General features: G+C 40.1%; 4 protein-coding genes, 1 long non-coding RNA gene and 5 pseudogenes across 8 annotated transcripts; 8 read left to right on the top strand and 2 right to left on the bottom strand.

The window, feature by feature from the left end:
• Window positions 1–8,103: 8,103 nt before the first annotated feature.
• On the top strand, window positions 8,104–9,220 carry LOC133252507 (interferon alpha-B-like; annotated as a pseudogene).
• A 15,957-nt stretch (window positions 9,221–25,177) lies between these two features.
• LOC133252504 (interferon tau-1-like) lies at window positions 25,178–25,820 on the top strand. The gene has a single exon (XM_061425148.1). The coding sequence runs from the start codon at window positions 25,178–25,180 to the stop codon at window positions 25,763–25,765; it is 588 nt and encodes a 195-aa protein (XP_061281132.1). The 3' UTR covers window positions 25,766–25,820.
• Window positions 25,821–37,240: 11,420 nt separating this feature from the next.
• On the top strand, window positions 37,241–38,073 carry LOC133252501 (interferon tau-like; annotated as a pseudogene).
• A 12,136-nt stretch (window positions 38,074–50,209) lies between these two features.
• On the top strand, window positions 50,210–51,573 carry LOC133252503 (interferon tau-3). The gene has a single exon (XM_061425147.1). It carries the CDS (start codon window positions 50,644–50,646, stop codon window positions 51,229–51,231), a length of 588 nt encoding a protein of 195 aa, XP_061281131.1. The 5' UTR covers window positions 50,210–50,643; the 3' UTR covers window positions 51,232–51,573.
• Window positions 51,574–62,390: 10,817 nt separating this feature from the next.
• Window positions 62,391–63,790, top strand: LOC133252499 (interferon tau-like; annotated as a pseudogene).
• Window positions 63,791–74,765: 10,975 nt separating this feature from the next.
• LOC133253379 (interferon tau-like) lies at window positions 74,766–75,760 on the top strand (annotated as a pseudogene).
• A 9,557-nt stretch (window positions 75,761–85,317) lies between these two features.
• LOC133252502 (interferon tau-1) lies at window positions 85,318–89,013 on the top strand. The gene has a single exon (XM_061425146.1). It carries the CDS (start codon window positions 88,088–88,090, stop codon window positions 88,673–88,675), a length of 588 nt encoding a protein of 195 aa, XP_061281130.1. The 5' UTR covers window positions 85,318–88,087; the 3' UTR covers window positions 88,676–89,013.
• Window positions 89,014–100,001: 10,988 nt separating this feature from the next.
• Window positions 100,002–101,290, top strand: LOC133252506 (interferon tau-like; annotated as a pseudogene).
• Window positions 101,291–103,477: 2,187 nt separating this feature from the next.
• Window positions 103,478–192,052, bottom strand: IFNE (interferon epsilon). 4 transcript variants are annotated; one of them, XR_009737958.1, is made up of 3 exons: window positions 191,966–192,030; window positions 119,357–119,952; window positions 103,478–115,109 (listed from the first exon to the last, which is right to left on the bottom strand). XR_009737958.1 is itself a non-coding variant. In XM_061425151.1 (3 exons), the coding sequence occupies exon 3, from the start codon at window positions 133,948–133,950 to the stop codon at window positions 133,369–133,371; it is 582 nt and encodes a 193-aa protein (XP_061281135.1). In that variant the 5' UTR covers window positions 133,951–162,550; window positions 164,513–164,605; window positions 191,966–192,052; the 3' UTR covers window positions 131,875–133,368. The 4 variants fall into 4 exon arrangements, 3 of the variants coding, with proteins under 3 accessions (XP_061281135.1, XP_061281133.1, XP_061281134.1); XM_061425151.1 differs by lacking the exons at window positions 103,478–115,109; window positions 119,357–119,952 and adding exons at window positions 131,875–162,550; window positions 164,513–164,605 and having other exon boundaries at window positions 191,966–192,052; XM_061425149.1 differs by lacking the exons at window positions 103,478–115,109; window positions 119,357–119,952 and adding an exon at window positions 131,875–164,605 and having other exon boundaries at window positions 191,966–192,052.
• Window positions 192,053–201,607: 9,555 nt separating this feature from the next.
• On the bottom strand, window positions 201,608–218,745 carry LOC133252508 (uncharacterized). The gene is made up of 3 exons (XR_009737959.1): window positions 217,788–218,745; window positions 212,183–212,266; window positions 201,608–205,942 (listed from the first exon to the last, which is right to left on the bottom strand). It is a non-coding gene; the product is annotated as an uncharacterized LOC133252508 (long non-coding RNA).
• Window positions 218,746–288,358: the final 69,613 nt, after the last annotated feature.

Genomic DNA, 288,358 nt, shown 5'->3' with positions numbered 1-288,358 from the left:
GCATTTTGAAAAATTGTCTGACAAAATAATGGCTGCTCTGTGAAGAGTATAAATGAGGTAAACAGTCCCTTGGTTGGATGGCATCACCGACTCAATGGACATGAGTTTGGGTAAACTCTGTGAGTTGATGATGAACAGGGCGGCCTGGTGTACTGCGGTTCACAGGGTCGAAAAGAGCTGGACACGACTGAGCGACTGAACTGAACTGAACTGAAACAGTTCCTTACATCATGCTCAGTTAGTTTCAGACCACCTTTGGTGATATTATTTTAAGACAAAGACTTTTTTAATGGTTAAAGAGACCAGGAAATCGGTTATACAATGAAACAGGAACGAAATGTGACATTCCTATACTTTCATCCAGGGAAGATGGCAACAGTACTTCTAAAGCTATTTCTTGGGTTAGTACTGGGGTGAAGTAAGAAAGGACTTCTCTTAAGCGTGATATGTAAAAAGGCACCAAGTCTAAGACAGCAAGATAAATAATATTGTAATTCAGTATTAAAAAATGAAAGTGCCAAAATATAGATGCTGAACAAAACATCTAAATTTTCAAGAAAGATAAGAAATGTCCTTTTATTTGCAAGACCATATGTGTCTTACAAAGAAAGGCTTCATATTGTCAATGAAATCTGGGCAATTTTCATTTCACCAATAAAATTCTTCCCAAAGAAAATGAAAAGATCAGACTTGTAAATGCCCTCAACGCTTTGTACAGGACACTGCCTCTTCTTCCTCTGGTTCCTCTCTCCCTCTTTCTCTTCCATCCTTCTTTCCTTTCTTTTTGACTGCACAGCACTGCATGTGGGATCTTAGTTCCCAGACCAGACATCAAATTGGCACCTCTTGCCTTGAAAGCTCAGTCTTGCTCATTGGACCAGGGACATCTGCACTAATCCTTTTTTCTACACTACACGCAAGGTGGGGTGCTGGCAGTGGTGTTTCAGAAACTCAGGTTAAATAAAAATTATTTAAGACTGTCACAGAGTCACAAGAAATTGTCAAACAAATATAGAAGTGATCTTGAATATATTGAGTTTGCTTCCATTAAAGCCAGGAAAGTAAAATCATATTAAATTCTTGTTTCAGTATAAATCATAGCTTAAAAAGAATTTAATAAAATAGAATAAATATTAATATATATTTTAATATTCATACCTTAATATCATATATCTAATATTTAACATATTTTCATAAAAAGGAGTGTTTTAATACTCATACACTTTAACATCATATATCTAATATTTAAAATGTTTTCATAAAAATATTGCAAAAATAAAAGTTTTAAAATATTTAATGAGACAAATATAATTAAGTATAAATTTAAGGGCATACATTCCTGTTCGTTTTTGAATATTCCTGCTTTTCAGTTGTTCAATACTTACTCCCCCACTTCAAGGCCAATTCCTTGAACGACACCCTAAAAGTCCCAGAGCATCTCCAGGGGCGCACAGCTCCCCCGTCCTCGGCCCGGGTGGGGACCATGCTGGGACTCACCACAGGGCGTCCCCAACACCGTCCAGTCGTCCCATCGCCGCCACCAAGTTCCCCATTCCCTGAGCTGTCCCTTCATCGAACCAGAAACGAGAAACCAGAAACGGCCCAATCTGTAAAATCGGCCCCAACTCACTCTAATTCTCCGCTTCAAACGCCTCAGTAAACGCATTTTCTTTGTAAAAATGGCCTCGTTCTAGTTTCTGAGCGAAAAGAAAGCACAACATTCACTGGACGCCCAGAAATGCAAGATTCCTGGCTTGACATCACACAAAATGTGTCTGGCGAGGGCTCGGATTGAAGATTTCTTAGTGCACTATTAAATGAGCACCAACTTGGTCTCTGAGCAGCGACGCCTTTCCTCTGTGGCTGCCAAACCCGCTAAAAGGAAGTCTCAGAACTCGGCAGACGCCCAAATAAAACCAATAAGAAGACATCCTTCGCCCTCTTGCGGCCTCCTAGAGAAGCGCTCTCCCAGGACCGGGCGAAGAAACTTTTCGCTCTTTGATTAGTGGTGTCCGCGCGCCCCTTGTTGGCCTTCCAGTGAATCACGGAAACTCTGTGTCAGTTCAGTTTGGTCCAGGTCAGTTCAGTCGTTCAGTCGTGTCCGACTCTTTGCGACCCCATGAACCAGAGCATGCCAGGCCTCCCTGTCCATCACCAACTCCCGGAGCCTACCCAAACTCATGTCCATTGAGTCGGTGATGCCATCCAACTATCTCATCTTCTGTTGTCCCCTTCTCCTCCTGCCCTCAATCTTTCCAGCACCAGGGTCTTTTCAAATGAGTCAGCTTTCCTATCAGGTGGCCAAAGTATTGGAGTTTCAGCTTTAACATCAGTCCTTCCAATGAACACCCAGGACTGATCTCCTTTAGGATGGACCGCTTGGATCTCCTTGCAGTCCAAGGGACTCTCAAGAGTCTTCTTCAACACCACAGTTCAAAAGCATCAATTCTTCGGCACTCAGCTTTCTTTATAGTCCAACTCTCACATCCACACATGACTACTGGAAAAATAATAGTCTTCATTAGATGGACTTTTGTTGGCTAATGTCTCTGCTTTTTAATATGCCATCTAGGTACGTCATAACTGTCCTTCCAAGGAGTAGAAGTGAAGTGAAGTCGCTCAGTCGTGTCCGACTCTTTGTGACCCCATGGACTGTAGCCTACCAGGCTCCTCTGTCCAAGGAGTAAGCGTCTTTTAAAATTTCATGGCTGCAATCACCATCTGCAGTGATTTTGGAGCCCCCAACAATAAAGTCAGCCACTGTTTCCCCATCTATTTGCCATAAAGTGATGGGACCGGATGCCATGATCTTAGTTTTCTGAATGTTGAGCTTTAAGCCAACTTTTTCACACTCCTCTTTCACTTTCATCAAGAGGCTTTTTAATTCTTCTTCACTTTCTGCCATAAGAGCAGTGTCATCTGCGTATCTGAGGTTATTGATTTTTCTCCTGGCAATCTTGATTCCAGCTTGTGCTTCCTCCAGCACAGCATTTCTCATGATGTACTCTGCATATAAGTTAAATAAGCAGGGTGACAATATACAGCCTTGACATACTCCTTTTCCTGTATGGAACCAGTCTTTTGTTCCATGTTCAGTTCTAACTGTTGCTTCCTGACCTGCATACAGGTTTCTCAAGAGGCAGGTCAGGTGGTCTGGTATTCCCATCTCTTTCAGAATTTTCCAGTTTATAAATAAACAGTTTTCCAATAAACTGTGGAAACTCCCTATGGCCAAGATCTATTTGCTAGTGGCAGGAGTGATGCTCTGTTCCATTCCTGCTTGTCCTCTGGACAACAAAGAAATCTTCACACATTTAAGACAGATGAAAATGATCCCCTCTTTGTCATGCCTAGAGCACAGACACGACTTCAAGTTTCCTTGGAGAAGAGAGAATATCAGCCCAATCCAGATGACTCAAGGCACCAGTTATCACCAACGGATGCTCCAGCAGATCTCAGCCTCTTCACCACGGAGAGCAGCTGTGCTGCTTGGAATAGCAGCCTCCTCGACAAACTGCTCTCCAGCCTGAATCAGAGCCTGGAACAGCTGGAAGAAATGACTGTGGATTGTCCTGATTTGGGAATTGCTGTCCGGAAGTATTTCCAAGGTATCCATCTCTACCTGAAGGGAAAGGAATACAGCCCCTGTGCCTGGGAGGTTGTCAGAGTGGAAATTGAAAAGTATCTTTCCTCATGTAAGAATCCTCAAGAAAAGTCAACAGATAAAATGAAAATTATACTTGTGACACTCTCCACTCAATCAGACTGTTGTTTGTTTAAGACTCCAAAGTGATCATCTGTTTGCTTACAAGGTGAAAAATGACTGAAATGCAAATCACAATTTTACAAAAATATTTAGACAGAATAACACAATCTCTTTTCTTTACTAAACAATTTTATAACATAATGTAAAAGATCTTTTTATGTGTTTTGTGGGTATTTGCTATTTTCAACATATGAAATTTATTTTTTTATGGAAAAGTTTTTAAGATAGTATGTTGTTAAAGGTATTTGTCAGTTAACCTAACGCTTAGTCTCTGTAACAGGTAAAAGCAAAGTGTCAGGAATTTGATTCTAATGGACACTTTTCTTTCCTTTTTGAAGAGCACAATGCAGGCCTTCTTGATCAGGTGAATCTTGTAACTTGCTCTCCTTCAAGCAGTGAGTTGAGGACATGGGTCCCCTTGTTTTGCATTTTTCCTATCATCAACATGTGACTCTAAATTTCTCTGTAGCACTTGAGTCTATTCTCCTTGAAGGCAAAGAGAAAAGTCTAGTGGATCACATGGGATGCTTCCAAGGATCAGGACCAGATGGGGTAATAGCACTTCTCACATTACATGGCCTGGACTTATCCTCATGGGAATCTTACTGCAAAGAAGTTGGGAAATAATTGGATGATTAAAAGAGGAGAATACAAGTTCAGTGCACAAGATTGTTTTTTCATTTTTGCACTATTTGTCCTAATGGAGCTCTGGGTGGGTGTGCAAGGGGAAATTCAATGTTCTTGCTTGCACACACTCTGACAAACTCTTATATCACAGTTTCAGCTTGGAGAAGATGACAGAGCTGTCACTCAGAGTTCACAGCATCATAGACTATTTGAAAGAAGCATTCAGGTTGACTCCCAAAGGCATAGGCCAATAAGGAGAACATCTACAAGTGTAGACAAAGTGTTTCCTTATTACCTGAGGGAGACAAGGAAAGAATGATCAGGCAGCTCCTTGCAAGTACTTGAGAATCACTGAACTAAAAGGGGACAGTGGGTCTTCCACTCATCACACCTTCCAAATATTAAAAACACAAACTTGAATAAAATATTCCTATAAATGAACTTTAGAAAAATGCCTCTCACAATATTCCACTGTAGCTTCCCTTGTAGAACCATGAGGAATCTTTAAAGTATCTTTAGATTTTTGTCTTCTCACATCCTATTTAATAGATGTTGGTGTTACTCTTTCTCCTATCATTGTCATCATTGTGAATTGACGTTACGTAAATATGGTTGAGCTCAAGCAGTGATAGGGCTCAGACTAGATGTCTAGGAAATGGGGTTGAGTTGGATGTGTCTCTCCCTATAGCTATTTTACAGACTCCTGAGAGGTATTCTGAGGATACAACAGATCAGGCCAGATCTCACTATTTGGGCTTCTTCAACAAAATAGCATAGACTGGGTAGTTTGTAAAAAGCAGAAATGTATTGCTCACAGTTCTAGAGTCTGGAATTCTAAGATCTGGGTGTCAGCTTGGCCCAGTTCTTGTGAGAGCCTGCTTCAGGTCTCACACTGTAGAGTTCTTTCTTGTATAATCGCAGGACCGGAGAGGGAGGGTTTTATATCCACATCTTTTATAAGGGCACTAATCCCATTCTTGAGACCTCCATATTCACACCCTAATCACATCCCTAAGGGTTTGTCACCTAATACTGGAGATTAGGACTTCAAGATAAGAATTTTGTGGGGACTGAAACTTTCAGACCAGAAAGGTCACTGAAGGCTACATACTTGACATCTAGAAGAGAGGACATAGTTATGCTGAGTAAATAAAGGAGAATGAGCAATTTCTCATTTCTCAATTTCTGCCAAAGGAGCAGACAAAGGACTCAGAATCCAAACTCTGATTTTGAACCTGAAGTAAGAGTTTAATTCTCATATGCCAAATTTTGGAAATCAGACTGGAATGGAGCCCACCATCCCATGGAGGGGAATGAAGATACAGGATGAAGATGGCCATTCATCATTCTTTGTGAGGAATCTCCAAAGAACATCAGGATGCAAGTAGTAATTGCCACGTCAGTAAGGATGCACCAAACAGTAATGTGGGAAACTGTCTGGTAGCTGTTCACTGTGAATCAGGGCGAGCTTGAGTTCAGATACATGGCTCTGTAGATGACACCAGGCTTATTCTTTTCTATCATGACCTAGTAGAGGACAAATTAGAGACAAGGCATCCTCCCGTGTGTCAGAGGTATCTGACTCTTAGTGACCCCATGGACCGTAACCTGCCTGGCACCTCTCTTCATGGGAGTCTCCAGGCAAGAATATTGGGGTGGTTTGCCATGCCCTTCTTCAGGGGATCTTCCTGACCCAGGGATTGAACCCACAAATTTTACGCATTGGCAGGCGGGTTCATTATGACTAGCACCACCTGGGAAGCCCAGGCAAAAGCTGAAGATTGTGCTGCTCTTGCCATTTGAATCCCTAGAGCTATATGCACCTTCAAGGAAAGAGAATCCTACTGGTTTTATCAATAAACATAGTAGGCATTATTTAAAAAAATAATAATTTTATTTACTTATTCATGGCTGTGCTGGTCTTCCTTGCTGCTAGGGCTTTTCTCTAGTTGCAGTGAGTCAGGGCTATTCTCCAGTTGCAGTGTGTGGGCTTCTCAATGTGGTAGCTTCTCTTGTTACAGAGCACAGGTCTAGCGCTCTTTGGCTTCAGTGGTTGTGGCACATGGGCTCAGTAGTTGCAGTTCCCCAGCTCTAGAGTACATGCTTGATAGTTGTGGCTCATGGACTCAGTTGCTCTGCGGCACCTGGCATCTTCTCAGGTCAGGGATTTGACTGGTGTCTCCCGCATTTTAGGCAGATACCACTGAGCCACTAGGGAAGACCCTAGTAGGCGTTACTGATACTAGTAGGAGTAGAGTAAAAATATTAGCTATTGTCTATTACAATCCTAGCAGATATGTTCAAAAGGAAGCGAAATAGCTCGGTCATCTGTAAATACCTCCCAGTGGTAGGAGGAAATCTGAGAAACTGCTCTAGTGGAAACTGCTTGTTGCTCGATTATACTGGGCCTGGTGCCAGAGAGCCCAGAGACAGTGAGACGGAGTCTGGTCACTACAGGGCTGATTTGTCAAAGATGCTCACAACCTATTGCCTGAAGTTTGGACCATAGAGGCTGAGGCAACAGAAAATTCACTGTAAAAATCAGAAGCAGAACTGAAAGCTAATTCTTCCCATGAAAAAAATCAATATTTATCTGGTTCTGAATAAATCACAGAGGTGTTCCTTTTGTTTGAAAAGAACAGACTTGGATTGGAACCTTGAATGTCCCCTGGGAAATCTAAATTTAAAGCAACAATAAAGAGATAGATTCAAATGGACAGTGATTCCTAAATCATGCTTTCTCACTGGGGATGATATGTTTCCACGTTTGCAGACGTTTGTTTTTTGGAATATGAGCAAATCCTGTCATTACAATTATTTGTGGTACTTCAAAGCTCAATCAGATATAACAAACTCTTACTCCTTAGTATTTATTTCTGTATTTGGGCTTTCTAATCTATTATGCACAAGGGAAGCATTGAGATTGAGTTCAAGGAAGAAAAACAAATTATGTATGCCAACAGTGGTACAACCTAAGGTGACTTGATGGTTCATTGGAGAACCTTCTCTCCATCAGTTGCGTGATCTCAAAGTCATATCGTGAGAGGTGGCCTTTACATACTTATGAGCAACCATTGGCTGTCTTGTGGATGTTGCTTGTATTTGAGTTTCAGTGTGATTTGGACTCTGGAAATTAAATACAAATAGAAAATTTTATTTGTAAATAAAATTGAAAATTCCATTTTATTATGTAATTCTACTAGAGTTGTTCAACATATCCATAATTGTGGTGAGTGGTAAACAGAAGAAAATGGTAACAATATCCAGATGACTATCTAACAGGCAGTGAAGTAACAATTCTTTTTTTGATATGAAGCGAAATTAAATGTTAAGTACCTAAAATAAATATGAAAGAAATAAGTTTTTTCAATGATTCTGAGCAGCTTTGAATGACTTTTATATATGTCTATACTTTGGTGTTATTATAAAATATTTATCTAAATTTTACTTGAATATGTAATTTGATAATTCCTACTTATATAAGTAAATATGTTACATCAAAAGTCACTCTGAAAACTTAGTTTTAAAGTTAAATTAAAATTCAGTAGCTCTCAGATTTAAGTTATAGCTGAAATTTTAACTCTGCACTGAATTTAAAGAGTAAGATTTGCACTTTCTTTTTCTATCTACAGAGTAGAGATATCCATAGGTTACATAAATACATACACAATATATCAGTGTTATCAAAATTTCATGGGGTGGGGAGGAATTAGGAAAAAAAATATCTAAAAAGGCTTTGTGGGCAGAAGAAATAAGGGTAACATAAAAAAATAAAAAGGTTGAGAAATTCTGCCCTAACCCACTTGGAGAGTACAAAATGAAAAGCAAAGAGAGAAGTGGGAAGTAAGAGGGAACTTTCATAATATGGAACCCATGGGCTCCTATTTAAGACAGGCCTGAAGGAAGGTTTTCAGGGAACCTAGAAAGCAGGTTCACAGTCACCCACCTCCCCAGGCCACAAGCATCTGCAAGGTCCCCGATGGCCCCAGCCTGGTCCCTCCTCCTGGCCCTGCTGCTGCTCAACTGCAACGCCATCTGCTCTCTGGGCTGCCACCTGCCTCACACCCACAGCCTGGCCAACAGGAGGGTCCTGACGCTCCTGCGACAGCTGAGGAGGGTCTCCCCTTCCTCCTGCCTGCAGGACAGAAATGACTTCGCATTCCCCCAGGAGGCGCTGGGTGGCAGCCAGTTGCAGAAGGCTCAAGCCATCTCTGTGCTCCACGAGATGACCCAGCACACCTTCCAGCTCTTCAGCACAGAGGGCTCTGACACCACGTGGGACGAGAGCCTCCTGGACAAGCTCTGCGCTGCACTGGATCAGCAACTCACTGACCTATAAGCCTGTCTGAGGCAGAAGGAGGGGCTGCGAGGGGCTCCCCTGCTCAAGGAGGACTCCAGTCTGGCTGTGAGGAAATACTTCCACACAATCACTCTCTATCTGCAAGAGAAGAGACACAGCCCTTGTGCCTGGGAGGTTGTCAGAGCACAAGTCATGAGAGCCTTCTCTTCCTCAACAAACTTGCAGGAGAGATTCAGGAGAAAGGACTAGCACACACCTGGTTCAACACGGAAATGATTCTCATGGACCAACAGACCACACTTCCTCCTGCGCTGCCATGTCAAGGACTCTCATTTCTGCTGTCATTGCACCCTGAATTGAATCAGGTTGTCAAATGTTTTCAAGAAGTTTAAGCTACATCATGTTCTATTCTACAGGCACTAGGCCCTCACAAATGCCCAAGCTGATCTATTTATCTACCTATTTATAAAGATTTAAATAACTTTTGTTCATATAATAATATGTGAATCTTTACACAGTGGTTTCAGAAAAAAAAATACATACTTTGTATTTAGTCAATTTATTATTTTCTTTGTTCATTAAATTTTTGGGGTATAGAAAATTTCTATTTTTTATTATTATTATTTTTAATTACATTGTGGCATATATATATAGGGGGTTCCCTGGTGGGTCAGCTGGTAAAGAATATGCCTACAATGCAGGAGACCCTGGTTTGATTCCTGGGTTGGGAAGATCCCCTGGAGGAGGGCATGGCAACCCACTCCCGTATTCTTGCCTGGAGAATCCCCATGGATAGAGGAGCCTGGCAGGCTCCATGGGGTCGTAAAGAGTCGGACACGACTGAGCCACCACCACTTTCACACAGGGCTAAACTCTCCAGTGGCTCTGGAAGCACAGATGCCTTTGGTGACTTTAGTAAGATCCGGTTTGGCAGAAAAGTAGGGCAGAAACTAGACTGGTGTAGATTGAGGGATGACTAATACTAGTGTGGTAAATTGTTTCCTCTTTTTAGTTAGATCAGTCTGGTTAGAGTCCTATAATTTATTAAACTTTTTCTTTAAACAAATTCTTGCTTTTTCTTATTTTCTTTATAGATTTCCTATTTCCTTGACTTTTGCTATTCTCCTTTTATTTATTTTATGTTTAATTGTTATTGTGACTTTGTTCTCTTAATTTCCTGCCCTCTCTTGGATTGTGGGTATTGTGTGTGTTAGTTGCTCAGTCATGTCTAACTCTCTGTGACCCCATGGACTGTAGCTTACCAGGCTCCTCTGTCCATGGAAATCTCCAGGCAAGGATACTGGAATAGCTGTTCCCTTCACTAGGGCATCTTCCCAAGCCAGGGATTGAACTTAATTCTCCCTCATCACAGGCCAATTCCTTACCATCTGAGCCAGCAGGGAAGCCCCCTCTCTTGAATTAATTGACCTTAAATATGATTCTATTTTCTGTTTTATCTCCATTGGCTTAATAGTTGTTTTCTTTTGTCTCAATTTTAGTATTCTTTATCAGTTCAGTTCAGTTGCTCAATCGTGTCTGACTCTGTGATCCCATGGACGACAGCATGCCAGGCTTCCTTGTCCATCACCAACGCTTGCTCAAACTCATATCCATCGAGGTGGTGATGCCATCCAACCATCTCATCCTCTGTCGTGCCCCTCTACTCCTGTCTTCAATCTTTCCCAGCATCAGGGTCTTTTCCAAGGAGTTAGTTCTTCGTATCAGGTGACCATCAGGTGACTGAGCTTCAGCTTCAGCATCAGTCCTTCCAATGAATATTCAGGACTGATTTCCTTTAGGATTGACTGGTTTGATCTCCTCTAGTCCAGAGACTCTCAAGAGTCTTCTACAGCACCACAGTTCAAAAACATCAAGTCTTCGGCGCTCAGCTTTCTTTATGGTCCAACTCTCACACCCATACATGAATGCTGGAAAAACCATAACTTTGTCTAGATGAACCTTTGTCAGTAAAGTAATTTCTCTGCTTTTTAATATGCTGTCTAGGTTGGTCATAGCTTTTCTTCTAAGGAGCAAGTGTCTTTTAATTTCATGGCTGCAGTCACCATCTTCAGTGATCCTGAAGCCCAAGAAAATAAAGTCTCTCACTGTTTGCATTGTTTCCCCATCTATTTGCCATGAAGTGATGGGACCACATGCCATGATCTTAGTTTTTTGAATGTTGAGTTTTAAGCCAGCTTTTCACTCTCATCTTTCACTTTCATCAAGAGGCTCTTTAGTTTCTCTTCACTTTCTGCCATAAGGGTGGTGTCATCTGTGTATCTGAGGTTTTTAATATTTCTCCTGGCAATCTCGATTCCATCTTGGGCTTCAAGCACTGGTACAGAGACCAGCCTCCTAAAGGAAAGTTGAAAAATATATATATATATATGTAAAAATAATATATAGTATATAATGTTTGATGGCATGCATTACTGTATAGAACATATTAAAATATATATCTATTTGCAATAAACAATTCTGATACCTGCCTTACTTCCCCTTTTCCTCTCTGTTTTCCTGGATCCCATTCTTTCACTCCGTTTCATAATTGCTTCCTTCCTCCCAGTGAAGAAAGGCCCTGTGTGCTCTCCTCACTCACTCTGCAGTAACCTGTAATATCCTTTCATACAGCTGTTTCCTATTCCCTTGTGGTTTCTTGCTGTCTATTTTGAAAGTGAAAGTCGCTCAGTCGTGTCCAACTCTTTGGAGATCCCATGGGCTATACAGTCCATGGAATTCTCCAGGCCAGAATACTGAAGCGGGTAGCCTGTTCCTTCTCCAGGGGCTCTTCCCAACTGCGGGATTGAACCCAGGTCTCTGACATTGCAGGCAGATTCTTTACCAGCTGAGCCACAAGGGATGCCCAAGAATACTGGAGTGGGTAGCCTATTTCTTCTCCAGCAGATTTTCCCTACCCAGGAATTGAAGTGGGGTCTCCCTGCATTGCTAGAGAAGGAAATGGCAACTCACTCCAGTATTCTTGTCTGAAGAATCCCATGGACAGAGGAGCCTGGCAGGCTACAGACCATGGGGTCGCAAAGAATCAGACCCGACTGAGTGACTAACAACAACTCCTGCATTGCAGGCAGATGCTTTACCAACTGAGCCATCAGGGAAGCCCGCTGTCTATTTTACTTGAGCATAAAATCTCTAACTGAAATAAAAAATTGTGTGAAAGTTCTAGGTTTCTCAGAAACTCTCACGTGACAGGAATTTTTCTTTTCTTTTTCTCATGATGAATATTTTTGGAAGTGAGTGAATGTTACAATGATGTAATGGTAGCTGTAGGAAAAAGGAAATAGAAAGCAGGATCCATTTCACTTAGACTATTTATAAGGGAGGAATGCCACCTATTGGCCAAGATAGATAATGTCATCCACCAATGTGAAAACCTGGTTTCTGTTCTAGGCAAAAGTCTTGTCCTCTAGCAGGAGATTTTTCTTCAGAGTTAAAAAGGTGTTTTCTTGGAAAGAGCTATCTGTAATAGTCGAGGAAGCCTACTTTCCTAGTTTTTAAATATTATTTTTGATAACGGATCTTTTTAAAAAGTAATTTCTATTGGCGTATAGTTGATTTACAATGCCGTGTTTCTGCTGTACAGCAAAGTAAATCAGTTGCTGCTTCTGCCGCTAAGTCGCTTCGGTCGTGTCCAACTCTTGGCGACCCCATGGACCGGAGCCTGCCAGGCTCCTCTGCCATGGGATTTCCCAGGCAAGAATACTGGAGTGGGTTGCCATGCCAGATATATACACATACAGGAGGCGAAGGGGGCAACAGAGGATGAGATGATTGGATGGCATCACTGACTCAATGGACATGAGTTTGAGTAAGCTACAGGACATAGTAAAGGACAGGGAAGTCTGACATGCTAGTCCCTCAAACATACCCAAGACAATCTTTTTATTTATTTATCTACTTAAGTATTTATCTTTAAAAAATATTTATTTGACTATTTAAAAGAATTAAAGTACTTTTATTTATATATTTGTGTACCTTTACACTGTAATAAAAATGTGTCCATAATTAGCTTATTGTCCTTCTGTTTATTAAATTTTTATTATAGAAAACTTCTTATATTTTTGATTTTTGAAGGAAAAGAAATTTAAAAATAGCAATCATACTTAATGCAATAATGGGCTTCCCAGGTGGCTCAGTGGTAAAGAATCTGCCTGGTAATGCAGGAGATGGAGGTTTGATCCTTGGGTCAGGAAGAGCCCTTGGAGTAGGAAATGACAACCTGTTTCAGTATGCTTGCCTGGAAAATCCCACGGACAGAGGAGTCTTGTGGGCTTGCAAAAAAGTCCATGGGGTTGCAAAAAAGTCGCACATGACTCAGCAACTAAACAAAAATAATAACAACGAATGCAATAATAAAAAGAAGGAAAAACAAATGAATTCTCTCAGTAAGAGCAAGAATGGAGAATGTCAGGAAACAAAAGCAAAAGCAGTAGATACCCTCTCTAGTTGACTGGCAGACATTTATATGCAAATATCATTTGCTAGTTAATTGGATGTGTGTGTTTGTAATTTAAAAGGATGTGATGGATTCTGAAATAACAAAAATTATACTGAATATAAAGACTGAGACTTTCTTCAAAAAGGAAAGTGGGAAACTGGATCAGGCAACCTCTTTCTCAAAACTTCAGGTAAAGGAAAAGAAAATGGTCAAAATCAGCTCAAAAACAACATGAACCATCAAAATCTGTAGAGCAAGAGAGTGTTGTGTTTAAATCAGGAGTGAGAACAGATTTAACAATTGGAACAGAAATCCAGAATACAAAGCTCACAGAATCACCCATAACTCACAATAAGGCATTTTTCACTGAAATTCCATTCTGTTTGGACACACGTGTGATGTTGAGAAACCCACTTAATCTAAGCCTCAGCTTTTCCATAAATAAAACGAGTTCAAAATATTTATAGAGTTTTTGTGAATATTAAATAAACTTAGGCATTTAAAGGCATTTAGCATCATATATTAGAGTAAGGAATTAAAATATGGTAGGTATTTTCCTGTTTTCCTTCAGACAGCTATATAAGTGAATATTATTTGTCTCTATAAAGTTCTCAGGAACTGTGACCTACTTTTCAGTAACTGACCTCCAAAGGAGGCAGCCTAAAAAGAGAATTCTATAATGAATTCTACAGAAGGCTGAAAAAAATGTCATTTTTTCCCCTTATTTCAAAGAAGTGTGTCATTTATGTTCAGAGGTGAAATGGTGGCTTACGTTAACATCTGAGAGAGGGGTACAAATATTTAGATAAAGGGCAGAAGAACACGTTATCTAAAGGTCTGGAGCCTGGTGCATTCTCTTCTCAGCATTCCAGGATACATTCCCATTTCACAATATTGCCTTCCCCTCCAAGGTAGAAATCCCCATACCACCCTTCTCATTCACTTTTTAACCTCTCCACCATTCACACAATTGCTTTCTGCTGTTTGGTTTCCACTTAAAGTTTTCCCCGAACAACACGAATAGAAGGCAAATATTAAATAAAATGTCTAGGCTTTGTAGAAACATCTGCAAGAGAGGTTTTCCTTAATTTCTGTTGAGTATGATGTCATAGTGAATGATGAATGAAAGTCACTCAGTCATGTCTGACTCTTTGCGACCCCATGGACTGTAGCCTGCCAGGTTCCTCTGTCCAAGGGATTCTCAAGGCAAGAATACTGGAGTGGGTTGCCATGTCCTCTTCTGTGGAATCTTCCTGACCCAGGGATCGCTGTGTCTCTTCACATCTCCTGCACTGGCAGGCAAATTCTTCACCACTAGTGCTGCCTGGGAAGGCCTCTCCTAACACTGTAGCTGTAGCTAAAGGGAAACAAAGTAGGACCCAGCTTTTGGGTGTAAGAGGAAAGTCCTTTCAGGGGAGACAGCCCTCTGGCAAGTGCAACAAGGGCAGTGACCAAAACCAGAGAACAAGCTTCTGAGCTATGCAGAAATCCTACCACTTTCTGGGGATGTCCCTTCATGGTACAAAATGGCTTTCTTGGCACCAATAGATTTTGATGCTATCATAAGCTGTTTCTTTATTCTTTGTCTGTTACTACCAGAAAGAGTCTCCAGAGTCTCTGGCTTCAGACAGGGCATGGACTCTTTGGGATGGAGTAGTTAAAGGCACAAAGATGTGTTTGTGGTCTACAAACTACTCTGCAGACCAGAGCCTCCCTTTGAATCACTCCCCAGTACTGCACAACAGGCAGAGCTGCCAACCCGGACATGGAGTTCAATAAGAACCAAGAACACCTCAGATTTACAGTGCATTAAACAATTCAGATGTTCAAGCTGGTTTTAGAAAAGGCAGAGGAACCAGAGATTGCCAACATCTGCTGGATCATTGAAAAAGCAAGAGAGTTCCAGAAAACCATCTATTTCTGCTTTATTGACTATGCCAAAGCCTTTGACTATGTGAATCACAATAAGTTGTGGAAAATTCTGAAAGAGATGGGAATACCAGACCACCTGACCTGCCTCTTGAGAAACCTATATGCAGGTCAGGAAGCAACAGTTAGAACTGGACATGGAACAACAGACTGGTTCCAAATAGGAAAAGGAGTTCATCAAGGCTGTATATTGTCACCCTGTTTATTTAACTTATATGCAGAGTACATCATGAGAAAAGCTGGGCTGGAAGAAGCACAAGCTGAAATCAAGATTGCCGGGAGAAATATCAAGAACCTCAGATATGCAGATGACACCACTGTTATGGCAGAAAGCGAAGAGGAACTAAAAAGCCTCTTGATGAAAGTGAAAGAGGAGAGTGAAAAAGTTGGCTTAAAGCTCAACATTCAGAAAACGAAGATCATGGCATCCGGTCCCATCATGGGAAATAGATAGGGAAACAGTGGAAAGTGTCAGACTTTATTTTTTGAGGCTCCAAAATCACTGCAGATGGTGATTGCAGCCATGAAATTAAAAGATGCTTACTCCTTGGAAGGAAAGTTATGACCAACCTAGATAGCATATTCAAAAGCAGAGACATTACGTTGCCAACAAAGGTCCATCTAGTCAAGGCCATGGTTTTTCCAGTGGTCATGTATGGATGTGAGAGTTGGACTGTGAAGAAAGCTGAGTGCCAAAGAATTGATGCTTTTGAACTGTGGTGTTGGAGAAGACTCCTGAGAGTCCCTTGGACTACAAGGAGATCCCACCAGTCCATTCTAAAGGAGATCAGCCCTGGGTGTTCTTTGGAAGGACTGATGCTAAAGCTGAAACTCCAGCACTTTGGCCACCTCATGCGAAGAGTTGACTCATTGGAAAAGAGTCTGATGCTGGAAGGGATTGGGGGCAGGAGGAAAAGGGGACAACAGAGGATGAGATGGCTGGATGGCATCACCGACTTGATGGACGTTGAGTCTGAGTGAACTCCGGGAGATGGTGATGGACAGGGAGGCCTGGTGTGCTGCGATTCATGGGGTCGCAAAGAGTCAGACATGACTGAGTGACTGAACTGAACTGAAACAATTCTCAACAGTAAAATTTTAGTTTTACAGATTTATTACAAATATAAGGCTTCAACTATCATTAAATAGAAAAATGCTCTCATTGCTACTTTGAATAACAATCTTTTTTTAAATAAAAACCTCCCATGATAAGACATATTTATGCCTGAGCCTGCTGCATTAGATATGCATATATCATATTAATACCTCTCTATGAGTCAGCATACACACTTGCAACAATTCTGCATCCTCTGAGCATTTTGGAGTGATTTTTATAGGTATTATGAAAGTAAAAGTGAAGTTGCTCAGTCATGTCCAACTTTTTGTGACCCTATGAACTGTAGCCTACCAGGCTCCTCTGTCCATGGGATTTTCCAGGCAAGAGTACTGGAGTAGGTTGCCATTTCCTTCTCCAGGGGATCTTCCTGACCCAGGGATCAAACCCACTTTTCCCACATTGTAGGCAGATGCTTTACTCTCTGAGCCACCAGGGAAGTAAAATAGGTATTATAGTTAAAGTATAAATTCAATCAGTGCTTCATCATTTACCCATCCAAATGACAAACTAGGGAAAAACACAATCATAATTTTCCGACTTACAGTCAAGATGAATAATAATCTTGACATCTGTTTTACCCAGTAGTAAAAATCCTGCCCAGATAGCAAAAGAGAGATGTGTGATATAAGCTAAGGAGTGTGAATTAACAGTATCAGTTTTACTGGGAGCCTAGTGACATTTTCTTAATTCAAATGTATTAAATATGGTATAAGCTGAGAGCCTAATGACATTTTCTTAATTCAAATGTATTAAATATGGTATAAGCTGAGAGGAATTTCTGTTATCAGTATTTTCAATGAGGTATTTCACTGGGAAGTGTGTGTGAATTGCTAAGGTAGCAGGGGCTGTAACTGGGTGTACGTGTGGTGGAGGGGCTGAGGGGTTGTCTCCAATATTCTCCTGAGGTTACTCACTCAGCATCTGGATTTGCTGCTCTCCAGCTTGGGGTTGGCCAGCCACTGAGTAAAATTTCAACAGACTTCTGTCCTTTGCTGTCTTGCTCTCCCTTCTGGAGGAAGGGAGGATGGGGAAATTTAGTAGATAGAGAAGATTTGAAAACATTTGGCTTCCCAGCCTGTATTGGTCAGGGTTTTCCAGAAACAGAACCAGCAGGGACCAAAGAGAGAGAGTAATTTTAGGAATTTGCTTAGGTGACTATGGAGTCCTGGCAACTTCAAAATTTGCAGGGAAGGCCACAGGCTGGAAACCCAGGGAAGAGCTGTGCTGCTTGAGTCCAAAGGCAGTATCTGGAGGAATTTCTTCTTATTCCTGGGAGGGTCAATCTTTTTATATTAAGGCCTTCAACTGATTGAATGAGGCCCACCCATAATATGGAAGATAATATGCACTACTCAAAGTGTACTGATTTAAATGTCAAATTCCCATAATCTCATGTAAAACCTACTTTCCAGAAACATCTAGAATAATGTTTGAGTAAGTATCTTGGTACTGTGGCCTAACCAAGTTGACATAAAATGAACTATTATACTATTCTTCCCTAATTCAAGACCGAATGCTTTTCAAATATTATTCCTCTCCTTTCTTTGATGGCTGCTTATGTATTTTGTATATTTTACTTAATTTTCCTTATTTTATTGGTTTCTGGGTGAGGAAATTCTGAGATCAGGCTTCATTCAGTCAACTTGCCAGATAAGTCTCTATAGCCATGTCCTTTATCATTTGAAGTTAAAAACTTATATATATTTTTTAAAAAAACAACTTTTTTTTTTGGTTAGCTATTTCTCATGGTTACAATGTTACCCCTGAACCCCTCTCTCCTTTTTAAACCTAATCTCAATGCCAATTCTCCATTCCATCAAGATTTTACTGTCATATATGATATGTACTCTTATATGCAGAGTACATCATGTGAAATGCCAGGCTGGATGAAGCACAAGCTGGAATCAAGATCACAGGGAGAAATATCAATAACCTCAGATATACAGATGACACCACCCTTATGGCAGAAAGTGAAGAGAAACTGAAGAGCCTCTTGATGAAAGTGAAAGAGGAGAGTGAAAAAGCTGGCTTAAAATTCAACATTCAGAAAACTACGATCATGGCATTTGGTCACATCACTTCATGGCAAAGAGATGGAAACAATGGAAACAGTGACAGACTTTATTTTCTGGGGTTCCAAAATCTCTGCAGATGGTGACTGCAACCATGAAATTAAAAGACGCTTGCTCCTTGGAAGAAAAGTTATGACAAACCTAGACAGCATATTAAAAAGAGGAGACATTACTTTACCAACAAAGGTCTGTCTAGTCAAAGCTATGGTTTTTATAGTAGTCATGTATGATGTGAGAGTTGGACCATAAAGAAACCTGAGTGCCAAAGAATTGATGCTTTTGAACTGCGGTGCTGGTAGAAGACTCTTGAAAGTCTCTTGGACTGCGAGGAGATCAAACCAGTCAATTCTAAAGGAAATCAGTCCCGAATATTCACTGGAAGGACTGATGCTGAAACTCTAATGTTTTGGCCACCAGAGGTAAAGAACTGACTCCTTAGAAAAAGACCCCGATGCTGGGAAAGATTGAAGGCAGGAGGAGAAGGGAACGACAGAGGATGAAATGGATGGCATCACTGACTTGATGGACATGAGTTTGAGCAAGCTCTGGGAGTTGGTGCTGGACAAGGAAGCCTGGCATGCTGCAGTCCATAGGGTCACAAAGAGTTGGACACAACTGAGCCACTGAACTGATATATGAGATGAGAAGAGTAGCTCAGACGGTCAAGAATCTGCCTGCAATGCAGTAGACCTAGGTTCAATCCCCGGGTTGGGAAGATCTCTTGGAGAAGGGCATGGCTACCCACTCCAGTATTCTTGCCTGGAGAATTTCATGGACAGAGGAGCCTGGTGAGCTACAGTCCATGGGGTCGCAAAAGTCAGACACGACTGAGTGACTAACACACACACTCAATTTCTAGATTACTAAGTATTCATCTTGAACCATCTACTGAAATTTTTTTTCATCATGTTAACAGATATATATTTTATCTTAAATCTAATTAATACAGATATTTCAATTTCAGAATTGAAATTTAATCATTTGTTCGCCTAATTTCCCTTTATCACACTGTTTTTAGCATTACTACTATAATCTCATTTCATTTTCTAGAAAAGATAGGTATGCCAAGAATTTTTCTATTCCTAACATTATTTGCATTCTTCCTTATTAAGTTTATTTATTTCATCCTTAGTGTGGAGCATCAATTTTATGAAAATCACAAGCTCCTGGGTAAGCACAGATAACCAAATTACAATGATTATAATAGTCTGGGGTGATTCCTTCATAAGATGGAGGAGTAAAACTGGATCAAGGAAGTTCTCTTTTACAATACTAAAGGTAAACAATAGGTTAAAACAGCTCTATATATTTATAATAGTATGCACCAATAAAAAGAACACAAGGAAACAAGACATTTATTTAATCTGGGGATCAAAGCTTATTTTAAAACTTGAATTCTAAATGAAACTGATGAATTCTAAAACTAAATGAATTCTAATTCTAAACTAAATGAATTCTAAAATGAAACTTTTAAAATTGCTTATAACAAGCAATATAGGGTTCTGTGTAGAATCATGATTCTGCCAGCAATTATGTGTGATCCTAGAAATTCACCTAACTTCTCTGAGCTTCAGGTTTCACAAATGTACAATAAGGTGAAAATGTTCTAAGAATTATCATACAAATGAACATTTAAAAACACTTCATAGGTTGTTTTCCACAGAGTTAGAGCTTAAATATGGTAAAGTGAAAGTGAAGTCACTCAGTCATGTCCAACTCTTTGCGACCCCATGGACTGTGGCCTTCCAGGCTCTTCTGTCCATGGGATTTTCCAGGCAAGAACACTGGAGTGGGTTGCCATTTCCTTCTGCAGGGGATCTTCCCCACCCAGGGATCAAACCTTCATCTCCCACAACGCAGGCAGATTCTTTACTGTCTGAGCCACCAGGCAGGTATGGTGAGGCAGCTCTGCCTCAGTGGATTTCTTGGTTCCCCAAATACTGAGATTCTTGCACATGCCAGCAGACAGACTTTCCCATTCACCTGATTAGGCTGCTTGGAACTCAAGTCCCCAATTTCTGGAGAGAAAAGGCAGAGAGAAAAGAAAAATGTTTTAATTCTAGCATAGGGGTAGTTTCCCAAATTGCTATTAAGAACTGGAATATTTCCTGCCATATCAGTAAGCAAGGATATCATAGTCATCAGCAATTCCCCCCTCCAAATGTGAATTCCTGAGCCTTAAGGGCACTCAGAAAGGAGAAGAACACCTGTGATCTGGTTGCCATCAGGCTGGAGCCACTCGGTACGATGAGCCCTGAGGAACTCAGGATGTGGAAAACACAGGGTAGTGACCACAAGATAGCCAAGATGCACGAAAGGGATGGAGCCCAGGAGCTTCCATTTTCCCATATGCAGAAAAGTGCTGAATTCCTTAATTTGGGATATCTGGTGTTCTTTAATTCACAATAATCTCTTGATGTTCAGGCTACCCTTGTTCAGATAGCCTTTGTTGTAAAACTTCTATATAATACCTTCAACTTTGGGGTCTCATATGCTAGTGGATGCCCTGCACAACTTTCCACCCCCTATCCTGTATTTCCCGATATCTTGATACTCACAGGAGTCTCTGTGGTCTCCTGGCTGCTGCCACCAATTGTTAGGCTGTACACTGCAGGCTGCAAAGCCTGTTTGCTCAGCTTCAAGACAAAGAAAGAAACTGGTGTCAGCAACAGAGACATCACTAGCTTAATGGATGGGGGCACTTACACGTCTGAAGCAAGGTCCTGGAGTGACACTACACCATATGTGGTGCACTGGTGGCAGGAAATACATGGTGGCCGGCTTTGTCCTGGGAGGGATGGGGGGACTGGGGACTAAGGGATGGGGAAGTGGGGATTGGAGGGATTTTGCCAGTTATAGGGGAGCTCATTCCCTGCTCTACATACCAGGGAAAGCAGTAGAGGGGCACGCCCCTAACCACTCCTTTGAAAAGAAAGATCACCAGCTGGGACACAAGTACAGAGAAAAGCCAGTCATGTGCATAGGTATACTGCTGGGGTAGGGGATATACAGAGAGTAAGAGAACAGACAACAGAGAACTGACCATACATACAAACCTTAATTTAAAAAATACTTTATTGCTAAAAATCACCAATGATCATCTGGGCCTTCAGATGTTTTTGTTTGTGAAGGTTTGAACTATCCTAAGAATTACTACAGATACAGGGAGTGTGCAAGGGATGTTGGAAAACGGCATCAGTAGACTTGCTTGACACGGGGTTGTCACAAACTTTCAATTTGTTAAAATTGGAATTAATTGTGAAACAAGATAAAGCAAAGTATGCCTGTACTTCTACTCTAACGTAGAAATTCCCAGTGAGCTCTCCTCATTCACTCCATCTTCACATGCCCCAGCCATTCACACAGCTATATCCTGTTTCTTTGTGGTTCTGGTTAATAAGTTCCCCTTAAGAGTGCAAAGCCATCAATAAAAGTTTGAGTGAAAGTTCTAGATTTTTCAGAAATGCTTATATAAGAGGTTATTCTTTTTCTTGTGATGAATATTTTTGGGAATGAGAGAATGTCCTTGTTATAATACCATAACAACACCTTTTGGCAAAAAAGAACTAGAAATCAGGATCCATTTTCCTCTGGAGGCTATGAAATAATTACACATGAAGAGTGCCATCTACTGGCCAAGATGGACTAGGACACTGACCAAGTCTGTAGAACAGGCATCTTGCTCCTCTAGGCAGAAGTCTGTCTTCTTCCATTAACATTTTCTTCAGAGCTAAAAGACGGTCTTTACTGGAAAGAACTGATGCCAGTAATTTGAATAAGCCTGCTTCCTGGGTTTTCATATGAGAGAGGGAAAATTCTCCCAGCTTCACTCAGGACATGTCTTTGGGCTAAGGAACCTATGCCAGATGAGCAGGCTGAAAGATCAGGATGTGCTTCTTGCTTCCAGGCTGCTCATCTGGCAAAGGTACCAGATTTCTCATTCACTTCACATACTTTAGAGCCTTGGAGGCTTAGAATCTGGCATTCTGGTCTGGAAATGTAAGAGAAGTCAGAAGAAAAAGATCCTGATGAAAGGTGCATTAAATCTTTCTTAAGAATATATTGTCAGTTTTTAAATTCCATTCCCAGTATGAGATCCTGTTGCTTGAATTTATAATTAGGAGAAAACTCTCAATGTCCCTTTGAATAGTAACTGCACTTGCATCCCTTTGACTTTGACTCAGTAGTAAGAGAAAACACAGACACAAATAGATTTCAGAGAATACAACTGTTGTCTACCATTACCCTGGGGTTTTCCTCTTTGAGTAGAATTGAGAACTATTAAGGTAAATGGCTGTCTGGGGAGGCCTTACAAATAGCTGTGAAAAGAAGAGAAGTGAAAAGCAAAGGAGAAAAGGAAAGATATAAGCATCTGAATGCAGAGTTCCAAAGAATAGCAAAGAGAGATAAGAAAGCCTTCCTCAGCGATCAATGCAAAGAAATAGAGGAAAAAAACAGAATGGGAAAGACTAGAGGATCTCTTCAAAAAATTAGAGATACCAAGGGAACATTTCATGCAAAGATGGGCTTGATAAAGGACAGAAATGGTATGGACCTAACAGAAGCAAAAGATGTTAAGAAGAGGTAGCAAGAATACATAGCAGAACTGCACAAAAATGATCTTCATGACCCAGATAATCACGACAATGTGATCACTCACCTAGAGCCAGACATCCTGGAATGTGAAATCAAGTGGGCCTTAGAAAGTATCACTACGAACAAAATTAGTGGAGGTGATGGAATTCAAGTTGGACTATTTCAAATCCTGAAAGATGATGCTGTGAAAGTGCTGCACTCAATATGCCAGCAAATTTGGACAAATCAGCAGTGGCCACAGGACTGGAAAAGGTCAGTTTTCATTCCAATCCCAAAGAAAGTCAATGCCAAAGAATGCGTAAACTACTGCACAATTGCACTCATCTCACAGGCTAATAGAGTAATACTCAAAATTCTCCAAGCCAGGCTTCAGCAATATGTGAAACATGAACTTCCAGATGTTCAAGCTGGTTTTAGAAAAGGCAGAAGAACCAGAGATCAAATTGCCAACATCCACTGGATCATCGATAAAGCAAGAGAGTTCCAGAAAAACATCTATTTCTGCTTTATTGACTATGCCAAAGCCTTTGACTGTGTGGATCCCAATAAACTGTGGAAAATTCTGAAAGAGATGGGCATACCAGACCACCTGACCTGCCTCTTGAGAAACCTATATGCAGGTCAGGAAGCAACAGTTAGAACTGGACATGGAACAACAGACTGGTTGCAAATAGGAAAAGGAGTTCATCAAGGCTGTATATTGTCACCCTGCTTATTTAACTTATATGCAGAGTACATCATGAGAAACGCTGGGCTAGAGGAAGCACAACCTGGAACCAAGATTGCCGGGAGAAATATCAATAACCTCAGATATGCAGATGACACCACCCTTATGGCTGAAAGTGAAGAGGAACTAAAAAGCCTCTTGATGAAAGTGAAAGAGAAGAGTGAAAAAGTTGGCTTAAAGCTCAACATTCAGAAAACAAAGATCATGGAATCTGGTCCCATCACTTCATGGGAAATAAATGGGGAAACAGTGGAAACAGTGTCAGACTTTATTTTTTGGGGCTCCAAAATCACTGCAGATGGTGATTGCAGCCATGAAATTAAAAGACGCTTACTCCTTGGAAGGAAAGTTATGACCAACCTAGATAGCATATTCAAAGGAAGAGACATTACTTTGCCAACAAAGGTCCGTCTAGTCAAGGCTATGGTTTTTCCAGTGGTCATGTATGGATGGGAGAGTTGGACTGTGAAGAAAGCTGAGTGCCAAAGAATCGATGCTTTTGAACTATGGTGTTGGAGAAGACTCTTGAGAGTCCCTTGGACTGCAAGGGGATCCAACCAGTCCATTCTAAAGGAGATCAGTCCTGGGTGTTCTTTGGAAGGAATGATGCTAAAGCTGAAACTCCAATTCTTGGCCACCTCACGTGAAGAGTTGACTCATTGGAAAAGAGTCTGATGCTGGAAGGGATTGGGGGCAGGAGGAGAAGGGGACGACAGAGGATGAGATGGCTGGATGGCATCACCAACTCTATGGACATGAGTTTGGGTGAAATCCAGGGGTTGGTGATGGACAGGGAGGCCTGGTGTGCTGCAATTCATGGGGTCACAAAGAGTCGGATGCGACTCAGCGACTGAAATCAACTAAGCCCACAGGTGTATTCCCCCTCCCTGAGCGCCCTGGAGGGCTGGAAACTCTTGATGTCTCTGTCATCCTGGTTTACTGATATGGCGGGAAATACTCCACTTTCATGACCTTCTGGCCCCAGTGAAATGTAATCTCAGGAACCTGAATGAATGTTCTCAAAAGAACAGAAACAACTGAGTAGTTCATTCACCCTTAATTACAAGCTTATCCTCTGTGAGACAGAAAAGAAAATACAGAAATCAACATGGCCTTAGTGACTCTGCATTCCTATGTGTAAGATAAGGAGGGAAAAATGCAGTTAAGAATCAATGGAAAACTATGTTCCGGACATAAGATAAACAAAAGGAATGTTTACGTATATTATACCTAAATTTGTACATAATAACTATGTACATGTCTATAAGTCTTTGCATACTTACATAACTTCAGCCTTTATTTAGTTTCTCATTTAATTGATATACATTTACATTGACAAATCCAAATTTTATTGGTAAAATTAAACTTCTACTGTAAAAATTAGAGTTTAGATTGACTACATTTCCTAGGTCAAATAGAAAATATCTAAATGAAAACACAACCAGGAAGTGAGATAGAAATTTTTGGATAATGAATACTGTCTTCCCTATTTAAAAGCCTTGCTTAGAATGATCATCATCAGAGAACCTACCTGAAGGTTCACCCAGACCCCATCTCAGCCAGCCCAGCAGCAGCCACATCTTCCCCATGGCTTTTGTGCTCTCTCTACTGATGGCCCTGGTGCTGGTCAGCTACAGCCCGGGACGATCTCTGGGTTGTTACCTGTCTGAGGACCACATGCTAGGTGCCAGGGAGAACCTCAGGCTCCTGGCCCAAATGAACAGACTCTCCACTCATTCTTGTCTGCAAGACAGAAAAGACTTTGGTCTTCCCTGGGAGATGGTGGAGGGTGACCAGCTCCAGAAGGACCAGGCTATCTCTGTGCTCCACGAGATGCTCCAGCAGTGCTTCAACCTCTTCCACACAGAGCACTCGTCTGCTGCCTGGAACACCACCCTCCTGGAGCAGCTCTGCACTGGACTCCATCAGCAGCTGGATGACCTGGATGCCTGCCTGGGGCAGGTGACAGAAGAGAAAGACTCTGCCCTGGGAAGGATGGGCCCCATTCTGACCGTGAAGAAGTACTTCCAGGGCATCCATGTGTACCTGAAAAAGAAGGAATACAGCGACTGCGCCTGGGAAATCGTCAGAGTGGAGATTATGAGAGCCCTCTCTTCATCAACCAGCTTGCAAGAAAGGTTAAGAAAGATAGGTGGAGATCTGAACTCATCTTGAGATGACTCTCGCCGACTAAGATGCCACATCACCCTCGTACACTCACCTGTGTTCATTTCAGAAGACTCTCACTTCTGCTTCAGTCACTGAATTCATTGAATTACTTTAGCCGATACTTTGTCGGCAGTAATAAGCAAGTAGATATAAAAGTATTCAGCCTAGGGGTATGAGTCCTTAAGTGATGCCTCCCCTGATGTTATCTATTCCTGATTTATGTATTCCTTCTTGCATCTAACATACTTAAAATATTAGGAAATTTGTAAAGTTACATTTCATTTGTACATCTATTAAAATTTCTAAAACATGTTTATGATTTTGTGTTTTTCAATTTGTACTTTATTCTATTTATTAAATCAAAGAAAATGAGTTTCTTTGCTCAAAAGTGAAAATCCATGCCCCCATTTTAAAACTTTATTAAAGAATGGGTGGTTACATTTGTTTATTCATTCATTCCATTCATATTATGCATATACATTGAGTACCTACGTGACAGACTGTGTAATTCTCACCAAGGAATACAAGTGAATAAAGCAAATGTAGTTCCTACTGCATGGAAACTCTCAGTCTTACAGAGAAGAGGACATAAAAACAGTATTATTTTATTTCAATTATACTAAAGACTGCAAAGAGAAGTAAAGGAAAAGAATGTCCTCACACAGGAAGCTTTAGATCCAAATGATGCTGGAGAGACAAATAATATTATATATCTTTCTAAGCTGCCTGCAGGGCTTCCCTGATAGCTCAGATGGTAAAGTATGTACCTGCAGAGCTGAAAACTCCTGTTCGATTCCTGGGTCAGGAAGATCCCTCTGAGAAGGAATAGGCTGCCTACCCACTCCACTATACTTGGGCTTCCCTGCTTGTTCAGTTGGTAAAGAATCTGCAGTGCAGGAAACCTGGATTGGGAAGATCCCCTGGAGGAGGGCCGGGCTACCCATTCCAGTATTCTTGTCTGGAGAATCCCCGTGGCCAGGGGAGCCTGGAGGGCTGTAGCCCACGGGGTCCCAAAGAGTGCAACACAACTAAGCATACAGCACAGAAAGTAAATGAATTCTCTTAACTTAGTTTCAAGTTACCAAAATCCAGGGAGATGTTTTTAGATAGATGTTACCTAAACACAATTATTTCTGTAGAGTTTACCTAAAAGCACTTTTTCCTCTTTACTCTTGGAAATCACAGACCATTAGTTCCAGAGAGCCAGGTAGATCACTTACATGGCAAAGGCACAAGAGAAATACCAATTCCTTCCAGAAAGCTGGCTTAACCAATTACAAAAGGCTCACTTTGCTACAGTAGCAGAGCTAGCAGAGGCCATTGTTCTCCAGATCTCTGGGCAGCCCCCATTCAACAAGGACAGCCCCCGAAAGGCCGCATGTCCTAGTGGACAGCCACCCAGGGATCTCCCTGGTGCTTCGGGGATTCCCCCTGCAACTCTTGGGCACCATATGGTAGTGGATGGCCACCTCAGGAGTACCCTACAGTTTGGGGATTACAGCCAGCAACTTTTGGGCCCCCTCGGTTAGTGGACAGCCACCTCAGGATCACCCAGCAACTTTTGGGCCCCACATGCTGGTGGATGCCCCCAATAACTTTCCATTTGCTGTCCTGAATCTTGCTGCTCACAGGAGTTTCTGCCATTTCCTGCCTGCCACCGATTGTTGGGTTGTACCCTGCAGTTTACAAGACCTATGTTTGCCCAGCTTCGAGACCAAAGAAAGAATCTGCCATCAAGAACAGAGACAGGGATGCTTTAATGGATGGGAGGCACTCACATGTCTGGAGCAACACCCCACCATGAGTGGTGCACTGGGGGTGGGAAGTACTAATACATGGTGACAGGCTTCATTCTGAGAGCAATGGAGGGGTGGGGAGTAGAGGGTGGGGAAGTGGGGAATGGGGAAGGATGGAGAGGGGGTTGGGGGAGGAGATTGCTAGTCCTAGTGGGAGTGAGATCAGGTGGGCTCATTAGTTATCATGGAAAGCAGTAGAGGGACACGCCCCTCACCACCCCTTTGATAAAAAAGATCAAATTTGGGGCCTGGGACAAGTACAGAGAAAAGCCAGTCATGTGCATAGGGTGTACTGGTGGGGCAGGGGATGTACAGAGAGTAAGAGAACAGTCATCCTGAGTGGCCTGATCATACATATATACCTTAATTTAAAAAATACTTTATTGCTAAAAATCACCAGTGATCAACTGGACCTTCAAATTCTTTTGTTGGTGAAAGTTTGAACTATCCTGAGAATTACTGCAGTGTGGCACAAAGACAGTGAGTGTGCAAGGGCTGTTGAAAGTGGCATTGATAGACTTGTTTGACACGGGGTTGTCACAAACCTTCAATGTGTAAATAATGCAATTATCTGGAAAATGGGATAAAACAAAGGATGCCGCTACTTCCTCACAATGTAGCAGTTCCCAGTGTGCTCTCCAGATTCACTGGTCCTTCCCCTGCACCAGCCATTCATACAGCTCTTTCCTGTTTCTTTCTGCTTCTGGCTATCAATTTTCCCTTAAGAGTGCAAAGTGTAGTTACTCAGTCTTGCCGACTCTTTGCCACCCCGTGAACCACAGCCCACCAGGTTCCTCTGTCCATGGGATTCTCCAGGCAGAATACTGGAGTGGATTGCCATTTCCTCCTCCAGGGGATCACCCAGGGTTCAAACCTGGGTCTCCCACATTGGAGGTAGATTCTTTACTGTCTGAGCCACAAGGGAAGCCCTGACAGTGCAAAGCCACCACTTAAAAGTTTGAGGGAACGTTCTAGGCTTTTCAGAAACTCTTAAATAAGTGGTTATTGTTTTTCTTGAGATGAATATTTTTGGGAATGAATGTCCTTGTTACAAGAGCTCAAGGAGGACCTTTCCTGGAAAGAACTGACACCAATAACTTGAAAAAGCCTGCTTCCTTAGCTTTCGTATTTTAGAGAGGAAAATACTCCCAGCTTCAGGCAGGACATGTCTTGGGCTAAGGAAGCTGTGTGGAGTGAAATGTCAAGATATGTTTCTGGCTTCCAGGCTGCTCAGCTGGCCAAGGTTACATTCATTTGCTAATGATAATGATAATGATGATACATTATCATTTTCTTTACATACTTTAATACCCTTGGAGCCTTGATCATGGCATTCTGGGTAGGAAAATGCAAGGGAATCAGCGGAAAAAGCTCTTGTTTGAAGGTGCATTAACAGTTTCCTAAAGTGTACATTGTCAGTTGCTTGACTTCAGAAGAAAATTCTCAATGTCCCTTTGAATAATAAGTGCACTTGCATCCCATTCCACCTTGACTGAGTAGTAAGAGAGAGAGTGAAGTCACTCAGTCGTATCCGACTTATGTGACCTCATGGACTGTAGCCTCTGAGAATCCTGTCCATTGGATTCTCCAGGCAGAATACTGGAGTGGGTTGCCATTTCCTTCTCCAGGGGATCTTCCCAACCCAGGTATCAAACTGGCGTCTCCTGCATTGTAAGCAGACGCCTTTACCGTCTGAGCCATCAGGAAAGTCTATAAGAGACCAAACAGAAACAAATAAGGGGATTTCAGAGAATACAACTGTTGCCAATCAATAACCTGGGGTGTACCTACTTGGGTCCAATTGAGAACTAGTAAGGTAATGGCATACTGTAAATAAGGAAGTTAACCTGGAAGAGAGAGAGAGAGTGTGTGTGTATGGGTTTACTGATCAAGCAGCAGGGAAGGGCTTCAATATAGACTAGATCTCTCAAATCTCTGCTTCAGGTTACAGACTTCATCTTTAGATTGCTTCTCTGCAATTAATGGATGAGAGGGCTGACAGCTTACCATAAACGATGTCTTATTCCTGATTTCCAAAGAAGAAGATTTAGCTTCGGGACAGGGGACCAGGCTTGATCACTCAAGAGCTTTTGTATAGCAGGGTTTTATTAAAGCATAAAAAGGGAAAGAGAAAGCTTCAGACATAGACATCAGAAGGGGGACGGACAGTGGCCCACTCACTAGCCTTAGCGAGGGAGCTATATACTTTTTTAATTGGTTATTACAATAAATGAAAAGAAAGTCTCAAGGTTTACAAATCTTATTAGATCCACTCCTACAATACACATTTTAAGATAATGGGATGAGAACTAACAATAGAAAGATCTTATCACACCCACTCCTATAATGTACATCTTAAGATAAGTCAGCAGGTTGTTGTTAAGGAGAAACATGTCTTTGAGCAAGGTACCTTGTTCAATTGACTAAGACAAAGCAATATTGAAAAAAAGTTGTTTTTTTCTCCTCCTTGAGAACTCCAGACCCTATATCTTCCTGGAGAGCGCCAGACCCCTCTCTCGTCCTTGGGGACCCCAGACTTTTATCAATCTGCCTAGGAACTGACAGTCTCAGACAGCTCTAATTTCTAGGTTAAATACATGTCAGTTGCTCACTTGAGTACAACCCATTTGCAACTCCATGGGACTGTATCCTTTTCATACTGTTCATGTGATTCTCAAGGCAAGAATACTGAAGTGGTTTGCCATTCCCTTCTCCAGTGGACCACATTTGTCACTTACAACCAACCGAGACAGCATATTAAAAAGCAGAGGCATCACTATGCCAACAAAGGTCCATCTAGTCAAGGCTATGGTTTCTCCAGTAGTCACGTATGGATGTGAGAGTTGGACCATAAAGAAAGCTGAGCACTGAAGAATCGATGCTTTTCACTGTGGTGTTGGAGAAGACTCTTGAGAGTCCCACTGAATGCAAAGAGATCCAACCAGTCCATCCTAAAGGAAATCTGTCCTGAATATTCATTGGAAGGACTGATGCTGAAACTCAAACTCCAATACTTTGGCTACCTGATGTGAAGAACTGATGTTTTGAAAACATCCTGATGCTGGGGAACATCGAAGGCGGGACAAGAAGGGGGTGACAGAAGATGAGATGGCTGGATGACTTTACCGACTCAATGGACATGAGTTTGAGTAAGTTCTGGGAGTTGGGGATGGACAGGGAGGCCTGGCGTGCTACAGTCCATGGGGTTACAAGACTAAGACACGTCTGAGCAACTGAACTGAAATGGACTGTACCCCACAGGCTCTTGGTCCATGGAATTCTCCAGGCAAGAAAACTGGAGTGGATTGTCATTTCCTTCTCCTGTATATTAAGTAAGTTTTGAGTTATTTTCTCTCTTCCTTCAACACTTTGGGGACACTCTGGGGGGCAAGACTACGTGGATAATTTTTGGACTCATCTGGCTGTCTTTGTGGGGCTTCCCAGGTGGCACTGGTGCTAAAGAACCCACCTGCCACTGTAGGAGACATAAGAGACCTGGGTTTGATCCCTGGGTCGGGAAGATCCCCTGGAGAAGGAAATGGAAACCCACTCCAGTATTCTTGCCTGGAGAATCCCATAGACAAGGGAGGATGTTCTCTGGGTCCTAAAGAGTCAGACATGACTGAAGCGACTTTGCTCGCACACCAGCTTGTCTTTGTGACTGTTTAACATCCTTTAAATACTACAATTCTTCCACCATTTGGCTGAGCTTTTTTAGATTTAACTTGCACTTTGCCATTTGTCAGCAGAAATGTCACTTATCTTTCTTCACTTTCATGACATTCAGATATATATATATGTATTATTTTTGCCCACAAACACTACTGTTTTGCTTTCTAGGCAAGATCAAATGAGAGACAAAACATCCAGTCTTGAAAATCACAGAAAATGAGGTGAAGCCCCTCTGCCATTCTTTTATTTCCTTTGTATTAACACTAGGATGAAATGGAACGTAAGCCAGGAGGAGAGAGACAAACATTGACCAGCAAATCACTATAGAATTATAAGTTCTTAAATCTTTTATGGTTATTCAAATTTAAAACCAAATAGCATGAATAAGTAAAGAAACAAGGCTATTTCTCCCTGACACAGGCTGGCCTCATGGCTCTGCATTCTCAGCACGAAACAGAGATGGATGCACAAGTCAGCCCAACATTCAGATGTACCACATGAACAACTAAAGGTCACTGGTTTCTGTGATACAAGCTTCTAAGAATATGTAACACCACCTCTGAATTCCCTATAGCCAACTCAGAAATTCTGAGGAAAACAAATGTTCAACAGTTTAAATAAAGGTTTGAATGATAGAAGCTGCAGTGGCAAAATAAAAATTGCCTAAAAGATGTAACTATTGCAATTGGATAATGCCTCCACCTAAGCAGTATTCTTACCTGGAAAATCCCATAGACACAAGAGTCTGGCAGACTACAGTCCATAGGGATGCAAGGAACTGGACATGAATAAGCGACTAACACACACACACATAAAGAAAAACACACTTTAGCTCTTAGCATCTTGGCTGCTGACCCTTGATAACTGAGGACACAGGTCAGAAGAGGAGGTCATTACTGAGAACTCGGGTCCTTCACAGAAACATTCCAGGGAGAGGGTAAGGATCCTGGAAGATGAATGATTTTGCAGAGAAAGAGACAGGCCCCTCCATAGTAGATCCTGAACTTCTCAGGATGAGGTAAGCCTGCCCTCACGAGTGAGTGTCAGAGAGTTTGGGCGAAGGACACTGTCATTCAGACGAATCATGCTATTAGAGGTGAAAACTACCTTGTGAGTGAGGCAGTGTTGGAAATATAATTTATTATCTTGGTTTAGAATCTTCACATTTAAGTGCACAGGAAAGAAACAGGATTCCTGGTTGGGGTATTAGCACAGCCTATCGAGGACTATGCTGCTGCTGCTGCTAAGTTGCTTCAGTCGTGTCCAACTCTGTGCAACCCCATAGACGGCAGCCCACCAGGCTCTGACATCCCTAGGATTCTCCAGGCAAGAACACTGGAGTGGGTTGCCATTTCCTTCTCCAGTACATAAAAGTGAAAAGTGAAAAGTGAAAGTGAAGTCGCTCAGTCGTGTCCGACTGCTAGTGACCCCATGCACTGCAGCCTACCAGGCTCCTCTGTCCACAGGATTTGCCAGGCAAGAGTACTGGAGTGGGTTGCCATTGGACTATAGATCTAGTATAAAAAAATGGTGAAAAGAAACAGTGATGTCTAGTATGTTATTGCTGACTATCAACTTGAAGAAAAGTGCCACAACTTAATGTTGAGAGTTATGTTTTATTTGGTGGGAATTCAGGAGACAGTATTTCAAGTCATCCTGAGAGAAGTGCTCCAAGGAGCTGGGGGGTGGGGGGAGAGGGGGAGTCAGGTTGTATAGAAGGTTGCAGTACGGGCAGGTAGTCTGAACCTCAAAAGTATTTTTGTGAAGTAGAAAAAACCAGATATCTCAAGTAAAGGTATTTAGCACTTTGCTATGTATAGGAAGATGCAAGAGTCTGTGCTCACTGAAATCATTCTTTTCATGCATCTCACCTATCCTGGGGCCATGCCCCTTGCATTTTTCACATCCTGAGTTCCCTTGGGCTCACCTTAGGGAGTGGCTCCAATCTGATAGCTGTCAGACCAGGGGTATATTCCTCCTTCCTGAGCACCCTGGAGGGCTGGAAACTGATGACTTTGTCATCCTGGTTTACTGATATGGCAGGAAACACTCCATTTCTTACCTGTGGTCCCAGTGAAATGTAACCTCAGGAACCTGAATGAATGTCCTCAAAAGAGCAGAAACAACTGATTAGCTCATGCACTCATAATTACAAGCCTCTGTTCTGATTAAAACAGTAAACAAAATACAGAAATCTAGAGGGGCTGAGGGACTCTGACCTCCTATGTATAAGGTAAGGAGAGAAAAATGCAGTACAGAGTCCAGGAAAAATTTTCTTCTTGACACAAAGAAAAGGAATCTTTATATGTATTAAAATGTGTACATAAGTATGTACATGTGTATAAGTCTTTACATCCCTTCATAACCTCAGCCTTTAACTAGTTTCTTATTTATTTGATATCCATTTGGAGTGACAAATCCAAAGTTTAGTGGGAAAACAAAACACTTATTGTTAAAACTATAAGAATAGATTCATTAAATTTTCTGGGTCAAATAGAAAATGTCTAAATGAAAACACAAAATGGATGTGAGAGAGAAAATTCATGACACTGAGTCCTGTCTTCCCTACTTAAAGCCTTGCTTTAGATTTATTATTCCCTTTTAATAATAACTGCACTCGCATCCCTTCCACATTGTATCACTGTAAAATAGAACATAGCCACAAATAAAGGGCTTTATTTCAGAGAAGACAACTATTGCCAACGAATAGCCTGGGGTGTTCCTATTTGGGTAGAATTGAGAACTATTAAGGTAATCCAATTTTAATTCAGGAATTAACAAGGATGTGTCCATGAGTGTGTGCATGCATGTGTGCATGGGTATGCCTGCGTGTGTGCCCGTGTGTTTGCCCAGTGAGTGGGGAAGGGCTTCAATTTAGCCTAGTCTATCAAATCTCTGCCTCAATTTACAGGCTTGTCTTTAGTTTGCTTCTCTCCAAATGACAAATGAGAGGGCGCTCTAATTCATTTCTTAAATAAGTTTTGTTCCATTTCTTTCTTCCTTCAACACTTTGGGGTCCCTTTTGGGGGCAAGAATACATGTACAATTTTTGGTCTCACCTGGCCATCTTTGTGGAGGCTTCCCAGGTGACATCAGTGGTAAAGAACTCGCCTGCCAATCCAGGAGACATGAGTCCATGGTTTAACCCCTGGGTCAGGAAGATAACTGGAGGAGGAAATAGCAACCCACTCAGGTATTCTTGCCTGGAGAATCCCATGGACAGGGGAGCCTGTCCATAGGGTCACAAAGAGTCAGACATGACTGAAGCAACTTAGCACGTGCACATGACTGTCTTTGAGACTGTTTGACAACTTTCAAATATTATGATTCCTTCCATTTTTTCGTTGATCTTTCTTCAACTTACACTTGCCATACTGTCAGCAAAAAAGACATTTGCCTATATTCTCTTTCATGACATTCAAAATTATTTTTGTTTTATTTTTGTCCACAAACAACTATCAAGTTTTGCTTTCCAGGAGAGTTGAAGTGAAAAACAAAACAATCTCTAGTGTTGAAAATTACAGAAAATATGGTGAGGCCCCTCTGCCATTCTTTTCCTTCCTTTTGTATTAACCCTAGGATGAAATGTTTAGGAATGCAGTAGGAGAGACAAACTAACCAGGAAATCAATATGCAAAAAATAAGTTCTTAAATGTTTTCTTGCTGTTCTTTAAATATAAAACAAAACATCATGAGTAAGTAAAGAAACAAGGCTATTTCTCCCTGACACAGCCTGGCCTCACTGCTCTGCATTCTGAGCACAAGACAGAGATGCATCGAAAAGTCAGCCCAACAGAAGGAGGTAGACTGAATGAACAACTGAAGGGCACTGAGTTCTGTGACAGAAGCTTTCAATACTACATAATACCATCAATTAATTCCATATAGCCAACTCAGAAATCCTGAGCAAAACAAATCTTGAACTCTTTAAATAAAAGAATTGAACGATAAAAGCTATAGTGGCAAAATAAAAATTGTCTACCAAAGGTGTAACAATTGCCATTGGATAATGCCTCCACCTACTTAGATCTCCACACTTTAGGTCTCAGCATCTGAGGGGTGCTGACACTTGATACCTGGGGACACGGAGCAGAAGAAAAGGAGGTCATCACTGAGAACTCCCCTCCTTCACACAAACATGCACTGGGAGAGGGTGGGGATCCTGGAAGATGAATGATTTTGCAAACAAAGAGACAAGTCCTTCCACAGTAGAATTCTGAAGTTCTCAGGATGTGGTTAGCCAGCCCTCACGGGTGAGGCCCAGAGAGGTTGGGTTGAGGACACTGTCATTCCAGAGGAAAAGTGCTACTGGAGGTGATAACCACCTTGTGAGTGAGGTGGTGCTGGAAAGACAATTAATTATCTTGGAATTAGAATCTTCAGACCTACATGCACCAGAAAAGAAGCAGGGTTCCTGGTGGGGATATTGGCACAGCCTGTGCAAGACTATAAAAGTGAAAGGGAAGTCTCTCAGTCATGTCTGACTCTTTGCAATCCCAAGGACTGTAGCCTACTAGGTTCCTCCGTACATGGGCTTTTCTAGGCAAGAATACTAGAGTAGGTTGACATTTCTTTCTCCAATAGATCTACCATAAAAAGCAGGTTGAAAGAAACCATCATGTCTTGTTTATTGTTCCTGACTGTTGATCTGGAGCCTATTATACACAGTGAAGTAAGTCAGAAAGAAAAACACCAATACAATATATTAATGCATATATATGGAATTTAGAAACACGGTAACGATGACCCTATATGTGAGACAGCAAAAGAGACACAGATGAAAAGAACAGAATTTTGGACTCCGTGTGAGAAGGTGAGGGTGGGATAATTTGAGAGAATAGCATTGAAATATGTAATTTACCATATGTGAAGTAGATCACCAGTCCAGGTGCAATGAATGGGACACAGCGCTCAGGGCTGGTGCGCTGGGACCACACTCAGGGATGGGACAGGGAGGGAGGCGGGAGGGGAATTCAGGATGGGGGACACATGTACATCCATGGGTGATTCATGTCAATGTATGAAAAAAACCACCACAATATTGTAAAGTAATTAGCTTCCAATTAAATAAGTTAATTTAAAAAATAAAGAAATAGTGACAACCTAAAAGTTGACAGTTATGCTTTATTTAGTGGGAATTCAGAAAACAGTATCTCAAGTCACCCTGAGGGAATTGCTCCAAGGAGCTGAGGGGAAGAGACAGGTTATATAGGGGTTTGCAAGAAAGGGGAGGTAGTCTGAACATCAAAGTAGTTTTGTGAATTAAAGAAAACCAGCTATCTCAAGTTAAGGAATTTAGCACTTTTCCTTTGTATGGGAGGAGGCAAGTGTCTGGGCTCACTGAAAACATTCCTTTCCTGAATCTCAGCTCTCCTGGGGCATCTTTCCTTGCATTTTCTTGCATCTTGCATTTTTTCACTTCCTGCGTTGCCTTGGGCTCACCTTAGGGAGTAGCTGCAATTTGGTAGCTGTCAGCCCACAGGTGTATTCCCCCTTCCTGAGTGCCCTGGAGGGCTGGAAACTCTTGAGGACTGTGTCATCCTAGTTTACTGATATGGCAGGAGATATTCCACTCCTCAAGATCTTGTGGCCCCAGTGAAACGTAATCTCAGGAACCTGAATGAATGTTCTCAAAAGAACAGAACAACTGAGTAGTTCATTCACTCTTAATTACAAGCCTCTGCTCTGTGAAACAGAAAATAAACTACAGAAACCAATATGGCCTGAGTGACTCTGAATTCCTATGAGTAAGATAAGGGGGGGAAAATGCACTTAAGAATCAAGGAAAAATTTTGTTTTGACATAGCATGAACAAAAGGAATGTTTATATATATTATACTTAAATGTATACATAAGTATGTATACCTCTATAAGTCTTTACATACTTACATAATTTCAGCCTTTCTTTAATTTCTCATTTAACTGATATACATTTGCTTTGACAAATCCAAACTTTATTGGGAAAATTAACCTTCTACCATAAAAATTAAGAGTTTAGATTTTCTAGGTCAAATAGAAAATATTCTAAATGAAAACACACAGGGCAAGTGAGACAGAAATTTAAGACAATGAGTACTGTCTTCCCTACTTAAAAGCCTTGCTTAGAAAGATTATCATCAGACACCCTACCTCCAAGGTTCCACCAGACGCCATCTCAGCCAGCTGAGCAGCAGCCTCATCTTCCCCATGGATTTCGTGCTCTCTCTACTGATGGCCCTGGTGCTGGTCAGCTACAGCCCGGGAGGATCTCTGGGCTGTGATCTGTCTCAGAACCACGTGCTTGTTGGCAGGCAGAACCTCAGCCTCCTGGCCCGAATGAGCAGACTCTCCCCTCACTCCTGTCTGTAGGACAGAAAAGGCTTCGGTTTTCCCCAGCAGATGGTGGAGGGTGACCAGCTCCAGGAGGCCCAGGCCATTTCTGTGCTCCACGAGATGCTCCAGCAGAGCTTCAACCTCTTCCACACAGAGTGCTCATCTGCTGCCTGGAACACCACCCTCCTGGAGCAGCTCCGCTTGGACTCCAACAGCAACTGGACGACCTCGACGCCTGCTTGGGTCAGGTGGTGGCACAGGAAGACTACTCTGCCCTGGGAAGGATAAGCCTCACTCTGCCCTTGAAGAGGTACTTCCACGGAATCCATGTCTACCTGAAAGAGAAAGAATACAGTGACTGTGCCTGGGAAATCATCAAGAGTGGAGATGATGGAGCCCTCTCTTCATCAAGCAGCTTGTAAAAGAGGTTAAGAAAGATGGATGGAGATCTCAACTCTGCTTGAGATGACTCTCACCGACAAAGATGCAACATCACCCTCGTACACTCACCTGTGTTCATTTCAGTCGACTGATTTCTGCTTTAGCAACCAAATTCATTGTATTACTTTAGCCGATACTTTGTCAGTAGTAATAAAAAGTAGATATAAAAGTATTTAGCTGTAGGGGCATGAGTCCTAAAGTCATGCCGGCCCTGATGTTATCTTTGCTGATTTACTTATTCCTTCCTGCACCTAATATACTTAAAATATTTCTAAAATTACAATTCCTCTATACATCATATTAAAATTTCTAAAACATGTTTACCATTTCATGTTATTAATTTGGTACTTTGTTCTATTTATTAAATTCTTATGAAAGAAAATGAGTTTCTTTTTTTTTTTTTTGAAAATGAGTTTCTTTACTCAAAAATTAAATCCAAACCTCCATTTAACATTTTATCAAACAATGCATGGTTACATTTTTTTATTCAGTCATTCCATTCATATTATACATATATATTGAGTCCCTAAGTGAAAAACTGTGTAATTCTCACCAAGGAATACAAGTGAATAAAGCAAATGTAGTTCCTACTGCATGGAAACTCTCAGTCTTACAGAGAAGAGGACATAAAAACAGTATTATTTTATTTCAATTATACTAAAGACTGCAAAGAGAAGTAAAGGAAAGAATGTTCTCACATGGGAAGCATTAGGTACATATGATACTGGAATGACAAATAATATTATATATCTTTCTAAGCTGCCTGCAGGGCTTCCCTGATAGCTCAGCTGGTAAAGAATCTACCTGCAGAGCAGGAGACCCTGGTTTGATTACTGGGTCAGAAGATGGCTTGAGGAAGGGATAGGCTACCTACCCACTCCTGTTTTCTTGGGCGTCCCTGGTGGTTCAGTCGCTAAAGAATCTGCCTGCAATGTAGGAGACCTAGGTTGGGATGATCCCCTGGAAGAGGGCTGGGCTACCCACTACAGTATTCTAGTCTGGAGAAACCCCATGGACAGAGGAGCCTGGAGGGCTATAGCCCATGGGGTCCCAAAGAGGCCACCAAAACGAACCACACAGTACAGAAAGTCAATTAATTCTCTTTACTTAGTTTCAAGTCACCAAAATCTGGGGAGACTATTTTAGATAGGTGTTACCTAAAACATAATTATTTCTATAGAGTTTACCTAAAAGCTCTTTTTTCCCCTTACTTAAGAGATCAGAGAACATTAAAGTTCCAGAGAGCCAGGTAGAACACTTACATGGCAAAGGCACAATAGAAATACCAATTCCTTCCAGAAAGCTGGCTTGACCAATTATAAAAGGCTCACTTTGATACAGTAGCAGAGCTAGCAGAGGCCATTGTTCTCCAGACCTCTGGGCAGCCCCCATTCAACGAGGACAGCCACCCAAAGGCCCCACATCCTAGTGGACAGCCACCCAGGGATTTCCCTGTTGCTTCTGGGATTCCCCCAACAATTCTTGGGCACCATATGGTAGTGGATGGCCACCTCAGGAGTACCTTACAGCTTGGGGATTGCAGCCAGCAACTTTTGGGCCCCCTCGGTTAGTGGACAGCCACCTCAGGATCACCCAGCAACTTTTGGGCCCCACGTGCTACTGGATGCCCCTAATAACTTTCCTTTCCCCATCCTGTCTCTGGGCACTCACAGGAGTTTCTGCCTTCTCCTGGCTGCCACCGATTGTTGGGTTGTACCCTGCAGGCTTACAAGACTTATGTTTGCCCAGCTTTGAGACCAAAGGAAGAATCTGCCATCAAGAACAGAGGCAGGGATGGTTTAATGGATGGGAGGCACTTACATGTGCTGCCCCAGGACATGAAGCAAGGTGCTGGAGCAACACCCCACCATGTGTGGTGCACTGGGGGTGGGAAGTATTAATACATGGTGACAGGCTTCATTCTGAGAGCAATGGAGGGGTGGGGAGTAGAGGGTGGGGAAGTGGGGAATGGGGAAGGAGGGAGAGGCACATGTGGGAGGAGAGTGCTGGTCCTAGGGGTGAGATCAGTTGGGCCCATTAGTTATCATGGAAACCAGTAGAGGGACACGTCCCTAACCACCCCTTTGACAAAAGAGATCAAATCTGGGGACTGGGACAAGTGCAGAGAAAAGCCAGTCATGTGCATAGGGTGTACTAGTGGGGCACGGGATGTACAGATAGTAAGAGAACAGACATCCTGAGTGGCCTGACCATACATAATTTATTGCGAAAAATCACCCGTGATCATCCGGGCCTTCAGAGTTTTTTGCTGGTAAAGGTTTGAACTATCCTGAGAATTACTGCAGTGTGGCACAAAGACAGTGAGTGTGCAAGGGCTTTTGAAAATGGCATTGATAGACTTGCCTGACATGGGGTTGTCACAAACCTTCAATGTGTAAAAAATGCAATTATCTGGGAAATGGGATAAAACAAAGGATGCCGCTACTTCCTCACAATGTGGCAATTCCCAGTATGCTCTCCAGATTCACTGGGTCCTTCCCCTGCACCAGCCATTCATACAGCTCTTTCCTGTTTCTTTGTGCTTCTGGCTACCGATTTCCCCTTAAGAGTGCAAAGCATAGTATCACAGTCGTGCCCACTCTTTGCCACCCCATGAACCATAGCCCACCAGGCTCCTCTGTCCATGGGATTCTCCAGGCAGAATACTGGAGTGGATTGCCATTTCCTTCTCCAGGGGATCTTCCCCACCCAGGGATCAAACCTGGGTCTCTCACATTGAAGGCAGATTCTTTACTGTCTGAGCCGCAAGGGAAGCCCTGACAGTGCAAAGCCACCACTTAAAAGTTTGAGTCAAAGTTCTAGGCTTTTCAGAAACTCTTATGTAACAGGTTATTGTTTTTCTTGAGATGAATACTTTTGGGAATGAGAGAATGTCCTTGTTACAATACTGTAACAACAGCCTTGGCCAAAATGGACTAGAAAGCAGGATCCCTTTTCCTCTTGAGGCTACTAAAAATAATTACGGGGGAAGCGTGCCACCTACCGGCTCAGATGGACTAGGACACTGATCAAGTCTAGAACAGGCTTCTTGCTCTTCTAGGCAGAAGTCTGCCTTCTTATTAGCATTTTCTTCAGAACTAGGGGAAGATTATTTTTTCTGGAAATAACTGAACCAATAACTTGAAAAAGCCTGCTTCCTTAGCTTTCATATTGTAGAGAGGAAAATACTCCCAGCTTTAGGCAGGACATGTCTTGGCCTAAGGAAGCTGCGTGCAGAGAAAGGTCAGGACGTGTTTCTCACTTCCAGGCTGCTCATCTGGCCAAGGTTACACATTCGTCATTTGCTTTACCTACTTTAACACCCTTGGAGCCTTCACCATGGCATTCTAGGTAGGGAAATGCAAGGGGAATCAGAGGAAATAGCTCCTGTTTGAAGGCGCACTAACTCATTCCTAAACAGTACATTGTTCTTTGCTTGACTTCTGGAGAAAACTCTCAATGTCCCTTTGAATAATAATTGCACTTGCATCCACCTTCCACCTTCCACCTTGACTCAGTAGTAAGAGAGAACACAGACACCAATGAGGCTATTTCAGAAAATACAATCGTTGGCAACCAATAACCTGGGGTGCAGCTACTTGGGTAGAATTGAGAACTAGTAAGGTAATGAACTACAGTAATTGAGGAAGTAAACCAGGAAGAGAGAGCGAGAGTGTGAGTGTGTGTGTGTGTGTGTGTGTGCGTGTGTGTGTGTGTGTGTACTGATCAAGTAGCAGGGAATGGCTTCAATATAGACTAGATCTCTCAAATCTCTGCTTCAGGTTACAGACTGCATCTTTACATTGCTTCTCTCCAATTAAGGGATGGGAGAGCTGATAGCTTATGGTGAACAATGTCGGATTCCTGATCTCCGAAGATTTAGCTCCGGAAGCAGCGACCATGCTGATCACTCAAGAGCTTTTGTATAGCAGAGTTTTATTAAAGTATAAAAAGAGAGAAAGCTTCTGACATAGACATCAGAAGGGGGATGGAGAGTGCCCCACTCCCTAGCCTTAGCGAGGGAGCTATATACTTTTTTAATTGCTTATTACAATAAATCAAAAGAATGTCTCAAAGTTTAAAGATCTTACTAGACAAACTCCCACCAAATATATTTTAAGATAATGAGATTAGAACTAACAATAGAAAGATCTTACCAGACCCACTCCAATAACATACATCTTAAGATAAATCACAAGGTTCTAGTTACAGAGAAACATATCCTAGAGAAAGATACACTGTTCTATTGACTAAGACACAGCAATATAGAAAAAAAGTTTGTTCTTTTCTCCTCCTTGAGAACTCCAGAACCCTATCTCCACCTGGAGAGCCCCAAACCGCTCTCTCGTCCTTGGGGACCCCAGACTTCTTATCAATCTGCCTGGGAATTCACACGTTCAGAGACCTTTAATTTCTAGGTGAAACACATGTCAGTTGCTCATTTGAGTATGACTCTTTTGCAACTCCGTGGACTATACAAAGGGAAAGTTTTTTCTCAAGGCAAGAATATTGAGGTGGTTTGCCACTCCTTCTCCAGTGGACCACATTTCGTCACTTATGACCAACCTAGACAGCATTTCAAACAGCAGGGAGATTACTTTGGCAACAAAAGTCTGTCTAGTCAAGGCTATGGTTTTTCCAGAGGTCAAGTATGGATGTGATAGTTAGACCATAAAGAAAGCTGAGTGCCAAAGAATTGATGCTTTTGAACTGGGCTATTGGAGAAAACTCTTGAGAGTCCCTTGGACTGCAAGGAGATTCAGCCAGTTTAACCTAAAGAAATCAATCCTGAATATTCATTGGAAGGACTGATGCTGAAGCTGAAACTCCAATACTTTGGCCACCTGATGCGAAGAACTGACTCCTTGGAAAAGATCCTGATGCTGGGAAAGATTGAAGGCGGGAGGAGAAGGGGATGACAGAGGATGAGATAGTTGGATGGCATCACCGATTCCATGGACATGAGTTTGAGTCAATTCTTGGAGTTGGTGACGGACAGGGAGGCCTGGTGTGCTGCAGTCCATGGGGTCGCAGTGAGTCAGACACGACTGAGTGACTGAACCGAAAAGGACTGTACCCGCTAAGCTCTTCCTTTCATGGAATTCTTCAGACAAGAAAACTGGAGCGGATTGTCATTTCCTTCTCCTGTATGTTAAGTAACTTTTGTTCTTTTTTTTTTTTTTTTCTTTCTTCAACACTCTGGGGACAATTTTCGGGCAAGACTACGTGGATAATTTTTGGACTCATCTGGCTGTCTTTGTGGGGGCTCCCCAGGTGGCACTGGTGCTAAAGAACTCACCTGCCACTGCAAGAGACATAAGAGACCTGGGTTTGATCCCTGGGTCATGAAGATCCTCTGGAGGAGGAAATGGCAACCCACTCCAGTACTCTTGCATGAAGAATCCCATGGACGGGGGAGGCTGTCCACTGGGTCTCAAAGAGTCAGACATGACTGAAGCAACTCAGCACGCACAGATGCCTGTCTTGTGACTGTTTAACATCCTTCAAATCCCATGATTCTTCCACTGTTTGGCTGAGCTTTTTTAGATTTAACTTACATGTTGCTATTTTGTCAGCTGAAAAGTCACTTCTCTTTTTTCACTTCCATGACAGATATACATATGTTTTATGTTCAGATATACGAATGTTTTATTTTCTCCACAAACAACTATCGTTTTGCTTTCTAAGTAAGTTGAAAGGAGAAACAAAATATCTCAAGTCTTGAAGATCACAGAAAATGAGGTGAAGCCCCTCTGCCATTCTTTTATTTCCCTTTGTATTAACCCGAGGATGAAATGGAACGCAACCCAGGAGGAGAGAAGCAAACACCGACCAGCAAATCACTATGTAAAATATAAGTCCTAAATCTTTTGCTGTTATTTAAATTTAAAATGAAACATCATGAGTTTGTAAAGAAACAACGCTATTTCTCCCTGACACAGCCTGGGCCTCATGGGTTTGCATTCTGAGCATGAGACAGAGATGGATAGACAAGTCAGCCCAACAGATGGATGTACCGCATGAACAAGTAAAGGTCACTTTTTTCCATCACTTTTATGCTTCTATTAATACATAACACCATCACTGAATTCCCTATAGCCAACTCAGAAATTCTGAGATAAACAAATGTTCAACACTTTAAGTAAAAGAGTTGAGCGATAAAAGCTGTACTGGCAAAATAAAAATTGTCTACTAAAGGTGTAACTATGGCAATTGGATCATGCCTCCACCTACATAGACAGAAACACACTTTATCTCTCAGTATCGGAGGGCTGCTGACCCTTGATACCTGGGGACACAGGTCAGAAGAGGTCATCACTGAGAACTCCGGTCCTTCACAGGAACACTCTAGGGAGAGAGTAGGGACCCTGGAAAATGAATGATTTTGCAAACAAAGAGACAAGCCCCCTCCACAGTAGAATTCTGAAGTTCAGGATGTGGTAAGCCTGCCCACACGAGTGAGTCCCAGAGAGTTTGGGCTGAGGACACTGTCATTCCAGATGAAAAGTGCTATTAGAGGTGAAAACTATACCTTGTGAGTGAGGCAGAGTTGGAAATACAATTATCTTTGTTTAGAATCTTCACATTTAAGTGCACTAGAAAGAACTAGGATTCCTGGTGGGGGTAGTGACACAGTCTGTAGAGGACTATAGATCTACCATAAAAAAAAAGGTGGAAAGAAACAGAGATGTCTAGTATATTATTCCTGACTGTCAACTTGAAGAAAAAAGTCACAACCTAAAAGTTGAGAGTTACGTTTTATTTGGTAGGAATTCAGGGGACAGTATTTCAAGTCACACAGAGAGAAGTGCTCCAAAGAACTGGGGGTAGAGGCCAGGTTATATAGAAGTTTGCAAGAATGGGCAGGTAGTTTGAACCTCAAAGGTATTTTTGTGAAGTAGAGAAAACCAGATATCTCAAGGTAAGGAATTTAGCACTTTGCTCTGTATGTGAAGATACAAGAGTCTGAGTTCACTGAAATCATTCTGTTCATGCATCTCACCTATCCTGGGGCCATGAGCCTTCCATTTTTCACATCTTGAGTTCCCTTGGGTTCATCTTAGGGAGTGGCTCCAATCTGATAGCTGTCAGACCAGGGGTATATTCCTCCTTCCTGAGCACCATGCTAAGTCACTTTAGTCGTGTCTGACTCTGTGTGACCCCATAGACAGCAGCCCACCAGGCTCCTCCGTCCCTGAGATTCTCCAGGCACAAACACTGAAGTGGGTTGCCATTTCCATCTCCAAGGCATGAAAGTGAAAGGGGAAAGTGACATCGCTCAGTTGTGTCCGACTCCTAGTGACCCCATGGGCTGCAGCCCACCAGGCTCCTCCATCCCTGGGATTTTCCAGGCAAGAGTACTGGAGTGGGTTGCCAGTGCGGCTGGAAACTCTGATGACTGTGTCATCCTGGTTTACTGATATGGCGGGAAACATCCCATTCCTCATGACCTGTGGTCCCATGAAATGAAACCTCAGGAACCTGAATGAATGTTCTCAAAAGAACAGAAACACCCGATTAGCTCATGCACTAATACTCACAAGCCTCTGCTCTGATTAAAACAGAAACCAAAATACAGAAACCTATAGGGGCTGAGGGACTCTGACCTCCTATGTACAAGGTAAGGAGAGAAAAAATGCAGTTCAGAGTCAAGGAAAAATTTTGTTCCTGACACAAAGAAAAGGAATCTTTACATATTTTAAAACGTGTACATAAGTATGTACATGTGTATACGTCTTTACATCCCTAGATAATGTCAGCCTTTATTTAGTTTCTCATGTATATGATATCCATTTGGAGTGACAAATCCAAGGTTTAAGGGGAAAACTGAACTTCTATTGTAAAAATTAAAACTATAGATTCATTACATTTTCTGGGTCAAATAGAAAATGTCTAAATGAAAACAAAATGGACGTGAGAAAACATTTTCAGAAAACTTCTGAAAATGAGTACTGTCTTCCCTATTGAAAGCCTTGCTTTAAGTTTACTATTCCCTTTGAATAATAACTGCACTTGCATCCCTTCCATTATCCTCGGGAGTAAGAGAGAACACAGACACAAATAAAGGGATTTCAGAGAACACAACTGTTGCCAACCAATAGCCTGGGATGTGTCTATTTAGGCAGAATTGAGAACTATTAAAGAAATCTAATTGTAATTCAGGAATTAACCACGATGTGTATGTGCGTGTGTGTGCGTGTGTGTGTGTGTGTGTGTGTGTGTGTGTGCGTTTGCTTAGACAGTGGGGAAGGGCTTCAGTTTAGCCTAGATCTATCAAATCTCTGCCTCAATTTACAGACTTGTCTTTACATTGCTTCTCTCCAACTGACAAATGAGAGGGCTCTCTAATTCATATGTGAAAGAAGTTTTGTTCCTTTTCTTCTTCCTTCAGCATTTGGGGCCCCTTTTGGGGGCACGACTACATGTACAATTTTTGGTCTCACCTGGCCATCTTTGTGGAGGCTTCCCAAGTGACACCAGTGGTAAAGAACCTGCCTGCCAATCCAGGAGACATAAAGACCAGGGTTTGATGCCTGGGTCAGGAAGATTCCCTGGAAGAGGAAATGGTAACCCACTCCAGTATTCTTGCCTGGAGAATCCCATGGGCAGACAGACGTGACAGAAGTGACTTAGCACGTGCAAATGGCTGTCTTTGAGACTGTTGGACAACTTTCAAATATTATGATTCCTTCCATTTTTTGGTTGACCTTCTTTAGATTTAACTTACACTTTGCCATAGCGTCAGCAAAAGAGGCATTTGTCTATATTCTCTTTCATGGACTTCAAAGTTATATTTGTTTTATTTTTGTCCACAAACAGCCATCAAGTTTTGTCTTTCAGGAAAGTTGACATGAGAAACAAAAAATCTCTCGTCTTAAAAATCACAGAAAATATGGTGACGCCCTCTGCCATTCTTTTCCTTCCTTTTTCATTAACCCTAGGATGAAATGTAAAGGAACACAGCAGGAGAGAGACAAACTGGCCAGTAAATCAATATGCAGAAAACAAGTTCTTAAATTTTTTTTGCTGTTCTTTAAATTTAAAACAAAACATCAAGAATAAGTATAGAAACAAGGCTATGTCTCCCTGACACAGCCTGGGCCTCACTGCTCTGCATTCTGAGCACAAGACAGAGATGGATCAACAAGACAGCCCAACAGAAAGATGTAGACTGAATGAACAACTGAAGGGCACTGATTTCTGTGACAGAAGCTTTTGATATTACATTACATCATCACTGAATTCCCTATACCCGACGCAGAAATTCTGAGCAAAACAAATCTTGAACACTTTAAGTAAAAGAATTGAGCGATAAAAGCTGTAGTGGCAAAATAAAAATTGTCTACCAAAGGTGTAACAATTGCCATTGGATAATGCCTCCACGTACTTAGCTCTCCGCACTTTATCTCTCAGCATTTGAGGGCTGCTGACACTTGATACCTGGGGACATGGATCAGGAGAAGAGGAGGTCATCACTGAGAACTCCCCTCCTTCACACAAACACTGCACAGGAGAGGGTGGGGATGCTGGAAGATGAATGATTTTGCAAACAAAAGACAAGTCTCTCCACAGTAGAATTCTGAAGTTCTCAGGATGCAGTTAGCCTGCCCTCATGGGTGAGACCCAGAGAGTTTGGTTGAGGACACTGTCATTCCAGAGGAAAAGTGCTACTAGAGGTGATAACCACCTTGTGAGTGAGGTGGTGCTGGAAAGACAATTATTTACCTTGGAATTAGAATCTTCACACCTACATGCACCAGAAAAGAAGCAGGATTACTGGTGGGGATATTGGCACAGCCAGTGCAAGACTATAAAAGTGAAAGTGAAGTCTCTCAGTCATGTCCGACTCTTTGCAACTCCAAGGACTGTAGCCTACTAGGTTCCTCCGTACATGGGCTTTTCTAGGCAAGAATACTAGAGTGGGTTGCCATTTTCTTCTCCAATAGGTCTACCATAAAAAGCAGGTTGAAAGAAACCGTCATGTCTTGTATATTGTTTCTGACTGTTGATCTGGAGCCTATTATACACAGTGAAGTAAGTCAGAAAGAAAACAGCAAAAGAGACATAGATGCAAGGAACAGAATTTTGGACTCCATGTGAGAAGGTGAGGGTGGGATGATTTGAGAGAATAGCATTGAAATATGTACTATACCGTATGTGACGTAGATCGCCAGTCCCGGTGTTATGAATGTGACACGGCGCTCAGGGTTGGTGCGCTGGGACCACACTGAGGGAATGGGACAGGGAGGGTGGCGAGAGGGGTGTTCAGGATGGGGGACACATGTACGCCCATGGGTGATTCATGTCAGTGTATGGCAAAACCCACTACAATATTATAAAGTAAGTAGCCTCCAATTAAAATAAATAAGTTAATTTAAAAAACATAAAGAAATAATGACAACCTAAAAGTTGAAAGTTATGCTTTATTTGATGGGAATTCGGCAGGCAGTATATCAATTCATCCTGAGAGATTGCTCCAAGGAGGAGAAGGGAAGAGTCAGGTTATATAGGAGTTTGCAAGAAAGGGGAGGTAGTCTGAACATCAAAGTAGTTTTGCGAATTAAAGAAAACCAGCTATCTCAAGTTAAGGAATTTAGCACTTTTCCTTTGTATGGGAAGAGGCAAGTGTCTGGGCTCACTGAAAACATTCCTTTCCTCAATCTCAGCTCTCCTGGGGCACCTTTCCTTGCATTTTCTTGCATCTTGCATTTTTTCACTTCCTGAGTTGCCTTGGGCTCACCTTAGGGAGTAGCTGCAATTTGGTAGCTGTTGAAAAGGCAGAGGAACCAGAGATCAAATGGCCAACAATCAAATTCCCATCATGGAAAAAGGAAGAGAGTTCCAGAAAAACAATCTATTTCTGCTTTATTGACTATGACAAAGCCTTTGACTGTGTGGATCACAATAAACTCTAGAATATTCTGAAAGAGATGGGAAACCTAGACCACCTGACCTGCCTCTTTAGAAACCTATATGCAGGTCAGGAAGCAACAGTTAGAACTGGACATGGAACAACAGACTGGTTCCAAATAGGAAAAGGAGTACATCAAGGCTGTATGTTGTCACCCTGCTTATTTATCTTATATGCAGAGGACAGCGTGAGAAATGCTGGGCTGGAAGAAGCACAAGCTGGATTCAAGAATCCTGGGAGAAATATCAATAACCTCAGATATGCAGATGACACCAACCCTTATGGCAGAAAGTGAAGAGGAACTAAAAAGCCTCTTGATGAAAGTGAAGAGGAGAGTGAAAACGTTGGCTTAAAGCTCAACATTCAGAAAATGAATATCATGGCATCTGGTCCCATCACTTCATGGGAAATAGATGGGGAAACAGTGTCAGACTTTATTTTTTGGGGCTCCAAAATCACTGCAGATGGTGATTGCAGCCATGAAATTAAAAGACGCTTACTCCTTGGAAGGAAAGTTATGACCAACCCAGATAGCATAGTAAAAAGCAGAGACATTACTTGGCCAATAAAAGTCCGTCTAGTCAAGGCTATGGTTTTTCCTGTGGTCATGTATGGATTTGAGTGTTGGATTGTGAAGAAAGCTGAGCGCCAAAGAATTGATGCTTTTGAACTGCGGTGTTGGAGAAGACTCTTGAGAGTTTCTTGGACTACAAGGAGATCCAAGTCCATCCTAAAGGAGATCAGTCTTGGGTGTTCTTTGGAAGGACTGATGCCAAAGCTGAAACTCCAATACTTTGGCCACCACATGTGAAGAGTTGACTCACTGGAAAAGACTCTGATGCTGGGAGGGATTGGGAGCAGGAGGAAAAGGGGACAACAGAGGATGAGATGGCTGGATGGCATCACCGACTTGATGCACGTGAGGTTGGGTGAACTCTGGGAGTTGGTGATGGACAAGGAGGCCTAGTGTGCTGCAATTCATGGGGTCACAAAATTGGGACACGACTGAGAGACTGAACTGAACTGAGCCCACAGGTGTATTCCCCCTCCCTGAGCGCCCTGGAGGGCTGGAAACTCTTGATGACTGTGTCATCCTGGTTTACTGATATGGCGGGAAATACTTCACTCTCGGCATCTTGTGGCCCCAGTGAAATGTAATCTCAGGAACCTGAATGAATGTTCTCAAAAGAACAGAAACAACTGAGTAGTTCATTCACCCTTAATTACAAGCTTATCCTCTGTGAGACAGAAAAGAAAATACAAACATCAATATGGCCTGAGTGACTCTGCATTTCTATGTGTAAGATAAGGAGGGAAAAATGCAGTTAAGAATCAACGGAAAATTATATTCCTGAGATAAGATAAACAAAAGGAATGTTTATATATATTATACCTAAATTTGTACATAATAACTATGTACACATCTATAAGTCTTTGCATACTTACATAACTTCAGCCTTTATTTAGTTTCTCATTTAATTGATATACATTTACATTGACAAACCCAAATTTTATTGGGAAAATTAAACTTCTACTGTAAAAATTAAGAGTTTAGATTGACTACACTTCCTAGGTCAAATAGAAAATATCTAACTGAAAACACAAACAGGAAGTGAGAGAGAAATTTTCGGATAATGAGTACCGTCTTCCCTATTTAAAAGCCTTGCTTAGAACGATCATCATCAGAGAACCTACCTGAAGGTTCACCCAGACCCCATCTCAGCCAGCCCAGCAGCAGCCACATCTTCCCCATGGCCTTCGTGCTCTCTCTACTGATGGCCCTGGTGCTGGTCAGCTACGGCCCGGGACGATCTCTGGGTTGTTACCTGTCTGAGGACCACATGCTAGGTGCCAGGGAGAACCTCAGGCTCCTGGCCCAAATGAACAGACTCTCTCCTCATCCCTGTCTGCAGGACAGAAAAGACTTTGGTCTTCCTCAGGAGATGGTGGAGGGCAACCAGCTCCAGAAGGATCAGGCTATCTCTGTGCTCCACGAGATGCTCCAGCAGTGCTTCAACCTCTTCCACATAGAGCACTCGTCTGCTGCCTGGAACACCACCCTCCTGGAGCAGCTCTGCACTGGGCTCCAACAGCAGCTGGAGGACCTGGACGCCTGCCTGGGCCCAGTGATGGGAGAGAAGGACTCTGACATGGGAAGGATGGGCCCCATTCTGACTGTGAAGAAGTACTTCCAGGACATCCATGTCTACCTGAAAGAAAAGGAATACAATGACTGCGCCTGGGAAATCATCAGAGTGGAGATGATGAGAGCCCTCTCTTCATCAACCAGCTTGCAAGAAAGGTTAAGAAAGATGGGTGGAGATCTGAACTCACTTTGAGATGACTCTCGCTGACTAAGATGCCACATCACCTTCGTACACTCACCTGTGTTCATTTCAGAAGACTCTGATTTCTGCTTCAGCCACCGAATTCATTGAATTACTTTAGCCGATACTTTGTCAGCAGTAATAAGCAAGTAGATATAAAAGTACTCAGCTGTAGGGGCATGAGTCCTTAAGTGATGCCTGCCCTGATGTTATCTGTTGTTGATTTATGTATTCCTTCTTGCATCTAACATACTTAAAATGTTAGGAAATTTGTAAAGTTACATTTCATTTGTACATCTATTAAAATTTCTAAAACATGTTTACCATTTTGTGTTATTAAATTTGTCCTTTGTTCTATTTATTAAATCAAAGAAAATGAGTTTCTTTACTCAGAAACTTTATTATTATTATTATTATTAAAACTTTATTAAAGAATGGGTGGTTACATTTGTTTATTCATTCATTCCATTCATATTATGCATATACATTGAGTACCTACGTGACAGACTGTGTAATTCTCACCAAGGAATACAAGTGAATAAAGCAAATGTAGTTCCTACTGCATGGAAACTCTCAGTCTTTCAGAGAAGAGGACATAAAAACAGTATTATTTTATTTCAATTATACTAAGGACTGCAAAGAGAAGTAAAGGAAAAGAATGTCCTCACACAGGAGGTTTTAGGTCCAAATGATGCTGAAAAGACAAATAATATTATATATCTTTCTAAACTGCCTCAGGGCTTCCCTGGTAACTCAGCTAGTAAAGAATGCGCCTGCAGAACTGAAGACCCCTGTTCGATTCCTGGTTCAGGAAGCTCCCTTTTAGAAGGGATGGGCTATCTAACCACTCAAGTATTCTTGGGCTTCCCTGGTGGTTCAGTTGGTAAAGAATCTGTGTGCAATGCCGGAGACCTGGGTTGGCAAGATCCCCTGGAGGAGGGTTAAGCAACCCACTCCAGTATTCTTGTCTGGAAAATCCCCATGGCCAGAGGAGCCTGGAGGGCTGTAGCCCATGGGTTCCCAAAGAGTGCAACACAATGAGGCACACGGCACAGAAAGGCAATGAGTTCTCTTAACTTAGTTTCAAGTTACCAAAATCCAGGGTGACGTTCTTAGATAGATGTTACCTAAACATAATTATATCTATAGTTTACCTAAAAGCACTTTTTTCTCCTTACTCTTAAAAATCACAGATGATTAGTTCCAGAGAGCCCAGGTAGATCATTTACATGGCAAAGGCACAAGAGAAATACCAATTCCTTCCAGAAAGCTGGCTTAACCAATTACAAAAGGCTCACTTTGAAACAGTAGCAGAGCTAGCAGAGGCCATTGTTCTCCAGATCTCTGGGCAGCCCCCATTCAACAAGGACAGCCGCCGAAAGGCTGCATGTCCTAGTGGACAGCCACCCAGGGATTTCCCTGCTGCTGCTGGGATTCCCTCTGCAATTCTTGGGCACCATATGGTAGTGGATGGCCACCTCAGGAGTACCCTACAGCTTGGGGATTACAGCCAGCAACTTTTGGGCCCCCTCGGTTAGTGGACAGCCACCTCAGGATCATCCAGCAACTTTTGGGCCCCACATGCTAGTGGATGCCCCCAATAACTTTCCATCCCCCCATCCTTTATCTTGGCACTCACAGGAGTTTCTCCCAATCCTGCCTGTCACCAATTGTTGGGTTGTACCCTGCAGGCTTACAAGAGCTATATTTGCCCAGCTTCGAGACCAAAGAAAGAATCTCCCGTCAAGAACAGAGACAGGGATACTTTAATGGATGGGAGGCGCTCACATGTCTGAAGCAAGGTCCTGGAGCAACAACCCCACCATGAGTGGTGCACTGGGGGTGGGAAGTACTAATACATGGTGACAGACTTCATTCTGAGAGCAATGGAGGGGTGGGGAGTAGAGGGTGGGGAAGTGGGGAATGGGGAAAGAGGGAGAGGCACGTGGGTGAGGAGAGTGCTGGTCCTAGGGGTGAGATCAGGTGGGCTCATTAGTTATCATGGAAAGCAGTAGAGGGACACGCTCCTCACCACCCCTTTGATAAAAAAGATCAAATTTGGGGCCTGGGACAGGTACAGAGAAAAGCCAGTCATGTGCATAGGGTGTACTGGTGGGGCAGGATATGTACAGAGAGTAAGAGAACAGTCATCCTGAGTGGCCTGACCATACATATATACCTTAATTTAAAAAATACTTTACTGCTAAATTTCACCATTGATCAACTGGACCTTCAAAATGTTTTGTTGGTGAACATTTGAACTATCCTGAGAATTACTGCAGTGTGGCACAAAGACAGTGAGTGTGCAAGGGCTGTTGAAAGTGGCATTGATAGACTTGCTTGACATGGGGTTGTCAGAAACCTTCAATGTATAAAAAATGCAATTACTGGGAAATGGGATAAAACAAAGTATGCCAGTACTTCCTCACAGTGTGGCAATTCCCAGTATGCTCCCCAGATTCACTGGTCCTTCCCCTGCACCAGCCATTCATACAGCTCTTTCCTGTTTGTGGTTCTGGCCACCGATTTTCCCTTAAGAGTGCAAAGCATAGTCACTCAGTCGTGCCAACTCTTTGCCACCCCATGAACCACAGCCCACCAGGCTCCTCTGTCCATGGGATTCTCCAGGCAGAATACTGGAGTGGATTGCCATTTCCTTCTCCAGGGAACCTTCCCCACCCAGGGATCAAACCTGGGTCTCCCACATTGGAGGCAGATTCTTTACTGTCTGAGCCACAAGGGAAGCCCTGACAGTGCAAAGCTACCACTTACAAGTTTGAGGGAAAGTTCTAGGCTTTTAAGAAACTGTTAAATAAGTGGTTATTGTTTTTCTTGAGATGAATATTTTTGGGAATGAATGTCCTTGTTACAAGAGCTCAAGGAGGACCTTTCCTGGAAAGAACTGACACCAATAACTTGAAAAAGCCTGCTTCCTAAGCTTTTGTATTTTAGAGAGGAAAATACTCCCAGCTTCAGGCAGGACATGTCTTGGCCTAAGGAAGCTGCATGGAGAGAAAGGTCAGGATGTGTTTCTTGCTTCCAGGCTGCTTATCTGGCCAAGGTTGCACATTCATCATTTGCTTTACCTACTTTAACACCCTTGAGCCTTGACCATGGCATTCTGGCTAGGAAAATACAAGGGAAATCAGCGGAAATAGCTCCTGTTTGAAGGTGCATTAACTCTTTCCTAAAATGTACATTGTCAGTTCCTTGACTTCAGTTGAAAATTCTCAATGTCCCTTTGAATAATAACTGCACTTGCATCCTTTCCACCTTGAGTCAGTAGTATGAGAGAGAAGTCACTCAGTTGTGTCCGACTTATGTGATCTCATGGACTGTAGCCTCCGAGGCTCCTCTGTCCATGGGATTCTCCAAGCAGAATACTGGAGTGGGTTGCCATTTCCTTCTCCAGGGGATCTTCCCATCCCAGGTATCAAACTGGCATCTCCTATATTGTAGGCAGATGCCTTTACCATCTGAGCCATCAGGGAAGTCTATAAGAGAGCACACAGAAACAAATAAGGGGATTTCAGAGAATACAATTGTTTCCAACCATAACCTGTGGTGTACCTACTTGAGTCCAATTGAGAACTAGTAAGGTAATGGCATACTGTAAATGAGGAAGTTAACCTGGAAGAGAGAGAGTGTGTGTGTGTGTATGGGTTTACTGATCAAGCAGCGGGGAAGGGCTTCAATATAGACTAGATCTCTCAAATCTCTGCTTCAGGTTACAGACTTCATCTTTAGATTGCTTCTCTGCAATTAATGGATGAGAGGGCTGACAGCTTACAGTAAAGGATGTCGGATATCTGATCTCAAAAGAAGATTTAGCTTTGGGACCGGGGACCAGGCTTGATCACTCAAGAGCTTTTGTATAGCAGGGTTTTATTAAACCATAAAAAGGGACAGAGAAAGCTTCTGACATAGACATCAGAAGGGGGACGGACAGAGCCCCGCTCACTAGCCTTAGTGAGGGAGCTATATACTTTTTAAATTGGTTATTACAATAAATGAAAAGAAAGTCTCAAGGTTTACAGATCTTACTAGATCCACTCCCACAATATACATTTTAAGATAATGGGATAAGAACTAACAATAGAAAGATCTTATCACACCCACTCCTATAATGTACATCTCAAGATAAGTCAGCAGGTTCTTGCTAAGGAGAAACACATCCTCGAGCAAGATACCTTGTTCTATTAACTAAGACAAAGCGATCATGAAAAAAAGTTTATTTTTTTCTCCTCCTTGAGAACTCCAGACCCTATATCCTCCTGGAGAGTGCCAGACCCCTCTCTCGTCCTTGGGGACCCCAGACTTCTTATCAATCTGCCTAGGAACTGACACTCTCAGACAGCTCTAATTTCTAGGTTAAATACATGTCAGTTGCTCACTTGAGTACAACCCAGTTGCAACTCCATGGACTGTATCCTTTTCATACTGTTCATGTGATTCTCAAGGCAAGAATACTGAAGTGGTTTGCCATTCCCTTCTCCAGTGGACCACATTTGTCACTTACAACCAACCTAGACAGCATATTAAAAAGCAGAGGCATCACTATGTCAACAAAGGTCCATCTAGTCAAGGCTATGGTTTCTCCAGTAGTCACGTATGGATGTGAGAGTTGGACCATAAAGAAAGCTGAGCACTGAAGAATCGATGCTTTTCAACTGTGGTGTTGGAGAAGACTCTTGAGAGTCCCACTGAATGCAAAGAGATCCAACCAGTCCATCCTAAAGGAAATCTGTCCTGAATATTCATTGGAAGGACTGATGCTGAAGCTCAAACTCCAATACTTTGGCTACCTGATGTGAAGAACTGATGCTTTGAAAACATCCTGATGCTGGGGAACAACGAAGGTGGGACAAGAAGGGGGTGACAGAAGATGAGATGGCTGGATGACTTTACCGACTCAATGGACATGAGTTTGAGTAAGTTCTGGGAGTTGGGGATGGACAGGGAGGCCTGGCGTGCTACAGTCCATGGGGTTACAAGACTAAGACACGTCTGAGCAACTGAACTGAAATGGACTGTACCCCACAGGCTCTCGGTCCATGGAATTCTCCAGGCAAGAAAACTGGAGTGGATTGTCATTTCCTTCTCCTGTATATTAAGTAAGTTTTGAGTTATTTTCTCTCTTCCTTCAACACTTTGGGGACACTCTGGGGGGCAAGACTACGTGGATATTTTTGGACTCATCTGGCTGTCTTTGTGGGGCTTCCCAGGTGGCACTGGTGCTAAAGAACCCACCTGCCACTGTAGGAGACATAAGAGACCTGGGTTTGATCCCTGGGTCGGGAAGATCCCCTGGAGAAGGAAATGGAATCCCACTCCAGTATTCTTGCCTGGAGAATCCCATAGACAAGGATGTTCACTGGGTCCTAAAGAGTCAGACATGACTGAAGCGACTTTGCTCGCACACCAGCTTGTCTTTGTGACTGTTTAACATCCTTTAAATACTACAATTCTTCCACTGTTTGGCTGAGCTTTTTTTAGATTTAACTTGCACTTTGCCATTTGTCAGCAGAAATGTCACTTATCTTTCTTCACTTTCATGACATTCAGAGAGAGAGAGAGAGAGAGAGAGAGAGAAATATGTTTTATTTTGCCCACAAACACTACTGTTTTGCTTTCTAGGCAAGATCAAATGAGAGACAAAATATCCAGTCTTGAAAATCACAGAAAATGTGGTGAAGCCCCTCTGCCATTCTTTTATTTCCCTTTGTGTTAACCCTAGGATGAAATGGAACGTAAGCCAGGAGGAGAGAGACAAACATCGACCAGCAAATCACTATAGAATTATAAGTTCTTAAATCTTTTGTTGTTATTTAAATTTAAAACCAAACATCATGAGTAAGTAATGAAGCAAGGCTATTTCTCCCTGACACAGCCTGGCCTCATGGGTCCACATTCTCAGCACAAAACAGAGATGGATACACAAGTCAGCCCATTCGGATGTACCCCATGAACAACTAAAGGTCACTGGTTTCTGTGATACAAGCTTCTAAGAATATATAACACCACCTCTGAATTCCCTATAGCCAACTCAGAAATTCTGAGGAAAACAAATGTTCAACAGTTTAAACAGAAGGTTTGAATAATAGAAGCTGTAGTGGCAAAATAGAAATTGCCTACTAAAGATGTAACTATTACAATTGGATAATGCCTCCACCTAAGTAGTATTCTTACCTGGAAAATCCCATAGACATAAGAGTCTGGAGGACTACAGTCCATAGGGACGCAAAGAATCAGACACAACTGAGCGACTAACACGCACACACATAGACAAAAACACACTTTAGCTCTCAGCATCTTGGTTGCTGACCCTTGATACCAGGGGACACAGGTCAGAAGAGGAGGTCACCACTGAGAACTCGGGTCCTTCACAGAAACACTCCAGGGAGAGGGTGGGGATCCTGGAAGATGAATGATTTTGCAGAGAAAGAGACAGGCCCCTCCATAGTAGATCCTGAACTTCTCAGGATGAGGTAAGCCTACCCTCACGAGTGAGTGTCAGAGAGTTTGGGCAAAGGACACTGTCATTCAGACGAATCATGCTATTAGAGGTGAAAACTACCTTGTGAGTGAGGCAGTGTTGGAAATATAATTTATTATCTTGGTTTAGAATCTTCACATTTAAGTGCACAGGAAAGAAACAGGATTCCTGGTCGGGGTATTAGCACAGCCTGTCGAGGACTATGCTGCTGCTGCTGCTAAGTCACTTCAGTCGTGTCCAACACTGTGCAACCTCATAGACGGCAGCCCACCAGGCTCTGACATCCCTAGGATTCTCCAGGCAAGAACACTGGAGTGGGTTGCCATTTCCTTCTCCAGTACATAAAAGTGAAAAGTGAAAGTGAAGTTGCTCAGTCGTGTCCGACTCCTAGTGACCCCATGCACTGCAGCCTACCAGGCTCCTCTGTCCACAGGATTTGCCAGGCAAGAGTACTGGAGTGGGTTGCCATTGGACTATAGATCTAGTATAAAAAAATGGTGGAAAGAAACAGTGATGTCTAGTATGTTATTGCTGACTATCAACTTGAAGAAAAGTGCCACAACCTAAATGTTGAGAGTTATGTTTTATTTGGTGGGAATTCAGGAGACAGTATTTCAAGTCACCCTGAGAGAAGTGCTCCAAGGAGCTGGGGGGTGGGGGGAGAGGGGGAGTCAGGTTGTATAGAAGGTTGCAGTACGGGCAGGTAGTCTGAACCTCAAAAGTATTTTTGTGAAGTAGAAAAAACCAGATATCTCAAGTAAAGGAATTTAGCACTTTGCTATGTATGGGAAGATGCAAGAGTGTGTGCTCACTGAAATCATTCTTTTCATGCATCTCACCTATCCTGGGGCCATGAGCCTTGCATTTTTCACATCCTGAGTTCCCTTGGGCTCACCTTAGGGAGTGGCTCCAATCTGATAGCTGTCAGACCAGGGGTATATTCCTCCTTCCTGAGCACCCTGGAGGGCTGGAAACTGATGACTTTGTCATCCTGGTTTACTGATATGGCAGGAAACACTCCATTTCTCATGACCTGTGGTCCCAGTGAAATGTAACCTCAGGAACCTGAATGAATGTCCTCAAAAGAGCAGAAACAACTGATTAGCTCATGCACTCATAATTACAAGCCTCTGCTCTGATTAAAACAGTAAACAAAATACAGAAATCTAGAGGGGCTGAGGGACTCTGACCTCCTATGTATAAGGTAAGGAGAGAAAAATGCAGTACAGAGTCCAGGAAAAATTTTCTTCTTGACACAAAGAAAAGGAATCTTTATATGTATTAAAATGTGTACATAAGTATGTACATGTGTATAAGTCTTTACATCCCTTCATAACCTCAGCCTTTAACTAGTTTCTTATTTATTTGATATCCGTTTGGAGTGACAAATCCAAAGTTTAGTGGGAAAACAAAACACTTATTGTTAAAATTATAAGAATAGATTGATTACATTTTCTGGGTCAAATAGAAAGTGTCTAAATGAAAACACAAAATGGATGTGAGAGAGAAAATTCATGACACTGAGTCCTGTCTTCCCTATTTAAAGCCTTGCTTTAGATTTATTATTCCCTTTGATAATAACTGCACTGGCATCCCTTCCACATTGTCTCATTGTAAAATAGAACACAGCCACAAACAAAGGGATTTCAGAGAAGACAACTGTTGGCAACGAGTAGCCTGGGGTGTTCCTATTTGGGTAGAATTGAGAACTATTAAGGTAATCCAATTTTAATTCAGGAATTAACAAGGATGTGTCCATGAGTGTATGCGTGCATGTGTGCATGGGTATGCCTGCATGTGTGCACGTGTGTTTGCTCAACGAGTCGGGAGGGTTTCAATTTAGCCTAGATCTATCAAATCTCTGCCTAATTTACAGGCTTGTCTTTAGTTTGCTTCTCTCCAAATGACAAATGAGAGGGCGCTCTAATTCGTTTCTTGAATAAGTTTTATTCCATTTCTTTCTTCCTTCAACACATTGGGGCCCCTTTTGGGGGCAAGAATACATATACAATTTTTGGTCTCACCTGGCCATCTTTGTGGAGGCTTCCCAGGTGACATCAGTGGTAAAGAACTTGCCTGCCAATCCAGGAGACATAAGAGTCCACGGTTTAACCCCTGGGACGGGAAGATAATTGGAGGAGGAAATAGCAACCCACTCAGGCATTCTTGCCTGGAGAATCCCATGGACAGTGGAGCCTGTCCACAGGGTCACAAAGTCAGACATGACTGAAGCAACTTAGCACATGCACATGGCTGTCTTTGAGACTGTTTGACAACTTTCAAATATTATGTTTCCTTCCATTTTTTCGTTGACCTTTCTTCAACTTACACTTGCCATACTGTCAGCAAAAAAGACATTTGTCTATATTCTCTTTCATGACATTCAAAATTATTTTTGTTTTATTTTTGTCCACAAACAACTATCAAGTTTTGCCTTCCAGGAAAGTTGACATGAAAAACAAAACAATCTCTAGTGTTGAAAATCACAGAAAATATGGTGAGGCCCCTCTGCCATTCTTTTCCTTCCTTTTGTATTAACCCTAGGATGAAATGTTTAGGAATGCAGTAGGAGAGACAAACTAGCCAGGAAATCAATATGCAAAAAATAAGTTCTTAAATGTTTTCTTGCTGTTCTTTAAATATAAAACAAAACATCATGAGTAAGTAAAGAAACAAGGCTATTTCTCCCTGACACAGCCTGGGCCTCACTGCTCTGCATTCTGACCACAAGACAGAGATGCATCGAAAAGTCAGCCCAACAGAAGGAGGTAGACTGAATGAACAACTGAAGGGCACTGATTTCTGTGACAGAAGCTTTCAACACTACATAACACCATCAATTAATTCCATATAGCCAACTCAGAAATTCTGAGCAAAACAAATCTTGAACTCTTTAAGTAAAAGAATTGAACGATAAAAGCTATAGTGGCAAAATAAAAATTGTCTACCAAAGGTGTAACAATTGCCATTGGATAATGCCTCCACCTACTTAGATCTCCACACTTTAGGTCTCAGCATCTGAGGGCTGCTAACACTTGATACCTGGGGACACGGAGCAGAAGAAAAGGAGGTCATCACTGAGAACTCCCCTCCTTCACACAAACATGCACTGGGAGAGGGTGGGGATCCTGGAAGATGAATGATTTTGCAAACAAAGAGACAAGTCCTTCCACAGTAGAATTCTGAAGTTCTCAGGATGTGGTTAGCCAGCCCTCACGGGTGAGGCCCAGAGAGGTTGGGTTGAGGACACTGTCATTCCAGAGGAAAAGTGCTACTGGAGGTGATAACCACCTTGTGAGTGAGGTGGTGCTGGAAAGACAATTAATTACCTTGGAATTAGAATCTTCAGACCTACATGCACCAGAAAAGAAGCAGGGTTCCTGGTGGGGATATTGGCACAGCCAGTGCAAGACTATAAAAGTGAAAGGGAAGTCTCTCAGTCATGTCTGACTCTTTGCAATCCCAAGCACTGTAGCCTACTAGGTTCCTCCGTACATGGGCTTTTCTAGGCAAGAATGCTAGAGTAGGTTGCCATTTCTTTCTCCAATAGATCTACCATAAAAAGCAGGTTGAAAGAAACCATCATGTCTTGTTTATTGTTCCTGACTGTTGATCTGGAGCCTATTATACACAGTGAAGTAAGTCAGAAAGAAAAACACCAATACAATATATTAATGCATATATATGGAATTTAGAAACACGGTAACGATGACCCTATATGTGAGACAGCAAAAGAGACACAGATGAAAAGAACAGAATTTTGGACTCCGTGTGAGAAGGTGAGGGTGGGATAATTTGAGAGAATAGCGTTGAAATATGTAATTTACCATATGTGAAGTAGATCACCAGTCCAGGTGCAATGAATGGGACACAGTGCTCAGGGCTGGTGCGCTGGGACCACACTCAGGGATGGGACAGGGAGGGAGGTGGGAGGGGAGTTCAGGATGGGGACACATGTACATCCATGGGTGATTCATGTCAATGTATGACAAAAACCACTACAATATTGTAAAGTAATTAGCTTCCAATTAAATAAGTTAATTTAAAAAATAAAGAAATAGTGACAACCTAAAAGTTGACAGTTATGCTTTATTTAGTGGGAATTCAGAAGACAGTATCTCAAGTCACCCTGAGGGAATTGCTCCAAGGAGCTGAGGGGAAGAGACAGGTTATATAGGGGTTTGCAAGAAAGGGGAGGTAGTCTGAACATCAAAGTAGTTTTGTGAATTAAAGAAAACCAGCTATCTCAAGTTAAGGAATTTAGCACTTTTCCTTTGTATGGGAGGAGGCAAGTGTCTGGGCTCACTGACAACATTCCTTTCCTGAATCTCAGCTCTTCTGGGGCATCTTTCCTTGCATTTTCTTGCATCTTGCATTTTTTCACTTCCTGAGTTGCCTTGGGCTCACCTTAGGGAGTAGCTGCAATTTGGTAGCTGTCAGCCCACAGGTGTATTCCCCCTTCCTGAGCGCCCTGGAGGGCTGGAAACTCTTGAGGACTGTGTCATCCTAGTTTACTGATATGGCAGGAGATATTCCACTCCTCAAGATCTTGTGGCCCCAGTGAAATGTAATCTCAGGAACCTGAATGAATGTTCTCAAAAGAACAGAACAACTGAGTAGTTCATTCACTCTTTTTTTTTTTTTTTTCATTCACTCTTAATTACAAGCCTCTGCTCTGTGAAACAGAAAACAAACTACAGAAACCAATATGGCCTGAGTGACTCTGAATTCCTATGAGTAAAATAAGGGGAGGGGGGAAATGCACTTAAGAATCAAGGAAAAATTTTGTTTTGACATAGCATGAACAAAAGGAATGTTTATATATATTATACTTAAATGTATACATAAGTATGTATACCTCTATAAGTCTTTACATACTTACATAATTTCAGCCTTTCTTTAATTTCTCATTTAACTGATATACATTTGCTTTGACAAATCCAAATTTTATTGGGAAAATTAACCTTCTACCATAAAAATTAAGAGTTTAGATTGACTACATTTTCTAGGTCAAATAGAAAATATTCTAAATGAAAACACACAGGGCAAGTGAGACAGAAATTTAAGACAATGAGTACTGTCTTCCCTACTTAAAAGCCTTGCTTAGAAAGATTATCATCAGACACCCTACCTCCAAGGTTCCACCAGACGCCATCTCAGCCAGCTGAGCAGCAGCCTCATCTTCCCCATGGATTTCGTGCTCTCTCTACTGATGGCCCTGGTGCTGGTCAGCTACAGCCCGGGAGGATCTCTGGGCTGTGATCTGTCTCAGAACCACGTGCTTGTTGGCAGGCAGAACCTCAGCCTCCTGGCCCGAATGAGCAGACTCTCCCCTCACTCCTGTCTGTAGGACAGAAAAGGCTTCGGTTTTCCCCAGCAGATGGTGGAGGGTGACCAGCTCCAGGAGGCCCAGGCCATTTCTGTGCTCCACGAGATGCTCCAGCAGAGCTTCAACCTCTTCCACACAGAGTGCTCATCTGCTGCCTGGAACACCACCCTCCTGGAGCAGCTCCGCTTGGACTCCAACAGCAACTGGATGACCTTGAGGCCTGCCTGGGTCAGGTGGTGGCACAGGAAGACTACTCTGCCCTGGGAAGGATAAGCCTCACTCTGCCCTTGAAGAGGTACCTCCACGGAATCCATGTCTACCTGAAAGAGAAAGAATACAGTGACTGCACCTGGGAAATCGTCAAGAGTGGAGATGATGGAGCCCTCACTTCATCAAGCAGCTTGTAAAAAAGGTTAAGAAAGATGGATGGAGATCTCAACTCAGCTTGAGATGACTCTCACCGACAAAGATGCAACATCACCCTCGTACACTCACCTGTGTTCATTTCAGTCAACTGATTTCTGCTTTAGCCACCAAATTCATTGTATTACTTTAGCCGATACTTTGTCAGTAGTAATAAAAAGTAGATATAAAAGTATTTAGCTGTAGGGGCATGAGTCCTAAAGTCATGCCGGCCCTGATGTTATCGTTGCTGATTGACTTATTCCTTTCTGCACCTAATATACTTAAAATATTTCTAAAATTACAATTCCTCTATACATCATATTAAAATTTCTAAAACATGTTTACCATTTCATGTTATTAATTTGGTACTTTGTTCTATTTATTAAATTCTTATGAAAGAAAATGAGTTTCTTTACTCAAAAATTAAATCCAAACCTCCATTTAACATTTTATCAAACAATGCATGGTTACATTTTTTTATTCAGTCATTCCATTCATATTATACATATATATTGAGTCCCTAAGTGACAGACTGTGTAATTCTCACCAAGGAATACAAGTGAATAAAGCAAATGTAGTTCCTACTGCATGGAAACTCTCAGTCTTTCAGAGAAGAGGACATAAAAACAGTATTATTTTATTTCAATTATACTAAAGACTGCAAAGAGAAGTAAAGGAAAGAATGTTCTCACATGGGAAGCATTAGGTACATATGATACTGGAATGACAAATAATATTATATATCTTTCTAAGCTGCCTGCAGGGCTTCCCTGATAGCTCAGCTGGTAAAGAATCCACCTGCAGAGCAGGAGACCCTGGTTCAATTCCTGGGTCAGAAGATTGCCTGAGGAAGGGATAGGCTACCTACCCACTCCTGTATTCTTGGGCTTCCCCGGTGGTTCAGTCGCTAAAGAATCTGCCTGCAATGTAGGAGACTTAGGTTGGGATGATTCCCTGGAAGAGGGCTGGGCTACCCACTACAGTATTCTAGTCTGGAGAATCCCCATGCACAGAGGGGCCTGGAGGGCTATAGCCCATGAGGTCCCAAAGAGGCCGCCACAACGAGCCACACAGTACAGAAGTCAATGAATTCTCTTTACTTAGTTTCAAGTTACCAAAACCTGGGGAGACTATTTTAGATAGATGTTACCTAAAACATAATTATTTCTAAAGTTTACCTAAAAGCTCTTTTTTCCCCTTACTTTAAGAGATCAGAGAACATTAAAGTTCCAGAGAGCCAGGTAGAACACTTACATGGCAAAGGCACAAGAGAAATACCAATTCCTTCCAGAAAGCTGGCTTAACCAATTATAAAAGGCTCACTTTGACACAGTAGCAGAGCTAGCAGAGGCCATTGTTCTCCAGACCTCTGGGCAGCTCCCATTCAATGAGGACAGCCACCCAAAGGCCCCACATCCTAGTGGACAGCCACCCAGGGATTTCCCTGTTGCTTCTGGGATTCCCCCTGCAATTCTTGGGCACCGTATGGTAGTGGATGGCCACCTCAGGAGTACCTTACAGCTTGGGGATTGCAGCCAGCAACTTTTGGGCCCCCTCGGTTAGTGGACAGCCATCTCAGGATCACCCAGCAACTTTTGGGCCCCACGTGCTACTGGATGCCCCTAATAACTTTCCTTTCCCCATCCTGTCTCTGGGCACTCACAGGAGTTTCTGCCGTCTCCTGGCTGCCACCGATTGTTGGGTTGTACCCTGCAGGCTTACAAGACCTGTGTTTGCCCAGCTTTGAGACCAAAGAAAGAATCTGCCATCAAGAACAGAGGCAGGGATGGTTTAATGGATGGGAGGCACTTACATGTCTGAAGCAAGGTGCTGGAGCAACACCCCACCATGTGTGGTGCACTGGGGGTGGGAAGTATTAATACATGGTGACAGGCTTCATTCTGAGAGCAATGGAGGGGTGGGGAGTAGAGGGTGGGGAAGTGGGGAATGGGGAAGGAGGGAGAGGCACATGTGGGAGGAGAGTGCTGGTCCTAGGAGTGAGATCAGTTGGGCCCATTAGTTATCATGGAAACCAGTAGAGGGACACGTCCCTCACCACCCCTTTGACAAAAGAGATCAAATCTGGGGACTGGGACAAGTGCAGAGAAAAGCCAGTCATGTGCATAGGGTGTACTGTGGGGCAGGGGATGTACAGATAGTAAGAGAACAGTCATCCTGAGTGGCCTGACCATACATAATTTATTGCGAAAAATCACCAGTGATCATCTGGGCCTTCAGAGTTTTTTGCTGGTAAAGGTTTGAACTATCCTGAGAATTACTGCAGTGTGGCACAAAGACAGTGAGTGTGCAAGGGCTTTTGAAAATGGCATTGATAGACTTGCCTGACACGGGGTTGTCACAAACTTTCAGTGTGTTAAAAATGCAATTATCTGGGAAATGGGATAAAACAAAGGATGCCGCTACTTCCTCACAATGTGGCAATTCCCAGTATGCTCTCCAGATTCACTGGTCCTTCCCCTGCACCAGCCATTCATACAGCTCTTTCCTGTTTGTGGTTCTGGCCACCGATTTTCCCTTAAGAGTGCAAAGCATAGTATCACAGTCGTGCCCACTCTTTGCCACCCCATGAACCATAGCCCACCAGGCTCCTCTGTCCATGGGATTCTCCAGGCAGAATACTGGAGTGGATTGCCATTTCCTTCTCCAGGGGATCTTCCCCACCCAGGGATCAAACCTGGGTCTCCCACATTGGAGGCATATTCTTTACTGTCTGAGCCACAAGGGAAGCCCTGACAGTGCAAAGCCACCACTTAAAAGTTTGAGTCAAAGTTCTAGGCTTTTCAGAAACTCTTATGTAAGAGGTTATTATTTTTCTTGAGATGAATACTTTTGGGAATGAGAGAATGTCCTTGTTACAATACTGTAACAACAGCCTTGGCCAAAATGGACTAGAAAGCAGGATCCTTTTTCCTCTTGAGGCTACTAAAAATAATTACGGGGGAAGCGTGCCACCTACCGGCCCAGATGGACTAGGACACTGATCAAGTCTGTAGAACAGGCTTCTTGCTCTTCTAGGCAGAAGTCTGCCTTCTTATTAGCATTTTCTTCAGAACTAGGGGAAGATTATTTTTTCTGGAAATAACTGAACCAATAACTTGAAAGAGGCTGCTTCCTTAGCTTTCGTATTTTAGAGAGGAAAATACTCCCAGCTTCAGGTAGGACATGTCTTGGCCTAAGGAAGCTGCGTGCAGAGAAAGGTCAGGACGTGTTTCTCGCTTCCAGGCTGCTCATATGGCCAAGGTTGCACATTCATCATTTGCTTTACCTACTTTAACACCCTTGGAGCCTTCACCATGGCATTCTAGGTAGGGAAATGCAAGGGGAATCAGAGGAAATAGCTCCTGTTTGAAGGCGCATTAACTCATTCCTAAACAGTACATTGTTCTTTGCTTGACTTCTGGAGAAAACTCTCAATGTCCCTTTGAATAATAATTGCACTTGCATCCACTTTCCACCTTGACTCAGTAGTAAGAGAGAACACAGACACCAATGAGGCTATTTCAGAAAATACAGTCATTGGTAACCAATGACCTGGGGTGTAGCTACTTGGGTAGAATTGAGAACTAGTAAGGTAATGAACTATAGTAATTGAGGAAGTAAACCAGGAAGAGAGAGCGAGAGTGTGAGTGTGTGAGTGTGTGTGTGTGTGTGTGTGTGTGTGTGTGTGTACTGATCAAGTAGCAGGGAATGGCTTCAATATAGACTAGATCTCTCAAATCTCTGCTTCAGGTTACAGACTGCATCTTTAGATTGCTTCTCTCCAATTAAGGGATGGGAGAGCTGATAGCTTATGGTGAACAATGTAGGATTCCTGATCTCTGAAGATTTAGCTCCGGAAGCAGCGACCATGCTGATCACTCAAGAGCTTTTGTATAGCAGAGTTTCATTAAAGTATAAAAAGAGAGAAAGCTTCTGACATAGACATCAGAAGGGGGATGGAGAGCGCCCCACTCCCTAGCCTTAGCGAGGGAGCTATATACTTTTTTAATTGCTTATTACAATACATCAAAAGAATGTCTCAAAGTTTAAAGATCTTACTAGACAAACTCCCACCAAATATATTTTAAGATAATGAGATTAGAACTAACAATAGAAAGATCTTACCAGACCCACTCCAATAACATACATCTTAAGATAAATCACAAGGTTCTAGTTACAGAGAAACATATCCTAGAGAAAGATACACTGTTCTATTGACTAAGACACAGCAATATAGAAAAAAAGTTTGTTCTTTTCTCCTCCTTGAGAACTCCAGAACCCTATCTCCACCTGGAGAGCCCCAAACCGCTCTCTCGTCCTTGGGGACCCCAGACTTCTTATCAATCTGCCTGGGAATTGACACGTTCAGAGACCTTTAATTTCTAGGTGAAACACATGTCAGTTGCTCATTTGAGTATGACTCTCTTGCAACTCCGTGGACTATACAAAGGGAAAGTTTTTCTCAAGGCAAGAATACTGAGGTGGTTTGCCAGTCCTTCTCCAGTGGACCACATTTCGTCACTTATGACCAACCTAGACAGCATTTCAAACAGCAGGGAGATTACTTTGGCAACAAAAGTCTATCTAGTCAAGGCTATGGTTTTTCCAGAGGTCACGTATGGATGTGATAGTTAGACCATAAAGAAAGCTGAGTGCCAAAGAATTGATGCTTTTGAACTGGGCTATTGGAGAAAACTCTTGAGAGTCCCTTGGACTGCAAGGAGATTCAGCCAGTTTAACCTAAAGAAATCAGTCCTGAATATTCATTGGAAGGACTGATGCTGAAGCTGAAACTCCAATACTTTGGCCACCTGATGCGAAGAACTGACTCCTTGGAAAAGATCCTGATGCTGGGAAACATTGAAGGCAGGAGGAGAAGGGGATGACAGAGGATGAGATAGTTGGATGGCATCACCGATTCCATGGACATGAGTTTGAGTCAATTCTTGGAGTTGGTGATGGACAGGGAGGCCTGGCGTGCTGCAGTCCATGGGGTCGCAGTGAGTCAGACACGACTGAGTGACTGAACCGAAAGGGACTGTACCCGCTAAGCTCTTCCTTTCATGGAATTCTTCAGAGAAGAAAACTGGAGCGGATTGTCATTTCCTTCTCCTGTATGTTAAGTAACTTTTGTTCTTTTTTTTTTTTTTTTCCTTTCTTCAATACTCTGGGGACAATTTTCGGGCAAGACTACGTGGATAATTTTTGGACTCATCTGGCTGTCTTTGTGGGGGCTCCCCAGGTGGCACTGGTGCTAAAGAACTCACCTGCCACTGCAAGAGACATAAGAGACCTGGGTTTCATCCCTGGCTCATGAAGATCCTCTGGAGGAGGAAATGGCAACCCACTCTAGTACTCTTGCATGAAGAATCCCATGGACGGGGAGGCTGTCAGACATGACTGAAGTAACTCAGCACACACAGATGCCTGTCTTGTGACTGTTTAACATCCTTCAAATCCCATGATTCTTCCACTGTTTGGCTGAGCTTTTTTAGATTTAACTTACATGTTGCTATTTTGTCAGCTGAAAAGTCACTTATCTTTTTTCACTTCCATGACAGATATACATATGCTTTATGTTCAGATATACAAATGTTTTATTTTCTCCACAAACAACTATCGTTTTGCTTTCTAAGTAAGTTGAAAGGAGAAACAAAATATCTCAAGTCTTCAAGATCACAGAAAATGAGGTGAAGCCCCTCTGCCATTCTTTTATTTCCCTTTGTATTAACCCGAGGATGAAATGGAATGCAACCCAGGAGGAGAGAAGCAAACACCGACCAGCAAATCACTATGTAAAATATAAGTCCTAAATCTTTTGCTGTTATTTAAATTTAAAATGAAACATCATGAGTTTGTAAAGAAACAACGCTATTTCTCCCTGACACAGCCTGGGCCTCATGGCTCTGCATTCTGAGCATGAGACAGAGATGGATAGACAAGTCAGCCCAACAGATGGATGTACCGCATGAACAAGTAAAGGTCACTTTTTTCCATCACTTTTATGCTTCTATTAATACATAACACCATCACTGAATTCCCTATAGCCAACTCAGAAATTCTGAGATAAACAAATGTTCAACACTTTAAGTAAAAGAGTTGAGCAATAAAAGCTGTACTGGCAAAATAAAAATTGTCTACTAAAGGTGTAACTATGGCAATTGGATCATGCCTCCACCTACATAGACAGAAACACACTTTATCTCTCAGTATCGGAGGGCTGCTGACCCTTGATACCTGGGGACACAGGTCAGAAGAGGTCATCACTGAGAACTCAGGTCCTTCACAGGAACACTCTAGGGAGAGGGTAGGGATCCTGGAAGATGAATGATTTTGCAGACAAAGAGACAAGCCCCCTCCACAGTAGAATTCTGAAGTTCAGGACGTGGTAAGCCTGCCCACACGAGTGAGTCCCAGAGAGTTTGGGCTGAGGACACTGTCATTCCAGATGAAAAGTGCTATTAGAGGTGAAAACTATACCTTGTGAGTGAGGCAGTGTTGGAAATACAATTATCTTTGTTTAGAATCTTCACATTTAAGTGCACTAGAAAGAACTAGGATTCCTGGTGGGGGTAGTGACACAGTCTGTAGAGGACTATAGATCTACCATAAAAAAAAAAGGTGGAAAGAAACAGAGATGTCTAGTATATTATTCCTGACTGTCAACTTGAAGAAAAAAGTCACAACCTAAAAGTTGAGAGTTATGTTTTATTTGGTAGGAATTCAGGGGACAGTATTTCAAGTCACACAGAGAGAAGTGCTCCAAAGAACTGGGGGTAGAGGCCAGGTTATATAGAAGTTTACAAGAATGGGCAGGTAGTTTGAACCTCAAAGGTATTTTTGTGAAGTAGAGAAAACCAGATATCTCAAGGTAAGGAATTTAGCACTTTGCTCTGTATGTGAAGATACAAGAGTCTGAGTTCACTGAAATCATTCTGTTCATGCATCTCACCTATCCTGGGGCCATGAGCCTTCCATTTTTCACATCCTGAGTTCCCTTGGGCTCACCTTAGGGAGTGGCTCCAATCTGATAGCTGTCAGACCAGGGGTATATTCCTCCTTCCTGAGCACCATGCTAAGTCACTTTAGTCGTGTCCGACTCTGTGTGACCCCATAGACAGCAGCCCACCAGGCTCCTCCGTCCCTGAGATTCTCCAGGCACAAACACTGAAGTGGGTTGCCATTTCCATCTCCAAGGCATGAAAGTGAAAGGTGAAAGTGACATTGCTCAGTTGTGTCCGACTCCTAGTGACCCCATGGGCTGCAGCCCACCAGGCTCCTCCATCCCTGGGATTTTCCAGGCAAGAGTACTGGAGTGGGTTGCCAGTGCGGCTGGAAACTCTGATGACTGTGTCATCCTGGTTTACTGATATGGCGGGAAACATCCCATTCCTCATGACCTGTGGTCCCATGAAATGAAACCTCAGGAACCTGAATGAATGTTCTCAAAAGAACAGAAACACCCGATTAGCTCATGCACTAATACTCACAAGCCTCTGCTCTGATTAAAACAGAAACCAAAATACAGAAACCTATAGGGGCTGAGGGACTCTGACCTCCTATGTACAAGGTAAGGAGAGAAAAAATGCAGTTCAGAGTCAAGGAAAAATTTTGTTCCTGACACAAAGAAAAGGAATCTTTACATATTTTAAAACGTGTACATAAGTATGTACATGTGTATACGTCTTTACATCCCTAGATAACGTCAGCCTTTAATTAGTTCTCATGTATATGATAACCATTTGGAGTGACAAATCCAAGGTTTAAGGGGAAAACTGAACTTCTATTGTAAAAATTAAAACAATAGATTCATTACATTTTCTGGGTCAAATAGAAAATGTCTAAATGAAAACAAAATGGACGTGAGAAAACATTTTCAGAAAACTTCTGAAACTGAGTACTGTCTTCCCTATTGAAAGCCTTGCTTTAAGTTTACTATTCCCTTTGAATAATAACTGCACTTGCATCCCTTCCATTGTCCTCGGGAGTAAGAGAGAACACAGACACAAATAAAGGGATTTCAGAGAAGACAACTGTTGCCAACGAATAGCCTGGGGTGTGTCTATTTAGGCAGAATTGAGAACTATTAAAGAAATCCAATTGTAATTCAGGAATTAACAACGATGTGTCCATGAGCGTGTGTGTGTGTGTGTGTGTGTGCGTGTGTGCGTGGGCGTTTGCTTAGACAGTGGGGAAGGGCTTCAGTTTAGCCTAGATCTATCAAATCTCTGCCTCAATTTACAGGCTTGTCTTTAGATTGCTTCTCTCCAAATGACAAATGAGAGGGTGCTCTAATTTATTTCTTAAATAAGTTTTGTTCCTTTTCTTCTTCCTTCAGCATTTGGGGCCCCTTTTGGGGGCACGAATACATATACAATTTTTGGTCTCACCTGGCCATCTTTGTGGAGGCTTCCCAGGTGACACCAGTGGTAAAGAACCCGCCTGCCAATCCAGGAGACATAAAGACCAGGGTTTGACCCCTGGGTCAGGAAGATTACCTGGAAGAGGAAATGGTACCCCACTCCGGTATTCTTGCCTGGAGAATCCCATGGGCAGACAGATGTGACAGAAGCGACTTAGCACGTGCACATGACTGTCTTTGAGACTGTTTGACAACTTTCAAATATTATGATTCCTTCCATTTTTTCGTTGATCTTTAGTTCAACTTACACTTTGCCATAGCGTCAGCAAAAAAGGCATTTGTCTATATTTTCTTTCATGGACTTCAAAGTTATTTTTGTTTTATTTTTGTCCACAAACAACCATCAAGTTTTGCCTTTCAGGAAAGTTGACATGAGAAACAAAACAATCTCTTGTCTTAAAAATCACAGAAAATATGGTGAGGCCCTCTGCCATTCTTTTCCTTCCTTTTTCATTAACCCTAGGATGAAATGTTAAGGAACACAGCAGGAGAGAGACAAACTGGCCAGTAAATCAATATGCAGAAAATAAGTTCTTAAATTTTTTTTTTGCTGTTCTTTAAATTTAAAACAAAACATCATGAGTAAGTAAAGAAACAAGGCTATTTCTCCCTGACACAGCCTGGGCCTCACTGCTCTACATTCTGAGCACAAGACAGAGATGGATCAACAAGATAGCCCAACAGAAGGAGGTAGACTGAATGAACAACTGAAGGGCACTGATTTCTGTGATAGAAGCTTTCATTAATACATAACACCATCAATGAATTCCATATAGCCGACGCAGAAATTCTGAGCAAAACAAATCTTGAACACTTTAAGTAAAAGAATTGAGCGATAAAAGCTGTAGTGGCAAAATAAAAATTGTCTACCAAAGGTGTAACAATTGCCATTGGATAATGCCTCCACCTACTTAGATCTCCACACTTTAGGTCTCAGCATTTGAGGGCTGCTGACACTTGATACCTGGGGACATGGATCAGGAGAAGAGGAGGTCATCACTGAGAACTCCCTCCTTCACACAAACATGCACTGGGAGAGGGTGGGGATCCTGGAAGATGAATGATTTTGCAAACAAAGAGACAAGTCCCTCCACAGTAGAATTCTGAAGTTCTCAGGATGTGGTTAGCCTGCCCTCACGGGTGAGGCCCAGAGAGGTTGGGTTGAGGACACTGTCATTCCAGAGGAAAAGTGCTACTAGAGGTGATAACCACCTTGTGAGTGAGGTGGTGCTGGAAAGACAATTAATTATCTTGGAATTAGAATCTTCAGACCTACATGCACCAGAAAAGAAGCAGGATTACTGGTGGGGATATTGGCACAGCCTGTGCAAAACTATGAAAGTGAAAGTGAAGTCTCTCAGTCATGTCCGACTCTTTGCAACTCCATGGACTGTAGCCTAGTAGGCTCTTCCGTACATGGGCTTTTCTAGGCAAGAATACTACAGTGGGTTGCCATTTTCTTCTCCAATAGATCTGCCATAAAAAGCAGGTTGAAAGAAACCGTCATGTCTTGTATATTGTTCCTGACTGTTGATCTGGAGCCTATTATACACAGTGAAGTAAGTCAGAAAGAAAAACACAATACAGTAAATTAACGCATATATATGGAATTTAGAAACATGGTAACAATGACCCTATATGTGAGACAGCAAAAGAGACATAGATGTAAAGAACAGAATTTTGCACTCCGTGTGAGAAGGTGAGGGTGGGATGATTTGAGAGAATAGCATTGAAATATGTACTATACCGTATGTGACGTAGATCGCCAGTCCCGGTGTTATGAATGTGACACGGCGCTCAGGGTTGGTGCGCTGGGACCACACTGAGGGAATGGGACAGGGAGGGTGGCGAGAGGGGTGTTCAGGATGGGGGACACATGTACGCCCATGGGTGATTCATGTCAGTGTTTGGCAAAACCCACTACAATATTGTAAAGTAAGTAGCCTCCAATTAAAATAAATAAGTTAATTTAAAAAACATAAAGAAATAATGACAACCTAAAAGTTGAAAGTTATGCTTTATTTGATGGGAATTCGGCAGGCAGTATATCAATTCACCCTGAGAGATTGCTCCAAGGAGGAGAGGGGAAGAGTCAGGTTATATAGGAGTTTGCAAGAAAGTGGAGGTACTCTGAACATCAAAGTAGTTTTGCGAATTAAAGAAAACCAGCTATCTCAAGTTAAGGAATTTAGCACTTTTCCTTTGTATGGGAAGAGGCAAGTGTCTGGGCTCACTGAAAACATTCCTTTCCTCAATCTCAGCTCTCCTGGGGCACCTTTCCTTGCATTTTCTTGCATCTTGCATTTTTTCACTTCCTGAGTTGCCTTGGGCTCACCTTAGGGAGTAGCTGCAATTTGGTAGCTGTCAGCCCACAGGTGTATTCCCCCTTCCTGAGCGCCCTGGAGGGCTGGAAACTCTTGAGGACTGTGCCATCCTAGTTTACTGATATGGCAGGAGATACTCCACTCCTCAAGATCTTGTGGCCCCAGTGAAACGTAATCTCAGGAACCTGAATGAATGTTCTCAAAAGAACAGAACAACTAAGTAGTTCATTCACTCTTAATTACAAGCCTCTGCTCTGTGAAACAGAAAACAAACTACAGAAACCAGTATGGCCTGAGTGACTCTGAATTCCTATGAGTAAGATAAGGGGGGGAAATGCACTTAAGAATCAAGGAAAAATTTTGTTTAGACACAGCACACAAAAAAGGAATGTTTATATATATTATACTTACATGTGTACATAATAAGTATGTATACCTCTATAAGTCTTTACATACTTACATAATTTCAGCCTTTCTTTAGTTTCTCATTTAACTGACATAGATTTGCATTGATAAATCCAAACTTTATTGGGAAAGTTAACTTTCTACCATAAAAATTAAGAGTTTAGCTTGAGTACTTTTTCTAGGTCAGATAGAAAATATCTAAATGAAAACACACAGGGGAAGTGAGACAGAAATTTTCAGACAATGAGTACTGTGTTCCCTAATTAAAAGCCTTGCTTAGAAAGATTATCATTAGACACCCTACCTCCAGAGTTCCACCATATGCCATCTCAGCCAGCCAAGCAGCAACCTCATCTTCCCCATGGATTTCACACTCTCTCTACTGATAACCCTGGTGCTGATCAGCTACGGCCCGGGAGGATCTCTGGGCTGTGATCTCTCTCAGAACCACATTTCAAGCAAAACCTCAGGCTCCTGGGCCAAATGAGCAGACTCTCCCCTCACTCCTGTCTGTAGAACAGAAAAGGCTTCGGTTTTCCCCAGCAGATGGTGGAGGGTGACCAGCTCCAGGAGGCCCAGGCCATCTCTGTGCTCCATGAGATGCTCCAGCAGAGCTTCACCCTCTTCCACACAGAGTGCTTCTTTGCTGCCTGGGACACTGCCCTTCTGGAGCAGCTCCGCACTGGACTGCAACAGCAGCTGGACGACCTGGATGCCTGCCAGGGGCAGGTGACGGGAGAGGAAGACTCTGCCCTGGGAAGAATGGGCCCCACTCTGGTCTTGAAGAGGTACTTCCACGGAATCCATGTCTACCTGAAAGAGAAAGAATACAGTGACTGCACCTGGGAAATCGTCAGAGTGGAGATGATGGAGCCCTGTCTTCATCAAGCAGCTTGTAAAAAAGGTTAAGAAAGATGGATGGAGATCTGAACTCAGCTTGAGATGACTCTCAACGACTAAGATGCCACATCACCCTCGTACACTCACCTGTGTTCATTTCAGTCGACTGATTTCTGCTTTGGCCACCAAATTCATTGAATTACTTTAGCCGATACTTTGTCAGTACTAATAAGCAAGTAGATATAAAAGTATTCAGCTGTAGGGGCATGAGTCCTAAAGTCATGCCTGCCCTGATGTTATCCGTTGCTGATTTACTTATTCCTTCTTGCACCTAACATACTTAAAATATTTGTAAAATTACAATTCATCTATATATCATATTAAAATTTCTAAAACATGTTTACCATTTCATGTTATTAATTTTGTACTTTGTTCTATTTATTAAATTCTTATGAAAGAAAATGAATTTCCTTACTCAAAAATTAAATCCAATCCTCCATTTAATATTTTATTAAACAATGCGTGATTACATTTTTTTATTCATTCCATTCATATTATACATATATGTTGATCACCTAAGTGACATACTGTGTCACCAAGGAATACAAGTGAATAAAGCAAATGTAGTTCCTACTGCATGGAAACTCTCAGTCTTACAGAGAAGAGGACATAAAAAACAGTATTATTTTATTTCAATTATACTAAAGCCTTCAAAGTGAAGTAAAGGAAAGAATGTTCTCACTTGGGAAGCGTTAGGTACATATGATGCTGGAAAGACAAATAATACTATATATCTTTCTAAGCTGCCTGCAAGGCTTCCCTGGTGCTCAGCTGGTAAAGAATCCACCTGCTGAGCAGGAGACCCCGGTTCGATTCCTTGGTCAGGAAGATCCCCTGAAGATGGGATAGGCTACCTACCCACTCCTGTTTTCTTGGGCTTCCCTGGTGGTTCAGTTGCTAAAGAATCTGCCTGCAATGCAGGAGACCTGGGTTAGGATGATCCCCTGGAGGGGGGCTGGGCTACCCACTCCAGTATTCTTGTCTGGAGAATCCTCATGGACAGAAGAACCTGGAGGGCTATAGCCCATGGGTCCCAAAGAGGCTGCCACAACCAAGCACACAGTACAGAAAGTCAATGATTTCTCTTTACTTAGTTTCAAGTCATCAAAATCTGGGGAGACTATTCTAGACAGACGTTACCTAAATATAATTATTTCTATAGAGTTTACCTAAAAGCTCTTTTTTCTCCTTACTCTTAGAGATCAGAGACCATTAACGTTCCAGAGAGCCAGGTAGATCACTTATATGGCAAAGGCACAAGAGAAATACCAATTCCTTCCAGAAAGCTGGCTTAACCAATTACAAAAGGCTCACTTTGATACAGTATCAGAGCTGGCAGAGGCCATTGTCCTCTAGATCTTTAGGCAGCCCCCATTCAACAAGGACAGCCACTCAAAGCCCCATGTTCTAGTGGACAGCCAGCCAGGGATTTCCCTGTTGCTTCTGAGATTCCCCCTGCAATTCTTGGGCACCATATGGTAGCGGATGGCCACCTCAGAAATACCCTACAGTTTTGGGATTATAGCCAGCAACTTTTGGGCCCCCTTGGTTAGTGGACAGCCACCTCAGGATGACCCAGCAACTTTTGGGCCCCACATGCTAGTGTATGCCCTCAATAACTTTCCTTTCCCGATCCTGTATCTTGGCACTCACAGGAGTTTCTGCTGTTTCCTGCCTGCCACCGATTGTTGGTTGTACCCTGCAGGCTTTTGCCCAGCTTCAGGACCAAAGAAAGAATCTGCCATCAAGAACAGAGGCAGGGATTGTTTAATGGATGGTAGGCACTTACATGTCTGAAGCAAGGTCCTGGAGCAACACCCCACCATGTGTGATGCACTGAGGGTGGAAAGTATTAATACATGGTGAAAGGCTTCATTCTGAGAGCAATGGAGGGGTGGGGAGTAGAGGGTGGGGAAGTAGGGAATGGGGAAGGAGGAGAGGGAGATGGGGGAGAGATTGCTGATCATTGGGGGACTGAGATCATGTGGGCTCATTAATTATCATGGAAAGCAGTAGAGGCACACGCCCCTCACCACCCCTTTGACAAAAGAGATCAAATCTGGGCCCTGGGACAAGTACAGAGAAAAGCCAGTCATGTGCATAGGGTGTACTGGTGGGGAAGGGGATGTACAGAGAGTAAGAGAACAGTCATCCTGAATGGCCTAACCATACATACTTAATAGTGAAAAATCACCAATGAGCATCTGGGCCTTCAGAGTTTTTTGCCGGTGAAGGTTTGAACTATCCTGAGAATTACTGCAGTGGGACACAGAGACAGAGTATGCAAGGGCTATTTAAAATGGCATTGATAGACTTGCCTGACACGGGGTTGTCACAAGCCTTCAATGTGTAAAGAATGCAATTATCTGGAAAATGGGATAAAACAAAGTATGCCGGTACTTCCTCACAACGTAGCAATTCCCAGTACGCTCTCCAGATTCACTGGTCCTTCCCCTGCACCAGCCATTCATACAGTTCTTTCCTGTTTCTTTGTGGTTCTGGCTACCGATTTCTCCTTAAGATTGCAAAGCGTAGTCACTTAGTTGTGCCGACTCTTTGCCACACCATGGTCCTCTGTCCATGGGATTCTCCAGGCAGAATACTGGAGTGGATTGTCATTTCCTTCTCCAGGGGATCTTCCCCACCCAGGGATCAAACCTGGGTCTCCCACATTGGAGGCAGATTCTTTACTGTCTGAGCCACAAGGGAAGCCCTGACAGTGCAAAGCCACCACTTAAAAGTTTGAGTCAAAGTTCTAGGCTTTTCAGAAACTCTTATGTAAGAGGTTATTGTTTTTCTTGAGATGAATACTTTTGGGAATGAGAGAATGTCCTTGTTACAATACTGTAACAACAGCCTTGGCCAAAATGGACTAGAAAGCAGGATCCCTTTTCCTCTTGAGGCTACTAAAAATAATTACGGGGGAAGCGTGCCACCTACCGGCCCAGATGGACTAGGACACTGATCAAGTCTGTAGAACAGGCTTCTTGCTCTTCTAGGCAGAAGTCTGCCTTCTTATTAGCATTTTCTTCAGAACTAGGGGAAGATTATTTTTTCTGGAAATAACTGAACCAATAACTTGAAAGAGGCTGCTTCCTTAGCTTTCGTATTTTAGAGAGGAAAATACTCCCAGCTTCAGGTAGGACATGTCTTGGCCTAAGGAAGCTGCGTGCAGAGAAAGGTCAGGACGTGTTTCTCGCTTCCAGGCTGCTCATATGGCCAAGGTTGCACATTCATCATTTGCTTTACCTACTTTAACACCCTTGGAGCCTTCACCATGGCATTCTAGGTAGGGAAATGCAAGGGGAATCAGAGGAAATAGCTCCTGTTTGAAGGCGCATTAACTCATTCCTAAACAGTACATTGTTCTTTGCTTGACTTCTGGAGAAAACTCTCAATGTCCCTTTGAATAATAATTGCACTTGCATCCACTTTCCACCTTGACTCAGTAGTAAGAGAGAACACAGACACCAATGAGGCTATTTCAGAAAATACAGTCATTGGTAACCAATGACCTGGGGTGTAGCTACTTGGGTAGAATTGAGAACTAGTAAGGTAATGAACTATAGTAATTGAGGAAGTAAACCAGGAAGAGAGAGCGAGAGTGTGAGTGTTTGAGTGTGTGTGTGTGTGGGTGTGTGTGTGTGTGTACGTGTGTGTGTGTGTACTGATCAAGTAGCAGGGAATGGCTTCAATATAGACTAGATCTCTCAAATCTCTGCTTCAGGTTACAGACTGCATCTTTAGATTGCTTCTCTCCAATTAAGGGATGGGAGAGCTGATAGCTTATGGTGAACAATGTAGGATTCCTGATCTCTGAAGATTTAGCTCCGGAAGCAGCGACCATGCTGATCACTCAAGAGCTTTTGTATAGCAGAGTTTCATTAAAGTATAAAAAGAGAGAAAGCTTCTGACATAGACATCAGAAGGGGGATGGAGAGCGCCCCACTCCCTAGCCTTAGCGAGGGAGCTATATACTTTTTTAATTGCTTATTACAATACATCAAAAGAATGTCTCAAAGTTTAAAGATCTTACTAGACAAACTCCCACCAAATATATTTTAAGATAATGAGATTAGAACTAACAATAGAAAGATCTTACCAGACCCACTCCAATAACATACATCTTAAGATAAATCACAAGGTTCTAGTTACAGAGAAACATATCCTAGAGAAAGATACACTGTTCTATTGACTAAGACACAGCAATATAGAAAAAAAGTTTGTTCTTTTCTCCTCCTTGAGAACTCCAGAACCCTATCTCCACCTGGAGAGCCCCAAACCGCTCTCTCGTCCTTGGGGACCCCAGACTTCTTATCAATCTGCCTGGGAATTGACACGTTCAGAGACCTTTAATTTCTAGGTGAAACACATGTCAGTTGCTCATTTGAGTATGACTCTCTTGCAACTCCGTGGACTATACAAAGGGAAAGTTTTTTCTCAAGGCAAGAATATTGAGGTGGTTTGCCAGTCCTTCTCCAGTGGACCACATTTCGTCACTTATGACCAACCTAGACAGCATTTCAAACAGCAGGGAGATTACTTTGGCAACAAAAGTCTGTCTAGTCAAGGCTATGGTTTTTCCAGAGGTCAAGTATGGATGTGATAGTTAGACCATAAAGAAAGCTGAGTGCCAAAGAATTGATGCTTTTGAACTGGGCTATTGGAGAAAACTCTTGAGAGTCCCTTGGACTGCAAGGAGATTCAGCCAGTTTAACCTAAAGAAATCAATCCTGAATATTCATTGGAAGGACTGATGCTGAAGCTGAAACTCCAATACTTTGGCCACCTGATGCGAAGAACTGACTCCTTGGAAAAGATCCTGATGCTGGGAAAGATTGAAGGCAGGAGGAGAAGGGGATGACAGAGGATGAGATAGTTGGATGGCATCACCGATTCCATGGACATGAGTTTGAGTCAATTCTTGGAGTTGGTGATGGACAGGGAGGCCTGGCGTGCTGCAGTCCATGGGGTCGCAGTGAGTCAGACACGACTGAGTGACTGAACCGAAAGGGACTGTACCCGCTAAGCTCTTCCTTTCATGGAATTCTTCAGACAAGAAAACTGGAGCGGATTGTCATTTCCTTCTCCTGTATGTTAAGTAACTTTTGTTCTTTTTTTTTTTTTCTTTCTTCAATACTCTGGGGACAATTTTCAGGCAAGACTACGTGGATAATTTTTGGACTCATCTGGCTGTCTTTGTGGGGGCTCCCCAGGTGGCACTGGTGCTAAAGAACTCACCTGCCACTGCAAGAGACATAAGAGACCTGGGTTTGATCCCTGGGTCATGAAGATCCTCTGGAGGAGGAAATGGCAACCCACTCTAGTACTCTTGCATGAAGAATCCCATGGACGGGGGAGGCTGTCCACTGGGTCTCAAAGAGTCAGACATGACTGAAGTAACTCAGCACGCACAGATGCCTGTCTTGTGACTGTTTAACATCCTTCAAATCCCATGATTCTTCCACTGTTTGGCTGAGCTTTTTTAGATTTAACTTACATGTTGCTATTTTGTCAGCTGAAAAGTCACTTATCTTTTTTCACTTCCATGACAGATATACATATGCTTTATGTTCAGATATACGAATGTTTTATTTTCTCCACAAACAACTATCGTTTTGCTTTCTAAGTAAGTTGAAAGGAGAAACAAAATATCTCAAGTCTTCAAGATCACAGAAAATGAGGTGAAGCCCCTCTGCCATTCTTTTATTTCCCTTTGTATTAACCCGAGGATGAAATGGAACGCAACCCAGGAGGAGAGAAGCAAACACCGACCAGCAAATCACTATGTAAAATATAAGTCCTAAATCTTTTGTTATTATTTAAATTTAAAATGAAACATCATGAGTTTGTAAAGAAACAAAGCTATTTCTCCCTGACACAGCCTGGGCCTCATGGCTCTGCATTCTGAGCATGAGACAGAGATGGATAGACAAGTCAGCCCAACAGATGGATGTACCGCATGAACAAGTAAAGGTCACTTTTTTCCATCACTTTTCTCCTTCTAATAATACATAACACCATCACTGAATTCCCTATAGCCAACTCAGAAATTCTGAGATAAACAAATGTTCAACACTTTAAGTAAAAGAGTTGAGCGATAAAAGCTGTACTGGCAAAATAAAAATTGTCTACTAAAGGTGTAACTATGGCAATTGGATCATGCCTCCACCTACATAGACAGAAACACACTTTATCTCTCAGTATCGGAGGGCTGCTGACCCTTGATACCTGGGGACACAGGTCAGAAGAGGTCATCACTGAGAACTCCGGTCCTTCACAGGAACACTCTAGGGAGAGAGTAGGGACCCTGGAAAATGAATGATTTTGCAAACAAAGAGACAAGCCCCCTCCACAGTAGAATTCTGAAGTTCAGGACGTGGTAAGCCTGCCCACACGAGTGAGTCCCAGAGAGTTTGGGCTGAGGACACTGTCATTCCAGATGAAAAGTGCTATTAGAGGTGAAAACTATACCTTGTGAGTGAGGCAGTGTTGGAAATACAATTATCTTTGTTTAGAATCTTCACATTTAAGTGCACTAGAAAGAACTAGGATTCCTGGTGGGGTAGTGACACAGTCTGTAGAGGACTATAGATCTACCATAAAAAAAAAGGTGGAAAGAAACAGAGATGTCTAGTATATTATTCCTGACTGTCAACTTGAAGAAAAAAGTCACAACCTAAAAGTTGAGAGTTACGTTTTATTTGGTAGGAATTCAGGGGACAGTATTTCAAGTCACCCAGAGAGAAGTGCTCCAAGGAATTGGGGGTAGAGGCCAGGTTATATAGAAGTTTGCAAGAATGGGCAGGTAGCTTGAACCTCAAAGGTATTTTTGTGAAGTAGAGAAAACCAGATATCTCAAGGTAAGAAATTAGCACTTTGCTCTGTATGTGAAGGTGCAAGAGTCTGAGTTCACTGAAATCATTCTGTTCATGCATCTCACCTATCCTGGGGCCATGAGCCTTCCATTTTTCACATCCTGAGTTCCCTTGGGTTCATCTTAGGGAGTGGCTCCAATCTGATAGCTGTCAGACCAGGGGTATATTCCTCCTTCCTGAGCAGCATGCTAAGTCGCTTTAGTCGTGTCTGACTCTGTGTGACCCCATAGACAGCAGCCCACCAGGCTCCTCCGTCCCTGGGATTCTCCAGGCACGAACACTGAAGTGGGTTGCCATTTCCATCTCCAAGGCATGAAAGTGAAAGGTGAAAGTGACATCGCTCAGTCGTGTCCGACTCCTAGCGACCCCATGGGCTGCAGCCCACCAGGCTCCTCCATCCCTGGGATTTTCCAGGCAAGAGTACTGGAGTGGGTTGCCAGTGCGGCTGGAAACTCTGATGACTGTGTCATCCTGGTTTACTGATATGGTGGGAAACACCCCATTCCTCATGACCTGTGGTCCCATGAAATGAAACCTCAGGAACCTGAATGAATGTTCTCAAAAGAACAGAAACACCCGATTAGCTCATGCACTAATACTCACAAGCTTCTGCTCTGATTAAAACAGAAACCAAAATACAGAAACCTATAGGGGCTGAGGGACTCTGACCTCCTATGTACAAGGTAAGGAGAGAAAAAATGCAGTTCAGAGTCAAGGAAAAATTTTGTTCCTGACACAAAGAAAAGGAATCTTTACATATTTTAAAACATGTACATAAGTATGTACATGTGTGTAAGTCTTTACATACCTAGATAATGTCAGCCTTTATTTAATTTCTCATGTATATGATATCCATTTGGAGTGACAAATCCAAGGTTTAAGGGGAAAACTGAACTTCTATTGTAAAAATTAAAACTATAGATTCATTACATTTTCTGGGTCAAATAGAAAATGTCTAAATGAAAACACAAAATGGACATGAGAAAACATTTTCAGAAAACTTCTGAAAATGAGTACTATCTTCCCTATTGAAAGCCTTGCTTTAAGTTTACTATTCCCTTTGAATAATAACTGCACTTGCATCCCTTACATTATCCTCGGGAGTAAGAGAGAACACAGACACAAATAAAGGGATTTCAGAGAACACAACTGTTGCCAACCAATAGCCTGGGATGTGTCTATTTAGGCAGAATTGAGAACTATTAAAGAAATCTAATTGTAATTCAGGAATTAACCATGATGTGTATGTGCGTGTGTGTGCGTGCATGTGTGTGTGTGTGCGTTTGCTTAGACAGTGGGGAAGGGCTTCAGTTTAGCCTAGATCTATCAAATCTCTGCCTCAATTTACAGACTTGTCTTTACATTGCTTCTCTCCAACTGACAAATGAGAGGGCTCTCTAATTCATATGTGAAAGAAGTTTTGTTCCTTTTCTTCTTCCTTCAGCATTTGGGGCCCCTTTTGGGGGCACGACTACATGTACAATTTTTGGTCTCACCTGGCCATCTTTGTGGAGGCTTCCCAAGTGACACCAGTGGTAAAGAACCTGCCTGCCAAACCAGGAGACATAAAGACCAGGGTGTGATGCCTGGGTCAGGAAGATTCCCTGGAAGAGGAAATGGTAACCCACTCCAGTATTCTTGCCTGGAGAATCCCATGGGCAGACAGATGTGACAGAAGTGACTTAGCACGTGCACATGGCTGTCTTTGAGACTGTTGGACAACTTTCAAATATTATGATTCCTTCCATTTTTTGGTTGACCTTCTTTAGATTTAACTTACACTTTGCCATAGCGTCAGCAAAAGAGGCATTTGTCTATATTCTCTTTCATGGACTTCAAAGTTATATTTGTTTTATTTTTGTCCACAAACAGCCATCAAGTTTTGTCTTTCAGGAAAGTTGACATGAGAAACAAAAAATCTCTCGTCTTAAAAATCACAGAAAATATGGTGACGCCCTCTGCCATTCTTTTCCTTCCTTTTTCATTAACCCTAGGATGAAATGTAAAGGAACACAGCAGGAGAGAGACAAACTGGCCAGTAAATCAATATGCAGAAAATAAGTTCTTAAATTTTTTTTGCTGTTCTTTAAATTTAAAACAAAACATCAAGAATAAGTATAGAAACAAGGCTATGTCTCCCTGACACAGCCTGGGCCTCACTGCTCTGCATTCTGAGCACGAGACAGAGATGGATCAACAAGACAGCCCAACAGAAAGATGTAGACTGAATGAACAACTGAAGGGCACTGATTTCTGTGACAGAAGCTTTTGATATTACATTACATCATCACTGAATTCCCTATACCCGACGCAGAAATTCTGAGCAAAACAAATCTTGAACACTTTAAGTAAAAGACTTGAACGATAAAAGCTGTAGTGGCCAAATAAAAATTGTCTACCAAAGGTGTAACAATTGCCATTGGATAATGCCTCCACGTACTTAGCTCTCCGCACTTTATCTCTCAGCATTTGAGGGCTGCTGACACTTGATACCTGGGGACATGGATCAGGAGAAGAGGAGGTCATCACTGAGAACTCCCCTCCTTCACACAAACACTGCATGGGAGAGGGTGGGGATGCTGGAAGATGAATGATTTTGCAAACAAAGAGACAAGTCCCTCCACAGTAGAATTCTGAAGTTCTCAGGATGCAGTTAGCCTGCCCTCATGGGTGAGACCCAGAGAGTTTGGTTGAGGACACTGTCATTCCAGAGGAAAAGTGCTACTAGAGGTGATAACCACCTTGTGAGTGAGGTGGTGCTGGAAAGGCAATTAATTATCTTGGAATTAGAATCTTCAGACCTACATGCACCAGAAAAGAAGCAGGGTTCCTGGTGGGGATATTGGCACAGCCTGTGCAAGACTATAAAAGTGAAAGTGAAGTCTCTCAGTCATGTCCGACTCTTTGCAACTCCAAGGACTGTAGCCTACTAGGTTCATGGGCTTTTCTAGGCAAGAATACTAGAGTGGGTTGCCATTTTCTTCTCCAATAGATCTACCATAAAAAGCAGGTTGAAAGAAACCGTCATGTCTTGTATATTGTTCCTGACTGTTGATCTGGAGCCTATTATACACAGTGAAGTAAGTCAGAAAGAAAAACAACAAAAGAGACATAGATGCAAGGAACAGAATTTTGGACTCCATGTGAGAAGGTGAGGGTGGGATGATTTGAGAGAATAGCATTGAAATATGTACTATACCGTATGTGACGTAGATCGCCAGTCCCGGTGTTATGAATGTGACACGGCGCTCAGGGCTGGTGCGCTGGGACCACACTGAGGGAATGGGACAGGGAGGGTGGCAGGAGGGGTGTTCAGGATGGGGGACACATGTACGCCCATGGGTGATTCATGTCAGTGTATGGCAAAACCCACTACAATATTGTAAAGTAAGTAGCCTCCAATTAAAATAAATAAGTTAATTTAAAAAACATAAAGAAATAATGACAACCTAAAAGTTGAAAGTTATGCTTTATTTGATGGGAATTCGGCAGGCAGTATATCAATTCACCCTGAGAGATTGCTCCAAGGAGGAGAAGGGAAGAGTCAGGTTATATAGGAGTTTGCAAGAAAGGGGAGATAGTCTGAACATCAAAGTAGTTTTGCGAATTAAAGAAAACCAGCTATCTCAAGTTAAGGAATTTAGCACTTTTCCTTTGTATGGGAAGAGGCAAGTGTCTGGGCTCACTGAAAACATTCCTTTCCTCAATCTCAGCTCTCCTGGGGCACCTTTCCTTGCATTTTCTTGCATCTTGCATTTTTTCACTTCCTGAGTTGCCTTGGGCTCACCTTAGGGAGTAGCTGCAATTTGGTAGCTGTTGAAAAGGCAGAGGAACCAGAGATCAAATGGCCAACAATCAAATTCCCATCATGGAAAAAGGAAGAGAGTTCCAGAAAAACAATCTATTTCTGCTTTATTGACTATGACAAAGCCTTTGACTGTGTGGATCACAATAAACTCTAGAATATTCTGAAAGAGATGGGAAAACTAGACCACCTGACCTGCCTCTTTAGAAACCTATATGCAGGTCAGGAAGCAACAGTTAGAACTGGACATGGAACAACAGACTGGTTCCAAATAGGAAAAGGAGTACATCAAGGCTGTATGTTGTCACCCTGCTTATTTATCTTATATGCAGAGGACAGCGTGAGAAATGCTGGGCTGGAAGAAGCACAAGCTGGATTCAAGAATCCTGGGAGAAATATCAATAACCTCAGATATGCAGATGACACCAACCCTTATGGCAGAAAGTGAAGAGGAACTAAAAAGCCTCTTGATGAAAGTGAAGACGAGAGTGAAAACGTTGGCTTAAAGCTCAACATTCAGAAAACGAAGATCATGGCATCTGGTCCCATCACTTCATGGGAAATAGATGGGGAAACAGTGTCAGACTTTATTTTTTGGGGCTCCAAAATCACTGCAGATGGTGATTGCAGCCATGAAATTAAAAGACGCTTACTCCTTGGAAGGAAAGTTATGACCAACCCAGATAGCATAGTAAAAAGCAGAGACATTACTTGGCCAATTAAAGTCCGTCTAGTCAAGGCTATGGTTTTTCCTGTGGTCATGTATGGATTTGAGTGTTGGATTGTGAAGAAAGCTGAGCGCCAAAGAATTGATGCTTTTGAACTGCGGTGTTGGAGAAGACTCTTGAGAGTTTCTTGGACTACAAGGAGATCCAAGTCCATCCTAAAGGAGATCAGTCTTGGGTGTTCTTTGGAAGGACTGATGCCAAAGCTGAAACTCCAATACTTTGGCCACCACATGTGAAGAGTTGACTCACTGGAAAAGACTCTGATGCTGGGAGGGATTGGGAGCAGGAGGAAAAGGGGACAACAGAGGATGAGATGGCTGGATGGCATCACCGACTTGATGCACGTGAGGTTGGGTGAACTCTGGGAGTTGGTGATGGACAAGGAGGCCTAGTGTGCTGCAATTCATGGGGTCACAAAATTGGGACACGACTGAGAGACTGAACTGAACTGAGCCCACAGGTGTATTCCCCCTCCCTGAGCGCCCTGGAGGGCTGGAAACTCTTGATGACTGTGTCATCCTGGTTTACTGATATGGCGGGAAATACTCCACTCTCGTGATCTTGTGGCCCCAGTGAAATGTAATCTCAGGAACCTGAATGAATGTTCTCAAAAGAACAGAAACAACTGAGTAGTTCATTCACCCTTAATTACAAGCTTATCCTCTGTGAGACAGAAAAGAAAATACAAACATCAATATGGCCTGAGTGACTCTGCATTCCTATGTGTAAGATAAGGAGGGAAAAATGCAGTTAAGAATCAACGGAAAATTATATTCCTGAGATAAGATAAACAAAAGGAATGTTTATATATATTATACCTAAATTTGTACATAATAACTATGTACACATCTATAAGTCTTTGCATACTTACATAACTTCAGCCTTTATTTAGTTTCTCATTTAATTGATATACATTTACATTGACAAACCCAAATTTTATTGGGAAAATTAAACTTCTACTGTAAAAATTAAGAGTTTAGATTGACTACATTTCCTAGGTCAAACAGAAAATATCTAACTGAAAACACAAACAGGAAGTGAGAGAGAAATTTTCGGATAATGAGTACCGTCTTCCCTATTTAAAAGCCTTGCTTAGAACGATCATCATCAGAGAACCTACCTGAAGGTTCACCCAGACCCCATCTCAGCCAGCCCAGCAGCAGCCACATCTTCCCCATGGCCTTCGTGCTCTCTCTACTGATGGCCCTGGTGCTGGTCAGCTACGGCCCGGGAGAGTCTCTGGGTTGTTACCTGTCTGAGAACCACATGCTAGGTGCCAGGGAGAACCTCAGGCTCCTGGCCCAAATGAACAGACTCTCTCCTCATCCCTGTCTGCAGGACAGAAAAGACTTTGGTCTTCCTCAGGAGATGGTGGAGGGCAACCAGCTCCAGAAGGATCAGGCTATCTCTGTGCTCCATGAGATGCTCCAGCAGTGCTTCAACCTCTTCTACACAGAGCACTCGTCTGCTGCCTGGAACACCACCCTCCTGGAGCAGCTCTGCACTGGGCTCCAACAGCAGCTGGAGGACCTGGACGCCTGCCTGGGCCCAGTGATGGGAGAGAAGGACTCTGACATGGGAAGGATGGGCCCCATTCTGACTGTGAAGAAGTACTTCCAGGGCATCCATGTCTACCTGAAAGAAAAAGAATACAGTGACTGCGCCTGGGAAATCATCAGAATGGAGATGATGAGAGCCCTCTCTTCATCAACCACCTTGCAAAAAAGGTTAAGAAAGATGGGTGGAGATCTGAACTCACTTTGAGATGACTCTCGCTGACGAAGATGCCACATCACCTTCGTACACTCACCTGTGTTCATTTCAGAAGACTCTGATTTCTGCTTCAGCCACCGAATTCATTGAATTACTTTAACTGATACTTTGTCAGCAGCAATAAGCAAGTAGATATAAAAGTACTCAGCTGTAGGGGCATGAGTCCTTAAGTGATGCCTGCCCTGATGTTATCTGTTGTTGATTTATGTATTCCTTCTTGCATCTAACATACTTAAAATGTTAGGAAATTTGTAAAGTTACATTTCATTTGTACATCTATTAAAATTTCTAAAACATGTTTACCATTTTGTGTTATTAAATTTGTCCTTTGTTCTATTTATTAAATCAAAGAAAATGAGTTTCTTTACTCAAAAACTTTATTATTATTATTATTATTATTAAAACTTTATTAAAGAATGGGTGGTTACATTTGTTTATTCATTCATTCCATTCATATTATGCATATACATTGAGTACCTACGTGACAGACTGTGTAATTCTCACCAAGGAATACAAGTGAATAAAGCAAAGGTAGTTCCTACTGCATGGAAACTCTCAGTCTTTCAGAGAAGAGGACATAAAAACAGTATTATTTTATTTCAATTATACTAAGGACTGCAAAGAGAAGTAAAGGAAAAGAATGTCCTCACACAGGAGGTTTTAGGTCCAAATGATGCTGAAAAGACAAATAATATTATATATCTTTCTAAACTGCCTCAGGGCTTCCCTGGTAACTCAGCTAGTAAAGAATGCGCCTGCAGAACTGAAGACCCCTGTTCGATTCCTGGTTCAGGAAGCTCCCTTTTAGAAGGGATGGGCTATCTAACCACTCAAGTATTCTTGGGCTTCCCTGGTGGTTCAGTTGGTAAAGAATCTGTGTGCAATGCCGGAGACCTGGGTTGGCAAGATCCCCTGGAGGAGGGTTAAGCAACCCACTCCAGTATTCTTGTCTGGAAAATCCCCATGGCCAGAGGAGCCTGGAGGGCTGTAGCCCATGGGTTCCCAAAGAGTGCAACACAATGAGGCACACGGCACAGAAAGGCAATGAGTTCTCTTAACTTAGTTTCAAGTTACCAAAATCCAGGGTGACGTTCTTAGATAGATGTTACCTAAACATAATTATATCTATAGTTTACCTAAAAGCACTTTTTTCTCCTTACTCTTAAAAATCACAGATGATTAGTTCCAGAGAGCCCAGGTAGATCATTTACATGGCAAAGGCACAAGAGAAATACCAATTCCTTCCAGAAAGCTGGCTTAACCAATTACAAAAGGCTCACTTTGAAACAGTAGCAGAGCTAGTAGAGGCCATTGTTCTCCAGATCTCTGGGCAGCCCCCATTCAACAAGGACAGCCGCCGAAAGGCTGCATGTCCTAGTGGACAGCCACCCAGGGATTTCCCTGCTGCTGCTGGGATTCCCTCTGCAATTCTTGGGCACCATATGGTAGTGGATGGCCACCTCAGGAGTACCCTACAGCTTGGGGATTACAGCCAGCAACTTTTGGGCCCCCTCGGTTAGTGGACAGCCACCTCAGGATCACCCAGCAACTTTTGGGCCCCACATGCTAGTGGATGCCCCCAATAACTTTCCATCCCCCCATCCTTTATCTTGGCACTCACAGGAGTTTCTCCCAATCCTGCCTGTCACCAATTGTTGGGTTGTACCCTGCAGGCTTACAAGAGCTATATTTGCCCAGCTTCGAGACCAAAGAAAGAATCTCCCGTCAAGAACAGAGACAGGGATACTTTAATGGATGGGAGGCGCTCACATGTCTGAAGCAAGGTCCTGGAGCAACAACCCCACCATGAGTGGTGCACTGGGGGTGGGAAGTACTAATACATGGTGACAGACTTCATTCTGAGAGCAATGGAGGGGTGGGGAGTAGAGGGTGGGGAAGTGGGGAATGGGGAAAGAGGGAGAGGCACGTGGGTGAGGAGAGTGCTGGTCCTAGGGGTGAGATCAGGTGGGCTCATTAGTTATCATGGAAAGCAGTAGAGGGACACGCTCCTCACCACCCCTTTGATAAAAAAGATCAAATTTGGGGCCTGGGACAAGTATAGAGAAAAGCCAGTCATGTGCATAGGGTGTACTGGTGGGGCAGGGGATGTACAGAGAGTAAGAGAACAGTCATCCTGAGTGGCCTGACCATACATATATACCTTAATTTAAAAAATACTTTACTGCTAAATTTCACCATTGATCAACTGGACCTTCAAATTGTTTTGTTGGTGAACATTTGAACTATCCTGAGAATTACTGCAGTGTGGCACAAAGACAGTGAGTGTGCAAGGGCTGTTGAAAGTGGCATTGATAGACTTGCTTGACACGGGGTTGTCAGAAACCTTCAATGTGTTAAAAATGCAATTATCTGGGAAATGGGATAAAACAAAGTATGCCAGTACTTCCTCACAGTGTGGCAATTCCCAGTATGCTCCCCAGATTCACTGGTCCTTCCCCTGCACCAGCCATTCATACAGCTCTTTCCTGTTTGTGGTTCTGGCCACCGATTTTCCCTTAAGAGTGCAAAGCGTAGTCACTCAGTCGTGCCGACTCTTTGCCACCCCATGAACCACAGCCCACCAGGCTCCTCTGTCCATGGGATTCTCCAGGCAGAATACTGGAGTGGATTGCCATTTCCTTCTCCAGTGAGCCTTCCCCACCCAGGGTCAAACCTGGGTCTCCTACATTAGAGGCAGATTCTTTACTGTCTGAGCCACAAGGGAAGCCCTGACAGTGCAAAGCTACCACTTACAAGTTTGAGGCAAAGTTCTAGGCTTTTAAGAAACTTTTAAGTGGTTATTGTTTTTCCTGAGATGAATATTTTTGGGAATGAATGTCCTTGTTATAAGAGCTCAAGGAGGACCTTTCCTGGAAAGAACTGACACCAATAACTTGAAAAAGCCTGCTTCCTAAGCTTTCGTATTTTAGAGAGGAAAATACTCCCAGCTTCAGGCAGGACATGTCTTGGCCTAAGGAAGCTGCATGGAGAGAAAGGTCAGGATGTGTTTCTTGCTTCCAGGCTGCTTATCTGGCCAAGGTTGCACGTTCATCATTTACTTTACCTACTTTAACACCCTTGAGCCTTGACCATGGCATTCTGGCTAGGAAAATACAAGGGAAATCAGCGGAAATAGCTCCTGTTTGAAGGTGCATTAACTCTTTCCTAAAACGTACATTGTCAGTTCCTTGACTTTAGGAGAAAATTCTCAATGTCCCTTTGAATAATAACTGCACTTGCATCCCTTCCACTTTGACTGAATAGTAAGAGAAAGAAGTCACTCAGTCGTGTCCGACTTGTGCGACCTAATGACTGTAGCCTACCAGGCTCCTCTGTCCATGGGATTCTCCAGGCAGAATACTGGAGGGGGTTGCCATTTCCTTCTCCAGGGGATCTTCCCATCCCAGGTATCGAACCTGCGTCTCCTGCATTGTAGGCAGATGCCTTTACCATCTGATCCATCAGGAAAGTCTATAAGAGAGCACACATACACAATAAGGGGATTTCAGAGAATACAATTGTTGGCAACCAATGACCTGGGGAGAACCTACTTGAGTCCAATTGAGAACTAGTAAGGTAATGGCATACTGTAAATGAGGAAATTAACCTGGAAGAGGGAGAGAGAGACAGTGTGTGTGTATGGGTTTACTGATCAAGCAGCAGGGAAGGGCTTCAATATAGACTAGATCTCTCAGATCTCTGCTTCAGGTTAGAGACTTCATCTTTAGATTGCTTCTCTGCAATTAATGGATGAGAGGGCTGACAGCTTACAGTAAAGGATGTTGGATTCCTGATCTCCAAAGAAGAAGATTTAGCTTTGGGACCGGGGACCAGGCTTGATCACTCAAGAGCTTTTGTATAGCAGGGTTTTATTAAAGCATAAAAAGGGACAGAGAAAGCTTCTGACATAGACACCAGAAGGGGGATGGACAGAGCCCCACTCACTAGCCTTAGCAAGGGAGCTATATACTTTTTAATTGGTTATTACAGTAAATCAAGAGAATGTCTCAAGGTTTACAGATCTTACTAGATCCACTCCCACAATATACATTTTAAGATAATGGGATTAGAACTAACAATAGAAAGATTTTACCACACCCACTCCCATAATATACATCTTAAGATAAGTCAGCAGGTTGTTGTTAAGGAGAAACATGTCCTCGAGCAAGATACATTGTTCTATTGACCAAGACAAAGCAATGTGGAAAAAAAAAGTTTTTCTTCTCCTCCTTGAGAACTCCAAACCCTATATCCTTCTGGAGGGCCCCAGACCTCTCTCTCCTCCTTGGGGTCCCCAGACTTCTTATCAATCTGCCTAGGAACTGACACTCTCAGAGATTTCTAATTTCTAGATTAAATACATGTCAGTTGCTCAGTTGAGTACAACCCAGTTGCAACTCCATGGACTGTATCCTTTTCATACTGTTCATGTGATTCTCAAGGCAAGAATACTGAAGTGGTTTGCCATTGCCTTCTCCAGTGGACCACATTTGTCACTTACAACCAACAAAGACAGCATATTTAAAAGCAGAGGCATCACTATGCCAACAAAGGTCCATCTAGTCAAGGCTATGGCTTTTCCAGTAGTCACGTATGGATGTGAGAGTTGGACCATAAAGAAAGCTGAGCACTGAAGAATTGATGCTTTTCACTGTGGTGTTGGAGAAGACTCTTGAGAGTCCCACTGAATGCAAAGAGATCCAACCAGTCCATCCTAAAGGAAATCCGTCCTGAATATTCATTGGAAGGACTGATGCTGAAGCTGAAACTCCAATACTTTGGCTACCTGATGTGAAGAACTGATGCTTTGAAAACATCCTGATGCTGGGAAACATCGAAGGCAGGAGGAGAAGAGGATGACAGATGATGAGATTGCTGGATGACTTCACCGACTCAATGGACATGAGTTTGAGTAAGCTCTGGGAATTGGTGATGGAAAGGGAGGCCTGGCATGCTACAGTCCATGGGGTCACAAGAGTCAGACACCTCTTAGCGACTGAACTGAAATGGACTGTACCCCACAGGCTCCCAGTCCATGGAATTCTCCAGGCAAGAAAACTAGACTGGGTTGTCATTTCCTTCTCCTGTATATGAAGTAAGTTTTGAGTTGTTTTCTCTCTTCTTTCAACACTTTGGGAACACTTTGGGGGGGCAAGACTACGTGGATACTTTTTGGACTTATCTAGCTGTCTTTGTGGGGTTTCCCAGGTGGCACTGGTGTTAAAGAACCCACCTGCCACTGCAGGAGACATAAGAGACCTGGGTTTCATCCCTGGCTCTGGAAGATTCCCCTGGAGGAGGAAATGGCAACCCACTCTAGTATTCTTGCCTGGAGAGTCCCATGGACAAGGGAGGCTGTCAGACATGACTGAAGCACATTTGCACACACACATGCTTGTCTTTGTGACGGTTTAACATCCTTTAAATATTACGATTCTTCCACTCTTTGGCTGAGTTTTTTTTAGATTTACCTTGCACTTTGCCATTTTGGCAGCAGAAATGTCACTTATCTTTCTTCACTTTCATGATGTTCAGATATATATATGTTTTATTTTTGCCCACAAATAACTACTGTTTTTTGCTTCCTGCTGGTGCTGCTGCTGCTAAGTTGCTTCAGTCGTGTCCAACTCTGTGTGACCCCATAGACGGCAGCCCACCAGGCTCTCCCGTCCCTGGTATTCTCCAGGCAGGAACACTGGACTGGGTTGCCATTTCCTTCTCCAGTGCATGAAAGTGAAAAGTGAAAGTGAAATCGCTCAGTCATGTCCGACTCTAGCGACCCCATGGACTGCAGCCTACCAGATGAATGACAAAATATCCAAAGTCTTGAAAATCACAGAAAATGAGGTGAAACCCCTCTGCCATGCTTTTATTTCCCTTTGTATTAACCCTAGGATGAAATGGAACGTAAGCTAGGAGGAGAGAGACAAACATCAACCAGCAAATCACTATAGAATTATAAGTTCATAAATCTTTTATTGTTATTTAAATTTAAAACCAAACATCATGAGTAAGTAAAGAAATAAGGCTATTTCTCCCTGACACAGCCTGGCCTCATGGCTCCGCATTCTCAGCACAAAACAGAGATGGATACACAAGTCAGCCCAACATTTGGATGTACTGCATAAACAACTGAAGATCACTGATTTCTGTCATACAAGTTTCTAATAATATATAACACCACTTCTGAATTCCCTATAGCCAACTCAGAAATTCTGAGGAAAACAAATGTTCAACAGTTTAAATAGAAGGTTTGAATGATAGAAGCTGCAGTGGCAAAATAAAAATTGCCTACTAAAGGTGTAACTATTGCAATTGGATAATGCCTCCACCTAAGTAGTATTCTTACCTGGAAAATCCCATAGACATAAGAGTCTGGAGGACTACAGTCCATAGGGACGCAAAGAATCAGACACAACTGAGCGACTAACACACACACATGTAGACAAAAACATACTTTAGCTCTCAGCATCTTAGCTGCTGACCCTTGACCCTTGATACCTGGGGACACAGGTCAGAAGAGGAGGTCACCACTGAGAACTCAGGTCCTTCACAGAAACACTCCAGGGAGAGGGTGGGGATCCTGGAAGATGAATGATTTTCAGAGAAAGAGACAGGCCCCTCCATAGTAGATCCTGAACTTCTCAGGATGTGGTAAGCCTGCCCTCACGAGTGAGTGCAGGAGAGTTTGGGCGAAGGACACTGTCATTCAGATGAATCGTGCTATTAGAAGTGAAAACTACCTTGTGAGTGAGGCAGTGTTGGAAATATAATTATCTTGGTTTAGAATCTTCACATTTAAGTGCATGGGAAAGAAACAGGATTCCTGGTGGGTGTATTAGCACAGCCCGTTGAGGACTATAGATCTACAATAAAAAAACGGTGGAAAGAAACAGTGATGTTTAGTATGTTACTGCTAGCGACTTGAAGAAAAGTGCCACAACCTAAATGTTGAGAGTTATGTTTTATTTGGTGGGAATTCAGGAGACAGTATTTCAAGTCACCCTGAGAGAAGCGCTCCAAGGAGGTTGGTGGGGAGGGAGGGGGAGATGGGGAGCCAGGTTGTATATAAGTTTGCAAGTACCAGCAGGTAGTCTTCAAAAGTATTTTTGTGAAGTAGAGAAAACCAGATATCTCAAGCAAAGGAATTTAGCACTTTGCTATGTATGGGAAGATGCAAGAGTCTGTGCTCACTGAAATCATTCTTTTCATGCATCTCACCTATCCTGGGGCCATGAGCCTTGCATTTTTCACATCCTGAGTTCCCTTGGGCTCACCTTAGGGAGTGGCTCCAATCTGAAAGCTGTCAGACCAGGGGTATATTCCTCCTTCCTGAGCACCCTAGAGGGCTGGAAACTGATGACTTTGTCATCCTGGTTTACTGATATGGCAAGAAACACTCCATTTCTCATGACCTGTGGTCCCAGTGAAATGTAACCTCAGGAACCTGAATGAAAGTCCTCAAAAGAGCAGAAACAACTGATTAGTTCATGCACTCATAATTACAAGCCTCTGCTCTGATTAAAACAGAAAACAACATACAGAAACCTATAGGGGATGAGGGACTCTGACTTCCTATGTATAATGTAAGGAGAGAAAAATGCAGTTCAAAGTCCAAGAAAAATTTTGTTCTTGACACAAAGAAAAGGAATCTTTATATGTATTAAAATGTGTACATAAGTATGTACATGTGTATAAGTCTTTACATCCCTACATAACCTCAGCCTTTAATTAGTTCTCATTTATTTGATAACCATTTGGAGTGACAAATCCAAAGTTTAGTGGGAAAATAAAACACTTATTGTTAAAATTATAAGAATAGATTGATTACATTTTCTGGGTCAATAGAAAGTGTCTAAATGAAAACACAAAATGGATGTGAGAGAGAAAATTCATGACACTGAGTCCTGTCTTCCCTATTTAAAGCCTTGCTTTAGATTTATTATTCCCTTTGATAATAACTGCACTGGCATCCCTTCCACATTGTCTCATTGTAAAATAGAACACAGCCACAAACAAAGGGATTTCAGAGAAGACAACTGTTGCCAACGAATAGCCTTGGGTGTTCCTATTTGGGTAGAATTGAGAATTATTAAGGTAATCCAATTTTAATTCAGGAATTAACAAGGATGTGTCCATGAGTGTGTGCATGCATGTGTGCATGGGTATGCCTGCCTTCAATTTAGCCTAGTCTATCAAATCTCTGCCTCAATTTACAGGCTTGTCTTTAGTTTGCTTCTCTCCAAATGACAAATGAGAGGGCGCTCTAATTCATTTCTTGAATAAGTTTTGTTCCATTTCTTTCTTCCTTCAACACTTTAGGGTCCCTTTTGGGGGCAAGAATACATATACAATTTTTGGTCTCACCTGGCCATCTTTGTGGAGGCTTCCCAGGTGACATCAGTGGTAAAGAACTCGCCTGCCAATCCAGGAGACATAAGAGTCCACGGTTTAACCCCTGGGTCGGGAAGATAACTGGAGGAGGAAATAGCAACCCACTCAGGTATTCTTGCCTGGAGAATCCCATGGACAGGGGAGCCTGTCCACAGGGTCACAAAGAGTCAGACATGACTGAAGCGACTTAGCACGTGCACATGGCTGTCTTTGAGACTGTTTGACAACTTTCAAATATTATGATTCCTTCCATTTTTTCGTTGACCTTTCTTCAACTTACACTTGCCATACTGTCAGCAAAAAAGACATTTGTCTATATTCTCTTTCATGACATTCAAAATTATTTTTGTTTTATTTTTGTCCACAAACAACTATCAAGTTTTGCCTTCCAGGAAAGCTGACATGAAAAACAAAACAATCTCTAGTGTTGAAAATTACAGAAAATATGGTGAGGCCCCTCTGCCATTCTTTTCCTTCCTTATGTATTAACCCTAGGATGAAATGTTTAGGAACGCAGTAGGAGAGACAAACTGGTCAGTAAATCAATATGCAAAAATAAGTTCTTAAATTTTTTTTTTTTTTGATGTTCTTTAAATTTAAAACAAAACATCATGAGTAAGTAAAGAAACAAGGCTATTTCTCCCTGACACAGCCTGGGCCTCACTGCTCTACATTCTGAGCACAAGACAGAGATGGATCAACAAGTCAGCCCAACAGAAGGAGGTAGACTGAATGAACAACTGAAGGGCACTGATTTCTGTGATAGAAGCTTTCATTAATACATAACACCATCAATGAATTCCATATAGCCAACTCAGAAATTCTGAGCAAAACAAATCTTGAACACTTTAAGTAAAAGAATTGAGCGATAAAAGCTATAGTGGCAAAATAAAAATTGTCTACCAAAGGTGTAACAATTGCCATTGGATAATGCCTCCACCTACTTAGATCTCCACACTTTAGGTCTCAGCATTTGAGGGCTGCTGACACTTGATACCTGGGGACATGGATCAGGAGAAGAGGAGGTCATCACTGAGAACTCCCCTCCTTCACACAAACATGCACTGGGAGAGGGTGGGGATCCTGGAAGATGAATGATTTTGCAAACAAAGAGACAAGTCCCTCCACAGTAGAATTCTGAAGTTCTCAGGATGTGGTTAGCCTGCCCTCACGGGTGAGGCCCAGAGAGGTTGGGTTGAGGACACTGTCATTCCAGAGGAAAAGTGCTACTGGAGGTGATAACCACCTTGTGAGTGAGGTGGTGCTGGAAAGACAATTAATTATCTTGGAATTAGAATCTTCAGACCTACATGCACCAGAAAAGAAGCAGGATTCCTGGTGGGGATATTGGCACAGCCTGTGCAAAACTATGAAGGTGAAAGTGAAGTCTCTCAGTCGTGTCCTACTCTTTGCAACCCCATGGACTGTAGCCTACTAGGCTCTTCCATACACGGGATTTTCCAGGCAAGAATACTAGAGTGGGTTGCCATTTCCTTCTCCAATAGATCTACCATAAAAAGCAGGTTGAAAGAAACCCTCATGTCTTGTTTATTGTTCCTGACTGTTGATCTGGAGCCTATTATACACAGTGAAGTAAGTCAGAAAGAAAAACACCAATACAGTAATATTAACGCATATATATGGAATTTAGAAACATGGTAACAATGACCCTATATGTGAGACAGCAAAAGAGACACAGATGTAAAGAACAGAATTTTGCACTCCGTGTGAGAAGGTGAGGGTGGGATAATTTGAGAGAATAGCATTGAAATATGTAATTTACCATATGTGAAGTAGATCAGCAGTCCAGGTGCAATGAATGGGACAAGGTGCTCAGGCCTGGTGCGCTGGGACCACACTGAGGGATGGGACAGGGAGGGAGGCGGGAGGGGGGTTCAAGACGGGGGACACATGTACATCCATGGGTGATTCATGTCAATGTTTGGCAAAAACCACCACAATATTGTAAAGTAATTAGCTTCCAATTAAATAAGTTAATTTAAAAAATAAAGAAATAGTGACAACCTAAAAGTTGACAGTTATGCTTTATTTAGTGGGAATTCAGAAGACAGTATCTCAAGTCACCCTGAGGGAATTGCTCCAAGGAGCTGAGGGGAAGAGTCATGGTATAAAGGAGTTTGCAAAAAAAGGGAGGTAGTCTGAACATCAAAGTAGTTTTGTGAATTAAAGAAAACCAGCTATCTCAAGTTAAGGAATTTAGCACTTTTCCTTTGTATGGGAAGAGGCAAGTGTCTGGGCTCACTGAAAACATTCCTTTCCTCAATCTCAGCTCTCCTGGGGCATCTTTCCTTGCATTTTCTTGCATCTTGCATTTTTTCACTTCCTGAGTTGCCTTGGGCTCACCTTAGGGAGTAGCTGCAATTTGGTAGCTGTCAGCCCACAGGTGTATTCCCCCTTCCTGAGCGCCCTGGAGGGCTGGAAACTCTTGAGGACTGTGTCATCCTAGTTTACTGATATGGCAGGAGATATTCCACTCCTCAAGATCTTGTGGCCCCAGTGAAACGTAATCTCAGGAACCTGAATGAATGTTCTCAAAAGAACAGAACAACTAAGTAGTTCATTCACTCTTAATTACAAGCCTCTGCTCTGTGAAACAGAAAACAAACTACAGAAACCAGTATGGCCTGAGTGACTCTGAATTCCTATGAGTAAGATAAGGGGGGGAAATGCACTTAAGAATCAAGGAAAAATTTTGTTTAGACACAGCACACAAAAAAGGAATGTTTATATATATTATACTTACATGTGTACATAATAAGTATGTATACCTCTATAAGTCTTTACATACTTACATAATTTCAGCCTTTCTTTAGTTTCTCATTTAACTGACATAGATTTGCATTGATAAATCCAAACTTTATTGGGAAAGTTAACTTTCTACCATAAAAATTAAGAGTTTAGCTTGAGTACTTTTTCTAGGTCAGATAGAAAATATCTAAATGAAAACACACAGGGGAAGTGAGACAGAAATTTTCAGACAATGAGTACTGTGTTCCCTAATTAAAAGCCTTGCTTAGAAAGATTATCATTAGACACCCTACCTCCAGAGTTCCACCATATGCCATCTCAGCCAGCCAAGCAGCAACCTCATCTTCCCCATGGATTTCACACTCTCTCTACTGATAACCCTGGTGCTGATCAGCTACGGCCCGGGAGGATCTCTGGGCTGTGATCTCTCTCAGAACCACATTTCAAGCAAAACCTCAGGCTCCTGGGCCAAATGAGCAGACTCTCCCCTCACTCCTGTCTGTAGAACAGAAAAGGCTTCGGTTTTCCCCAGCAGATGGTGGAGGGTGACCAGCTCCAGGAGGCCCAGGCCATCTCTGTGCTCCATGAGATGCTCCAGCAGAGCTTCACCCTCTTCCACACAGTGCTTCTTTGCTGCCTGGGACACTGCCCTTCTGGAGCAGCTCCGCACTGGACTGCAACAGCAGCTGGACGACCTGGATGCCTGCCAGGGGCAGGTGACGGGAGAGGAAGACTCTGCCCTGGGAAGAATGGGCCCCACTCTGGTCTTGAAGAGGTACTTCCACGGAATCCATGTCTACCTGAAAGAGAAAGAATACAGTGACTGCACCTGGGAAATCGTCAGAGTGGAGATGATGGAGCCCTGTCTTCATCAAGCAGCTTGTAAAAAAGGTTAAGAAAGATGGATGGAGATCTGAACTCAGCTTGAGATGACTCTCAACGACTAAGATGCCACATCACCCTCGTACACTCACCTGTGTTCATTTCAGTCGACTGATTTCTGCTTTGGCCACCAAATTCATTGAATTACTTTAGCCGATACTTTGTCAGTACTAATAAGCAAGTAGATATAAAAGTATTCAGCTGTAGGGGCATGAGTCCTAAAGTCATGCCTGCCCTGATGTTATCCGTTGCTGATTTACTTATTCCTTCTTGCACCTAACATACTTAAAATATTTGTAAAATTACAATTCATCTATGAGATCAGATCAGATCAGTCGCTCAGTCGTGTCCGACTCTTTGTAACCCCCATGAATCGCAGCACGCCAGGCCTCCCTGTCCATCACCAACTCCCGGAGTTCACTGAGACTCACTTCCATCGAGTCAGTGATGCCATCCAGCCATCTCATCCTCTGTCGTCCCCTTCTCCTCCTGCCCCCTATCCCTCCCAGCATCAGAGTCTTTTCCAATTCATCTATACATCAATATTAATATATCATATTAAAATTTCTAAAACATGTTTACCATTTCATGTTATTAATTTTGTACTTTGTTCTATTTATTAAATTCTTATGAAAGAAAATGAATTTCCTTACTCAAAAATTAAATCCAATCCTCCATTTAATATTTTATTAAACAATGCGTGATTACATTTTTTTATTCATTCCATTCATATTATACATATATGTTGATCACCTAAGTGACATACTGTGTCACCAAGGAATACAAGTGAATAAAGCAAATGTAGTTCCTACTGCATGGAAACTCTCAGTCTTACAGAGAAGAGGACATAAAAAACAGTATTATTTTATTTCAATTATACTAAAGCCTTCAAAGTGAAGTAAAGGAAAGAATGTTCTCACTTGGGAAGCGTTAGGTACATATGATGCTGGAAAGACAAATAATACTATATATCTTTCTAAGCTGCCTGCAAGGCTTCCCTGGTGCTCAGCTGGTAAAGAATCCACCTGCTGAGCAGGAGACCCCGGTTCGATTCCTTGGTCAGGAAGATCCCCTGAAGATGGGATAGGCTACCTACCCACTCCTGTATTCTTGGGCTTCCCTGGTGGTTCAGTTGCTAAAGAATCTGCCTGCAATGCAGGAGACCTGGGTTAGGATGATCCCCTGGAGGGGGGCTGGGCTACATTCTTGTCTGGAGAATCCCCATGGACAGAAGAACCTGGAGGGCTATAGCCCATGGGTCCCAAAGAGGCTGCCACAACCAAGCACACAGTACAGAAAGTCAATGATTTCTCTTTACTTAGTTTCAAGTCATCAAAATCTGGGGAGACTATTTTAGACAGACGTTACCTAAATATAATTATTTCTATAGAGTTTACCTAAAAGCTCTTTTTTCTCCTTACTCTTAGAGATCAGAGACCATTAACGTTCCAGAGAGCCAGGTAGATCACTTATATGGCAAAGGCACAAGAGAAATACCAATTCCTTCCAGAAAGCTGGCTTAACCAATTACAAAAGGGTCACTTTGATACAGTATCAGAGCTGGCAGAGGCCATTGTCCTCTAGATCTTTAGGCAGCCCCCATTCAACAAGGACAGCCACTCAAAGCCCCATGTTCTAGTGGACAGCCAGCCAGGGATTTCCCTGTTGCTTCTGAGATTCCCCCTGCAATTCTTGGGCACCATATGGTAGCGGATGGCCACCTCAGAAATACCCTACAGTTTTGGGATTATAGCCAGCAACTTTTGGGCCCCCTTGGTTAGTGGACAGCCACCTCAGGATGACCCAGCAACTTTTGGGCCCCACATGCTAGTGTATGCCCTCAATAACTTTCCTTTCCCGATCCTGTATCTTGGCACTCACAGGAGTTTCTGCTGTTTCCTGCCTGCCACCGATTGTTGGTTGTACCCTGCAGGCTTTTGCCCAGCTTCAGGACCAAAGAAAGAATCTGCCATCAAGAACAGAGGCAGGGATTGTTTAATGGATGGTAGGCACTTACATGTCTGAAGCAAGGTCCTGGAGCAACACCCCACCATGTGTGATGCACTGAGGGTGGAAAGTATTAATACATGGTGAAAGGCTTCATTCTGAGAGCAATGGAGGGGTGGGGAGTAGAGGGTGGGGAAGTAGGGAATGAGGAAGGAGGAGAGGGAGATGGGGGAGAGATTGCTGATCATTGGGGGACTGAGATCATGTGGGCTCATTAATTATCATGGAAAGCAGTAGAGGCACACGCCCCTCACCACCCCTTTGGCAAAAGAGATCAAATCTGGGCCCTGGGACAAGTACAGAGAAAAGCCAGTCATGTGCATAGGGTGTACTGGTGGGGAAGGGGATGTACAGAGAGTAAGAGAACAGTCATCCTGAATGGCCTAACCATACATACTTAATAGTGAAAAATCACCAATGAGCATCTGGGCCTTCAGAGTTTTTTGCCGGTGAAGGTTTGAACTATCCTGAGAATTACTGCAGTGGGACACAGAGACAGAGTATGCAAGGGCTATTTAAAATGGCATTGATAGACTTGCCTGACACGGGGTTGTCACAAGCCTTCAATGTGTCAAGAATGCAATTATCTGGAAAATGGGATAAAACAAAGTATGCCGGTACTTCCTCACAACGTAGCAATTCCCAGTACGCTCTCCAGATTCACTGGTCCTTCCCCTGCACCAGCCATTCATACAGTTCTTTCCTGTTTCTTTGTGGTTCTGGCTACCAATTTCTCCTTAAGATTGCAAAGCGTAGTCACTTAGTTGTGCCGACTCTTTGCCACACCATGGTCCTCTGTCCATGGGATTCTCCAGGCAGAATACTGGAGTGGATTGTCATTTCCTTCTCCAGGGGATCTTCCCCACCCAGGGATCAAACCTGGGTCTCCCACATTGGAGGCAGATTCTTTACTGTCTGAGCCACAAGGGAAGCCCTGACAGTGCAAAGCCACCACTTAAAAGTTTGAGTCAAAGTTCTAGGCTTTTCAGAAACTCTTATGTAAGAGGTTATTGTTTTTCTTGAGATGAATACTTTTGGGAATGAGAGAATGTCCTTGTTACAATACTGTAACAACAGCCTTGGCCAAAATGGACTAGAAAGCAGGATCCCTTTTCCTCTTGAGGCTACTAAAAATAATTACGGGGGAAGCGTGCCACCTACCGGCTCAGATGGACTAGGACACTGATCAAGTCTGTAGAACAGGCTTCTTGCTCTTCTAGGCAGAAGTCTGTATTCTTATTTGCATTTTCTTCAGAGCTAGGGGAGGATCTTCCCTTGCAAGAACTGAACCAAAAACTTGAAAAAGCCTGCTTCCTTAGCTTTCGTATTTTAGAGAGGAAAATATTCCCAGCTTCAGGCAGGACATGTCTTGGCCTAAGGAAGCTGCATGGAGAGAAAGGTCAGGATGTATTTTTCACTTCCAGGTTGCTCATCTGGCCAAGGTTGTGTCACACGAGTGTATGTTCCTCAGTTCTTTGTCTCGTCACAACAAAGAATTGGAGCGACAGACATTAAAGCCCTCTGTGCGTCACAGCTCTCGGGTCTTGGACAAACCATGTTATAGCTTTTAGGCAAATCAGTGTTACTGCTCTATTTTATTTAGAAGATAGCAGGAGAATCCATCCTCGAAGTGTGAGGGAATGCCAACCCAAAGACTCGAAGAGAAGAGAGTGGAGGAGTGCACAGGGAGGGAGGGAGGGAGGGAGGGAGAGAGAGAGAGAGAGAGCGCGCGCGCGCGCGCGCGTGCATGCTTTGGCTCCTCCTTTTATATGTTTTTTCCTCCACCTGGGCCTGCCCTATGCAAATTGGGCTTAGCCAGGAGTGCTGTTTGTTCTACCTGAAGTCTTCACTCTGGTCCTCGGACCTTCCTTTGACCTTCCTTGTCTTTTAGCTCCACCATTTTGGACTCCTGTTCCCTATTCTACCTACCTAACATTCCCACCTCAAGAGATGGGAGGCCCAATTCTTTGGGAAAAGCGGTGTTGAGGTCTTTCTGGATACTTCCTGCTGAACTGGGATGGCGAGGGATATTGGGACTCCCCCTCTTGCCAGTCTCAATCCTCAGAGTCCTATAGCGGTGTCCAAGGGTGTGTGATATTTCCCTTGGTCAGCTGTAGTTTTATATCTTTGTTGAACTGGCACCACATGTTGTAGCTGGTTGACCTCAGCAGAGACAAAACAGGTTAGACAATTGACAGTACATGGAATAATCATAAGTATCATCAATATAGCAATAACAAGGACTAGTAGGGACATTAGTCAGTTCTAAATTCACATAGCCAGGATGGCTCAAGTCCCTCCTTGTTCAGGGATCAGAAGATCTATCTCCTGTCTGTTTTGGAGTACAGTCTCTGTCAAGCTGTGTTAGCTCTTTAGAGTTATCCTGAGAAATCTTATCCCCATAAACCAGATTTTGGGGGTGTTCATTAGAATGACACTCATTGGTAGTCCTGAATAGGTATCTGAGATCTCCCAGGGGCTCACAGGTGTATTGAGTGTCCTTTTCTGTTTTCTTCCACAGCTTGACTCATGCGTAGTGAATCCAGGAGTCATGTCCTGGTACCTTGACTGCTATGGGGGTAGAAAGTACTACAGGGTAGGGGCCCTTCCATGTGGGCTGGAGTTGAGCCTTTGGGGACCCATCTTTCCAGACTTTAATTAGGACTTGAGTTCCTGGAGCACATAGTGGTGACTCTTTAGAATCTTTTGGGTCCTGGTTCATACGCCACAAGCGTATATCCTGTTGGAATTGCCCAATGGCCATGGTATAAGACTGGAGGGTCTGAACCTCTGGATCTAGGAAGAGGTCATTGACATAAACAAAAGGTCTCCCATATAGCATCTCATAAGGACTAAGACCAACCTGTTCCTTAGGGGCAATGCGGGTGCGGTGGAGAGCTATTGGTAAAGCCTCCTTCCATCCCAGGGAGGTCTCCTGGGTTATCTTTTTTATCACTCATTTTAAGAATTGATTGGCTCTTTCTACTTTTCCTGAAGATTGAGGCCTCCAGGCACAATGGAGATATTAAGTAATGCCCAATGCTTTCGAGACCCCTTGGGTGACCTTAGAAGTAAATGATGTCCCATTGTCACTTTGTAATGACCTGGGCAGACCAAATCTTGGAATGATTTCATGGAGCAGTTTTTTTTTATCACGTCCTCAGCCTTCTCAGTCCAGGTGGGAAAGCCTTCAATCCATTCTGTGAATGTATCTATCATAACTAATAGGTATTTATACCCTTGAGAAACTGGCATCTGGGTGAAGTCCATCTGCCAGTCCTCTCCTGGGTAGGCCCCACGTCGTTGGATGGGCTGGGCCAGCTGGGGTCTTTGAGCTCCTTGGGGGTTGTTTAATTGGCAAGTGGGACAAGAGGAACAACCTGTGTTATAGTTGTTTGGAAGCCTGTTCCTCTGAAGGACCTTTCTAGTAATCTTTGGAGGGCCTTTTCTCCTAAATGAGTAGTGGCATGTAAGGAGTTAACCAACTTCCATTGGAGGTTCCCAGGCAGAAAAAGGAGTCCCTCCTTTTGGAACCACCCCATATGATCTTCTTGAAAGCCCTCGCTCTTAGCTTTAAGAATCTCACCTTCAGTATATGAAGGAGTTTCTGGCAAATTAGTCTGTGGAACTAAGTTGGCAATCCCTATTAGGTCATGGTTCTGTAATGCTGCTCTCCTAGCTGCCTAATCAGCTGCTTGGTTCCCTCATGCCACTTCTGTGTTCCCTTTTTGGTGTCCTTTACAGTGGGAGACTGAAACCTCAGTGGGCAGATGAACTGCCTCCAAGAGTCGAAGAATCTGATCACCATATTTGATTGGGGACACTCGGGGTGGTCAAGTGGCCCCTTTCTTTCCAAATAGCCGCATGTGCATGTAGCACCAGAAAGGGCATACTTGGAGTCAGTGTAAATGGCTATTCTTTTTCCTCTTTCCAGCTCTAAAGCTCGAGTCAGGGCTATGAGCTCAGCTAATTGGGCTGAAGTACCTGGTGGCAGAGGCTTAGCCTCTATGGTCTCAAAATTGGAGACTACTGCATACCTGGCTCTTCTTTTTCCATCCAAGACAAAGCTGCATCCATCACCGTACCAGATTTCCTCAGGATTGGTCAGAGAATCTTCTGACAATCCCTCTCGTGGTTTTGTCCAGTCCAAGGTTTCTAGACAAGAGTGAAAGGGGAGAGGGCCCTCAGGGGTAGGGAGGAGGGTGGCTGGGTTAAGAACCTCACAAGGGGATATAGTGAGGCCTGGATTTTCCATCAGTATTACTTGATATCTGAGGATTTTTTGATCAGACATCCATAAATGGCCTCTCCCATTTAGGAGTTGTTTTACTTGGTGGCTGGTAAAAATAGTTTGCCCCCAAAGGAAAGTTTTAAAGCATCTTCTATCATGATTGCAATAGCTGCAAGATTTCGAAGGCAGGGGGGCCAGCCTTGGGTAGTTGGATCCAGCCTCTTGGATAAGTAAGCTACTGGCTGGGGCTCAGATCCCAACCTTTGAGTTAACACTCCCAAGGCTATTTATTCCCTCTCTTTCATGGACATAAAGTTGGAATGCTTTTTCTGGGTCTGGCAACCTCAAGGCAGGTGCCTGAGTTAAGGCCTGTTTTAGTGTAGCCTCTGCCTTCTTTTGAGGAGTTCCTCACATCAGTGGGATTGAATCATCCCGTCCCTTTAAGCTTTCCTATAAGGGCTTGGCAATTAAACTATAGTTGGGTATCCAGATTCTACAATATCCAGTTAGCCCCAGGAAAGCTCGCAATTGTTTTCGAGATGTGGGGGAGGGCAACTGGAGGATTCCTTGTACCTGATGAGAGGACAGCCTCCTGGACCTGTGTGTAATCTGAACTCCCAGGTAAGTGACCTTTGTCTTGACCATCTGTGCTTTAGCACGGGAGACTTTATATCCCCTTTCTGCCAAGAAGTTTAGACAATTGCATGTTGTTGACACTTTTCTCATCTGGAGAACAGATTAGTAGGTCATCTACGTATTGTAATAGTTTCCCATTAGGTCCCAGGTCCAGATCTAGGAGATCCCGGCTAAGGGCCTGTCCAAACAGGTGGGGGCTATCTCTGAACCCCTGAGGTAATACTGTCCAAGTCATCTGTTGGTGTTTTTCTCCTGGGGCCTCCCACTCAAAGGCAAAAAGGTATTGGGATTCTTTAGCCAGTGGTATGCAAAAAAAATGCATCTTTGAGATCCAAGACTGTAAACCACTTGGCACTGTGTGGGATTTCTCCCAAGATTACATAGGGATTGGGTACTGTGGGATGGAGGGGGACAACAGCTTCATTTATGATCCGGAGATCTTGAACCACTCGCCAGGTTCCGTCTTTTTTCTTTACGGAGAGGATTGGGGTGTTACATGGCAAACCAATAGCCCACAAGCAAGGAATTTATTTATTATAGGCTATAGTCCCTCCCAAGCCTCTCTTTTGAGAGGATATTGTTTCCAGTTAGGAAACCAAGTGGGATCTTGGAGGACAATGATGACCGGTTCAGCTTAGTGGGCTTGTCCAGGAATCCCCTGGTCCCACACCTGGGGGTTAATTTTGTCTTCCCATAGTTTTTGGTCCCTCTCTATTGAAGGTGTAATGGGTTCTTCAGTAGTAACCAGGAGTTGTAGAGCTCTAGGGGCTGAAAAACTTCCCATCACAAGGGTGGTCCCCAGTTTAGTGAGTATATCTCTTCCCAATAAGGAAGTAGGACACTCAGGGGCCACCAGAAACTGGTGGGAAAATATTTGTCCATCCAAGCAACAAAGAAGTGCTTGGGTGAATCTTCAAGTGAATGGTGAATGGTCCAGGTTTGGGAGGAGAAGGCTCCAGAGTAGGAGATCAAGACAGAGTAGGTAGCCGCTGTGTCAACTAAGAAATTCTCGGACCTACCTGACACATCCAGTTGCACCCTTGGCTCCAGCTCCATGATGGTATCCATGACAGGTGGGCTGGCTGGAGCGGGCTGCTTCAGTCCTCTTGAACCATCGTGAGGGTAGGCTTGGTGCTTGACCTTGAGGCTCTTGGGTCCCAGGGGCAGAGTGCCACCCAATGTCCCAGTTGATGGCATTTGTGGCAAGCCATTCTAGGAGACTTGTCATGGTTTGGACACTTTTTGGCCCAATGCCCCACCTGTCTACAGATCGTGCCTTGTCCTTCAAGGACTCGGGGTTTGCCATAGGGCTTCTCAGGAGGGTGGCCAGCATCTGGGCATGCCTTGTCTCTTTCTTTCTCTCCTTCTCTTGTTCTCTGTTATAAAAGGTATTCGTGGCTGTCTGGACCATCTCATCTAAAGAGGCAGCAGGGTCTTGCTTTTGCAGCTGTTGTAACTTAATTCTGATATCTGATGCACACTGGGACAGGAATTTGTCCTTTAAAATCACTTGTCCCTTGTAAGAGTCCAAGCCCAGATTGGTAAACTTTTGGAGTGCCTCTTTTAGCCTTTCCAGAAAGCAATGGGGTTCTAATTGGGCTCCTGAGTTATTGCTGAGACTGGGCACAGTCCCACAAGTAATAGGCTTCTTTCTGTTTCCATAGGTAGACTTCCTTAGGGGTGAGTCTTTCTGAAGCTTATCCTACCCAGAACTGTTGCAACCTGAGTGCCAGGCATCCCCGGGTCAGGGTGCAGATACCCAGGCAGGCTGAGGCGTGACAGCCTCCTAGAGCTCAAATCCCCGGGCAGGTCGAGGCGTGACGGCCTCCCAAGAATTGGGTCCCTGGGCAGGTCGAGGCGTGACGACCTCCTGGGACTCCTGGGACTGGCAGATCCCCAAACAGGTTGAGGCATGACAACCTTTCAAGGACCAGATCCCTAGGCAGGTCAAGGCGTGATGACCTCCTGGGACCCCCGGACTGGAGTTGGGCGTCCCCAAGATCTCCAGTGTGACCAGTATTGAGTAGGATTAGGGGGTTGGATATTATAGAGTATTTCCCTCCTAAGGCCAGCTATTTTCTGTTTGTCTCTTCAGAAGATTGTAGAGGCAACCTTGTGGGTCTGGATGGGGCTCAGGAAAAGAGCATGAAACAGGAGGGAAGGGGTCAGAGCACAACCTTTGAAAGAATGACATAGCACAAGGGTATAATGTAAACCAATTAAAATCAACTGGTTATTGACTATGCCAAAGCCTTTGACTGTATGGATCACAATAAACTGCGGAAAATTCTGAAAGAGATGGGAATACCAGACCACCTGACCTGCCTCTTGAGAAATTTGTATGCAGGTCAGGAAGCAACAGTTAGAACTGGACATGGAACAACAGACTGGTTCCAAATAGGAAAAAGAGTACGTCAAGGCTGTATATTGTCACCCTGTTTATTTAACGTATATGCAGAGTACATCATGAGAAATGCTGGGCTGGAAGAAGCACAAGCTGGAATCAAGAATCCTGGGAGAAATATCAATAACCTCAGATATGCAGATGACACCACCCTTATGGCAGAAAGTGAAGAGGAACTAAAAGGCCTCTTGATGAAGGTGAAAGAGGAGAGTGAAAAAGTTGGCTTAAAGCTCAACATTCAGAAAACGAAGATCATGGCATCGGTCCCATCACTTCATGGGAAATAGATGGGGAAACAGTGGAAACAGTGTCAGACTTTATTTTTGGGGCTCCAAAATCACTGCAGATGGTGATTGCAGCCATGAAATTAAAAGACGCTTACTCCTTGGAAGGAAAGTTGTGACCAACCTAGATAGCATATTCAAAAGCAGAGACATCACTTTGCCAACAAAGGTTCGTCTAGTCAAGGCTATGGTTTTTCCTGTGGTCATGTATGGATGTGAGAGTTGGACTGTGAAGAAAGCTGAGTGCCAAAGAATCGATGCTTTTGAACTATGGTGTTGGGGAAGACTCTTGAGAGTCCCTTGGACTGCAAGGAGATCCAACCAGTCCATTCTGAAGGAGATCAGCCCTGGGATTTCTTTGGAAGGAATGATGCTAAAGCTGAAACTCCAGTACTTTGGCCACCACATGCGAAGAGTTGACTCATTGGAAAAGACTCTGATGTTGGGAGGGATTGGGGGCAGGAGGAGAAGGGGACGACAGAGGATGAGATGGCTGGATGGCATCACTGACTCCATGGACATGAGTGTGAGTGAACTCCTGGAGTTGGTGATGGACAGGGAGGCCTGGTGTGCTGCGATTCATGGGGTCGCAAAGAGTCGGACACGACTGAGAGACTGAACTGAACTGGGTCCAAGATGACAAGTCAAATTCAAGTAAACCTTAATCCCCAATCTATAAGCCAACACACACACCCAGAGGTGGCAGGACAGCTCTGAGGCACAAGGTCAAAAAAGGGAGGAGTAGGTGGTTCCCCAATGGCTGGGATGATCCTCTCACTCATTAGCATATGAATTCCATCCCCTCACAAAACCTAGCCAGCCCTAATTCCATGGCCCCAGCCTTTGCCCTCGGCAATGGTTTACACCCTGAAGAGGGGCTTCTCTCTGGATCCTAACAAATCCACTTCTTATCGCTTTGTCTGCCAATGAATTTTTGCAATGAGACATCAGAGCCTGAGTTTCATTAGTTTTGGCTGGGCTTGAGTCCCGGGAGAGAGCTGAAGGACATGAGGAAAAAGCAGTGGGAGAAACGTGCCAAGGAATCCCCTTCATAGCCCGCCAGAAAATTTGCTAAATATCTGCCCGGTGTTCACAGTTTCATTGGTCTGATCCTTGGCACAGAGAAAGGACAGAAGAACCCCCACCGGCTTGCTAACAGCTACTGGGGCTCAGCAGATAGCGCCTTTGGGACATGCTGAGGAGTAGCCTCTCCAGAGTCCCTCAATTGTGCCCCCTGCCGCCCACCTGTTCGTGGGAGGTTCGAGGAAACAAGAAACGAGAGATTGTAAAGGTCCCACCAGCCACAGGAGTGATGACCTCTTACCTTAACTGGAGGTCTTCTGGAATCTGAGACTGGGCTGTGTGAGCTTTCTGCTGAGTTCGTTTTTTGCTGTCCTGGTTTCCAGCACGATGGGCCTTCCCCTGCACTGGGTTTCTTCGCCTTCTGCTTCTAGCGCAGGAGCTTTGCTGAGTTGGGCTCCTGCTGTGCTTGGCCTCTTCCACGTGGAGGTTGTTTCAGCCAGGTTATATCCGAGTCACGGCACCATAGATGTCACGCGAATGTATGTTCCTCGGTTCTTTGTCTCGTCACAACAAAGATTTGGAGCAACGGACATTAAAGCCCTCGGCATGTCACAGCTCTCGGGTCTTGGACAAACCGTGTTACAGCTCTTAGGCAAATCAGTGTTACAGCTCTATTTTATTTAGAAGATAGCAAGATAATCCATCCTCGAAGTGTGAGGGCATGCCAACCCAAAGACTCGAAGAGAAGAGAGTAGAGGAGTGCACGGGGAGGTAGAGAGAGACTGAGAGAGAGAGAGAGCACATGCATGTGGGAAAGAGAGAGCAAGAGCGCTTTGGCTCCTCCTTTTATATGTTTTTAATCCATCCTTGAAATATGAGGGCATGCCAACCCAAAGACTTGAAGAGAAGAGAGTGGAGGAGTGCACAGAGAGGGGGAGAGAGAGAAAGAGATAGAGCACACGCACGCAGGAGAGAGAGAGAGCTCTTTGGCTCCTCCTTTTATGCGCTTTGGCTCCTTTTATATGTTTTTAATCCATCCTCGAAGTGTGAGGGCATGCCAACCCAAAGACTGGAAGAGAGGAGAGTGGAGGAGTGCGTGGGGAGGGAGGGATGGAGGGAGGGAGGGAGGGAGAGGGAGAGAGAGAGAGAGAGAGAGAGCGAGCGAGAGAGAGAGAGCATGCGTGCATGCACGTGAGAGAGAGAGAGAGACAGAGAGAGACAGAGAGAGACAGAGCGCACGCATGCGGGACAGACAGAGAGTGTGTGCTTTGGCTCCTCCTTTTATATGTTTTTTTCCTCCACCTGGGCCTACCCTATGCAAATTGGGCTTAGCAAGGAGTGCTGTTTGTTCTGTCTGAAGTCTTCACTCTGGTCCTTGGACCTTCCTTTGACCTTCCTTGTCTTTTAGCCACTGGCATTTTGGACTCCTTTTCCCTATTCTACCTACCTAACAGTTACACATTCATCATTTACTTTACCTACTTTAACACCCTTGGAGCCTTGACCTTGGCATTCTGGGTAGGGAAATGCAAGGGGAATCAGAGGAAATAGCTCCTGTTTGAAGGCGCATTAACTCTTTCCTAAACAGTACGTTGTTCGTTGCTTGACTTCAGGAGAAAACTCTCAATGTCCCCTTTGAATAATAACTGCACTTGCATTCACCTTCCACCTTGACCCAGTAGTAAGAGAGAACACAGACACAAATAAGGCTATTTCAGAAAATACAATTGTTGGCAACCAATATCCTGGAGTGTACCTACTTGGGTAGAATTGACAACTAGTAAGGTAATGAACTACAGTAATTGAGGAAGTAAACCAGGATGAGAGAGCGAGTGTGTGTGTGTGTGTGTGTGTGTGTGTGTGTGTGTGTGTGTGTACACTGATCAAGTAGCAGGGAAGGGCTTCAATATAGACTAGATCTCTCAAATCTCTGCTTCAGGTTACAGACTGCATCTTTAGATTGCTTCTATCCAATTAAGGGATGGGAGAGCTGATAGCTTATGGTGAACAATGTCGGATTCCTGATCTCCGAAGATTTAGCTCCGGAAGCAGCGACCATGCTGATCACTCAAGAGCTTTTGTATAGCAGAGTTTTATTAAAGTATAAAAAGAGAGAAAGCTTCTGACATAGGCATCAGAAGGGGGACAGAGAGTGCCCCACTCGCTAGCCTTAGCGAGGGAGCTATATACTTTTTTAATTGGTTATTACAATAAATCAAAAGAATGTCTCAAGGTTTAAAGATCTTACTAGACCCACTCCTACCAAATACATTTTAAGATAATGAGATTAGAACTAATAATAGAAAGATCTTACCAGACCCACTCCAATAATATACATCTTCAGATAAATCAAAGGTTCTTGTTAAGGAGAAACATGTCCTCAAGCAAGATACACTGTTCTATTGACTAAGACACAGCAATGTAGAAAAAAAGTTTGTTCTTTTCTCTTCCTTGAGAACTTCAGAACCCTACCTCCACCTGGAGAGTCCCAAACCCCTCTCTCATCCTTGGGGACCCCAGACTTCTTATCAATCTGCCTGGGAATTGACACGCTCAGAGATCTCTAATTTCTAGGTGAAACACATGTCAGTTGCTCATTTGAGTATGACTCTTTTGTGACTCCGTGGACTATACCCTTTGTATACTGTTCATGGGGTTCTCAAGGGAAGAATACTGAAGTGGTTTGCCACTCCCTTCTCCAGTCGACCACATTTTGTCACTTATGACCAACCTAGACAGCATCTCAAAAAGCAGGGACATTACTTTGGCAACAAAAGTCCATCTAGTCAAGGCTATGGTTTTTCCAGAGGTCAAGTATGGATGTGATAGTTAGACCTTATATAAAGAAAGCTGAGCACCAAAGAATTGATGCTTTTGAACTGGGCTGTTGGAGACAACTCTTGAGAGTCCCTTGGACTGCAAGGAGATCCAGCCAGTCCAATCTAAAGGAAATCAGTCCTGAATATTCATTGGAAGGACTGATGCTAAAGCTGAGACTCCAATACTTTGGCCACCTGATGTGAAGAAGTGACTCTTTGGAAAAGACCCTGATGCTGGGATAGATTGAAGGCGGGAGGAGAAGGGGATGAGATGGTTGGATGGAATCACCAATTCAATGGACATAAGTTTGAGTCAATTCTTGGAGTTGGTGATGGACAGGGAGGCCTGGCGTAGTGCAGTCCATGGGGTCGTAAAGAGTCAGACACGACTGAGCAACTGAACTGAAATGGACTGTATCCGCCAGGCTCCTTGGTTCATGGAATTCTCCAGGGAAGAAAACTGGAATGGGTTGTCATTTTCTTTTCCTGTATGTTAAGTAATTTTTTTTTTCTTTCTTCCATCAATACTTTGGGGACACTTTTGGGGGCAAGACTACATGGGTAATTTTTGGACTCATCTGGCTGTGGGGCTTCCCACAAAGTTTTAAATTATTATTAGTTTTAAATTGTTTACTGTGTGCCTGGTAATGAGGGCATGGGGATGAGTGGTCACTTATAAATAGAATGGACAATGAGAAGAGGACCTACACCTAATCCTTCATACCCTCAGTACTAAGGGTCAAGCAGAGGACAGTCTGCAACAGGCACTGAGGTAGGGGGCAGTGCAGTGAGAATGACATAAGGATGAACAGGGGAGAGACTACTGAAGGGAAGGAGTGTGTTTCAAAGACACGGTGGGGCCTACAGGGTGGGTGAGGACTGACCTGTCCCAGCGGACCTGAAACATACGCCACTGGTGACCTTAGCAGGATCTGGTTTAGCAGAATTAATGGGGCAGGAACCAGATGGGAGTAGGCTGAAAAGGAAACACAAGAATGAGAATTAGGAACACTGTATAGAAAATGAAATTTTGTTTGTGAAGTGGAGCAGTGAAACAAGATGGCACATTGAGGAGATTATGGGTTAAAATGCTTGTGCACATTTTTCTCATGTTTTCTAAGAATAATTTTCGAAGGATGGATGAATTGCCAGAAAACATTTTAAATATATGACTTATTTGATTTAAACAATTGCTTATTTAGATACTTGACACATTGCTTTTTTGGATAAAAATTAATTTAGCATTGTTCTAATTAGTCACTTTGTAGTGAATTTCAACAGTAAACCATTTGCCTGCTAATTTAAATTCTTTGTTCAATCAAGTTTTACAATCAAGCTTCATTTTATCTGCTACTTCCTTTAGTTTTATAATGGTAATTTAATCTCTAATCATTGACATATACATTTTCTCTATGTTATAGACACTTTCTTTTGATGGATATGTGTTTTTCATTTCTCCTGTGTACACATAACTAGACAGTCTCTTGTATATTTTGCCAAGCGCTGTTTACGACATAGAATCAAGCCTCTCCCTAGTCACATTCATTCCTCTTTTGAACTGGTATGTATTTGGTGCCCTTTCTTATTCATCTGTTTTTATATTAAATTCAGTATTTCATTAACTTTTTTTTTCCTTTTTTGATCTATGATATGAGAATCTAAATTGCTTTTTGTTCGAGTGTCAGGCAAGTTTTCTGGGATATTTTATTGAAATATCATTTCTTTTCTCATTAACAAGAGGTATGTCTTTTGCATAAATCTTTAGCTAATGATCAGCATCTAATTAATTCTGCTAATATGGCAATTTTTGATTTTTTTTTTTGCTTTATTAATATGGTTACTGAACTTTACTCACTGCTACACAGTTTTATTACAGCTACTTTAAAACTCATTTAATGCTTCTGACTGAGGAAGTCAAAGTCAAATATTCCTTTCTGTTTTTAAATATTGTTGCTTGCATTATTTCTTAGTTTTATCATTGTTCTAAGGTTAAGAACATTGGCTTAATGAGAATCACAAACATTTGTGGATCCCCAAATGGCTAATTGAGTGCTGAAAGCTGAGCGCCAGAAGAAAGCTGAGCGCCAAAGAATTGATGCTTTAGAACTATGGTGTTGGAGAAGACTTTTGAGAGTCCCTTGGACTCCAAAGAGATTCAACCAGTCCATCGTAAAGGAAATCAGTCCTGAATATTCATTGGAAGGACTGATGCTGAAGTTGAAACTCCAGTACTTTGGCCACCTGATACGAAGAAGTGACTCATTGGAAAAGACCCTGATGCTGGGAAAGATTGAAGGCGGGAGGAGAAGGGGACGACAGAGGATGAGATGGTTGGATGGCATCACCGACTCAATGGACATGAGTTTGAGTAAGCTCCGGAAGCTGGTGATGGACAGGAAACCTGGTGTGCTGCAGCCCTTGGGGTCACAAAGAGTCAGGACCTGACTGAGTGACTGAACTGAACTAACAAAGAAGAGACGTTCAATAAAAATGAAAGAAAGAAATGGAATCAAAGATTCTTTCTCCCAAAACCTAAGGCTAAGAACTTTTATTAAATAATATATGGGAAAGTTATAACATTAGCCAGGAAAAAAGAACAGAGCAAGAGAGTTTAGTGGTCACATAAATTCAAATTTAAGAAATGATGGCAGAAATTCATAGTCTGAGACTTAAAGAGTCATACATACCTCACAAATGACCCACCCATTTGGCTGGTTGGTATGCATATATATGTATACTTTTCTTTTTTAAATTTAAATTTTAAATTCTATTTAATGGAAAAACTTCTCCCAGTTAATTTCGTACTGTCACCTTGCCCTAAAACCTTTGTAGTCATATCCTGTTTAATGGTCAGATGTTATTAACTTGTAGGTTCTAAATTATTGGAGAACCAAGAAGCTGGGTTGAAGCAGAACTAGGGGTGACTGAGCGGCTGCCTGTACTGAGCTGCCAGCCAGCTGTACACGGGTCCTGCCCAAGCTCAGGACTTCAGCAGCTCAAGACACATGTGGTCAAATGTGGAAAGGATGAAGGAAGACAGGGTTGCAGCTAGGGTGACCATGAGCTTCTGTGGGGGATCACGGGGCACTGTCAGGGAGAGGCAGGTGTGTGATTAGGAACGTGGCCACAACTCAATCCTCCCCATCTGCCATGTCTGCTTCTGCAGAGATCAAGACACTCCTGAAATCCACCAACACACAGAAATGCAGTAAATACAGCAGGTGCAACACCAACATAGCTCACAAGTCTACACAAAAACGGCCCCAAATTTTGCCTGAGTAGTGAGGTGTCACACATGGTAGTAGGGACAAGTGGCATATCTTACTGTTTCTCCAACAACAACAACAAAAAAGTGCTTTGAATCTTTAATTTCTGGAAAACAGGCCTGACTGATATCTGGGATCCAGTGGATGCTGGGCAGTTTCAGGAAAGCCCACACCCTGCTGTCTTCCCTGAGATATCTCTGCAGCATCTTCAATACAGAGGCCCAGGATGTTTGGGATAAGACCCTCTTGGGGAAATTCCACATTGGACATCATCACTATCTGGAACAGCTGGAGATGTGTTTGAGACAAGAGAACAATTTAGAAGAGAACTTGCTAGAAGTGAGGATTCAAAACTGGCTGTGAAGATCTACTTTCAAGGAACGAACCTTTCTGTAAAGGGGGAAGGATACAGAGCTCCATGTTTAAGAAATTAATGCAGTGGAAAATCAACAGATACTTTTTCTTCATTAACAAATTTGTAAAATCAAGGGGAAAAAAAAGAAAGAGAACTAAGCTTTCACAAAACAGTGGCAAAATGATTCTTACAAAGTTCAGGTTTTCATGTATTTTAGAAGTTGCTTTACCAGCTGAAAACTGAAGTCTAGAATCAGCAATGGTGACCTTAAAAGCAGAGAAATATGAATTATACTCAGTGATTTAAGCCTGACAGGTTTAAATCAGTTACCATGTATTTATTTTGTATATGGTATTTATATCTTACAGAACAAAGTGTTTTCATTACCATGTATAAAATTTTATTTTGTAAACATACATGCAATTTCTCAAATGTAATGTTCTCATGTGTTCAGTTTTTAATGCACACAAAAACTGCAATCAAGTTGATGTTTTTCTGTGTGAGATCTATGCTGGAAACAAAGAATACCTGTATTTCCCTGGTTGATTTTGGGCTGAATCTCAGTGAGGTATCTTTTCTTGGGATGAGGGAGAATCTCTGGACACATGACGTAAGTCAAAGAATGATTAAGTCCACACTTTTAGGTAACAAATTTGAGGATATGGACCAATAAAGAGCTGGATGTGCTTTTATAGACAAGAACTAAGAAAGGAGACTGCAATAATAAAGCAGCAGTGCTTGAGTCACAGATCCCAGGAATGCTCCTCCACTGTATATTGATCCTGTTCTGATATTACCTTGTATCTAAACTAATGCCTTTGTTTATATCTATAAAAGAAAGCTGGAAATATGTGCAGGCAGCTGCAGTTTAGAAAGCACCATTAAAAAGCATATGTGTTTATAGCCACATCCATCCCAAGTAGAAATGTTAGAACAGGAAAACATCCTGCAGAGATAATGACTGGAGAGTGGGGGAAATGCAGTCAGTTCCACCTGTCGATTCAGACAGTCAACAAATAACCTGGGTGGAAACAGGTGTGAGTATTGGGAGAATTTGGTTTAGTTGGTCTAGCAGCCAGTCAGTATCATTCAAATATGGGTGAATGGTTATACATGTGTGTGTGTTGGGGGATTCATGTGTGTGCCTTTGTTTTTGTTTGTGTGTTGAAAGCTACTGGGTTACAGTAGCAAAAATCCTAGTGTCTACAAGGAAACAGTGTATAAAGAGCACCTAGAATATTAAGACTTTGTCAGCTATTTTTAATGTCTGAATATGTTATATGTTCTATTATTTTTTATGGCTTTGAGAAATGTTTATTAAGGTGTGAAGATAAGTTACTCCGCTCAGAAAATGGCACAGAGAAGCTATCATTGAACTCTATTGTTGAAACTATTGGTTGTGAAAGCTTAAAACTGAGTTGAAATGTTATAGCTTTGAAACCTTTTAAATGACATAATGTGCTAAATAATGTAAATCTGAAATCTTATATGAGTCAAAATATTTCTGCTAATTACCTGATGATGGATACACATTAAGTTTTCTATATTGTTTTATTTTTTGCTTGTTTTCTTTTTAAGAGGAAAATTTCATAAAAATTCTACCTTGAAGCTGTTTTCCTGGAATGTATTGTTGGTGGTTTAGTCGCTAAGTCGTGTCCAACTCTTGCAACCCCATGGACTGTACCCTGCCAGGCTCCTCTGTCCATGGGATTCTCCAGGCAAGAATACTGGAGTGGGTTGCCATTTTCTTCTCCACCTGAAATGTATCAGTTCAGTTCAGTTCAGTCGCTCAGTCGTGCCCGACTCTTTGCAACCCCATGAATCGCAGCACACCAGGCCTCCCTGTCCATTACCAACTCCCGGAGTTCGCTCAAACTCATGTCCATCGAGTTGGTGATGCCGTCCAGCCATCTCATCCTCTGTCGTCCCCTTCTCCTGCTGCCCCCAATCCCTCCCAGCATCAGGGTCTTTTCCAATGAGTCAACTCCGTACGAGGTGGCCCAAGTACTGGAGTTTCAGCTTTAGCATCATCCCTTCCAAAAAACAACCAGGGCTGATCTCCTTTAGAATGGACTGGTTGGATCTCCTTGCTGTCCGAGGGACTCTCAAGAGTCTTCTCCAACACCACAGTTCAAAAGCATCAATTCTTCAGCGCTCAGCTTTCCTCACAGTCCAACTCTCACATCCATACATGACCACTGGAAAAACCATGATTTCAATTTGAAACAGTAGAGGGCAGAATAACATTAGTCACAGAAGGCACTTGCTCATTGAGTCAATGTAAACAAATCAATCAACTGCAGGTATTCATGTCTTAGTGTATTTGGTTAGCTAACATAACACAATGTTATACTCAGCCTTAGGGAATACAATTAACACATTTTTTACCAGTGGTTATCCATTCAAATATGCTTCTTAGCAAAGAGACACCAGAGGACAAAGCTAAGTTATTAAAATCAGAATGGAAAAAGTTCCACTTCTTTCAGAAAATAATGATATTGGATGTCTGATACTGTCAGATTAGATAGTAAATAACCACACAGGACTGATGTTAGGCTGACACCCCAATTTTAAACCTTACCTTTTCCTCTTCATTTTGCATTATTTATTCTAGATTTCTGTAAACATACTTGATTTATTTCAATAGGATGGTACATGGAAGATTTTTGTACAGTTTTTTTCTAAGTTAGTTACCACAATCGATAAGGCAATCAGTAATGTGGATTTTTGATCCAACTACTGGGAACAATTCAAAACAATCTATTCATCAGTATTTAATATGAAAAAAATAAACTTTCACCTAAAATATTTTGATGTGATATTTATTAAAAAAGAAATTAGTAATATATGCATCATCTTTTAAAACCCCAAACTAGTGAGAAATAACAGAAACATGAGAATAATATCAATCGGGTTTCTTTATAAACAGGAGAAATGATAAAGTGGAATACAGGTATACCTCAGAGATTTGCAAGTTCAGTTTCAGACTACTGCAATAAAGCTAATATTGCAATAAAGTGAGTCACACAAACTTTTTTATTTTCCAGTGCATCTAAGTTCTATTTACATTATACTGTAGTCTATTAAGTGTGCAACATTATGCTAAAAAAAATGCCATACCTGAATTAAAAAATATCTTATTGCTAAAAAATGCTAACCATCATCTGAGCCTTCAGTGAGCAGTAATCTTTTGGTAATCGTAACATCAAAGATCACTGATTGTAGATCACCATAACTAATATCATAATAATTAAAAAATCTGAAATATCATGAGACTTACCAAAATGTGACATAGATACAAAGTTTGAAAAATGGTGCTGATATACTTGTTCAATGCAGGGTTGTCACAGACTTTCATTCATAAAAAATGCAATTATCTACAAAGCACAATAAAAGAAGATACGCCTGTATTCTTGCTAAAAATTAGGTTTAAAAAAATGATGCCTACCTTCCCTTCTAGTATTTAACACTGTGGTGGAATAATAACAAGTTAAAAATATATGAAGCAAATACAAGGATGCAAAATTATTACAACAAGTAGAAAATACAGTTTCCAAGGCAAAAGTAAGATTAACTTTGAGCTCTGTTAATGAACACTCCACCATAAATCTAGCCACTCTTCACTCCTCTATCACCATGGATTGGCTTTGCCAGTTTCTGAACTTCTTATAAATGAAAATAATGTTAAAATACTTTATCTGTGTCTAGTGCTTTTGCTCAATATTATGTCTGTGAAATCATCCATATTGTTTTGTGTATCAATAATTGTTACTATTATGCACTATGTTGTTGGAATAGATCAAAATATATGTGTCAATTCTATTATTAATGTAGTTTAGCTTTGTTTCTTTGGCATGTGTTGGGACTACTATGAGGAAAGCTTCTGTTAGCATATTTGGACTTTTCTTTTGGTGGATCTAAGCAATAATTTCTGTGGATATATGACACAGAAATTTCTGTGGATATATGACATATGTGGATATATGACCAGGGGTGGGTGGAGTGGCTTTGTCACAGGGTGTGCGTTTACATGTTTATCTTTATAGATAGTACCAAGCACTTTCCAAAAGTTTTAGTGGTTTATACTTCCATCATCAACAATTGTATGTCTTTTTACTTTTTATTTTTTTTACTTTTTACTTTTTTAATTTAATATTTTTAGTTTTAGCGATTCTGGTGTGTGTGCTGTGGTATGACATTTTGGCTTTAATTTGCATCCCATAAGCAGTCATGATGTTGATCACATTTTTTCAAGTTTATTGATCATTTGGAGATTCTCTTTTGTGAAGTGTGGTTTCGCAAAATATGAAGATTCTCATTTTCTTCTTGATACTGAAATACATATTTAAAAAATATGTAAGAAAGATACAGACATAAATAAGCTAGAAATGCAAGTAAGTTCATAATCTTTGGAGGTTTTTTTAACCTGGCTGGTCTGACAACATCATGATTGTCTTTGGCATTGGCATGGGATTGTTCTGATCCATCCAAAATGTGTCCTTAGTAGAGTTTCATTGTAGGTTCATACTCTGTTGGCTAATTCTGTACCAGAAGTCCTTTTCTCAATTGTCTTTCTTCCCTAAATTGCATCCTACAAGTTTTTATTTCATGTTAATTTTATCTAAGAGAAATCTTTCTGATTGAAATAGATACATGTACAGAAATTTCTGCTGTAACTTATTCAACAATTGCTGGAAGTGTTAAAGGTAAGTTTAAAGCAAGATACTGAGTTTTAGGAGTCCTTTTTAGTGAAAATATTTGCACTGAAGTGAAAATAAGTTTATACCAAGAGGCGCAGATACATAGATATAAGATCTAGAATAGTGCTGGAGAAAACAATCAGGATGTACTTTATTCATCCATAAACTACTGTGAAAAGCCATATAGCAAAGAAGACATTAGAATTCAGGAATCAGTTACTTACTCTTAAAGTTATATCAATGTTTTTATTCATTAAATGAGAAACATATATTAAAATTTTCTATTTATATATTATCAGAAAAATATGATTTTTATCCAAAATTCTGTCTGTCCCATCTTTGTATTTTAACAGAGTCTAGTGAAGTGGTTTGGTTCCTCCATACTGTCCCTGGTGATACAAAGGCTGGAGTCATCATCTTCCAGTACCAACTCTGGGAGACTGAGCTAAGACAAACTTCCTTTTCTTCAGAAAAATGGAAATACTGGACACAATTTAAAAGAGTCAATTTTAAGCACATAGCTAAGAAGAAAAAAAATGGAATGGTATGTAGGTTCCAAAAATTAAAAGGGAGTATAAAGGTCTCATTTCTTACCCTCCATTCCCTCAAATCCTACTCCCTAGAAATAATGAGACATCAGTTTTCCCCAGTGTAATCCATTTAATATCATTCAACATGTTATGAACGAGCTTGAATACTCTTTACCTAGAAGAATTTAATTGCTGTGTAGTATTCCACAGTATGAAGGGATCAGTATTTACTTAACCAAATCCTCTATAATAGCACATTTGACTACAATTACCCTTCATATAAGTAGGGCTGCAAAAAAGATTTGTATTCCCATTTGAGTAGGGAATATAAGTACCTAGAACTGCATTTGGTGAGTCCAGTGGTTCAAAAATGTTGGTAATTTTTACCAAATTAATTACTGATATTTGAAAAAGTTTATGTTTCTACTGTGTATAGGTGTCAGCTCTTATCCCAACCATCAGCAAGCTATTTTGTTCTTTATCAGATTTTTCTCTATAGAATGCTACAATTGAATCCTTGATATGTCCAAACTCATCTCTTTGTCCTTCTAATTTCAATCTATGGTAGAAATCTACCTAGCTAGAGGCATTTTGGGGACATTTTTCTCATTTATTTTAGCTCCTGAACGCTATCCTACCCACAAGAGTGTGTTCTCTCTCCCTTCCTCTTCTTCAGTTCAGTTGCTCAGTCGTGTCCGACTCTTTGTGACCCCCATGAACTGCAGCATGCCAGGCCTCCCTGTCCATCACCAACTCCCAGAGTTTACCCAAACTCATGTCTGTTGAGTCTGTGATGCCATCCAACCATCTCATCCTCTGTCATCCCCTTCTCCTGCTGCACTCAATCTTTACCAGCATTAGGGTCTTTTCAAATGAGTCAACTCTTGGCATCAGGTGGCCAAAGTACTGGAGTCTCAGCTTCAACATCAGTCCTTCCAATGAACACCCAGGACTGATCTCCTTTAGGATGGACTGCTTGGATCTCCTTGCAGTCTGAGGGACTTTCAAGAGTCTTCTCCAACACCACAGTTTAAAAGCATCAATTCTTTGGCGCTCAGCTTTCTTCACAGTCCAACTCTCACATCCATACATGACTACTGGAAAAATGATAGCCTTGACTAGATGGACCTGTGTTGGCAAAGTAATGTCTCTGCTTTTAATATGCTGTCTAGGTTCATCATAACTTTCCTTCCAAGGAGTAAGCGTCTTTTAATTACTTGGCTGCAATCACCATCTGCAGTGATTTTGGAGCCCAGAAAAATAAGTCCAGTTGCTGTTTCCACTGTTTCCCCATCTATCTGCCAGGAAGTGATGGGACCAGATGCCATGATGTTAGTTTTCTGAATGTTGAGCTTTAAGCCAAATTTTTCACTCTCCTTTCACTTTCATCAAGAGGCTCTTTAGTTCTTCTTCACTTTCTGCCATAAGGGTGGTGTCATCTGCATATCTGAGGTTATTGATATTTCTCCTGGCAATCTTGATTCCAGCTTGTGCTTCTTCCAGCCCAGCATTTCTCATGATGTACTCTGCATATAAGTTAAATAAGCAGGGTGACAATATACAGCCTTGACGTACTCATTTTCCTATTTGGAACCAGTCTGTTGTTCCATGTCCGGTTCTAAATGTTGCTTCCTGACCTGCATACAGGTTTCTCAAAAGGCAGGTCATGTGGTCTGGTATCCCATCTCCTTCAGAATTTTCCACAGTTTATTGTGATCCACAGAGTCAAAGGCTTTGGTATTCCCTTTCTTTGGGATTGGAATGAACACTGACCTTTTCCAGTCCTGTGGCTACTGCTGAGTTTTCCAAAATTGCTGACATATTGAGTGCAGCACTTTCACAGCATCATCTTTTAGGATTTGAAATAGCTCAACTGGAATTCCATCACCTCCACTAGCTTTGTTTGTAGTGATGCTTCCTAAGGCCCACTTGACTTCACATTCCAGGATGTCTGGCTCTAGGTGAGTGATCACACCATCGTGATTATCTGGGTCATGAAGATCGTATTCTTCTGTGTATTCTTGCCACCTCTTCTTAATATCTTCTGCTTCTGTTAGGTCCATAACATTTTTGTCCTTATTCAGCCCATCTTTGCATGAAATGTCCCCTTGGTATCTCTAATTTTCTTGAAGAGATCTCTAGTCTTTCTACTAGACACAAATGGGTCCTTTAAGGTATTTTTCCTATAACTACACAATTTGCTCTGGAACTATGCTTATTTCTTTCCAAGTTCCATCTGTTCTTTTTCTCCTCCACCAGTTCCTCCCTCCCAAGCAATGAGAATAGATTAGAAGATGTTACTTTAAAATGTCAGCTATATGGAATAATACACTAGCTAAGACTTCGGTTCTTAATGCTCTCAAATTAACTGTTTTGATCAGATTTATGATCACCTTAATCATCTGACATGAAACCAAATGAATCTGTTATTGAGAACAAATAAATAAATTTCCCCAGGGATCTATGCCTTGTTTAGTACAATGCTTATACTGAAACTTTACTTGGAATAAATTTTACTAAAACAACGTGCACTTAGCTCTCTTACACAGAAAAAGTTACATGATTTATGAGTCAAGGGAACCTGCCTTTTGCTTTACTCAAACCTTGCTCCACCCTTACCAAAAGTACATAGTCTCCTCCTTCAGTGATAAGAACTTAGCTGAACAGGTTTCCATACTTCTAAGAAACTGGATTCCTCTTCCATCTAATGAAAATCCATGGGACTGTTTTTGCATTATGATCCTTTCCCTGCATACTTGTAATGTGACTGTGGCTATTTGTCTCTAAATACTCATTACATGCTGGCTATTTACTGTCTACCCATAATGTTTAAGTATACAATCCAAAGAGATGAGGAAAATTGCCATCAAGTCTTCACTAATAGTTGGCAGAAAAACCGATCCAGCAGCCCCTCATTTGGGACAATAACAAGCTAGCTTTTGAAAAGAACAATGGGAAAAAGTGTTATACAACAACTATAAAACTGAGCCATTTACACCATTTGCATGTATTGTTTTCATAATTTTTCCAACATATTAAGCCTTCTATAAACTGAACAATAACTTCAAGCTGGTACCAGTGGTTTCTATATTACTTGGCAATTGAAAGCATGACTAACCATCACCAGATCGACAGGGCCAAAGGCCCATAAAGGGTGAATTCAGAAAAGGATTGTCTAAGAAGACCAGAGCAATCAGAAGAGAGGCTCCTACCTGGATTTCTGCCTTACATATCGTGCCATTACTTTACCGTGCCCTAAATATACAAGGACAGAAACCACCCTTTCAAGAGAGAAAGATAGATACTTCATTTCTTACTCCAAGAAGCAGTTTATCCAATATCCCATCTAGGAAAAGTAGAGAAATTGAAAAACAAAAATGAAAAACTTTACCCCTTAGCTGCTGTTGAGTCACTTCAGTTGTGTCCAACTCTGTGCAACCTTATGGACTATAGCTTGCCAGGCTCCTCTGTCCATGGGATTCTCCAGGCAAGAGTACTGGAGTGGGTTGCTATGTTCTCCTCCAAGGAACTTCCTGACTAGTGATCGAACCTGGGTCTCCTACATTGCAGACAGATTCTTTACCGCTGAGTCTTATCTCTAGAGAGAATCCCCTTACATATAGAACTGCCCATAACAATATGGTATTGATATATTCCTTCTTTCTTTTAATACTATATTTTAAATTTCTTTATCCATTCAATATTTAGATTGACCCTGTTATGTGCTCAGGTAAAGAGATAAGATTTCATTTGCCTACTATGAAGCGTTAATTGTTCACACTCCAGTTGGAAGAAAGAGAAGTAACTGATTACACTAAAATGTAGTTTGGGACACGGTAAAAGTTGTGATCTGGAGAGGAACAGATAGATTCAGAGAAATCAGACTATAAGGACTTTCAGTGAAGGAAAAAGTTTTAAGTGAGTCATGAATACCAAGAATGAGACATTAACACATATTAGGAAAAGAATATGCACCAAGTCAAGGAAACAGAATGTGAGTTTGGGTTTCCTATGGCCCTAAAGGGAAGTTCTATATGTTATGCCATGGAGGTCAGGTGCTGAGAAAGCAGACTTTCAGACACAATTTACCATGCAAGGAGTTTACTAGGGAGTACTCTGGGAGCAACACTTCAGGGAAGAAAAACCAGGAGGATGGAGACAGGGAATGCTGAGTTGCCATGCAGTCACAAAGTGGCCTTGGCCGATTACAGTGAGGAGCTCTGAAGGTTAGATGACCCTTCAGAGGTGGACTGAGGGGTCTGAGCCTTTATACCTCCACATCAACCAGTCACTGAATACAGGCAGACCTCAGGAAGGGAGAGAAAACTTGGGCTAAATGCCAAAAGCAATTCCAGGAATGAACCCCAAATCTCTTTATTTACCAAACATCTACACACCTCAACAGAGATTACTGAACCACTTGCCATCTTTCACCTTGGAATCCTCTATCTTTTAGAAGTTTGGTTTCCTTTGTGTCTGCAGCATATTCTTTGTCCAACTGTAGTGACTGCTATAGTTGTTTTTATTTCATTCAACCACAGGCATGAGAATCAGAAACTCTTACAGAAAGAAATTTGGTTGTACCATTTTCCTTAAAAGGCAGTTATTGCTATAGGGTGTAACTGGGGTACTGAAGTCTCTATATACACCTTCTTTAAGAGAGAAAAAGACTATCTAATCTGCTGCTGGGAAAAGGTAATGACAAAAAAACCATCCTTACCAACTACCATCTACCAACTACCTTACCATCTATAGGATGCTCACTTCTCTCCAGGTACTGCAGGAAAATGTGAGGTCAGGAATTTCAAGGAGAACAAGCCTTTATCTGTTAAAAGTCTACCATGGCCATCAAGAAATAGGAATGTGGTTAATAATGTGCAGTCACAGGATCAACAGCATCAGCTTCATCTAGGAATTGTTAGAAATGCCAATACTCAGTCCCCACCACAGACCTATTGAATCAGAAACAGTGGGGATGGAGCCATGTGATCTGTGTTTCAACAGTCCTTCACATGATTCTGATGTGCTGGAGGTGTTGTTTAATTTACTGCATGTGATGAGTATTCTAAGCCAAATCTCTACAAGGGGCCAACTTCTTTTTTTAAATTTAATTATTTTAATTAACTGATTAACTTATCTTCTGTCCACACCACATGGCATTTTGGATCTTAGTATCCTTAGTTCCCCAATTAGGGACTGAACTCATACCCCCTGCAGTGGAAGTGCAGAGTCCTAACCACTGGACAACCTGGGAATTTCCTATTGTTCTTTGTTTAAATCTCAAAAATAAAATAACTTTATTTGTCCTGGATCTAAAATGAATCCATATTTATGAGAAAACTATTTAATTAGAAAAGTGTTGGCGTGTTGCAATTCATGGGGTCACAAAAAGTCGGACGCGACTGAGCGACTGAACTGAAGAGAACGTAAATTGTATCACCCAGATGGCACTGCTATGAACATTTTAGTGTAATTTCTTTTCAGACATTTTTCACACATATTCGTAAAAAATATGATGATACTGTACTTATTACTGTGTAACCTATTTTTATTTGATTTAGTAATCTATTTAGCTCAGGACATGTAGATGTAACAATGATAATTCAGATGACTCACTGAATGAATGAACTTACCTTTACTCTGAGCTCACTCATGTATTGCTAGAAGGGTATCTAGTTTTTTAAAGTATTTCTCTTTCTTAGTATCTCTAAACTTAGAACTTTGGATTTAAAGTTTTAAAATGGTACACGTATTTCAGTTCAGTTCAGTCACTCAGTCATGTCCAATTCTTTGCGACCCCATGAACTGAAGCACACCACGCCTCCCTGTCCATCACCAACTCCCAGAGTTCACTCAAACTCACGTCCATCAAGTCGGTGATGCCATCCAGCCATCTCATCCTCTGTCGTCCCCTTCTCCTCCTGCCCCCAATCCCTTCCAGCATCAGAGTCTTTTCCAATGAGTCAACTCTTCACATGAGGTAGCCAAAGTACTGGAGTTTCAGCTTTAGCATCATTCCTTCCAAAGAACACCCAGGACTGATCTTCAGAATGGACTGGTTGGATCTCCTTGCAGTCCGAGGGACTTTCAAGAGTCTTCTCCAACACCATAGTTCAAAAGCACCAATTCTCCGGCACTCAGCTTTCTTCACAGTCCAACTCTCACATCCATACATGACCACTGGAAAAACCATAGCCTTGACTAGACGGACCTTTTTGGCAAAGTAATGTCTGCTTTTGAATATGCTATCTAGGTTAGTCACAACTTTCCTTCCAAGGAGTAAGCGTCTTTTAATTACTTGGCTGCAATCACCAACTGCAGTGATTTTGGAGGCCCAAAAAATAAATTCTGACACTGTTTCCACTGTTTCCCCATCTATTTCCCATGAAGTGATGGGACCGGATGCCATGATCTTCGTTTTCTGAATGTTGAGCTTTAAGCCAAATTTTTCACTCTCCTCTTTCACCTTCATCAAGAGGCTTTTTAGTTCTTCTTCACTTTCTGCCATAAGGGTGGTGCCATTCACATATCTGAGGTTATTGATATTTCTCCCGGCAATCTTGATTCCAGCTTGTGCTTCTTCCAGCCCAGCGTTTCTCATGATTAGTTTGTATTAGGCAGCTAAGGCAGTCATATAAGCAGGATGTCAACTTAAGCTAAATGTCTGGGGAAACATTAGTATGTAAAGTATTGGTTTTGGCTTCTAAATATTATCTGCTGTAAGTTTCCACTTGGCAGCTTCCACATGGAGAAGTGTTCTGTTCACCTTAGTTCTGAGGAAAGAAATGTCTAGGGGTGAAGATACACTGTAATCAAGTAATTCAAGATTTTGAGAGTATGGGAACTTGAATAAGGAAATCCAAAAGCAAATTATTATCATTATTGTCATCTTTATATTTGCCAGTAATATTATACAATGCTGTTCAGGTCTGTAGTGTCTAGAATACAATGCAAGCTTTGAGTCAGGCAGACTTGAGAGGCAGTCTTTACTCTGGCATTTGCTCACTCCGTGGCTTGCTACATTACTTTGAGTCAGTTACATACTTGACTTTTAAAGTCTTGTTCTCACCTGAGGAAAGAAGATCATATCAGAAACTACCTTGCAAGATTAACCGGAGAATTGAATAACATGTTAAAAAATGTGTTTGGTTTTGAAAACGTTCCTGGTTTAAAGAAAACAACAAAAATTCTATAGGCATGAGAAGCAAATAACCTGTAAGGACAGTTGAATTGATAAATACTTCTCCTTTCTCCACTTCCCTATCTCTGCGTGAACTTGAAGGTACCTGGGCTGAAATGTGAAGCTGACAGACTTTGTCCTGACTGCCCAGCCTCTGCTTCCTCGCCCTCTGTCACTGCTGCAGCTGACCCTGCCTAGGTCTCAGGATCCTATTTAGTTCTTCCGCGTTCCTTTCAAGCCAAATCTGGAAGCACTGGCCAACAGTTAACACACGTTAATTAAACTGAAAAGGAATATGCTCCTCAGCAGGCTTTTACAGCCAGCGATGACTTTTAACTAGAATTATACAATGAACCTGAAGCAGAGCACGCCATAAAGTAATAGAATGAGCACCAAATTTCTGGGCCACAGCTATGCGTCTCACATTGATGACTGTGGAAAAGTCACCAAGCCTTAGTGACCTTCAGTTTCTCCAGCCTCACATTTGTTCCATGATGATTTTGGGGAGCTCCTGGGTGGAAGAGCTGGAAGCCCTTCCTCATCAGCATCTCCTCTCCTTTGACATTGGTACCCTTCTTTCCAGCTCTCCTCCCACCCAGCCCTTGCTCCGGGCCAACCCAAGGGCAGGCTGGCTCATTCCTGTTTCTTCTAGCCCTCACCTAACACTTCCTTTGACCAACAGGACTCCTCCATGTATATTTCTGATAACTGTGACTTGTTAGATATATTTTATTATTTTAATTTGTACCTTTCAAATGACTAAAAATCAAAATATAAAAATATGTGGTAAAGCCTCTTCTACCCTGTCCTCCTCCCTTAGTTTCTCTCCCCAACCTACCCCACAAAATATAGGTTATCATCACTGTAATTTATTGCTTGTATATTTGTGATTTATTCATACATAAGGTCAAATATAAAAAATTTGTATTACATTTTAATCTCAAATGCAGCATTTTATATACAGTCTGCATCTTGCCTATTTTTATGTTTTTTTTTTCCCCCCTAGTATGGTAACAGCACCTCATTCTTTCCTCCAGCTGAATAGTTTTCCTTTGTGTGAATATGTCTTAACTGTCTCTAACTGGAAGGATTTGGGTGTTTTCCTGTCTTTTGATATTATATATAATGTTGCAATGAATAATGCTGTATGTAAGTCACTTCACATGGATGCAAGTGTTTTTATAGGACACATTGCAGACCTGCATTTGATGAATAAAGGTATACATGCATCTGTGATTTTAACAGAGTTCACCAATTTGCTCCACAGTGACTGTGCCAGTTTCTGGTGCTCTGGAAAATTATAAGAGCATCCCTCCTCCAAAGTCTCCATGACAGTGTTTTAAAAATTGAATTCAGTCTCATCTATCTGATCGGTTGTAAATGGCATATTATTCACTTTTAATTTCTATTTTTAATTGTTATGTTTGAGGTTGAACCTCTTTTCATGCATTTATTTTTTCCTCTGCAAACTGCTTATTCATGTCCTTTGGCCTTACTTCTATTGTGTTGCCTATAACAAATAATCAGTTATTTTCAGAACTTGCAAGATAAATTATTCCTAATATTTCTCATTGTTGCTATCAATTTCTGGCAAATAAAGAAATCACTGGACAGCACTCAGAATGGGAGAAAGTATTTACAAATGAAGCAAATGACAAGGTATTAATATCAAAAATATACAAACAGCTCATGCAGCTCAGTAGCAAAAAAAAAACAATCAAAACATGAATGGAGACATACAGATGGATAACAAAGACATACAGATGGCTAACAAACACATGAAAAGATGCTCAACATTCACTAAATAGAGGAATCAAAACTATAGTGGGGTATCACCTCATACCAGTCAGACTAGCCATCATCAAAAAACCTACAAATAATGAATCCTAGACAGAGTATGGAGAAAAGAGAAACCTTTTACACTGTTGGTGGGGTGTAAGCTGACACAGAGACTATGGGGAACAGTATGGAAGTGCCTTCAAAAATTAAAAATAGAATTACCATATGGCTCAGCAATCCCACTCCCAGGCATATAACTGGAGAAAACTATAATTCAAAAAAATACATGCACCCCAATGTTCACTGTAGCACTATTTACAATAGCAGGACATAGAAGCAACTTAACTGTCCATCAGCAGAGGAATGGATAAAGAGGATAATATTTCATTATATATATAATTACATAATATTACTACTCAGCCAGAAAAAGGAATGCAATTGTGCCACTTGTGGAGACATAGATGGACCTAGAGACTGTCATATAGAGTGGAGTAAGTCAGAAAGACAAGACAAATATTATATAATTGTCACCTATATATGGAATCTAGAAAATGATACAGATGAACTTATGTGCACAACAGAAATAGAGACACAGACAGAGAGAATAAATATATGGATATCAATAGGGAAAGGGAGGTGGATCAGATGGTAAAGAATGTGCCTACAATGCAGGAGACCTGGGTTTGATCCTTGGGTCAAGAAGATCCCCTGGAGAAGGGAATGGCTACCCACTCCAATATTCTTGCCTGGAGAATTCCATGGACAAAGGAGCCTGGTGGGCTACAGTCCATGGGGTTGCAAAGAGTTGGACACGACTGAGCAACTAACACTTTCACTTTCATGTATAAAATAGATAACTAATAAGAATCTACTATATAGCACAGGGAACTCTACTCAATGCTCCGTGGTGACCTAAATGGGAAGGAAATCTAAAAAAGAGGGAATATATGTATACATATGGTTCATTCACTTTGCTGTACAGCAGAAGCTAACACAACATTTTAAAGCAATTATACTCCAATACAAATTAATTAAAAAAAAGAAATCACTGGGATGAATATTCAATGATAAGCAGAGTATTACAGTGAAGATAAAGTTCATTATATCTACTTGGCCAGTTTTTATGAAAATATACTAATTTGAAGAAAATTATGAAATATTAATGATTCACTTCAATTCATGAAAATTTCAGATGGACAGAAAATACAAAGTGACATTACAAAATAAAAACAACTGTAGTCAATGTGCATCATCTTTAAAGCAAAGATATACACACACACATACACACACACACACACACAAACACACAAAACCAAAGAACAGTACTACTTTAAAACAAAAAGAAAATAATAGTGCCTGGAGAAATCCCACTACCCCTCCATGCTATGCTTTTAAAGCCTGCAGTCGGCTGTTCCTTCACATGGGTCAAGTTTCCATGCCCTGTTCACTCAGCTTTCTTGTGAGTCGGAATACCAAGAACAGACAACGGTTGATTTCCACTTGGACAATAGTCCAGGCACAGCTGCTATAGTCCTGGCTTTCCAGGTAATCATGGATCCTTTGGAAATACATTTTAACCTGTAATCTAAGGTTCTCACTGCCCAAGGTGTCACTTTTCTGCTTTGCTTGCAGTCTCATGAGTGCTTCTAGGTATTCCAGCTGTTGATGAAGTTCAACAAGGAACTTTTCTGTGTGACTTTCCTCCCAACCATCCAGAGATACAATTGCCCTAAAGAGGCTGAAGATCTGTTGAAGCATCTCATGAAGAATGGCCAGTACTTGTCCTTTCTGATACTGGTGAGGATTCACAGACTTCTGGGGAAGCAGGAAGTGTTTCCTGTGTGGTAGACACTGCTGAACTGACGAGGTCTGCAGTTTATTCAAAAGTTTTAAACTCTCTTGGTTCACTCTCCTTTGCTGGCAAAGAACCAGTTTCAGCTCTTGGGAGCAAACAGTGGAAGAAGCCAACAGAACCAACACAATTTCAAAGAAAGCCTTGTTAATCATGGTGAAGGTCAAATATTCCACTTATCTCTGTGCAGACTGGATAAAGCCTAGACTCTAGTGATTATTTGTTTTGTACATCTTAGACTATTCTGGAAAGTGTTCTCTTTTGTAGTTTTGTTTTCTAATGTTGTCATTTCTCCAAGTTTACATGTTAAGCTTTCTGGTTCCCTTTTCACAAGGTTTACGGGACATTTCTTCCACTTTCCATTGTGTTGGTTTATTTGAGGAAGTAATCAAAAGAATTTGTTTTCTCTGCATGTGTTCCTTGAGACAATAACAGACCAGTCATGCAAAATGATCTTCTATTACTCTCATTATTTATTATACACAAAGTTTCACTCAACACAATATGCTTTCTAAATATTTAGTCAAGCTTATTAAAGTTCTTTTATTGAGAGTAAGTTTTTCTTTTTAAAGGAATGGTCTTTCATGGAGTTATGTTTATCAGAGGCTTAGCAGCACCTATATGGTGTATGTGCAGGTGTGCTAAGTCACTTCAGTCATGTCCGACTTTTTGCGACCCTAGACTGGGGCCCGCCATGTTCCTCTTGTCCATGGAAATCTCTAGGCAAGAATACTGGAGTGGGTTGCCACGCCCTCCTCCAGGAGACCTCTGACCCAGGGATGGAACCCAGATCTCTTACATCTGCTGCATTGGCTGGTGGGTTCTTTACCACCACCACCACCTGGGAAGCCATAACACAGGCAAAAATTAAACAAGAAAAATTTAACTGAGTAAATTTAAAGGTCAAATTGGTTCCACCGAGCTATAGCAAAGGAAAGGTTTTTAAAGTAGAAAGGGGGCAGAAAAACGAAAATTATTAACAAAAAAAGTACTGTTTCAGGCAAAGTTGCCTTCCTAAGGGGGATGGAGGTACCTATATGCAGATTACTTCACTACTGCTAACCAGGTAATTCTAGGTTGACTGGTTAAAGGTTACATTCCTGGGGTGTTGAAATTGCAATTAAGTTAAATATTAAGTCTTGGTTTACTGGCATGGAGTTTAGCATAAGTAATTCCATTTTGGGTCTGTTGTCTCCTTTTTACACTACTAAATTTTAAACCTCAAGTAGAACTGTATCTTTGCATAAATGCTTGAGCAGATTAACCTTAAGATATGTATCAGCAATCTTAAATTGCTTTGTGTCTTAGCCAAGCAGTTCAATATCTAAGATTCTAGCCTACGGAAGTAATATAAAAAGGAAAATATTAGCAAAAGAAGATTGTTATAAAATTATTGCAACTGCAGAACATTACAGACACCATATAGGTCCAACAATAGTGGAATGGTTAAATAAATGTTGGGAAATCCGCATAATGAAATGCTATGTAAACATTATAAATAATCACATCATATGTGGAAAGAGTTTGGGAGCAGTTGATTAGTCTATATTCCCTAGGGTACCAATAACTAAGGAAAACCAATGTGGCTAGTTTACATCAGTAATGCTTCTTGAATTACAAGTTCCGTATTCTTTTTTTAACAACTACCTTTTAAATTAATTAATTTTTTGATTGTGATGGCCTTTGTTGCTGCATGCAGCTTTCTCTAGGTGAGGTAAGTTGGGGCTACTCTTGGTTGTGGTGCATGGGGTTCTCATTGTGGTGGCTTCTCTTGTTACAGAGCACAGGCTCTAGGTACACAGGCTTTACAAGATGCAGCACCTGGGTCCAGCAGTCACAGCACGTGAGCTCAGTAGTTGTGGTGCAGGGGTTTAGTTGCCCCACGGCATGTGGAACTTCCCCAGATCAGGAATTGAACCTGTGTCCCCTGCATTGGCAGACAAGCGGATTCTTATTCACTGTACCACCAGGAAGTCTCCAGTTCCATATTCTAAATTCTTCAGAATAAACCCCCAATCAACCGTTCCAATCTTATCTCTCACTGTTGCTCCAAATGTGGTATATGTGTGCACACTCAGTTGTTTCAGTCGTGTCTGACTCTTTGTGACTCTATGGGTTGTAGCCTGCCAGGCTCCTCTGTCCATGGGATTGTCCAGACTTGTGTGTGTATGTTTAGTAATATTTTCTTTCTCTAAAACATCACTTGTTGCCTCCTTCATTCCCAGTACCTGTCTGTCCAAGGACTAAGGACTACTTCTCCTTTAGGGCCTAGACTGCTCCCAGGGAGCTATAATCTCTTCTCTGCATCCTCACAGAACTTTGCACCTTTTAAGACACTTTTCTTGGTCTGTCTTATAAATGGTTATTTATTTAATTGTCTTACAACCTTCTAACATTAAGACCTCTTATGAATGTGTAATAAACACTCCTATTTTTACTGTCTATACAACTATGCTGCTACTGCTGCTAAGTCACTTCAGTCGTGTCCGACTCTGTGCGACCCCATAGATGGCAGCCCACCAGGCTCCCCCGTCCCTGGGATTCTCCAGGCAAGAACACTGGAGTGGGTTGCCACTTCCTTCTCCAATGCATGAAAGTGAAAAGTGAAAGTGAAGTTGCTTAGTCGTGTCCGACTCTTAGCGACCCCATGGACTGCAGCCCACCAGGCTCCTCCATCCATGGGATTTTCCAGGCAAGAGTACTGGAGTGGGGTGCCATTGCCTTCTCTGCTATACAATTACAGTAGGAGCTTAATAAACCCATGTTGTCTTGGACTGACAATGTGCTCTACCACAAAGTAATACAAGATGTTACATCTCATATTTGACCTTTTTTTTTTTTTTTTTTTTTTTGCAGGTCACTGAGTGAGATCACAAGTGCTGGAAAAAGAATATAAACATGCGTGGCCTCATTATCCACCAGCTCAATTATATGTTGGTGTCATTTAGTCATTCTGATCTTAATAAATTAAGTCAACATGGTCCATGGAGGAATCTTTTCCTGTTCAAAAGTTCAACTACATCAATCAAAAGGTTTCAAACATTTTGGGTGCTGTGGAATTTGAACTTTCAGATCCAGGTCCATGAGAGTCAAATTACAGAAATGTCTTATCTGAGCTAACAAGGTAAACAGGCTTTAAGCTGATGTCAAGGAGTGGGAGTTGGCAAGAAAAGAAAACTTCACACTGAACTGGACAGAGTAGAAACCATTCAAAGGTAGTTATGTCATGTTAAACTTTGTGCCCATGACTATAAACTTAACATCCAAGCCATGTATAGTTTGCACTGAATATTGTTCTGTAAATCATGTCCTCTTTGAAAAGTTTTTAAACTCTTCACAGGATCAAAAATTACCTAGTAATTCCATTACAGTTATTAGTTATTTGACATCTGTACCTTGTGTTTCTCTGCTTGCTGGTGTCATCAGGATGACAAATGTCTCAATACTTCATTCATGTTTTCACATCCAGGGCAACTAGTAACTTTATAAAGTGACTCAGTGGCCAAAGGGCTCTGTTCCTTCCCACTGGCTGCTACAGAAGCCAAGTGCTTAAGGAAATGGTAGAGAAAAAGAAGAAATTTGTCACATATTATCAGCTGAATTATGGAATTTGGATTTTGAAGTCACAAAGACCTGGAATGGAATATTCTCTCTACCATCTGCTGGTTGTGTGACTTTGTGAAAATTACTTAATCTCTATCTGCCTCAGCTTTTTAATCTCTAATTTATAAAACAGTTTTAAGGATTAGCAGATAAAATATTATAAATAAAAATATAGTATGGTGCCTAAGGGTTCCCCTGGTGGCTTAGTGGTAAAGAATCCACCTGCCAATGCAGGATTCGTGGGTTTGATCCCTGAGTTGGGAAAAGCCCCTGGAGAAGGAAATGGCAACCCACTTCAGTATTCTTACCTGGGAAATTCCATGGACAGAGGAGACTGGAAGGCTACAGTTCACAGGGTCACAGAAGAGTCAGACACAGCTTAGCGATCAAACAGTAGCAACAACATGGTGCCTAAACTGTGATAAATAACTAATACATATTTGTTGACTTCCACTTAACAAATACTAAATCAGCCACATTCTTCCTAGGGATTCATAGTTATGGTAAAATATTTTTATAGATAGAACAGAAGAATTAAAAATGAAACATTTTTATCTTCTTGTGGCTCTTTTGAGCTGAGTTGCTCTGGGCTTCTGAAAGGGTCTGATGTCACTATATCTCCTCCCTTAAACCCTTTGTACTGTTGTTGTCAGACATTTTCATATGTTTTAAACCTCAAATGCATTGATATTGGTCCTTTAAATTAGTCAATTACATTGTACTTGTAATAGTAGAGAGATTTTGGAAATCTGTTTTCTATATTTACTCACATATTCACTATCTAACCAGCCATACCTACCATTATCACACATTTACCTACACAGATACCATTTCTAGTGGTCTTCATTCTTTTTTAAAAAATTTTTATTGAAGTATAGTTGATTTAGAATGCTGTGTTAACTTCTGCTGTATAGCAAAGTGATTAAGTTGTACAAATGCATACAATCTTTTTTATTCTTTTTCATTATGGTTTATCACAGGATACTGAAATATAGTTCCCTGTGCTATGCATGATGACCTTGTTTTTTGTCCTTCATTCCTTCTTATAGATCTAAATTTCTATGCGGTATTTCTTTCTTCTTGAATAACTTCCTTTAATGTGTCTTGTATTTCAGTTTGACTAGCAATAAATTCTCTTGGCTTTTGTTTGTCTGAAACATTTTTTTCATTTTTCAAACACTTTTTACTAGGTATAGAATTTTAAAATGACAGGCTTTTTTCCCTTTCAGAACTGTATTAAAGGTATTGTCCCACTGTCTTTTGGTTTGTATAATTTCTGAAGAGAAGATTGCTATCATTCTTAATTTTATTCCCCTGTACATAATGTTTCTCCTTGTTCTCTGACAGCTTTTAAGATTTTCTCTCTGTAATTATTTTCAGCAATTTGATTATGATGTGCCTTGAGGTAATTTTCTTCTTGTGTCTTCTACTTGGGAGTTTCTTGAATCTGTGCTTCTATAATTTTCATCAAAATCAGATAAGTTTTAGACCTTACTTTTTCCAACATTTTTCATCTTTTTTTAGGACTCTGTTGTGGATATGTCAGACCATTCAGTAGTATCATATGGGCCAATGATGTTTTGTTCATTTAGTCTTTTTCTCTTTTGTTTTTGATAGTTCAATGGCTATAACTTCAAGTTCATCTATATTTTCTTCCTCTCTTAATTTCAAACTCTGACAATCAACTCAATGAGATCACTGATACGTTTGGGTTTTCTCCTCCTCCTCCTCCTCATGCTGCAGCCTAGAAATTTTCTACATAGTAAGCAGGAGCAATTTTTCTACATAGTAAGCTAACTATATTTATTTCCTTTTTCTCAAGGATCATTATTCTATGTTTCCTATTACTCAATATCTGAAAGCTATTGTATTGTATCATATGTTTTATTTTGTTTTTCAGTTGTTTAAAAGTGGGAGGGTGCATTGAGTCATCTATCATGCCTGGAAGTTGAAGTTCTCTCAACATTAATGATCTAAATTAGAAGCTAGCAAACTACAACCCATGGGTCAAATCCAGTTTGCTACTTGTTTTCATAAATAAAGTTTTATGGGAGCACAACTGTGCCCATTCAATTATGTATCACATATAACACTTTCATGCTCTAACTGGAGACTTGAGTAGTTGTGACAAAAATAGGCTTTGTGAGTGACTTCTTAGTTTATCATCTGAATGTATGTTTCTGTTTATTCATGTTTTCCATAAATTGAAGATCTAATGTGACATTTCTCCAAAGAAAACATACAGATGGCCAATAAACACATGAAAATATGCTCAACATTACTATTAGAGAAATATAAATAAAAATACAATAAGGTATCTCCTCACATTGGTCAGAATGGCCAGCATCAAAAAACCTGCCAATGATACATGCTGGAGAAAGTGTGGAGAAAAGGGAACCCTCATGCACTGTTTCTGGAATGTAAATTGATACAGTCACTATGGAAAACAGTATGGACATACCTTAAACTAAAAATAGAACTACCATATAACCCATAAGTTCCACAACTGACCATATACCCAGAGAAAACCATAATTCAAAAAGATACATGCACCCCAGTGTTCACTGCAGCATTATTTACAATAGCCAGGACATGGAAACAACCTACATGTCCAGCCACAGTGGAATGGATAAAGAAGATGTGGTACATATATACAATGGAATATTACTCAGCCATAAAAAGGGATGAAATTGGGTCATTCGTAGAGATGTGGATGGACATAGAGAATGTCATACAGAATGAAGTCAGAAAGAGAAAATCAAATATAGTATAGTAATGCATATATGTGGAATCTAGAAAAATAATATAGATGATATTATTTACAGAGCAGAAATAGAGACACAGACACAGAGAACAAATGTATGGATACCAAGGGGAAAAGTGAGGGGGCGTAAGTGGGAGACTGGATTGACAGGTGTACTACTGATACTACGTATAAAACAGACCGTGAATCAGAACATATTGTATAGCACAGGTAACTCTACTTAATGCACTGTGGTGACCTGAATGGGAAGGTAGTCCGAAAGGGAGAGGGTATATGTATATGTATAGCTGATTCATTTTGCTGTACAGTAGAAACTAACACAACACTGTAAAGCTACTATCCTCCAATACAGATGAGCCTAAAAAATAAAAAAAATTTATGCTGTAATTAGAATCCTGACTACCTCTCTGAGTTAAAAATGCACCAAAACAGTTCATTAGTAAGGAAGGTATTTAAACCACAGAATGGCAGTATAAGATCAATTACTTATAGCCTAATATCAACTTGCACTGTTTTCAAGAGAAATACAGTTTGCAGCATCTAGTAGTCTAATAACTGTGGTCAACAACACATTATTGCTTTGACCAACTGAATTGTTCCCATAATGCATAAGCTTACTAATCACTCTAACTTATATTGAGATACTTACTGGTTAGTGTTAAATATTTCCCTTTGTTTTGCTTTGATTACTCTAATGGACATTTATTACTTTCTGCATATTCACTGCCATCACCCCTCTATTTTCTGGGGACTATGGGTAAACACATCCTGACTTCTCTGCCTACTCTTGGTTCTTGTGACCAGACTCAACATGATACATGCAGCCCTGATCCAAACTACTTACTGGCTCACTTTGCTCTGGTTTCAGTGATGATTTCAGGAAAGGTCATTTGTCCCAGTGATTCCTCATCAGTCCCCAAACTTTTTGGAACCAGGGACTGATTTCCTGGAAGACAATTTTTCCACAGACCAGGTATAGAGGGGATAGTTTAAGGAAGATTCAAGTGTATTACATTTATTATGCTCTTTTTTTTTAATTTTTGGAAATAGTTTATTGTGAAGCAATAAGGAAGGAAATTATTAATATATGTAATATTAGAATATGAACACATATGAAGAGAATCCTGTGATAAAGCAAAAAGAAATGTTCCCCCCACCCTCATTTTCACATGTAGTTATGGGATTCACAAGCTACTCAGTCATTATTATGCTTAATACTGTGAGGATCAAACAGCTTTTTCAGAGACTTTGTACTATTTGAATGTAATAGTTAATGGATTCTTAAGTGGTTTTAGTAAGACCATTCTCACCACAAGAATGGAAAATTGTGCACTTTATTTCTAATCTAATGCCACTGCTCCTCTGACAGCAGGTACCGGTCCTTAGCCTGCAGGCTGGCGACCCCTGCTCTACTCCTATTTTCTGAGCATAAACTTGCAAATTAAATTAACAATATTACTTTATCTATTGTTGAATGCCGGAGTTGTAAATGACCTTAAATAGCATGTAATCTCTGCTTCCCTTTCTCTTCCTGAAAAAAACTCGTTCTGAAGCCAAAAAATGGGTAGAAAAAAGGAAGCATTGCCCTGGAAGGGGGCAGGGACCCCTGGTGGTCCAGATCCCATGGTGGGATGGCAGAGTTCAAAGAGGGTGGGGCATGTCTCCAAACAGAGAGATTACCTGGTATGAGATGTTGGAGCCTGAGAAGACTGAGTATCTTCAGGGAGTGGGGAGGGCAGCTGCTTTGAAAAGTCACAGGCTGAGCTGGGTGAGAAAAGCAAAGTTTCCAATGGAAAAAGTTTCAAAGTACTGTACTACAAAATTTTATTCTTTATTTGTAAAAGTTGTATAGATTTAAGGTATACAATGTGAAGTTTTAATACACATGTACATCATGAAATGATTATGACACTCAAGCTAACGAACATGTCCATTACCTCACATAATTATGTAAATACTTACTAGTTTTAAAAAGTGAAAGAATAACTACAGTGGAAAAGCACAGTAGCGGCAACCTCATTCACAGGATCAAAGTGAACCCCAAATGGGACAAACTGAAATCATAGATGACCAGAAAAGATGCAACTCAAACAACACAACATCCCCTTTGCACTCTTACTGCCAAGTGTAAATAACTTTAATCATGAAGCACCATTACTTAAACTGAGGAACACTGCACAAAACAAAACAAGTCAAAAAGATCAAAGAACTGCTACAGAATGAAAGTAACGAAAAGAAACTGGATCAAACTGGGGTCTCCTGCATTGCAGGCAGACTCTTTACCAACTGAGCTATCAGGGAAGCCCCAGCTTAAATAACCCATTTTTGAAATGTGGTAACTGAGGCATCATAGGGGAAAGTATCCTTCTTTTTACACACTATCATCACCTTTACTGTTCTTTATTCACCTTTTCATAGTTTAATTTAAGCCAAGAATGGCAAAAATGCAGGGCAAAAAAAGGCTACACTCCCCACTATGAATATATCAATATAGCATGATGTTTTAGCCCATGAACTCTAAAATGTGGCATATTAGATTTAATCCCAACTTTATCTAATTTGTCTGCTGGTTGGTCTTGGGCAAGCTATTAGCATTTCTGTGTCTCAGTTACATTAATGTAAAGATAACTGTCATAATGGCATCCCAAATAGATGGAGAAACAGTGGAAACAGTGTCAGACTTTATTTTTCTGGGCTCCAAAATCACTGCAGATGGTGACTTCAGCCATGAAATTAAAAGACGCTTACTCCTTGGAAAGAAAGTTATGACCAACCTAGATAGCATATTCAAAGGCAGACATTACTTTGCCAACAAAGGTTCGTCTAGTCAAGGCTATGGTTTTTCCTGTGGTCATGTATGGATGTGAGAGTCGGACTGTGAAGAAGGCTGAGCGCCAAAGAATTGATGCTTTTGAACTGTGGTGTTGGAGAAGACTCTTGAGAGTCCCTTGGACTGCAAGGAGATCCAAACAGTCCATTCTGAAGATCAGCCCTGGGATTTCTTTGGAAGGAATGATGCTGAAGCTGAAACTCCAGTATTTTGGCCACCTCATGCGGAGTTGACTCATTGGAAAAGACTCTGATGCTGGAAGGGATTGGGGGCAAGAGGAGAAGGGGACGACAGAGGATGAGATGGCTAGATGGCATCACTGACTCGATGGACGTGAGTGAACTCCGGGAGTTGGTGATGGACAGGGAGGCCTGGTGTGCTGAGATTCATGGGGTTGCAAAGAGTAGGACACGACTGAGCGACTGATCTGATCTGATCTGATCTGATGGAGCTTTTGTAAGATCTAATTGATATAATCCAATTAATGTGCTTGTCTCAATGTATGGCACATGGTCTGTGCTCAATTAATAATATTAATATGGTATTTGTATTAGACATGATTAATAGATTATAGCACTCTTTTCCACTGATCCCTAGGTAACTGCTTTCAACATAGCTCTCCAAGCAGACCCCAAGCTATTAATCACAGCTGCAAATAAGATGCTGTCTATCTTCCATGGATGATTTTTCAGTAAATGTCGATTACATAACATGTACTGTTCCTCACAATACTAATTTATTTAACACATTTTTATTGATTGCTTATCTTCCTATCTGCTTTAGACCTATTATTCAGTGAGGCAGGGATAAAGATCATCAGAATGTGGTTTAATTGGATTAGGATGGCTGAGGAGGGAGAAAACAATAATCAAATTATATAGTATAATATAAAATAAGAGTTTAGATCAGAATAAGATCAGTTGGGAGCATCTTTTGTTCCTATCTACTGACCTCTTGGTTATAGAACTTCCGTACATACAATGAGCAGAGGAAGCAGCCCCTGCAGAGAACCAGTATTTAAGAAGTGAGTAAAAGAGGACACCATGAGGGAACTAGAGTGACTACTACACTGGCAGAAGGAAAAGCCATTTTTCAGGAAAGAAGGACAGTCTAACAGTGTCCAATGCTGCAGACTGGATAAGCAAAATAAAGTACTTGAAAGCATATGTTGGAGTTAATGCCTTGGAAGTCACCAGTGACTTTGATGAACAGAATTTTTCAATAGGGTATTCTGGGTGGGAGCCAGATTTCAATGGTTTTAAGAAATGGAAAAACAATGTAAGCAATGCCAACAAACATTTGGTCACTCCAGGGAGGAGAAAAATAAGAGTGCAAGCAGGAGTAGGATGTTAAATCTTGAACAGTTTTGTTAATTTCTAACTTTTGACTTGTTTTTAAAGTGAGAGACTAGTGGTTGGCTGGAAGAAGTCAGTAGAGAGAGAGAGGAAATGGAACTCAAGGCATGCTTGGTCTTTAGCAGGAAGGAAAGAGGAAAGAATAGGCATTGACACAGGTGTGCAGGTGTGGAAGAGGAAGTTCAGAATTTTATTCTGATGGTTTCTATTTGGTTTCTCGGTGAAGTGGGAGGTTAGATCACTTGAAGGGCCATCCTTGGGATCAATATTTGCCTTGGCACATGCTATTTCTTCTGCCTTCAAAAGTTCCTCTTATTTTCCAACCCCTCTTCTCTGAACTTATATGCCTCCCAGAGGGCGCTAGCGATAAAGAATCTGGCTGTCAACGCAGGAGACACTGCTGCTGCTTGCTGCTGCTGCTGCTAAGTCGCTTCAGTCATGTCTGACTCTGTGTGACCCCATGGACTGCAGCCTACCAGGCTTCTCCGTCCATGGGATTCTCCAGGCAAGAACACTGGAGTGGGTTGCCATTTCCTTCTCCAATGTATGAAAGTGGAAAGTGAAAGTGAAGTTGCTCAGTCGTGTCCGACTCTTAGCGACCCCATGGACTGCAGCCTACCAGGCTCCTCCATCCATGGAATTTTCCAAGCAACAGTACTGGAGTGGGGTGCCACTGCCTTCTCCGCAGGAGACACAAGAGACATGGATTTGATCCCTGGGTCGGGAAGATCCCCTGAAGGAAATGGCAATCCATTCTAGTATACTTGCCTGGAGAATCCAATGACAGGGGAGACTGGTGGGCTACAGTCCACGTGGTTGAAAAGAGTCAGATACGACTGAGCATGCACACACCATATACATGCTCTTATAGCCCCATTCATTGTTCTCATCATGGTCTGTAAGATTAGCCAAGTCTTTGTTTTGCTTACATTGAAAAAGTCTGGCACATTATATTTCTAGCTCAGAATATAGCAGGGATTCAATTAAAAATTGGATGTGTAAGTGTTTTTAATTCAATAAAAGAAGGAGAAGTACTCTAGGTTTAAGAGAAGGAACAAGATTTAGGGTTGTGATAGCAAAGAATGTGAGGAAGAGACGGCTGATCAGGTACGAGAGTAATATTGACCTGGTGTGATGGTCATTTATGTGTTAACTTTGCTGGGCAACAGAATTTAGATACTTGGCAAACATTATCCTTGATGTTTCTGTGAGAGAGTTTCTGGATGAGACTTAAATCAATAGACTGTCCTTCATATTGTGGATGGGCCTCATCTAATCAGCCAGAGGTCCAAATAAAACAAAAAATAAATCTCCTCCAAGCAAGAAAGAATTCCACAGTGACTTGAATTGAATCAGCAACTTGCCTTGTACAGCCCACTGTACAGATTTTGGATCTGCTAGCCTCCAAATGTGCATGTCACTGTGTACATACACACATCCCATTAGCTGACTATTACACTAGGTAGACTGCTGAACCTAAGTTAATAATGGCATCAATTTTACCTTGCTTTGAGCAGAAGCAGAGAAAGTCCACAGTCCACCCAAGATTGGGGTTTTGCCAGGTGATATTCCACTGAATGACAATGAAATAATTTCAAGATATTAGTAAGAGTAGTGGAAGTGCTGGGCCCTGGAACTGATAATAGGTGAGTATGGACTATATACCTAAGAGATCAAGTTCAGGAGTGGGACAGTTCTCCTAAAACCCTCTGATCCTATTTCACAACTGACTTCTGATTTTCTCTAGTTTGAATACTTGGTTAGATAACATTGTTACTTGTGTGTCCATATATAAGGCAATATCCAAATAATAGCCATTGCTTACTGAATATACACTGTCTAGGAAACACTTCTGAAAAAGCTTTATGTAGTCAGTCTTTAATCTTCTTCCTTTCTCTCCCTTTCAAACCTCAGCAGGATTTTTTAGTAAAATAATATGAAGAGAATCTCTTAGTATTATAACACATCAAAGTTATGAGAAGTGGTCCAGATAACGAGAGAAATTTGTCCTATGTTTGTTCTGGCAAATTAAATGACCCAAGCTTTTATAAAATAGATAGTAAAAGGTACCCAAAGCTCTTCAAAGAGAAAAGCTTTTAAAAGGCAAGTATGAGGCATAATCTTGAGGACATTTCATCTTGTGGCCAGAAGTGTAGCAGGAAATTAGGCAGGGAAGGGAAGAGAGGTTTAACCCGAGGGAAAATGAAGGGGGGCAATGAATGGGATGGGACCCTGGACAGCTGTCCAAGATGGTCTCTATGGACTGAAAAGTATCTCAAAGGGAAAAGTAAAGAAATGGCTTGTATTTTCTCTGACTGCCAAGTGGGTTCACTGCTGATTAACAGTAAGACAATTTTCTTTCCAGTACTAGGCAACATACCCACAATTGTTCAAAATCATTTACTTAACTAACAATTATACCTCTTACTTTGAGGGAGACATTGTTCTAGGCAAACTACCAATATTAATTCATTTAATCCACACTATTCTATGAAGTATTATTATTATCCCCATTGTACAAACAAGGATGTTCAAAGATATATTAAATACAAATGCTGTATATCACTAAGAAAATGCATTATTATTATTTCTAAATTTTGTTTAGGATTTTGGGATTAACATATACACACTACATAAAACAGGTAAATAACAAGGACATGCTGTATAGCACAGGGAACTCAGTATCTTATAATAATATATAATGGGAAAAAAATTTAAAAAGTATATATAATTAAAAAAGAAAAATTCTAATTTTTATAATATGCTCGAGAGGGAGGTCTTATCTCCACTTAAAAATGAAAAAGAAAAAATACTTTTGATTTAAAGAATTAAATAACATTTCCAACCCCATGGACTTGTACTCCCTGTTATGAGGAAATAATAGGGTCAAGAATTACCCTCCCATCATAAACATCTAGAAAACTAGACAAAACACAGGCAACAACAATTTTTGGTCATTGGATAACAGGTAGTGGAAGACTGTGATCCTTGAGATGAGAAACAAATGACGCTTTTTGCTTGGAGGCAATTTCTAGACTAGACTGCAGGGAGGAGAAACCTCCCTGGACAATCTGAATTGAAGAAAGAGAGATCAGAGTTTGTAGCGCTCAACATAGCTAGAATTTGCAGGGCACAGTAGCCACCAGAGAAAATACAGGGCACAGTAGCCACTCAAACTATCTAAAATTTGAGAGGTATATTCTTGAGCCTTTGGGTGTTATAATGTGTATATATGTTAGGTAAAACCTTATGAAGCACAAACAGTAAAATCCTCAGAAGAAAATAATTACCATGAACTTTTAAGCTAAAGAGCATATGCAGGATTGGAAATCATTGAAGTTTCCACCAGCCACATAGGAGAATACATCAGGCATTCTATTAGAGACCCATTAAAGAGCCACTTTTTATATGTGGAACTAAATTAGTCCTAAAGTAAAGACTACTCTAGACCTCTCAAGAGAGCTTAAGAATAAGACTAGAAAAAACCAAACTCATCTGCAATCAATATGACTGCCTGACAGAGCAAAATCCAAGATGCTTACAAGAAATCCATAAAAATCCAGCATACTAAAATATAAAATCACAATGTCTGGCATTCAACTAAAAATACTGCACATATAAGGAAATAGGAAACTATGACCCATACCTAGACGAATAATGAGTTAATGAGTCAGAGAAATAATGGAGTCAGGCCCCACCCTGAAATCTGCTTCTGAAATCCAGCACTCTAGAGGTGCAGTATGTGGAGAGTTAGTTAACCTTAGTAAGTCTCCATTTTTGTTAAACTGGCATGCTAATAATAACATGGAAGTTATAAGAGTTAAAATAAGGTAACATACATGAATTGCCTAGTATTAGCAATTTAATATTTACTTATTTCTTGCCCTTCTGAAGTCCTCTTCCCCCTTCAGTTCATATTTACCTAATATTATGAATTCTTCCTCAGATCGAAACTGAACTAAGATTCCATATCACTGGCCTCTGATGTCAAATATCTCAGTTTAGGCTTATCAATTCTTCCTTTCCTGAAGCAACATTTGAAGGATTAAAAGAGACAAACACCAGAGAAGCCACTGTAACCTCACAGAGCTTTATCACATTTGGGGTTCATTAATCTCAGAGTCTCGAGAAGACCTTGGTCGGCTTCACTCCTTTGTAGAGCAAAGAGAAAAATAAACCAGGAGACTATAAAATACTCGAGTTGGAACATTTGCCGTTTGACTTCTTAACCTAGCCTACATTTCTTCAAGGCTCTAAGCAACTATCAAGAGACAGAGTTGTCTAAAATCAATACTGCTACCTTATATAGCCATCCAAAAGCAGATAATGAAGACTGGTGCCTACCTGGCCCAGAGATCAATGAGTTTGTCGAGTAATGTAGTCTAACCATCTAGTCATACATTTCTTTTGGTATAGGACTGGAAGGATGATGATTGCAGAGGTTATGACCGAAAGTGGTTCCAGGAAATTCTTAGATTGGTGAGAGTATTACCAAAAGACCAATGAGTTGGTAGGGTATCTAAGTGGTCTATAAATTGCCATGCCAGGAACACAAGTTCACCTGAATTTAGTAAAAATACTCTTTGTAGGCTAAGATAAGAAGTGTTGTCTCAAGTAAACAATGTGCTCCTCTAAATAAATAAACTAAAAACTAAGACAAGATATTGTAACTTAAAAATCTCACTAAAGGTGTAGTAGTAGATTTGCAAAGTTCTTTATGAAGGCTGAAAATCTATGCCTAGAAGAACATGGAGGCAGAAACACTGAACAGATTTACTTAAATTCAATGTCAATTTTCTAGGCTTAAATTCTTAGTAACATTGGGTCAATTTATCTTCATAATCAACTTCCTGAGGGCACCTCAGTTTGATCCATCTATCACTGTCAAACTTCACTGCATTGCAGGTGGATTGTTTACTAGCTGAGCCACCAGGGAAGCAACCTACTAAGTCAGGAAACCTAATCTGTGCAGCCTTGGGTCACATGTGAATGCAAGATGAGGAAGGTCATTCTAAAGATGTAAAATGGGGAGACTGCTTCCCCAGAGTGGCCCCTCTGGGAATTCAAGATGAGATGCCTTAGAAATGGTAACACACAGCCAACAACAGGTAGCAACTGAGGCGTGGGTGGAGCAAACTTGAACAATGACAGGGTCTTTGATAAGTATCTTGTGTGGCGACAGTTCTCCCCTTTGGGGTATAAATAAAGGTTTTATAAAAAGTCTTCAGACTCAGAAATAAATGTCCTCTTTGTCACTGTGACTGGGTAGCAAATACAGCCAGGTCATAAAATGAAACCATTCATTAGCCTTGGGAATATAAATGGAGACTCTTCCTGCTCATCTCACCCATCCTGAAAGTCAGAACAAGACTAAGATCACCCTGAAATGAACTGACTCCCCTGCTGGCGGTGTACTGATACTTTCCAAATGGTTTAGTTACACCGGTTTCTGACATCCTTAGCATTTTTTTTTTTTAGTATGCATCAGTATATTTTTTTCAATTTTTTTCATCAATATATTTTTTCAATTTTTAAAATTAAATTTTATTGGACTATAGTTGCTTTGCAATGTTGTGTTAGTTTCTGTTGTACAGCAAAGTGAATCAGCTAAAATGTTTATATATATATCCCCTCTTTTTTAGATTTTCTTCTCAAGACTCATAATACCATGTACAAGGCAGAAAACAGCATTTTAAAAGAAAGCATCTTATATCATACACTATGCTAAGTCACTTCAGTCGTGTCTGACTCTGTGTGACCCCACAGACGGCAGCCCACCAGGCTCCCTCCCTGGGACCCTCCAGGCAAGAACACTGGAGTGGGTTGCCATTTTCTTCTCCAATGCATGAAAGTGAAAAGTGAAAGTGAAGTCGCTCAGTCGTGTCCGACTCTTAGCGACCCCATGGACTGCAGCCTAACAGGCTCCTCCGTCTATGGGATTTTCCAAGCAAGAGTACTGGAGTAGGGTGCCACTGCCTTCTCCGATCATAAGAAGGGGGAAAATGGACACTATGAAATACTGCCAGTCAGCTGTTACTGGGATAGAGAGTTGAATATAATGTATTGTACTACTATAACTCTGAGGTTATTTGGAGGAATTTCAGAAACCAAGGAAACACAGTATTTTATATTTGTTACATGGACTTTTAAAAAACATATAATTTTGAATCATAGCTCATGGCCACATTTTTTGTATTTTCACATTACCATCCCACACAGTTTAAGAAAAATATTGCTTTTTTTAATCCCCAAAGAAGGGTACGAGGCTAAAAACTATAGTGCTTAATTTTAATTTTAGTAAAATTGAACTTTTCCATCTCTAATTCATGTCTACTCAGCCATAATTAGAAAATCACACACTGACGTGAAAAGAAAAAGTGCAGATATGTATGGTGGGGGAGAAATAAGGCAGGAGACCAAGGGCATGAAGAAGGGCAATAGGTACAAAGCATTTTGTAATTCACTAAGTATAGGCACAACCACTCTTCTAAACAAGAAAAGCACTCAATTTTCTGAAAGCCTAAACATTTTATATTAGACTTATTAATTTTAAAATTATTAATAATTAAGGACTTCCCTAATGGCTCAGATGGTAAGGAATCCACCTGCAACATGGGAGACCTGGGTTCGATCCCTGGGTTGGGAAGATCCCCTGGAGAAGGGAACGGCTACCCACTCCAACATTCTGACCTGGAGAAATTCTATGGAGAGAGGAGCCTGGAAGGCTACAGTCCATGGGGTTGCAAAGAGTTGAACAGAAGTGAGTGACTTTCACTTTTATTTTCAAGATAAAGAAGACCACTGGTTCTTGGACTCAATAGAACAAAGATTTTGCAAGTTAAAGCTAGATGATCTACTGCTAAAATGAAATAATGGCAAGCATTTCTCAATGCATATACAGTAAGTTAATGAACAGTTTTCTAAATTGTAAGCATCTTCATCATAAATTGGTCTTAAACCAGTAGTGTGGGCAGCAATTTATCTTGATATCTCAAGGTGGTTTCTGATTTGTCCATAACATATAAAGGTTGTTATAGCAATAATTCATGAAGTTCTTATAATAACACCATGACTCCTACATGTTTTCTCCCTTAAAGGCATTAGAAAACAATAGACTAAGACCACTGAGCTTAAATAAATAAAGAGAAAGGTACCCAGGCATCTTTCTGTGCTTCAAACAAAATGAGGACTCTGGCTGTTGTCTGTGGGAAAGAAGAGCCGGCCCTTTAGGCAATGTTGATACCCTTGGCCATCTTTTCAAAGGATGACGTTTCAGCAAGTACTACACAGTTAATTTTGATACTTTTCTGGAAGGCAGTGCTGTCCTTAATTACTCTTGATGTTCCTCCTAAAAGGAACTTGTTTTTTAAGTACTTGTTACTTTTTCAAAATCTAGACAGTGAGGGTTTGATACGACCTACTTAATGAAAATTGTCACTTTAACAAATATTTACTGACTGCCTGTCAATAACAGCAGTGATATCTACTCTTCATTTGATTGCTTAGAGACTGGTTTTGATTTTTACATCAGTGTTTTTCTAAATTGTCACTCCTCTTGGCATTCCTGAGAGAAAAATTAAGTTGTTAGCTTTCAGATTCTCTTGTAATTTTGCCATCTTTTAAGAGGAACTGAAGAATAAACCCTTAAACCAACATGCATTAACAAGGAATTACAAATATTAGCTAAACGCAAGAGAAATGCCATAGAAGCCTTTGCATATCAGCACACTACTTGATTACTATTTTAAAATCTCAGTCCATTAATGCTTAAAAAAATTAAAGGAATGCTAAACTCTTTCTGGCTATAGCCATAAAAGGATGTTTTCAGCACATGAAGAAAAGTGGAAGATGAGATTAAATTAGAAACAGGCTATTTTTCTATGGGGCCTATCATTTGCTGATATGTATGTAATACTCTGTATTACATAACTTCAGAATTAAATCAAGGTTGAAAGGTTTTGGAAATTCACAAGATATTAGACTTGACTTCTTTAATCTAGAAAAGCCTTTTCTTCCTATGATTTCCTTAACTCAATCACTGAACATTATTTTTGAGTTTAGCATTAAAAGATCTAATCTAAAGTAGAACATGAAGAGTTCCAGTCTCACATGTACTTCAGAGTTTATTCAAAATTCTTGACAGCAATGATGAAGGATGGTAAGAGAGAGGACAAACACCAGAAAATGGGAATTGATGTGGGTTATATCATGAAAAGACGAGGAAAAGGAAAGACAAGGAATCTTTAAGGGTTAAGACTTTTTGGAGTATCTGCATACTTAAATCTTGCAAGTGTGTGAAGAAGTCCCATAAATGGGTGGTTTGATGAACAAAGCTCATTATGACATAGAGGAGAAATAGAGGAAGGGAAAGCCAAGAATTGGGGATATATTTTTTAACCAATAAAATTATTTTAGTGTTTCTGTTAGTGTGTGATTAGGATATATTACAGTAGGAAAATAATTCTAAACTTTTAAGCATATGTAGATATATTAATATTCAGTCCTGGCATTTGTTGAGTGTAAGCAGACATTCCTCACACCCTTTATGAAGAGACCCTCTGCCCACAATGTCTATGTCCTAGGTAGCCACGCAGAGGTGGTACGTGACACAAGAAGTGGCTCCACTAGAACCCTGTGATGTGGTCAGGTACAAAAGGAGAGCTGAACCCATCAGCTTCTCGCTCTTGGGAATTAGAACTGGGATACCTGGAGACCCTGTTACAATTAACAGTGGGAGGTGAAGCTAAACGGTTGTGGTGCAGACAGTCTGTAGGAGCAGGTGGCGGCACTCACATAGCAGCTCCTTCTAAACCAAAGCTATGAGAGAGAGAGAAATGAGTAATTAGAGAAGTGTTGGAGAAGACTCTTGAAGAGTCCCTTGCACTGCAAGGAGATCCAACCAGTCCATCCTAAAGGAAATCAGTCCTGATTATTCATTGGAAGGACTGAGGCTGAAGCTGAAACTCCAATACTTTGGCCACTTAATGAGAAGAACTGACTCAATGGAAAAGACCCTGATGCTAGGAAAGATTGAAGGCAGGAGGAGAGGAGAAGGGGAGGACAGAAGATGAGATGGTTGGATGGCATCACTGACTCAATGGATATGAGTCTGGGTAAGCTCCGGGAGTAGGCAATGGACAGGGAGGCCTGGCGTGCTACAGTCCATGGGGTTGCAAAGAGTCAGACATGACTGAGCAACTGAACTGACTGAACTGAGAAAAGTGCACTGAAGAAGAAAATGGGAGTAGACTTTCAGAGAGAACGAGGAAGCCATGAGCAAAACACACATAGGAAACAACAGGTGAAGAAATGGGCATTCCCTTATAGCTGCTTTGACTCTTGACACTGTCTAGTTGCAGTCATGAATCCTTACACTGGACCCCTTCTCCCTGAGGTAACCTGAGACTCTGACCTTTGAAATCAGTAGAGCTTAACCACAGCAGTAGCTTATATAATAAAGCACTCCCCAAATGCCTGGGCAAGGAAATGAGCTCTCAGTGAGCAGATGGCCTGCAGCAACTGTAGTGTTTCCATGTGTATGTTTTATAACTTAATAAAAGCTGATCCCTTGGAAGTACTTTGTACATTATACAACCATCATGGCAGATTCATCAAACTTATTGTATGTGTAAGGTTTTCTACTAGGTACTGTGAAGACATATACAGAAGTAACACAGGCATTCTCCCTTCACAAAGCACCCTTAGGAGTCTCTGACTAAACTTACAACACCTCTACCTTGGAATGTAATTCTTTGATCATTTTCTATCTAAATCAGGTTCCCCTGTCATGTTTCCATATGCAAAAAAGTACTATCCTATCAGTTTCCCTGGTAGCTCAGCTAGTAAAGAATCTGCCAACAATGCAGGAGACTCTGGTTCGATTCCTGGGTTGGGCACTCCAGTATTCTTGCGCTTCCCTGGTGGCTCAGACAGTAAAGAATCCTGCAATGCGGGAGACCTGGGTTCGATCCCTGGGTTGGGAAGATCCCCTGGAGGAGGGCATGGCAACCCCTCCAGTATTTTTGTCTGGAGAATCCTCATGGACAGAGGAAATGGCAGGCTACAGTCCAAGGGCTCACAAAGAGTCAGACATGACTGAGTGACTAAGCACACATAATAATCAAACTTTGTAACGGCTTATCTCTTTCCTTAAACTGTAAGCCATGGAAGGTACTGACTATGTATCTGGTACATGATATGTGCTTAATAAGTATTAAATGATAAATAAAAAACTGAGGAAGTCTAGGCCAAGACACAGAAGGTTGAGCACCAGACTTCTATAATTCTCAAAAAACTGCTAGAGTTTTTACAGTCACTGAAGGCAGTGATGCAGAATCATTAAATTTAGGGAAACTATTCATCTATAGACGCTAGTGATTTTAATTATAAAAGATGGGTTTTCCAGAAAGATTTAGATAGGAAACAAATTTATGCTTCAGTTCAGTTGCTCAGTCATGTCCGACTCTTTGCGACCCCATGAACCGCAGCACGCCAGGCCTCCTTGTCCATCACCAACTCCCAGAGTCCACCCAAACCCATGTACATCGACGGTGATGCCATACAACCATCTTATCCTCTGTCATCCCCCTCTCCTCCCACCTTCAATCTTTCCCAGCATCAGGGTCTTTTCCAATGAGTCACCTCTTCGCATCAGGTGGCCAAAGTATTAGAATTTCAGCTTCAACATCAGTCCTTCCAATGAACACCCAGGACTGATCTCCTTTAGGATGGACTGGTTGGATCTCCTTGCAGTCCAAGGGACTCTCAAGAGTGTTCTCCAACACCACAGTTCAAAAGCATCAATTCTTCTGTGCTCAGCTTTCTTTATAGTCCAACTCTCACATCCATACATGACCACTGGAAAAACCATAGCCTTGACTAGATGGACTTTAATGGCAAAGTAATGTCTCTGCTTTTTAACATGCTGTATAGGTTGGTCATAACTTTCCTTCCATGGAGTAAGCATCTTTTAATTTCATGGCTGCAATCACCATCTGCAGTGATTTTGGAGCCCCCCCCCAAAAAAAAAAATTTCTGACACTGTTTCCACTGTTTCCCCATCTATTTCCCATAAAGTGATGGGACCGGATGCCATGATCTTAGTTTTCTGAATGTTGAGCTTTAAGCCAATTTTTTCACTCTCCTCTTTCACTTTCATCAAGAGTCTCTTTAGTTCTTCTTCACTTTCTGCCATATCTGAGGTTATTGATATTTCTCCCGGCAATCTTGATTCCAGCTTGTGCTTCCTCCAGCCCAGCGTTTCTCATGATGTACTCTGCATATAAGTTAAATAAGCAGGGTGACAATATACAGCCTTGATGTACTCCTTTTCCTATTTGGAACCAGTCTGTTGTTCCATGTCCAGTTCTGTTGCTTCCTGACTTGCATACAGATTTCTCAGGAGGCAGGTCAGGTGGTCTGGTATTCCCATCTCTTTAAGAATTTCCCACAGTTTATTGTGACCCACACAGTCAAAGGCTTTGGCATAATCAATAAAGCAAAAATAGATGTTTTTCTGGAACTCTCTTGCTTTTTCAAAACGGTATAGTGGGGAGAGGGTGGGGAATAAATTAGGAGTTTGGTATTATCAGACTCACACTACTATATATAAAATAATGAACAAAAAGACCTATAATGGCACAGGAAACAATCTTGTAATAACCTATAATGGAAAAGAATTTGATAAAAAATATATAAAACTGATTATATATACACAGATAAAATGAATCACTTTGCTATACACCTAAAACTAACACAACATTGTAAACTAACTGTATTCTTTTTAAAAATGGTTTAAGTTTTCAGTCCGTGGCCTTGTTACCAGTTAAATTTTTACCTTCATTTTTTTCTTTTTCATTCTGAAGTGCTGATTCTTCTAAGATTAGAAACTGATCTTCCTCAAATTACCTCCTTTCTCTTTCTCCTCACCTCTCTCCCCACAATACAGCAATAGAGTCAACCTATTTTTTAACGGTTAGTCACCGAAGTCTACTATATGGATCCCTTACTCAGTTTTAGAAATCAGGAAAGATTTGCAAGTGAAAAGGCAGGTGAGAAAACACAGGCAGATACCATCTTGGTCACAGAAATTCCAAGTGCTCTTCTATAAATTCTTTTAAAAGCCAGGTAATTAATTTGGAATCAGCATGTCAAGTCATTCATTTTTCAGCAATTAGATAGAACATATTTCCAAAAAATGCTATGAAGGTGGCCTGCTTCCCATCTTCCTGTAATGCCATCCTAGTTTTGTTTCCTCACACACGCTAGTTTTGTTTCCTCACACACGCTTGATGATCTCCTCAGGACACATCTTTTTGGACCTCTAGAATTTTAATCTGAAATTTAGCAAATTATCTTTGCTGACATTTTCTGATTTGCAATTCTCATGACATACACAGGCAGTGTAAGGCCAATCTCTCAGTGGCATCTTCCAATTTAAGACTTTGAAGGCTCTCTAGACTACTTAAGAAAGGGTATCTGCTTTTGTTGCATAAACATAGGTGATGTGCCTGCTCTGTCAATGGAAACTGCCACCTTTGGACACTAAGGATCCTTTTATCTAAAAAAAGACCACACACTTAGCCTCAAATATTTGCTCAATTGGATATTCAACGTATAAATGGACTTTCTTCAATTCAGTTCAGTCACTCAGTCATGTCCAACTCTTTGTGACCTGATGGACTGCAGCACACCAGGCTTCCCTGTCCATCACCAACTCCCAGAGCTTACTCAAACTCATGTCCATCGAGTCCATGATACCATCCAATGATCTCATCCTCTATCGTCCCCTTCTCTTTCCACCTTCTATCCTTCCCAGCATCAGGCTCTTTTCAAATGTGTCAGTTCTTAGCATCAGGTGGCCAAAGTATTTGGAGTTTCAACTTCAGTCCTTCCAATGAATATTCAGGACTGATTTCCTTTAGGATGGACTGGTTGGATCTCCTTGCAGTCCAAGGGACTCTCAAGAGTCTTCTCCAACACCACAGTTCAAGAGCATCAGTTCTTTGATGCTCAGCTTTCTTTATAGTCCAACTCTCACATCCATACATGACCACTGGAAAAACCATAGCTTTGACTAGACTGACTTTTGTTGGCAAAGTAATGTCTCTGCTTTTTAATATGCTGTCTAGGTTGGTCATAACTTTTCTTCCAAGGAGTAAGTGTCTTAATTTCATGGCTGCAGTCACCATTGCAGTGATTTTGGAGCCCCCCCAAAATAAAGCTTGCCACTGTTTCCACTGTTTCTCCATCTATTTGCCATGAAATGATGGGACCGGATGCCATGATCTTAGTTTTCTGAATGTTGAGCGTTAAGCCAACTTTTCCACTCTCCTCTTTCACTTTCATCAAGAGGCTCTTTAGTTCTTTGCTTTCTGCCGTAAGGGTAGTGTTATCTGCATATCTGAGGTTACTGATATTTCTCCCAGCAATATTGATTCCAGCTTGTGCTTCATCCAGCCCAGCATTTCTCATGATGTACTCTGCATATAATTTAAATAAGTTACCAATTGGGCTTTGCTTTCAAAGACACAACATGTATTATCTTTAGATCAGGGAAATATTAGTAGTTCTTGACAGTAACTAATTATACAATCATATATGCAATGCACTGGCAAAGTCTATTAACTCAAAACTCAAACTCAAAACTAAAATTTTCTTCATCTATGAATAACACATACATTTCTCAGTTTGGACCACGCTTTGAGGAGACTTTAGGAAACATCTCAGGCAATCCATAAAGTTCTCCCCTGCTGCTCCAGAGCAGGTTTTTGCTTACCCACACTCCCATTTTTCAAAATCTAGGTATGTAGGCAGTGCTTCCACAATCTTTGCTATATACACTTATCATAAATATAACATTTTAAAACTCTTAAAACATTAAAACAAATTTACTTTCAAAAGGAAACTCTAACATGTATTTTTCTAATATACATTAAATAAGTACATAAAATCTTTGTATGAGAATAAAACACATGATCAAAGTCTCAGTGAAACTAAAAGTGGTACTCTGGTCTGTTTGGAGACATGTGTGGCCAGAACAGGAAAACCACTGCAATGGACGCTCTAGGTGTCTTTTTGCCTCCGCATTCCCAGATGAGCAGAGCTGTTAGTTCTGCTGCTATAGATATACTGACAAATAATGAGAACCCTATGATTTAAAATGCTATAGCCAGGTTCATAATAAAATGTTTCAATTTTATTAAAATTTCAATCATTCCAAAAGCAAACTTTTACATGGATAAAGGGAGAAAGGGAAGGTTGGAAAGAATTTATAAACAGTATCTTAGGACTTCATACGACTTCATCCCATTTCTGAAGCAGTTTCATAATTTGAACTTCATAATAAGCCAATGAGATAAGAGAAATGTATAGGAGTCATAGAATTATTATTATCATTATTTGAAGGTCAGTAAAATAAACCAGTGTTAAAACACGATAAGAGAAGCTGGATCTTCAAGATAAAACTAACTACAATATCACCTTTTTTTCTTTTTTGATTGGAATTAGCAAATAAGTGATTCAGACTAAATGAGAACAAACTTCTGCCTTTTAATTCAAAATCACAATTTTTAGGTGATTTTTAAATTGGACAGTAACAACATAAAGCAACCAAACACTTAACAAAGTGTAAATTACTACTGAAAATCTCCAACTATTTTTTGTAGACTGTCTTCCAACTTGCCTACATGCTTAGTTTGTAGCTGTATTTTTCTTTTTTCTTTCTAGTGTAGCATATCGTCTTCTACAATTACCCCAATTTACAAATAAGCTAACAGATCAAATGATTTGTCCAAATTCATGTATACAGTTAGAAAATAACAGAACTGGAATTAGAACCTAGTTCTTTTTGCATATTATGAAGTTCTTTCTATTACACCATATTGTCTCAGAGAGAAAAAGAGGTCTCCATTTTAAAAAAAAGTCCACAAAAGTCTGAACCAAAGAAATAGGTCAATTAAGATGTAATCCTTTAGTTTATAGAAAGATTACCACCATAGAAGTCCTATAAATGTTGAAAATTTCCCTTCTGCATAATCAGACTTAGTTTCTAGCCTCCAGGAGCTCACATATCATTTGCAATTTAACAGAAATCTTAAGAAGAATGTATAGTTAGAGGCATAGGATTTTGGTCAATATCAAGTCAATTAGAAAAGAAAAAAACATTTTGGAAACTGTAATGTGATCCAGCAGAGAAAAAATAATTGAAGTTAAAAACAAGCCCACAGAAGCACATCTGCAGCTGATGGTGCTCCTGTATGCAGTTATATGGCCTGTTTATATAAGAAACCTCAGGGTATGAAGCACAATTACAAAACACTGCTCCAGTTTTCCATAAGCACAGATGCAGTGGGAAAGCAGCCTGCTTTCATGACCATGCCCAAGTTCCATACTGGAAATTGCATATGATTTTAAAAAATCTGCCCTGTGGTTCAGGATTTATTTAAGACAAATGTTCTTGAAATATGGTACACTGTCAAACTGCATCAAGAAAAGGTGCTTGTTAAAAATGAAGATTCCTGAGTCTCAATCAAGACTTATTCAATCAGAATGTCCAGGGGATGGTTTGGGACACGTTTTTTTTTTTTTTTTTAAACAAGCTCTCCTAGTGATTGATAATACAACACTAAAGTTTAAAAACCACTGACTTGAGGAGATATTGGATACTTAAGAAAATTAATTTTTTAGCCTCTCATTTTGATGTTCCTAGAGCCCAAGTTTTGTTTTTCCCCCCATGATCTCTTAAAATCAATCACAGTTTGGGTGTTTATCGAATTACAGTAAAACACACTAAGATGTTAAGGAGTCATCTCAGTGAACTTAGGGTTCATTTCCATCATAGATCCAGCTCATCAAGACATCAAGGGGGTAGTGGATATCTTTCAATGGATGTAGATGAGTATAACAGAACTCTGAGAAAGGTAGAAACAGCCCAAACAAGCTCACAAAACAAGTTTTGAGAACTAAGTTATGGGTTAAAAAAAAAGTATTATACAACAGCAGTTCTAGAATAGACAGAATGTCCTAGCCTATTGATTCTGCATCCATTTTCTTTACTAGCAAGATAAAGAATGAATAAGGTGAGGTGTATCTCTGATTTTAGCTACGGCTATTGTGCAGATTCTTAAAAGAATGAATGGATAGTCATCCATTGTATCTATTTTTATTCCAGGTGCAGTGTAAGTAAACATTCTAAGTTTGGGGGTAAAAAAAGTCATGGGCAATATTAGCTTACATAATGACCCTTGAGGGCTGGCTGCTCTGTGCATTTATTTCTGGCTGATAACTTGAAGAATTCAAAGAACAACAAAAGGTGATACATACACAAACCATCAATACTGAGATGATAAATCCGTACATAGTTCAGGTTAGGAAGGTAGCATAATATTACTTAAGTTACTTATCATACTGAATTTATAAAATGTCTCTAATCATCCTCAGGTATCAACAGAACTTTTACAAGACCTGTAAACTAAAATTGCCATACTTTGTATATTTTTGTTAAATTCACAGCTGAGATTAATATACTCTGAGGTGGCAAGACAAAAATGTATAATAAACACTTTCTGGATGTTGTAGTTATAATACCAAGAGTAACGATAAATAAGTCACAAGTAGTAACTGTTATTTTATTTCTTGGAAAAGCATCAAAATCAAAATAAAATTAAGTTTATTAAAAGCAGAACTTTTTTTTACTAAAACTTCAATGCTTAAAAACAGGATCATCAAGCAGCATTTATCACATATTTTTATTCTGTTAAGTGAATCAGTAAAAGTTGCTTTTAAAAGAGATCCACAGCCAATGAGCAACTCTAGAAATACAAGAAGTTAGAGGAGTGAGAAGCAAACCACAGAAGAGAAGAATCTGAGACACTGGACAATGAATTCCTTGGCCTTTCAGAACCTCTGTCTCTCAAGAGAAAAGCTCATGTGTTTTGGCAGAACACTTCCACACATCCCATGGCTGACCACCTGTTTCTAGCTAGAGAAAAGTTAACTTTTCTTGGTAGTAAAATAAAATGTGTTGGGTGTCTACTACAACTACTACACATACCTCAGGAGTTTTAGACAGTCACTTTTTAGACACAAAGAAAGAACCATCTGGCTAAAACATCTCATTTCTTTGTCTTAGGAATCCTGAAGGGTTAGTAATATTATCTTCAATTTACAATTGAGAAAATTCTAGTTCAAAGGTTAAATGACTGTCCAAGAACACCAGTGGTGAGATTCGAACATAAGTTTTATTTTGAAGCCCATGCTTTCACCACTATCATGTGCTGACTTCCATGAGTCTATGGACCCAATGATAGACACAGTCATCCCTCAGTATATGGGGGGCAGGGACTGATTCCAAAATCCATGGATGCTCAAGTCCCTTATATAAAATGATGTAATACAGTTAGTGCTCTGCATTTGCATGTTCAATCAACTTTCGATCAAATTTCAGTCTGAATATGGAGGACTGACTCTATGCTGGGACTGTTTTAAGGAGTTAGATTTGCAAGCCTGGAAGGGTTTTACCAAAAGCATTCATAATGGGAAGAGATTAACATCTTTCCTGCAAAGAAAGTTAGGATGGAGTTTCAAATATATGTATTAAGGGCTTACCATGTGTCAGGGTCTGGGAATACTGGGGTTGATCAAGACACAGGGTCCCTAACACTCAAGGAGCTTACAGTCTAATGAGGGAGATGAAGACACTTAACCAGCCAACAAATGTGTTTCAGATAATGATCAATGTTTTGAAAACACAGGGCAGGACTCAAGCAAGATGGATAACGGGAATGTGACAGCTGTTGAAAAGTGTGATCACGGCAGGCTTCCCTGAGGAAGTAATGTTCTTATTAAGACCCAACTGAAGAGGAAGAGGCAGGAACATCCTGGATGTGTTCAGAGATCAGCCAGAAAGGCCAGCAAGGCTAAAATGAAGAGACTCAGAGCATGGCAGGTGAGGTCACAGAGGTGAGTGGGGCTGCATCCTGGCAACCCACATCCAGGGAAGGGCACGCCTCCAGAGCACTGCATGGGGGAGCGGCATGCAGGTGGCCATGGCTGCTTTCGGACAAGAGAGATGGCAATATGTTGGCATAGCAGGTTCGCAGTTCAACAGCTATGCCAGCATCTTGCCTCCTCTCCAGTTCCAAGTTACAGGAGCAACACCAAGACTCTTCGGTGTTTTGCTTTTCCAAAATCTTCCCTTCCACCTGAGGGAGGCAAAGCACATTTGTTAATTGAAAATGCAAACTGGTTTCTGAATATTACATCACAAGTCTTAGAGCATCTGATTTTGAAGATGTAGTTCAAGCATAGGAAGGTTGTGGCTTAGTTTCTTTTTTTTCAAGGCCTTTGATCTAAAATGAGCCCTGAGAATATTTACTGACTGCTTATGAGACAACAGGGGTGGTGAGGAGGAATTCTGACAAAAATTTTAAGCCAGTAAAGTCTAAAGTTGATGACAGTTAATTATAGGTGATTACCACTATATCTACCGCCCAAGGTACATTCCAGTGGCTCTCAGTACAGTTTAATTTTTTACTCTAATAACTCTATTGGTCAATTCCTGCCACTTAGATGTACTCAAACAATAACAAACTGTCACCATGCGATGTATAGTTCACTGCTTTATGTGCTCTGAAGAACAGGGCCCCTCTGAGCCAATAACTCCCAGCTGGGAACGTAATCCAGGAGTGCATTTGCAAAAGCACCACTCTATGTGCAAAGATGTTCACTGAAACACTGATTTTAATAGCCAAAGAACTATAAACAACCTGAATGTCCATCAACATGATTGATATTGGCTAAATTATGACTATAAATTATGATACAGTCTCACTATCATGTATTTTATCATTCTTACAAAAGATCATAGCATAAAAATAATGATGTGGTGTATAAGAACTTTTGTGTAAGTGAAAAAGTATGCATAATCACAGACATAGCCTGGGGTGTACATATAAATTTCTTCCTGAAGGGTACGTGAATGCTTTATTATTTTAAATAATGTTTATTATTTTTAAAGTAATCGGGTGACAGCATTATTTAGTTTTCTTCTTTATATACATTTCTAATAAATATTACTTACCAAAAAATGAACCTAAGATATACCCACATAAAGATAAAACATTCAGCTGCACAGTGCTACCAAGGTACAGCTAAGAAAGAATCATGCTCACTTAAACTTGATTAATATCTACTGCATTTGCCAGAAACAAAGCTTATTGTTTCCTAAGTCTGAAGCTAGGTAAGTGAACACACATTCACTTACCCATGTGTTCACTTACCCATGTGCACTCTGTGGTATGCATTTCTAGTGGGAGGACAGGAGGTAATGAGGGTTCTATTGCACAAGACCCTGTAAAAATTGTCCTGGGGCTAGGGAACTGGTGGAAGAGGTACTAACTGAAATTCTGAAATTCTAGATTACAATTCAAGTTGACTATGATCTATTAATGTAAAGGTATTTAGGAATTTTTGGTTCATCAAGCACAGAACATTAGTTCAAAATTAATGGTAAATACAATATAGATTAGGTTATAAAATGTACCACTGAATCAAGAAGATTTAATTAAATCAAATTTCTCCCCAAAGCTTAGTTTAAGAATATTCCTAATATTCATAATTCAGAGACAGATGTAGATTAATCATTTTAGAAGGAACACACAATGTATTTGAAAACAATAATTCCCCGTGACTTCTTCAGATTCATCTTGCACATGCAAAAGAAAACTGAATGTCAGCAACTATCTGATGTACCAGTCAGATACAGCAGATACCTGAGAATTCACACAGGCTGCTTTAAATGAAGATCACTTCAAGGGAAAGATAGGATGAAATAATAACTTGTCCTATGTTCCTCTTCCTTATTTACTTGCATTTTTTTAAAACAGGAAGAAATTTACTTTTGTAAGTTCTCAAATAATTGCTCAATTTATAATTTAAAAGTCTAGAACATGGGCATGTCCTTCTCCTGTTAAAGAAGCTGCTGCTTTTTAAAAAGTTGGGTCCTTTTGCTAATTTCTCTGATGTATCCAGGGAATACGGCTTCCATCAAACACTGGTAACAGGTACCTCCTCACCACATACACCTTAAGACAAATTTCTTGCAAAAATACAGCCTAACCATGAATTATGTTACAACTGGAAAGCAGGAAAAATATTATGGGTACCTGATTATAGCCTTTAGCAGTCAAGGTTAAACTCTGAAAACTACTGTCAATGAAATACCCCGGAGAAAATGCAGGCCCTGTTTGTTTTTTCCCCTAAAAAAAAAAAGAATAAAAATAATGTTTAAAAACACCTCAAACCTCCTAAACCTTTCAGTAGTAAAATTAACAAAATAAAGTTTAAATTATGGAATTTTCAAACTATTTTAACTAACTTTAAATTCATTTAAATGAATAATCTGATTTCATTTTGTGAATAACTGATTTACAACCACTCTGGCAGCAGATCCAGCATGTCTCAGACATGAGGGGGACAGGAGGCAGTTAGCTATACCAGCTTCAATTAGTACTCAGATATAGAAAATGAGAACAACTCAATCACAGAAACCAAAAGAAAATTGTATAACTAATACTCAATGTGGTTTTTTCTTTTTTCTTTTCCAGAGCTGGAATACAGTCTACTTAACGCTTCATTAAAAGAAAAAAAAAAGTTTTCTAAAAATGGCTGGAGGTGGAGGGCTGATTATGTATAAAGAGCTAGAATGTCCTATTTTTCAAGTACAGTATTATGGAAAAATTTGTGGTCCAATCAAGAACATCACTGTGGAGAAAAAATAACATTCAGTGAATGTGTTGGTATTGCTTTTGGGAACAGACAACTTGACAGGATGTGTTTAAAGCTACTCCCCAATTGATAGAAGCCAGATGTGTGTCTGCCCTGCATCTGGGGAAAAGTCATGCATATATATAATTACATATACATTTATAGTTATATATATTTAATTATATATGATCATATATAATGATGTATAAAAACCAGACTATATAAAAATATGTAACTAAATATAAATAAATAAAAATCATATATTTTAAATTTAGAAATATTAATAAAACACAACTGAATATCTATATCAAGCATCAGAAACAACCCCCAAGATGTAACCACTAAATTAAAGAGGAACTGGCAGTAAGGGTTGGGTTTTTATTCCTTGCCCTCCTCACCAGTCTCTGGCTTTCCTGCTGGAAGATCTCATTCACCCCTCTGCCATCCCCTCCCACCACACACGCACGCACATACACACACACACACACACACACACACACACACACTGTGGCACCTACCAGGCTTGTTCTCCATTAAAGAACCCCTCCCACCCATTATAGTCCTCCATCCATTCCAAACTGCCTTTCCTCTTTGTGTAAGTTCTCTGCGGGAATAAGAAGAAATCTATCTCTTCCTTATACTGCAAATGATTCAAAGGCTTAAGCTTTCAAGGGACCAAACTTCTTTAGGAGATGCTGCTGCTGCTGCTAAGTCGCTTCAGTCGTGTCCAACTGTGTGTGACCCCATAGACGGAAGCCCACCAGGCTCCCCCGTCCCTGGGATTCTCCAGGCAAGAACACTGGAGTGGGTGTATTATACAAAATTAGTTTTTAGAAGATATGGAAGATGGTTTTAATAGGGGGATCGTTATCCTACAACTTTTTGTATAAAATAGGCCAAGATTAAATCAATTACTCTTCCAAATTCATATAAACACAGTGAGAAAGGAAGGTGTGGGGAGGAGGAAAGAAAAAACTCTCTTGAGGAAATGGTATGCACTTTTACATTTTTTCCCTATTTAATCCTCAGAAAGGTGCGTTGTAGTAGGTATTATTATTATCCTCTATAAAAGACTGAGCTGAGGCTGAGAAAGTTTAATTATCTTAAATAAATAGCCCAAAGTGAATCTACCAATAATTCTGTTACTTTAACATCTGTTGGGCATCTATTATATGCTAAAGACAGAGTGTTTGTCCACAATGAGTTTCCCAAGTTGGGGGAGGGGTAAAACCTTATATATTTCAACTTAGTGGTTAAGTCCTATGATCAAGCTACATACAAAGTATACTAAGAGAAAACATGGCATTGTGACAGATTACAATCATGGCCTCAATTCTCCCCATATTCACATCCTGGCCATGTAACTCTGCAGCACCCATTCTGACTCAAGTTACGTTAATAAGATAGGATGCAAGCAGAGCTTAAAAACCACTGTGAAACTAGCCTTGCTTGCTCTCTATTGAGCCTGAGCCATGAAAACATACCTAGGCTGCTCTACTGAAAAATTAGGAACATAGAACAAAGCCTTCCTGCTTGTTCCAGCCAAGGGCAGCCTAGATCAGACAACAGCCTGCCAACCCTGCAATGTGGGCATGCCCAACCAAGATGAACAGAGGTGCTTAGCTGACCATCCCTGATATGAGAGCAAATAAACACTTCTGCTGAACTCTTTTGGATTTTTTTTTTTTTTGGTTGTTTGCTAGGTAGTATTATTGTCTGATGACAGGTGACATAAATAATGATTATGTGTCTGGGTCAAAATTATCCTGAGAGCAGTGCAGGCCATGTTTCTTCGAATCGTTCATTTCACTAAAGGCATAGCAAAGTCAACTGACACCCAAGTTCCTTCTAGCACTCTGCTGGTAAATTGTAGGATTTCAGTGAATTTTTATTAATAAATGAGTAAACTTTGATCGAGCACTGTTTTGCTAGATGATGGGCTCCTTGGGGGTAGGAGGCAAGTCTCATTTATCTATGCATACCCAGAACACAATGTGATAAAAGGCCTTTAGCAGAAAGGTCAGTCAGTATTTGTTGAATAAGAGAATAGTAAGAATATAAGTTATATTATCAGAGCAATGGGAAACTGCCAAAGAGCTGTAAAGAAGCAAGAGCATAGACTTGTTTTAAAAATATAAGTCTTTTTTCTCTAAGTTTTAACACCTTTTATGTCTTTATTTTCCAGACTTGTGATTTGTCAAGATGACTCTGGCTGCTCATTAATGGTGAATGGATGGAAGGGGCCAGAATGGATGTACAGGGACCAGCTATGAGCCACCAAGGTTGTCCAGTCAGAGATGGTGTCAGCTTGGATTAGAAGAAATAAGAACACAGATCCCAGCTATACTTGGGAGGCAGAACAGAGAAAACTTGCTTGAGGACTTGAGGGCCTCACGAAGTAGAAGAACCAAGAAAAACCCAAAGTCCTAGTCTGTGCTCCTGATGGGAAGTGGTGACTTTCACTGAGATTGGGAATGCTGAAAGAGGACAAATATTTTAAAAATGTAGACTCCTAATTACAGAGATCATGAGTTAATCCAGTATAAAGCCACCATCTGGAACTTCAATGTAAAGAAATTTGTGGTATCAATTACTCCAAGACTGATGTTCCTTGAATGGTAAATTGTTATCTGTTGCACTAGAAAAGTTCATCTACCTTCTGTGGGCCAAAGCAATCTCAAGGAAAGCCATGCTCGGTCTTTGTTAGAGGACAAAATACAGCCCTGCTGTGGAAATTTCTTGAACTACATTAAACCTTTAAAGGAAATTAGGCTTAAGGAAATAAAGAGTGTATGTGACACATTTGAAATCAGTTTTAAGAGACTAAGGATGAATCCTTTCTTGCTTAACAAATTTTCCATAGACCTAAAAATTGAAGGAGACTTTAGAACATACAGGAAGTAGGCACTTTTGCTTTACTCCCTTATATTCACCTTAAACTCCATATTCCTAGAATTTCATTTATTGCAATTTTTTTTTTAATCTAATTGTTTAAGGTCATGATTCAGTTATCCCTTTGAGCACTGTGAAAGCCACCACACTGTGGTCTACATCAGTGTAAAACCACTGACTTGAACTGATAACTGGCATCTTTTCCTAAAGATTTCAGTCCTTAACCCAGCCCTTAAAACATGTCCTTTATTAAATTTTTTTTTTACAACAGTTCATTACTTTATGTGAGCATGAGTCATTCTACTTTTTCTTGATTTCATGGCCTTGGACTGCTACCTCAATCCCAGTCCCAATCCCAATCCCAATTTACCTAAAATTGTGTGCTGTTGGTCTTACAGGGGCTGGGGTTATAAGAGACTAGGGACAGATCCATACAAACCTATCAACACTTCTAGAAACAGACTGGAGCATTCTGATGGTGGGTGAGCTATTATTTTCATGTGTGAAAATATGAAAATACAGAGAATGTGGATTAGTTCTAAGTTACAATGGGGATGAGTGACTTACCAGTGATAGAGGGTACCTGCAGAAGCCCAGCCAAGGGGAACCCTTTGACTACTGGATAGCCCCCGCCCTTAAAAATCTGATATAGTGCATATCTTAAAAAACCAAAATCTTATAAAAATATTGAATCACTGTATTGTATACCTGAAATCAATATACTATTGTAAATCAATAAAAAATCTTTATAATGTTGAGTTTCCCAAAGGGAGGATGAATTTAGAGTATACTAAGTGTCAAATACTTTACATCTATTCTGTGATTAAATCCTAACTCCAAACTAGAGTAGTTGAGTAAATTATCTCCATTTTATGCATAAGGGAACTAAACCTCAGAAAGGTTAAGTAACTAGTTTATAATCACATTGCCAGTAAATGGTATAGCCAGAATCAGCATGTCTTCCCCCATGCACTGTATCTGTGCTCCCATACTGAATTCCAACTTCACCAGCTTTATTTCCCACCTACCAACATGGCTCTCCTTTTGCAGCTAGATTTATCTCACTATCTCCCTAGCATGTCAGAGACACCCCCAGCTCCACTGTGCTCATATTATTTCATCTGTCTCTGAAATATTCTTCTAAATGATCATTCTGCTTCACAGTTAAAAAAGGATCCATCCAAAAGGGAGCATTCTGAACTCAAAGAAATGATCCACCAAGTTGATTCACAGTAAATCTATAAATGACTCAGTCTACTTCTTTGTCACTCATCTTTGGGATACCAACTAAATATAATAAAAATATTAAATATGCTAGATGGTTACCTGTAAGCCAACTACCACCAAATTCAGACACAAAGAACACATTACAGGAAACTCTTCCAAGTAAACCAAAAACCAAGGGCTCTTAAGTATCTCCATCATCTATAAGTGTGGGAGAATGCTGAGCATTAGATGCTAAGTCTCCAGTTCTTTGCACCCTCCTAACTCGCCTCTTGGTTTACCTGGAAAACCAGAATTCATCCTTAAGACTGCTTGGGTAGTGCCATACTGCTGCTGCTGCATGTCATGATAAATGCTCTATTCTAACAAAGGAATAGACTAAGGAATGCCAAGTTATTACACATATTCACCAGAGGGTTCCTTCATTTTTGTTTTTAATGGTCCCTTGCAGGTGATTTTGGTGCTACTGGAAGATTGACAAACTGGGCCCAATCTGTGTATACTTCTGCTCTAATTAAAATCCAACGCCCTAAGCCACTAATGATGACAGGGCAGTTTTCAGACCCAGAGACCACCAAGGCTCCAAGAAAAGCTGGATTCCAGAAGGGGGCTTTAGGAAGGAATGTGGCCTGAGTACATCAAGGAGTCACTGCATCCAGTCCCATCACTTCATGGCAAATAGATGGGGAAACAATGGAAACTGTGACAGACTTGTTGGGCTCCAAAATCACTGAAGATGGTGATTGCAGCCATGAAATTAAAAGACGCTTGCTCCTTGGAAGAAAAGCTATGTCCAACCTAGACAGCATTTTAAAAAGCAGACATTACTCTGCCAACAAAGGTCCTTCTAGTCAAAGCTATGGTTTTTCCAGTAGTCATGTATGGATGTGAATTGGACTGTAAAGAAAGCTGAGTACCAAAGAATTGATGTTTTGAACTGTGGTGTTGGAGAACACTCTTGAGAGTCCCTTGGACTGCAAGGAGATCCAACCAGTCCATCCTAAAGGAAATCAGTCCTGAATATTCATTGGAAGGACTGATGCTGAAGCTGAAACTCCAATACTTTGGCCACCTGATGCAAAGAATTGACTCATTTGAAAAGATCCTGATGCTGGGAAAGATTGAAGGCAGGAGGAGAAGGGGATGACAGAGGAGAAGATGGTTGGTCAGCATCACCGACTCAATGGACATGAGTTTGAACAAGCTCCAGGAGTTGGTGATGGACAGGGAAGCCTGGCATGCTGCAGTCCATGGGGCCACAAAGAGTCGGACACGACTGAGTGAAATGAACTGAACTGAACATCAGGGAGACTGGAGTGAAGGTCATATAGCATGGGCCACAAGTAATCTGGGGTAGTGGGTGGCAAGGTGAAGAGTGTGTAGGGAAGAACAGCAGTGATAACAACAACAGTGCTTGTCATTTGTTTCTACTCTATTCAGACACCATGCTCAGCTTTTATATATGTCATTGGATTATTTCCAATCCTCCTAAAAGCCCTGCAAGGTAACATCAACATTCCCTTTTTATTCTCTTTATAGAGAATATATAAAACTGATGCCTTCTAACCTAACGCCAATTCATGAAAAGGAGTTCTGTTTTGAATAAAAACAATATAATACGTTTTTCCTTTGTACTTTTTCCAGCTGTACTGCCCTTTTGCTAAACGTATCTCCAATTTTTCATTTAGGGCTAAAATTTTCACTTTAATACCTACTTAGGGAAGATAAATATTAATAGGTGTTAAACAAGAATCAGAGTAAATATGTTTATTTTCAGACATTTCCTCTAAACAACTTGAGGTGTTCTGGAAAAGCTTATTAAAGTGTATGTTATTTTCCCAGTAAATGTCTATAAAAAACTCAAATAAGTTCAAGAAAAAAGAAAAAAAAAAACCAAGGAGAACAAAAGAAAACCTGGAGAACCAAAGACACAAGACTAGTTTCAGTGAAAAGGAGGCAAGTCCAAACAGTAAAGAACTTGGCTGTGTACTGAAGGGGCTGCCCTCTGGGCCACAGAAGCAACATCATACTTTAATTGTCATCACTAGCCTTTTATGCTGCTCTTTCTGCCAGCATTTGGTAATCTGATATAACCACAGGAAAAAGTGCTTACCCCCTAGATGGTGAGGGAGTCCTTGCCCTTGACATTTTTGTTTTTCATAGAACTGGGTATATTACTACAAATATGTTTATCTTTTATTACAGTGAAGATCCACTTACATATTCCTAATGATGTTTCTGCTCATATTTACAGAAATTATTTTTACTAAAATACCTATGTATATCTTGTTACTGATGTCAGCCTGTAATGACTGTTCACTCAGAAACTTAAACGCAAAATCAAAATAATTTCATTTCCTGATGACAGTTATTAACTAGTATGTGGCATTCTAAGGTAAACAAACACGTTACACTTTTAAGACAGAAAGAAAAGAGTTTTTGCCTTATTTATCTACAATTAGCTTTCTCTCCTAGAGACATAATTTATAAATACTTTAAAAGGGATGGACAATTTAACTAGGTAATTTCAACTTTGTTTCTATTGTGTTTGATATCCAGAAGAAAATGCAAACTATTCTGTTTACTACATTGCAAAGTATCTGCTACTGCAAGGACGATGACTTTTTAAAGACCTGAACAAAGAATTAGGCTGGACTGTTCTGAAAAGAAGCAAACAGGTGACAAGGCATTTTTCAAACACAATGGGATGGTTAGAACAGACCCAGGGGCACAAGGATTTCAAAAGAAAAGTTGGTAAAAAGAAAACATAAACCAAAAATACAACTCATTGCTCTTCATTTAACACATGAGATAATGAATAACAAAAATGTCTTCATATAATAAATACAGTTTCACATTTAGACCATCATATTTATTGAAAGAAATGCCTATTTTTAGAAATACTATTCTATTTACATTATGCCTTAGAAATCTTACTAAAAATTTACTCTGTAACTTAAGACAATTCTACTGAGCCGTATCAGAAACATTAAAGCCACAAGCACTTGGAAAAATGTGTATTTTCCCAATAAATTTAAATGTTAAGAACTACATTTATTTTTCATATATAGTAACCACTTAGAGTATATGACAGAATATCAATGAATATATCCTGTGAAAATACAACTCTTTGTCTCCTATCACATTTTTAAGCACAGATAATTGCTTCTCAATAGAGTTGAGACATGGACAGAGGAACCTGGTGGGCTATACAGCCCATGGGGTTACAGTGAGTCAGATGTGACTGAAGCAACTTAACACACAGCATGCACAGAGCTTTATCACTCAACTTCTGATTTACAAAATGTCTTAAAAGCAGCATAACTATGAGCAATTTTGTCCCAATTTCTGTATCAGAAGATTAGACTCCAATCTTCCAGAGAAGAAGCTAACTTTTCATTTCCTCCGCATTTCATGATCAGTGAGGGTACAAGCCTGGAACTGATGCTAAGAAAATTCTTCTCCTTTCTGGGAATTTTAGGGCTTTCAGAGCTTCCAACAGAACATGGGTTCACAAGTTCTTGCAGTTTACTAGAATCCTTTGAACTTTAAAAAGCTGACTCTTGGACCTCAGAGCACAGTGAATAAATCAGACTTTCTAGAGATAGGGCTGGAACACTGGTATATTTATAAAAGCTCCATATGTGATTATCATGTGCAGGCAGGGAGAGAACCACAGACAGAAGGCTTTAAGACAGATGGATGGTTACATCACGGTCAGCTTAACAAGCTGGTGAACCAATGATGCTGAGTGGAGAAAAAAAGAGGGATGCCTCCACAAAGAACTGATAATGATTGGTGATGTTAGGCAAATCATCTGAGGATCTGAGTCCCCTGGGGGGCGGAACCGGAGGCAGAAATCAGAGCAGAACACAGGTCAACTCTGGGGGCAGGAGGAGTTTATTCAAGATGCTCCCTCAACCTCACTGGTCTTTCCTCTCCCTGCATCTCCCAGGTACATAATATCCCTTTGATTCTTCCCTCCCACCACTGCACCAGATTTCACTCCTTTATGAGTCAATTCAGATTATCTAAAGTAAATGTAATCAACTCATGCTCAGATTACAGCCTACATTTGAGGCCCTTAAAACATCACTATTTTCTGGAGACACATTTACATTATGGAATAAAGAGGCTATACATGGTCCAGCTGTCTTCTGGGTTTACCTCTCCAAATCACCTCTCCACCCTACCCTCTTGCCCAGGCTGACCTGTAACAGACTATCCAAACAATTCCCCTGTCTGACTTCCTGTTGGGGACAGCACTGAGGAGCCCTGAAAGGAGATCAGAAGGAAGGAAGAGAGGGAAACTGGGATATACATTCCCCTGGCTTGCTCGCTGTAAGGCTGCCACAGATCAACTGTGCACCTTGGCCCAAAGCCACAGGTTGGTGCAAAGACAGAGGTCCTCTCAAAGTGGCTCTCTTCTTGCAGGTTCCAGTTATTCCCACCCCTCACCTTCCTGTCTAGGACTGCAAACCATCTCTGTTTTTACAAGACCTTCTTACTCTGCCCCCTCTCTTTTAAACAATTCCTTTATTGAACCCAACAAGAATTACCCTAATTTGAGTGATCTGTTTCCAGACAGGCTCCTGACATATTTGTTGGCCAAAGATTTTCACTTTCCTATTTTTCAAGCAATATCAGAGATGTATGCAAAGATTCAGGGGTGTTATAAACTATTTTGAAGAGATATACCAGAGTCAAGACTAATCAGAATGGATATCATCTGTATCCCAGAGGCCTGCTACTGGCCAGGAGAGGCATTAAACTAGATCATGAGAGGTCAAGATAAAGGGGACGCAGGATGGATAGGGTAGTGACTACTTTTTCATCACTAATGAAATATTCCAGTATCTCAGCAAGTATAGCCAAACCAGCTGAACATTTGTGAGTCCTGTATATAATGCTGTTCATTGTAGAATGCATTATGACAGCAAACACACAAACCAAAAATAATTGGACAAAATTTGTATTGCCAACAACAAATTATACCCACTCCAGTGTTCTTGCCTGGAGAATTCCAGGGACGGGGGAGCCTGGTGGGCTGCCATCTATGGGGTTGCACAGAGTCGGACATGACTGAAGCGACTTAGCAGCGGCAGCAGCAGCAACAACAAATTATAGTAGGTTCATGTCTTCAAAGAACAGTTATTAATACATGCAGATAATTACAAACTACTTGGAGAAAAGAAAGCAGTTATAAATAGTACAAGCTGTAAAATTCCAATTTTGGTTAAATATGTGTGTTTACATACAATTAAATTAGAGTACAAAGAGTGAGGATATATGAAAAAATGTTAATAATGTTTATCTGAGTAGAGAAATAATAAGTTATTTTAATTTTCTTCTTTAAAAATATTTTTTCCAAAATTTTTGCAAATAAATTTAATTATTATAGCCAAAATAACTTTTTAAAAAAATGGGGTACAGTATAAAAAAAAAAACTTGATACATTACATTTTATATTGAATCTTAAAGCCATTTAGTGATTATGGTGAACATTTTCACTTCATTCCATCTCAACTAAGATTTATTGCTTAACCTTTATAGACCAGATTAAAGAACTGACACACTTCAGCACTGATGAGCTAACCACCAAGTGGAGAAGGTGGACAGACTAAAAATAACACATCATACTAATACAGGCAAGAACAAAAACAGCTGAAGATTTTAGAATGCAGGGAAAGGAGAGATGACTTTCGTCTAGAAGGAGGTCACGGAGAGCTTCACAGAGGAAGTAATCACTGAGCAGGGCTGTGAAGACTAAACAACAGTTCAAAAACCAGATAAGGCAGGATAGAACTTTTCTAGGAGAAAAACAGTCCATGCAAATGATCCCAGGCATGAAACAGTCAGGACCTAATGGGAATTAGCTCTGCTCCTTCTCCTAAAATAGAAACTTGCAAGGATCTTGACTTTGAGGGCAGGGAGTAAACATTTATGAAAAACATACTATATGACAAGAATTGAGTTAGTTCTGTTTTTTTGTTTTTTTCCTCCCAACCAAGACCATATCACAAATAAGAAAACTAAGGCCCAGAGAAGTAACAGCTATTTTAGACATCTCTGAAATTACACCTTCAAGGTTAGTTAATTTTATATTGTCCTGTTTATATGAAATCTTCCCTTCCCTTTTTTCATATTGTATTCTATCAGTTGCTCTCATTACATGGAAAGGATTAAGATGAATTATGGTGTCCAGAGTTTTGGATTTATTTATCTACCACAGAACTTCCCTCTTCCTAACAAGAATTAAATATTAACTCTCTGCTTATATCTGTCCAGAGATGGGGGTGCGGCGGCGTGTGTATGAGTGTGCATGTGCGTGTGTACGGGGCAAGTAGGAATGGGACATGCCGTAAATCTAAGCAGTATGGGGAGCAAGTAATCAGAAAATAATGTGTGCCATATTGGAATAATCACCTTAAAGGTGAAACTGTCAACGAAAGCAAGGAAATTCAACACAGGAATTAAATTCTTTTAAAACTACAGGATGTCCTGAACTCTGGGTCTTGTAGAATTTATCATAACAATTGACAAATACTTTTATTTGTTGTTTTTAAAATATTTTCCAATATTAACCATTTTAGACCACTTATTTTTATTAGAATGGGTTAATTCTAGGGTTATTAATTTTTGCTACTTCCTAAGTATGAAAAAAGTAATTCTTTAATAATATGCCTATGTGGACCAAAATCTAAAAATGTTTAATATAGGTATCAGGTCAAGGGTCACTCTACAGCCTCCTGGACAATGCAGGAATCAAGTTAAGTTCAGTCCGTCTCTCACCCATTAGCGGATTTCACTTGGGCATAAATTTATTTGGCCAAAAGAATAAATTCAGTTTTTCTTCAGTACAAACCAAATTACTTTCTTAGATGTTTATTACTTTACTCTACTTAGATCTTCTGTCTTTGAAGCCCAGGCATCCTATTAAGAATCTTTCAATAATTCTATTACAGCTCAATTATAGCTCAATCTTATGCCACCTGACTTCAATGGAGTATTCTCTATAAAAAAGCAAGCTGACTTGAGTTCCTTTAAACTTTTAGAAAGTTAATTAATATTTGCCAAGCACTTTGAAGATAAAATGTGTCACAAGTAGTAATTATTTTTTAAAAATAAAACCACAGGGAGCTACTATTCTATAATTTTGGTGCATCTTCATTATTTTTTTAATCCACAGTTCAATATCCCTCAAAGTGAGGAGGCGGAACAGATATAAGCATATAGTCTGTATTTTCTTTCAAGTAAATGCAAAGTCAGGCCAAAATAAAAATGCACTTTTCACACCACATTTTGCTCTCCAGAACTTTCAGGCATGAGGCCCATTTAAAAGCACTATTTTGGATGTGAAAGAACCACTGCATCCAAAAGCAGCATGAAGGAAATGGACCAGATTTAAGTCCCAGCTCTGACTCTCAAGGCCCTGTGATCACAGGCCACAACTCCCATTAATCCAAACCTGGAGACATGGACTGTATCATCGATGCAGATCCCTCCACCCAGCCATAGCACTACATCTGTGTTACCCCAGATAATCAAGTGTTAGAATTCAGCCTATTTTCTCTGTGTGTCAAACTGTCAAACACCATGATTCAGACTGGCTGTGGAAATTTGATAAATTATATATTTAACACTTTAATAGACTTTAAAAGAATGCTCTCTCAAAAGATAAACTCCTCGTGTATTTAATAGTGGAAATCTAATAATTTAGAAGAACCCATTGATTTCTTTGTAGAAAGTCATAAACTGTGATGACGTTGAGGTTAGATGCCTGCCCTCTTGGCGGTACCTCTGCACATTAAGCCTTTGCACTGTGTAGCCTTCATACAACTTGCGTTTGTGTGTGTGCACACATACGATTTACAAAGTGAGTACACGATAGCTGTTTATGGAGGTCAGGGGCCCTTGGCAGAGAAAGTGTGAGCGTTACTGAGACTGAGCACATTAGAAAACCTATCAATAGAAAATTACTTGCGAGGCTTGATTTCTATAGAAAATGTCTCACTGCATTCAGTTTGTCAAACTCCTGATAGCCTTCCAATTTACTAACTTGATTAGCATAAAATGCCCACTGGCAAAAGCAAAAACCAAACTGTTTAAATCTTCTCTCATTCTGATGCTGCCAAAAAAAAACTTTTTTAAAGATTTTAAAGGATGGTCAACAGGTTTAAAGAAACTTAAAACATTTAAAAATTTTAGGTCTACTTAGAAAATGTTGTTTTTGTATATTAGCATTTACTTTGCTTTTGTCTGTACCAAGCAGGCATTTCCTAAAGTTATAACCAAAATTCAGTGAAAAGCACATTGCTTGTAATGATCTGAGAGAAGGTGGCTAAGTGAATAAAATTTTAAAAAGCATTTACTCCTTTAGGACTCATAACTGCAGTATTTTGCTAATAAATCTGTAAAAATTTCATATCATCTGTATTAAAGATTATGCTTCTGAATTAGCAACCCTTAAAAAGTAAAATTAGATTAATTCATAAATTTAAATAGTATAAAACACTGCAGATTTGAATTTAATTACTAAATATATTCCCAAGTCCAGGAAGATGATAAAATAGCTATCTTCTGTGTTACTGGAATAACATTCGCTTTCTTCCTCCATCAGTCCTACTAGAATTTTACCTGTGGTGATGAAGTATTCCACAATACTAAGGGTGGTAATTTCAAAACCTAAAGTTAGTATTCCCATGTCTTTCAAGCTAATAACTAACCAAGCAGAATATTTTCATATTAAAAGTCCTGCAAAGCTTTGAAAGGTTTGACAAGTTAATACCGATCTACAGAGGAGCCAGCAGAAAATAAAATATACACCAAAGTCATTCATGGATGGAGGGTAGAAAATTCCTGGAACGGTGAGAAAAATCCTGGTGTAGCATATTTTGCCCTGGCAAACAAGGTCGGTCTTGGGTGCTTCCTTCCCAGGAAGCTGAATGAACGTTGACTTTTTAAAGCGCCCGTTCCCTGAGGTGCATTTTCTCAGGAGGTTTTATAAAATGCAAGCATAACAGTGCCTGTTTTGACAAATACACCATCTTTTTGTGCTCACAGGCAAGTGTGTCTTGTCACTTGGCGGACTTCTTAAAAAGAAGCCCTGCCCATCAGAAATTACTGAGATATAAGAACAAGAATTTTTAGGAGGCAGGGATCAGAAGAGTCAAGGGCGATATAATTTCTCTTGTTACTAATCATAGGTATAGTTACCACTCAAGCCAACTGGAAGCTGAAAAGTCTTGAAGATACAAACTAGAAGAAAAGCTAACAGGGATACTGTAGATTATGATTCAATTAAAGGAAGAATCACAGGATTCTTAGGATGTGAAAGCTTGGATGGACTAGATTTTTATTGGACTAGATTGGGGATAGTCTATTTTCCTTAGTTAACAAATTCAGAGAAGTAAAAACAAGTCATCTGTGAGACCGCTTAACCTACAAGAAATGCCAAATTCACATTAAACGCGCATGATACGATTTGCTTATCTAGTATGTGGTAGGCTATACAACAGAGAGTAAGCCAGGCTGTAGAGGGGACAGCCTCAGAGTACTTTTTCCTCTCTTCCTGACAACTGTGACAAAGCCGGCAGTCCATGCACAGAAGGATGTCAAAGGCTCAATTACTTTGCAATTAAAATTTCTTTTGGAACATTTTGCCCTATGTCCTCAAACATTGTTCTTGTCTGTAATCTCTACATATTCACATGGACATGGAATTTTCCAGACAAGAATACTGGAGTAAATCTGACTTTTTCTGAGAGGGTAGGAGGTTGGGGAAAACATTTTTTGGCCACTCGTCGCATGCTTGGAATTTTACATAACCACTCTCAGTTAATCTTGATCATCACCCTGTGAAATATGGTATTATATCCATTTCACATGCGATAGAACTGAGGCTCCAGAGGCTGAAGCGATCTGCCAAGGGCCAAAGAGCTGGGAAATGGCAAAATCAGGATTCAAACCCAGTTCGGTCTTGCTCCAGCTCAGGTGCTTTCAATGAATTTATTTTAAAAGTATGTTTTAAATATCTAATTCTTGTTCAAGGAGTAGGCAGGCAAGCCATGCAGCAGGGTTTTCTCTTACTATAAGCATTACTGTGGGACTTTCAAGTGATGATTTTGTGCTTGAAACTATTATTGGAAGAGAGGCAAAGTGTGGTCTTTCAGATTAGCCTGCTTGTTACCTTCTTGTTCTCAATCCTTTTTCCTCAAGGCTTCCAAATACTTTCCTTCCATATTCTGTTATCTTTAATACAGACTTCCATTTATCTCCCTCCACTCTCAGAATTAAACAGAACCAGTGTTCTTTGGAAGGAATGATGCTAAAGCTGAAACTCCAGTACTTTGGCCACCTCATGAGAAGAGTTGACTCATTGGAAAAGACTCTGATGCTGGGAGGGATTGGGGGCAGGAGGAGAAGGGGACAACAGAGGATGAGATGGCTGGATGGCATCATCGACTCGATGGACGTCAGTTTGAGTGAACTCCGGGAGTTGGTGATGGACAGGGAGGCCTGGCGTGCTGCAATTCATGGGGTTGCAAAGAGTTGGACACGACTGAGTGACTGAACTGAACTGAAAAAATGCTGGCTCAAGTACTAAAATGGTATTGGTAGTTTGTGACCATTCATGGTGGACATGCTCTCAGTATGCGATAAATAGCAGCATTTTTACTTCTCCAGTTTAACTCTGATGCTGTTTCTACAAATTCTTGCCATGTGATATGATCTGGCCATGCAATAGGAGAGCATATATGTTTCCCTAAGTAGTAACCAAAGAATTCTGAAACAAGATCTGCATGTGTGTAAAAAGTAAGTATGATGTGTGATGGTCACAGAATTCAAGTTTCAAGTAGCTTCTCCAGTTCACAAAGCTTCAAAGTGGCATGATCTACATTACTAAGCAAGCTTCATTCCAGGGCCTATGCTTCTAACTACTTGGCTATTTTGGGTCCCACCAGAACTGACTATAAATAAAATTATTAATCACCTCAGACAAAATACTGAGAGTCTAGTAAGAGTAGAATCAAAGGATAAACCATGTTTTGAAGAACGAATACTAGAATCTATGAGTTCTGCTTTTAATCAGACATATATTATCAAACAGATGAGGTAATTTCAGAAAAATAAAACTAGTATGAAACACAGAGAAAAAGGAGTAGGCGTTCATGAAACCATGAGAATTACATTTTTATGTGACCCACTGTAGGAAATGCATTTCACATCATGACCTGTTACACAATACATGACACGTTACAAAAACAAAAGTTTTACAAAGCAATACTTAGAATCACTGTGTGCAATGCATTTTGCTATTTCACTACTTCCATTCTTAAATAATCCTTATGGTGACGCACATAATTGATCTCATGAGACACAAAGGGGTCAGGCCCACACTTCAAAAACCTCTCTGCCAGAGGACTGTTAAATTCTGTGCTTCCACTGCCTTTATCTTGTTCGAGGGAGACATATTAATGGATTACAGCATTCTTTCCAATGAGTCAAGTCTCAGGACTCTTTCCAAACTCGTGTTCTAGGCAGCAAATATCAATTGGAGTTGGGACAAAGACATGACATGGTCACTATCTAAGTTCCAAAGGGACAGGGTGTAGAGCTAGAGTAGCTCTTTTAGTTACTTGCTCTCTTCATATACTTAGCACTTGCTTTGTGACTGGCACACAAATACCCACTAAAAAGATGAATCAGTAAATGGTCACTAGGATTAAGAGGGTAAGGTTTGGCTCTAAGAGTTCCTCTGTGAATCTTTTCTCTCCCTCTCTTGGCAACTTTGTTATATCTTTATGTGTAAAGTTTTTATGATTCAGTGGTTTAGAATACTGTATGTACCCTCCCTTCTTTACAAATCCCATCTTATAATAGTAATCTGCAATAGGCTAGTTGATGTTATCTCTATTACTTTCAAAGACAACTGGTTCACAATGAAAGAATTACCAATTTTTTGAAGTTGTAAACCATGGATTATAAAGTTGAAAACCATGGCAAAGTTCCTTGATAAATTGGTCCTGGAAGGAAGGAGAAAACTGACAGGTCAGGACCTGGGCTGGATATCGGTACATCTATGCTCTCACTTCAACCTTTCAACATGATCAGTTTCATAGCATTACCCCATCTTACTTGTGGGGTAAAGTAAAAAAAGAGGTGAGGTCACACAGTAAGTGTCTGGCAGAGACAGTACTGAAACCTAGGTATTTCACTGCTCTTTTTATTACACCTCAGCTACTCCTGAAAATGGCATATTAAGTTACAAAGAAACAATGACCAGAAGCCTTGAATCCATTTGAAGTATGTGAATGTAACATGTTATCATACCGCAAAAATAAAACCCAATACCTTAGTCATATACTTCATCATATAACATTATTTTTTCTTCACTGAATCTCTGTGAGTTTTTCATTGCTGGGTATATTTTTTTTGGCAGCTGTTAATCTTGGCTCAGACATAAATTCTTACTGCAGACTAATTCAAATGTGTTAAGTCCTCTAACAGAGAAAAAAAAGGAGACTCTGTGTGTGTGTTTATGTGGGTCAAGTGCAAGGGGAAACAATATATGATTTGGCGGTGTGTAGGGCAGTTACTTCAGTACTCTTGCCTGGAAAATCCCATGGATGGAGGAGCCTGGTAGGCTATAGTCCATGGGGTCGCTAAGAGTCGGACACGACTGAGCGACTTCCCCTTCACTTTTCACTTTCATGCACTGGAGAAGGAAATGGCAACCCACTCCAGTGTTCTTGCCTGGAGAATCCCAGGGACAAGAGAGCCTGGTGGGCTTCCGTCTATGGGGTCACAGAGTCGGATACGACTGAAGCAACTTAGCAGTAGCAGCAGTAGGGCAGTTAAAACAAGTTACAGGCAGAATTGCAATTTTAGCCTTTGGGCTCTCATCAGAGGCAGTATAAAGACAGGGAGTAGAAGAGAGCAGCATGGGTCAAGTATAACTCACATCCACCCCCACACAAGTGTACACAGCTTGATAAAGTCACAAAATCCACAATGTGTAATTTGCCCAATCACAATCATGAGTCACTGTAAGAGTTACTAAGAAGGTTATTTGAAAAAGTAATTTCTGCTATAAGTTTACAACAGTAGTTCCTAACCGGAAGCAATTTAGGGAACATTTGGCAATGTCTGGAGACAGTTTTGGTTGACACAACTGAGTAAAGGCGCAGGATGCTGTTACAGATTCTACAAGGCTTGGACAGGCACCCACAACAACAAATTATATGGTCAAAATGTCAAGAGCGCCAAGGTTGGGAAAACTTGGTTTACAGGTGACATGGTTATCTGGGCAACCCAACTGCTATACTCCAGCTGCCTCTCTGGCCTCAGTCTCCTCATCTGTAAAACGGAGATGATAACAGTACTCGTTTCATGCGGTTGTTGTGAGGGTTAGAGTCTTATTATGTAAAGCATGTAGGACAGTGCCTGTGGCACAGGGAGTGCTCAGGAAATGTTTTTTATCACCACCACCATCTTGACTACTATCAAAAGTTATCATTGTGCAGGCAGGAGACCCGGTTCAATTCCTGGATTGGGAAGATCCCCTAGAGAAGGGATAGGCTACCCATTCCAGTATCCTTGGGCTTCCCCTGTGGCTCAGTTGGTAAAGAATCCGCCTGCAATGTGGGAGACCTGGACTCGATCCCCGGGTTGGGAAGATTCCCTGGAGAAGAGAAAGGCTACCCAATCCAGTATTCTGGCCTGGAGAATTCCATGGACTGTATAGTCCATGGAGTTGCAAAGAGTTGGACACAACTGAGCAACTTACACTTTCTCATTGGAAATAAATTCAGAAAGATCTCTATTACAGTAAATCATCCAATTATACTTACAAAATACATGAGCTCATTTGATTCTCACCACAGCCCCGTGAGGAAGGTATTAGATTAGTATTAACCTGGTGGCTCAGATGGTAAAAAATCCACCTGCAATGCAGGAGACCTAGGTTCAATCCCTGGGTTGGGAAGAGCTCCTGGAGAAGGGCATGGCAACCTGCTCCAGTATTCTTGCCTGGAGAATCCCCATGGACAGAGGAGCCTGGCAGGCTTCAGTTCATGGGGTTGAAAAGAGTCAGAGACACGACTAAGCGACTAAGCACACAGCACAATTTAACGAACGTAAAAAGTGAGGCAGAGAGCTTTTAAAAGACCTGTTCAAATCACAGAGCCAGAAATTAAGTGCTGAGCTGAGACTCAAACACAAGGTTCCCAACATTAAAGTCCAAGCCCATTCCCCTGAGTGGTATCTGTAAGTGGGGGTGGAGGAGAGAAACAGCAAAAACCAATGTAAAGAGTCTTCTATCCACAGTAACCTACTTAACTAAGTTACTGCTAGATTGAGCAGGTAACTAGTAACATTCACTAATTTCCTCTGTGTTCACTCTTATACATGATTATGCATAAACTAGTAAAGGCTGCAGTCCATGGGGTCGCTAGGAGTCGGACACGACTGAGCGACTTCACTTTCACTTTTCACTTTCATGCACTGGAGAAGGAAATGACAACCTACTCCAGTGTTCTTGCCTGGAGAATCCCAGGAACGGGGAGCCTGGTGGGCTGCTGTCTATGGGGTCGCACAGAGTCGGACACGACTGAAGCGACTTGGCAGCAGAAGCAGTATCATTTTCTAAAGTACCACAGGTTCTAGCAGCTACGTTGGTTCCCGCTGACCTAAACAGAATTCATCATCTGCTATTATTTCTGTAAGTTTCTTTTGTTCTTGTCATACTGTTTCTATTATACTAGCTTTTGGATTCCAAAGATTTTTTTGAAGTATCTCTGGTGACAAACTTGTCTGTTTGGCTTTTTTTTTTTTTTAATATTTTAAATTTCAGGTGACTTTCAATCTGTGTGTGTAGTCCCTGTTTTTCATTTCAGACACAAAACAGAAAATGATTTCCTACTTTTAAATAGCTTTACTTTAGAATTTCTTTTGTCAAAAATCTCACTTGAAATGCTTGGATTTGGCGGTGTCCCAGAATGTTTTTTTATATCATTTGCCTCGTAACCTCTTTTTCCCATGCACATAAAAGGTCTGCTTTTCTGGATTATAACCACTCTGCTCCAATGGGTCTCAAAATAGGAATTCTGATGAAAAAAAGATAGAGTTTTAATTATTTTTACTATTTAAATGTCACTTTCCCATTAATTTCCATTCAATTCCATTACATTTTTACTTTCTTTTCATGTAAATTTAATTTGTCTAATTTTGTCCTTAACATTTTTGTTTTGACCTCTGAACTCTTTTCTTCTTTTATTATTAAAGTTCTCTTTGTTTCTCTGTGGTTTAATCCTTGTTTTGTTCAGCCTGCAAATTGACTCAGTCCACTCTTTAGCCTGATCTTTTTGCTCTTTTCCTGTGTCCCTACACTGAATTTCAGATACCACAAAATGCTGGCGTGACAAGGGGCCTTTGCAATTATCCTGCTCAGGAGTACAGGATCTTTAACTTTTACAAAGTAAAAAATTAACAAGTCCCTATCTCTTTTGCCATCATAGAGGGCAGTGGAAGAAGCCAAGGGAAATGGAGAATGGTGCTAAAGGAAAAGCTTAGGTCCAAGTAGTGCTAACCTGTAAAACGAAGCAAGGAAGAGAGAGAAAGAGAGGAGGGTGTGGAGGCTGTGTATATGGAATGGTAGTGTTCTCCCAAGGGGAGTTCCCTTAAGTTCCTTAGAAGAGGTACTGTGGCAGGAGGCACTTGAAACTTTGCAAGCAGAGCTGTTAAGATGGACCACACTTCAGAGACGCTTAGACAGCCCTGAGGTGTGCCCGCAGTTTACACATCAACAGCTCAGGTGGCTTACCTAAAGCCACAAGTCAATACTATAAAGATTCAGCACTGGAACACAAGTCCCTTCCTCCACTGCTCAAGCCCACTTTTCACCTCATTCCTTTACTCTTTCTCTGGTGGGTTCAGTTATAGGAACTCTGCTCTAAACTCATGCCTTAATTATGGTAGGCTCTGACAGATTTTCCTCAATCCTCACATCTCCTATAGGCTTTGTACCCACACAAAAGGTCAGGTTTAACAATAAAGAAGAGTGAACGATCATTTACTTAACGTTCACAACAATAACTGAAGAAGATGTAATTACTCCAATTTCCCAAAAAAGGAAACTGAGGTTCAAGAAGGTGCCGTACCAGCTGCACAATTAATGGTAAACTACCCACAACTTGTCTACCACAGTTCAACACACAAACACATATTACAACTTTCCTGGACAAAGAAATGTCTTCTTTTCACTCATTCCCTACATTCATTGTTTCAAAAAATATTCACTGAACACCTCTCATGGATTAGGGGTTCCAGAGGTTTTAACTATATTGCAATTCCAGTGTCACCATTCCAGAAAACAACCACAAAAAACTGTCTATACAGGCTTTTGAAATGATTTTCAGAGAAAATTTACAAGTCATCTAAAAATCAGGCTTAGTTCTTTAAAGATACTACCTATTTCTTTTGGTCACAAACATTGTTACCTGTATCTCTTCTATGTCATCTGTCAAACTTGGACACGAAAGGCTTTGAACTAGTTCTAAAAAGTAAAGGAAAAAAAAGTACTATAGCTGAGAACATTCAAACTGCTATAAATGACTCCCAGGTTTTTTTTTTTACAAGAATTCCACAAATATTCTGCTTAATAACTGTGAAGTACAGCACAGTAATCAAGAACAGAGAGGTGGCATAGGAAAGAGTTTAGTTTGTATCTCAGAGTCACACTCTTTATTAGCTGTTTGAACCCTTTATTCTCACCAGGCCATGGTTTTCTTGTCTATAAAACTGGAATAGTCATGGTGCCCAGATTGGGCTGGCAACAGTAAGGCTGTTGTGAAGATTACTGCAGGTAATTCAGATAAAGCACGTGGAATAAAACATGGCACACAGAAAATGATTAATAAAGAGAGCTATAATTGTCATCATTATTGCTTTGGTAATTAGAAGAATTGGACACATTTTAATATTTGTTTTTGAGAAAAGATCTAGATGAACCCCGACCCTGGCAGTTCTGGAAAAGTTTTGTGTTAGTTCTAGATTAACATGAGAGTTCTGAAATAAAAGAAGCAATAATAAACTATGCTATTCCATTTATAGTCTAATATTCCCAGTATAATCTACATTTTTAGGTGAGCTAATAAAGCCATCCATGTATTTTTCTGAAATATATAGTTCTTATATCATGCATTCTTTACTAAATTTTGCAAAAATTTTCTACTAACACTTAATGGTTAGTATAATGAACATCTTTAGAAGGAAGATTTACTTTTCAAAAAAATGTTTTTAGAAGTGTTCTTAACTGATTGATAAATTACTTTTCTAGTATCATTGGTCTCTTTGCCACAATGTGTTAAATAAAAAAAGGAAAAGAGAACATGAGCTGTTACCAACTACTAAATACATTTATTTTAAAAGGAAACTGACTTCTGTCAAAAGCTTAGCTCATCTTCATCAATAAATATGATTTACTGCTATTTCTCCAGACTGTTAAAAAAATCCAGTTGGTTAGTCTCTTATTTTATATTTCTTTTCATTACCTTTCTATATAGCCTTCTTTTGTTGACAAAGATATTTTTAGTACTTTTGATTGAAAAGCCACAATACTGAAAGAAAATATTATTTGGCTAATTTAATATTTAAAGATTAAGATGTCATATTTTTTCCTCTTTGGTATGAAACTAGTAATTTGTTTCCAGATATTAAAGAGCTATAATAAAATGTTAATTATTCAATTATTAGAAGCAATTAAAATGCTACTTAGCACACATCAATCCAGGTACTAACCTATAATTTTTTTAACTTCAAATTACAATTCAAACTATTGGTGTTATAACTGACAGTTAATACACAAAGATATTCACTTAAGAAGGAAATTAATGTTACTCTTTTCATTAAAAAATCCTAATTCAAAAAACAAAAATAAATAATAAAACAACATAGAATCTTATTATTAGGGTGCTGGCCAACATGCAGCAGCAGCAGTATTTTAAACTATTAGAAGTCAGGCTGTAAGCTATAAATTGTTTCTTTTGCTTTTTTAAATTTAATAGAGTTCCATTCTTACCTATAAAAAGGAAATCAGTTTTGAGTTATAGCACAGAATATTTAAAGGAAATGTCAAGTGACAGTATTACCAGTTGGTTACTTGAAAATCCATTCTAGTAAAAAGCCAGTTAAATGCTAGTTTATAAGGCTTTTCATTCACTCTAGGTAGATTTTACAACAAAGAGCTCTCACACCCTTCATTGCTTTAGTCTTACTGTTTCTTGAGACTTTTTTTTAAAGTTAATTAAGTCGAGATGATAGGTAAAAGGTCAGATTTAAACAAGGAAAAAATTACCAGAATTCCACAAGGTTATTTAATAATGGTTTTATGACTTGAATTTTCACTCAAACATGCACTGTAATTCACAAATCTCGGGCTATTTTATTTTAGAAAGATTTTACCAGTTTGACTTTGTAAGGGGGACCAATTCTTTACTTGCATCAACTTTTAAACTCCAAAACAGTTTCACCTCAAATGTCTAATAATAATTGGTCTTTACTGACCACTGGATGTCATATTTAGATCAACTAGAAAAGCATACATACAAGTTTCTGATAAAGGCCTTTCCGAGCTGATTTACCGTATTTTATACATAGCCAATTTATTAATGAGGCCAAAGTCCACCTGAAATTTGACAAAGACAACTTAAAATGTCCATTGTCAGATGACACTGGTTTTTAGACATAGTTCTTTTCCTTTCCTGCTACTCTTCTCAGAATCAGGATTATTTCTAAGCAAAGAACTTATATTTACAATACAAGGAAGAAAGTCCAACAGAGAATTACTTCAGCAGTATTGGAACAGCTTTTACATGAGCAATGCCATATCATCTCGGTTATATTAAAATGTACCATTTTATTGTACTTTTCGCCACTTTCAAATTGTAACCCCCACCCCACCCCCAACACACACACAAACCAGAGAACTACAATGTAAACCATAAGTAATTCAAGATAAGTGAAAAACCTAACTGCATTCTTAAGCCACAGTCTCCTGCATACTACCCTGGAAAACTTATAATCAAATAATATTCTGGGTTTTGTTTTTTTTTCTTTCCAATTAAGGTTGAAAGCAGTAAGAACAAGGCTACTGCCTATAAACAAATGGCACTAATTTTCTTGTTTGAATGTAAGTCTTTTAACTTCAGCTGTTATGCCCTTGGCAAGGAAGTGGGGCTGAACTAGACAAGACTAAAAGATTTCGTGGGTTTGATTTGCTGTGGATCTGAAGCTGGCTTTGTAAATGGCAGAAGATGGCTACTCCCTTTCCTGCCACTGGAATCAGTGTAAGAGGACAGTGTGGAATCTGACTCTCAGAATTTCTCTTCTGGTTCTGAATTCATGCGGACACAGGCTTACAGGGCAGAACTATGCTCAGCCCACATAGCTTGTTTCATTCATTTTCTCCTCACAGTCTTTCCCCTCTCAGTACTCGATGCTTTGTAAGAGGCAGGGCAGATAGAGAAATGGAAACTGGGCCACAAACTGAATGCCCCCAAGGCCAATAAAAATTACATTTTCCCTTTCTAAAAATATAATTTGTAATTAACATAACCATTCTTATTTTACTCAAAGGATTGGTGCTATTTGCGATTTTAAAAAGTAAGTCCCTCAAAAGGGGCATTTCTCTCAAATGGAAATTATTTAACTTTTATAATACATTTAATTTATAAACTGTCCTCAACTGTTGAATAGCTTGGAAAGTGATATATAGATAATATTTGATCAAGCCATGAGAAAGGATTTTCAAACCAGTTTATATTTTTTGGTATCCACTGTGTATTTTAGCCTCAGTAACTACAAACTGGCTAAAGAGTCAATCAGACAATGAAGAAGAAAGCACTAGGGAATCTGATTGATGTGTATAAATTTTGACCCCAAACTCTTCTTTTTCACCCTTTCCTTGCTTCAAACCAACACAAATGTACACCATAATCATACTTGGATTTCCAGCCCCCTTCATTCCTCACCAAAAATATTTTGATAATTGCCTGGACTACACACATAAGATACAGAGAAAAAAGTCTCCGTACTCTTGAATAAAGCAAACACATTAAGGAGCTTATACTGCACCAGTGCAATAACTGGTTTACTTTCTATACAAAGGTTTTTTAAAAAAGGACGAAATTTTAAAGTACTCAAGTGAAAATACACTTCAGAATACAAAGTTCACATTTCATTGTTTCTTATTTAAGACTGACCTACTCTAGACTCAACAAGTTGGTTTTTTTCCTAGTCTATAGAAATACGTTTCAACACAAAACAGACTTTCTTGTTCTCATACAAATGTTTAAAACACTTAGGAGCTTACTCCTAAGGAAACAATCTATTAAATACAGGAAGAAACTGTTAAAATGCAATTATTGATTCTTTTGCTAATTTAAGATTTCAAAGAACTAGAAAAGAACACTAAAAATCATATCTTTATATGTATTCTAAAATGTCTTCAAAAAGCCATTTGGTCTTAAAGCTAGATTTCATTCCTGAAATGCTAGTAATCAGGAATTTAATCTATTTCTTTCTTACAGTTTAAATTTGGTGGGACCCCTTGGATGTTTATATGTTAAAACTACCTAGATACACTAAATGAAGAAAAACCATGGCAATGTAAATTACATAAAATGTAAATGTAAATTACATAAAAAATTAATGACACTTACTGTCATTAAGTATCAATGTCCTAAATAAAAGACATCTTACAAATCTATTAATAAAGAAAACTGTCAATGTAAATGATTTAAAGTACTTGGAATTATCCAAAATAGCTATCGACAAAATGTAACTATAACTTAAAAATTTTAAGGCAAATCAAGATAAATATTTTTTAACCTGAGTAAAAATCATATGCAGAAAAATTCTATTTCATTCAGTTTAATACTGTTCACTTGAGGATTTGAGATTTACAAGTATGCATTCTCATTAAAGTTCTAAAAGTACAAATACATAATTTTATGCTACCTTTTAATTTTACTTCCTCAAGCGTTCTAGAGCTTCTAAAATCGTTATCCAGTTATTACACTGTACAAAAACAATACCTTTAACTTTTCTTCCCACTTGGGTTTTAAAAAACATGCTCAAGAATAAAGCATTTTATACCTCCCTTCTTAATCATCTATTTAAAATTTCAAAAACTGCCAACAGTTCATATTATCAGTCCAAGCTTTGTGTCTGATGCAGGCTTTTCAGAGCTATAAAACTTCACCTAGTGAATAACTGTACTTTTTAAAGGAGCTTCTTGAGGGTTCCCCACATTTACCTATTATGTAGACAATATTTCCGCATCTACAACAAAGTCCTAATATGGCATGAATAAAGATAAACATCACATGCTGATAATTTCATAAAGTCTGATAATTCTACGAAGATAAACACAAATAAAAAACTTTCATTTCGGGGTCTAAAATTCTACTTACGCGGTTTTTTACACCCTAAGTTACGGAAGTTGTTCAACTTTCATAAGGCTCTATCAAAAATTAAGAAAAGAAGTGGGGGCGGCAATAGTTTTTATGCACGGGCTTAAACCACTGTTACTTTTATATCCATCTCTTAAAATCAAGATAAAGGCCTTCACTTAAGGATTAATGTCTGGAGACCATGAAAAATAAGCAGCATTAGGCTTGAAAAAATAATCAGTTTTAGGCTTGAATAGTAAGTTAAAAGTCAGTCCCTTCCCCAGCCAAACACAAAACTTCACAACTAAATCTAAACTTGGCTGTCAATTTCCAATCAAATTTTTACGGATTCAAGCAACATTTATTTAGAAGAAAGTATAAAGCAGAATACTGTTCATATTTTTGTCCATGAGAGAAACATTTTAATGAAGAGGTAATAAACTCCAGAGGAAAAAAAATAGGATCATTTTCCTAATTCACTTCAAAGCTGCCTGGATTTCAATGAACATAGCTGAAAGGCCCGACTCCAGAAAATGATGAGCGGTGTTCAACCACAGCCTCAACTCCAACCCAAGTGTAGGTCTTGACCGGTCACTCGTAGTCCTAGTACCACTTACGCAGAAACAAAAACGGTCCCGCAAGAACCCGGTTAACAGGTCACTTACGCTCAAGTTTTCCTTAACTTCTCCCCTGCCAAAGCGGCATTAAACGAACGTCTCTGTCATGTTTTTCGCGACAGCCATTGTCTCGCTGTAGGATCGCTGGCTCTTCCAGGAGTGAAGTACTGCTGGAAACGCCAGGATTTACAACGCATCATTTTCCCACCTGTACGTGGCGAAAACAAACTCTAATCCTACCAGGAAGGGATGTAACACACACGCCCAACTTCTCTTCACTCTAAGAGGGGAAAGCCGCGTAAGTTGTAAAGCGGCAGTAATTTTAAATAGCAATTGGGCTCTCGTGAAACATTACTGGTTGAAAGCTCTCGCTCCGCACTCGCCCCTGAACCCACATATTTCCTTCTTCGCGGTTTAGGGGAAGAGAGCGAAGAACCTGGGACTTCGGAGATCCTGCCAGGGAAACAACCTGCTATGTGGGCGAGAGGAGGCGGCGGTTCTGCGCAGAGCCAGGGCCGCGGTGTCCCGGGAAGCGCCGGACCCGGCCGCAGCATCCTCGCTCAGGCGCCCGCGGCCCTCGGACCCGGGCGCGCACTGCCGTGTGCCAGGCCCCGAAGCTCCCTCTCAACTCGGAGTTCGCCTGGCTTCCCGCGCGTTCCTCGCTTACCTGCCGGTAGGGCTGGGGCGATGAAGCTCCGCGCGGCCTCGCGGGGGCGAGGAGGGAGCCCAAACAGGGGCGGCATCCTGCTTCCCCTCAGCCTCCGCCGCCCTCCGGTCGCCGCTTCTCCTCTCGGTCCGCGCGTCTTTCTCCTCTCGGCGCCGGACGCGGACCAGAGCGTCCCTGGCCCGCGCCCCAAGTTCTGCGCGGGTCGAAGCCGCACGCGAAGCACCTTCAGGGAGGTCGCCCGGACCCCAGAGTCCCGGCCTCTCGTTAGCGCGGGCGCGAGCGGATACCCCACACCTCCGCCTGGTCCACACCTGCCGCCGCCGCCCGGGCCGCCGCCGTCGCCGCTCCTCCCAGGCTCCGCCCCTCGCCCGCCCCCTTCTCTGGCCGCTGCTGCCGCCGCCGCCGCCGCCGCCGCCGCCGCCGCCGCGGGAGGGAGGGGGCGGGAAGCGGCTCCCAGAGCCCGGTGCGTGAGCTGGGCGCTGCGCTTCCTCCCTGGGGCTGGGCGGACCCAGGTCTCTCTACACTGCAGCGCCGCTCCGGGGTGCCAGAATCTGTTGCGGGGGAGCGGCCGCTTTTTTCGGGTGGGAGCGTCTCGTGGAGAGTCAGGAGAGCTAAGGGAAGGAGAGAGTGCCCACCTGCGCGAGCCCGAGCTCACCGTGCGCTCGTCAAATCCAAACTTAGCCAAATGCACAGCGGAAATGCCTCCTAGGTCGGACCCCTGCATTTGTAGGGGTCTTCTAAAAACCTGGCTGGTAGAATGGGCCCCTGGTGTAACTGCCGTTAGAACAAGCGGGGAGCTTTCCATCCCGAGTGGCCTCTCCCCTATGCGCAACGCTATAGGTGCCTCGAGGCCCGTCTCCGATGCCGTCTCCACCGTGCAATTTTTCCAGGTGCCCACCCTCGTCCAGATTTGATTTCGCCCCCTTTTGGACAGCCTGGTCTTTCTGAACCTCTTTATAGGCCTTGCCTTTGGGTGAGAGCGCTTTGTGAAATGCGGCGGGCCGTCTCCAAACACAGTAGTTATTTTTATTGTACTCTGTATTCATTTTCAGTACTGTCGTCTAGAATCAGAGGGATTTATGCTTCCCTAACCCTTTCCACTTGGGTTTTAATTCCTTGAAGGTAAAGGCTGTAATAAGTTGCTCATCTCCGGAAATTTTCAAGCAAATACTGAGCGGTACTTAGAATTCGCCAGATGACCTAGCAGGAAATTCTGACTGGCCTACTTATCTACTTCTGAATACCTATATATCCTCTGAAAGCCAAGCATGGCGTCTTGCACCTAGATAGGATGGGGGCGGAGGTCCGGGGAGATTTTGTTTCTGTGTGAGAACGTAATTAATTTTTGGCAAAGGTCAGTCTGATTCCCTCATAGTGGTATTTCATTTATGGTGGCATATATCTCCATGTAAAAAGTCATTCAATCGAAGTGAAAAATATTCATCAGATGTTCCCTAATGAATTGGCACTTCCTAAAGGATCCTTTCCTTAGTCAACTATAGAAGATAAGTCAAATGCAATTTAAACAGTTTATGTATTACATAAATTAGATTTGCAAGAGCACTTGAACTCAAGGGCTATACGAAAGATTCAAGTTTTAAAATTTCTTTATAAACTACAATTGAATAAAATATATTTTATGCCTTTTGTCATGTCCTACACTTACGTGAGTATTTTGAGTTGAGAGGTCAGTAGTATTTCATGGGTAATGTAGTAAACAGATAGGAATCAAAGAAACTGATTTGTACGTCAGCTTAAAACAGGTGATTTCATGAATTCTGTTTTAAAGAACAGAAATCTTAAGCCATCTTGACCCTCTTGACCAAGAAATAAAGAACAAAAATTAACAAGTTTATTTATATTTAAATATTCCTGATAGCTCTTGAAAACTGAGTTTTCAAAATTTATAGTCACAGTATAAGGGAAAAGTCAGATATTTTGCAAATCATGAAAAATGTGCCTTGAGATAGAAAAGATTATGAATTTGAACCTTATGAACAATTAAGTGTTTTAAAATACATTTAAATATATATATAATACATGTTTTATATATATATATGTATATAGTGAAACTTGTTCATAGAAAACTCAAAACTAAAAGCGCTTTTTTGAAGTGAAAAAGAAACCCACTAACTTTATCATGGAAAGCACAGAATCATCTAACTCAAATAGCTGTTTTAAATATAATATGTAAAAAGGAAAAAAGATTTCATTATAAGTGGGTTCCACTAGGTAAGACTTTATGTAAATCCAATGGAAAAAGATATTGAATAAGCAAGTGTAAGCATTTCATTTGTCGATCATATTTTTAAACTTCCATAAGCCCAGAATGTTATAGAAAAGATTATACAATTGCTTAACTAAATTTATGTATCAAAGCACCATGACTAGAAAAGAGCCAAAGAAAGGATAATTCATCTCAAATAGTATCAACCCAAACAAAAACTATCTTAAGCCCACAGAAAAAGGATTATCATTTAGACTTCAATTTGCAGCAAACAAGCTATTTTCCCTGAGACAAACACATAATATCACAGTAAACCAAGGAGTAACAGAATGCGGTCATAAATGGCCCAAACTTGCAAAAGTTAACGTCTGTTGAAACTAGATAGTGGGTATATGGGTATCTGACATTTTGAAATGTTCCATAATTTACAATAAAAATTGAAATAAGAGAATATAACAATGGTAAGTAAAACATTGAAGTAGGTTGAAAATTATTTGTGATTCCCCATTTGTTCTTCCACAGTTTTTAATACTTCTGTTGTCTTCCATTGGTAGTTTTTTGTGCCTGCGATCTCATGCCTGCTAACTTTCTGGGTAAGAGTTCTAACTGTAGAGAGGCAGGAAGGAATCATTGTTGGTGCATGTAGACAGGGGAAGTGAATATTTCTAAAAGAAACAATGCCATGCTTTTCAAGTAAATACTCTAGTTAAAACAGAAACAAGCTGGGAATTCCCTGATGGTCCAATGGTTAGGACCCTTGGCTTTCACTGTCAAGGGTTTGGTTTCGATCCCTGGTCAGGTAACTAAGATCCCACAAGCCATGTGGTATGGCCAAAAAACAAACAAACAAGCTGAAAATGTTATATGACATATATTTTATTCTATGCTGAGTTTGGACTATCATTTTGCATGGTCGTGTTATTTTCTTTAAACAATTAGTCAAAACAAATTTTGTTTCACCTAACTTACATAAAGTAGGATAGTGAAAGACGTGTTTATATTATTAAAAATAAACTGAATACGATCCTTATATTTTTTATGAGAACATTTATTGAAAGTCACGATTTTCATTCTCTCGAACACGAAGTGACATATTCTTGGATTGTGCAACCCCCTCCCCCCCATTTTAGGAACTATTACTAAACTTTTCTTAATTTAAAATATAATAACTCCAGTTGCTACAAATTTTTCACCAGTTGCTAACATACAGGAAATTACTCTCTGGCTCAGAAATAAATCTATCTTTCTGATCAGTGGCCTTGTTTATCTTTGACTCATTCATATCTTGAAGATTCAAAGGATGGCAGTGGTATCTATAAAGAAGAATGGTGGTTCTTAACTCCAGCACACACATTGATGATACAATTATGCATGGGCTTGGCATCAGTTATTAAATTGTGATAGTGTAATTTTCTGTACTTGGTAACTCTGATTCCACCTCTTGCTCTTCTCTTGAAAGCAATGATTTTAAAGGGAAAATCTTAAGTCTTCTCTCATTTAAAGAGATAAATCATTCATATACGTTACTTGTAATCCATCTCGGATCAAGTCAATCCTAAAGGAAATCAACCCTGAATATTCATTGGAAGGACTGATGCTGAAGATGAAGCTTAAACACTTTGGCCACCCTGGTTGACTCATTAGAAAAGACCCCGAGGCTGGGAAACATTGAAGGCAGGAGGAGAAGGGGACGACAAGGGGACGACAGAAGACGAGATGGTTGGTTGACATCACCAACTCAATGGATGTGAGTTTGGGCAAGCTCTGGGAGATGGCGAAGGACAAGGAAGCCTGGCATGCTGCAGTCCATGGGGTTGCAAAAAGTTGGACATGACTGAGCGACTGAACAACAACAAACCTTAAGTACCACAGAAGTAGATAGAGAACTATTTAATACAAAATTCAGATCATTGTTGGTCTTATACAAAGGAAAAAAGTCAGTTTACTCTCTCTACGTAACACCTGGTGACATCTTCCTCTTTGTATAGGTTTTGGGTCTAGTTGAGTGGTGAGATGGGACAGCTCAAGATATGTAAGACAGGAGGATGGGAGGGGCTGCTCTAAAGTGCTTTGCAGTAAAGATAAGAACCAGTCTTACTATTAACAGTAAGTGTGCCCCATAGACTAATAGTATCAACATCACCTGGGAATTTGCAGAATCCTGGATCCCATCCCCAGATCTTCTGAACCAGATGATATGTTTTAAGAAGATCCCCAGATGATGTGTGTACATAGTAATATTTGGAAAATGTTGGACTACAGAAATTCTGGAGTTAATACAAACATTTCCAATCCTGTGGTTTAGGTTCCCTGGCTTTTCTTACAGGAGAAAGGCAGAAGTCTTCAGGCTATTAATACTCCGGGAATTTTTATTAAGGTCTCAAATAGGAAACAAGATTCTTGGGGCAAGGATTTTAGATCAACATTAAAAACTGAGCCATTGGAATCACAGATTAATAGAGACACGAAGTTATCTTGAGAACTTATGTCACGTTTGCCCTTCTTTCTAGACATATTTTTGTTTGTTTATTTTTCAAGGTCTTCAGGACTACATCAAAGCTTCCAAGTCAGGTCTATAGGTGAGTTTCAGGGACTAACATGCACTGAATATAAAATGTGACTGTATATTTCTATTTTTCTAAAAGAGAGTTGTTAGTGTTCACCAAATTCTCAAAGGAGCTGCCCCTAATTAAGAACCACTGCTGCTAAGTCACTTCAGTCATGTCCAACTCTGTGCAACCCCATAGACGGCAGCCCATCAGGCTCCCCCGTCCCTGGGATTCTCCAGGCAAGAACGCTGGAGTGGGTTGCCATTTCTTTCTCCAGTGCAGAAAAGTGAGAAGTGAAAGTGAAGTCGCTCAGTCGTGTCCGACTCTTCGCGACCCTACGGACTGCAGCCCGCCAGCATCCTCCATCCATGGGATTTTCCAGGCAAGAGTACTGGAGTGGGGTGCCATTGCCTTCTCCGTAAGAACCATTGGTACATCTTATTTCCCTCTAAATCTTATTTCATTGTGTCATTCCTCAGAAGTTAAGTTTTTTCCTTAAAAAAAAATCAATTTGAAACATAGCTTATTTTAACTTTCATTCCTTTTGTTTCATTATGGACAGCATATGGTCAGTACCATAAAAAGAAACCTCAGCCTCAGTGCTTTGTCTTTTAATCAGTAGTCTAGGCAAAATATTTTCAATGATGAAACTCTTTCTAAATCATTAAATATTAAAGGTCAACTTAAAGATTCTGGAAAACCTGTCCCTTTGTGTGTGTGTGTGTGTGTGTGTGTGTGTGTGTGTGTCTCCCAAGAGTAACAGGGCATACATTGATGAGTTCCAAGTACCACCCTAAATTCTAGCCCATTCTCTCCTTATTCAAAAGGAAGTGGATTGATTATTTCAAAGAACGAATTTATCAGAGAAAAGGAGAAAAGTAAAGAAATGACGAACTCTGTTTAGAACCATTTGGAACAATGTAAGTAATGTTATGCTGATTTTATTAGGAAAAAAAGTATTAATACATCTTGCTTAAAATAACTCTTGTCAATTTAGCACCCTAAATTAGAATTATTTTAGAATAATACAAAATATGTCTTAGTCATCCCATTATTCTAGCATTGTAGTGGATGAAGTGGAAAATGTTTTTAGGCTTTGGAATGAAGCACAACTCCTGTTTTATTTCTCACTCCACCTCTTACCTGGGATAACCCCCCAACCTCTTTGTTCTCCGGTTTGCACGCCAGTAAAAATGGCAAAAACCCTGTAATACCTACCTGTTACAGTTGGTGTAAAATGTAAAGAAAATGATGTATATGAATTGACTGGTAGAGTGGAGGGCACACCATCTCTTTTTCTGAGGCGGGGGTTGGGGGAGACACACACAGACACACACCGACACACACACACACACCATTTCCCTTCAGCATTTGTCATGGCGCTGCTGCACACCTAGTGTATTTGCTATGTATGAAACACACCAAAGACGTTTGGATGTCTTCGGGCAGTTGATTTTAAGGCTGAAAAAGCCAGCAACATTTGGAACCACATCGAGTCCAGTCTATTCCCACTGCCTATCCACTGAATGACTAGTTAATAAAGCCCATGCCAGTGTGCATGTTGGATACAGGAAAAAACAAGATCACAACCAGGGAAACCCAGCACATTTATTAAATCCCTGTCCAGCCATGCAAAGAGAGCTAGGATCTAAACAGATGTCCAATTGAGACCCAAATTGTGGGTGTGTATTTGTGTGAAAGGAAAACAAATGCAGATTATCTTCATGGCCACTACTTGCCCTCCATGAAACTATCTGAAATGAGAGTGACCTGTTGTAAGGAAGACATGTAAACACATATCCAACATCCTGAAATAGGCATTAATAATGCCGGGGTGTATTTTAAATTATTTTAGAAGAGGAAGCATGAAAGGATCGTCTTATTCTCTTTCTGGCTATTTTATAAATCTCCAATATCTGACCTTTGCACAAATATATTCGACAGCAAAACTTTTATCACCAGGAAAATTTTCCAGACAGGGTCCTAACCTCCCTTCTTTCCTGCTCAGTTGCTTTGTCTCTTGTTTTCCCACAATTAAGAAACAAACCAAAACAACTCTGTGAGATCATTTGCTTTGTATCGCCTCTTCTAGCCTTTCAGGGACAACACTGGGCCATATTTGTCTTTGTTTTGCCAGCCTGGCCTATCTCCAAATGCATGGCAGATCCTCTACAGATCCAAAAATGAATACCCTGTGCCAGCATTTGCATTTCTCAAACTTCCTATCCCATGTTAGATGTTCCATGAAAAAATCGAGAGTCAAGTTTGAGGAAACTTGGTGTTAAAAAAGTTAATTAAAAAAAATACATGCCTTCTCAGAAATTGAATATTCTAACACACATTGTACTTCCCAAACGTTTCTGACCTTTGAACTTCCTTTCACTTTTCTGGAGTTTAGCAGGGCAAAGTTTTCAAAACTCAGCTCCGATCCAGACAAAAGCAGTTCACACATTCAGCAGCAGTTCTTTAAGGCTTTCTAAACTAGTGTGTAAGACCTTTCAACAAAACACCAAAAGATTCACAAGTACCAGATTTTCAGCAATATTTAATACAGTGGAATACAAGCACAATGAAACAATTTAGATTCCCCCTGCCTTGGAGTACACTGTAATAGGATTTCATGTAGGCTGGATATGAATCTGACTAATGCTATTTTACCTAACGTAAGCCAATACCAAGGGCAAAAGAAGGGAAATGTTTGGCACAATATTTTGTCAGACAATGGTGTCAGCATTGCAAATAGTAATTACAGTTCTAGACATGTACTATATACTTTCCAAAGAGCTTTCCCTCACCATCCTGGGAAGATGGTCTGAACTGATGGAGTGCACTGAGAAAGGTGACTGTGTGAAACAGATCCTTGCAGGTGGATCTTCTTACATTGGGTTTCCTCCTGGTTCTTTTCTAGGTCACCTGAGTCTTCTACCTTCCCTTTGTTTTCAACTTTCCTCCTTTTTCATTCTCATCCTCCTCAGAATCCTCCGCTCATCCACCTCCTACTTTTCCCACTTTTTATTATATTAGGGCTTTTATTGTTTAGTCGCTTAGTCGTGTCTGATTCTTCTGTGACCCCATGGACTATAGCCCACAGACTCCTCTGTCCATGGGGTTCTCCAGGCAAGAATACTGAAATGGATTGTCATTTCCTCCTCCAGGGAATCTTCCCAACCCAGGGATAGAAACTGTGTCTTCTGAATTGCAGGCAGATTCTTTACCACTGAGTCACCAGGGAAGCCCATCAGGCTGGTAGATATCATTAAACCAACACATAGAATATTAATTTAATTGAAGATTTATATTAAAGATATATCACAATGCGACATAAGCACTGGCCTACCAGAGCTGAGGGTGACCAGAGGTTGGGAGTGAGGCCTAGAAAGTATCCCACTCCCTGAATACTGAATCCAGGGTCAGGGGATGTCCACAGGTAAGGGGCCAGGGATATAGGAGGGACGCTGGAGGGGCCACAGGGTAATAGCTATTTATTGCTAGCTCAGGGGGCTTCCCATGTGGTGCTAGTATTAAGGACCCATCTGAAAAAGTCAGAGACATTAAGAGACGTGGGCTTGATACCAGGATTGGGAAGATCCCCTAGAGGAGGACATGTATTCTTGCCTGGAGAATCCATGGACACAGGAGCCAGGTAGGCTACAGTCCGTGGGGTCACAAAGAATCGGACACGACTGAACCGACTTAGCACGCACGCACACCACTGCTAGTTCTGAGCTGTATCCCTGTTTAATAAACCTGGTCATACCAGCACATACCAGATGCATGTCAATCCTACATTCAATCACTTTTTTCTGAATGCCTACCATGTGCCAGGCATTTTGTTAGACCTTGAAGATAGGGTCAGGAGCAAGATTTTTTATTCTAGTATCAGATTCCCTAACAAAGTGATCAAGAGGCAAATTAAAATGAAGTTATGATTATTTCTATTTATCTAACATAAACCACCCCAATCTATAATTAGGTTTGGGTAAAAAGGGGAAATAAGGGAAAAGGAGGTTAAACTTGGGAGTGGAAGAAAAACAAAATTACACTTAAGTGGACAAATAGCCATCCTGTGACATCATTTGAAGACATTGCCTCACTTTTGGAAACATCTTTGCTTAAAACCTTTTCTTAACAATTTTTCATTGCTTATTCAATTTACACAACCATGGAAATTGTGGGTGAACACGATTGCTGAACATGTCTTTAATTTAAAAAGAAAAACAATAATACACCTTTTAGTGTCTATTGTTCTTAATTGGAGTATAAAAAATAATGAATTTGTTGTAGCCTATTTGCTCTGAAGTTATAAAAATGTGGTTATTGCTTATATAAAACATAATATTTTAAAACTCTGTTTTTAGCATCTGAAATATACATTGATACTTTATCTCACTATCTCTTTTGAAGAAGAAAAACTAATCACAGAGCTCCTTCTTCTAGGCAGAGTTCAAGATCCAGTCACTTGCGATCCTCACAATAACCTTATAAAACTATAATCCTAATTTTAATAAGAAAACTGAGGCTCAACCTGGTTATGCAGCTTAACTAAGATGACACTGGGGAAAAGTAAGCATTCTAACTGATAAATCTCATAATTTTAAGAAACCTGATAAGTTCAAATTTTCTAACAAATTAATCATGATGCCTTAAAGTCTGTGAAATCAATACTCAGTATCATCTTGTGTGTCAGTCACTCAGATGTGTCCAACTCTGCGACCCCATGGACTGTAGCCCGCCAGGCTCCTCTGTCCATGAAATTCTCCAGGCAAGAATACTGGAGTGGGTTGCCAGTTCCTGCAGTATCATCTTACATTATCACTAATTGAACAAATCACCATAAGAACAAAATTGAGATGCAATATACACATAAGCAATTCACTGTATATTTATTATGTTACAAGACACTCTTCACCTGAATTGATTTTAGAGTTGAAATGGGTCCTAATATGTATGAAAGAAATGTCAAAGCTTCTTAAAAATATAATCCATTATATGCTGCAGATCTAACATCAGAATAAACTTTCACTGTCTAATATGAGTTCAAAGCAATCTAGGCCTTTTCATTCAAAACAATACATCCCCAGAAGAATGTATGTTTAGCCCCAACACAAGATTCTATCTCATTTGTCTGCTTTTACTTTCTCTTAAGAACTAGTGCTATGTTCTTCCCTCGTGGTCTAGTGACTAAGACTTCGAGCTCTGTTGCCCTAAAGGCCCAGGAGCAAGCATCGAGAATGAAAACAGAACACGAAATCTGGTGCAATGGGTCTGGGGACCTGCAGCCCCTATTGGACTGAGGTGCAGAGTCCACTCTGAGTCCAGCTTTTATTTCTAACTGCAAACTACAAAACTTTCTTTGATCTTTCTTTCCCAAGACACTACACTGACATAGTCCAGATCTCCTTGTTTTTACCCCAGGCCATTCCCTTCTGGGATAGTCTCAGGAACAATCAGCAAGTGCGTAGGCAGTGTTCATACCTAATGCCGACCCGGTGTTCCAAGGTCCATGCCCAGTCGTACTCCCTTCTGGGTCTGGCCTTGGGGTCTGTAATAAGGCTATTATTCTAAGAAAAACGTGAAAAATAATCATCAACACAGTTTCTTGATATATGCTATTTTTCCAGGTGCTATTTCTATGAAATTTCTCAAGGCTGTGAAAGTACATTATTAGCAATTCCCACTACAGCACTCCCAATGCAGGGGGCTTGGGTTCAATCTCTAGTCAGGGAATGAGATCTCACCTGACAAATCAAGAGTTCAGATGCTTTAACTAAAGATCCCACGTGCCCAAATGAAGAGTGAAGAAGATACATGATGCAACTAAGACCTGGCACAGCCAAATAAATTAATATTTCTTTAAAATAATAATATAAAAAGCCCTAGGGCTAAACCTCTAGCTGTGTATGTAAGTATTCGCTCTTAGCTTTAAAAGTGGACTGTCCTTGCGTGGCAGGTTTATCCTCTGCTTTCAATAGGCTGTTTTTACACCCTTTTCCCCATACAGATCACTTTAATCACTTTTAACAAATTCCTTAAACAGAATGGGAAACTTGACATGAAACAGAATAGGAAATAAAAATGGAAATAGGAAAATAGGAAATAGAGGAAAAATAGAAAATAAAAATTTTTATGAGAAAAACACAAAGATGAAATTATGTATATGTAGGTATGTGGGCTGGAGAAGGCAATGGCAACCCACTCCAGTACTCTTGCCTGGAAAATCCCATGGACCGAGGAGCCTGGTGGGCTGCAGTCCATGGAGTCTCTAGGAGTTGGACACGACTGAGCGACTTCACTTTCACCTTTCGCTTTCATGCATTGGAGAAGGAAATGGCAACCCACTCCAGTGTTCTTGCCTGGAGAATCCCAGGGACGGGGGAGCCTGGTGGGCTGCCATCTATGGGGTTGCACAGAGTCGGACACGACTGAAGCGACTTAGCAGCAGCAACAGCAGGTATGTGGGCATACTGTTTATATAACAAGCATACAGTTTTCACTGTGGTTTAAAAGGATAGATCTAAGAAGATAAGGGGAGGGAATAATAGGGACAGCAAGACAATTGATATTTATAAAACAACAAAGGGTATGGGCTTGGTCTCTGAATTCCAGAATACATGAAACTTGAGTAAGGACAAAATAAAAAAAGGCCATTTGTGGATAAAATCAGTGTGATAATAACAATTATAATATGTAAAAGTCATATTGTTGCTGTTTTAGTCACTAAGTTGTGTCCCACTCTTTTTCAACCCCATGGACTGTAGCCCACCAGATTCCTCTATCTATGGGATTCTCTGGGCAAGAATACTGGAGTTGGTTGCCATTTTCTTCTCTAGGGGATCTTCCTCACTCAGGCATCAAACCTGTGTCTCCTACATTGGCAGGAGAATTCTTTATCCCTGAGCCACCAGGGAAGCTCTACTACCAGTTTTCAAAGCTATAGAGTGATTTATATTTTATTGTCTTTTCAAGGGTTTCCCTCGTGGCTCAGAGGGTAAAGCGTCTGCCTACAATGTGGGAGATCTGGGTTTAATCCCGGGTTGTTCAAATGTTAAATGCCACAGAGGTGTCATTTTGACAACTGAATATTTTTGGTACTATGCGTGGCCATAAATGCTTGTTAATGAGTTCTAGTTAACAGAATGCTGAATAAATGAACTTTACTAAATATTAGGGTGAATCAGTTTTTATTCTAGTTTTTAAGTTGGGTAGAAAGGTGTATTTCTTTATACATACGGTTGTAAACTAGTGAAAGTTTAAAAACTTCAGTAGATGCAGTCTGAAAAACGAGATGCAAAAGATATGTAATTGAATTCATAAATTTGAACTGGGATATGATGAAACCTATTCAAGGGAGAGTTCAAGTTTTAAGAAAAATAACAGGAACACCACCAGAGAGGTAAAGCACTGACCTGAAAGTATCCATTAGCTTGTGATAGCAGTTATTTTCTTATGTTTAATCTCTTGAAATTGTGTATAAATACCCATTATGCTTCCAAAAGGATTTAAAGAGAAAACTGGATACATAAAATGATTAAATTGTATACATTTCCTAAAGGAATATTTTTTGGGTTTGGCCCATAATGAAAACTTGTGAGGAGAAAGGAGGAATATTTTGAAATTAAATCCTCCTAACCAAATTAATTCTAATTTTCTCATTTTATTTAAGTGCAGCTGAACAATAAAAAATTAAAAGTAATTATTGACACATAATGAATATTAGTGATTTTTATGTTCTTTTTAAAAGTATCTTAGAATTAATATGTTAAAGCCTTCTGAATATAAATTAAATCACTGACTTGATATTAGTTAACCAACTGTTAATATATTTTTCACTTGTTGAGATATTAATGTCTTTGGCATTTAGGAAAAGTATAGCTTGCTAATTGATACATCATTCTTTTTCTCTGCTGCTGCTAAGTCGCTTCAGTCGTGTTCGACTCTGTGCGACCCCATAGACGGCAGCCCACCAGGCTCCCCCGTCCCTGGGATTCTCCAGGCAAGAACACTGGAGTGGGTTGCCATTTCCTTCTCCAGTGCATGAAAGTGAAAAGTGAAGGTGAAGTCGCTCAGTCTTGTCTGACTCTTAGCGACCCCACGGACTGCAGCCAACCAGGCTCCTCTGTCCATGGGATTTTCCAGGCAAGAGCACTTTTTCTCTACCGGTATACAATTTCTGGTTTCCTAAGCTAAATGCCTTCTCAGAATTATGTTCTCATACTTCGTCTTGTCATCTTATTTTAAATATAACCCTTTAAGAAACACTTATGCTACAAGTTCAATGTTCAAGAGCTCTAATTTTACAGTCTTGGAAAACTGTAGATGGAATAGGCCCAAACTAACATCAACTCCTTATGAAAATGGGATTTCTGTATATGTATGGAAGAATATCATTTGCACTGTTTCTTCATATATTTAAATCTTTTAGAGATTATCCTGGATTCTAACATCTCTCAAAATTTGGACATTTTTCCATTTTCATTTCTGTTGTTCAGGGGTAATTTTTATCAGATGTGATCAAAATACCTCTCCATATTTGTATCAAATACATACATTTGTCTCCTGCTGTTATTTTTGGAAAAATAAACCTTTTGCTGATCTGAAATGAGAGATTGAGAAGATTGCCTAGCTTTTCAATGATAAAATAAGAGAATAGAAGAAAACCCAAGTAAGGGACTGGGAAATGGAACTTAAAATCTGTTCAAATACTATTGCATTTCACATTCTGCTCTTTAGTATTTATCTCTTTACCACCACCAACACTCAAGCCATCCCTCCTCCCAAAATCTTAAAGATAAATGTTTTCCTTCAGAAAATCAGAATTTAAAACTGCTGCCATCAACAGAGGATTCTGAGAAACATGAGAGGGGTCCCTGGTCCGGACTAGAGGACTGAAAATAAGGTAAAAGGCAAAGCAGAAGGAAAGAGGATGACACATCCTAGAAAGTAGAATGCTTTGGCTATCGGATGCGAAGAGCCAACTCATTAGAAAAGACCCTGATGCTGGGAAACTTTGAAGGAGAAGGGGACAGCAGAGGACAAGATGGTTGGATGGCATCACCGACTCAATGGACACGAGTTAGACCAAGTTCCAGGAGATGGTGAAGGACAGGGAAGCCTGGCGTGCTGCAGTCCATGGGGTCACAAAGAGTCAACGGAATGGAGGGAACTGCGAACAGGTGCACAAATGGTAGACCAGATGGAATCCTAGAGATGAGAACATTCCATTAGTACTTAGTTACTCACTGGCAACTTTGATATATATAAAGTATATATTATATATGTAAAAATGTGAATCTTGCCCTATACTAGAAACTGGCTAAGACTACAGAAATGTAATCAGGGATTCCCAACTTCACTTCTAGGTGGTAGGCACATTTAACCTAGGTAAATAATGGTTAACAGTGTTTTCTTTTATGTTAAAGATGTTAAGAGTTAAAGTTGTGTAGTGGAGAGACCAAAAAAGACTGGTGAAATTTGGGTTCAATTAGAATTCCATTTGGCTTTGTCCCCAGACACTTCTCTCTATAACCAGTGACAATACTCATTTGCAATTTGGGCCTTGTCATCACAGCCAAACACACAAAAAATGATTTCTTTGGAATAACTTAGATTTTAGAGGGCGATTTCAGAGAGAAAAATCAATGTAGCTTACAGCACAAGTAGATTACTAGCTGTTACAAAATTCTCTTTGTAATTTCTTTTATAACTTTCTATTTTATTCACTGTAGACAGAAAAAATACAGGCAGAAATGCTTTGAATACAAAATATACCACGGTACAAAAACTATTTGCTGATAAATTTGGTTCACTCAATTATTTGGAATAGAATAAGGGGAAAATTGAACTGAGGAAGTCATAGAAATTATTTTATTTAATCTTCTCATTTTACAGATAAGGAAATAAAGTCTGATGAGATACAATGAATTACCCATGGTCACAGAGCTAATAACTGGTAAGACCCCCTGTCTCCCAGCTCTGCATTCTAATTTTTGCAACACACTATTTTTTGTTGTAGCATTTGTATACTTAAAATGATACCTTTAGGCATTCAGTTCAGTTCAGTCACTAAGTTGTGTCCAACTCTTTGCAACCCCATGGACTGTAGCACACCAGGCCTCCCTGTCCATCACCAACTCCCAGAGTTTGCTCAAACTCATGTCCATTGAGTCGGTGATGCCATCCAACCATTTCATTCTCTGTAAACCCCTTCTCCTCCTGCCTTCAATCCTTCCCAGCATGAGGGTCTTTTCCAGTGAGTCAGTTCTTCTCATGAGATAGCCAAAGTATTGGAGCTTCAGCTTCAACATCGGTCCTTCCAATGAATTTTCAGGACTGATTTCCTTTAGCATTGACCAGTTGGATTTCCTTGCAGTCCAAGGGACTCTCAAGAATCTTCTCCAACATCACAGTTGAAGAGCATCAATTCTTCTCTGCTCAGCTTTCTTTATGGTCCAACTCTCACATCCATACATGACTGCTGGAAAAACTATAGCTTTGACTAGATGGACCTTTGTTGGCAAAGCAATGTCTCTGTTTTTTAATACGCTGTCTAGGTTTATCATAGCTTTTCTTCCAAGGAGCAAAATGTCTTTTAATTTCATGGCTGCAGTCACCATCTGCAGTGATTTTGGAGCCCAAGAAATAAAGTCTGTCACAGTTTCCATTGTCTCCCCATCTGTTTGACATGAAGTGATGGGACTGGATGCCATGATCTTAGTTTTTTGAATTTTGACTTTTAAGCCAGCTTTTTCACACTCTTCTTTCACATTCATTAAGTGGCTCTTCAGTTTCTCTTCACTTTCTGCCATAAGGGTGGTGTCATCTGCATATCTGAGGTTATGGATATTTCTCTCAGCAATCTTCATTCCAGCTTGTGCTTCATCCAGCCTGACATTTCGCATGATGTACTCTGCACATAAGTTAAATTTCATATGTTGTACTCTGCATATAAGTTAAATAAGCAGGGTGACAATATACAGCCTTGACATAATCCTTTCCCAGTTCGGAATCAGTCCGTTGTTCCATGTCCGGTTCTAACTATTGCTTCTTGACCTGTATACAGATTTCTCAGGAGATAGGTAAGGTAGTCTGGTATTCCCATCTCTTTAAGAATTTTCCAGTTTGTTGTGATCCACACAGTCAAAGGCTTTGACATAGTCAATAAAGCCAAAAGGAACAGACCAAGTAAGTGGCTATCCAGAGATGGCATACAGGTAGTATATTATGAGAAGTGGCAAATCATGGAGGACTTCTCTGAGAGCCATTAGGTCCCAAGTTCTTTGGAGTAGAGATATTGGGTTATTTATTTCTATATTCCCAGTGCCAACAACGTATAGCTTATTCAATGGCTTTCTTCTGCTGACACACAGTAAGGAAGTAAGACAGTAGAAGGAGCATAGTCCAGGTTCAAAGTGAGAAAATCTGAGTTGATGGATGAATGACAAGACAAAGGTAGAAAACAGATAACAGTGAAAATATCAGAGGCATACTGGAACATTTAGAGGCTAAAGTCATGATACTTGGGGCTTACTTTAAAACAATTGAGCAAAGAGAAAATAAATGAAGGAAATATGGTAAAATAATAGCAATTATTAATGTAAGGTGATTGGTATATGGGCGTTTATTATGATATTCTCTCTACTTTGTAGACTATTTGCATTTTTATGATAAAGCTAAATGTAATATTACATTTTCTCATTTCAATACTGTCACTGTTCCCAATTCTTATAGGAGAGAGAGCACCAGTTTGCAAATGTGAACCATCTCTGAGCCTAACTTTCTTTGCTGGGTCCACTTCTGTCCACTATCAGCAAGGAGTGTGAGGGTGATTAATCCGTTAAGGCAGATCACAAAATTTTTATGCTGAACTTCACCCAATAGGTGATGTTCAAATATGTGACACTTTCCTCATACTTGGCCTCAGAAGCTTGCAGACTTGAGGTAGAAAACCTACCACTCCGGGGCCTTTCTAGAAAAGGCACTATAATTGCATCTACTTTCAGACTGTTGTTAGGATCTAGAGGATAATGTGTACAAATCACTCAGCACCTCGCCTGCAACAGGGTGAGCACCCAGTACGCATTAAGTATTTTTAGCAGCAGTCAAAATTGAAAAAAGAAATGTATTCAACTTCATCGGGAATCTCCACAGAGTAGTAGAGAAAAATCCCCACTTAGCATAACTCAGTTTTCTCACCTCAAAGGCATTGTGTGGGTCTTTCTCTCTGAACAAATGGAAGTTGTTTTTCTTTCCATAACAACATTAATTCTTTGGATTAGAGAGTGAGAAGGCCATTGGACGATTTCTGAACTCTGACTAAGCAGATACAAAGGAGATGATAAAAGCTGGGTTTGTTGAGCAGGTCTTGCTCATTCCAGAATGATGACACAAGTTTGGGTTAAGGATAGTGAAGATACATAAAGCGGTTGTACTGACATTTCAACTCAATTCTTTAAGCCATGTTTATTAATGCCCTGACTTCTGGATTCTCAGGCAACCACCCTCTCTCTGTGTGGAGGATGTTCATTTCAGAGGTGTGCCTTTGAGTGAACTGAAAGGACCCCGAGGAGAATGCCTGTCTTTCCTGCCCCCAGCCCCTCCTGTCCTCGGTAAATCTAAATGCAGGGCTTTCATCTTCTCATCTCTCAGCTTAGGTCTCCTTTTGTTTGGTGATGCCCTGTTAGGTTGCTTTGTGTTGGTTTCTCTGGGAGGCCTGCCAACCCCAGTCTCAGAAAATGTTCAAAATGATTGAGATCAAACGCTTTGAGACAGTGTTACATTTCCTTTTCTTCCCCAAGCTTGTCTTTGTTTAGTCCATGCCCTGTTTTGTCTTAAATCTTTCTCTCATGTAGTGCCTCTACAGCCAAAGAGATTGCTAGGTCGTAGAGTCATACTCTTTGAATTGATCCTAAGAGTCATCAAATCCACCTGCCCAATATAGGAATCTCTTTCACAATTCTAACCCACACTTATGTTAAAATATGAATTGCACACACTTCATAAAAGGGAATTCATTACCACAAAGGGTGTTAATTTCATTTTAAACCTAGTTTTTAGAAATTTCTCCATATCTTTTAAGAAATAGAACTGCACAGAATGTCTATGTGATGAGTAGCTATCATATTCCCTCTTCTCTTACTTGTCTTTTCTTTATCAGATTAACCCCATTTTCTAAGCATTAAGGAGAAATTAACTATACAAGTAGAAGGTAGCCAGAAAAATAGACAGATACACTTCATGGAATTCATTCAACAAATGGCCCAAAGTGTGGTTCAGAAACTGTACTACATTCTGGGGATATATACTGAATGTTTCCATTCCCCCCAAATTCATATGCTGAAATTCTAACCTATCAATGTTGACAGTGTTAGGAAGGGGAATGTTTGGGAGATGATGTGATTATGAGGTGGAGGAGCTCTCATGAATGAGATTAGTGCCCTTATTAAAAAAAGTCCCCAGAGAGCTCCCTTGCTCTATCACAGGACACAGGAAGAATCGTCCCCAAACACTGAGTTTGCTAGTATCTTGATCTTGCACAGCTCAGCCTCCATAGCTTTAAGAAATACATGTCTGCTATTTATAAACTTTTGGTCTGTGGTATTTTGTTACAGAAGTCTGAATGGACTAAGACGCATAATAAGACTCTTAGCAGTGTCCTCACAAAGTTTACCATCTAGCAAGAAATACAGACATTAGAAAGGCAATTAACCAAAAACAGCCACAGGGTAAAAATGAAAGTGTATAACAGGAGCACTTTTCCTAGGTAGGTGGTCAGAGAAGTATCTCTGAGGAAAGAATATTTGATCTCAGACCTGAAAATATTTAGGAATTAGTCAGGCAAGAAAGTATGTGTGTGGAGGAGACAGAGGTGAGAAGGGGTGAAATAAGGTATTCTAGGCTGGGTGGTTGGTACTTGGGTGGTTCTGAAGTGAGGAGGAATTGAGTATATTAAAGGGAACATGAGAGGTTAGAACTTTGTGAGCAAGGGATGGAGTCTCATGAGGCTGAATCTTATATGGTTTTGGACTTTATTATGAGAGTAATAAGAAATGAAGGGGGAATTTTAATTTGATAAGTCATAAGATTTCCAGACATTATACCACTTCAGCCCACCTGTCTTGGACAGACTCTAGTTATTCACCATTCTGCTTCAGATGTGGTGCAAGGCATTAACCACATGTGCTATGCAGGGTCTGATGAGTTCAGACTGGGCTGGGCTGTAGACTCCTCTGCCCTGGATATCCTAAATGGTGTTATTTGCTCAGATGGCCACTAAGTCATGGCTTATTATATAAACCCTGTGGTCTAGTAAACCAATGCCCTGTTTGAGTTGGATTTTTGACCCTAGGTGGACTACAAGGGAACCTTATGCCAAACAGGGATGTCAAGGATTAAATTCATATTCTCTTTCTGCATCTTATTTAATCTGTATAATTTGAGTTTTGCTGTCATTTTGATTTTTCTTCTTTCTTCCATAATATGTTTCTTATTATAAAAGCAAACTTGTAAAATATAGAAAAACATGGCAAAAATAGAAATCATCAATAATTAAATAGAAATAGCTACTATTATCACTGCTATTTATCTTTCTATAAGTATCATTTTCTACACCTGAGATCACATTGTGTTGTATTATAGCCTGTTTTTTCCCATTATTATTAGGTCATAAGAATTTATTTTCCACTGTAATTAAATGGTCTTCATATGTGCTTCTTATTTAAGGATGTTTAAGCTTCCTGATATTTTACTTTACAAAAGAATATTTTTATATTTAAATATTTGCTTGTATTTCAGAATATTTCCTCAGATTAGAACCCTACCAACATATTTAAAACTTCCTTGATACGTAATTACAAATTGCTTCACCAAATCTGCTGACTAAATTTATACTTCTACCTGCACTGTATATTTTGAACAAACCATGCTAATTAAGGTCTTCCCTTGTGGCTCAGCTGGTAAAGAATCCACCTGCAATGTAGGAGACCTAGGTTCGATCCCTGGGTTGGAAAGATCCCTTGGAGAAGGGAAAGGCTACCCACTCCAGTATTCTGGCCTGGAGAATTCCATGGACTATATAGTCCATGGGGTTGCAAAGAGTCGGACATGACTGAGTGAATTTCACTTTCATGCTAATTAATAGGAGAAAATTAAATGTCATTATTATTTTAATTTTCATTTGTAATTATTAATGACATTAATGATTTAAAATTTTGTCATAAGCCACTTCTATCTCCCTTTGGATAAACTGTATCTTTTTTTCCTATGTATGCATAGTGATCTTACTAAGTTTCTTATACATTTGTGTAATCCTTTTTTATATAAGGATTTTAATCCTTAGTTTTCCATAGCTCCCATAAATATTCATCTCAATCCATTTGGAAATTTTAATTTTGTGATATAATAATATAGATAAATCTTTAAATACAGCCTTTTCTGTGTACATACCATTTGAGTGTTATTGTAGTAAAAAGGAAAAAACCACAGAGGTTTCCTTGCCTGATTTACTTTCTTTTTCAGTTTGACATGAGCCTAAAAAAAAAAAGAAAGTAAAGTAAAAAACAAGCTTTCATGGGCTTCACTCTAAATAAATCTTATATAAATCCTTTCAAATGCAGTTAGAAATAAGTCAGGAAGAATCTTATTTCTCTAATAAAACTAAAGACTTAAAAATGTAATTGAGGGTATGAGTTGGGGCCTGCAAAGATTGTATTCCAAGACTTGCCTTAATATTTTATAGTGTGCATGTATTTCATTGAAGACAGAAAAAATTAATAAGACTCACATAATTCTTTTCTGGTACATGGTAATTACTCAACCACCATCAAATAGATGGAGTTAACTTATTATTTGTTGTAACTTTTATTTAAATTCTAATCTTAACCCAGTTCTCCTTAGGAAGGACTTTGAGATCAAACTGTTCGAACCTACTTTCTAATCTATAAAATGAGGATAAAAATTTAGACTAAACACCACAGTGTATGTAAAATACTGAGCCTAGAGCCATCATCCAGGAGACGGTCTGTTAGTGCTACATGTCTCTACTCGGCCTCTCACTCCTGTCTCAGGGTAGGAAAGATTCTGTAGTTCTTGAGAAAGAACATATGTGTATCTGAGTGCGGGCAGCCTACACTGGCATAACCCCAGTAGCATGTCAGGCTATCCAAGTGGAAAAATAAATGCTAGCTGAATTTTGCATATTGAGAGTCAACTGTGCAGCTAGTATTGTGTGAGGCACTGGTCATACTGAGAATAATAGAACTCACTGCCTGTATTCACAAAGGAGTATTGGAACCTTTTGAGTAAACACTGAGAAATGCTGATCAAACTAATTTACCACTAGGTCCAGCTTTGCCTATTCTGCTGCTCCAATTTAAAATTTCCCTGGAAACAAGAAATGATCACACTGACCGCCTGGCACTGGAGTATGGGGGAGATCAGCTCTGCACATGTACCATGTGATAATCCAGAAGAATCAAAGAAAATAACGTATTTATTTAGTCAACTAAGTAAGGAGGCAGGGTACAGCACCCCACGGTACCATCTAATGTCAGAAGAAGTGCTTTTCATGTGATTCTGATGAAATATTCCAGTAAAAAAATTCAAATAATAAAAGTAAGTCACTTGCTCCCAGAGGAATTGCTGACTCTTTCTTGTACAGGGCATATTACTGACCACATAACTCCGTGGGATTTTCAAGTTTCTTGGGACAACACTGCTTTTAATAGTAAGTAAACCAAATTTATAAAAATTCTTATGATTCACATTTTTCTTATACAATTCTTTTTTTTATTTTCAAGCTATATATTCTTAAAGTTTCGCAAAATGGAGACATTTAATCTTAGAGAAGAGATTAACCTTTTATCTACCTGGTTTGTTTTACTTAGTAGGATAGGAACATATGTACTATAACCTACAAAATATATGATATCAACTGCCAGCATAGAAGTCACTGAATCTTTTTTACAGGCAGTTTTTTCTCTTAAACTAGAAGAAATCCTAATTTAAAGAGTACGTGTAAAAGAAAAAGAGAACTTGTGCTCATTTCTTTCAATTTGTGTGTATCTAATGTTTCTCCAGAATTAAGTGTAAATAAAACAAATTTTAGATGTGTTTTTATTATTTCCAAAAGATCTGACTCAAACACATTAAATAATTTCAGATGGAAGCTCTTTATTCCTAAGGCTTTTTATTCCTTTATTCCTCTTTATTCCTTAAGAAACCATCCACTTAAATATCAGGTGAGTCTTTGTGCTTCCAAATTATATTACCACTATTCAATTAAAAATGTGGTAAGTGGACTTTTGTTACCACCTTGGTAACACTCTTGGCTTCTTCTCTCTTCGCACCTAATTATTTACTTGACTTTTCAGGGAGCTATTTGCACAGCCTAATGGGCAGCCCATCATCAGTTAAAGTCACCTGTCTGGTTCAGAAGTGTTGGATTTGAGGGAGATCAGGCAGAATATAAAAATTGAAAAGAAAGGACAGGAAGGGAAAAGAGAAAGGAAGAGAGAAAAAGAAAAACAAAGAACAGAAAAAAGAAAAAATCTTAGGGTAATATAGATGTGTTTTCATTACTTTGGATATTTTCTGAATCTTCTGCAATGTAGTTCATCACTGCTCCAGCAGATTTATTTTCTCTCAAGTCTGGGTTGTAGGAAGTTTAAAAAAGGCACTGAAAAGTGATAGAAGTCTTCCATCCTGGTATCTTCTAAGTATAGGCAGTCCATGTCCAGTCATGAGGCATTTGCTGGATCATTGTCATTTTATAAGTTAAAGCCAAGGGAAACACTCACGCAAACATCACTAACACCCTTAAGGCAACAACCACTCTGGAGATTGTGCGTTGAGATAGGAATTATTATCATTTTCTACCCCTGGTCTTTCTGATCACTTGTATGCCTTCCAACATACAGATAGGTCCGAAGGAACATACATGTGATTTAACCTTATAATGTGTAGGTAGAATTGCTTGGTACACACAGAATTCAGCTCAGGTGCTATGTCTGGGGGAAAAACTATTTTAAGTGATTTAGAAAGAGTGCTATAAATCTGAAACTGATTTTAACAGGTTCTAAAGTGTAGCTATAATTTGAGTCACATATATAATTTTGCTTGCTATAATTTCTAAATATTTTATTTTGAACTTTATTAATTTGCTTCCTTAGTTTTCAACTATTCTGATCAACATAAAAAGGAGTGCCAACAATTCCTCTTCTTTCTTACTATGTTCTTTCTACAACTTGGTTTCTTATTTAACTTCCTGTAATTCACCAAAAGGCCAGGAATTAATTTTATATAATTTATTTGGAGTGTGTGTATGTGTGTGTTTGAGAGAACAAGACATAGAAAGAGAGAGAGAGGATCATCAAAAAAGGCTGCCTTGGTAGTGTTGCAATAAGTAGAGAGAATTATCCTTGAACACAATTGTGCTGTTAAGCTGCTTTTTGGGTACAGGGGTCGTAACAACTTTTTAGAGAGTAGAAAAACAAAAAGTGAAAGAAAAGTAGAGTTTCCTTGTGACAGAATTATGTCAGAACATATATGTTTTGTACATTTATCTTTGCTGCCATAATTTAGTTTATATTGAATTTTCATATTTATTAATTTCTATGGTATATGCCTTGCACTGGATACATAATGAGAATTTCTAAACCTGAAGCTTCTTAGAGGAAAGTGTAAAATTATTAAATGTGTTCACATAAACTTAAAAACATACTATTTTGGTCTTTATTCTCTCGGCTATAAAGAAAAATGTTAAATTCACATTTTTTTTCCTCCACAGCTTTGTCTCTGTCCCTCTTTCTACTGTTCTGACTTCCAGTGCGGGGTAATGTGTTTGTGGTTTCAGTTGCTGGCTATGTTCAGGGGCTTTCAGCTATGCATGAGGAACAACAGAACAGCTTTTAGTTAAAGGTAACTATATACCAGTCACCAATAGCCGTCAGCATTTTGAGAGGTTAGACTGTACCAGGATATCCTTGAATGCTGGATATTGAAAAGGAAAGAAAGCAATCTATAAATGTGCATAAAACTGTAACTGTGATAAAATAAAATCTTTAGGAAACGTTTCGTGTATTTCTCATTCAATTTGAGGGTAGCTCCATTTTGTTTATAATCATAATGCTTTCTTAATCAACCTGGACTTGCTTTCTTTAAGTATTCCCCTTCCCTTCTGGCCTTGGTGTGCCTTCGAGTCTCAAACAGGAAGACAAACTCTAAGGATGTGAGATAAAAGGAATAGCTTCTTCTCTGTACGTGCTGAAGTACGTTTAAAAAATGTTTGAACAAGTCCTCAAAATCGGAGCCAAAAAGAAAGAAAAGGAAAATGATACAGAACAAAAGAGTAGAAGTTTGTTACACACACGCAAATGCACATACTTGTATCTTTGGAGGTTCTTGGTTCTCTGGTTACCTTCTTACCCTGAAAATTATGTTGGCATGTTTTCTTCTGAAAGCCACATCACATCACAGATCTGATACTTGTAATGTCAAATATTAGCTTTAATATATAAGACACTGTATGCCTTTTAAACAGAAACAGTTTATAGTCATACTAAGAGAAATTTCTAAATTTCCTTCTTAATTTTACAGATATGATAATAGAAACACTAGTGATTGAATCAATACAGTTGATTGCAACTGAGAGTTGTTTTCTGTGTAAAGTCCTTAGCCATATCTACTCTGGATCTGACAGCAAAAACAGTAGATAATTACTCAGACTCTGGATCGAGACTGCCTGGTTTCAAATCCTGGCTCTGCCCCTGGAAGCTACATGGCCTTGAGCAAATTGCTCAACTTCTCTACCTCCATTTTTCATCTGTAGAATGGCCAAACTAACAGTACCTATTTCAAAGGGTGGTTGTGAGAATTAAATGACTTGAAAGATGTTTAAAATTGCTCCTGGTACATAGAAATCGTCAATAAATGTTAACTATTATCATCAGTCAATCACCTCTGCAGTGCTTGGGAGCTCAAACTGGACATTGTTTTTTGGGAGGAAATTGATGGCTGCATGTTACTGTATATTCCACTAGTTGCTGTTATTAGAGGAAACATTTAAAGGCTATTGACCAAGGAGGGAGTTAGCCTTGTGCAGTTGGATCCTGCCAGTTGTAGCCATCCCAGACCTGGCTGCCCACTTCCCTGACTCGCCTGGCCTTCTTTCACTTTTGCAAATCTGCTCCCTCATTTTTAACTTGGGGTTTTAATCATTTACATTGATTAGCCGTTTGGCACCTCCTCTTTCTGTCTGCTTTGTCTGTCTCTCAAAACGATGATTTCCAGCTTGCTCTGACCCTGGTATTTAGCTCCTAAGATGTCCTCAACACCTCCGTGTGCATCATCCTTCAATGCCTATTTTGTCTCATTCAGCCTTGCCTCCTCTTTTTCCAGCTCCCTGCTCCAGGGCTTATGGCAGAAAGAGGCCTTAGAAAGCATTGGTTTGGTAGCTTAATATTCAAACCCTAGGAAAGGCACTCCTTGGTTTCATAGAAGCTACAGAATGTAGCAGTGATCCACACATTTTAGGGTACACCAGAATTATTTGGGGTGTATTTAAAATGCAGATTTCTGAACCTTTTTCCCAGAGATTCTGATTAAGTCTTTGATGGGGCTGATGAATTGGCATTTTAATCCACATGCTAGGTGCTTCTGAAGCAGACTAGTCTAAGAAGCTTAATTTGAGAGACACTTGACTAAATTTCTGTCCTTGAATATATAGTCTGCTATATTGGCCTTTTCTACAAACTCTTTTCTTGCTTTCTGGAAAACACTGGGCACCGGGCCCACAGTTATGCCAAAAAATAAATATATAGTAAAAAGGAAGAGGGTGCAGAGATAGCATTTTCCCCAGGGTTAGAATTTTTTCATGCCTCCCAATTCTTACAGCAATAAGTTAGTTGGCCAGTAATATACTTTTATCCATATCTTACCTTTCAGAAGACAGAAAAGAACCCATACTTTTCCCAAACTACACTTCCATATTATTCTTAAAGAATTATCTATTTACCCCTTTAGCATTTCAGATATTTTCAGAATGATCACTTACCCCTTTAGAAGAATATGCAGCCAGAAGATTTGGGAGAAAACTGAAATGAATTCTCTGAGCTATGATTCTTGAGTCAATTCTTCACTCCAATTTCCGCACCCCCTCTTTTAGGCATCTTCATACCCACATGCCTGAATTTGAGCCTTATGTCACTACCACTAACCTCAAGCCAGAGGCCAAGAGAGAAGAATAGAGCTTTCTTCACCGAGCAAGGCTGAGTAATGCCATAGTCTCACCTTCCCTGGGGCTCAGTGTGCCACTGTAGCCCAGCCAACTCTGGTCTTTTCTGGGAGTCGTCCAGCCCAGCCTCCTGCTTACATGACCTGAGTGCGCTATCCTTGCCAGACTTTGAAACTTCTATCTATGAAGCATTTAAACTACACGGGCAATGCCGAAACCCATTCTTCCTTCCTGGCTTCTCTGGTTTGGTAAGTCTTCCTTTCCGTAACACAGTCGTGTGTGGAGCATAATTTGATAGAGCCTGGCTCTGTACTAGAAAAGGAAAACATGGTCTCTGCACTCCAGGAGTTCATCAGCTAGCCAGGAAGTCAGAAAAATAAAAGGCTCAAGTGCATGGTGAATTGAGCCATAACTGAGGATGGGCCAAGTGCACCAAAGTGTTGTCCCACACTGATCTGTGATCGACAGTGTCCTTGCAGCCTTTGAGGCTCCTGGGATCCAAGTACCACAGTCACCTAAGCTCTCTCTCCTCATGACTGAGGTCCTAGGTCTCTAATGCATAACCTAAGTCTCACCTAATGGCAGCATCTTCTAAGCTCTTCCTTTACTGTTAATAAAACATAAAAAGCGCTTCCACCTCCCCTCCATAGGAAATTAGTTTTTCATCAATTGAAATCCTATAATACTTTACCTCAGCATTCCTGTGGTGCTTACCAAAGTTTACCTTGCATTATGGCTATTTAAATACATGCTTTCTCTCCCTTCCAGATTAGAGATTCCCTGAGAGCGTGGACTACTCACCTCAGTGCCTTGCATGGAGCACCATACATAATTAATTAATGCCTAATACATATTTGAACAAGTGAATCAACAAGGACAACAAAACCCTTCTGATAAAAGATCTTGAACCTGACGTATCAGAGATTTCCCTAGTATGAATCATTTCCTTTTGGTTTTAGATTTTGCAATCCTCCACCTCTGGTCTTGGAAGAGGGGGAAGCAGGGAACCAACCAACTCAGGCCTTCAAATTCTGATAAATCTTAGCAGATCCAGGAGTTTTTGTCTATAAATAATAGGTTGAAAGACAAATATCAAAAATTCCAGTTATTCCATGTTTATATGTTAGTAAATACTCTGCTCACAAAAATCAGATGTGTAAATCTGAAGGCTAAGTTGTGCAGTTTATTGAGAAAAGGACACAGTGAAAACAATGGCAGGAGAAACTCTTTATAACTGCCGATTTAAAGTACTTTATCTTGACCTTGAAGACTAAGTAAAAAAAAATACCGCATGTAGAATATTTACATAATTGTTAGGACAGCAGATAAAATAATGAAAGGGAAGAAAGTTGAGCATTTACATAGAACTTCTCCATTAGGCCCTATGTAAATGGCTTTCGTGTAGAGTATCTATTCAATATCTATAGCCACTGGGTGACATGGGTGTTACTGACTTGAAGGAATCTAAGAAACTTAGACAAGATCACTTGTTCAGTATGTGGAGGAGGCAGGCTACACATCTAGTTCTATCTAACTCCAAGTCCCATCTTTAATGATGGTTAAGTATCAAAGATGTAGCTGAGTCACCAAAATGAGGTAACAGAGATGTCTCATTTTAATATATTTTTAATGTATTATAAGTAAAATTAATAATTTATTCACTCTGCAGATGTAGTCTTTTAGTGGCTACATTATTGTTCGAAGTTCTTGTGTATTATAATATGCAGCATGGGAACAGAGGCACATGATTGCACTAAATGGCCTTCGAAGTATAGTATAAAGTGATTAGATTTAGTATGTGTGAAAATCCCCAAATAAGTTATCATACAATTAAAAAACACTGAGGTTATGATTTGGTGACCTTCTGGAAGGAGTGCCCCATGCCACTGATACCTGTCCTCATCATAAGAGATTGGAGTTGACGGATAGGAAGGGGAGGCATTTAAATTCTTCCCAACTCACTTTTCTTGGTAATTTTCAGTTGTTTTATTTATAAAATGGGAAAAATAATAGTACCCACTTGGTACAGATATAAAACTAGATAATTTATATAAAGTGCTCATTAGAATGACTGAATAAATCATCTATTTTAACTATTGTTCTTAAAGTACAAACATTCACTCATTCAACATTCATGTACCAAATACATATTGAGTATCTCAAAGTGCCAGGCAGGATAAATACAATGTGAATAAGACAGACAAGATTGTTGACCAATGAAATTAAGATTTAATTTGAGTAGTTGTATTGCTAATAATCGGAGAAGGCAATGGCACCCCACTCCAGTACTTTTGCCTGGAAAATCCCATGGACGGAGGAGCTTGGTGGGCTAGAGTCACTAGAGTCGGACACAACTGAGCGACTTCACTTTCACTTTTCACTTTCATGCATTGGAGAAGGAAGTGGCAACCCACTCCAGTGTTCTTGCCTGGAGGGTCCCAGGGTCGGGGGAGCCTGGTGGGCTGCCGTCTATGGGGTCGCGCAGAGTCAGACACGACTGAAGCGACTTAGCAGCAGCAAGAATTACTGCAGTGTGATACAGAGACAGGGAGTGTGCAAGGGATGTTGGAAAATGGCATCAATAGACTTGCTTGACACGGGGTTGTCACGAACTTTCAATTTGTTAAAATTGGAATTAATCAATCCAGGGATTGAACCCTCATCTCCTACGTTGCAGACAGATTCTTTACATCTGAGCCACCAGGGAAGTCTTTGTGGTAGCAGGTGTAAATTTTACACACCATACGGCTTAAGCAAATAAAGAAGATTTTAAAATATATATATATTTATTTGGCTGCACCAGGTGGCACACGGGATTTTTTTTTTTTTTTTCAATTATGGTATGTGAACTCTTAGTTGTAGTATCTGGGATCTAATTCCCTAACTAGGAATTGAACCCGGGCCCCCTGCTTTGGGAACATGGAGTCCCAGCCCCTGGACCACCAGGAAAGTCCCAAGAAGACATTTTATTTTATTCCAAATGAACCTAGTGACTTTCAAGTCCATTAATGTTGAAAGACTTGAATTTATTAAATCAGTATCACTGAGGCTTTTTTGTGTTAACACACAGGGCTATTTGATTCTTGCCTCCTGTGTTCTCTTTTCCTTCTCTGAGGGGCCTACCTTTGCTTCTCACATGGAAAGACAGTCTCTGCCGGAATTGTTCCTGTTCTCTTGCTGTGTAAGTGCATGGTGGCTACTGCTGGAAACTCGGTGGTCTACCTCTGCTGACTCACTGCTCTCTCATGAAGCTTGGCACTGTGACTCAGTTGCATACTTCCTGGCTTTCACCAGTCTCCCTGCAGCTTCTGCTGAAGGCTCTCCTATCCCCATTTTATTCTTTAATAACTGGCCATTTTGACCTGTTATCTTTTGTGATAACTGCTTATGAGAAGATGATTTCTCAATTAGCTTCATTAGACATACAAAAGATTTTGGGATCTCTTATGTATCTCAAGGTATTCTAAAAAGGTTGGGCAGTGGGTGGAGAGAGCTGGAGGAGGCTCTTTCAATATATGCCCTGCCTAGGTCTGTGAGTAAACCTTTCCACTTTGCTCTGGCTACTCCAGTTGACAAAAGACCCTCCAGAACTCTATATCCTTCCAGAGCTTGAAAAAGGAGCACAGAGTCCCTTGTTTTTCAATCCCAAAACCCATCTGGGTACCTCTACCTCCCACTCAGATTTGGACCCTGAGGTGAAAACTCTCACTAGCATCTGAACTCCCTTGATCTTTTTTTCCTGTTTCTCTGCTGGCTTCTCCTTCCCTCAGTACAGAAAGGATTCCTACTTCTCTCTCTATGGTACAAAATCTGCTCTTGAATGATCATAAATTCTTATAGATTCTATTGTCTAAAGAAGAGAGTACTCTGAATTCACCAGACTTTTAGATGTGTGTTGGGTGGTGGGGTGGGGAGTGGAGGTGGGGCAGGGGAACAAGGGATGGGGCTTACAAAAAAAAAAGCTTTCTCTTTCAAAGTTAGTGTCTCTATCACTGATATTCAAGGTCCTTTTTTGGAGCTCAAAAGAATAGTCTTTTTTTCTTGTGAGATTTCCCTCTCTCAACATTATAGTTTGTTTCCTTAACACATTAAGCCCCAGCCTCAGAGTTTACAGTCAATGATACATGAAAAGGAATTGGCAAGAAGGAAAAATACAGTATATTGGGTAATGTTTCAAAATCTTATTGTTAGATTGTCTTTGTCTGCTGCTTTTCTGATTTCTCTTCATTCTCCCACATTGTCAACAATAATATTAATCAAGACATTATCGGTGAATAGCGTCAGTTCTTTCTATATATTTTCTTTCACTGCCTAACATAGTTTTGTGCCTGTAGTTCTTCTCTTCTTTGAGAACATGTATCCTTGTGAGATTTGCTGAAGGTAGGGACTTTTTCCCCTAGAAAAATCTACTCAAGTATATAACACATTGTCTTAGTCATTAAGGCTGTTGTAATTAAAAAGAAAACAAAAACATAGATTAGGTGACTTGAACAACAAACATTTGTTCTCACAGCTCTGGAGACTAGGAAGTGCAACATCAAAGTGTTGGTGAATTCTGCCTGATGTGGACCTACTTTGTGGCTCATAGACCACTATCTGCTCACTGTTTCCTCACATGGCAGAAAGGGCAAAGCAGCTCTCTAGGGTCTCTTTTATAAGAGCACTAACTCCATCAAGGAGGGCTCCACCCTCAATACCTAGTCACCTCCAAAATCTCACCTCCTAATACAACCACACTGTGGGGAGTTAGGATTTCAACATATGACTTTGGGGAGGATACATTCAGTCCATAGCACATGTGAAATTTTTTAAATTCGTTTAAGAGGTTTATGGAAGTTCTTAACTCCATTAACTTCTATTAATGAAACCATGAGGGATACAATTTCCTGAGTTTAGACAACTTGTCTGCCTTGTTCATTGCTATAGTCGCGAGGCCTGAAACAGTTCTTGCCACTTAAAAAGTACTCAGAATCGATTATCCAGTTAAATGAAAAAATTAATATCTCTCCTGAATTCTAGCTCATTTTGCTAACTGCCATTCAGATATCATATCAGAACATTAAACTCAATATATCCAAACAACCATTATCCTTTACTTTTGTTGCCTGTTCAAATCAATATTTTATTCTTCAGAGTCACTCTGATGCTACTGTCAGCATCTTTGACTCCTTCTTTTCTCCCTTTACATTCAGTTGGCTTTTCCAAACCCTACTGATTCTCTCTACAATATTTCTCAGTTTCCCAAAATCTATTGTAATTCTATGAAAAAGGTACTTTGGGGGTTATCTATCCATCTTCAAATGATCCACAAGCTTCAATCCCTCACTCACAGGATGGGTTCCAGGAAGCTATGTTTATCTCCTGCCCCCTTGTCCATAGTTGGTTGGACACCTGATCAAAGCTAGGCCATTCACATTCTGTCTTTTAGGAATCTGGAATTAGGACTGAGAAATTCTAACTCACCTTAGATTAATTCCTCAAAAAGAGGATATATAAAAACTAGAGTTTTGAGATATCGACCTTCAACCAAGTGGAGTGAATAGCAGAGGAATAAGGTGCTGAGAGAAAAGAATTATTTCATTCCAAGAACAGGAAGAGCCAGCAAGTCAGAATCCAGAGCCACATCCAGGGTTCTTGACTTCCCCTCCCCAGGTTTCTTTCTATTCTCGAAGTCTGGCTGTAGTCCTTATCATGAGACCTGTAGTGCACCCACTTTTATTCTTATATCCTTTTATTTTTCTTTTTAAAAATTTATTATTTTATTTTAATTGGAGACTAATTACAATATCATGGTGGTTTTTGCCATACATTGACATGAATCAGCCATGGGTGTACATGTGTCCCCCATCCCGAACCCCCCTCTTATCTCCCTCTCTGTCACATTCCCTGGTTTGTCCCAGTGCATTGGCTTTGAGTCTACTGTTTCATGCATCAAACTTGGACTGGTCATTTCACATATGGTAATATACATGTTTTAATGCTATTCTCTCAAATCATCCCACCCTCACCTTCTCCCACAGAGTCCAAAAGTCTGTTCTTTATATCTATGACTCTTTTGCTAACTTGCATATAGGGTCATTGTACCATCTTTCTAAATCCCATATATATACATTAATATACTGTATTGCTGTTTTTCTTTCTGACTTACTTCATTCTGTATAATAGGCTCCAGTTTCATCCACCTCATTAGAACTGACTCAAATGTGCTCTTTTTAATAGTTGAGTAATATTCCATTGTGTATATGTACCACAGCTTTCTTATCCATTCATCTGCCAATGGACGTCTAGGTTGCTTCTATGTCCTAGCTATTGTAAACAGTGCTGCAGTGAACATTGGGGTACACATGTCTCTTTCAATTCTGGTTTCCTCAGTGTGTATGCCCAGCAGTGGGATTGCTGGGTCATATGGCAGTTCTATTTCCAGTTTTTTAAAGAATCTCCACCCTATTCTCCATAGTGGCTGTATTAGTTTGCATTCCCACCAACAGTCTAAGAGTGTTCCCTTTTTTCCACACCCTCTCCAGCATTTATTGTTTGTAGACTTTTTGATGGCAGCCATTCTGACTAGTCTGAGATGGTACCTCACTGTGATGTTGATTTGCATTTCTCTGATAATGAGTGATGTGGAGCATCTCTTCATGTGTTCATGGCTAATATACAGTTAGCCATCTGTATGTCTTCTTTGGAGAAATGTCTGTTTAGTTCTTTGGCCCATTTTTTGATTGGGTCATTTATTTTTCTGGTATTGAGTTGCATGAGTTGATTGTATATTTTGGAAATTAATTCTTTGTCAGTTGTTTCATTTGCTCTTATTTTCTCCCATTCTGAGGGCTGTCATTTCACCTTACTTATTATTTCCTTCATTGTGCAAAAGCTTTTAAGTTTAATTAGGTCTTTGTTTAGTTTTGCTTTTTTTCCACTACTCTGGGAGGTGGGTCATAGAGGATCTTGCTGTGATTTATGTCAGAGAGTGTTCTGCCAATGTTTCCCTCTAGGAGTTTTATAGTTTCTGGCCTTACATTTAGATCTTTAATCCATTTTGAGTTTATTTTTGTGTATGGTGTTAGAAAGTGTTTTAGTTTCATTCTTTTGCAGGTGGTTGACCAGCTTTCCCAGGATCACTTGTTAAAGAGATTGTCTTTTCTCCATTGAATATTTTTGCCTCCTTTGTCAAATATAAGGTGTCCATAAGTGCATGAATTCATCTCTGGGCTTTCTATTTTGTTCCACTGATCTATATTTCTGTCTTTGTGCCAGTACCATACTGTCTTGATGACTTTGTAGTATAGTCTGAAGTCAGGCAGATTGATTCCTCCAGTTTTATTTTTCTTTCTCAAGATTGCTTTGTCTGTTCTAGGTTATTTGTGTTTCCATGCAAATTGTGAAATTATTTGTTCTAGTTCTCTGAAAAATACCATTGGTAGCTTGATAGGGATTGCATTGAATCTATAGATTGCTTTGGGTAGTATACTCATTTTCACTATATTGATTCTTCTAATCCATGAACATGGTATATTTCTCCATCTATTTGTGTCACCTTTGATTTCTTTCATCAGTGTTTTATAGTTTTCTATATATAGGTCTTTTGTTTCTTTAGGTAAATTTATTCCTAAGTATTTTATTCTTTTCATTGGAACGGTGAATGGGATTGTCTCCTTAATTTCTCTTTCTGTTTTCTCATTGTTAGTGTATAGGAATGCAAGGAATTTTTGTGTATTAATTTTATATCCTGAAACTTTACTATGGTGGTTTCTTTAGGGTTTTCTATGTAGAGGATCATGTCATCTGTAAATAGTGAGAGTTTTACTTCTTTTCCAATCTGGATTCCTTTTATTTCTTTTTCTTCTCTGATTGCTGTGGCTAAATCTTCCAAAACTATGTTGAATGGTAGTGGTGAAAGTGGGCACCTTGTCTTGTTCCTGACTGTAGGGGAAATGCTTTCAATGTTTCACCATTGAGGATAATGTTTGCTGTGGGTTTATCATTGATGGCTTTTATTATGTTGAGGTATGTTCCTTCTGTGCCTTCTTTCTGGAGAGTTTTTATCATAAATGGCTGTTGACTTTTTTCAAAGGCTTTCTCTGCATCTATTGAGATAATCGTATAGTTTTTATCTTTCATTTTGTTAATGTGGTATATCACATTGGTTGATTTGTGAATATTGAAGAATCCTTGTACCCCTGGGATAAAGCCCCCTTGGTCATGATGTATGATGTTTTTAATATGTTGTTGGATTCTGTTTGCTAGAATTTTGTTCAGGATTTTTGCATCTGTGTCCATCAGCGATATTGGCCTGTAGTTTTCTTTTTTTGTGGCATCTTTGTCTGGTTTTGGTAGGGTGATGATGGCCCCATAGAACAAAGGAGACTATAGCAAAAATCAACAAAACTAAAAGCTTGTTCTTTGAGAAGATAAATAAAATAGACAAACCATTAGCCAGACTCATCAAAAAAAAAAAAAAAGGGAGAAGAATCAAATCAATAAAATTATAAATGAAAACTGAGAAATCACAACAGACAACACAGAAATACAAAGGACCATAAAAGACTACTATCAGCAACTGTATGCCAATAAAATGGACAACTTGGAAGAAATGGACAAATCTTAGAAAACTATAACCTTCCAAAACTGAACCAGGAAGAAGTTGAAAATCTTAACAGACCCATCACAAGCATGGAAATAGAAATTGTAATCAAAAATCTTCCAACAAACAAAAGCACAGGACCAGATGGCTTCACAGGTGAATTCTACCAAAAATTTAGAGAAGAGCTACTCAAACTCGTCCAGAAAATTGCAGAGGAAGGTAAACTCCCAAACTTACTCTTATATCCTTTTAAGAAATTTTCTTGATTTCTTTGTTTGCTTTCTCTGGCTTGTGGCTTTCTATTATTTATGGGGCTGTGTGTTAGAGTGTAACTTGCCCTGTGTCAGCTTCCATTAAGGTTAGATAATAGATGATGTATCTTATTGTTAGTTGAAATGTGGAGTATCATGGCTATAAATATTGACACAACTTTTGAACTACCTCACTCACGTAAGGCTATAAAAGAGCTGACAGTGAGGAGAGCTAGAAAGAATTTGTGAGAGGGTTTCTTTGCAGGGACTCCAACTTCCTAACATTGGGGCTCTTAATTTCTAACAAACCTCAGTAGGATCTGGCTGTGTGATCCTTTAAAAAGGGATCCTGTCCATGAGAGAATGCCTGCAGGGTATTGTAATGCACAGAGGGAAGATCAAGAGCATCCAGAAAGAGAAAAGGAACCTCTGTGTCAAGAGCATGCAGTTTAGTTGCAGCTCAAGTGCAAATTTTGTGCTTAAAGTCTGGCCATTATTTGCTTCTGTATTCTGCTTATACTATTCTGTTTTTCTCAACTTAACACAATAGACTTGGATATGAAGGCAACTTACCCTGCTAGTGCGTTGGCTCTCACCATCTGGCTAAGATGTCTTAATTGGGAGATACATGAGAAAGATAGGTGTGACACCCCAGCCTGTTTAAAGCAACCCACTCCTTTAAACCCACTCCTGTTTAAAGCAACCCCTGACCAGAACTTAGTTACGTGGACACACCTATTGGGAAATATTGACTTTAGCTTGGCTGCTATTTGATCAGCTAATACTTCAGAGTTCTCTTACTATTAATCATAAAAAAAGGTGAGAACAAATACTGAGGGCAACAGGTAATCTCATCCACAATTCTCTTACTAATTTAATTGACCCTACATTCTACTGGCTGATTATTTTTGCTAAGGTATAATTTAATCATTTCACTTATCATCTCAAAAAATTTCAATGATCTTGAATTGCCTACTGAATGAAGTTCAAACTCAATTTCCCTTAAAAATAATTCGTAGTGCTTTATTGACAGATATACTATAGACTTAATTATCCATTTTTCTATTCTTTAACATTTATATATTTTCCTTTCTTTTGCTAGTATAAGCAATGTTGCCTTAGAATTCTTGTAGTTAACATCACTGTATTAGTCACTTCTAAAAGCATATTTTATAGTTTTTTTAACTCATAGTCCCATGTGTCATTTAACATATAGCACAGGATATATGGTTATTAAATACTTCCTCAGTGAGTAACAAGTAGACTAAATCTGCCATGAAAATTGCAGAGCCATGAACTGCAGAAACTGATTCACAAAATAAGTTAAAATAATTAAGCAAGTTTTAACATAAAGCATCAAAGCAGAAATAAGAAAGAGAAAAAAAATAACGTTAAAGCGCCTAGAAATTTTAATTAATTGTATTAGTTAGATAATACCAGTTGCTAAAACAAATAAACCCCCAATTATAATGACTTAACAAAAAACTATTTTTACTGAAGCAATTGTTCCCTGGTAGCTCAGTCAGTAAAGAATCCACCTGCAATGCAGGAGACTTGAGTTCGATCCCTGGGTCGATAAGATCCCCATGGCAACCCACTCCAGTATTCTTGCCTGGAGAATCCCCATGGACAGAGGAGCCTGGTGGGCTACAGTCCGTGGGGTCTCAAAGAGTCAGACATGACTGAGTGACTAAGAACACAGCACAATAGTTAAATACTGATCTTCATGTTTGGAAAGAGGAAGAGGGAGGAGGTAGTGGTAGTTTTTCAAGAGCCAGGTTGACCGAAGCTCTGTGTCTTTAATAAAGTGGCTTCCAGGGTCATTCCTGGTGCTAACATCTAGTCAGAAGAGAGAAGAGGAAAGGTGAAGAAGGTGTATCTTCTTCTTTACAGCCTTGGCCTGGAGTTACATGGCTCTACTTAGATAAAGGGGGGCTAGAACTAGTAGTTCCTGGTTGAGCAGCCTGTCCCAGCAACAACCCTTCACCAGGGAAAGGAGCCTAAATCTCTGGAGGACAGCCATCTCTCTCTCTCACATTAGCATTAGTTGAATAGTAATAATTTTTAAAAGTCTTAAAATCTGGATAGATTACATGTAGAGGAAAGGGGAACTGCAAGGAGTGGTCTCTCATTTTACTTCTCTTCATTTCCTTTGAAATTTTCTAAGAATTTCATGGTAGCCTCTCTCTTCTATTTAATGCTAAGGTTGGAAATAAATGCAAGAACAGATAACTTCTGAACTTAAATTTTCTGAATGCAAGTGTCATCACTGTAAAGTGAAAAGAGCTTGGACTTAAGACTTATCCTTAAGTCCTAGCTAGCCCACTGCTAACTATGTTTTTTTTTGGTGTAAATGATTTAACTTCTTTCAGTCTTAATTTGCTCATCTATAAAATAGGGAGGAGCATTTGGCTGGTATGTGACAGTAAATATAAAACGTGGTTTCAGCCTCTTTTTGCCTTTTAAGAATTTGATCCCACCCAGACTGGATGTGCTAAGTGATCTTACACAATGTTGGGGAATTTATTTTCCTATTCACCCTCTCATATTTATTCTATAACTGGCTCCTCATCCTGGTCTTTCTCCTCCCCTGGTAATGGACCTAGTCATTCATTCTGCTCTTTGCATCATATCCCTTTAGTTCAATGCCAAGTCTAACTCTCCTCTGCTAACAAACCTTGACTCAGTATCTGTGTTTGTTTTTATCTCTATTTTAGCCAAATTCACTCATGATCTCTTCTGAATAATTCTCCTCTCAACTGACTCTTGAGCCTGGAATTCCCTTTCTTATAGATTCCCTTCTAGAATTTTCCTGTTGTTTTATAAAGAAAATCAATATTACTTATTCCCTTCTTCTGATTAAATCCCAAAGCTGCTGAAGCTATTGTCCTGCTCTCTGCCCTTATCCCATTCTGAGCTTTCTCTTGTAGCCTTCAGAGGATCACTTGCTAGACTGCACATAACAGACTCTCATGAAGTCTGCTAAGGATGTCATGTGGGGAATTCATTGAAAGCCTTTCTTGCATGTCACTCTGAAAAATGCAATGCTTACTCAGACCATTCTGTTGTAATCTTGGCCTCAGAGACGGCTGATGTAATAACAGCTTTCACATCATCATCTTTCCTGACTGCTTTAGACAGACAGACAGGTAGCCACAGGCATTGCTAACATAAGCATAGGGACAAGCCCCAGCTTTCAGCCAGTGTTTCCCTCCTCTTTCCCTTTCTTTACCAGCTGCAGAGGGTAGAGAATAAGCTTCAAAGTATGAACTGTACTAGCTAATATCCTGGATCTGGCTGGGCATTCCTTACTTTCATCTCCCTGGCATTCTTTCTCAAACCATTACATGTTTCCAATGAGAATGGCATGTTCCACCTGGAACTTCAAATAGAGTAGGAAAATGAGGTCACTACAGGTAAAAATGCATACAGCAGACATTTGCTGTTATTTCTGGCTAGCCAACAATCATAACCTCATTTCATTTTGGAGCCCTCCACCTCCCCCCGCCAAATGTATGTGCTTTGGTGAGAAGGAGGTATATAGGCCTAGATGTTTCTTTTCTAAACAACCACCTGGTGACTTGAGGATGTGACCAAGGTTCCTACCTGGGACTTGAAGAATAACACAAAGACTTTCAGATATTCACTTAAGCTGTGATCAGTAACATTAGAACAGCAGTGCCAACAGCCAATGCTGCTACAAAGGTACAGAGGCCACAAGTGTCAATGCCAGCGCCCTAATAGGTCTTTGTGTTTGGCCTGACCATGACTATCTCAATTAATATTTTCTGAAATGGATTCTCCAGCTTCCCTATCCATGCAGTAAGCTACCTGACAGCCTTCCAATAAATCTCTTTACTGTATACACTAACCAAAGCAAATTTTTGTGTTTACAACCAAGAACTTTAACTGGCACAGTATATTATGTTTGGCCTAAGAAATCTCATGATACTACAAAAAAAAGAAGGGTGCTGCTTTCTAGATATATAACCTGAGCTTTCATCCTGGTTCTGCCACTCAACTAGCTATGTATTTTAGGATAAGTCACTGAAGGTGCCTCTGGTTTTCATTGATAAAATGGAAATAATTAAGCCTTTTCTAAATGCCCCTTCTGGTATATTTTCTTTAATGTCTCTTTTCCTTGTCTCATGAATGAATTCTATAAAAAGTTTCCTACTATGAGAAGTATTCACAGATTCAGCCCCAAAATGCACCACTTCTTGACATATGAAAAAAGGGGAACCCTCATACACTGTTGATGAGAATATAAATTGGTACAGCCACTGTGGAAAACAGTATGGAGGTTTCTCAAAAAAACTAAAAATAGAACTATCATATGGCCCATCAATTCCACCCGTGGATATATATCAGGAAAAAAAACCCACTAATTCCAAAGAATACATGCACTCCAATGTCATAGCAGCATTATTTATACTTGCCAAGATATAGAAGCAACCTAAGTGTCCATCAACAGATGAATGGATAAAGAAGATGTGATATGTATATATAAAAAATAAAAAACCCCAATAAAAAATGGGTGGAAGACCTAAATAGACATTTCTCCAAAGCAGATATACAGATGACCAACAAGCACACTAAAATATACTCAGCATCACTAATTATCAGAGAAATGCTAATCAAAAGTACAATGAGATGTCTCACACAAGTGAGAATGGTCATCAGTAAATACTAGAAAAGGTGCAGAGAAAAGGGAACTCTTTTACACTCTTGGTGGCAATGTAAATTAATATAGCCAGTATGGAGAACAGTATGGAGCTTCCTTAAAAATTAAAAAATATAACTACCATATGACCCAGCAACCCCACTCCTGGGCATATAACCAGAGAAAATCATAATTTAAAAAGAAATATGCACTCCAATTCTTATTGTAGCATTATTTACAATAGCCAGGACATGGAAGCAACTTAAATGTCCATCAGCAGAGTAATGGATAAAGAAGATGTGGAACATATACAATAAAATATTACTCAGCCATAAAAAGGAACAAAATTGTACCATTTGCAGAGATGTAGAGTACATCATGAGAAACACTGGGCTGAAAGAAGCACAAGCTGGTATCAAGATTGCCAGGAGAAATATCAATAACCTCAGATATGCAGATGACACCACCCTAATGGCAGAAAGTGAAGAGGAACTAAAAAGCCTCTTGATGAAAGTGAAAGAGGAGGGTGAAAAAGTTGGCTTAAAGCTCATCATTCAGAAAACTAAGATCATGGCATCTGGTCCCATCACTTCATGGCAAATAGATGGGGAAACAGTGGAAACAGTGGCAGACTTTATTTTCTGGGCTCCAAAATCACTGCAGATGGTGATTGCAGCCATGAAATTAAAAGACGCTTACTCCTTGGAAGGAAAGTTATGACCAACTTAGATAGCATATTCAAAAGCAGAGACATTACTTTGCCAACAAAGGTCCATCTAGTCAAGGCTATGGTTTTTCCTGTGGTCATGTATGGATGTGAGAGTTGGACTGTGAAGAAAGCTGAGCGCTGAAGAATTGATGCTTTTGAACTGTGGTGTTGGAGAAGACTCTTGAGAGTCCCTTAGACTGCAAGGAGATCCAACCAGTCCATTCTGAAGGAGATCAGTCCTGGGTGTTCATCGGAAGGGCTGATGCTAAAGCTGAAACTCCAATACTTTGGCCACTTCATGCGAAGAGTTGACTCATTGGAAAAGACTCTGATGCTGGGAGGGATTGGGGCCAGGAGGAGAAGGGGATGACAGAGGATGAGATGGCTGGATGGCATCACTGACTTGATGGACGTGAGTTTGAATAAACTCCAAGAGTTGGTGATAGACAGGGAGGCCTGGCGTGCTGTGATTCATGGGGTTGCACAGAGTTGGACACGACTGAGCGACTGAACTGAACTGAACTGAGAGGAACATAGAGTTTGTCACACAGAGTGAAGTAAGTCAGAAAAAGGAAAGCAAATATCATATAATATTGCTTATATGTGGAATCTAGCAAAATTATACAGATGAAATTATTTGCAAAGCAGAAATACACAGACATAGAGAACAAATATATGGACACCAAGAGGGGAAGAAGGGTGGGATGAATTGGAAGGTTAGGACTGACATATATATACTGCTGCTGCTAAGTCACTTCAGTCATGTCCGACTCTGTGCGACCCCATAGACGGCAGCCCACCAGGCCCCGCCGTCTCTGGGATTGTCCAGGCAAGAACACTGGAGTGGGTTGCCATTGCCACCTCCAATGCGTGAAAGTGAAAAGTGAAAGTGAAGTCGCTCAGTCGTGTCTGACTCTTTGGGACCCCATGGACTGCAGCCTACCAGGCTCCTCCATCCATGGGATTTTCCAGGCAAGAGTACTGGAGTGGGGTGCCATTGCCTTCTAAAATAGATAACTAACGAGAACCTACTGTATAGCACAGGGAACTCTACTCAGTGTTCTGAGGTGACCTAAATGGGAAGGAAATCTAAAAAAAGAGGGGATAAATGTATATGTACATTTGATTCACTTTGCTGTACAGCAGAAACTAACACAACATTGTAAAGCAGCAATATTCCAATAAAAATTGATTTAAAAAAATTTTTAAAGGATGAAATTTTGCCATTTGCAGTAACATGGATGGACTTGGAAGACATGCTAAGTGGAATAAGTCAGATACAGGAAGACAAACACTGTGTGATATCATTTATATGTGGAATCTAAAAAATACAATGAACTAGTGAGGACAGCCAAAAGAAGCAGATTCACAGATACAGAGACCAGACTAGTGGCTACCAATGGGAAGGGGGTGAGGGGAAGGACATATGGTGGTCAGGCAGTGGGAGGTACAAACTTTGGATTTAAGACAGGCTACAAGGATGTATTGTACAACACCAAGAATATAGGCAATACATTGTAATAAGAAACTATAAAAATTAAAAAACAAATCAAATGCACCACATCTCCCTCTCGAAACTGGTATTCTTTCATACTATATTGGTAACTGTACTCTCTCTTCACTGAGTTTTTCCTCCAATACCGTCTATCCCTAATATACTACTACTGACTTCCAAGTATGACACATATTCTCAGAGAAAAAATACTCCCAAACATGGAGTTGCCAGCAGTAAATGATCACTTAGCTTGGAAAACTATGGGATCCCTCTTTTCATTTGCTTCCAGTGATGAGCATCCTCAAACTTCCACCTTAAAGATATAGTATTAGTCAAGATAATGCAAGCGAAAGAGGCTACAGTTCTGCAAAGTACTACATGGTTAGCTATTCCTCAGCAATAGTCCTCAACTCAGTGTTGTTTGGATTGGTCCTTTGTAATCAGTAGAATGTGACAGAAATAATGCTGCATGATTTTTGAGGCTAGGTCATAAGAGGCATTAAGGCCTGTGTGCTTTTGGAATGCTTGTTTAGGGGAAGCCAGTCACCATGAAAGAAGTCTGACTACTTGGGTTTGATCCCTGGGTTGGGAAGATCCCCTAGAGGAGGGCATGGCAACCCACTCCAGCATCCTTGCCTGGAGAATTCCCACGGACAAAGGATCTCGGCAGGCTGCAGTCCATGGGGATGCAAAGAGTTGGACACGACTGAGCAACTAAGCACACAGCACCCTGGGACTGCCATGTTGTAAGGAAGCCCAAACTAACCACATGGAGGAAGGGAAGGAGCGGAGGAGAGATGGGAGGAGACTGAGAGATTGATGTACAGCCAGTGCCTCTCTGTTTCTGGTATCTTGGTCCAGGGGCCAGATGTATGAGTAAAGGAGGCATCTTATACATTGACCCTGGCAGATACCACGTGGAAAAGAACTGAAGAGTCCAGATTACAGTATAAACCAAGGCCCTGGACATAGTAGCCCTAGTGAAAACATTCCAGCCTCTCCAGCTGAGGCCCCAGATGTCAGAGCAGAGGTAAGCTGTTCATTCTGTGCCCTCTCTGAACGTCTGACCCACAGAACAATGAGCATAAGAAAACTGGTATTGTTTTATACTATTAAGATTTGAGGTGATTTATATAGCAATAGATAACCAAGACACACTATCTTATTATGTTTATTATTAGATGAATGAATGAAATCTTTCCTTGAGCAGAATTCAATTCATGGTAAATGAAAGAGAATCTATTTTCAAAGATCCAGTGACATGCCTACAGAATGGCTAGCAGTGATGTAGCTCATATGCCACCACCCCCACTGAAGTCTTTGCTAATAGATGTCAGCACTTTGTCCCTCTGAGAGCACCCGTGATGTCCTGTCATTGCAGGGGTCTATGCAGCCAGTGCTGTGGGCACATGTGATGGAGTCTACTTACCATCCCCATCTCAAATATTTACCTTTCTCCTTGTTCTTCAAAAGACTCTGAATCAAAAGTGAATAAAAATTCTTACTACTAAATATTCAAGATTAGGCTTGAGGGGTTTTTTGATGAACATAATTTTACATCATCTTTTACATCATCTTTTATCTAAAAAGAAGCAATAAATTGAGAATCTTTCAAAAAGATTGAACAAATATTTGATTGAATGAAAAGGCATCTTCTAAAAATGTGTGGAATACAAAGTATATATATATGTATGTATATACACATAAAGTAATAATATAATAATAAAATATAAACTAGCTTGGTGGGATTTTATTTTATTTTTTCTGGCGCGGGCACCAACTACATCCCCGGAGCGGCGCCCTCCCGCGCCCGCCCCCACCCCGGGACGGCAAGGAGCGCCAGAAGCGGCTCCGCTAGCCGGGCGCCCGAACCGCTAGGGTCTTCCTCACTCCGGTGGGATTTTAAAGAGTTAAAACTTTATGTATTTTGCTGTTTATTTTTCCCCCAATTTTCTACAAAGAACACATTTATCTTTTGTAGTTAAGAAATAAAATGAAATTTAATCATGAATACCAACCTACCTAAAATATCTAACAGTGCAAAATGGGCACTGATCAACCTGGTGCATACCCGTCGGGTATTATAACCTTGATCATACCAATTGCTACCACTGAGATGGCCAAAGAAAGTTGTTTTCTATATAATGCCTTTGCTGGTGCCTCTAAGAAAACAGGAATTTAATGAATTAAACTACACATTTACTTTAAGGGAATATCAACTTTTCAGTTAATGGAATTTGGAGGACCCTCTGAAGTCATCTTTATTTACCAGTGTCAGTCAGGGTCCTGGAAATAGAAATCAGACCAATAAAATATTATTAATTAGATTTTGAGAACTGAAAAAACCAAAAAGGAACACTGCTGCTGCTGCTGCTGCTAGGGTATTTCAAAGGTAGTGATTATAGGCAGCAGCTTCTACCACTGAGGCTGAGGAACAGGTTGGGATTATTAGAAGTCAGCAGTTAAGAGGAAGGGCCTTTTAAGAGCCAAACCTCTGAGGAGAAGGTATTGAGTGTGTCTGGTGTGGTACCTCTGATCTCTGATGGGGCGAAATCTTCGTCTGGCAAGATGAGAAAATTGCCAACTGGAACCAACTTCTATGGAAGCAGCTGCTGCTGCTAAGTAAAGAATCCATTCTGACAGGCAGCAAACACACAGGAAGGAGCAAGTCCCTTCCCCCTCCAGCTTTCCACCTCCATCCTGTGCTCTCTGTTGACAGAGCTGGGGAAGAACTGCGGTTTGCGAGGACCAACTCAGAGTCATAAACAGATTATAGGATAAGAGACACTATAATCTCAATATCTACCCTGTCTCTGCAATGCAGCTGGGAGTGCCCATTTCCAATATGTTATATTTAGCCAACATTAAGTATAATAATGTGCTATAAATATACAATGATGGATCATTTTACCTGTATTAAAAACCATCTTTCTAATAACCATGTCTACTTCTACTTCTGCTTTATTGATTACACCAAAGCTTTTGACTGTGTGGATCACAACAAACTGTGGAAAATTCTTAAAGAGATGGGAATACCATCTACTTCTACTTTTGGTTTACGACTATGCCAAAGCCTTTGACTGTGTAATCACAACAAACTCTGGAAAATTCTTCAATAGATGGGAATACCAGACCACCTGACCTGCCTCCTGAGAAATCTGTATGCAGGTCAAGAAGTAACAGAACTTGACATGGAACAACAGACTGGTTCCAAATCGGGAAAGGAGTACATCAAGGCTGTATATTGTCACCCTGCTTATTTAACTTATATGCAGAGTACATCATGAGAAATGCTGGGCTGGATGAAGCACAAGCTGGAATCAAGATTGCCAGGAGAAATATCAATAACCTCAGATATGCAGATGGCACCAACCTCATGGCAGAAAGTGAAGAAAAACTAAAGAGCCTCTTGATGAAAGTGAAAGAGGAGAGTGAAAAAGTTGGCTTAAAACTCAACATTCAGTAAACTAAGATCATGGCATCCAGCCCCATCACTTCATAGCAAATAAATGGGGAAACAATGGAAAAAGTGGAAGACTTGATATTCTTGGGCTCCAAAAAAACTGCAGATGGGACTGCAGCCATGAAATTAAGAGACTTGCTCCTTGGAAGAAAAGCTATTACCAACCTAGACAGAATATTAAAAAGCAGCAACATTACTTTGCCAACAAAGGTCCGTCTAGTCAAAGCTGTGGTTTTTCCTGTAGTCATGTATGGATGTGAGAGTTGGACTATAAAGAAAGCTGAGTGCCAAAGAACTGATGTGTTTGAACTGTGGTGTTGGAGAAGACTCTTGAGAGTCCCTTGGACTGCAAGGAGATCCAATAAGTCCATCCTAAAGAAAATCAGTCCTGAATATTCATTGGAAGGACTGATGTTGAAGCTGAAACTCCAATACTTTGGCCACCTGATGTGAAGAAGTGACTCATTTGAAAAGACCCTGATGCTGGGGAAGATTGAGGGCAGGAGGAGAAGAGGTCGACAGAGAATGAGATGGTTGGATGGCATCACTGACTTGATGGACATGAGTTTGAGCAAGCTTCGGAAGTTGGTGATTGACAGGGAAGCCTGGCTGCAGTCCATGGGGTAGCAAAGAGTTGGACACGACTGAGCAACTGAACTGAACTGAATAGCCATGTCAACCAACAGGTAACTGTAAACAAACCCTTGCCTGATGCCCGAAAGCTTTGGGACTTGAGCTCAGCTAAAAACTGGAATGAGTCTTCATTACCAAAGAAGGATCAGAATGGTCCATCCTTAATTTTTTGGACTTTTCTTTTGCTCAAGAAAATTGTAACTAGTTTGAAGATCTCTGAAGTAATCTTTTCAGTAAGCTGAACTTCAATAGGAGTGCATCAATTTATATTAGGGGGTCTTTATAAGAAAAAGCTTCTGATTCTAAAGTTGTCATCAGAAATATATTTCCAAATCACACATTATCCTTTTTATGATGACTCCTGGGAGAAATTCCTGACTGATCTTGCTACCAAGAACAGATATTCTTCTTCTGAGCAGTCAGTTTTTATCTTATGGACTCTGAACTATATAACTGATCACATTATCTTCACTTAGCTGCTGACAGATTGCCTCCCTACTGTATCCCCTACTCCACTATATGTGTGAGTCACCATGAAATGCACTTTTTATTCTATTTCTGTCTAATCTTTGCCCCTGATTTTATTTCCTTTATTCCACTTTTAACTTATAACACTTGAAGACATTTCACATATCCATTATAAACACATTACAGAAAAGACAAAATATATTTAAATACATATATAAGACAACAAACAGAAAGCGTTTTATAGATATTCTTGGAGAAAGACATCGGACAAGATAAAGTGATGCAATTTTAAGCAATAGGCTAAGTAAAATAATAAATATATATATATATATAAATTTGAAAACAATGGAATATTTGAGACTGATGAAATGCTTACATCTTTATTGCTGCCACTGCAGAATATATAATATAAAAGAAACTGATATAGTGTTCATAGTTTAAATTGCATTGATTTTACTTTGTGGCTATCTTTGTATGTCCCTCTGGGTTCTTATTTATGCATCAAGTTCTGTATTTTGTTTTAAACAAGAAAAAGTTTTAAAAGACTCCTCAAAGTTGTGCTATAACCTGAAATAACATTTGATTATGTCCAGAATCCAAACTTCTCCCCCTCTTTTTTTTTTTTTTAAATGGTTAGGTTTATTTGAACATGTCAACTGTGCATTTCCAAAACAGCAGGCTTTTCAGAGGAATAAATCAGAACTGTAAACACAAGACACAGTAGAAGTTTTTTGACTTCCTACAGTCAGTTTCACAAATCCACATACTGTATATTCATAGGTGAGGTTCAGCCTTCACCCGTCTCTCTATTTCTATAATTACATAAGCATAATAAATACATCTGATTTTAAAGGAAAATATATTTCCACTTTAACACTGAGGTCAATGGACAGCCACCTTTGCTAGAATATTGGCTCATAGTTGTAAATATTCCTCAGGACATGATTCGCAGGTAAATATGGACAGGGACAAACAAAGATAAGATTAAAAAAATAAGTGACAAATGTACAAATGGTTTTTCTGCTTTGCCAAAATATAAATCTCTTGACCTACATCTCTGGGAAGTAACTGGATCTCAGGAGAATCATGTGCAGAGGAGAGAGAGGCTCTTTGGCTGAGGAACTCGAATTCCCTGACCCCATTCTCGTGGCTGTCACTTTAAGAAACCTAAACACTCCACCAGCATTTAGGATGAACACTGGCTAGAAACATACTGTAATGTTTAACTACCATATTACTGTCATTAGGTCAATTAACATCTCTGAGCCTCAGGCTCCTGGGAAAATCATACACACCTGCCATTGCAGATAATCAAGAGGATCTGGCTAGCTAATGTCGGTGATAGAAAAGCCCGTCTCAGAATAGGCCTCCAAATGTGGTAGTTACAGTTATTATTGCTAAATATCTCCTACATAAGAGGAGACAGATTATACTATATCCTCCTGGTGTTCCAATTTTCTGTCAGGTTAGGGGAAGCAACTGTTGAAAGGAAAATCCATCTTTTAAGCAATCTGTTGTTTTTAATTACTTGAGACTAAAGCCAATGGCCAGAGTTGGGTTGATGAGGCTGGCTGCTTGCTATAAGAGGGGATTAGCTTTCTGGTGTGGAATAAACGTCACCCCTGGAAATTTAAAATGACATTGGTGTAGTTTTGGAAGCAATTTTGGCTCTTTAAGAATACCACATAAGAATTGTTTGCTGTTCTGACTGTGGTCCTTTGAAACATATGCTCTGGCTTGCTTGGTAACTCAGATGTCTAAGAGGTGCCATTGCTGAAAATAGCTTTAAGTCAGTCTTTTTCCTCCCTGGTGGGAGCAGAAGGAACCACGTGCTGTATAGGCAAAGCTATAGAGACAGTAGGAAATTCGTCCTGTTGTTCATAAAACGTTTTAAAGAGAATCCTGCAAAAACTGCCCAGAGAGAGCTCTAAACCACTTAAGTAGCAACAATACTTAAATGTCCAATACCCGCCCAAACAATTGCTTTTTTTCCATAGGGGCCACTTCACACAATCATATAAGTGAAGAAGTGAAGTCGCTCAGTTGTGTCTGACTCTTTGTGACCCCCGTGGACTGTAACCTACCAAGCTCCTCCATCCATGGGATTTTCCAGGCCAGAATACTGGAGTGGGTTGCCATTTCCTTCTCCAGGAGATCTTCCCAACCCAGGATTCTAACCTGGGTCTCCTGTACTGCAGGTAGACTCTACCATCTGACCCACCAGGGAAGCTGATCATATATGAGACCATCAACTGAAAGAGACGACTAGGTTGTTGATTTACTCATGAATTTTATTGACTGTCAGATCAGATCAGTCTCTCTCCGACCCTTTGCGACCCCATGAATCGCAGCATGCCAGGCCTCCCTGTCCATCACCAACTCCCAGAGTTCACTGAGACTCACGTCCATCGAGTCAGTGATGCCATCCAGCCATCTCATCCTCTGTCGTCCCCTTCTCCTGTTGCCCCCAATCCCTCCCAGCATCAGAGGCTTTTCCAATGAGTCAACCCTTCGCATGAGGTGGCCAAAGTACTGGAGTTTCAGCTTTAGCATCATTCCCTCCAAAGAAATCCCAGGGGTGATCTCCTTCAGAATGGACTGTTTGGATCTCCTTGCAGTCCAAGGGACTCTCAAGAGTCTTCTCCAACACCACAGTTCAAAAGCATCAATTCTTCGGTGCTCAGCCTTCTTCACAGTCCAACTCTCACATCCATACATGACCACAGGAAAAACCATAGCCTTGACTAGACGAACCTTTGTTGGCAAAGTAATGTCTCTGCTTTTGAATATGCTATCTAAGTTGGTCATAACTTTCCTTCCAAGGAGTAGGCGTCTTTTAATTTCATGGCTGCAGTCACCATCTGTAGTGATTTTGGAGCCCAGAAAAATAAAGTCTGACACTGTTTCCACTGTTTCCCCATCTATTTCCCATGAAGTGATGGGACTGGATGCCATGATCTTCATTTTCTGAATGTTGAGCTTTAAGCCAACTTTTTCACTCTCCATTTTCACTTTCATCAAGAGGCTTTTTAGTTCCTCTTCACTTTCTGCCATAAGGGTGGTGTCATCTGCATATCTGAGGTTATTGATATTTCTCCCGGCAATCTTGATTCCAACTTGTGTTTCTTCCAGTCCAGTGTTTCTCATGATGTCCTCTGCATATAAGTTAAATAAACAGGGTGACAATATACAGCCTTGACGTACTCCTTTTCCTATTTGGAACCAGTCTGTTGTTCCATGTCCAGTTCTAACTGTTGCTTCCTGACCTGCATACAAATTTCTCAAGAGGCAGGTCAGGTGGTCTGGTATTCCCATCACTTTCAGAATTTTCCACAGTTTATTGTGATCCACACAGTCAAAGGCTTTGGCATAGTCAATAAAGCAGAAATAGATGTTTTTCTGGAACTCTCTTGCTTTTTCCCAAATCTCAATAGTTTTCCTTAAAACTCCACTCAGAGAGGACCCAGAAGGGTCTCTGACTCTGACTCATCTGATTCCATGGGTAGCAATATCTTTCATTATGTTTACTACCACATGCTGTAGATTATTAATATTTACACTACTCTCCCTTCTATTAGAATGGGAGCTTCTGGGGAAAACAATTTCTCTTTGCATTTCACATCTTTATTGCCTTTTATATCTATATCTTTGTATTTCTATGTCACACATAATAGGTGTTTAATAAATATGAGATACTTGAATTAAACCATCTACTCATCATGAAGCCAGTGCATGAAGTGTTAGAAATGCTTTAAACAGCTCCCACCTTTGCTTACTCGAAGCTTAAATTTAGAGGAGCTTAGATATGCAGATGACACCACTCTTATGGCAGAAAGTGAAGAAGAACTAAAGAGCCTCTTGATGAAAGTGAAAGAGGAGAGTGAAAAAGCTGGCTTAAAGCTCAACATTCAGAGAACTAAGATCATGGCATCCGGTCCCATCACTTCATGGGAAATAGATGGGGAAACAGTGGAAACAGTGGCAGACTTTTATTTTCCTGGGCTCCAAAATCACAGCAGATGGTGATTGCAGCCATGAAATTAAAAGACATTTACTCCTTGGAAAGAAAGTTATGATCAACCTAGACAGCATATTAAAAAGCAGAGACATTACATTGTCAACAAAGGTCCGTCTAGTCAAGGCTATGGTTTTTCCAGTGGTCATGTATGGATGCGAGAGTTGGACTATAAAGAAAGCTGAGCACTGAAGAATTGATGCTTTTGAACTGTGGTGTTGGAGAAGACTCTTGAGAGTCCCTTGGAGTACAAGGAGATCCAATCAGTCCATCCTAAAGGAAATCAGTCCTGGGTGTTCATTGGAAGGACTGATGTTGAAGCTGAAACTGCAATCCTTTGGCCACCTGATGCGAAGAGCTGACTCATTTGAAAAGACCCTGATGCTGGGAAAGATTGAGGGCAGGAGGAGAAGGGGATGACAGAGGATGAGATGGTTGGATGGTATCACTGACTCAATGGATATGGGTTTGGGTGGACTCCGGGAATTGGTGATGGACAAGGAGCCCTAGCGTGCTGCGATTCATGGGTCGCAAAGAGTCAGACACGACTGAGCAACTAAACTGAACTGAAAATGGAGATTAAAAAGCACCAAGTCCAACCAACACATTATACATGATGGTTCTTAGAGGCGGAGAGGTAAACCATGTTACCTAAGGCCACAGCTCTGACCCATAGCAGAGGCAGGACTGGCATCAGCTGTCTGATTCTCCCTTCAGTATTTTCAGTTGGTACGTAATAATACATCATTTTAGAACCAGAAAACCCTTTTTCTCAGTGTCCTTGTTTCTGTTGGTTGCCCATGGCAACTAAGGTTTCAGTGGGATTTCATCTCGTTTGTGGGTATCCACGGGATGAGTGCCCTAATCTCCTCATTCCATTCCTTAAAGTCCTCCCTTTGGTGTTCCAGAAGGAAAATAAAAATTCTCCCTGAGGATCCCATTCTGATTTTCCACTTGAACTTTCACTTTCTTTTTGTCAAAATCAATTGATAACAAATTTAAGCTAATGTTGTTTTTTCCTCTTTTTTGGATAAATTTCTCTCAGAATGAGAGCCCTCTCTCCATTGCTTGAATGTATTAAAACAAAATATTTAAACGTGTTTGTGATAGATCTTACAAATGAGATGTTTTGGTTGGCATTTCCTAAGCTGAAAATGATTTTTATCAACCTTACAAACTGAAAGCATAAATATCATATAAACTGCTATATCAGCTGTATTATGATTTAAATCTTTATACAGAGGTGGCAGGCAAAAATGTCTATTTCTATAGAAATATTCCACAGGGTTTCAGTCTAGAAAGAATTTTTTAAGAGAAAAAAAGTCTAAAACAGAAGGTATATCCTCAAAGAATACCGCACATAAATTACAAACTTTAAATAGAATTGGCTTATAACAAAATAATAATAACCACCATTTATATTTTGAGCTTATCATGTGTCAGGAATAACTGATAACTTTACTTTTATAAACTGACTCAGAGCTTATAACCACCCTATAAAGTGGACAGTACTATGATGTCTTTTATATAATAACTATAATGTCCAGCACATTCACATCTTCTAGGCAACAGCTATATGCCAAAGCCTAATTTAAGCATGTCAGGTACTCTTATTAATTCTTATATTGCCCATAAAAGATTAACATCATCCCTAAGTGAAAACCTGAGGTTCCATAAAGCTAAGTCATTTATACAAAGCCACGTACTTAGTGAATGGTAGAGCTGAAAGGCAAACCCATATTCATCTAGTCCAAAGTCCAAGTTCTGTTCACAGGCAGCAGTCCCCCTGAAGTCAGGCAGAGGTTTGTGATTACTTCCCAACCCTGAACCCACTGCATCTCTCCCTGCCGGCCTTCCACTCTATGTAGCCTGAGGTTCATAGGTTGACTTCATTTTGTTTAGCAATTGTATTCACAGTATTTAACAAGCAGAATTACATGGATACCATCCCATCAGCACCACTGGAGCCACAGACTTGGAGCAGAGGACATGGTCAGTCAAGGCTTTATTATTATTATTTTACTTTCTGGGCATGCCCCATGGCATGCAAGATCTTAGCTCTCCAACCAGGGATCAAAGCTGCACGCCCTGCATTGGAAGTAGAGAGTCTAACCACTGGATCACCAGGGAAGTCCTCAAGGCTTTATTCCTGTGGAGGGTGTGTGTGTGCATGTGTGTATGTGTGTGTTTGTTGCAAGGGGGAGGCTGATATCCCAAAGGTAGGGCCAAGAAGACTGGAATAATGAGATGGTGCTCAGGAATCTCAGGACAGTGCCTGCTTACCAACTGCCATGGAAATATTTTAATATTTTCAGAAGTGACATTGGCATAAAGCAAATGAATATCCAGTAATAAATTTCACACAAAAAAGAAAAAATACTGGTGACTAATGACAGGAAGTAATGAACAGCAGTATAACATAGAGATTGACTTGAAGCTTAGTCTCTGGAACCACACCGATTGGACTCAAATCCCTTTTTCCTAGTCATGTGATACTGACAAATTGCTCAGCCTCTGTGCCTCAGTTTTCTCATCTGTTAAATGGGAGCCATGATAATACTTAACTCAAATGCTGTAAGGAGTATTGAGAAAGGTCATCCAAGTAATGCCCTTAGAAGAATATCTAACACATAGTGTGTATCAGCTATTTTTCTAAGACTCTGTGTCTTCAGAGGGCATCTCTGTGCCCTCTCTTTTATGTAGGGGATTTTAGAAGCCTTTCTTGTAGTAGTTTGCCACCACCAACCTCTTTATGCTATTATAACATTCACTTATTTAATACTGCCTCTCAGAAAAGTTGTTTTCCTGCATTTTTCAGTCTGAAAGTCTTAGGGTTAATAAAACTCTTAATTGGCTACATTAATGAAGAACAGTAAAGACACAGATAACCCAGAAAGACAGTTAATGCTGAAGATTATTCCTTCTTGGCTTTTAAAAAACACTTTCCGGAATTTGTCCCTTGAGGATTAACCTTTATGTCAATTCATCAAATATTTATAGAATGCCTATTTTGTGTCTTGTTTTGTTGTATGCAAGGGATACAGAAATAATAATATAAAGTCCTTGACATTGGGGGAATCAGTCTAGCATGAAAACAGACCTGCAAATAATCTTTTACAATAAAGACTTTTATAAGGTGAATGGAAGCATCCTCTCTGCTTAGGAAATCATGGAAAGTTCCATGGATGGGTCAGTTCAGTTCAGTTCAGTTCAGTCGCTCAGTCATGTCTGACTCTTTGTGACCCCATGAATCACAGCATGTCAGGCCTCCCTGTCTATCACCATCTTCCGGAGTTCACTCAGACTCACGTCCATCGAGTCGGTGATGCCATTCAGCCATCTCATCCTCTGTCATCCTCTTGTCCTGCCCCCAATCCCTCCCAGCATCAGAGTCTTTTCCAGTGAGTCAACTCTTCTCATGAGGTGGCCAAAGTATTGGAGTTTCAGCTTTAGCATCAGTCCTTCCAAGGAACACCCAGGACTGATCTCCTTTAGAATTGGACTGGTTGGATCTCCTTGCAGTCCAAGGGACTCTCAAGAGTCTTCTCCAACACCAATGGAGTACGTCAGGGCTGTATATTGTCACCCTGCTTATTTAACTTATATGCAGAGTACATCATGAGAAACGCTGGGTTCGAAGAAGCAAAAGCTGGAATCAAGACTGCCATGATGGGGAACACGTGTATACCTGTGGCGGATTCATGGTGATATATGGCAAAACCAATACAATATTGTAAAGTTAAAAAATAAAATAAAAAGAAAAAAAAAAGACTGCCACGGATGGGTAAGTGTCCCCTTTAGGAGGCAGGAAGGAAGGGACATTCTAGCCAGGAGAACACCATGTGCAAAGGAAAAATGTGGAGACCAGAAAAAGTGTGACACGTTCAGGGAACAATGCGGATCTCAAGGACTACAGAGACTGTTGTACCTGGGAGTGTGGAGGGGGAGGACCCAGACCAAGAAGGACTTCGTTTGCTCTTCTGGGAGCCTAGACCTAATCCTCTGCTCAGGAGGAGCAGAGATCACAGTTGGGCAGGGGACAGGTTGGTTCTGAGGGGACATCAGGAAGAAAGTTAACTTTGTCTTTGTGTTCCTCTTGAACTGACTTTGGCGATGCATTGTTCCTTTGCACTGTGACACCAGATGTACCAAGTAGCAGAAGCCAGCTGGACCATAAGCCATAGAGTATGCTGTGGACATATTCTCAATGAGCTCGGCCTGTGCTTCTAGAAAGAGCCTCCCTCAAGCAGAGTTTATGTGCCCCTAACTTGCACTCCCACATCATTTGTCACTACTTCTACAGTGCTCTTAGCACACTGAATTCTTCCATTACATGTCTAACTGCCAGTCTGGCCACTGGTGTCCGAGGATAACGCCTCTTGCTCGGGCCCCAGTGAGGTTTGTAAGGCACTGAGCATGAATAGGACCTCAGTGTGATCCCCGATATTCAGCTGCACTTTGGATAAAATCCCAACAAGGCCCTTCTTTAGTCCCATGGACAACTTGCACTCCACTAGCTCTTGCCTCCTCAAGACCTACACCACATACACACAAATATGCACACACAAGCGCACATGCATATACACACACACTTGGACCTTATCTCAGACTACCCTGTGGCTTTGGAGCCACGAGGGCTCAGGTAGCTGTATCCAGCCAAGCAGCACTGTCACAGAAAGCACAGGCCACAGACACACACAAATGCTATAGACGCTCATGTCTCTCCCCTCAAATTCCTATGTGGAAACCTAACTCCCAATATGATAGTGTTAGGGGCTCAGGCCTTTGGGAAGTGATCAGGCCACAAGGGTGGAGCCCTCAAAAATGGGATTGGTTTTGTTATAAAAAAGACTCCAGAGAGCTCCCTCGCCCTTCTGTCATGTGAGGACATCCATTTGTGAACTGGGAGCTGACTCTCACCAGATATCAAATCTGTAGGCACCTTGATCTTGGACTTCCCCAGCTCCAGACTATAAGAAATAAATTTCTATTGTTTATAAGCCTCCCAGTCCATTCTGGAGTGACAGCCTGAATGGATTAAGACAACAGGCTACAGTGGAAGGATAGGAGCAGCCTTGCCCCTGCAGACAAGGAGACCCCCAGGCACCACTGTAATGTCCTCTGCATTTGGACCAGGGGCCCGAGCTGGCTCGTGAGGCTGTGACCCACTGTAATGTGGGCGTTAGTGTTAATTTACTCTCATTTCTATATGTTATTAGAGAAATATAGAAAAGTTCAAAGTTCAAATATAATACTTGTATTTCTACCACCTAGAATTAATAACTGTTAACGTTTTGTCATAGTTGCTCTCAGGGTTCTTTAAGAAACAAAAACTTGTAGATAAATCTAAATATCTCTTAAAAATGACTCTCTCATTCCTCATCCCCTTTCCCAGAGGCTATGATCAAAATAAATTTTGAACTACCAAATTAGTTTTCATCATTTTACATATATATAGTAGTATCCATATGCTGTCATCTTGTTTGTGCTCTTAATTTTATAAAAGTCAGTATATAATTTTACTTTGTTTCACATATTATTATTATTATTTTACATACATTCTTGATGATTTTAACTGGTCTAGATCATCATATAAATATATCATAATTTATTTTCTTACCTACTGAGAGGCATTAAGGGAGTAGTTAATTTTTTTGGTGATACAAAATATGTTATAATGAACGTCTGTCTCTATGCCTGCCTGCCTGTCTGTCTCTCTCTCGTCTTAGTTTAAGACTTAGGTGCCTAGAGAAGGTTAAGTTGGGTAGCCAATTTTATGGAATAATACCTTAAATAGGTTTTCTTTTCAATGCAAATCAAAACCCCAATGAGGTATCACCTCACATTGATCAGAATGGTTATCACCAAAACGTCTACAAATAATTTATGCTGGACAGGGCATGGAGAAAAAGGAACTCTCCTAGAGTGTTGGAAGGAATGTACATTAGTTCAAACACTATGGAAAACAGTGGTTATTTCAAAAACTAAAAATAGACATACTATATGTTCCAGAAATCCTATTCCTGGGTATATATACAGAAAAGATGAAAGCCCTAATTTGAAAAGATACAAGCACTCCAATGTTCACAGCAGCACTATTTACATTAGTCAGGACATGGGAACAACCCAAGTGCCCAGCAACAGATGACTGACTTAAGGAGATGTGGTATATGTATATACAATGGCATATGACTCAGCCATAAAAAGAATTAAATATTGCCTTTTCAGCAACATAGGTGAACCTAGAGAATATAATACTTAGTGAAATAAGTCAGACAAAGAAAGATGAATGTTATAGGATATCACTTACATGTGAAATCTAAAAAATAATTGATAGAAATGTACAAAACAGAAACATACAGACATAGAAAACAAACTTATGGTTACCAAAAGGGAAAAGGAGTGGGGGAGGAATAAATTAGGAGCATGGGAATAACAGATACAATAAATAGATAGTAACACATAAAATAGATAAGCAACAGGATTTACTGCATAACACAGGGAACTATGTTCAATACCTTATAATAACCTATAGTGGATAATATCTGAAAAAGAATATATAACTGAATCACTTTGAATTACACCTGGAACTAACACAGTGTTGTATATCAACTGTATTTCAATAAAAATATAGGTTTCCTTCTCTTAGGGTGTAAATACCATAAGGTCCTTCGGCAACTAGTATTCACTCAGTTCATCTTGGTTAAGTGAATGAATGGTGGAAATATGATAGGTAAATGAAAGAAGGATCAGTTAACAAGCTACTTTTAGATTTATTTATCATAAATATCTATTGTATGTATTGTATATCCATGACTAATATTACTGGGAATCTACATCTTTAACAAATAACCTATTGTTACTTTTCTTTAAACTATTGTTAAATACTTTTTAATGCATCTGTTTGTAAGTAAACGGATTTTTTCAAAGAGTTGTAAAATAATTGCTTTTAATATTGCTTCTCTGGTGTCGCTGTTTGGAAAATCCTTTTTATTTTTATCATGAGCAATGACACTTCAGCATACTTTTCTACATGGTCACAAATTTTTAATTAAGAAAGTATTCCTAATTTAGTCTCTAAATTAAGTGTTGAACTTAGAAGGACATAATCACAATGTATATGTGTTTTCAAAGATATCTTTATTTCTCCCTGTCCTTTTCACTTAAAATTACAAACACTATTTATGCTCATTGTAACAAACCAAGCAGTATTCACTTAATCCAAAAATATTTGTTAAGGCTCACTATTTTCCAAGCAATCTGATAAAGCAGGTAGATATAATAAGATGAACAGGTAGGAAATCAGAGATTCATATCACTCTTTCAACAAATGCTGTTAGATATCAGGGACTAAATCATGTCCTAAGGATACCAAAATGGGTAAGACATCATGATTGGTTTTTAAGAGCTTACTGCCTGGTAAAAACATAAAGAATATACAAGATGCTCTGTACTGGAGAAGAATAGAGCATACAGTTTTATGGCATCCCTCGGTGATCTGGGGAATTTTTTGTTGGCTGGAGCTGAGGTAAAATTAAGCCACTGTGCCATGTGGAAAGTCTGATAAAATATTAAGCCCCACAACTGAGAGATAATCAAGGCAAATGAAATAAATAGTAGTTGTAGACTAACATCAAAGGCCTGAGTCAGGTCTAGTTTCTTAGTAACTTAATAAACTTAGAAGTTTATCATATAGTGAACATCTCTTACTCCTTTTCATATAACTTCATTTTGAGGGACCACTTAACTAAATTGAAGAGAATATTAAAACTGTGGCTTGAGAAGTCTTTCTTTCAATTCCTTTAAGGCCAGAAGTATATAACCACATTAAAAGTAAAATTTAGCACAAAGAACACTTTCAAGCTTTTAATAGGGGAATATGTCTGTCCTTACGTTTTCTGATCCAACAATTCTAACAAACTGGAATTGATTTTTACCAAGGCTGTAAGCCTGATAACTGTTTGACTGTGTCTTGTATATTTTGTTATCTTTTGTTAGAAAAGAATAACATTGATTTGTATATTCTATCCTATTATATATGCGTTGGTGTGTGTAATTTCTTAGTGATGGATAAATAAATAAAATGATATAAGAATAAATTCCAGCTCTTATAACCTGAACTTCAAATCCTAACCTAAAGACATTTTCTCCTCTACAAAAATAATGGAAATAAGATCAAATGTACTCTCTTAGAAACACAATTTTAAGCAGTCTTTTAAGAAGTCATTCATTTCAGAGTTTGTCCCTGGCTTCAATAAGAAAATAATTTCCTTAATCTTTTCTTTCCCTGAATCTAGTCTCCTTCTCTTTCTAATCTGTTTTGTTTTCCACAAAGTTCTTTTAAAACATGAAATACCCATATGTGTGTTTCTTTCTTCCCTTCAGCAGCTGCGTTCTCCACCACATATTTACATAATCTGGTTGACCAGCTCATCAGTCCATCCCTTCATGTGGAAATCGCTGGAGTCCACAGGCCTCTCAGGGGTGGCGCTGCACTAATTATTTGTATGACATTGCTAGAGGAGCCATACTTGCTCCGGACTCATTTTGAACTTATCAAGGAAGGATGTGGATGACATCAGGGAAGGATTTTACAAGACTCTGTCTAGACTGCCAAAACAATCTGTGGTGGGAGAAAATTGCGTAAATATGGGCTACCAGGAAACAGTCATTTTTCTTCTCCCCTCCTTGTGGTCTTTTTTTGGTGTGGGACAGAGTGCAGCCTGGGTTGGCAATTCTGTAAATTATACTCTTTGAATCATGTAATAATAACTCAAGGACCAGAATGATTTAATGCCATATGGTAAGTGAATGTGGGAATCATCTCAGACCAAATAAATAAATAGAAGAAGCAAGTGACTCTGAGCTAGTTTTAACTTACATGTTTCTTCCAAATTTCTTAGCTTTATCCAAGGTTTTGTGGGTATTCCAGATAGACAGACACTCTAAGGATAAATAATAGGTGGACAAGTAATGATCCAGAATTTCTCCTTTGTATGGAAGACAGTTTCAACCTGGAGCCAACCCATTGGTATGTATAAGGCAGTCTATGCCTGTACCCTAGCTACTCGGATCTGGTGGACGGGAGCCCCTGATCAGTTTAATTGGAAAATAAAAAGATAGCCAATGTCCTCTATGTTCCAAATTGTGTTTTTTTCCAGACATACAAAGATCCACTGTCCTAATGTGATTATTTGCTTGGTCCAACTCTCTAAGAGCGTTACTGGGTGAGTTTTCTTCATTGAATCTACTTTTTAATTCTTGCACCCAAAAATCAACACAAAAAAGAAAACAGATGCACTTCTTGAAGTGTTAGGCCCGACAAACCTGTGTTATAGGCAACTTTTTTCTCTATTTTTAACAAAGCCTGACACACAGAAAGGGAATCAGAGTTATATAGAACTGAATACAAAATCCTAAAAAAAGATTACTTTTCTCCTCCATAGTTTCCTTCTCTGGATTCCTATTCCATTTTTGGCCTAAATTCTCTTTACCCTGCCTACTAACCATCATTTACCACTATGCCACTTTAGATCATAAAAATCTATTCCAAACTGACCTATTTGGGGCACAGTTTTTCAGACTAGATAAAAGTTACTGAACATTCAGACTAGGGTATAAGTGACCAACTATGCTGCATAACAAATCATCTAAAAACTTAGTAGCTTAAAATAGCTAATATTTTTGTTATATTTCATGATTCTCTGGATTGGCAAGGACCAGTTTGGTGGTTTCTTTACTGGTCACACTTGACTTTTCTTATGAGGTTGCAAGCAGATAGCCTCTGGGCTATAGACAGGACATGGTGATTGTCTCCTTGTTGTTTCTCTACAGGCCTTTCATCTTCCAGGGCCTCACCATATGGTCATTCTCTCTATCAGAGTAACCTGGATTTCTTACATGGTAGCTTATGGCTTTAAAGGAATAAACCAAGTTTCCAAGCCCTCTTAATGGGCTTTGAGGTGTCAGCAGATTACTTTCTTCCTAGGCCCAACCTAGATTCATTGAGGAAAGACAAACTCTGACTCTTGGTGGGAGGGACAGTGTGTACACACACACAGGAACAGAATTAATTGGGGCCATTTGTAAAGATTAACTGTATACTAGGTATCTATCTATTAGGTAAGAAAGAAAGAGGGAGAGAGAGAGAAGAAGAAGAAAGGAAGGAAAAGAAAATGAATGAAAGAAATATACAAAAAAGAAAACAAAACGATTTTCACAAAAGTTGATCCTTTCAGGAGTGCACTTCTATTGTTGGGCATCTTGGGCAGCATGCTGCTGCTGCTGCTGCTGTCACTTCAGTCGTGTCCGACTCTGTGTGACCCCATAGACGGCAGCCCACCAGGCTCCTCCATCCATGGGATTTTCAAGGCAGGAGTACTGGAGTGTGGTGCCATTGCCTTCTCTGTAGGCAGCATGACTAAACTACAAAGGAGACGACTTGAAGCATACTTCCAGGTCAAATTGCACCAGGTGAAGACATTTTACATTGACTTAAGTCAATCTATCCTGGCCATACCTCCACATCTGTCCTGAGAACATAGCTCCCACCTCAACCTTAATTTATGAAGAACTGGGATGACCAGCTAACCTCATTACACAGCACAATCTTCTGCCATACAATGAGAAACCCTGGAGAATCTATGAACTGGATAAGAGGTAGAAGCCAAGTAAGCAAGGGTAAAATGAGTATATATGAAGTCTTTGAGACAGAAAATGTGGCATGGATGGGCAACAGTGAGCAGCTGAGGTTCAAAGGGAAATTGGTACTAAAAATCCGAGGTTCTGGTCACATTTCTGTCATTTGCCAAGATTGTGACCTCTACCACATCATTGGAGTTCTTGAACCTACAGTTTCCTCAACTGGACAATGAGGGTGTAGAGCTGCCAACTTTGTAGGCCGTAAGGTTGAACCTACATGAGTACAGTAGAAAGAAATGCATGAGTACTATTCTTTTGTAAGCTTTAAAGTGTTTTGCCAATGCAAACTATCAAGAGTATAAGATGAAAGTTAGTAGGAGATTCCCCAATGGCTCAGTGGTAAAGAATCCACCTGCAATGCAGGAGATGGAGGTTTAATCCCTAGGTTGGGAAGATACCCTGGAGAAGGAAATGGCAACCCACTCCAGTATTCTTGTCTGGGAAATCCCATGGACAGAGGAGCCTGATGGGCTACAGTTCATGGAATCACAAAGAGTCAGACACAACTGAGCACTCACAGACACACTCACAGTAGGAAATAAGCTAGAAACATACTGTAGTTTATGACACATTATATGAAGAAAATAATACGAAACTTAAGTGCAGTTTAGCTGGAAGAAATTTAAAAGCACATAAGCCACATGGATGGCCTGAATAATAAATCTGTTCAATCTAAAAATATACTTTATAATGCTCTTTCATTTGAATTTATACTCTTGGTTTCTCTGGAAATCATTTAAAAAGTTTTAGTTAACTAGTGTTATTTGCAGTGACTCTACATTTGTATTTAAAGCAGAGATGAACATCAACAGAAGTTATTCCATTATTTAAGTTCCATAGGTGTTTGCCTCTCAAATCCTAGGACAATTAGCAGACTTGCACTAATGCTTACATAAGACCTCATCAAGAACAATGAGTCACAGGGAAAATTGTTTTACGCAAAGCAGTTAACTCCTTATCCTTGACTCAGAAAAACTGACTGGCTTTTGACCAGATGTAGTAAGGAGAGGAGACAGGGAGACACAAGAGAAAGAGCTTTTTCCTCCTGCTCTTAGCACATGGTTAAAAGGGTGTGTTGACACATAAATTCTAGAAGTAGTACTGACACATGAGTTTTCACACACATGTGGAATGAGGAGTTAGCTAAGGGTGTACTTGCAGCCCTGTGTGGGTTTTCCCTTGTCTCCCTATTGAAAAATAAAGTGCCTCATTTACCTAAAGAGAATGACTCACTTACAGAGCCTCCCTTGAACCCTGAAGCTCCAGGAACCTGTGTGTAGTCTCCAGGAGGACTACAGTGGGTCAGAGCTGAGCAAGCATGATGGGACACTTGCCAGGAACCAACTGCACGGGATTGAAGATGGCGCAACAGGTCATGATTCAGCACTCAGGAAAGTGGATTCAGGTAGTGGGATGATCATGCCTTTTCTCTATTTCACTCAAATTGATGTTAATGCCTCTTTGAAGAAGAAGGATGTCAGGATGACTCATTTTCATATTTTATCACCTACTCTTAGAACATAGAGTATCAGTCCTTAGAATTCTCTCCTTTCCATGTTTGTAAATCACGAAGATACTACACCTGAAGAAACAAGCCTGTGAAGGAACCCAAAGAGAAAGATTCACAGGTGTACGATAGACTGATTCTTCACGAAAGGACATTCCTTGGCAAATGTGATTCAGGGACACTGAAGTTATGCAGACAGCAAATCCAGATTATTTCTGTGAATGGAGCCACAGATAAAATGTCCCTGAATAATGTATCAACCTTAGATTTAAAGAATAGGATACATAACTTGTAAAATCATTCTTTTAAAAAAACTACTTAATTTTGCTTAAATATTTGGAACTCTGAGATGGGAATATCTTTAAATTTAATCATTTGTATAAGAATTCACTGGTACTATGTACATTGTTTGAAGTCAGTTATTGCATAAAAACAAAAGAGGGGCTACATGGTTGTTTGAGGAAATGCCTTTTGAGTTCTTTAATATAAATTATAACCAAATAAACTGAAAGACAGGAGAAAAATGATGTGATGGACAGTGGAAGGAGAGGTGAAGGGCTGTCTGATCTCCGGGACCCTGACATAAACTCCATTAAGCCCACCACGATCCTGGTGGTCTGTGGGATCGTGCTCAACAGACTAGAGCTGTGCTTTGAAAAAGAAGCAGCGGTTCAATCAGCCATGGTAGCGATTTCCATCAGCAGAGTTCAAGCTCATATCAGAAGCCAACCTCCTATCCGTGATGCCAGAGGGCCTCCATTTGAAGGTGACTCACTTGGCACTCTTCAACAGAATGGGGCATTTAATTAATCTTTTTAAAAAAAAGTCCTACTGATTTCTCTTTCCTCTTGTGAGGTATCTCAGGATGTACTAAAAACAATAATTTGGTTCTTTTGTTTTCCTTAGTCATCTCAAGAAACCCACCTTAGAGGAGACAGGGAAAAACTGTGTGTATGTGTGTGCATGGGTGTGTGTGGATATACACACACACATATTTAAGAGTGTAAAGCAAAGTAATGACCAGAAAGAGGTATTTTTCTTCTGTCACAGTTTTAATTTGCCCTGTCCATTTTTCAATTTAGACTGTTGGAATAAAACCCAAAGCTCACTTATTTATGTGAATGGTTCCTGGGGATGATTCATTCATATTCTATTTCTGAGCTCGGGTTTTTTAAAGCATTAAAGAGAAATAAAAAATAAACTTTTCTGCTTTAAGACCTAATCTCTGTAGTGAAATAATTTTGAGGTGTTGCAATAGGTACTACATGGGGTAGGCAACATGCTACAGGGTAAAGAGCACCAGAGCTGGGGTCAGCAGACCTTGATTCTTGCCCTGATACTGGTTTTACTTAGGTCATACTTATCAAAGTGGTTAACCACTTGGGGCCTAAACTTTCTAAGCTGTAAAGTGAAAGGGTTATATTGAGTCATCTTTATGGTCTCTTCCAGCTTTCATATTCTATTATTCTTTTCATGGTATGTAAGTTGAAAATGCAGAAAAGTCACAGATATGAAAATAGTCAATTCATTGTTTCTAATATCATGATGTGATTTCATACAGAGTTGATCCAACAGCTGGAGGTCTTATTACAAAATATTAAATGTTTGAAAAATATTCAATTGACCAGGAAGTAGATGATTCTAGGTTGAATGTCCTACTAGACTACAAAGAATATAAAAATTAAAAATAGCATAATTAGGATCAGTTTACCTAGTCCAATTTTTCTTTCTCTGATACTAGCTCCAAGGGGGTATTTTTATGATTAAACATCCATGTTGACTTGTGCTAAAAACTTCTAAAACATAGAGATAGCCATTAAATGCCCAAAATGTTGCCTTAACAATAAAGTTTACATATTTCAAGTTACATGTATCCTTCTGGCAATTATTCTCAGAAAAAAGTTTAAATAGTATATGCTTTTCTTAGTAAATTAACAACAAGACTCCTATGTCCTCTCTAAGATCTCTTTCTAGGCAAGTCCGTCCAATCCCAGAAATATATTATTTTTGTACAAACACCTAAGAACCAAATCCATATTGTCTCTGGGAAAGCCCCCTTGGAAGCCTCTGTGACGATTTAAATTCAATTTCATTGTCTTCCTGCCAAAATCTACTCCTCCTCGTCCTGGGTTTTCCATCTTGGTTGTTGTCTCTGTCTACCTGTCATCCAAGTTAAAACCTGGCAGTCATCTCTACAAATATTTCTAACTCACACACCACATTCAAATGTTTTAAGAACCAGCAAATTAGTGGCAACTCCGTGTGTGTGTTTGTGTGTGTGTGTGTGGCTAAAACATTCTCTTTTATTTTCTATGCAATGATACTGTAATTTCAATGTACCAAAAGACAGTACAGTTAAAGAATCTCACATGAAATTTAATTTTCTGTCAAATGCAATCCTCCCCACTTATCCAAATAACTGGATTTTACCTACATGTCTCTTAGCTTTTGGCTTCAGTGTGGGAACTTCTAATTGTTCAAGTGGTCCTAAGCCTCAAATCAATATGGCTCATTCATGATTGGGGCAAATGACAGAACTCTGTTACAAAAACCTACAAATTGAAACTCAGAAGGGAATTTCCAGGTTACTGCTCCAGCAGGAGGAAAAGGATGGGCTAATCCCTTGATTACTTTTCTCAGAATAGAGATTGAAATACTTTTCCTATTCTCCCCAATGGACTAATCCAATTAGCCTTTATACAGGTGAAAACCACAAGGCCTTGATCAAAGGGACAGGCCTTTATACATACACACCACTACTTCTCAAAGTGTAGCCTCTAGACCACAAATTCTTGGGTGCCACCCTAGATCTTTTGAATAAAAATCTCTGGGCACATACACAGGAGTCTATTTTAACAAGCCCTTCCAGTGATTCTGGTGCATGCTAGTCTGAGACCACTACTATCCTAAAGTAAAAACTGCAAGCATTGAATTTAAATATATCTTCATGTCTCCTTCAGTTTAGACATGCAAATATTTACTGGAAAGGATATCATGAACTTAGACCTAGCTTGTTAAAAACTAAGTCAACTTTTATAATAGACAACATTATGAATAATCTCTAATCCTCACAAAAAGGAAAAAAAGTTCTTAATGGGGTAGCTCTAAATCTCACAAGTTTTGGTCTCCAAAGAAAGCAGCTTTAATTTGTTTTGAAAATTCTACTGTAGAACCCTTTTTATATCCATTTCCTCAAATCTATTCTTACTATTATGACCTGAATTTATGACCTGACCATAATTATTCACAAAGACTATTTAGTAGTTTCCTAGAAGTTTGGTGGTTTGATTGCTAAGTCATGTCTGACTCTTGCGACTCCATGGACTGTAGCCTGCTGGGCTCCTCTGTCCATGGAATTCTACAGTCAAATCATGTTATTCCATTGCCTCAACATTGCTGTGTAAAAGTGCTTTTCCTATGTTTTAGTTAGATCACAAATTACTCCTCTGTGCTGTGGTTTCAAACCTTCTTTCTATAGTCTCTAGTTTGGTTACATCGGACCATTCACCAAGGCTCAAACATATATTTGCTTCAACAATTGGGCCTTTACTCATTGTCCTGCAAATGAAAAGATCTTACCACATCTTCTATTAAAGTTCTATATCTTCCTGAGATACTTTCTCCAATTCTCACTGGAATTAATTTCATCCTTCCCTAATCCTAGGAAGAATGAAAGGGATGTTCAGTTCAGTTCAGTTGCTCAGTCATGTCCAACTCTATATCTTCTAATTTTGTTGTGTGTTACTATCTGATTTAATCTTTATAACCGTATAAAGTAATTCTAATGATTCCAATTTTACAGATGAGAAAGTCGAGGTTTGAAGAGACTAAGAGACTTGGCCAGGATCACACTGATAATAACTGGTAAACATACAATGCAAATCCAGACCTATTTGTGGCTTAGGGCTGATGACCTCTTGATTTATTATGATGTGTCTCCATCTAACCTTTATTTCAATATTAAAGCACATACATGACTATCTTCCATAAACTGAAGGAAGGTATCATTTGCCTCAGATGCCTGTTGCTGTTACAATATGCTGCATATATAAATGCTTAATAAATGTAAAATTGAATTGAATCCGTTCCGAGTCACCTTTAACTGAGATATTTTTCAAATGCAGTAATCTCTCTTTTTAACTCTGATTCTTCGTTAGGGAAATACTCTTTATTAATCTAGTCACTGTGTGAGGGGTGAGTGAATCAGTGCTGACATTGTTAAAATTTTTACTTTTGCAATGCTGACATTGGTGCTGGTGTGTGACAAACATTTTGGCTCAGCTCAGATTTAATAAGCTAAATTGTTTGTACACACTAATGTAAGAGATTGCCCCCTTCCTTCTTGCAGAAATTGCAGCTTGATTATTAATTAGGGCTTGATTATTAATTAGGATTATTATTAGGGCTATGTGCATTCTGCAAGCTATAAGCTCTTCCCTGTCTAAGCTTTTTTTTAATTTTCAGAATGAAAAATAAAGGAACCATATTTGCATCAAGAAATTAAATGCAGTAGCAAATCAAGCAATGGTCTTGAGAGTTTAATTACTGTGTTCAATCTGCTTAAAAGTGATTGAAGCCAAATAATTGTCTCAAATTTTTGTTTCACATATTCTTTTTTTTTTTTTTTTTTGTAATATTCTGACACATAGATATGAAATAGGTTGACCCATCCAGACCAACAAGTTTAGGCCTTAATAGTGGAGCAGCCACTGGCTTGGCTCTAGGCCTGTATAATTCACACCTGGCTTGATCTCCTTCAAGGAACTATGAACATCAGCACATTTCTCCAACTCCCAGCTCCCCAGTTAGCATCTCCCTTTGCCCTGTCTACACAGACTTATCAGATGACTGGAATCCTGGTTGGCTACATCCTGACAAAAGCGCTTTTCTCTGGATACCACTTTGCCTCCCTTTTTATTGGTTTTTCTGTCTTTGAACTTACCTGCTCTTGTAAAGGACTCAGCAGCAGGTTGCTTGTCTTCGAAGCAGTTGCAAGGGCTGAAAAGACTCAGCTAATTTATACTCTAAAAGCTAAAGAGACAGAAGGAAGGAAGGAAGAATGAAGACAGTTCTAAGAGGGGCCACTATGGAGTGAACTATTGATCTTTCTGTAGAGATCAAGCACCATCTGTGGCGTGGGGGTGGTTCGGGGGGAGGTGTAAGGAGAACAAAATTAAGTTGAATCATTTATCTGTTTTAAGAGGTCCAAACCAAGCGATCCAAGCAAAGAGTTTTACAGAATTTCTTGAACCCCCGTTGGTTGCTCTACAGAGAAAAATTCATCTGAAGTCATTAAGACAACCCCTATTCATCTAATTCAACTGAATTGTCACATGTTCATCTACTTCTTGAGCATAGGGGAGGAAATATAAGAATGAGTAACATCCTAGTTGTTTTTACAGCCTTAATTGCTGTTTTACATTTCCAAATGTAATGCATTCCAGAAAGTCACACTCAACTGCATTTCCTGCTTTTCATCTATTTTTTCACCAGTTTCTCTTCCTGACCTTATTCTTCCACTCACCTTTTCCTCTCAACATCTTTTTAAATTTCAAAGAGGCAAACGCTGGGGCATAGCCAGGTTTAGGCAATAGGCTTAGGGCAGGAAGGTGTGGTTAGGGTGGAGGTGGTAAGAAGGCATTCTAGTTCTTTTATTTTCTCATTTCGGGTCTGGTTAAAAATGCAGCCTTTGTATGTGTGGGTGTTTTTCTATGATGCACAGGTATGCACAACTCTATTCTCTCAAATGACTAACTATGAGTATGCCCATCTTGGAATAGTCTATGAATTTATATTAGCCACAGGGGAAAGTCTATACTCAGAGGCAAATTTGCATGAGTGCCCAGTTTTTCAAATGATGTGTGTGTGTGTGTGTGTGTATGTGTGCATGTGTTCTTAGTCGCTCAGTCATGTCCAACTTTTCGCAACCCCATGGACTGTAGCTGGCCAGGCTCATCTGTATGTGGGATTTCTCAGGCAAGAATAGTGGAGTGGGTTGCCATTTTCTTCTCCAGGGGATTGTCCTGACTCAGGGATTGAACCTCCGTCTCCTGCATCTCCTGCATTGACAGGCAGATTCTTCACCACTGAGACACCTGAGAAGCCCTTTCGAATGATGCAAACAATCAAATTAGTTCACAAAAAAATAGGGGGATTGATGTTTTTCATTTGGTTTTAATTTTGAGTGGGAATAACCATTTATTAATTAAGACATATCTTTGAAAGATATCACTCTGAATAGATAAATACCTTCATAGGCATAAGCCGGATTTAATTCACCATTGCTTTGGTAACATCAACACTTTGTTGGGAAATTATTAGTAATTTCCCAACAAAGAGGGGATAATTTAGTGATTCATAGGGAATTTCTGAGACCATGTGTCCAGAAATATTTACAGAAAGATGTTTTGTGGATGATTGATGATTTGAGGGTTGGATGGTTAGTAATGGATCTCTACAATCAAAGAATATTGAGATGAGAAAAGACCATGGAGATCACCTGGTACAACCTCTCATTCCATAGAGATTCTGTAGCTCCCAGATGTGTGACTCCAGGTCATCCATTCATTAAAGGCAGAGGTGGGTTTGGCCCGTCTTCACTTTCCTTTAAGCTACACTTCTTTTCATTCCATGGTGCTATGACTGTGAGCAAACTCTATCAGGCTCATACATGTTGAAAGACATAAAACATTCTTGAGTTTTTAATATTTTTAACATAGTGGGGATGACATAAGTGTTGGTTACAACCTTAAATTTGATCAAGTAGAGTTATGTTCTTATATTAATGTCCATATTTTTTTTGTTTCCTACCAAAATAACTATTTAATGGTTGTGGCCATCTAAGAAAATCACAGTGTAGTGTAAATAGCTCTGTGTGGCTTCCCTGCTCACTCAATGGTAAAAAGCCACCTGCAATGCAGGAGACACGGGTTCAATCCCTGGGTTGGGAGAAGGAAATGGCAACCCACTCCAGTATTCCTGCCTGGGAAATCCCATGGACAGAAGAGCCTGGTGGGCTATAGTCCACAGGGTCGCAAAAGAGTCAGACACAACTTAGCAACTAAACAACAATATGCAGGGAGCACTCTGATCCCCAAATCCATTCTAAATTACACACAAATAATAATAAAAAAAAAACCACTTAATTTCAGTTTGTCATTTTTTTCTTATTTAGGAAGGTTCAGTCAATTTTCATTCTAAATAGAAAAGTCAATATTAAAGTTTCTGTGGAAATAGATTTTTAATGGAAGAAGGAAATAGGTGCATCAAATTGACTCTGAACAAAATTTACAAGGTTGAGTGGAAAAGTTTTTGACTGACTCCTCGGAGAGGATCAACTCCATCTGTATCTTAGTGAATGAAATGAAGTTATCCTAAACAGTCTGAAATTTCAACATTGAAAATGTAACTTTCTTCTGATTCCTTAAAATATTAAATCTACCATTAGTTGTTTGAGCCAGTATCATTTAAGGGGAACAAGAAAGCAAATATGAAGTACATTCAGGGTATTTCCCCAGTCATAATTCTGTCAATTTGTGTGCGTAGATCTACTTAAGTTACATACTCTTTGCAATTTTCTGATGTAATATTAAAAACATTTAACCTTCATTTTGAAATATCTATCTTCCACATTATTTCTCATTCTATTTTCATTTTTCCTACTTTTCCCAATGACATCAGAGACAAAAGAAAAACAGTGAAGCAGAGAAAAGGAATATAGACAAAGGATTTCTGTTTTTGTTTCTGACCAAGGTTAACACCAACAAAGTCAAACTGGTAGCATATCAGTTCAGTTCAGTCGCTCAGTTGTGTCCAACTCTTTGTGACCCCATGAATTGCAGCATGCCAGGCCTCCCTATCCATCATCAACTCCCGGAGTTTACCCAAACTCATGTCCGTTGAGTCGGTGATGCCATCCAACCATCTCATCCTCTGTCATCCCCTTCTCCTCCTGCCCTCAATCTTTCCCAGTATCAGGGTCTTTTCCAAGGAGGCAGCTATTTGCATCATGTGGCCAAAGTATTGGAGTTTAAGCTTCAAGATCAGTCATTCCAATGAACACCCAGGACTGATCTCCTTTAGGATGGACTGCTTGGACCTCTTTGCAGTCCAAAGGACTCTTAAGAGTCTTCTCCAACACCACAGTTCAAAAGCATCAATTCTTCGGCGCTCAGATTTCTTTATAGTCCAACTCTCACATCCATACATGACTACTGGAAAAACCATAGCCTTGACTAGATGGACCTTTGTTGGCAAAGTAATGTCTCTGCTTTTCAATATGCTATCTAGGTTGGTCATAACTTTCCTTCCAAGGAGTAAGCATCTTTTAATTTCATGGCTGCAATCACCATCTGCAGTGATTTTGGAGTCCCTAACAATAAAGTCAGTCACTATTTCCACTGTTTCCCCCTCTATTTGCATGAATGATGCGACTGGATGCCATAATCTTAGTTTTCTGAATGTTGAGTTTTAAGCCTACTTTTGCACTCTACTCTTTCACTTCCATCAAGAGGCTTTTTGGTTCTTCTTCACTTTCTGCCATAAGGGTGGTGTCATCTGCATATCTGAGGTTATTGATATTTCTCCCTGCAATCTTGATTCCAGCTTGTGCTTCTTCCAGCCCAGCGTTTCTCATGATATACTCTGCATAGAAGTTAAATAAGCTGGGTGACAATATACAGCCTTGACGAACTCCTTTTCCTATTTAGAACCAGTCTGTTGTTCCATGTCCAGTTCTAACTGTTGATTCCTGACCTGAATACAGATTTCTCAAGAGGCAAGTCAGGTGATCTGATATTCCCATCTCTTTCAGAATTTTGCTAAATTCAGACTTAAATTGAAGACTGTAGGGAAAACCACTAGACCATTCAGGTATGATCTAAATTAAATTCCTTGTGATTATACAGTCGAAGTGAGAAATAGATATAAGGGACTAGATCTGATAGGCAGAGTGCCTGATGAACTATGGATGGAGGTTCATGACATTGTACAGGAGGTAGGGATCAAGACCATCCCCATGGAAAAGAAATGCAAAAAAGCAAAATGGCTATCTGAGGAGGTCTTACAGATAGCTGTGAAAGAAGAGAAGTGAAAAGCAAAGGAGAAAAGGAAAGATATACCCATTTGAATGCAGAGTTCCAAAGAATAGCAAGGAGAGATAAGAAAGCCTTTCTCAGCAAAGAAGTAGAGGAAAACAATAGAATAGGAAAGAGTAGAGATCTCTTCAAAAATATTAGAGATACCAAGGGAACATTTCATGCAAAAATGGGCTCAATAAAGGACAGAAATGGTATGGCCCTAACAGAAGCAGAAGATATTAAGAAGGTGGCAAGAATATACAGAAGAACTGTACAAAAAAGATCTTCACGACCCAAATAATCATGATGGTGTGATCACTCACCTAGAGCCAGACATCCTGGAATGCAAAGTCAAGTGGGCATTAGGAAGCATCACTACAAACAAAGCTAGTGGAGGTGATAGAATTCCAGTTGAGCTATTTCAAATCCTAAAAGATGATGCTGTCAAAGTACTGTACTCATATGCCAACAACTTTGGAAAACTCAGCAGTGGCCACAGGACTGGAAAATGTTTTCATTCCAATCCCAAAGAAAGGCAATGCCAAAGAATGCTCAAACTACCACACAATTGCACTCATCTCACTCGCTAGTAAAGTAATGCTCAAAATTCTCCAAGCCAGGCTTCAGCAATATGTGAACCGTGAACTTCCAGATGTTCAAGCTGGTTTTAGAAAAGTTAGAGGAACCAGAGATCAAATTGCCAACATCTGCTGGATCATTGAAAAAGCAAGAGAGTTCCAGGAAAACATCTATTTCTGCTTTATTGACTATGCCAAAGCCTTTGACTGTGTGGATCACAATAAACTGGTAGCATATACCCTTGATATTATGTGATCAGAATGGCAATTTACCTCTGTGGTCTTCCCCCCCAAAACATATAACCCCAGTTTAATCATAAGAAAACATCAGTCAAATTCCATTTGAAGGGGATTCTACAAAATTTTGACCCATACTCAAAAGTCTGAGAAACTATTAAACCAAGGCTAGGCTAAGGAGACTTTATTGTTAAATGTAATGCAGTATCCTGGATGGAACCCTGAAACAGAGACAGGGATATTAGGGGGGAAATGAGGATACTGAGATAAAATATGGACTTTAGCTAATAATGTATCAAACACTGGTTCATCGATTGTAACAAATGTACCATACAAAGGTAAAATGTTAATAATTAAGGAAATTGAGTATGGGATATATGGAAACTCTCTATACTATCTATGCAATAATTCTATATATCTAGAACTGTTCTAAAAAATAAAGTTTTCTGAAGCATATTGGAGTCTCCACAACAGATATGGGAAGAGGATTGGGGAGGACATTTTAGCAGAAGGTCCATGTGTGCAAAGGCATAGACAGCATAACCCACTCTCCTCTTCCTCCTCCAGTTTATTAATACTGCTGAGTGAACCAAGAATTACAAGCCTCAGTATTTTACCTATATAAGATTACTGAATGAACAATAAAGTTGGAGATAGAAATCTGGACATTGTTTTTTCCTCCCACTTCCTAGCCATATGACCATGGACCAAGCGCTTAATTTTAAAGCTTATTTTTCTTATTTGTAATGTGGAATTAACAATGCCTATTAATTAATTGTTGTTCAGTTGCTAATTCATGTCTGACTTTTTGCAATCCCATGAATTGCAGCACTCCAGGCTTCCCTGTCCTTCACTATCTCCCTGAGTTTGCTCAAACTCATGTCCATTGAGTCGGTGATGCCATCCAACCATCTCATTCTCTGTCACCCCCTTCTCCTTTTGTCCTCAATCTTTCCCAGCATTTGGGTCTTTTCCAGCGAATTGCTCTTCACATCAAGTGGCCAAAGTATTGGAGCCTCAGCATTGTTTCCTGCTAGTGAATATTCAGGCTTGATTTCCTTTAGGATTGGCTGGTTTGATCTACTTGCTGTCCAGTGGACTCTCAAGAGTCTTCTCCAGCACCCCAATTTGAAAGCATCAGTTCTTTGGCACTCAGCCTTCTTTATGGTCCAACTCTCACATCTGCACTTGACTACTGGAGAAACCATAGCTTTGACTATATGGACTTTGTTGGAAAGTGATGTCTATGCTTTTTAATACACTGTCTAAATTTGTCACAGCTGTTCTTCCAAGGAGCAAGCGTCTTTTAATTTCATGTCTTCAGTCACCATCCGCAGTGATTTTGTAGCCCAAGAAAATGGAATCTGACACTGTTCCACTTTTTCCCATCTATTTGCCATGAAGTGATGGGAATGGATGCTGTGATCTTTATTTTTTGAATGTTGAGTTTTAAGCCAGCTTTTTCACTCTCCTCTTTCACCTTCATCAAGAGGCTCTTTAGTTCCTTTTCACTTTCTGCCATTAAAGTGGTATCATGTGCATATCTAAGGTTGTTGACATTTCTCTGGGCAATCTGGATTCCAGCTTGTGTGTCATCCAGCCCAGCATTTTGTATGATGTACTCTGCATATAAGTTAAATGAACAGACCAACAACATACAGCCTTAACATACTCCTTTCCCAATTTTGAACCAGTCCATTGTTCCAAGTTTGAATCCAATTTTGAACCAGTCCAAGTTCTAACTGTTCCTTCTTATCCTGCACACAGATTTCTCATTAGTAAGACAGTTATAAAGATGAAACAGAAAAAAGAGATGTGAAATAACAAGGAAATATTGGGATTATTTTTTTCTCTGTACATCCTGACTGCTCTGTCCATTCCTCTCAGGCCTTCATGCTAGGTGACTGGCTCTGTTTCTTCCCTGATCAGACTTGCTGTGGTGCAGCAATAGGTAAAGTAGTAAAACCATCAAGTGAAGAACAAGGAGTTTGGTTCTAGACCTCGCTTAACCTGGGAGATGGCTATACTGGAGTGTTTTAATGTAAGCAGAGTGTATGTATGTTGACAGAAAGCCAGGGTTCAAAGTACACATTCTCCACTCTCTGCTGCATCAGTTAATGTCTCTATTACATATTATGGATTATAAATTCCTTCATATTATTAAGTAGTTCTTATTTACAGTTATGCATTCAGTATTTGGTGTGCATGCTCAGTCACTCAGTTGCGTTCAACCCTTTGTGACCCCAGGGAATGTAGCCTGCCAGGTTTCTCTGTCCATGGAATTTTTCAGGCAAGAATACTGGAGTGGGATGCCATTTCCTACACTCCAAGTATTTGGTATATGCGAAGAGTCGGACACGACTGAGTAACTGAACTGAACTGATATGGTAAACAAATGAGCAATAATTGAGACTGAAATTTCTGTGTGCCAGTTTCACAGTTCTGTTCAGTTCAGTTGCTCAGTCATGTCTGACTCTTTGTGACCCCATGGACTGCAGCACACGAGATTCCATGTCCATCACTAACTCCTGGAGCCTGCTCAAACTCATGTCCATCGAGTTGGTGATGCCATCCAACCATCTCATCCTCTGTGGTCCCCTTCTCCTCCTGCCTTCAATCTTTCCCAGCATCAGGGTCTTTTCCAGTGAGTCAGCTCTTCACATCAGGTGGCCAAAGTATCAGTCCTTCAGCTTCAGCATCAGTCCTTCCAATGAATATTCAGGACTGATTAGCTTTAGGATTGACTGGTTTGATCTCCTTGCAGTCCAAGGGACTCTGAGAAGTCTTCTCCAACGTCACAGTTTAAAAGCATCAATTCTTCAGCACTCAGCTTTCTTTATAGTCCAACTCTCACATCCATACATGACTACTGGAAAAACCATAGTCTGACTAGACAGACTTTTGTCAGTAAAGTAATATCTCTGCTTTTTAATATGCTCTCTAGGTTGGTCATAGCTTTTCTTCCAAGGAGCAAGCGTCTTTTAATTTCATGGCTACAGTCACCATCTGCAATGATTTTGGAGCCCCCAAAATAAAGTCAGCCACTGTTCCCATTGTTTTTCCCATCTATTTGCCATGAAGTGATGGGACTGGATGCCATGATCTTAGTTTTTTGAATGTTAAGTTTTAAGCCAGCTTTTTCACTCTACTCTTTCACTTTCATCAAGAGGCTCTTTAGCCATCTGTATGTCTTCTTTGGAGAAATGTCTATTTAGTTCTTTGGCCCATTTTTTGATTGGGTCATTTATTTTTCTGGAGTTGAGCTGTAGGAGTTGCTTGTGTATTTTTGAGATTAGTTGTTTGTCCGTTGCTTCATTTGCTATTATTTTCTCCCATTCTGAAGGCTGCCTTTTCACCTTGCTAATAGTTTCCTTTGTTGTGCAGAAGCTTTTAAGTTTAATTAGGTCCCATTTGTTTATTTTTGCTTTTATTTCCAATATTCTGGGAGGTGGGTCATAGAGGATCCGATGCACGGTACTGGATGCTTGGGGCTGGTGCACTGGGACGACCCAGAGGGAGGGTAGGGGAAGGAGGAGGTAGGAGGGTTCAGGATGGGGAACGTGGGTATACCTGTGGTGGATTCATTTCGATATTTGGCAAAACTAATACAATATTGTAAAGTTTAAAAATAAAATAAAATTTTAAAAAAGAGGCTCTTTACTTCTTCGCTTTCTGCCATAAGGGTGGTGTCATCTGCATGTCGGAGATTATTGATATTTCTCCCAGCAATCTTGATTCCAGCTTGTGCTTCATCCAGCCCAGCATTTCTCATGATGTACTCTGCATATAAGTTAAATAAGCAGGGTGACAATATACAGCCTTGACATACTCCTTTCCCAATTTGGAACAAGTCTGTTGTTCCATGTCCAGTTCTAACTGTTGCTTCTTGACCTGCATACAGATTTCTCAGGAGGCAGGCCAGGTGATCTGGTATTCTCATCTCTTGAATAATCTTCCACAGTTTGTTGTGATCCACACAGTCAAAGGATTTGGCATAGTCAATAAAGCAGAAGTAGATGTTTTTCTGGAACTCTCTTGCTTTTTTGGTGATCCAATGGATGTTGGCAATTTGATCTCTGTTCTTCTGTCTTTTCTAAATCCAGCTTGAACATCTGGAAGTTCACGGTTCACGTACTGTTAAAGCCTGGCTTGCAGAATTTTAAGCATTACTTTGCTAGGGTGTGAGATGAGTGCAATTGTGTGGTAGTTTGAGCATTCTTTGGCATTGCCTTTCTTTGGGATTGGAATGAAAACATTTTCCAGTCTTGTGGCCACTGCAGCTTTTCCAAATTTGTTGGCATATGAGTGCAGCACTTTCACAGCACCATCTTTTAGGATTTGAAATAGCTCAGTTGGAATTCCATCACTTCCACTAGTTTTGTTCATAGTGATGCTTCCTAATGCCCACTTGACTTCACATTCCAAGATGTCTGGCTCCAGGTGAGTGATCACACCATCATGATTATCTGGGTCGTGAAGATGTTTTTTGTACAGTTCTTCTGTATATTCTTGCCACCTTCTTAATATCTTCTGCTTCTGTTAGGGCCATTCCATTTCTGTCCTTTATTGAGCCTATTTTTGCATGAAATGTTCCCTTGGTATCTCTAATTTTCTTGAAGAGATCTCTAGCCTTTCCCATTCTATTGTTTTCCTCTATTTCTTTGCATTGATCACTGAGGAAGGCTTTCTTATCTCTCCTTGCTATTCTTTGGAACTCTGCATTCAAATGGGTATATCTTTCCTTTTCTCCTTTGCTTTTCACTTCTCTTCTTTTCACAGCTATCTGTAAGGCCTCCTCAGACAGCCATTTTGGTTTTTTGCATTTCTTTTTCTTGGGGATGGTCTTGATCCCTGCCTCCTGTACAATATCATGGACATCCATCCATAGTTCATCAGGCACTCTGTCTATCAGATCTAATCCCTTTAATATATTCACATTTATGACTAAATCCATTGTATCATTAAAACTTTGAAATTGTTATAATAGGAGGAAATTAATATGTTCATTTTACAACTTAGATTCTGAGATGTGACCAAGGATATACTCCCAGGTCCAGGCCTTGGCTTGTGCAAATCTGAATACCTCTGGAAAACTCTTCTTCCTGATGCCATCACATTTACTCTCTTACCTCTTATATGCTTTTTTTTTTTTTTTAAACACAAATACCACTTTCTCCTTGAGGGTTTCTCTAACCATCTTATATAAAATTTCAAGTCTTATTCCTGTCTCTCAACCTTCTCTCCCACAGCCTGATTTATTTTTCCCTATAGCAATAATCACAATTTAATTTCCTAAAGAATCTACTTTTACATTTTATTTATCATTTGCCTTTCTCTTTCCCTTACACACACAGACCATGTTTTTGTCTATTTTGTTTACAGCAGTATTTCCAGAGCCTTGAGGAGTGCCTCGTATACTGAATGCAAGACTGAATAAATGAATGAATGAGGCTTGGTCCTATTTATCTTAGCAGAATGACCTCAGGCAAGATCATATGTCCTTTCTCTGTGAGTTCTTTTTTTTCTTCACTGGGAGTTGGGGTCTGGTATCCACAGGTTGAATTCAGTTCTACCATTTTTATTATCTACAGTGAATAAGATTTTCAAATAAAGTGATTTTTTAAAAATCTTTGTGGAGTTTGTTGGTATTGCTGTTATTTTATTTGTTTCAATGTCACTTAGGTTCCTTCATTAGAGATTAGGAGTACTGATTGGAATTCAAGAAGGTCTTAGATGTTCCGAATGAAATTTCAGCAGCCCAAGCTATGTAAGAGAGAAAGAATTAATATAAAACCTGGGAAGTTTCTTTACTGTGTCTTTAAAGACTCACTTGCTTACAATATTCAATTGTGCTAAGAAAAAAGAACACAGGATGAGAATGGTGGGGGTGGAATAACTTGAAAGTTCAAAACATTAAGTTAATGACAATAGAGGGTGGTACCTCGAGGCTTGAAGGACAGTTAGAAAAGGAATTATATTCGACGGGATGTTTTCTTCTTTTGACCAACATTGGCTTAAGAATTTCAATTTATATAAAAAATGCTTTGGGTTTTCTGTGGTGTGATAGGAATTAATTTTCTTTTAAATTCTAACTTTGTTTGTATGAGTCTTTCTGTATGTGTAAATTGAGAAGGATTTAAAAGAAGTTTAGCACCTAGATCAGTTGTTTTCATATGAAGAATCACATAGGAATCTTGTAAAAACACAGATTTCTGGGTCCTTCTGAAGCCCTGTGAGCCTGTAAACACCACAAGAGTAGGAATTTGTCACTGTTGTTCACTGCAGTGTCCTCAGCATCTACAGTTTCTGACACATAGTGGGTGCTCAACATATAATGTTGAATGAATGAATTGGAATCTAGGGTGGCAAGTCCTGAGAACCTGCATATTTGAAAGTTCCCTTGCCATTTCTGTGTAGGAAACCCCCCTCCCCAAATCCAACCACAACTGAGAAAGTTTAATCTATACTTTCCAATTATTCACCACTGCACAGCAGTGATGTCATCAAACATTTTTATTGTTAAATATTACACAAATTGAGAAAATGTAAGTGTCAGTTTAATAAACTGTTATAAAATAAAGAGCCATGTGACCACTACCCAGGTCAAGAAATAGAAAATCATCATTCTCTAGAAGCTTCCCTTGGATCTCTTCCCAACCATGACATCCTCTTTCTCCCATGAAGAGACTCATAACCCTGATTTTTCTGGAACTCAAAGTCCTTGCTTTTCTTTACTATTTCCCATCTACATGTGCATCCCTAAACACAATAACTTAGTTTAGTTTATGAATAAATAGAACCATACCGTATGTTTGTGTCTGGCTTCTTTTATTCAGTCTTTGCTTGGGCAATTCACACACACTGCTGGGAAAGTCTGTTCATTTTCTTTCTGTTTGCTCTTCTATATACAAAAAGGTTCATCTGCAAGACCTTACTGTTATAAGTGGAAGTCAGGCTGTTTCCTGACCTTTTAATCAGCAAGAGAAAATACAGATATAGATACAACAGATGTAGATACAGGTATGCTGATACCCTATGAGTGTCTTATATGCAACACTGTGCTTTAAAAGAGCACACCCAGCAACAAGTAGTATTGATTTTTATCAAGTAAAAATTTAACAGATTTGTGTTAACTGAAGTATATAAAACTGCTGCTTCTCAGAGCCTCTGCCTCTTACACTGAAATTTATAGAGCCCAGGGAGGGTGTAGCCAAATGTTGACAAGTAAGGGCTTTGGAGTCAGGCTACTTTGGTTTCATAGCTGCCTCCTCCATTTACTATCTCTGTGGTCTTGGGCTACTTACTTATCCCCCAAACCTCAGTTTTCTTGTCTATAAAGTGGGAGTTTTATAATAATACCTCATATGATCATGGCTGTGATTAAAAACAATAATGTCTGAGAAGCACCTGATTAATATACAACACTTACCATGTGCTAGGTATCCGCTAAAGGCCTCTAAAGGCATGATGGGCGACTAGTTCATTTAACCTCCTTTGACCTAGAAATCTACCAAGGAACTGTGGGAAATGCAAAGGTATGAAAGGCAAGAGCAACTTGAGATTCGGGTTTCTAGGGTCAGATGAATTCTAGTCCAACTCTCCTGCACATTTTAAAGCATAGAATAACCACTAAAAGTGAACCTGGGGAGTTATTTAGAGACATACTTGTGAGGGATGCAATTTTTCAATGTCTTTTCTTTAATGAACTGTGACTCATTTTATAAATAAAATGGCCTCTTTCAGCTGTTTCCTTTGAACAAGGAAGGCTTAGGCTGGCAGAGTTACGCTAGATTAAGAGCTTCATTATCTTATTCTGGAAAGTCATACAATATAGGTCTAGAGGAATATATTAATAAAGAAGTAGGTCTCTGGTAAGACATATGATAATACAACAAGAGGCTTTAGTTATAATAAGTATTAACATACATTAGTTGCTCATCTTTGTATCATAACACTAGGCACTAAAGTAAGTACATGTCATACATAAGATGGTGTTTTTCTCTGTATGCTTCCCTTTCCTTTCACCTCATTTAATTAGTTAAAGCCAAAGGAGAAATGTAGGATGGGGGAGTGGAGTAGGGTAACTCAGCAATAAACAGTGTGATTCCAAGTATATCCTTCTTCCATCCCTCTCAATCAACTTGCTATTGCATGGTGATCCAGAATTGTGTGTTCAATATGTTAGCATTGCGCCACAAATGCAAAGCAAGCACTTGCAATGTGACCAGTCTGAATTGAAATGCTCTGCAAATGTAAAATACACACCAGGTTTCAATGACAGTATGAAACAATTAATGTAAAATATCTGGTTAATCCATGTTGAAATAATATCTTGGAAATATGGAGTGAAACAGAATGTGTTATTAAAATTAAACTATTGTGCTTCTTCTAACTTTTAAAAATATAGCTTCAAGAAATTCTTAAATTACATGTACAACTTGCATTGTATTTCCATTAACAGCTTTGGTCTAGAACCTAGAACAATTCGGTGTAAAGGGTCAATATGCAAAGGTGAACTTTTAAAACAGCCAACAGGTATGAGAAGTGTTAAACTGAGTTATTAAAATAAAGTTCTATTTCTTACATGCTTGAGTTTTTCTATTGATATTCAAAACTGATGCCTGATCTCATTTAATCCTCACAACAACCCTAAGAAGATATTATCCCCGTTTTAAAGCTGAAGAAATTGCAACTGAGAAATGTTAGTGGACTAAGTCCAAACCCCACATCCAGGTTTCTGGATCAAAGGCAAGAAGTCTTCCTCCAGAGCTCCTTTTAAATACTAGACAGACAGCGCTGCCTCTCTAGAACACAAGGGCTGCAGTACAATGACTACTAAAAGCAGTACATTTGACATATCTGATGCACCTTTCTTCTTCAAAGAACAAATAAAATCTAACCTATCAGCCAGGCTGAATTCCTCAAGATGGTCCGATGGCATGTCCCTGCATCTAAAAGACAGAATGAGATTCAAATTCTGAATCAAAAGAGCTGCCTAGCTGCTTTCAGGTTCCATTCTTGTGGTATAAAAAACAACCGACATACAGGATAAGCCTTACTTTATGTTTGTGTAGTTTTCCACAGTTTACTAAATAAACACTTGCTCATAAATAATTTCTTTAATGACAACTGGGAACCAGGAAGGAGTAAGTGGCCTATACAGGGTCTGACAACTCACAAGGCTGATGCATCCTGGATGAACTCTCTTGCCACTGCACTGTGTTATAATCCACAACACTCCTTGTAGAAAATAAGCAAAAAAAATAAATCATTTATTTATCCATTTATTCATTTGTTAAATGAGAGTCTACTGCTCAGTATTAGGGATCCAATGATGAACAAAATTTGATATTTTCCCTAAAGAAGAAGTTCTAGTGGAGAGAGAAAGGGAAGTCGCTCAGTCATATCTGACTCTTCGTGACCCCATGGACTTCAGCCTACCAGGCTCCTCCATCCGTGGGATTTTCCAGGCAAGAGTACTGGAGTGGGGTGCCATCGCCTTCTCCGAGTGGAGAGGAGGGATTTACATATAAATAATGATCATTGGTTATGTGTTCTCCAATACAGATGCTGGAGAAAAGGGATGGGAAAAAGGCAATGATGACTCCCAGGTTTACAGTTTGGCATTTAAAAGTGTTGGGGAGGTTAGTCATTGATCGATATCAGTACTGCAAAAGGAAAAAATAAATCACTTTCCACTTTTCAGATGATGATAGTTGTTTTCCATCCCCCGCCGCTTTTAGCAAGGAAAAACTCATCGTAGCTAGTTATTACAAACTCACATACATATATATTTAGCTCTCTTTCAGCAAGCGGGTTTGATGTCTGCTATATAATTTTCCTCACTATTTGAGCTAATAGAAATAAACAACTGAAAAAGACTTAAGTTCTGGTATAGATAGCATATTAACTGTACCAAACATTTTCAAGGAAAAAAAAAACAAACACTATAAAAATCCTGGGATGATTGATATCATTATGTATAGAGAGTATAGAGAGGTTGGGCAGAGAACTTTATGAGATTTTATCACTTCCTAATTATGCTGAGAAGACTCTTGAGAGTCCCTTGGACTGCAAGTAGATCCAACTAGTCCAACCTAAAGGAAATCAGTCCTGAATATTCATTGGAAGGACTGATGCTGAAGCAGAAACTCCAATACTTTGGCCACCTGATGTGAAGAACTGACTCATTGGAAAAGACCCTGATGCTGGGAAAGATTGAAGGCAGGAGGAGAAGGGGACAACAGAGGATGAGATGGTTGGATGGCATCACTGACTCAATGGACATAAGTTTGAGTAATCTCTAGGAGTTGGCGATGGACAGGGAGGCCTGGCATGCTGCAGGCCGTGGAGTTGTGAAGAGTTGAACATGACTGAGTGACTGGACTGAACTGAACTGAACTGAATTATGCTGAAATTACAGTGGACTCACAGATGTACTGTGGGAGACAAGATGACCAGGGCTTTTGTTTAACCCAATATGTCCAAATCCCATTTTTAAATTGTGCATTTGACTCCTTTTAAAAGATCAAATGCAGAAGTCTTGGAAAATATGCAAAAAAAAAAAAAAATTCTATAGGCTCTTCACAGAGAAGTGGCTACTTATGCTTCTGAAAGGAGCTGGGTCAGCACTTCACTTTCTAGAAGGTGAGGTTGTTTGCAGATGTCTCTTTTCTACCTTTCTTTCCTGCTAATGGTTTCTTTTAATGTTATCGTCCCTTTGATGATTTCTCTGTTTGATAGAGACTCCAAAGAAGGTCAATGAGAAAAATGAGATAGTCAAATCCTTCTCAGCTGACTTTAAAAAGATTTGTAGGGCAGCAAAATGTCTATTGCAGCCATGCAACAGTTTAATCATTCTATAGATCCAGGAATATTTTTATTACATGAACTAACTAGCTTTTTCTGTCTTAATACTGTCTGGTAGGATGGGGTTTGTGCAAGTGAGCACATGCAGGCTGAATAAACACAGATCCAGTTAAGGAAGTTCTTCAATTTCTTTACAGTATACCTTCATTTCTGTTAGGAGATAGGTCTCAGATAATCTATAGATGGCATATGAGATGAAAAAGGGTTTGCAACCCATTAGTACTCATGGAACTGGTTTCGAACAGCCCCTTATACTGAAGTCTAAAAGTAGAATGGGACCATAGGTATTCTTGCTTGGGGAATCCCATGGACAGAGGAGCCTGGCAGGCTACAGTCCATGGAGTCACAAGAGTTGGACATGACTTGGTGACTAAACCACCACAAGAAACCTAAGACAAGTAGAAAGCTGAAATAATCCCCTTATTTATGCCCTTTTGTCTTTTGTAAGTAGTAGGACTCTTAAGACTCCATAGAGGAAGTATGAGAACTACTCACTCAATCAATATGTGGAGTTTATTATGTAAATCATAAATTCACTCATGGAAAATAATGATTGGATTATGAAGCACTTTTATTCTGAGTATGGTCCTAATTCAAATATTTGGGATTTTCAAAATAATTTGTTCTTAATGTGCATGTTTGATAGACTTACCCTCTGTTCAGTTGGTAAATAATATCTATTAAAATTATTGCTCAAGATACATTGGTCAGGAGTCTGATGGTTTAGCATTTCATAATAAAGTTACTTGGATCCATTCATTTCTGATAATATGATGGATGAGACATCCTGAAATCTTTCAGATAGAAACCATCTAGCGATAGGAGGGATGGGAATACACACATACACACACACACACACACACACACACACACTCAAGCACATAAACACTTTTAAATCAGTGGAGGACAATGGAAGAAGATAAGAATCATCCTAGGTGCAGAAGAAACCAGTTTACAAAGGAAAATAAGCACTGAAACTGCCCCAAGTGCACGAATAAAGCTCTGTGACTAAGAGTTTCCACACAAGGCAGTTCCTATGAAGAAGGGGACTATGATCTAAGCCACAGCATATGCAGAGTAGATAGCTTTAGAAAACTCAGCAGTGGCCACAGGTCTGGAAAAGATCAGTTTTCATTCCAATCCCAAAGAAAGGCAATGCCAAAGAATGCTCAAACAACTGCACAATTGCACTCATCTCACATGCTAGCAAAGTAATGTTTAAAATTCTCCAAGCCAGGCTTCAACAGTATGTGAACTGTGAACTTCCAGATGTTCAAGCTGGATTTAGAAAAGGCAGAGGAACCAAAGATCAAATTGCCAACATCTATTGGATCATCGAAAAAGCAAGAGAGTTCCAGAAAAACATCTACTTCTGCTTTATTGACTATGCCAAATCCTATGACTGTGTGGATCACAACACACTGTGGAAAATTCTTCAAGAGATGGGAATACCAGACCTCCTGACCTGCCTCCTGATAAATGTGTATTCAGATTAAGAAGCAACAGTTAGAACTGGACATGGAAAAACAGATTGGTTCAAAATCAGGAAAGGAGTATGTCAAGGCTGTATATTGTCACCCTGCTTATTTAACTTATATGCACGGTACATCATGAGAAATGCTGGGCTGGATGATGCACAAGTTGGAATCAAGATTGCCGGGAGAAATATCAATAACTTCAGATACACAGATGACACCACCCTTGTGGCAGAAAGCAAAGAAGAACTAAAAAGCGTCTTGATGAAAGTGAAAGAGTAGAGTGAAAAAGCTGGCTTAAAACTCAACATTCAGAAAAGGAAGATCTTGGTATCTGGTCCCATTACTTCATGGCAAATAGATGAGGAAACAATGGAAACAGTGAGAGATTTTATTTTGGGGGGCTCCAAAATCATTGCAGATGGTGACTGCAGCCATGAAATTAAAAGATGCTTGCTCCTTGGAAGGAAAGTTATGACCAGCCTAGACAGCATATTAAAAAGCAGAGACATTACTTTGCCAACAAAGGTCGATCTAGTCAAACCTATGGTTTTTCTGGTAGTCATGTATGGATGTGAGAGTTGGACTATAAAGAAAGCTGAGTGCCAACGAATTGATGTTTTTGAACTGTGGTGTTGGAGAAGATTCTTGAGAGTCCCTCGGACTGCAAGGAGATCCAACCAGTCAATCCTAAAGGAAATCAGTCCTGAATATTCATTGAAAGGACTGATGTTGAAGCTGAAACTCTAATACTTAGGCCATCTGATGCAAAGAACTGACTCATTTGAAAAGACCCTGATGCTCAGAAAGATTGAAGGCAGGAGGAGAAGGGGACGACAGAGGATGAGATGGTTGGATGGCATCACCAACTCAATGGATGTGAGTTTAAGTAACTCTGGGAGTTGATGATGGACAGGGAACCCTGGCGTGCTGCAGTCCATAGAGTCGCAAAGAGTCAGACACGACTGAGTGACTGAACTGAACTGAGCTGGACGACCCACACAAAACAGAGCACGTGAAGGTTTGTACTGTACTTGATTGCAAGGTCAGTTGTTTCAGGAATTTTGAAAGTTGATTAACTTCATATTGATGACTTGAAATAAAGCTATGGTGAGAATATTTACACCACAGAAATCCATATAGACTATAAATCAGGGCCTTTTTTTCTTTCCAGACAGTTATTTGTTTAACATTTACCAGTACATCACTGGTCACTTTACAATAAAATGCCTGACTGACACTAAATGAAAATCTCCCAGAGAGGCAAATAGCAAAGGAAAATATCTGTTTTAGTCTAAGCTCTTCATAGCAGTGGGAAAAAAAAAAAAACAGTAAAACTTCCTCTGAGATTTCAAGGTCAACTAGAGCTCTCAAAACATTTAGTCCTGAATGCATATAATTATGTGGTTAAAGAAAAAGATTTCTATGGCAAAATTTTTATGATAAAATTTAGGGTTAAATTTTAGGCTACAATCTAGAATTGGTTCAGGCGTGGTATACGATAAGGCTAGAATATCTTATGCCAGAAAGCAAGGAAGTGATCTAAGAATGATAAGGACTCATCAAAATAACATAGGAGCAGTTTGACAGAGTTCCTGGTCAAATCCGGGACAATCTGTATCATATTAACACTATGGTATATTACTTAGCAATAGAAAGAAATAAACTCCTGATACAACAATACGGGCAAATTCTCAAATGCATCATGTTTAATGAGAGAAGAAGACGCTAAGATTACACACCATATAATTCCACTTCCATAAAACATTAGTAAAAGAAAAACTGTAGTGAGAGAAACACATCAGTTGTTGCCAGGGATCGGTATTGAAGGACAGTGGATTAACTCCAAATGGACACATAGGAACTGTTTAGATGATGAAATTGTTATCTATTATGAATGTGGTGATTTCCTCAATAAACCTGATGAAAAGGAAAAAAAAAAGAGAGAAAGCTATTGTCACTATGTTAACATCAAACAAAATAGACTTTAAGGCAGGAAACACTCTATGGGACAAAAAAGGACATTTCATTATGATGAAGGGCTCAGTCTGCCAGGGAAATGGTAGAATTCTAAAGTCGTATGCCTCAAATAATATAGTTTCACTACATGTATAAAACAAAAATTCTAAAAACTAGAAGGGGCAACAGATAATTCCACAATCACACTGAGAGCCATTAACATCTTTTCCAATGACTTTTAGAACAAATACACCTTCCACACAAAAATGAGTACATTAATAAATGATTGGTAACAAATTTGACCTTATTGACACCCAGCCTCTGCAGAGTACACACTTTTTCATGTGCATATGAAATATTAATAAAAAATCAACCATTTCTTAACAAATGTTAGATAATTGAACTCATTCACAGTATATTTTCTGAACACAGTGGAAATAAGCTAGGAAAAATGTTAAGAAAAGATAACTATAAAATCCCCAAGTACTTCTGTGACATAATAATACATCTGATCTCTTTCATTGGTTCCTGGTTCGTGGCACAGGGAGCTTCAAAACCCTTGGATTTTCCCTATAGGATTGTCTTTTGCTTTTTATAATGAGTCACTTTGACTATACCTGAGTTTATGCTATGAGGTCACTCACGGTAAGCTCTTAGATAGTGTCTAGGGAGGAGCTGACCACATCAGAAAAAACTAAGCACCTGATTAGAGGCTCAGAACTTTCAGCCCAATTCCTCCACTTCCATGGAGGGGAGGAGGCTAGGGATTGCATTTGATCATGCGGCCAATGATTTAATCCATCATGCTGTATAATGAAGCCTTGGTTAAATTCTGAACACTTCCTGACTGGTGAATATATTCATGTATAGAGAGAAGACGGCTGACCTTGACTCCAAGGGGACAGAAGCTCCCATGTTCGGACAAGGGAGGCAACTTCCAGTCTTGCCCTGTGTACTTGCATGCAGCTGTTCATTTGATTCCTTTATAACAAAAAAGTAAATGTAAGTACAGTGCTTTCATGAGTTCTGTGAGTCATTCTTGTGAATTATTGAACTGAGGGTGTATGGGAAGTCCTGCATTAAATGTAAGTACAGTGCTTTCATGAGTTCTGTGAGTCATTCTTGTGAATTATTGAACTGAGGGTGTATGGGAAGTCCTGCATTTGTAGCTGCATTGTGAACATCAAGGACTAGCAGGTAGCATTTGAAATGGGGCAGTCTTGTGGGCCCTTAAACTTCTGGGGTCTGTGCTACCTCTGGGAAGCTAACATTAGAATTGAATTGAGTTGTTGAACACCTAGATGGTATTGGAGAATAGATGTCGAAAAGCAATGTGGAGGTTAAAAAATACATCTCTTAATAATTTATGGATTGAAAAGAAATACTGCTGTATTTCAAAACGTTGGGAGATACAATTGACCCTTGAACAACACAGGTTTGAACTGTACGGGTCCACTTATACGCGGATTTTTTTCAACAAATACATTAGAAAAAAAATTTGGAGACTTGCAACAGCTTGAAAAAACTCACAGGTGAACTGTGTAGCCTAGAAATATTTTTAAAAATTTAGAAAAAGTTAGGTATGTCATGAATGTATAAAATACAGGTAGATAGCATTCTATCATTTTATAGGCATAAGTGGGTGATATTTAACATGAAGTTAATACCCTTAGTTTACTTACCATTTTATAATTGTGCTTTCAAAGAATATTGTACAGTGTGCCTCTCACTCTCTCTCATAATTGAAGAAACTGCCTATCAGCCTATCATCACAGGTAAGCATTTTTTTAATGTAACAATGTTTTCAATACTGTATTATCAATGTGACTGTAATACTGTATGCTATAAAAATTGTATAATGATTCACTCATTGGTGTATAGGCCAGTCTGACACAGTACACTAGGCTCCCGTAAAGCAATCATATTGATTCTTTGTTATCAGTGCATGAATGGCTATACCTATAAATAATTATGAATTTATTTTTCACATTATCTTTTCCTTTTTGATGTCTAATATTAGTAATATATATAACATCTACAGTGTTTTGTATCACATAAGACAGTAGTGATATACACAGACAACTCATCTTATAAACAGATGATATTAGATTACTGTATTGATAACTATAGAAAAGTACTGTAAATGTATTTTCTCTTCTTTATGACTTTAATAACATTTTCTTTTCTTAACTTTATTGTAAGAATGTAGTATATAATACATGTAACTTAAAAGACATGTAAATCAACTGTTTATGTTATCAGTGAGACTTCTGGTCAACAGTAGGCTATTAGTTAAGTTTTGGGGAATCAAAAGTTATATGCAAATATTCAACTGTGTGAGGGTTTGGTACTCCTAACCCTTGTGTTGTTCAAGGAGTCAACTGTATTTTGAAGTAAATTACAACGTTATGAACACAGCATATCAAAACTTGTAGGATATAGCTGAGCAGTGTTTTAAGGTAAATTATTAGATAGAAACACATGTCAGAATAGAAGAATAAAGGCAAAAAACATCTAAATTTTCACTTTAGGAAGCTAGACAAGAATAGCAAATCAAAACAGAATATGTAGGGGGAAATAAATAACAAAGACAATAAGAAAAAAATCAAAGAAATAGAAAAAAATCATATTATTGAATAAAATTAAAGCCAAAAGCTGATTCTTTGAAACAATTAATAAAATTAAAAAATTTACCAGGACTAATTAAGGAAAAAGACAGAAAATACAAATTACCAAGAGAAAGAATAAACAGATGATGTCACTGCAACTCCTATAGAAATAAAGAAAAAACACACAAAAATGAATATTATATACATGACACTAAGAAATTTGACAATTTAGATGAAATGAGTCACGGGAAAAATACAACTTAACAAAAACAGAAAATCTGAATAATCCAGTATCTATTAAAGAAACTGCATACACAATTTTAAACTTTCTCACAAAGAGAACTCAGGCCCAAATCACTTCACCATTCAATTCTTCCCAATATTTAAAATAAAAATAATATACCAATCTCAGAGAAATTCTTTCAGAAACACGTTAAAAAGGAGCTCTTCCTAACTAACTTTATGAAGATGATGATTAAAAAAATGTGAGATCCTGAGTGGGACCCTAAAGCAGAAAAGACATTATGCAAAAACAGAAGAAATCTGAAAAAACTATAGATTTTAGTTAATGTTGGTTCATTAATTACAGCCAATGTATCATACAAGTGTAAGATGTTAATAAGGGGAACTGAAGAGTATGTGGCAACTCTCTGTACTCTCTTCTCAATTTTTCTGTAAATCTAAAACTCTTCTAAAAAGCTGTCTATTAAAAGCCTTAAGAGATAAGAATGTTGTGAAAATTTAAGAAAGATAAGCATACTCCAATAAAATAACTGCTTTTATATTGAGATGATTACCAAAAACAAACATATAAAAATAGATTTAAAAAATAATTTTTGCACCCCCATGTTCCTATTAGCACTATTTACAACAGCCAAGACATAGAAGCAATCTATGAATGGATAAAGAAGATGCTGTGTATATATACCATACGCACACACATATTCTATATATGTATATATTTATTTATACATATACATACATGGACTGTTACCCATAAAAAAAGAATGAAATAATGTCATTTGCAGCAACATGGGTGGATCTAGAGATTATCATATCAGATCAGATCAGTCGCTCAGTCGTGTCCGACTCTTTGCAACCCCATGAATCATAGCATGCCAGGCCTCCCTGTTCATCACCAACTCCCGGAATTCACTCAGACTCATGTCCATTGAGTCAGTGACGCCATCCAGCCATCTCATCCTCTGTCGTCCCCTTCTCCTCCTGCCCCCAATCCCTCCCAGCATCAGAGTCTTTTCCAATGAGTCAACTCTTCACATGAGGTGGCCAAAGTACTGGAGTTTCAGCTTTAGCATCATTCCTTCCAAAGAAATCCCAGAGCTGATCTCCTTCAGAATGGACTGTTTGGATCTCCTTGCAGTCCAAGGGACTCTCAAGAGTCTTCTCCAACACCACAGTTCAAAAGCATCAATTCTTTGGCGCTCAGCCTTCTTCACAGTCCAACTCTCACATCCATACATGACCACAGGAAAAACCATAGCCTTGACTAGACGAACCTTTGTTGGCAAAGTAATGTCTCTGCTTTTGAATATGCTATCTAGGTTGGTCATAAGTTTCCTTCCAAGGAGTAAGTGTCTTTTAATTTCATGGCTGCAATCACCATCTGCAGTGATTTTGGAGCCCAGAAAAATAAAGTCTGACACTGTTTCCACTGTTTCCCCATCTATTTCCCATGAAGTGGTGGGACCAGATGCCATGATCTTCGTTTTCTGAATGTTGAGCTTTAAGCCAACTTTTTCATTCTCCATTTTCACTTTCATCAAGAGGCTTTTGAGTTCCTCTTCACTTTCTGCCATAAGGGTGGTGTCATCTGCATATCTGAGGTTATTGATAGTTCTCCCGGCAATCTTGATTCCAACTTGTGTTTCTCCCAGTCCAGCATTTCTCATGATGTACTCTGCATGTAAGTTAAATAAACAGGGTGACAATATACAGCCTTGATGAACTCCTTTTCCTATTTGGAACCAGTCTGTTGTTCCATGTCCAGTTCTAACTGTTGCTTCTTGACCTGCATACAGATTTCTCAAGAGGCAGATCAGGTGGTCTGGTATTCCCATCTCTTTCAGAATTTTCCACAGTTTATTGTGATCCACACAGTCAAAGGCTTTGGCATAGTCAATAAAGCAGAAATAGATGTTTTTCTGGAACTCTCTTGCTTTTTCCACGATCCATGGGATGTTGGCAATTTGATCTCTGGTTTCTCTGTCTTTTCTAAAACCAGCTTGAACATCAGGAAATTCACAGTTCACATATTGCTGAAGCCTGGCTTGGAGAATTTTGAGCATTACTTTACTAGCGTGTGAGATGAGTGCAATTGTGCAGTAGTTTGAGCATTCTTTGGCATTGCCTTTCTTTGGGATTGGAATGAAAACTGACCTTTTCCAGTCCTGTGGCCACTGCTGAGTTTTCCCAATTTGCTGGCATATTGAGTGCAGCACTTTCACAGCATCATCTTTCAGGATTTGAAATAGCTCAACTGGAATTCCATCACCTCCACTAGCTTTTTCGTAGTGATGCTTTCTAAGGCCCACTTGACTTCACATTCCAGGATGTCTGGCTCTAGGCCAGTGATCACACCATCGTGATTATCTGGGTCGTGAAGATCTTTTTTGTACAGTTCTTCTGTGTATTCTTGCCACCTCTTCTTAATATCTTCTGCTTCTGTTAGGTCCATACCATTTCTGTCCTTTATCGAGCCCATCTTTGCATGAAATGTTCCTTTGGTATCTCTGATTGTCTTGAAGAGATCCCTAGTCTTTCCCATTCTGTTGTTTTCCTCTATTTCTTTGCATTGATCGCTGAAGAAGGCTTTCTTATCTCTTCTTGCTATTCTTTGGAACTCTGTATTCAGATGTTTATATCTTTCCTTTTCTCCTTTGCTTTTCACTTCTCTTCTTTTCACAGCTATTTGTAAGGCCTCCCCAGTCAGCCATTCTGCTTTTTTGCATTTCTTTTCTATGGGAATGGTCTTGATCCCTGTCTCCTGTACAATGTCACGAACCTCATTCCATAGTTCATCAGGCACTCTATCTATCAGATCTAGGCCCTTAAATCTATTTCTCACTTCAGACAAAGAGAGACAAATGTAATCACTTATATGTGGCATTTAAAATATGACACAAATAAACTTATTTATAACATAGAAACAGACTTATTGACATACAAACAAACATGATTAAAATGGAAAGTGGGGGAAGGATAAATTAGGAGCTTGGGATTAGCATATACAAACTACTATATACAAAATAGGTAAAAAATAAAGTCCAGTTGTTTAACACAGGGAACTATATTCAAAATCTTGTAATAAACCCTAATGGAAAAATCTGAAAATATATATATATGTGTGTGTGTATTTTTATTATTTGTTTATTTTTAACATTGTAAATCAGCTATACAGCAATAAAAATAAGTAAATAATAAAAAAGATTTTAAGGCTGAAGAGCATTCATAGGATTAAAGAATGTCAGTATATAATGATAAAAGCTTCAAATCACCAGAGGGGTATAACATATCTAAGTCTGTATGCACCTAAAATATAGATTCAAATATTTAAAGCAAAATTTGACCAACCTATCAAAAAATGTATAAATTTGCCTTTATAAAAAGAGATATTAATACACTTCTCTCACAAGTAGACAAAAAGCAATATAATCTAAAATATATGTACAATATAAGTAATAAATATGATCTCATGGATATACATGGAGCCCTGCATCCAGTAATTGAAGAAGACACATTCTTTTCAAACACACATGGAACCAAAAAACTAATCACATATTGAACCACAGAGTGGATCAAAATGAATTTTAAAAATCAGTTTCATAAAAGTTACTTTTCTGGGACCAGGAGAATTAAGTAAAAAACCAGTAACCAAAAATGACTTAAAGCTTCTAGACCAGAAATTTTCAAATGATCTTTAAATTACCATTGAGTCAAAGGAGAGTCATAACATCACTATATATATCAAGTGATGCAGTAAAACCAGTACTTAAAGAAAAATGTATAGCTCTAAGTATGTTTATTAGAAAAAAAGAAAGGTTGAATAATCATGAACTAATTACACAACTGATGAAGTTAAAACAACAGAATAAAATAAAAGAAAGTAGAAGACATAAATAATTTTAAAATATGGACAGAAATTAAGAAAATAAGAAATAAATCTATAACAGAATCTACAAAGCCAAGAGCTTATTTGAAAATTAATAGCATTAACAAAATGTTATCAATACTGATCAAAATAATAAATAATAGAGCCAAAACACCAAGAGTAAAAATATTAAAAGTGTAAAAGAACTAAAATATAGAAGATTAATGAGCTAATCAATAAATTAACAAGAACAAGTTTATGCAATAAACTTGATAATTTATTTAAAAATCTAACTCAAGAAGTAAAAGAAAAATACATATTATTCTATAACCACAAAGATTGAATTCATATTTTAAAATTCTATGAAGAAAATTCCAGGGCTGGATGGCTTTAGATGGTTAGTTTCACCAAACGTTCAAAAATCCAATACTTACAATCTTATAGAAATTTTTCTAAAGAATTGAAAAAGAGGGAATGCTCCCCAACTCTTTCTGACCCCTGATTGGAAAGGATAGTATAAAAAAGGAAAATCAAAAGGTCAATCTCACTCCTGAACAGATTTTTTTTAAACTATCAAATTAAACTCAACATTATATGAAGAAGACAATATCTCATGGACAAGAGTGGTTTATCCTAGGAATGCAATGTTAGTTTAAAGTAGACAGTGTGACAGTGGAGTGGGAGTAGGTAAAATCCCAGTTAAACTTCCTCTCTCATGCTCAGAGTGAAAACTGAAAATGGATCTCCTCTTCCACAGCGATAAGCTCTGTGATACCATTAAACATCCTGAGGAACCAGTTTTTTCAGACATTATATCTTTGCATCTATTCGTTTGGAAATAAAACTGGGTTTCAGCTAGTTTTCTTAAGCAAAGGGATATTTCAGACATTATATCTTTGCATCTATTCGTTTGGAGATAAAACTGGGTTTCAGCTAGTTTTCTTAAGCAAAGGGATAATTTACTGACAATCGAAGATTATAGGAAATGCTGTCTCTATATTATAGGCATTGATAATACATCATCTGGTTATTAACAAGTTTTCTGTTTTGATAGACCCAAACTACGGGGGTGATCCCTTCATTCTTCTAACCTGAGACCTCAGTGAAGGCACTTAGAACAAGCATTCTAAAATGGGAACTGTGAGTCCTAAACACCTGTGTGTGTGTGTGTGTGTGTGTGTAGCCCTACCTACGTGTATTGGTAGGACTGGGGGGAGGCAGTAGTAGAGAGCATGGTCTTGACTGGTTCTCTACAATAATGGTTGCCATGTGCTACAGACATGATGCTAAGTGCTTTCAACATATTTTCTCATTTAATCAACACAATTTTGTAAGAAAAGTCCTAGGGAACATCAGACCACTTGTCCATGCATCTGCTATAAAAAGATGTTAGTAAAGAGAACAAAGTTTTATGACCATATAACAAAGGTATTTTCCCCTTATGTAGTGACTGGAAGATTCTGATTATAATCAAATAATTTAAAGAGTCAGCAGACTACAAACCTACATGTCGTTAACTGATGTGGGAAAAGGAGCAGAGTTCAGTCCCCAGTTGACACTCTTCTCGTTTTAAAATGATGAGAAGTTTTTTTGGATGCTAGTCTGGGAAAAGGAGTAAAGATGATTCATTTACAAATTTGCTGAACGGCAGCTATTCGAGCTGTGCCTTGGTCACTGATGTTGTAAGAAATATATTCTTGCACACTGTTATTTTTTTAAATCTCATAAATGTATCATGAATTTAAAAATCCCCAATATTTCTTTATGATACTAACAATAAGCCCTATTTTCTCTCATCAGAAGCATCCAGGTTCATTGTCAACCCCTCAGTCTCTCTCAGCTTTAGTTTATACTTAACGTGCAGATATTGCAAGCATTAGAAATATCGTGTGCAAGGCACCTCATATACTGCCTGTCACACGGTAGGTGCTCAGTTAAAGGCGTCCATCCCATCGCTTCTGCTTTACTTTCTATATAAGCAGATTGCTATGATTTTTGCACAAGAAAGCATATGTTCTTTCATTATAACATCTTTCAAACTACTTAGTTCCTTTATCATAATAAGTGAGGAAACTTACAAATGTCTAATGGAAAAAGCTTAAGACACTATCTTCAGGTAAGATGTTGTTCCTTATAAGACTTTTGTGATGCAATCCCTATATAAAACTTTTTTCAGCCTTCTTACCAGTCCCTATCTGCAACCTTATATGGCAGCTAAACTTAGTTATCTGTATCTCTTTTACACATGATATTCCCTTCAGTTCAGTTCAGTCACTCAGTCGTGTCCGACTCTTTGTGACCCCATGAATCGCAGCACACCAGGCCTCCCTGTCCATCACCAACTCCCGGAGTTCACTCACACTCACGTCCATCTAGTCGGTGATGCCATCCAGCCATCTCATCCTCTGTCGTCCCCTTCTCCTCCTGCCCCCAATCCCTCCCAGCATCAGAGTCTTTTCCAATGAGTCAACTCTTCACATGAGGTGGCCAAAGTACTGGAGTTTCAGCTTTAGCATCATTCCTTCCAAAGAAATCCCAGGGTTGATCTCCTTCAGAATGGACTGGTTGGATCTCCTTGCAGTCCAAGGGACTCTCAAGAGTCTTCTCCAACACCACAGTTTAAAAGCATCAGTTCTTCAGCGCTCAGCCTTCTTCACAGTCCAACTCTCACATCCATACATGACCACTGGAAAAACCATAGCCTTGACTAGACGGACCTTTGTTGGCAAAGTAATGTCTCTGCTTTTGAATATGCTATCTAGGTTGTCATAACTTTCCTTCCAAGGAGTAAGCGTCTTAATTTTATGGCTGCAATCACCATCTGCAGTGATTTTGGAGCCCAAAAAAACAAAGTCTGACACTGTTTCCACTGTTTCCCCATCTATTTCCTATGAAGTGATGGGACCAGATGCCATGATCTTCGTTCCATACTGAAAAGACATTTTCGGGTTTTTAAAAATTATTTATTTTAATTGGAGGACAATTACTGT

Source organism: Bos javanicus, chromosome 8 (assembly GCF_032452875.1).
Source record: "Bos javanicus breed banteng chromosome 8, ARS-OSU_banteng_1.0, whole genome shotgun sequence".
Lineage (NCBI taxonomy): Eukaryota > Metazoa > Chordata > Mammalia > Artiodactyla > Bovidae > Bos > Bos javanicus.
Note: the sequence above shows the minus strand (reverse complement) of the source record. Positions and strands in the feature narration are given on the sequence as shown.

What these genes read in the sequence shown, in the direction of transcription:
- IFNE (XM_061425149.1), bottom strand. Translation starts at nt 133,950, where the DNA reads ATGATTAACAAGGCTTTCTTTGAAATTGTGTTGGTTCTGTTGGCTTCT.
- LOC133252504 (XM_061425148.1), top strand. Translation starts at nt 25,178, where the DNA reads ATGGCTTTTGTGCTCTCTCTACTGATGGCCCTGGTGCTGGTCAGCTAC.
- LOC133252502 (XM_061425146.1), top strand. Translation starts at nt 88,088, where the DNA reads ATGGCCTTCGTGCTCTCTCTACTGATGGCCCTGGTGCTGGTCAGCTAC.
- LOC133252503 (XM_061425147.1), top strand. Translation starts at nt 50,644, where the DNA reads ATGGCCTTCGTGCTCTCTCTACTGATGGCCCTGGTGCTGGTCAGCTAC.